Raw genomic sequence first — 282,669 nt, forward strand, 5'->3', positions numbered from 1 at the left:
GAATTTCATTGCAAGGAGTCCTCCAGGTGGCATCCTAACCAGATGGCTGGACCATCTCAGCTGGCTCCTTCTGCGACCGAGGAGCTCCTCACCATACCTCTAAGCCCGAGCCAGGACTCCTGCCCATCTGCTGGTTGTATCTGCCATCGAGTTCTCTCGACCGCTGCCCACAGCCTCTGGGCTCCCTCTTCACCATGACTGACCAGTGTGGCATCTGCTGCTGCAATCCTCCTGTCAATAGCAAGACCTCGGGATACTTAAGGTCCTCCATCACCTCATCCCCAACCCAGAGGGTACACTTCAGCCCGAGGACCATGACGTCCCCTGTGCACACCTGAGGTCACCACCCAATGAAGCCAGCAGGGCCTCATCATCCTCAGAAAGCAAAGGGGGGCAATTCTGAAGTCACTAAACTGCACACCGTCCAGTCCTTGGCTGCGCCTAGAAATTCTGGTGCCCACTGGGTGGGTCTGCACCCCAGCACCTGACACCCCATACTGCCACAGTGCCCCCCACCACAGGACACCCCAAAGGATGCGCTTGTATGCCATGTCCTTCCAGAGCCGGTGCCAGGGATCCTGAATCTGAGGCTGGCAGTGGCCTTCCTGGAAGGCTGACCAGTGTGACCCCCTTAAGTGTGGAACACTCCCACCAGTCCCCTTTCTAGGGAGCCCCCCACCCTAGTTTGCCACTCCAGAGGCATTGTCCCTGACCTCCACGCAATGCTGAAGTGACATGTCAGCTAAGACCACCCAGCCACATCCTGAGCCTTTAAGAACTCCAGTGAGTCCCCCCTCTGAATCCCCGGGCCCTGTGTTGGTGGGATTTAGGAGGTCCTCAACCACCACTCACGTGTGTCCCCAGGTCAGGTCAGCAGCTCTCCATGCCCACTATGACCCACCTGGCTGGTGCTCTGCCTCTCCCTCCCTCCCTCTTCCTCTTCATCAGAATCGCTTCAAGGCCAACCGAATGTCACCAAACTCCCCCTCACTGCCACTGCCATCGCCACACTCCTAGCGCCTTGATGACCGCACCGATGGCACCAATGACCTTCCATCAGTAATGGAGTCACACAACACGGTACATTCGATGTCCCCAGCGTCCCATCTTCAGCATGGGCATCTACCAGACATTCCTTCACTGAAAGTCTTAGGTGACCCGGCCAGTCCAACATTGTCCCTCACCATCCCTTGCACAGCCCAGTATTGATGAAATGAATGGAGGTGGCACGGCCCTGGCGTTCAAAGTGCAGAGTGACAGATAAGATGATCAGACAGAGCAGAAGGCCTGGAGGTGGCAGCTTCTGGAGATTTCATGACACAACATTTGAGTCCAGGCAGCCAATGGTGACCAGACTTCCGGGAGCCCATCACCCCAGCTGGCACCCTTTGGTGGCACCAGCATCTGTCTAGGAGTTTAATCAAAATGGTAAGATATGCAGATGAGTTACCTGGATGAAGGTGGACCCGGAAAGAATGTGGGGGGCCCTAAAACGTGGCACAGGGACATTGTCCTGTCACCTGATGTTACAAGACCCCCCATGAATGGTTTGTTCATTGCTGCCATTGGGGGGCTTTGCCTGCAGTGTCCACTTTCCTCATGTTTTGTTTCTGCTTTCCCATTGCAGAGGGGCAGACGGTGCCAGTGCAGGTCTTCGACAGGACCATGCTGGTCAAGCAGATGCACGTCCTCGAAGCCCAGGACGTCCTGATAGCCAGGGCCGATAAAGGTAGGCCACCATCAGATCAATAGAGGGCATGTGTGGCACCCATCCCAGCCAGGGCACCACAGGCCAGAGTGCAGTGACTCGCTAGTGCCACCCTGGGGGTGAACTGAGTCATTCAAACAGCATCAGCTGATGTGCAGCATTCATGAGAAAGGACTGACGTGTGCACTTGGAGTAATCAAGAAAGAATAAAGTTCAGTGCCCCCGGTGGTGGAGGACTGTCATGCAGCTGAGGCCAAAGAAACCTTTAGTGTGGGGCCCCCCCGTGCAGTTTTAGTATGTATAATGGAAGCAGAAAAGAGGCATTGGGGGACCCCCATTGATGAGTTATGGGGCAGTTGCACGGTCTCGTTGAGTGAGTCTGCGCTGCTATGGTGCCCTGCAGTGACTGGAGTGGGGAGTGAAAGTGATGTTGGGTGTCCCTGGGTGGAGCTGTGACACTATATTAAGGACAGTGAGTCCCCCGGTGAGTGCCACCTCGCATGTCTGACATTTGCTGCTTTTGTTCCTGCCCAGTTCTGCCCTGAAGTTGGCACTGTCCAACAAGTCGTAGTAAAGAAGCCTGCAGGGTCGTTCATGTTGTGATGGTGAGGCCAGTAAAAGGCGCTATATAAGATAAAGAGGCACACACACACCTTGGGGGGCTGCATACTGAAACATTCTCTGGTTTATTACAACCTAATTATCTGGAGCCAGGCTTGCAGTGCCCACTCCAGCAAGCAGCGGGCACCAGGCAGGAGCAGCAGCTGGACAGGGGGACAGACCACCGCAGAGTGAACACAGAGACGCAGACGCATGGGGGCCATACATACTGTATATGGGGGGGGGTCTGGGGGCAGTCCACTGTCTTTTCTTTTATTCAAGTGTCCTGAGTGGGAATTTTATGGAAAGTGCTGCCCGCTCGGCTGGTTCATGTGGCATTCATCTGGCGGGTGACGTCTTTCTTTGTTCCTTATCCCCTGTTGGTTTCTTCCTTGCGCCCCCCCCCCGACCTGAAGGCTTGTGGTGGGTTTAAAGGGTCGAGTGCCCCCCGATCTTGATGATGTACTTTTGTTGCATTCTTGATCATTTCCAGACACAAATTATGGAGGACTGAAGATCAAAGATAAAGAAGCTGACAATCTGAGGGGACCTCGCTGGCCGTCTTAATGTAGCGCCTTTGTGTTGAAAATGTCCCTTATAGTCAACAGCACGTTAAGTGACAAGGGGCATGGACCAGGAGCGTCCCCAGCTTTAGCACTTATTAGGGGCTTCGACCCCCAATAATGCCATTAGTCCAGCATAGATATTAGATGGGGGGTCTTGCATGGAGTTGTTGTGCAGTGGGGGACCTAACTCTCTTGGGTGGGGGGGGGGCTTGTAAAAGATCAGAGGCTGGACAGCTGCCATCAGGGACCGCAACCCCCAGTAGTCCCCTTGTAACAACAGCACTGGCAGTGACAGACCAGCAGAAGGATGGCGAACAACTGGAGGGGCGCACGTGAGTGGAGGTCCGTTCAAAAGAAGTGCCCCTCATTGAGCCCCTCGCTCAGCCCCTCATATCTGACTTGCCACAAGTCACTTGTGTGCCACCTTTGGTTACAACATGTGAAGGGCCTGCGGGTTTCTGGTCTGCCCAGCTATATTTTAGTGCTGAAGAAGTCAAGATGGATGGCAGTGTGGCACAAGGTGGTGCCAGGGCAGAATCTGCCCTGCCCTCAATGATCCTGTCATGGATGGGTTGAGTATTTCCTCTTTGCCATATAGTGCCATATAGTGCCTTGCCGGTCAGGTGACTGAACTCAGTCTCAGTGGTGCCAACGGACACGTTGAACAAGTGCCTGGTCAAGCAGCTCCCTGACCCCTAGGGGCCCGCACTGCATCTAGGGGTCTTCATCTCCACTCCGTGTTGTTTTTGGTTTGGCAGGTGACCACAGCAAGTGTTGTCCTGTGCTCTTTGGGTGACATCATGTCACGTCACGGCTCAACAATGACACCTGTTTTCAGCCATTTGTTAACTTTGTACTCGTCCTTCTCGGTGAAGGGCACATCACACAAATGACCTGAATCCAATTATAGGCCATTGCAGAAGCTGGCACTGTCACCTCCCTGCTTTGGAGCCCTGGGTTCAGTTCTCGTCACAGTCCCTGCACGTCTGAGATTGGCATGTCCAGGAGGGGCTTCTCCCGGTGGTCTGGGTCTCCACACTTGGTTTGACTAATTAGCAGCTCTCATGAAGTCCACTGTGAGTGACCGAGTGTGCCCTGTGGACAACTGGACACTGCCAGATGAGGCTCCACTGGGAACCTTAAATGGTGGCAGGTTGGTCAGCAAATGGGTGACAGTTCATGTGACAATGACAACGGTGGCCGAGGAGTCGGCTTCAGAAATGAAATTGTCAATGGTGCCCTTCACTCTAGTGGGGGAGAAGACAGGACTTGGGAGTCCAAGTGGACTGGTCACTATCTACATCAGGGCAGAGTGTCAGGTTATATAGCGCCCTGGCGTGTCGAGTACTGGGGGGCCTCATCTCTCCACATTACAAAAAAGACAAAGCGGCACAAGAGAGAGGAGGAAAGGTGACGCCGACGTTGAGAGGTGACAGGACGGAGATCTTGGAAGTTGGCGAGGATGGGACCACCAGGCTGTCAGCTTATGACAAAGTCTATGGGAACATGGCGCACAGTGGTGGAAATGACTAAGTGACTGTTTGATTTCTGTTTCAATTGTTCCCCAGTGTGCCTACAGTGGCACCATCAATCTGCCTGCCCTCCACAGGGTCTTCCTAATCGTCACCAATGACACCGTCACTCTGCCACGTCCAACACATGCTGCCACACAGCAGACTGCCCACCCAGCCTGACACAGACCCCCCGTTCGCTGACATGTGGTCACCTTGTCCATTCATTGTGAGCCCCCCCCCCCCCCCCAGTGATGGGCCTGCATCTAGCAGATGTTTGAGGCTTTTAGGGATCACTGATAGGCACTATATAAAACCGTCCAATCAGGTCAGACCTACTGCTGTGTGCCCGTCGATGCTGGACAGAAGTCAGCACCTCAGGGGCCTGCCTGGCACAGGCCTGCAAGTGTAATGTCCTGATAGGGCGACAGGGGGCAGTGCCCGCCTCAGCTGGCCTTGTTGCTCTCCTGCCCTTTCGTTGCCCTGATCTGCTCGTCCCCTGCAGCCTCGTGGGTGCCAGAAGTGAAGGTCGCGCAGAGGGGACGTTGGGTGAGGTTATGTGGTCATGGTGGCCGCCCACTTCCTGTTTCCTTTCCATTTCAGTTTGCCCTTTGTGGCTTGATGGGGGAAGGGCAGGCAGTACTGGTGTTATCAGTGGGATTCTTTGCTCTTCGTATTCGTCAGAACATCAAACAGAAGGTCAGACACGAGGACGCGGCCGAGCCGTGAGCCACCACGGGGGTCTACGTCTCTCTGATTTGATTTGCTCTCTGTCGCGATGGATTGTTTGGGGGGCTGTGGCTCTGCGTCTGCTTCTTTGTGACGCTGTGGGGGGCCTCGTGTGCCACCAAGTTCACTGACATGTGCAGCACAAGTGGGGAGACGTGGATGAGGGGTCAGCATTCACAGAGGTCATTGCCGGCAGCCCCCCCTGGACAGTGCTGAAACCCAGTGTGCCCGATTTCACACTTGGGCTCTCGTCCCTCGTCTGGCCACAGCTGTCTTACTCCAGTGGTCTTAAACGCAGGGCTGTGCACAGACAGACAGACAGACAGACAGGGAATGTGCTGCATCTGCAGCTGGACGTGAGCCCCCCGGGTGAGTGTTCACTTAGCATCATCGCCACCTTCCCTCGCCAGTTTCATTTTTATGGACTACCCAGTTTTCCTCTTGCGCAGCTCTGAGGGGCTGGTGGTCCTCATCATTCCCAGGGGTCTACTTGTCTTCCCTGCTCTCTGGTCCTTCAGTGGTGAGAAGTTGAGGGACATTTGTGAACGCCACCGGACAGCCACCATACATCAGAGAGCCGTGGCAGGGCAGTGACAAGCCCACCAAGGTGACAGGCCAGTCAGTGGGTCAGCAGATGACCACAGTCATCCAGAACACGCTGGGGGCTTTGGAGCCCCCTGGTGGCTCATTTTAGTAACAGCTGTTTCATGCACTTGTTTTCAACCCTAAAGGGGATGCCAGGCTATCAAAGGGCATCTGGTCAACTAACCAGACACACACTTCTGAGACCACCCAGAGTGGTACAAAGGAGGACATGCAAGGTGCACACAGACAGCTTGTGGGCCTGGAGTTGAAGTTGGCCATGCCAGCCCTGGCACCACTATGTGCCACACTGCACTCAGACTGGAGGAGCCCACTCTGTCCTTACTGGCACATCTTGTGCTAATCACATTTGAATCAGTGAGCATGGACCCTTTGATATATAGCGCCCTCAAGCCCGTGACAGACTGGCACAACATCCTAGATTAGCCTGTGCCCACTCAAGGCTGCTGGGAAGCTCCCCCATGACCAGGGTTTGAGTTGATGGGCTGAACAGATGAGATGGATGGACAGAAGGCAGGCAGACCACCAAGGGAGGTCAGCTCAGCATGGCCACCCTGCCCACATTAGCCACTGTGTCCCTGCTGTGTGGCCTCACTACAAAGGTGCTACATTAATCAAAGTCTGCTCAACGTGTACAAGTGTCTGTGGATGGGGGGCACCACTGAGCTGAATGGCAGAGGGGCTCAGCTGCTGAGCATGTGACTCTTGACTTCAGTGCTACTTAGTGCACCCCCACCTGGTCAACAGAAGTACTGCAGCTGTGAGGACATTCCATAGATAAAAAGCGGCCCACAGGGTATGTGCCATGCCTGGCAGACTGATGTGCCCCTCTTGATCTCACAACAGGGAAGGACTCCCGTCTCTACGTCTTCAGGCTGAGCGCCATCAAGAGGGACTTGGAGGACAAGCAGCTGGTGAGGAACAAATTCGACTGCAGAGACAACAAGCTTGAGAAAACGAGAGGTAAGCTGCTGTGTGGACCCTGGCATGGGGCACAGTGTGGGCATGCCTGGGAGGAGGATGCAACCGCCACTGCCCTCCTATTGTTAGCCTATAAGCAGCCATCACTGGGGCCACTGATTAACTTTAATTGAAGGGCAGAGCGGGCATTGCCAGTGTATGACCAGTGGGTCCACTTGCTGTCACATCCTCACAAGGAGAGTACTGGCACCTCCTGGTGGAGGTAACATCCTGTGTCATGTATGCCATGTTGAAGATGCCATGTAGCAACAGGCTTACAGCTGTCTTAGAGCAGGTCTGATGTCCCACCTGCTGGTTGGCGTCTGCCTCATGATTTTCTACACTGCACTAGCATGCGTGTGCCCATCTTTGGACTGGCATGGCCTAGTTCAGGAGAGGGTTGATGTGATGAAGGCCAGCAGTGTTTTCTGTTGCCATCTGCTTTAGGGCGCCATGCCGTTTTTCTTTATTCTGCATGAGTGCCAGTAGCCATGGTGGCCAAGCCGGGCAGAGAGAAGCTTGTGAAAATGGCATGGCAGTATGCCATAGATTAAAGCCCAAGTGGCAGTGGCGCCTGTACCAGGCATAGTCATCTCATCAGCTCTTGCATGTAAATAAAGCTGTGGGCATGTGGAAAATGCCAAGCAAAGTTAATGTGGCAGGCTGGAAAAAGGGGGGCTGTGCTGCGAATCTCATGAAAGGCACTTTATAATAGATAGATAGATAGATAGATAGATAGATAGATAGATAGATAGATAGATAGATAGATAGATAGATGAAAGGCACTATATAATAGATAGATAGATAGATATGAAAGGCACTATATAATAGATAGATAGATAGATAGATAGATAGATAGATAGATAGATAGATAGATAGATAGATAGATAGATAGATAGATAGATAGATAGATATGAATGGCACTATATGATAGATAGATAGATAGATAGATAGATAGATAGATAGATAGATAGATAGATAGATAGATAGATAGATAGATAGATAGATATGAATGGCACTATATGATAGATAGATAGATAGATAGATAGATAGATAGATAGATAGATAGATAGATAGATAGATAGATAGATAGATAGATAGATAGAGCCCAATGGACTACAGGCTTCCTAGATGGCACAGATCTGCCAAGGTGCCCCCAGTTTAAAGGAGGGGAACTTATGAGTGCTGGGCACCAGGACAACCATCATGCAGGTGTCACAGAGCTGAGCTGGCAAGTTGGAGTCAGGAGTGCCCACCACTGTGATGACGTTCACTGGAGTTAGGCAGCTAGGGTGCCCCTTATGTGCCAATGAATGACACACATGTATTACCTCTGTTCCTTTGTGCTGTCCGCAGGGTGCCATCTTTACGCTATTAACACCCACCATGGGTCCGAGCTGAGGATTGTGGCTGCCATGAGGAATAAACTGCTGCTCATCACCAGGAGGTACAACCGGCTGGAGCACCTGGGTGGTGGTACCACACCGGGCACTGACTCACCCGTCGAGGAGTTCCAGTACATCCGGGTAAGCCACTGGGTGGCGCAGGTGGGACACTCGCAAGGTCAGGCATGTTGGGGGATGGCCGTTGTGAAAGACGCTGAGCTGAGGCCATTCTTAACATGGGTTACTCACCAGTGACCTCCTGGGCATTACAGAGGGTATGTGGGCAAATGAGGGAGAGCATACTGGAAAATATGGTGAATTAGGGGCAAGGGGCATGGAGATCAGGCATGGAAGGCAGGAGCAGGCATCAGCCTGGCATGTGAACATGGCCAACATCTGGTAGCCTGGCACCCAAGGGCACTTATGTTCATGCCAACTTTAACCCTTACACTGCATCAGTTGAAAGGATACAAGCAGCCACTAGGAGGTTCCGCAAGGGAAGGTGATGAACTGGCAGCCCCGACATCCAGTGTGACTCTGTGGAGTCATGTGACCTGCCACTTACCAGGACATCAGATGTCCTCATTGGTGGCTCTGTGGTGTCACATGACCGGGCCCTTTTGGAACTGTAAGGCACTATAAGACGACAGAAAACTACAAAAGCAACAGTGAATGCCATGGCAGAGCAGCGCCTGGGAACAAGAAGATGTGGTGACAACTCACTTTGGGGTCCCATCAATACAGACCCTTTACCCACTGGGGGCAATGCCATGTAGCACCAAAAATCAAATTGGGGGCTCCTGATTTTAAAGGCTCGGCTGCAGCAGAACGGGAAGGACGGGTGGTGAGGTTTCACACTGGGTGGGCGTGGCTATACGAATGAGGGGGCGTGTCCCAATAACGACCCGCCTCTGGCTGCAGGAAATCTGCCTGTGTGACGTCCCTGTGGTGATGTCCCTGGTGGACGGGCCGACGGGCGAGAATGACAACATGATCTGCGTGGCATATCGGCACCAGTTTGACCTGATCAACGAGAGCACCGGCGAGTTGTACAGGCTGCACCACGTGGACGCCAGCCGGGTGAGTCTTTCCTTCATGTGTGGTGCGCACGTTGGTGGGTTTATAGGTGGGTGGGCATTGATTCTCTCTTTGTTGCAGGTCAACTTTGTGGCGGCCATAGACGTGTACGAAGACGGAGAAGCGGGCCTGCTGCTCTGTTATAACTGTAAGTAGGGCAAGTCACCCGCCTGGCACTGGCATCTGAGGGCTGTCCTGATGGAGTATAAGGGCACTGTGCCACGTAGTTCCTGTTGTAAAGGGCTGCTAGGGGCAAAGTGGCACAAAGGTGGCACAAAAAAGGATATTACCTATTGAGGACAGTTCTTGTCCCCTGGCTGGCAATTTGGGGCTTGACATGGGCACCCCATAAATGTGATTAAAGATGGCACACTGGCTTCAGGAACTGAGGTTGGCAAAGGAAAGTGGGGGTAGTGAAGAAAGCAGGTGGGACTGGGACATCGTTGGGATGGTTGTGGGGAGACTTCAGAGTTCTAGTGGCAACAATGTCTGGGGGGGTGTTAGATTGTGTAGCGCCCTGCAGGGTTGAATACAAGCGCTGTCAATGCCATGCAAATCCCAAACCAGGCGCCAGTTTAGATCTCTAATGTACACAATGTGGCCTGTGGGGTCAGGATGGTGAAGAAGAGGAAGGTTGGGTGGGGGGCTTTTCTTGTCATGGCCTGCCTTAAGTGCCAGGGAGCAGCAGTAAGATGGGACCCTTGCAGTCATTTTCTGTGTCCTGATGACACGTGTTTGCTGTTAAGGATGGCACTGTCAGTGTGAGAGCCCTGGACAATGGGGCAGAAAATGCCCACCTGCCTAACCTGCCACCCCACACTTGTGTCTCTGCAGACATCTGCTGCTATAAGAAGGTGTGCCCGTTCAGCAGCGCCGCGCCCATCATCCAGTCGTCGGCCTCGGATTTCCACTTCAGCTGGAATCAGGTCCCCAACGCAGTGGGTGAGTGTGTCATTGTCTTGTGAAAGGCGCTATATCATGTAAAGATGGACTGACTGAGCTGCTCCTGACTTGGCATACTGACCAAAGTGAGCTGGTGGACGTGTCAAACATCAGTCAGAACCCACTGCCCAAGGAAAATGGGCAAAGAAAGCCAGTGGGTGTCAATGCCACCCATGACCTGGCACTGCTTACCCCTGATTTGTCCCCACTGGTAAAATGTTGGCTTTGAAGCACACAGGCAGTGAGGCCACCTAGTGGCTAAGGGGTGCAATGTAAAGCATGTGGTCTGCGAACCACTGGGTGCCCCCAAGTGAGAGCATTGGAATAAGTGCCTTGAGATGGCATGGCTGGCAGTGCATATGGGAATGGCTAAGTTTGTGTGCCACCACTGCCATTTCAGGGTAAAGAGTGGCGGGGCATACATAAATAAAGTCGCAAGGCTCATAGCCCACCACCAGCTACACATGGGACTCCGTGCCTGATTTTGTTCATGATGCCCACATGGCATCGTGTCACCAATGGGCCTGGCTGGGTGTACCCTCCCCCCAATTCTGCCAGTTGTCCACTCACTGGGTCAGGTCTGCTAGCGTCCAGTGATCCACGGTGCCCAAGTTGATTTTGGATGACCAGAGCGAGCATCAAAAAGAAATGACCAGGTTTGTGCTCCAATTTCTGGGCTGGCATTTATGGAATATAGCGCCTTTCATGCCTGGTCTCAGCCACTCTCTTGTCTTCTTCCTTTGCAGTGTGTGCCTTCCCGTACATCCTGGCCTTCACCACAGACTCCATCGAGATCCGGCTGGTGGTGAACGGGAATCTTGTCCACACGGCGGTGGTGCCCGAGCTCCAGCTGGTGGCCTCTAGGGTAGGTGTGGCATTTTTATTGGGCTCTTGGAGGTCATTTACAGTAAGCCCACCATGCAGAAGGCAAAATGAGAAAAGCCCCCCCCCACGTGGCCCACTGACCGTAATGGCTGCGCACCGCCATATATGTGCCTGCTGTGCCACCGACATGAGGTGCCAGGTGCCTGAGCCCCACCCCTTCTGTAATGGACACTCACCGGTAATCAAGGAGCTGACCGAAGGAGACATAAAGGCGAACACGAGGGTCCAAGAACAGACCACCCACTTAGAGAGGGACCAGTGACCAGTGACCAGTGCCCGCTCAGCCGACACACACTTCACCTCAGGCTGGTCTGTGAATGGTCCCCCAAAGTGACTCTTCAACAGGCATCTCAGGAAAGATGGCATTGTCACATGTGTGCCCACTGCAGTGAGTCAGGCAGCAAACTTGGCAGCGCCAATCAGAGGCTGATGCTGGTGGCCCATTAAGTGGAACGTTACATGATTTCCAGTCAGGAGGGACATCACAATGGCATGTTTAGCCACCACAGGGCATTGCAAACTGCATGACTTGTCAAAGCACCGTGCCAGTGCCGTATGCCCTCTGCAGTCCCAGTCCTTTGATTTTCTGTCTTCCATTCTGTTGTGACGAGCCCCTTCTTCTGTCTGCATGGTCCTAAGCCCCCCAAGTTTGTTCTCCCATCATGGCTGAATTCTACGCTGAGCATTCGTTGGTCACCCGAGCTTCCCACTACAGTTTAAGGCTGAACCCGTCTGGAGGGTCGAGTGGCACACTGGGATGTCAGAACGAATGACTGCCCCCAAATCACTGGAAATGTCGTGTAGTGTGATGGTGATTTAGGAAATTGTGACAAACTCAAGCTGGGGTCTGCCACTAGGTGCCAACCTGCCCAACTTACACCCCCTACACAGGGGCTAGTGGTCTGGTGTCGTGGACCACTATGAGTCTGGTCCATAGCACTCACCCATCTGGGCACATCTGGTGCATTATGGGCAGACTGTCGCCAACTAAAGGGCCCCTCCGTGGCAAATGAGGGCCAAGATACGTAAGAGGAGTTGGGAGACCCCCAATAACTGAGAGCTGGGGGAGCCAACACGAAAACAGCGATGAGAAATGGCGGTGTGGCGCCCTCTAGCGCCACAGTGCAGGAGGAGCAGCAGCAGTCCGGAGGGGGCGTGTCCCGAGGCGGGGCAGAAGTGACGTCAGACTTCTTCCTGCTGCTGTTCCTCTATTCTACAGAAGCAAGCAGAAGCCGTGTGAATGAGTGTGCCAGCCCACTACCAGTACCTCACCACCATCTTCCAAGGGGGCACTTGCTCTCCACCTGTGCCACCTGCTAATGCCCCAGCAGTGTGAAGCGAGTCTCTGCTCACCCACTGCCCATATTTGAACCCGCACTCCCTCTGACTGACGGCCCAGAGCTGAACCTGCAGACTTCATCGGCAGCTCCTGCCTTTGCCCGCTCCATGCCCATCTCTCTCTCTCTCTCCATGCCCGTCTCTCTCTCGCCTGTCCATCAACGAGAGAGCCCCGCCCACGGCCTCTTCTCTGTCTTCGCAGTCGGACATCTACTTCACCACGTCGGTGGCGGTGAACGGCGCCTCCAGCAGCAGCTCCAAGGAGAACAGCTCCCTGAGCTCCCCGCTGACGCCCACCGGCTACGAGCTGCCCACCTTCCCATCGCCTCTAGGAGACGGTAAGTGCCAGACCCCGGGGACGAGGGCGGGCGGCGCTTTGGCAGACTGGAGAGACTGTGATGTGAGGGGCGTCTCAATGCACTTTAATGAGATTCCATGGGACTGAGCGTGGGGGGCGCTGAGGGGTGACTGTGTGCTAATATGAGGGGCAACAGGGCCGTGATGGGCAGTGCAGGGAAAGAAGAGCAGCCGTCTGTCTAAATAGTAAACCGCAGGAGTAGCGCAGACACAGACAGGGGGGCACAACGAGAGAGTAAAGCACAGCAAGCCGCCACCAGAGGGCAGCACAGTCCTGTCACCTCAGTGTCTGGGAAAAAGTCGACCTGGCGGGGCGTCAGACGCTCGAGTGACGCCCCAATGCTTACATCCAGGGATCCCCAGGACCCCTCATTCCTGCTTGGACGCTAGTGTGTTCTTGTCTGAATGACAGCCCCTCCCCACAGAAATGGACAGGACTCCCTAGAGCCCCCCGTCTTAATGATGAGGAAGTGACAGGTGTCACCTCAGAGCGCGTGTCACGCTGTGTGCGGCGTTACTGAAATGAGGAGCGGAAGAAGTAAACGCGGCGAGAAGCGAGCAGCGCAATCTCAGACTCGCGAGAACTGGGGCCTTGTCATTGTCATTGTCACTATGGCCTTATCACATTTCACAATGCTTTTGTTTACATGTTGATTTCTTTCATTTCGCCCCAAATATACCCCCCAGACTTGGCCTTCTCTCGTGAGACCCAAACTGCAGCAGAGGCTTCGCTGGTGCCCACGGCCGATTACCTCGGGGCGCCCCCGCTCAGACACCTCAGCCCGCCCGCCTTTTCTTCTCCATTTCTCGTTCCTCTGTTGCTCTCCAAGGTTCTGAATCCGCTCCGCTGCTCTCCTCCGTTCTCGTTCGTCTTTTTCCTGCACCCAGAGCTCCAAGTGGGGGTCTCCGGTGACCTCGCTCATAGCTTAACGTGCGATGCGCCATCCCCGATCGTTTGAATTCGCCTTTCTTGCGGTCCTTTAACTGTCCCTCTCCGTGGTGCTGAATCAGCTCGGCGGCCCTCTTTGTTGTTTCTCCGGTGCTGCTTTGTCTTTTATGAGAGCTCAGTGACGCACTTGGGCCCTTCACGTCAGGGCGCTATATAACCCCCTCCTTCTCCTCTTAATAGCTCCTCCACATTCGTGTCTCCTCTGAAGCCAGGGGTCACAACGTCGGTCCTGGGGGTCCACAGTGACCGATCCTGCCAGTGTCACACTTTATTTTATATTGTGGCTTGTTAGTCTGCCATGTTAGTTTCTTATTTCTTTGATGTTCTTCTTTTCCAAGGATATCATCCAAATGATTTGAGGCCTTAAACGCTTTTATTAAACCAAGCAGGGCGCGAGAACTGCTGGCTCCTTTGTCATTTGCTAATAAGGAGCCATTAAAACCAGAGAATTAAGGGTGGGGTGACCACATGAGACCACTAAAATGTCTCTCGATCAATGAGAACTTCATCAGCAGCAATTGACATCTCATTAAGAAACTGGGGTGGGACAAAAACCTGCAGCCACTGCAGCCCTCCAGGACCCCTGCTGTCATACCTGAGTGACCTCTCTCCGTGGTCCTGGAGTCACTCTGTCCTCCTGAATCGGCTCACTTGCTGTCCTCTCTGCTTTGTCTTCTTGTAATTTGGAGACGTCAAGGCGCTAGAAACCCTGTCGGAATGTGGGCACAGTTGTTCTTGATGTTCTTGTCAGCTTATTGAAGGCAACACTGCCCCCTGCTGGACGCCACTCCTTCTGATAAAGCTCACCTCTCGTAGCTCATGCCAGTGTTGCCCTCTTTCACAGCCTGTGCCCTGCATTCCCACTTCTTATCAGACTTTGATCATGTCATATGCTTTGGTGCCCCCTCGTTTTTCACCCCTTTATTGACGTCACCTGCTGACCACTGCCTGGCGCTCATCCTCATGGCCTTCTTCCTCTTTGAATTCCTTCCATTATTTGCCAGGACCCACATTAGGCTGGCTGCCTGTAGTTTTCTGGCTTAGGAAGCCCCCCCTTCTGGCATATCAGGATCACATTTGCTGTCCTGAAGCCCTCGAGAATGTGCAGGCCCCCTGGTGCTGTGATCAACTTCAAATCAAATCAACTTCAGGGGTTTCTGTCGGACCTCCTAAAGTGTCCTGGCAATTTGTCACATCTCTGCCTTTTTAACCCTTACAGCTCTTCTCTCTCTGCAATTCCTAAACCCCTCAGCACCCCTTCAACATTCCTGGTCACTGCTGGGGGTCTTGAACTTCTCACAGGTGCTCAGTCCCATCGTTTGCTGTTTCACCTTCTGCCGACCTCCTGGCTGCCCTTTTGCCACTAACCCACTGGAGTGGCCTTCAAGTTAAACGAATGTCCGCCTCTGCCACGGCCCACACCAGTCACAGTGACACCAAGGCTGGAAAAACGGAAACGAAAGGGAGAGGAGAACCAGAGAAACCCTGGAAAAAAAAAGAGCAAAGTCAGCAACTAAATAATATTTAAAAAACAACAAAACGATCAAATAAAAAGAAAAGACCCCCGAGCCAGAGAGGAGACCCCCATAGGACACGACAGACACACAGGGGTGGGGCCTTAACAAAGACCTCTGTGGAGCAAATGACTGACAGCGACTGGCGCTGATTGTAAAAAATGAAGGCGGAGCCTCAAAGGGCGTCACCTACCCTCTGCGGCGCCCGACTGCCATTGCGATTTCAGAATTCGTCCTCCTTTCAGCTTAGACCTGCACTGGCAGCGTGACCGTGGGAGACACCTGGGTGTGCCAGGCTGATGAGAGTGAGGTATGTGTGGGATGCCACGGTGCAAATGAAGACCACAGTGACCAGGATTAAAAAGTAAGCTTAGCCACCATCTGCAGAGACCTCTGAGTCAGTGATGTGGCTGGTAGAAGTCACCTGATAGGCCACCCTGGCACAGCCGCTAACTGGCATGAATCAAGATGGGCACCACTAAGGGGCTAAGCTGAGCTCTGAAGCCCTGACTTACTGACAGTGTCAGCCCACCCATATCTGGACATCAAGGCTCTGATGCCCTCCTGCCAGCCCATCCAGGGTATCACCTCCTCCCAGCGTGCTGATCCAGCTGTGACCCTGATGACCAACTCATCTTAAAAAATGTCAGTGCTTCATGGCACCAGTCTCAATGGTATATGTCGCCATTAACAGTGAGCTCCTCAGAGTGACAGGCTAACCCTGGCATGTGCCTTGGCACTTCCCACTGCTGCAGAAGCCATCTGCTCCAAAGTAAAGCTTCACTCTTAGCAGCATACGCCATCCACGCCTCAGTCCAATGGACGCCTGCAGGAGCGATGCCAGCGTCTTCGACTGGGAAACCTGCCATCTGGCGATCAGCGCGTCTGTGACGTACAAGCAGGATGGAGCACATGGCACGGGGTCACCGCGGAGTCTCCACTCTGGAGCGAGCACCCACCTTATGAAGCCACAGCATACCAGGCAGGAGCCAACACTGAATGGGTGCTTCGGAGGGGGCATCCGTGCATAGTCAGAGCAGGCAATGAACTCCAGAGAGCGAGAGAGACCACCAAGGGGGGTGGGTACGGGGCGGGCCCCCATATCAGATTAGGGCTGACTTGTGGGTACTCTGCACACGGGGCAGTGCAGACATACAGAAATCAAGGCACTATATGCACCAAAGCTTGTCACTGTGCCACTTACACTCTTGAAATGCCCGCGTGTGATGTCAGGCGTACACGCGCTGTGACCCCTCAGTCACACACGAGTGCTGCTTTGGACCCCACGTGAGGCTGTGTGTGTTAAATGTGACAGAGGGGCTTGAAGAAATGGTGACATGGCAGGAGGCGCTTCATTGACTGTCGATTGTCTTGTGAGTGACACTTGGCACCTGACACCAACCTTTAGGACAATCTGCACGAGAACAGGCCACTCAGCCCACCAAAGCCCACCAGTCCTGTCCACGTAACTCAAGTCGAGTTCTGAGGGTCCCTGAAGTCCTCCTGCCCACCACACTATGTGGTCACTCATTCTGTGTGTCTGCAGTACCCTCCTAGTGTGACGTTCACCCTTCACAAGTGTCCCTGTCCTGTGTTCTCGATGACCTCATTTTAAAGCCACTGCACTGATGGCCTTCATCATTTTAAACCCTCCAGTCAGGTCTCCTCTTCATCACTGTGAAGGCTCAGCTCCTTTAAATCTTTCCTCCTAACTCCCCCACTGTAGCCCCCTGTAGTTTGCCCGGTCGCTCTTCTCTGGACCTTCTCTTGTCCCAAACTGCGCCCAGGACTCTAGCTGAGGTGTCACCAGTGTGTTATAAAGACTCAGCAGGATCTCCATACGTCAAGGCGCTATATGACCAGGCACTCTGCTTGCCCTCTTAATGGCTTCTGTCTGCGGTCCACTGTGACTCCTAAGTCCTTCTCATAAGGTGGGCTCTCGATGTTCAGACCCCACATGTCTTTACATCTCCTGACATGACATCCACCCGCGCCAGTCTGCTGTCCACGTCCCTCTGGGTTCTCCACCTCACTTGGTGTCCTCTGCCCACTTCACCAGCTGGTTCTTTACCTTCCTGCCCAAATCCTTAATAAATATTAATAAGAGCAGCGGCCCCCCGCACTGCCCCCTGCTGGTCACCACGCTTAACATCGGCCATCACCTTTGGCTCCCCGTTGTGACGATCACAGAGAGCAACACTGCGGTGACGATTAACCCATGACCTTCTGCTTAGCACAGTAGACCTGACAATTATGGAACAACACAAAAGAAGAGAAGAGCCGTCCATAAATTGACGTTTTTAACGAGGCTTTTAGACGCCTCAACTCCCCTTTAGCGGCCCCTTCTGCAATATCTCGCCCCCCTATGCATAACCCCCCGTCCAAATGCTGCCCACCTTTAACAATACAGGACCCCCCCCATATATACCTACATACACACAAAACTGACCGTTCGTTGGCATCCAAGCAGATCAGATTGTGACGGACCACTCCCGCTCCCGCCCGAGAAGGACAATGCTGTCAATCATCGCATGGTCCTCAAAGTCCTCAACTGCGAGAAGCCCGCCCACCTGAGTTCAGTGTGAGGAAGCCCCCCGGCCGTGATGAGCAGCACACACACACACACACACAGAAGCGGAGTGTGATGATGATGTCTGACTTCACATGGCAGCGCTTCCTGTGTCTGAGCCAACTCTGTACCCACCCACCCACACTCAGCACACCCTCAACTGACACTTCCTGTAGTTGGATGCCCACCTCTTGCGTGGCACCTCATCAAATGAAAGTCCACCTCAGTCATCTCACCTGCTCCACTCTGGTCGTTTCTTCCTCATCGAACCCCGGCATGTTAGTAAATGACGGCCCCCCACCTCTGAGCCCACCCTGACTGCCCAGTCAAACTGCCCCTCTTGTCCTGTGCTGCTCCGTCTTCTCCTTAGTGATTCCTTCCTTGAATTTTCCTGTGATGCCCATTAAGCTCACTGGCCTGTGGTTGCTTGGTCTGCCTGGTCACCCTTTTTGAATATTTGTCATTTTCCTGCCTTCAGAATGTCCCCAATGGGCAGTGACTTTCTGAAGACCCAAGGGTCCTGTCTGCACTGGTTAGCCTCCTTAATCACTCGGTGACAAGTGTCATCTGGTCCCGGTGACTTGTTGGATTTCAGTCGCTTGAAGGTCAGCCATCGGGTCACCGGTCCTCTTCGTCCGTCTGTCTGTCTGTCACTTGCAGAGCCACAGCAGGTCACGTCCCCGCTGGCTCAGGCTGGCACTTGTAGGACACCAGTGATGTTGGGGCTGTTCTGTGCCAGGACCTGCGGTGACGTCTGCTGCTGAGGCTCTGCAGTTTGATGTGTCTGCACAGTCTGGGGGTCTCAGGTGTCCCCCAGACGTCACTCGTGTCAGCTTTATGTAGAAGAGCATGACTGCTGTAATCCAGTGGTGAGGCCATGAAGGCCCACCTGGGATGCAAGGGGGGGCCACTCTGTGCCAGTGGACTTCAAGCAGATGAACGCCCCCTCCAGGGCTGTGTCCTCGGGGCAGTGACCACCCAGGACTTTGTAAGAAGTAGCAGTTCTGTGTTTCACCAGCAGGCGGCTCATGGCACTCTTTAGCTTTAAAGGTGGGGCAGCCCCAGAGCCCCCTATGCCCTACAGCACCCTAGTGACACGGGGGATTCATGTCCTTCATCGTCCCTCCTGAAACTCCTCCAATTGCCAGCTGTCTTGTTGGGGGGGTGCTGGTGTGTGCCCCTTTTGTTCCTATGGATGTCCTCCACAGAATCTTCTTTTCATCTTCTTGTGGTACATCAGCAGCAACAGGCTTATGAAAGGTGGTGGCCTGGTGGCACAGTAGTTAGCCACCACCAAGGTGGTCCTGGGTTTCAGTCCTGGCCTGGACGTGGTGGGGGTGCACTTTTTGGTGATCTCCCCTGCAGATCACAAGGACTTGCACCTTGGGCTCCCTGGAGACCCCAAACTGGCTGGCTCCTGCCTTGTGCTTGGTGCTGCGTGGGCAGGCTGTGCCTCCTACTCCCCATACTTCCAGGACTGAAGATGAATGGGTGGTCCTTGGAAGAGTCCACTTCCCTTCTGTAGTCCAGGGTTGCAGGTGCCCACTTTCATGGCTCGGCCCCAAGCAGGTGAAGTGTGACCTCCCTATCCAGCTGGTCAGTGGGTTTAGAGGGTGGGCACAAGAGCAATTGTGCATTGCCATTGGGGTCTCCACCTCCATACAGATGTCCTGAGAAGTTCTGGCTATAATGTCACCTCCAGCCAGCGGGTGGCCACAGTGCAAGGCCTCTGATAGGCTGAGGAAGTTCTCTGTTCTCATTGGTGAGGGAAGACCCCAACCCCCCTGCCAGCCCAATAGCATGTGAGCAGCCCAGCCACTGTGGCACCTGGCATCAGAAATGAACCTCACGTTGTCTGCCAACTGATGGCTCCAAAGAGCTTGTGTTGCCCACCCTCTGCCCCCCATACCATCCTGGCATGCCTCAGGTCTCTTTTCCCAGTAGCCTCACAGATCCAGGGTCTTGGGTTCAAATCCTGTGCCCACCTGACATTTTCTTCCCATTTGCCCAAAGGTGTACAGGGCGGGTGAACTGCTGAGACTGTAAGTGTTTGAGTGGGTGGGTTCTGTGATGGGCAGCAGTGTCCTGCCTTGTGCCCAATGCTGCCAGGGTAGGCCTCAGCTTGCTTCCTGGCAATGCCACAATATCTCACTGGCATAAAGGAGTCAGAAAAGAAACGAGCGTCGCCAGACTGCTGTGTCTAAAATAGCTGCGCTGAGCTCGTTAGCCTCCATGTGGGAGGCGCTGACGTAAGTGTGGATTCTGCACAAGTGAGGGCGTCCACAGGTGGCAGCTGCGATCACACGAGCTCAGCGTGGCATTGGCGCCACCTGCTGTCACCGGCACAGAAGTGGAGATGAGCACCTCGATAGAAAGATCTGGAAAATGGGGAAAAATGCAACATTCTAATAAAGGCAGCAGGGGGTGTCGGGGTCCCACAGCGGGCGACAAACTCCAAGGTGCCCATGCCAGTCACTCGACTTTGGAATGTGCCATGGGCTGAAAGGCAGGAGCATTCCCCTTATATAGTGCCTTTCATGGCTCCACTTTCTAGTGGCTCATCTCACAAAGGTTTCTCTGCACTCAGCCAGGGGTTTGCTTTGTGCCAAGGGTACAGTGCCCTCTGTAATGTTTGGGACGATTAGCCCACCTTTCCTGGATTTGACCCTTAATTACAAATCAGACAGTTCAGACCTAACTGAAGTGCTCTCGGTGGTCTCGCCTTACACGTGTCTGTCATCCCCCACCATGGGTCACCGCGGGCACACAATGGAGGGACAGCACTTGACTTCTCGGGACAAGTTTCTGCTCAGCTTGTTCGTGTGCCCCCTTGGCACAGACCAACTGACCGTACTGGGCACATGGTGACCCCTACATCTTGAAGCTCAAACAGAGCCGTGCTTGACTTAATGGACAGTGGTCCTTATCTGAACTGGGTGGAGCTCATGGGGTCTGCTGCCTGACTCTACTGGTGCCCATTGGAGGGAGTGCCAGGGTGGAGGTGCCAGGCTGTAGAGACACACACCACAGGGTCCTCTTATTCACATCAGCATGACGTTCTGCTGGCAGCTTTTCACGTCATCGGGCATTTGTTTGCAGTGGTCATCTTGGATGCACTTGTCACCAGAGATGCCACCTGCAGCCCCAACACATGTCCATCGGTGCCCCGTGGTGTCTTCTTCATTGACAGCTACCTCAATCAGCTGGTCTTGTCCCCCATCATCCTCTGTTCTTTATCTTCCTCGTCATGTAACTCCTTGAAGGGTCCATTGGGTAGTTTCGATCTCCTTAGGCTTCATCATTTTGTTTCTTGCCCACCGTGATGCCCCCTCCTTGTATTCAGTGTCATACTTTGTCTGCTGTTTAGTTTTGCTGATCACTTTTGACTTTTCCAGGCCATGAAGCCCCTCGTCCCAGAACACGTACCCCATGTCCTCGCTCTTCACCTGTTCGTGCCACGTGATGTTTCTAAAGGGGTCGCCCCCCCGGTAGGTGTAATATTGTTATGGCTTTTACAGAGGGGGTCCGGCCCAAGAATTAGAAGGCTGAGTCTCAGGGTATTTGTCAGATCTACAGGTGTTAGCCCCCCTCTGTGACTGTCACACGGGGTCTGACAGGGATAGGAAATCAAAGAGTGGGGGGGCCTTACTATGGAGCGTCACACACGTCTTACATATGTGGTCACGAGGGGCTTATGATGGGCACAAAGATCAGGGCAGCACCTGCAGAGTAGCAAATCAGTGGGCGTGTTTGTGGTGACACGGTGACATTCGATTGAAGAGCTGAGTCCCCCGAGAAGCTCCAAGGGCCGGGATACGTTGACATTCAGTCAGAGAGTGCCCCCCTGTGAAGACTCACTCAGAGGGTCCGGTCTTCCATGGCACAGTACGAGAAGTTGACACTGAGGTGAGCCGCTAAGAAAAGGTGCCAGTGCTCCAAGTGCCCAAAGGTGCTGGCACTGCCCATCCATGTCAAGCAGTGGATCAGCGGCGTCCCAATATCAGTCCAGCATGTGTTTGAGTAAAACATTGGGAGGGTCACGTGGACCCTCTTGTGATCCCATCATGGCACCCTGTGTGTCCCGTCACACACCCCTCGGTGGAGCCGGCTGCAGACGTTACCCAGCAGATGCCCAAATGAGTGGCGTGCGGAGGATTGTTTTTGTGTTTTCTCTTCTGTGTTAAGAGACCACTTAGGCTGTGTGCCCAGTTTCCGCTGGGGTCCCATTACACGACTTCAGCTCAGAGGGGACGTCAGACTTGACGAGTAAAGTGGCCCCTCAACCCCCAAATTCATTCTGTCGTGGTGTGTAAAACACGGGCAGACAAGCCCCGCCCCCCGATTTGCATTCCACCTTCTGAGTGCTCATTGGCTGTCAGCTGCACACGCGCCCACCCTCTCGGCTCACCTGTTTGATGTCCTCGGGGGTCGCCAGGGGGATGTCAGACCACACGATTTTAGGTGACTGGAAATCGGCAAAAAAGTCGAGTAACGTGAGGGCCTTAGGATGGCAAAGCAGGCGGGAGTGAAAGGCGCAGTTTGATGCCCGATGCCAGTCCCAGACGGGGGTGTGGGGGTGTGTCTGAGCTGTCCTTGACATGTGTGTGCGTGCGTGTCCCTGGCGTGTGTGTGCCCGCTGCTGACGCTCGCTGCTTTTCTGTGTCTTTTGTGAATCAGATTCTATTCGGATCCCCTATGGAACCAAACTCTCGCTGTATTTGTCCAAGGAGGCCGAAGGTATTTGAGCCGCTCATAAAGCGCCCGGCCATGCAGGTTTGGAAGCATGCAGGGTGGGCAGCTGCCCGCCCGCCGAGCCATATGAAGCATTTTATAAGAGCCTTATAAAATGAGTTCATGGCCGCCCGTTGTGCCCACGTTGCATTTTGCATCTTTTCTGGCCACAGGTGCACGGTTGTTTGGGAGAAGACGCCACAAGGTGGTGGCACAACCCTGTGGACGTCAAGGAGATTTTTTTTTTAAAGTAATAATGAGTGGCACCGCCAGCCTATAAGTGAAGACTGGCACATGTGCCCCCCCCGGGACCCCCACTCATCTCATCTACCAACTCCAGGCTTAGCTGTCAAAGCCTCAGGTCACCGCAGGGTGTGACGTTTGCTTCAAAGGGTGACGGGCTGGCCTCCTCAGGGGTCCCGGCGGTCCTGGCAGACACCACTGAAAGAGGGCCCGTGACAGAGGTTGACCTGACTAAAGACCCCCCCCATAGTGGTGCCCGCTCCTCATTCAGGATGTGGGCACATGCCACCCTGAAGCCCAGGGTCACTCCACCCAGGAATTGTGTGCCACCAAATTAAAAAAAAAATCTCCTGCCTCCACTTGGCCAGCATGCTTCTTGTTGTCTGTGTGAACGCCCGTCATGTCTGTCCGTCCGTCTGTCATAATCTGGTCTTCACAGGACACGTGAGTGGGCATCGGGCAGCACCAGATGTTCCTCCAGGACCTCAGCCTGCTGCCCAGCTTTACATGACAAAGTGGGCACTTGAAGAACAGAAGAGACGCGTGTTTTGTGCTCTCGTCATGGTGGGACTGCCAGCCTGCAATGAAGACTGAGAGCCCAACGTGACAGGCGGCGCCAAGTCAGTAGACCCCCAGACCAGTAACCCCACATTTGCAGGCATCTTCAGTAACAACAATCTCAGCCCACTCAATCTGGGCCTCTGCCAGTGTCCCCAGCGTCACCCTGTACAGGTGTGAAGACCACCCCACCCCATCGTCCCAGAACCTGCAGTCCCCCATGTGGTCCTCTGCAGGCATCACCAGTCATGCGTCCATGTGGAACTCTGCCAGTGTCACGAGCAGCACCCCAGCGCAGCCTTACCCCTATGTGTTCCTGTGCCAGCTCCTCCAGTAACCACTCCACCAACATGACAGACCACCTCATGTCGGTCTCTACCAGTGTCTCCTGCAGCACCTCAGGGCAGCCCAGGGTCTGGTAGACCCCTGTGTGACATCACCATTAACTCCTCCACTAACACCCAGCCCACCCCAGACAGGCCACCCTGGTCTTACCCTGTGTGGACATCAAGAGATGGCACAATTAACCCCTGTGTGGCCCTTTCCTGCTACTCCATAGACTTGCCCTAATGTTGGCACCTGCCATTAAACCCAGGTAGTTCCATACCCGGTGGTCTCCACCTCATTCCCCTTGACTAGGCCTTTACCTGTCATACTGAATGTCCCTCTCGGTTTCATCCCCCACCTGCACAGGTGTCACCTTTGCCTCCATTTATTCTGCTGGTGTCCCTGTCACTCTGCCCCTCGCTGTGGTGTCATGCCATGTCATCTAGTGAGGCTTGGGCACACTTCTGAAAGGTGTGCACTGGAAAGGAGGACACATCTTGTCAGTGACCACTAGCAGCCTGCAGGTGGCACTGTCCCCACAGGATGGCTTCTCTTTTTGGGTTCATTCTCTCTAACATGTCTGCCTGTTTGATGGCGGAGTGGCAGACACAAACACAGCGTGGTGGCATTTAAGGTCCTCAAAGGACAGGGTGTTGCAGCAGTGGTGCCCGTCAATGAATGTGCTCTATGCCAATTAAAGCAATGTTCTTATTGGCTTCAAGGAGTGTCCTGCCAGGTATGCCCTTTATAGTGCCACTATTAGGGGTGGCAGTTATATCTGAGAATTGTGAACAGAGACTTGAGCCACTCCATGTCTGGGGATCCAAGAAAGGCCGAGGAGGTCAAGCTTGTGTGCCAATGTTGTGCAGATGCTGCTGGATGTCAGGCAGGCACCTCCTCCTTGGCCAAGTCCCCCTGTGTGGTACTTTAAGTTGTGCCATGCACAGACTGGCAGATGCTGGGTCCCGACCTACCATAGTATATTGACAACCACGGGGGGCACACTTTCACAAGATTTAAGTAGCAATGAGATGAAGGCTGTCCTGGTGCCAGGGGGGCTTTATCCCTCTTGTTACCTGGAGACGCACCATTTATGTGGTCACATGTGCCCAGATGGCATTTTTATGGCATTTGTGTCATTAATTCAAAATCTGAATGCTCTGCTCTTCCAGCAAAAAACCCAGAAGTGGAAGTGAATGTGCTTGTGGGCTGCAGTGCAGGCTGGCACCTCAAAGGTGGGCACTCTACAGGTTTATAGGGTTGACATTGTCTCACTCCTGCATGTCAGGATTAATGGGCAGAACAGGCTCATCTTGACACTTCTGTCACCCTCACCTGGAGAACCTGAGATGGATGACCATAATAAGGAAATACAACTAGTTAATGGGCAAGCCCACCTAAAGATGGCACCGTACTCTCTGGTGCCAGGGGGCCAAATGAGCATCGACTTTCAGTGTAAAGCAGTTCTGTTCTGTTTGAGTTTCAGAGAGATGACTCGACCAACTGGCACAATACTCAGGAGCTCCACTGCCCACCGACACTGTCGAGCATCACGGGGATCCGTGCTGAACTTCGGTGGGCCGCAGCGACTCCGAGGGTCTCACTCGTCTTGTTTTGCCTCTTCCCCAAGGTGAGCCGCAGATAAGACACATCTACAAAATCCCCCTCAGTAACCTGGTGAGCCAAAGCGTCGAGCGGCCGCTGAAGTCCCCGCTGGTCAACAAAATCATCACGACGCCCACGGCGAGCACCACGACGGCGGCGGCAGCGGTGGCCATGGCGGCGGCAGCTAACATCATGCCAGCCGCCCACTCGCTGTCCCTCTCACGCATGGAGATCAAGGAGATTGCAAGCCGGACACGCAAGGAGCTCCTAGGTAAGCCTGCAGTGCTTCACACGTCCATGCCCGCACTCCTGGCCTATTGTCCTCCAGCTCCTCCATCTTGTCACTTGGGCAACGCCAACATCCACGGCAGCTGATGGCATCTGAGACCCAGCTGGCTGCGTTTCTTTGCTTTTCTCCATTTGGAGCACAGGCAGGTGATGGGACTTGCTCAGGGTCACACCATGTCAGATGTGTGGCCGTCACATCTGCTTGCTGCCTGGAGGATGACACACATGAATGTCTCTTTCCTGGCAGAGGCGCCCTGCTCGCTTTCTCCTGCCCTTTCCTTGCCAGCACCTGTCCAGCTCAGCAGGTCCACTCCAGGAGCCTCACATGGCGTGGCTGCCGCTGGTGGCCACTGCCTTCAAATGTCCACCAGTCTGTTTCTGCATGTTGTACCACCTCACCAATGTTAGGTGGGCTGCTGACTTTAAACTGGCCTGGCATAAGTGAGTGCAGCCTGAGCCCCATCCAGGGTTGAGCCCCACCTAACATCTCCAGTACGCTTCTTATGCTGGCACACCAGCACTGCGGCCCACTGACACAATGATGTCTGAATGTTTTACATCCTGATGCCACACTGCCTCCCGTAGTGGCCATGGCATTGAAGTGGCATCACAAAGCTGAAATCTTCTGGCTTAGGTTGCTTGTCTATTGTCACGTGTACATACTGTAGGCCGGGCAGATTCTGACTTGTGTGTGCTAATCGACATGTGCCACGTCACCGCTCTCTGATGCCATCATTAGTGGGCAGAGCTACCTGACCAGCCTCACCTGAAACAACAGAATTATCTTGAAGTGATTATCGGCCCTGACTGTCGCCCCCTAGTGGCTGACCTCTTTTACTGACGATGTCCCTGACTGTCGCCCCCTAGTGTCTCAGCGCTGTCTTTTCCGGTGACTTGTACTGTGAAGTTCTTCCTTGCCTGTGCCAATCAGACGTCACTGCTCTGCCACCGTGATGAGTGACATGAGCTGCCCCTCCTTGACCTTCTGTCTTCCTTACCTGAGACGTCTCAAAGAACCAACACTCCAAAGCCCCTCTTGCTCGGCGGGTGGGCTACGCCGTAGTTCTCCTCTCTTCTGTCGTTGGTCCGCCCCATGTACTTGAAAAGCGTCCTCATCGGATGTTGGCTTAAATGACCTCAATGACTACAGCTGGGGCTGCAGAGTGACAGTTGTGCTTGTGATGGTGGGCACACCTGAAAGGCGCTAGATTGATCTTTTTCCTTTCTCTTGTAAGGCCTGACGGACGAGCCCAGTAATAAATCTGAAGCCACGCAAAGACCCAAGAAGGCGGCACGCAAAGCAGGAGAAGGGGACCCCAAAGTGGAGGCGGTGCGGTCATCCAGCAGCGAGAGGTAAGCGGGCACAGCTGCCCTTCACTAGGAACATCGTCACAGCATTAGCAGAATTTTAAAACCCTCTACGTGCCACCCATGAATAGTGACAAGGGAAGGGAGTGTGGTAGGCACTGCGTAGGCACTTGGGTGAGTGGCGTGTGACACAAAGGGCACACTGGGGACTTGTCAGGACAGAGAAGACACTCGGCAGCCATCCAGTGCAAACCACACAGGGTGAACATTCTCTTTGGGTACCCGTCTCTTTCGTTATAGAGCCTGGCATAGTGGGCAACCTTGAGTGCCCACTGTAGCCTCAATGAGCCTGAAATACCAAAATGGGCTTCTGCTTGGCCCTCCGCATGGCATTTTTCTTGGCACTGAACCTCATCGGTAGGCAGCTCAAAGCCACCCATGAAACACACAGCTGTCTGCCTTACGAAGCCCCCCGCCATGCCCCCCATCCACCTTTCCCTTTTTGTCTTTCTCCCCGTCCAGGATCAGCGCAGAGCTGGCAGAGGCCGAGGCCGAGGAGCAGAGAGCCGTCCCGGGTGGCGCTGACCCCGACGCAGGACCCGCAGTGGACAGTCCAGCACTCGGCAGTGTCCCCTTCACGCTGGCCACTTCCTTCGAGGAGGACATTGTGGACTTGAAGTGACGACAATCTGCGGCCCCTTTTCTTTTCTTTTCTAGCGCCTTTTTCTTTTCCCCCATTGTGGTGGGAATGTCACCATATCAGTGAGTTGTCCTTTTTTGTTGTTGTGGTCTGGAAATGAAACCGAAGTGACGAGGCGCTGATGGCCAAGAGCCGGGGGCCGACTGGGCTGTGTGAGCCATGGTCCGGTGGTGGCTGCAGGCCGTGCCCCCTGGTGACGCCTCGCAGCCGGTAAGTGGTGGCCAGGGGGCACAAATGACCCAGGACCGTTGGAGTGAAGAAGAGCCGAGACGTAGCAGACTTCAGGCTGTGCTATCAAGCCGGTGGTCCCAGCGAGCCCTTCTAAATTCTCTGAATCCTTCAGCCATCGCATCATGTGCCACAGCGTGATGGGACGTCCCTTTGTGGTGCTACTTGTGCCTACTCCCTCGTGAGGGACTCCAAGATGGCCTTCGTCACCCTTTCACCCCGAGCCCCGAGTTAATGGCCTTCCTCAGTTGCTCTTGTAATGTATATAGCGCCTTTCACCACGAGTCTCACCTCCACCAGGCAGAGCTTGAGGCACCACCTTTCTGCTGTGGGGTGGCAGTGCCCGTGGTCCTCTAGTGGCCTAATGGCTCAACTGCAACTGGATCGGCGCCCACCGTTGGCTCCCAGTAGGATTCTGTCCAGTGTTTAAGGCGCTATATGAAAGCTGCTTTGTTTTTAAATCCTATTGGCTGTGGAACTGAATTGTTAAAAAGCCCCCAGAGAACAGCTGGCACTTCATTGTCACCCTATTGGCACCAACTGGGGAGAGTTGAGAAAAGCCATTGGTGGTGATGCCTGAGGGTCCACTTCAGAGCAGCTGGCATACAGAGCTGTGTGGCATTGGCTGGAGCCAACTGTTCCCCTCTTTGTAACTGGCACACGTTGGGATTTGTGTTGTGCCTTGTGATGGTGCTGACTGTAAAAGGCAGGGGTGAATATCGCCAGCCTGGCATTTTGTATTTTATTCTGCCAGTAGAGCAAGCAGCAAAGCAAGCTAATGGGCAGACAGCATAAACTCAAAATACCACCAGTTCTGAGAATCCAGGTGTGTGCTGGCACCCTTCACCCCCGCCCAGCTTGTTTGTCTGTTGGCATGTGTGTGCCCCCAGATATCAGCTGTCAGGCTTTGCTGCCCCGCCGCCAGCTGGACGCCTGCCCCGGCCATCACGTCCCACCCGCATCCCGCCCTTGGCTGGCGTCCTCGGCCTCTGGTCAGTCCTGGGGTCACTGACTTGGCATCTACTTGGGTTTGTGTCTTTGTGCTCCGTGTTGGTCACTCTTGATATTTCAAGGAGCGCGGGTCTCAGAGGTGACCACCTGGACGTTTCCCTCCTCCTTGTACAGTGCATGCCCACCTCACCCTCTGCTTCTGCACTCGGAAAGACCAAGCAACTCTGTTGAGGGGTCTGAACTCGGAGACCCCTGGAAAAGGGACGACAATACAAGTAAATAAATAAAGAAGTGGATCTCCACCGACTGACCGACTGACCGCTCTGTACATACAGACAGAGAGACCCAGGGAATATTTTTGCCGGTTACTTCTTGTGTGCTGCTCAGTGATTTGGAGGACTTCTTCTTCTTCTTCTTCTCCTCGTCTTCCTCCTCTTTGCTCCGCCCCTTTCTCCCGCCGCTGGTTTTGTACGTTTCGACTGTCGCTGACCCTTTGTGATATCCAATCAGACGAAGCACCAAGTGTCTTAAACCGTAGCGTAGCACCTTGGGGTTTTAATGCCAAGTTCTTCACCCGTCAGTGTTTTGTGTTTCACGGCGAGCGCCAACAGTGGACGGATTTCGATGCCCTCCAAGGGCTGCGCCCCACTGCTGTGACAGTAGCTCATCCTGGTCATTGATATGAAATAAAAGTGATGAAATCGGACCACCGCACGCCGCCTCTTCTTGTGTCTCTGAGTGCCCAATCTCTGTGGGCACCCGCCGCCAAGGATGAGGGTCTCACAAGGGTTCACACTCCACCGCTCTGTGTCTGTGTGTGTGTCCGTGTGCCCGATGAGGAGCTGCTTTATCGTAACCCCCCAGGACCCCCTTGTCCCAGTTCCTTCTGCTCCTGAATGTCTGTCAGTCTTCTTGAACCCCCCACCTCTCCACTTTTTCCAAAGGTTGGGGTCTCGGCTCACTGCTGCCCCCTTTCATTCACTGCTGGTCCAGGATGACCCTCGACCTTTGACCCTCCCCTCATTTTCTGACCCCACACTCCTCTCCAGATTCTGATGATTCTCTTTAATGCATTCAAAGCCCCCACTAGTGGACCCTTCACCCGACTGGGCTGGAGCTCATTTTGCCGATGTTGTGGACCACCCAAGACCTCCATTTTGGGTCCCTCCCATTTTCCCAGTAGGATTTGGTCTGCCCAGAGATCAGCTGGCATTCCACGTTGAGGGCACACAACACAGGGACACAGGAGTGACAGTCAGCGCCACCTTATAAATTGCTCTGATGCTCTACGCTCAGTCATTGAAGCCCCCCAGTGTCATGTGACCACAGGGGTCTCAAACTGCCCCTCCATGAGAGCCGAGTCAAAGAGGAAACTGGAGGACTGTGGTGGCACCCTCTGCAGGGCCTCTGCCCCCTGGCACCTCCATGTTTATTTTATATAGTGCCTTTCACAAAGCCCTCCATTACAAGGTATCACAAAGGTGACAAGGACGAGTTCGGAGTAGTGGGCCACGATGTCCGGCCGTCCATCCTTCGAGTTTCCATTTCAGGGTCAAAGTGAGCTGCAATGGGCAAAAGTAAAGAACCCGCACCAGGCAAGGTGCCAGTCTATTACAGTTAACAGTTAATTTTGTTGTCACCAATCAGAGAAGGTCACATGAAGACAATGGTGGGGCTGGCATTTGAGCATGCCATGCCATGCCACTGACTTCTGACCCTCAGTAGGGGTGTGGTGATGCCAACTTCACCTCTTAGCTCTGGGAGGGACATGCCAGCAAAGTCTCAGACTCCACATGGCACTCTGTGGTGGCAGCAGCACCCGTGCGGGTGCGTCTGCCACTTCAGACAACTGTGCCACTTCCTTTGAATCATTGGGCAGCGTGAAGAGTGAGTGGCATCACGGCCAGGGTGGGCTTCAACTCTCTGCTGCCCTACAATGAAAAGCAGATAGGCAGAGGTGTGTGTGGCAACTCGGTGGCTCTGTGACACCATAAGACTCCGAGGCGATAGGAGTGACAGGAGCCCCAGGGTCAGAAGGGACACTGTGATCACAGCGCTGGGCCACACGTGGGCGAGCACAGACGAAGGAGAGTGTCACCGGGCTGAGGACATGGACACTTAGGACCCTGTAACAGAGTGCAGACCCCACAGGGTGCCAGCCAGGTGTGTCCTTAATGTCACAGTCACACCACAGAGCTTTAAGGTAAGGAGGACAGCAGGACCTCCGACCTGGACGAAGGGTTACAAAGCAAAGACAATACAAGAGTGGCTTGGGGACAACTCTGGGAATGTCCTCAAGTGGCCCAGCCAGAAGCCAATGGGACCCCTCAAGAGAGACCCGGTGATAGCCATCCACGGGTGGTCTCCATGCACCCTAACACAGCTAAGGGGTCTGCAGAGAAGAACCAAAGGAAATCCCCAAATCCAGGCAGGCAAAGCTGGTGGTGTCAAACCAAGAAGACCCCGGGATGGAATGGCTGCCAATGTCCTGAGTAAAGAGTCTGACGCCTTGTGTCGGTGCCATCCGTACGGCTATTAATATTTAAGAAGTCTGCAAAAATTCCAAATGTCCTCAGTCTGGGGTGGCGAGTGTCGTGTGATGAGCACAAAGTGTGACAAAGTGACAGGGCCTGAGGACTTTGTGAAGGTGCTGTATGTGAAAGGTGCTATATGACAGATAGATAGATAGACAGACAGACAGACAGACAGACAGACAGACAGACAGACAGACAGACAGACAGATAGATAGATAGATAGATAGATAGATAGATAGATAGATAGATAGATAGATAGATAGATAAGGCGCTATATTAGTGAAGTCATATTTTAGTTTGGCCAGCTGCCTTAATTCCAACTCCATCTATCGTGTCTTCTTGGAGGACCACCCACCCCTATGTCTGTGTCCCTGGCATGTGTACCCCCTCTTGAGTGAGTTCTTTGTCACCCGGTCACCCCTAAAGTGACTGGTCCAAAACCAATGAGGATGCAGACAGACGTCTTGTGCCATAGACGAGTTACAGGCCGACCAGACCACCAATCTTTATTCCATAGAGTGACTTTCACACACGTACAGCAGGTCCACCTCAGCTGGACAAGGCAGCCACCAGTATCTGGACAGCCATGGAGAAGCAGGGCAACTGGGCGATGCTGTAGGCCACAGAGCGAATGGGTGCCCTCAGTTTGCCCAGGTAGGCCACGGTGTGGAGCAGTCGGCCCAAGAAGAAGACGAGGAAGTGGGCATGAGCGGCCATCAGGCTGGGCTCCAGCATGCAGTAGACGGCGCCGAGGAACAGGAAGGGCAGGATGTTCTCCATGTCATTACGGTGGGCCCTGAAAGGACAAGCAGAGACAAAGTGTGAAAGGACAGGAGCTGCTGGCCTGGCGCTGGCCCACCCGTCCATCTGCTCTGGGAGCATTGGGTGTCCGACCCCGGCATGCCACACTGGACTGGCTTACACTGGTCAGTCTGCCTGCCTGGTAAGTTTTTGGAATGAACGGACAACCTCAGAGTGTCTGCCTCTTGTCCAAACCAGTTGCCTCCAGCCAGCCAGATGTGCCTTGAAGCAGTGCCAAGGGTGTGATAGTCATCGGAGGTGATCCTGCAGAGGGCACTCAGTCACCCACATGCAGGTGGGACTTGAGCTGGGGTCCAAGTGTCTTCAGATGGACCCTGCAGGGGGCGCCGCCACACCGTGTCCAGGAGTTGAGGCACAGACCGCAGCGGCCCCTTCATCTTGGGAGGTTCTGCAGAGCCTGGAGTCATACCAGCCAAATGAAGGCACATCCCACGTGCAGACGGCGCTGCCCGATAAGCGCTGCGCCTGGAACGGCTCAGATTGTCCAGCGGGGGCCGCGGAGGAGAAGAGAAACAGCGGTGGGTGATTTACTGGTCATGACAGATGTGATGGGCTTAATGGAGGGAAATGAAACGGCTGGCTTAGGGCCATGGAGATAAGGCGCCCGCACCTGTGCCCGTCTGACTTGCTGCCTCCCTTTTGTAAACTTATGCACTTCAGCCTCACGCAGGCCTCAGTTCAAATGTGTGGTGGGATACCAAGTGAAAGCTCCACAGTGGCACCACCTAAGGGTGTGGCACAAAGTGCTGGTGGTGACAAGTGGCAGGGACAGACACACTGGGGTGGCTCAAGAACCTGCCCCCCTTTGCCCTGTTAGGACCTCTTTAATCTCTTGGAGCAAAGAAACTACAAGAGATGTCAGCTGGCAGGCTGGCACAGAGCAAGAGTGATGCCCATGCAAATGAACATCATGTCACTAGATGGCATTTTATTAAACAGTACTAACCCTGTGACTCAATACGAGGGTCCGACTTGCTTTCTATTCTACTGAGGTTTGTTCCCTTAAAGGAAGGTGCCACCCACAGATGATGTTTTTAATGTGCCACTTACCCCGTGGACTTTGTGCTGTTGCCCTCATTGTTTGAATGGACAGAAATAAGTTTATGACATAAGAGAAGGAAACAGTGACCACTGCTGGACAACGGCAAACGATGTGAAAAACAAAAAAAAGTCTCACGGTACTCACATCACATCATCGTCATGCCAGTCATCATCATGCCAGTCGTGGGCACAGACACCTCCGGAATACTCCTAAGCGCACATCCTAAGCAGGAAGCGCATTTCTGTAATGTGGGGCTTTGGAACAAAAGACAGGACTCTCGGCCAATGATTGAGGGTCAGAGGCGGGATTTTACTTTTATGGAATAGCCTTTCCTGTTTAGGGAGATTCCGGAATGTTCATATCACAAAACTCACCTGAAATGCTCACAGATTGTGAAGTTTCAGTTTATGTTGATTTTGTTACTTATTAATCATTTCATTGTGCTTTGTGTATCATCCTAACCCTGCAGAGGCTCATGGGAATTGTAGTCCCTTGTTGGCGCCCAGTGCTGCTGCCTGCTCCTCTTACTGTTTACGGTTGTTTTGGATTTTGATCGACGTATCGCGGTTACTTTGGACGTCCACTTCGTCGAGCTCCTTATGCCTGTTTCCTTTTTTTTTGTTATGCTTTCAGTTTTTTATTTGTAATTCTTATGTTTTGCTGTCAAGTCTTTAATTTATAAAGATGCTTTGTTTGCCTGGGGTTTACCGCCATCCCTGCCCTTTGCCGGGCTCTTCCACTCTTGCTGGGACATTTTCTGTTGTTTTTCCAGCTCTCCCTGTTTAGGGCCGGTTAGGCCGAAGCCTGCGGAGCGGATTGAGGTGAGCCTGCTCAAGGGTAGTGAGGTCATGGGGTCAGAGTGGGAGGGGCCAGGGTGTCCCTTCCACACCAGATGTCACCACCCACCTTTGCTCATCTGCGTTTTCTCTGTGAGGTGACACTCACCGCGGGCGTTTCTAACATGTGGTGCTTTGAAGGTCTTCTATCTACCTCTGAAGAATTGGGGGTCCAGGGGGTTTTGAGTTTATGGAGGTGATGTGGGGTGGGGCTTAAAGCTCAGGGCTATACACCTTTTAGGCCGAGCCCCCCAATGTCCCCATGTGCTTCATGAGTTCTACAACTTTAAAAGTAGAAATGAATCGGCTGCCATCTGAGGCCTGAGCCCCCCTGAGTCGGAGTCAGGGTGTCCCCCACTTTTCTTCTGCGACTCCTGCTGTCACCTCTAAATGGTCTTTGAAGCCCCCCATGAACTGCAGTTCAACGACTGGACAGAAACCCTTGGGATAAAATTCATAAAAAAGAAAAAAGTACAGAAACACAACACGGTGGGCACAAAACCCTGCATGGCAAGGAAGGGCTGTCAATGAAACGTTAGCTGCCCTCTTTTATAGCGCCTTGCAGCAGCCGGTCCAAATGTGAACAGCAGGCAGCCATTAAGCTGGGCACATCTTCATTTGCCAGCTGCTTAGGGGCACAAAGCTTCTCTGCCATTCTGGTAAGTGAAACTCCGCCCTTGTCAGGGTGACTTGGCTGTCCCTGGCATTTCTGTTGGGGCACCAAAATCCAGACAAGGAACTGAAAGGCACTATACAGAGACCACACAAAATGATCAAAACACACCCATGTGCTCGCTTACACCTGATCAGGCCTCTCCGTGCAGCAGCTGGCACAAAGCAGGAGGCACTCTGTCCCTGGCAGCCAACACAGGAGGAAAGCCGACGGGGTGGTCCTTGGATTTGACTGCCCATTCAGAGGGTCAGAAATGGCCACTAGTGCCCCACTGTCCGGCAGAGGGTTTGACACCAGAGGGGACCCTACAAACCCAGACCCTTCATCTGAGCACTTGTGATTGGTCCTTCTGAGGCTCCACCCCTTATCAGTGACGCCCCCAGACTGCCCCTCCCGCCGAAGACCACCAATGTGCCCCTCATGACGTGCCCCCCGGGACCGCTGCGGCTCAGCACAGAGGTCGGCTCTGGAATGTTCCCTTCCCCTCATTTGTTTTCCTTTCCTTCCGACATTCTGGCCGCCTTTCCTGGACTCCTGCTGACTCTGGCGTTCTGCCCAGCAAATGAGCGCCAGCTGAGGCTTAAAGCAAATGCCAAAGTGGACGGAAACGGGGGGCTTCATCTGGAAAAACAGGAAACACGTTGGCAGCACGGACCAAAGAGGAATGTCACATCAAAGTGCTGACTGCTATCGCTGTGAATGGGCCACCGACAACATCATGTGAATGTGACACTCCAAGACCAGTGCTGGCATGCAGCACCCACCTGGCACACTGTCACCTAGAATTCAAGTTAGAAAAGTTACTTGCAGAAGCCTCACTCTCCCTGACACTCCCTCATGTTCCCTGAGGTTTTGAAGCCTTGCCATCTTAGGAAAAGAACATGCCAGTGACATTCTAACTGGAAAACACAGTGCCAACTGGGTCTTGTTGAGAAAGAAAGAAAGAAAGAAAGAAAGAAAGAAAGAAAGAAAGAAAGAAAGGGCTGCCTGTATTTAACATTGGGGGACATCAGGGGTCACCGGTTGGCGCTACGCCCTGTCCTGTTGGGGGAAACATCCAGTTTGACGTGAGAAGAGGCCAATGTCACCCAGAAGGCTCGAATCCCCGTCACTGCCAAAAGAGATCCTACTCTGCTGGGCCCTTGAGCAAGGCCCCTAACCTGTAATTGCTCCAGGGGGCGCTGTACAATGGCTGACCCTGCGCTCTGACCCCAAGGGGTATGCGAAAAACTAACAAACACTGTTGTAAGTCGCTCTGGATAAGAGCGTCTGCTAAATGATGTAAATGTAAGGCTAGCAGAAGACCCCAGGATCTCCTAGTCAGACAGTGACTGCCAAGTGTCCCTCTAAGGCTGAGGCCAAGGCAGGGCTGGCACCATATGGCCCCTTCAGACTGTGCCACTGGGGAGCTGCTAAGCAAAAGGGGTTCTGAAGGCTACTGAAGTGATGCCAGCTTTGGGAGTGTAAAGCTGCTGCTCCTGGTCAGTAGGGAGGAGACATGGGCAAAGTTGGGAGGAAGTGGGCATTACGGGCGTTTGTGTGGGGTTAAGTCGAAAGGAGATGAAGTGACAAGAGATGGGTGAGAGCAGACAGGGAATGATGAGAAAGGCGCTATATTCCCAACCGAAGGAAGTAAGGGCCAGGTCTGTGGACAGGGGATCAGTGTGGACCACAGCAGTGATGCCAATGAGAAGGCCACCCAGGAGGCAGAGCCTGTCCCAGTGACATAGGCCCAAAGAGAGGAGTGACCCCGGACGGGATGCCAGTACGCCACTTGCACACCCTTCAAACTGAGGTGCGGCTCAAGAGCAGCTGGAGATCCGATGCCAGGTGAGTGCCAGGTGAGTGCCAGGCAAGTGCCAGGTTAGGCTCGTCAAACCTCTGCTTCTTGTCATGATGGCCAAGCAGCAGCCCGCCATTTCGTTCTCGTGTCTCTTTTCCTTTGGAGCAGCTGGCACGGACCTGCCTGGCATTTCTCTCCACCCACTAAATTCCATACCAAATGCCATGAATTATGGAATGGGAGCCCACCTGCTGTCCACTCCGTGGTGCTGGGCCGGTGGTCAGCATGCGTGAGAGCCGCTGATGATTTTGGGGTCCACCATGAGTGGCCGGCCGATTCACAGCTGACTGCTGCACGTGGCTCACCCAGGGTGACACCTTCAGGACAAATGTGGGCATGCAGGGCTTGCCAAGTTCAAATCTGCTGTGCAGATGTCTACGGGCCACTGTGAACAGAAGCGGAGGCGGGCACACGGTCAGCATTTGAGTAATGTCCAGACACATACTAGAGAGTCCAGTCCTACCTGCGGCACCTCTCCACATCCTCGTCCTCCCGCTGGTACTGCAGACCTCCGTGCCTCACTGCGTCCTCCGGGTTGGCGAAGGCCTTCAAAGAGAAAGAAAAAAACAGTAGCAGAGCGAGTGGCACCAGCTTCAGGGGCTTCCTGAGGACATCACAAACTGCCCCCCTCTGTGTCTGCCAATGGGGCTGGTCAGTCTGAGCCCCCAGGACAGCAGCTGAACCTCACGAGTACCACAGCTGTGCAGTGCCCTGGAAAGGCGCTATATCACCTAAGGCTGTTTGTCTTGATCAAGTGGTGCCCTACTGCTACCTGCTGGGTGGCGGGCTCACTTTGTCTCACTGTCTGAAGTGATGCCATGCCTCAGGGAGATCACTGGGGGTCTCGTCCTCTCTCTTCTTTCGTCACTGGGGTCTGTCACTGATTCTCAGCAAATGAGCCAATAGCGGACCTCAAGATGCTCTTTAAGATGGAGGCCGGGGGGACTGGCACCATATGGCACCTTAGAAAGATGAATGTCTGCTCAGGTAAGGGCACTGAGTGACCGGTGGGCCACCTAGTCTACTGCATGCAGGGCCTTACTAGAGGCTGAATGGTCAACAGCCCTTATTTAATATAGCGCCTTTCACAGTGGTGAACTAACACACGGGGGGCAGGGTGACGGGCATGGTGGCACACCAAACACAAATTAAACTACTTGGTGTGAGTCCTGACTTGGCCAAATCGGGAAGCATCCCACCTCACTGCCTTCCTCCAACAGCCCCCTTGTCCAGACTGCTGCGTATTCTGAGGGACGACACCCTGATTTTGTCACCACCTCGCCCAGTGCCAGCAGAGTCCATCATGTTGTGGATAAGGAACTGAGGTGGGATGTCACTAAGTGGACCCCGTGGGTGTCATCTCAGCCACTGATTGACCATCTGAAAGCATCTCTGGACAAAAAGCTTGGGGACAACAATCATCAGCCTGAGTGTCCGCGGGGGTGTGGTCAATCCCAATGGGCGTGGCTCAACCCAGAGGCCAGGGGACACAGTGGGAGACGTCGAGTCTGTGAGCAGGCATCAGAAGAAGGGCACCACTAGAGGGTCACAGGGACAAACAGGCTCTCCTGGACCGGAGATTCCTCTAGGGGTCTTGTTGTGATGTCCAGAGGAGCCTCTAGGGGGCGCTGGTCCATGGTGATGGCTCCAGTTGGAGTTTGTGAGAGCTCTCTGGTGAGGAGCAGCCATTGAGATGACGAGACCCAGTCCTGAACTGCTAATACCTGCCTGCAGGTGGCGCTCTGACGCCCGAACTGCTAATACCGGCCTGTAGGTGGCGCTCTGATGCCCAAACTGCTAACACCGGCCTGTAGGTGGCGCTCTGATGCCCAAACTGCTAATACCGGCCTGTAGGTGGCGCTCTGACGTCCAAACTGCTAATACCAGCCTGCAGGTGGCACTCTGACGTCCGAACTGCTAATACCAACCTGTAGGTGGCACTATGACACCTTCTGGGCCTTGCGGCCCCCCGTCTCTTAGTCTCATGCTGGTCAGCAGGCCCGGCTTCGGTGTTTATTTAATCTCCTCGGCTGACCCTTCACACCTGCCTGCCCGCCTGAGCCCAGCTGGCCCGCCTCACGCACTCCACCAACGTAAACCTTTTATCGTCCTGAAGCTTTTTGGCACGGCTGCCATAAACTGCAGAGATGAAGAGCAGAAAGTGGAGAAGCACTCAGGCGGGCCAAGAAACTGAAATAAACAAAAGTGAGAGAGCAAGCAGCGCCCGACTGGGGGGGCACAGCGAGAGTGGGGAGCGGCCACTGTAGGGTCTGCTGGTGGCAGGTCCAGGGGCAGCTTCACAGACCCTTCCACCCCATGTTTTCATTGCCCCGTCTGTTTTGTCACTGCCACCTGCAGGGCAGTGTGGGTGTTACTCCGGTTAACATCCCACGGCTTTCCATCTGGGACCCCCATACTGCTGTGCTTTGAAGTGCCTGACACCTGCTTCAGTCTCCTCTTATAGAAATGAAGCCCCCATCTGTCCTAAAACGTGTAATCTGCACCTCGGTGTCAGGTGGCCCAGTCTGCGGGCGGGAGCCGGACTGGCGTCGAGTGCCCTCTGTGTGCCCGCTGATGCCCACATATCATTTGATGGTCTGTAAACCACTGGGATGTCAGTTTGACTTGCCTCCCCTCAGTGGAAGACCCCAAGCAGAAGAGTTCACCTACCTGAGCTCCAACTGCAAGGACAATGTGCTGTAGAAAGGCACCATACGACATCAGATAAAGGAGGGCTGGTGGCTAGACGGGCATTAGCGATGGGCTCAGCGGTGACCCTGCACCCCAACAGCTCCGGAGAGTCTGCTTCAAGTCCCAGAGAGGTGTCTGCATGCCCCCCATGTGCTCCACCCCCTGCAATGGCCTGAGCCAGATGACAGAGAAGTGAATAAAAGGCGCTATATAGGACACCAGCACCTGAACATGGCACAGGAGTTGACATTTCTGCCTTATGTCACCAGCTTGACTTCACAGGTGAAGTGGTGGCATATGGACCAGAACAACTGAACACTCCTGTGAGTGCCCACTCAAGCATGGGCATCACCAGCAGGGCAGGACAAGAACAAAGTGGATGGATGGCTGAGGGACCAATTCAATAAAAGCCCCTTTAATAAGGAGCCCACTTCTGTGTCCGTCCGTCTGCCATCGCCCAGCAGTACATCCGGGGGACACGGGGAGAACATGCAGACTCCACACAGACGACCCCGACAGACTCGTCACTCCAACCTGACCCGACGTGAGTGGACAAGCGCCCCCCAGGCAGCTCGTCGTGAATCTCAGCTTCTGTATAGCGCCTTTCTCCGCCAGAGCCCAGCCGAGCGTTGACATCGGCAGCCCCTCCCTCCCTCTGTCCCTCCCTCCCGCCCGTCCGCTGCGCGCAGCCATTTCGGCTCTCCGAGCCCCCCGCTCTCCGGACCCCGCTCGCCGCCCCGCGCCTACCTTCTTCCGCAGCCGCACTTGCCCGGTGATGATGGCCACCACGTACATCTTGACGATGAGCAGCGCGCCGTAGACGACGAAGCACGAGAGCGCTCGGTTGTGCAGCATGTCGCCGGTCGCGGGCTTCTCGAGTCCAGCTGCGCTCCAAATGTCCGCCGCGCTCCGCACCCTCGGAGGGCTTCTGCAGCTGTAGACGAACTTGGCGCCTGGAAAAGACCCTCCCGCCGCCCCCCGGTGACGTTATGGGGTGTAGTCGATCGGTGTAAGGCGCTATATGCGCGCTTCAGTCCCGCCGACGACTTCTTTTGAAGGCTGCGTGGTGTCGCGGAGTCCCGTAAGTCTCTTCGTGCGGCGGTGCGCCAAAAGGACGCCCCCTCGAGGCCATGGCAGGGGGTGGAGTTTGAGGGGGGCGTCTCCGCACGGGGGTTGCAAAGTCCAGACAATATGGAACGGACAGAAGGTGGGCACCGGCTCGGGCACCTCGAAGAGGAAAAAAATCCGAGCGAACAGGTCAATGCTGCCCGACGTGTCACCTTCATTGGCAAACCTGGCACACCACTCATGACTGCCACTCCAAAGTGAGAAGCTGCTCTCATTTTCATGGGACTCCTTGGTTTAGCTGGGCTGGCCTAACGTGGGCAAACCAGTCAATTCCACTGGTAAGCCTGGCACACTTTTACTGTGATGTGAAAAAGACATTGCACCCTCTGCCAGCTTTATCGTTTGGTGGGGGCCATCTGGGCATATTGAGGCAGAAAATATAAAGCAACACCAATAAGTGTCACTAGTGTGAAAAAGTGAGCGCTCCTCCGTATGCCTCTCTTCTGCTCACTAATGCCCAGCGCCAGTCTCATTTCTGCCCGGCTCTCTTCAACTTGTTGCCCTGGTGTTCCACGCCCTCATTCTTTTCTCTTTTCTTGCCACTCAATTGTTGATTTCCTGGCAGCTTTGGCTTTGATGTCCTGATTTCATTTTTACACATCATTGCCAATGTGGGAGTGTGCCAAGGTCGCTGATTGTTTCATTAGATTACCCGCATGGGCCTGCAGTTTAACAAAGGAGTCCTTCTTGTCCCAAATCTGTCATGGCAGAAGCTGCCCATCAGAGTTTAACCCACTCATTTCTAAATGATTGATTTGTGTGAATGGCATGGCCCAAAGTACCAAAGTTTCCCCCTTTGTGTCACTGGGCATGCCATCAAGTGCCAAGCCTAGTCTGGTCCTTCATCTGCTACTCCACATCTGCTCAGAGGACATACTGCCTTCCTTGTGCCCCAACATGGCACTGCATGGCATACACACCACTAGGGTCTCCCCCTCGGTGTCACTCTTGGAGTGCCACTTAAACTTCACCAGAGTTGAATTTGGATGGCATCAGGGATGGGCTGTATGAGGTAGCCCAGTTCATGGCACTGACAGATGGCACCTGGACTGTAATGGGCAAGGCTGTCCACTCGGGCTGGCAGTCAGCAGTCCAGCTGTAGTAAAATGGGAAGCGTCCTGTGCCCTGAAGTGACCAAAAGGCACTCTATAAAGTCCCTGAGTGACTCGCCTGAGCAGCCAGTGCTCACATTACACAGACATGTGACAAGAAGAGCGGGCAGTGCCAGGAAATGGCAGGGCAGCACAGGAGTAGACAGAGTGGCGGTCAATCAGAGGACTAAGGGATGATCAGCACCACCAGCAGCACCATCTTTATGTTATGTAGCGCCAACACAGGAGCTGAGCAGAGCAAAGGGCGGGCAAAGCAACAAGGTGACGAGGAGGAGGAGAGGCAAAGGTGGAGGAGGCATCAAGGGAGGTGACCACTAGCAAAAGGACAGCGGCAGCGCAAATGACATCCCAAGTGTGGGACCCCAGGGTGGGACCCCCCAAGAATGGCGGCCACAAGTGTCCATGAGCTTCAGTCACCTGGCATAACGGGACCAGCGTCAGGAGACCCCAATACTTTAAGAATGACAGCCGTCCAGTCGATGAGTGACTAGAGCGTGGCCAGCTACATTGTCACTCAGTCTCGATGGGGACATGGCCATCAGGTGACACACACGCATCAAGTGGGACAAAGAGGCAGAATGGAGAGAACGATGACATCGGAGATGAAAGAAAGGCCCAGTGAGTGTGTGTGTGTGTGTGCAGAGTGGGACCGGGAGGCCAGTGGCAGTAGGGGGGCACACCACATTGGGCATGAGGACAAACCCACCAGCAAATGTGCAGGATGTGAACGGAGAAGAGCCAGCATCGTAGCACATCAGGGACGGTGTCCAGGTCAACAAAAGCCATCAGAATACAAATGAAGGCCACCTGCCCTCATGACAAGGACATGCCTGGCAATCAGAGAAGCGACCAGCAAAGAGCTGGGCAGAGGGGTGACCTCAGTTATGTCTTGCCAAGCTCTTTTTAAATCTCAGGTGGCTGGCATTGGGATTTTCTGGGGGTGCGTGTGGCACATTGAGCCGAATTCCCTGGATGATTCTTGTTCGATGTAAATACATTTCCGATTGTTTTATATGCTGTTTGTCACCGATGGACTCGGTGGCAGTGCCAATCAGTAAATCCACAAAGCTGACAAAGAAGGTCTTATCTTTTCTGCCAAAGAGAGAGCGTGCCAGGTTTGCCAATTGATTTGACAAGTTATATCCATGTTGGACCAGGTGAAGTTTAACATGGGGGTCCCTCCTGTCCAAAATCCTGTGAACACTTCTGAATGCCCGTTAAAACACCATAGAGATGGGAGTGTGCCAGGCTTGCCAGGGAAATTGATTAGTGAACCTGCTGCTGCACCAGGCAGAATTCAAACTGTGCAGATTGGAATGGGGACTGTAGGTGTGCCAAGTTCTGGGTGGGATGTAATGATACCAATCAACGGAGGTGGGCCGGACCTGACAGAGGCACACTACTTGGGGGTCCACAGGCTCTCGGAGGGGGCAGAGTAATGGGTGGCACAGATCGGCTGCTTTCACACCTCAGGCGCAGCGCTGACGAGAGCGTCTCCTCCACTAAAGGCCACCTGCCCGGGCACACTGGCACCGACTTGGCTTGAATCAGTAGGAGAGAGTGCCAAGTGGCAGACGTGGGTGGGCTTAAAGGGACTATTACCATATAAGGAAGGCGTGACGTTATTTTAGCGTTCAAGTCGCTTGTTCCTTAGTTCAGTTTCAGTAATCAGACCATTCAATTAAAACCAACAGCCTGGCATCAGTCCCTGCCCACATCTGACCACGCAATGAGGACCCTCTGGAGCAGGCGGCATGAACATGTGGGCAGTGCACACGGCACACGAGAGCCCACCATGAGGAAGTCAGTGGCTGAAATAACAGCGGCGTCGAGGGTAGAATCAGCTGCCCCTCTAAACCCCCAGTTATGGCCATGGCTGCCATGGTGCCACTCCAGTCCTCTGTGTCACCAAAGCAAATAAGTGACCAACTTGAACCTGTAGGGTGTCCAGCGAGACTTGTAGACTTTGATCCACAGCGTGGCACTGCACTCAGCCAAGCGGGGGCATCAAAGGGGGATTACAGCCACAAAATGAAGGGCTGCCATCCAAGTGTGGAGGCAAGAGCCAGCCTTGCAGAGGGCACCTGCAGAGAGCCAAATGCGGAGATGGCAGGTAGCCCAAGTGCCACCAAAAAACCAACAAAGGGCATGGGATGAGAACCCGGGGCGTTGGCTCCATGACGAGTCCTTGCAGGCTGCCAGCCTAGTTCTGGCACCTGGCTTTAGTGGCACAGCGGTACCCATCATCATTGTCCTACCTGATTGGGGACAGAACAGGCCAAATGAGCTGACAGTGGTCACACAGCTCCTGCCCATTCGCTGGTGGTCTCCAAACACTGGGCTGCTTTTTGATGTTTTCTGGTGCCCATCACTGATGCCCCACGTACAAGATGGCAGGCATTCATGACAGACTTGTCAGATCAGCTTTGACTGATGCCATTCAAACGCACATTCACGACAAACAGCTGTTTTTATTTTTATATAGCGCCTTTCCACAGTACAGTTACACACAAAGGTAGTTAAACAATTCACTCAGGGTCACCCCCCACCAAACTGGCAGCGCGTTGAGCTCACTGGCTGGCAGACTGGACAGATCCTGTTTGAGTAAAGCCCCTTAAAAATGGGCATGCCTTTGGTGGTCCTGCTTTTCCATTCAGCCGAGCCCACCGCTTTGTCCCAATTAAACCACAAAATACCGTGGTGCCCAAATCCACCAGATCTGCCGACCATCATGTCGGGGGTCTCCTTCACACGAAGACACATCGGCTGTCGTAACCCCCCTTGGGGTGGCGGCCACCATAGCCAGGAGCTGTAAAGGCGCCTCCTGAATCACGTGTGTGTGTGTGGGGGGGGGGCATTGTGTCCACTTCACAGGAGCGCCACCCGCAGGATGTCGCAGCCCCTCACTTCACTCCTCACGATTGGCGGTGACGGTGGTCCGCGGGGTGGGCCTCCGTCCTTAGGCAGTCTGGTGCAGCGGGTACGGCAGAGTCCGTGCCACCCCCGAGCGAGTCACTTCAGTTTAAACAAAGACACAAGGAGGCAGCGCAGGGCAAGGAGTGTCAGCTTGCAGAGGGGACTGAAAGGCGCTATATTATTGGAGACAGGTCAAGTGGCCCAGCGGCGTAGGGGATGGTAGCTCAATGCCAGTCTTATAAAGCGCCTTGGCCTGGCGATCAGGAGCGTCTCAAATGACAAGGCTGCAGGAAAGGCGCTATACAAAAGCTCTCAGTAAAGCCCCCCTCTAGCCCGGTGGCTACTTGTGACGAGAGGCGCCATATAAAAAAGTGACAAAACTCCAAGGCCCACAAACGACAGGCCGGAGCAGGTCCTGGCATTCCTGAGGGCAGGCGCTCCATCTGATCCGTTTAAAGGACGCCGCTGTCCGCCACCCCGACTTTCCCCACAACGTCACAAGGACTCATTCCGTAAATTCCGTTTTCTAGATGGCATCGCAGAGCTGGGCAGACGCGGCCGGTCAAGGGACGCCAGTCATTGCGTGTCCGCCCCCGAGGTTCATCGATCCACACTGGCGCCTCCGCTCGTCTCGGGGGTCGAGCCGCTGTGCCCTGCGGACTCCGAGGTGCTCACCGCCCGGCATTCCCTCGCGTTGTCCTCCTCATAGTCACCTTCGGCTTCGGGAGGTGGCGCGTGCCGGTGCCCGGCTAGCCTCTGGTATCCATGGAAACGCGACTCCGACAACGAGGTCAGCTCCAGCCAGTCGGTGCCCGGCCTCCTGGGGTGGACGGTGCCCATGTCCACGAGCGGGGAGCACATGACGCATCCCATGCTGCCCCCTGCGTGTCACCTCTTTAAAGAAGGAGCGCTGTCCGTGAAAGACGCTATATAAAAAAGGCACAGATGACGCCCATTGGCAGTTTTACAGGGCGAGCCTAGATGTGCCCCACACAAAGCGAACCAAATGCCATGGCGACAGCCTGTACCTCTTCGATGATGGCTTCGTCCTTCGGGCGCTTTAAGGGGCTCCGATCACACCCGAGCCGAGCCTCGGTGACAGTCACTGGCCCACCGGGCACCGAAGAGCCCAAATCCCGGAGCGGACCGGGACAGAGCGACAGACGGGTGTCCTCGTGCGCAGTCCGACGGGAGCGCGCCTCCAGCGACACGCGAACGCGCAGCTCGCGGCGGCTTTTGTTTCCATCGCCAGGGAGGCGAAATGGCAGCAGAACAGAAACCCGAGACCCCCGGCAAGTGGAGGCGATCAGGTGACAGAACACGCAAGTGATCGGGGTGACGGGCGGGACCCTCTGAAAATCAGCAGCAGGGGGCGATACGATGCCACACACTTGGGGCATGTAGGGGCTTTGAGCCTGTGAAAGGCGCTATACGGAACGGAGCTGAAGCCATCGCCTATTTGGAGTACACCTGGTGCCCATACTTGGCAATGCCAATGCAGGTGTCATGATACGGTGATACACAAGTAATGCTGAGCCTGTGAACGGAGCTACACAGAATGTCACCACTCTGAGTACACGTAGTGCCCACCAAGCATGGCACTCACGGGTGCCCACCAAGCATGGCACTCACGGGTGTCAGTGACATCAAGGGCCCAGCATTGGGCACCTAGCCTTTGGTCACAGATATCTGTGACAGTGCTGGGGACAACAAAAAAAAAAACCAGGAAAAGCCCAGCAGCCCCTAGTGTCATTGTGGGTGTGAGTGACGTGCTCCTTCCATTTCCTCTCACACTCATGGTGCCCCTCTTGGCATCAGCTGTGCCCCTGCTACTTGGCATGGCCTGGAGTTTGAGCCCCTGTGGCGGTGGATGTCATGAAATTTGACCGTCGAAGACGACGACTGGGTTATCGATTTTTCCGTAAGGTCGATTCCCCTCGTTGTCTCCACTCCTCCTTTCAGCTCCTCGAGGAGTTCCCTGCTAAACTGCTGTTTCTTTCTCTCTGGGGTACACATGGTAGGGTGGCAGTGCCCGGGCACTCCCACCAGCAGAGCTCATTCAGCCCTGCTGTCCATGAATTGGCCATCTCTGTTCCAGACTGTGGCCTGCTTGGGGATGCCAAGGCAGGAGGTTTGATATCATGGTGGCAATCCTCTAAGACACCTCCGCTGCCAGCTGTGCCCAGCCTGGCTTCACCTACTTCTGCCATCCACAGACTTTCATTTGAGTTGAGCCCTCAATGACTTTGAGTCAAATACAAGGAGGTGTGCCAGCGGAGTTTGTGCCCTTGGTGAGTGAAGAGCTGAGTGGCACCGACGTGGAGTCCTGACAGGTGGGAAGGCGCGGGCACAACCTCGAGAACGGCTGACCTGCAGCTTTCACAGGCTCATGTGGCTCACCCAGTTCAGCCTGGCAGTGTCACAGTTAGGTTGTGTGTCTGGGGACATCCAGGTGACAAATATGCTGTCCATTTATCCCTCACCCCCATGCCTCCTGAACACCATTAGGCTGCACTCCTCCCGGCCCCCTGTGTCTGGACCACTCAGAGCAGACCAAAGCTTTGGGCAGATGTGGTGGTGTGGTCATCGACCTGGTCAAACTGCACATTTACAGACTGGCACGGGGTGCTCTGGAGCATGAAGGACAAGAGCCGTCTGTCTGCCCGTCTGTTCAATTTCTACCTTTCACGACTCTTCTTGCCAGCTGCTCTCCAGATGGTCTCCACCATGCAGCCCAGCTGCCCACCACTGGCAACTGTCGTTAAGATGGAGGACCATGGGCTGAAAAGGGTCTGAAACTTGACTGCCAATGCCAGCCCAGGCTTGGGGTCTGGGCAACAGGGAGAGGCTCAGCCCCGTGCCATTGGTTCAATTTCAACTTTCACCAGACGGGAGGGTGTGGGCAGAAAGGATGATGGGAGGGAGATCTGAACCCATGATGTGCCCATGCTTATAATGTGAAGACACCTGAGGACTGCTGGCCCTGGTGCTTGGCATTAGTTGCATAGTGCCACTCTTCATTAATCCTGGGTGCCCATTTGCAATCACCTACCCACTTCGTAAATTTCAAATCTGTGCCAAAGTATGAGACCCTGGTCTGCTGCCCATCCACTCTGTAAGCCCTGGTCTTTTCTCTGCCTTGGCCACTCTTGTCACATCCATTTCTTACGGTGCCCACTCGATCCAGGGGTTAATGAGATTAACATGCAGAGGGCCTTGAAATGACCTGCTGCCAACTCCACAAGTGAGGTTTTTAGCCATTGTGCCCACCTTTAATGCGAAGATCCTGGAATTAAATGCTAAGGTTTGCCCCCAGGCAGTGGGCCATGGCGTTTATTGATCCTTTACAGCGGGACATTTGAAACGCTGCCACGTATCACCTTACCTGGTGTCAAGGCGGCTCAGCAACCCGATCTGCCACGGCCCGCTTCATATGACCTCATTTAAGCAATGGCAGACTGGCACAAAGGGGGGGGGGGGTGCTGGGCTTGACATGCTCGAGGTGTGCCCCTCATGACTGGCACATACAGAATCTCATCATGGCAACAGGAAATGGTGGAAAGCCAGAAATGGTGCCCTGTGCCCCTCACTGCTGCACCCTCTGGTGATGGGTGGGCAAAAGTAGGGCCCCTCTTTTCTTTGGTTTTGCTGTTTCTTTTGCCCCCTCCAGTGAGGGCAGCTGGGCGCTCCTGTATCTTTTCTTGCTAGATTTCAACAAAACAAGAGCAGGCATTGAACCAGGCATGCCATCCTGGGCAGCAAGGGAAAGGAGAATGGCAAGGCAGCGGCAGCACCCCAGACCACGAGCGTCAGCAGCAGTATGGTGTAAGAGGCTGCAGTGGCTTCTGGGAAGTGTAGTTTCTGGGGAGAGAAGCTGGCAAGACCTTAGCAGGACCTTGGGTGAACTTTATAAAGGAAGGTAGGCAGGCAGAGGACCTTGGGTGAACTTTATAAAGGAAGGTAGGCAGGCAGAAAGGAGCGGCTTGATGAGGTGGGCACAGGGCCAAGACCCTTGAGGTCTGCTAGGCAGAGGGCTACAGAGTTGTGGAATGCCAGGGTGGCAGTGCCTTTGTCGCTTTGTGCCATCTTCACATTTACTCTTTACCCTTCTTTGTCTATCTGTGGCTTGAACTGCCCTGGCATTCTTCTGGGTATGGGGGTCCACTCTAAAACGCCCTCCATTCTGTCACACAGAAAATGACTGCCAGTGAATCTGAGAAGGGACTGGTGAACAGCATACACACTCTGGGTCTAAAGGACTGGCACTGAAAACCACCATGATTGTGTGTGGTGGGCATTGCAATATAGCAGAGCATTGCCTGTCCAGTTCTGGGTCACAGGGGTCAGCACTGGGCATCCAGCAGGGAGACGGGCCTGGACAGGGTGCCATTCCCATGCCCACTGCCACACATGCAGCTGATTAACGAAACCTGCACATTTGTGGGGAAATACAAAGAGAACTGATGTGTGAGGCAGCAGTGCCAACACAGCACAAATGAAATGTGCCCAGGCCAAACAGCGGGCATCACATGGCCCTAAGGACCTTGCAGCCTGCTAGGTGTCCAAGCAATGCCAGGGTTACTGAGGACTCGTGACGCAGGAGGTGAGCAGAAGCCAACACCTGCAGAGGGCACCAAGTGGCAGATGCCTGGCATCTAACAGGGCACTTCCGTAAATTAAAAGGCCAGTGCAGTGTGACCAGCAGCCCCCCTTCTATTTGTCAAGCCAGTTGGCCAATCAGATTTTGCTTCTGCTTTGTTGGGCTTCCCCGGGGTCTCGTCCACGTTGCTGCAGGCGCTATAAAGGGCGTCACATTAAAAATGAATAAAGGTGGCATTACGACATCAAGGGCCCCTCCGAGGGTCTCCCCCTACAGAGATGAGGGTGCACCGAGACCACTGCAGAACCCCCTCACCTGACAGACTCCACGTGCGCTGGAGAGTGCCCCCCCACCCCGCAATGTCACATAAATGAGCCAGACGAGGCCGGGCATTCTGAGGTGACAGTGTGACCTGCAATGTTTTATTAAGGCCACCGATAAGACAAGCACTAAGGTAAGAAGTCGCACACGAACTCCGAGGTCCACTCGGTGACTGCAGTCTGTCCATCGGGTTTTCCAGTGCGAGGGGCTCCCAGGCGCGGAGTAAGCGGGCACACAGTGCCAGGCGGGCTCGTCAGTCGGTGGACGGCGGCTCTAGCGGCATGTAACACATTCGCTTTTTAATGACACATCACAGGAGGACACAATCGTACGTCACAAAGTGCTCACAAGTTTGCAAAGGTGCGCAGTCGGCGTCGCTACTTCTGCTGGGACAAAACCTGAGGAGGAACAGAGGAGACAGACGGGTCAGGGGGGGTAAGCGAGACACCCCGACGGGCACCGGCGGCGGGCACATACCGAGGCGACTCCTCAAACAGCCCTCGTCTCCGCCTCGATCTTGCTCTCGTTATGGAGGCTCTCGGTGTCGGGCTGGGCGACGCTCTGGCGCACGGCGATCTCGGGGCCACCGCCGTAGATGGTGAACAGGTACGTCCAGGTCTCCTCGGATATCTGGCCGTAATCCGCTCCTGCAGAGGGAACACACAGACGTGGGTAAGGTGGCACAGGAACACACGTGACAGTCACCAACCCACCCGCACACAGACCCCTCTTACAGACCCTGGGGGCATCGGTGCCATCACACTATAAAACACACAGAGCCGTTAATGGGCGGCAGACCTCCCCATGCCATTACCAGTCTGCCCGACATCGCTCAGATGGCAACTTCTGGGCACCCTGCTGCGACTTGTGGGACTCCTGCACTTTCAGAGTGGCCTAGTGATGTGGCACTTGGGGACCTCACTCCTTGGTACAGTTCAGGTGTGTGTGAGATCGATGAAGAGCTGGATGTTGGCACACTTGGCACGCACTGATCTTGGGTATTTGCTATGAAAGGCTCAGACAGTTTAATGGTGAGCCCCCTTCCCATCAAGACCATTAAGGGCTCAGCAGCCAGGACCACCTCAGAGACGGTGAAGGCGAGTGGCACAGGAAGTCGGCTTTAGTCGCTTTATCATTTATTTCTGTGTTCAAATCTGGAGACCCCCAAGTGTCCTGGGCCCAAGCGGGTGTTCATCACACATGGGGCAGCAGCGCCTATGGCATAAAGGGGGTCCATGTCTTCAGCCAAATGGACGATCAATCACGTGAAGCAAAGGGCAGCCACCACTGTTCACACAAGACTGGAAAGTGGCACCAGTCCAATGTCTGTGCCCGCATGGCTTGAACTCCTGTTGTGCCCTTGGGGCCTGCCCAGTCACAGATTACGTCAAACCTATCAGCTCGGGCAGAACAATAACTGGTGGTGGACGTGATGTGACGAGAGGGTGCGGTGGCTTTGGGTTTTACGACGACACCCTTCTGACCAGTCATGGCAGCTGTGCCAATCAATCAGCTGTGCTGACAAGAAGTGCCAAAGAGGCAGGCATTGAGGGCAGAGAGTGATGGGTCAGAAGATGAAATCAATCAGACGTGTCCTCCTACAGAATCAGGACACGAGGACAGGTCACTGTCACCACCAGCAGTCACCAGTGCGCCTGCCGGGAGACAATCCACAAGTGACCCGCTCACCGTCATGTGTGGCTCTGCCCTGAGCCCGGAGGGAGGCGTAGCCACGCAGCTGTAGGCTCCACCCTCCTTGGGCACCGCAGCTCCACTTCCGGCTCTCTGTGCCAATCACTGTGGGCGCCCGTCTTTGGCGTTGAGCTGTTTGGACTCTCGTTTGAGGATTCGCTGCTGAATAATGGAGATCATCCATTGGGATGTCCCCAGTGACACACTGTGTGTGCCAACTGTACCCGGGGTTTTGTGACTTTAAAGCGCCCGATCCCCCTTTCAGCTGGGCCTGCGCCTTGAGTTTGGGGTGAAGTGGTCAGCCGTCATCGGAATGTCGAGGTCTGCGCTTTGAGACTCGTGGCCAGCAACTCGTGACCAGGACATTTAAATGTGTCAAGGACGAGATGCCGGCAGATGGCTGATGGCAACAGTGTGGGGACACTTCGGGGGCACCAGGCGCGTTCGGATGTCAGCACTATGCCGAAGACCCTCTCGCAGATTTGGTGGGCTGCCGAGGCGTCCGTTAGATAAAATCCTCGCCTTCTTTTCTGTTTTATCGACAACAGCAGCAAACGTCACCAAAGCTACAAAGGGCGTCACATAAAGCAAACGGCCCGAGGACATCAGGATGAATAATGCAAAGCGAGAAGACCCTTCAGAGCGGCGGCAGAGCCACGAGCCCGACTTCACACCACAGCACGGCCCCCCTCGGATGTCACACACGGCTGGTGGCCAGTGAAAGGATGCCAGCACCGGAGTGACGTGCAGACGGGAAGGGTGGCAGAGCTCCTGGTGACTTACCTTGCTTGAGCTGCACGTGGCCGCTCTTCATCACCCCGATTCTGCTGTTGTCGATTGGGCCTGGCGGCTCTACAGGGAGACACAACACAACATTTCAAAACTGTGACTGCAACCATGCCAGCGCCCCCAGTGGGCACGGGACAAACTCCACAGTCCACGCCATGACCCACCCCCACACGTGCCACCTCAGTCTCCTACCGTTGTCCTTGCCCTTGACGAAGCTCTCCCACTCTCTGAACCACTGCATGCTGATACAGAAGATGACGCCGGGCGACTCTTCAGCCTGGAAGGCTTTGTTCAGCTGCAACAAAGGAGAAATGGGCGTCAGGCGGGCATGAAGCGAGTCGTGCCAGCTGCACCTGGGTGATGTCACATGGCGCTGTCAGGGTCACTTACTCATCAATATCATAACATCACCAAGAACGAGACCGTGCTGGCACAGAACAGCAATGGGGCACCCCGGGACGCATGGAGGAGTGACTGGCACCAGACTAACCAGGGAAATCTGGGCTGCCAATGGACCCTCTGCAACCAACACCACACTGCAGTGCCAACTCACACACACCAGGGCATGGAGAGGGACCACCAGAGAGGGAAGTGCAGGCATCTTTGGCATGCCACTCAGATCTGCAGCAGGGGACAAGGCCTCACAATGGTGGGCACCCAGCGTGGCAGTGACACAAGGATCTGCTACTGGGCACATTTCAGCAGGTGGGCACGGGTGGGCCTCTGCACATGGCAATAACCCCCCCACACCTATTTCTTCAAGTGAACTTCAATGAACGTTCAGACTTTTGTGGTTTGATGCCAGTGTCACCCGCATTGAAGTGTCACAGCAGGACTTGGCTGCCATTTTATTTGTTGTCTTGGGGGTTTCAAACCTCAATACATTTAAATTTGACGATGAGTTTGGAAAATTTTCATGGGCTCTGCCACACTGCCACCTGGGCAGCATCATCTGGGACCTTCCTGTCCGGGTACCTGAGTCACCCTGTGGCACAGCTCTGTGTCTCCAGCCGGGGCACAAAGTAAAGAGATGAGACAAGGGGCTGGCGTACTCTGTGCCAGCGTGAAGAGGACACATGACAGCAGCAGGAGCAGAAAACACATGACGGGGGGGGAGTGGGGGTCCGGGACTGGACAGGTAAAGTGACCCCACAACAAGCACATGACTAGCGGGCAGCGCTGTGCGGTCACCTTGATGAACGTGTCGATTTCAATCTTCCTCCGCTTGGCCAAGGCCTCGATCTCCACCTGGCACACGTGGCACACATACAAGTGGTTGACAGCAGGACCCCCGGCAAACCTGCAACAGACAAACATGGCTGACAAGGGCGTAACGAACCTCTCGGGCTGGACATGGGGGGGGGGCCCAAAGTCTGAACGGATCGACGGCCTCGCTGTGACACCAGCCAGCCATGTCACGGCGTCCCCCCATTAATGTGCGAGACCCCAGTTCAACATCACACAATCAGGAAGGCAGAAAGCTTCACGCGGCCCCCTCAGTGGACCGAGCTGATGGCTGCACGCCGGGCAAACCCCCCGATGACCACAGCCCCACAAATACAAAGGTGGCAAACGAGGGAGGAAATGAGGAAGGAGACGAGTGGCAGAAAGAAAAGCGGACCACCAGAGAGGTGCAGGGGGCACGACTGGGCTGGACTGTCACCAGGCACTTGAGAGGCCAGGGAGCCAAACAAAACAAGTGGGAACAGAAGGAGGGGCACAGCTGGACCCCTCAGAGCAGTCAGGGGGCTCAAACGTTTCTTTGCAGCATTCGTTACGCTGTTCTATGGGGGTCCACCCTATAATCCCCCCACAGCACTTTGGAGTCCACGTGTGCACCTTGTTCTTCGGACCTTTGGTCCCCTCGGTTTTTGGACTCCAGGTGGGCTTTAGATGACCACCTTGTTGTTTCAGGCAACTCTTCGGAGCCCCAACTCGGATTCCATAAAGATTCAGCGTTTGCCCGCATGTCTACCAGGGGGCTTGACACGAAATTCCCCGCAAGTGGGCAATTTCAGAAGTGCTTTGGGGTCTCCTGGTGCACAACAGTTACAAGTGGTGTCCAGCAGTGGGCAGTGGGGAGGCCGCTGAGCTGGCAGGTGGGCAAAGTATGGAGTGCCCTGGGGGGCTCAGACAACACCAGGGTGGTGCAGATTGAATGAAATGAAGGACCTGGGGGCCATAAGGGTCTTCCTGCTGCTGGAACTGATGCAGACCCTTGGTCACTTGAGGTCCCCACCTCACAACAGGGGCTGTAACTGTGATGTGAAACGGGACATGCGGTGGGCACCCACTGACCCCCCACCACCACCTTTTCACTTTGGCGTGCTGCGTACTTTATAGGGGAGAGAACTGCTTGGGTGGGGTGCGTGGCATGGCACACTGGCTGGGTGCTCCATCTTCACTGAGAACTCCCTGAAGTCCAAACTGCTAACAGGTTTGCTAACCAATCAGCACAATTTATCACCTTAGCCCCACCCACACGAGCTCCTGGCTGACTCTCTGGAGGAGGAGCTAAAACAAGACAACCAGGAAACCCAAACGGTGGGACGGTGGCCATAGTGGCCTACGGTCACCAGACATGAAGAAGGCCATCAGGGTGTGGGGCCATATAGCGCCTTGGCGTGCCAATCACACCCATGAGGACGCATCCTGAACGTTCTCTTCAGTGCAGCACAAAGGAGCACGGAGAGCGAGAGAGGAGACGTCTTTGAGATTACAAAGGGAATCGGCACGGTGGTCTCACTTCACTAAGACACTCGTGCAGGGCACATCTCAGACAATTGGCACACAGTGTGGTGGACAGGAGGACTTGGGGACCTTTTGACCAATAACAAGGACGGGCTGATAATCAAGAAGACTGGAGAGGTGATGGTGGACTTCCACGAATCCAACTGCGAGACCCCTGAATCGACGACGAAGGGCTACGAGTGAGTTGGAGTGAATGGAGACCCCCGCTGCACACGGCAGCAAGGGGTCTTCAGGCGAGAGGAAGGCCATGGCTTACCGGTTATAGAGATAGTCCCAGACATTCTGGGGGAGAATCACCACCAGGTCATCAATGTAGTGGTACTTATTGGGTGGGATTCCTGCAACAAAGAAAGAAGAGCGTTAGAGGACGTCACTTGGTGCCCGGCCGTTTGTCACACCCACAATCCCACGAGATGGCAGAATGTCACTCCAGTACCCCCCTGATTACTGTCACTTAATTTAATAGACGTCACGGCGAGGGGCCCTTCAAATGTGACAGATGGACCACCCTGACAGAGGACCCCACGTGGAGGTCACCTGCTTTGGGATTCGACACCACTGTGGCCCCCTCTCTCTCTCTCTCTCTCTCTCCCCCCGCCCCATCCTACTACTTGCCATCACGTCACCCTAGCCAGTAGCTTGACGGGCTCACCGCCGTGCGGGCACAGGAAGGTGTGGTTGCTGATGGGCCCTGGCTCGGTGAACGTGTTGAACTTGTTGAGCCACTCCCTGGAGATGTAGAACTGCAGCAGGCTGGGCTCCTTCATGTTGGCCAAGGCCACCACCTTCTGCCGCTCCCGCAGTGACTCCTCGCTGCTCTTCCTGGAGTGAATGGCAAAAACAAACCAGAAACACCAAGCGGCGAGTCAGGGTGGGCTTCGTCCTTTAAGTCGCCAGATGGCACCTAAACAAGTGTCACCACGGGTGGGGTGTGTGACATTTCAGGGTCCCCCGAGTTCACTCGCTCTTACCGTGTCATGTGCAATGAAAGCCCAGACAGGGGAAACATAAAACAAAGGGGGGCTTTCTGAGGACACAGCAGCCCACCAGAAGAGCAAAGGCCACCAGGGCTCGAGGAGCTGCTGCTGCTCAGACCCCTTGGTACGCCACTGAAATGCAAAGGGCTGCCCGACACCTGACCATTAGGGTGGTCTCCGCCTTCACGCATGTGCACATCCCCAAAGTGGGCACAAGTGGCGGCCATTTACCTGGGATGGCTGCCAGGGTGCCCACTGCTGAGACACCCCTCCCATATCCCCCCTCTGTCCACATGTGTTCGGCCCTGCGGCCAAAGAAAAGTCTGCCATTGGGGTCCCTTAAGGACAAACGCGGGGAGAGTCACCTGTAGAAGAGGACGTAGGCCTCGGCGTTCTGCACCACCGTCTCGTGGACCTCCGTGACATACTGGTCATCAAACTCGTACCACTGGCCGTTGATCACATTCTGGCAGTAGGCGATGTAGTGCCCACCTACGTACACAACGAGATAAAGCAAATCCATCAGCAAGTGACGCAGACGAGCCGACCAAAGCCACCCTCGGTGACGTGGTGACCTCATGCCACAAGCGGCCAGCGACGCGCCAGCACCTGCTCAGAATCGGGGGGCCTGCCGACTGATTTCTAACAAAACCCACATCACGCCATCTGCCCACCCATCCGTTTCTTTAAAAACCAAACCCTGAAGCCCCCAGCTGACAAAGGGTGGTGGGGAAGGCGGCCGAGCAGAGGTCAGCGTTGTGTTCACGAGTCCTGGACAGACTTTCACAAAGACGAGCGGTGGTCTTCACCTTCACACCAAGGGGCACTGGCACATCGGGGGGGGGGGGGAAGGTGACCAGTGACTTCTCGTGGCCCACCTTTAGCAGTCTGCTGGTACTCCAAACATCCCAGGAGGGGCTACTGAGATAACATGGACCACCATGGACCCGAGTGCACTCCGGCCCCCTGAGGTGAAGCCCCTAGCGATTGTGAAGGGCGAGACCCCCCAGTGCAACAATGCAGTAGCAACTGCCAACGAATGGACCACAAAATGATGACAGCCTTAGGAGACAAAGATGGAAAAAAAACTCCAACGAGATGAAAAGGAAAAAATGAAAGAAAGCCCCCCAAAATCGAGAAAACGCCCCCTGAAAAAAAAAAAAAAGGAGCAACAAGGAACAAAAAAACGCAAAGCCAACGGTGGTCTCGGCACAGACCACCTGTGCTCTGTAAGTCACGTCAGCAGCGTGTGCAGTTCAAGAGCCGTGACAGATCACGGTGGTCTGGCATGTGCGCCCGGGGACCACCTTCTGGGCTCCGATGAGGCAAGCGATGCCACTCCGGGGCAAGAGGGGGCGCTGCCACTAATTCTATCTCCTCTTTCTCCTGTAGCTCTGAGGGGACGCCTAGTCCTGCCCATAACACCCAGTCACGGCCCCCAGAAGGTGGCATTGCATTCTGCCCGAGCCCCCCGTGGGTGCTGCGTGTCACTACACTGGACGGCCCCCCCTTAAATGGAGTTTTCTCCTTTCCATTTTCAACATTTCTTCTAGCGTCCCCCCGGACTGCGTCACCCAATCCCACCAGAACGAGATTTGCTGAGTGAACAAACTGCACTGACTGACTGGTGAAAGTACCACAGACACACCTCTGACCCGCTCGCCCAAGGGTCCAGGGGCAGACCCCCAGAGGGCGACAAATGAACGTCCAATCAGGAAATGGCAACACAAACTCCACACGTGGCTGACGGGCAGCCTGCACTTCCCTTCACAGCCATCAGAGGGCACAAGCGAGACATGGAGGGCAGAAGTGCAGACGGAGAGGAAGACGATGGAAACAAAGAGGAAATCAGGGGACATTTGAAGGGACTTCAGGCCCAGCGTGACGGCCACACAGCTCGACCACCCCCCAGAGCACACCGCTCATCTGCTCTGGGGGCTTCATTACATTTTGAGGAGCTTCCCGAGTTTACAGTGCCAGGACACTGTACTGCTGGTCCAAGTGGCATCCTGGCCTCTGCCTGCCCTCGTGTTTGCCCCTGAACAGGCACAGGCTGGCATCTCTCCTTTTCTGAGGTGGCTGTCATTTGTGCCCGTCGGCCCCCGACTTTTGTTTTCTCATTTACCCACAAGTCTTTGCATTTCTTAGTTGTAGTGAATGGCAGGTTGTGATGCGCGTTAAATGTGTCAAGGCATAGTTGGCACAGACTTAGAGAAGCCATGTTAGTGCCAAAAAGCTGTAATGGGGGTCTCTTGTTCAGGTCATACTGTCACCGTGCCACCTCATTGGAGTGCCACCTTGCCAGTCACCACTTTAACACCAGCAGCTCACTGAATCTACGGCACCCACAGACCTGAAATGTGCCATCAGACAAGACGCAAAAGGGGCCATCAACACGGAGAGCCCCCCAAAGCACACGACCTGGTGACTGAAGACCAAACAGGGTGGACCACTTGGTCCCCCTGAGGCCACACTCTTAAGGTTGGACTCACAACGGGCATTGGAGTGGCAACCCACCCACAATGGCGAACACCACCCTCCGCTACAAACCCAGCAGGACGGACACTAAACGGCTCAGGTGTTGGAAACAAAGGGCGACTCACTGCCCGCGGTCCCATGGTGGCAGATGACAGACAGCAGGTCATAGGTGGTAATCTGGGAGGAGCTCTCTTTGGCCAGGAAGGGTCGAAGGTCAAGTCCCTCCACGGGGAACGAGACGTGGCTGTTGATCTTGAACGAGTACATGACTTCATGGCGGAAGCGCTTGAGGTGAATGCACAGGATCTGAAGGGAAGAAAAGCAAAAGGGACAAGTCACGATACCCGTGTCACCTGCTGCTGCTACAAGCCCCAGAGACGTAAGCAGCCACCTGCGTCACCTGTGTGTCCCCACTGTGAGGCCACCTAAAATGATCAAAGAGCGACAGGCCGCAGCCACCTCAGGCCTCCGACTTTCCCTCTGTAAAGTGACAGTTGACGGAGCTCTCCGGTGACATTGGTGACTCCGAGACAACGTCAAAGCGAATGGCATATGTGGGGGGCCAGCCAGGCAGAACTGAATGACAGACAAAGCGCTTTGGCACCCGTCCCTCCGGAAATCCCCCAAGAATGGGAAACTGAACTGGTCAGAACTGGGGGGGGGGTGGGGGTACGGGGGGGCTGGCCGACAGCAGACCACCACGCCAGGACTGTCTGAGGTGGACCCTCGGGCCATTTTTATTTGTGACCCGTTACCTGACTGCAAACAACAAAGAACAGAGACGTGTGGCAGTGGACACTGAGGATGAAGAAGTGGAGGTCTTGACGGAGCAAAGCCCTCGAGGGGGTCTTCACCACCTCTGTCATTCGCTTTGGGGCTTCTACACTGTCACTGCTGTTGTCACGCTCACCTAAGGTCACTAACAGGATGCCATCTGGACTGGCACTCGCCAATGCAGGTGCTCTGATGGGCGGTCTAAAGTTTAATCAGCAAACGCAAAAACCAAAACGTAAAGCTGGCGGGACGTCACACGGGCAGTGCCACCTCAGGGACCACTGCGTAACTGCAAGTTTGATACTTTTCTGTTCTTCTTCCCTTTTTTTTGCCAGCTGCCGCCCACTAGTGGGCAAGGAAACAACTGCCAGCATATTACTGGAGTGGCAAGGGCACCACCAACTGTGACGTCACGGGCGCCGCCTTAGAGAAAGGTGGCCGTCCTGTCACACGACTCGTCCGATTTGTGTTTGCGATGAAAACGCGAGGACACAAAGTGGCCACAGGGGACATTAAAAGGACACGGTGGCATGTGTGGCATTAGCGCGTGTCCAAGTCTCGTGTTTGTTACCAAAGGGCCCGGAGCCTTGGACTGAGCAGATGCCTCAGGGGGGCTCCCGTCCAGCGGGGTCACTTTCTGAGCCCTCAAAGCGCTTTGCCTGTGCGACTGAAGTGCCATCCTGTCCGTTTGCTCTTTTGTGTCCTCCACAAACACCAGGCCACCGAGGGTCTCCGCGTTCAGGTGACAGACTGAGCTGAGCCGGAACATCCAGACTGAAACATCTGGGTGGGCAAGAGGGCGGCACCTCAGATTACCTGGCAGGCATTTCTTCAGTTCAGCCGGGAGTGCATGTGTCAAATCAGCAAAACACACAAAGGGACTCGTAAAAAAGAGAAGGGAAGACGACTCACCTCAGGCAGCCGCAGGACTTTGCAGTACTTCACTCCATTTCTCAACCTAAAGAGACAAAAAGAAGAGGAAGACGGGCGTAAGCCTCACAGCCACCAAACGTCACAGCCCGGTCACTTCAGCCAGACAGTCACCTACAACACGAGGAGGATGAAGAGGCAGCAGGTGACCGGGACGGCTCCACACTCCCCCGCTGGCAGCACACGGGCACCACTGGGGCCGCCGACACGTTCAATACTCCCCTTCAGGTCTCTTCCTGCACTTTCACAGATCGTCACACAAGACCCTCGCACACTGGCTGGTGGTCACGACGGTCAATCAGTAACACAAATGTATGACCAGCAACGCCACCTTAAATCACAAACACCATGCACCTCTTTCAGCTGCTGCTGCTGCTTGGCACCCAGTCGCCATTGGAGGGTCTCAATCAGGCCATTTGTCCCTTCAAAAGGTGCAGCACTTGTCACTTGTCATTTCGTGTTCCCTTGTATTGTCCCTCACAGTGCGGGTGGTCTGTCCGGTCCAGGGGTGAATTCACAGAGGGCAGAGGAAGAAGCAGAATGCCATCCAGTCAGTAAAAGACCACCAGAGGGGTCCCACCCAGTGAGAGCCGACCACCCTGGCGTGTCACGTGACCTCACAGATGAGAAAAGTGATTGGGTGTGCCGAGTCTGGGGGTCTGTTGGCCGTCAACTGCTGTCAAGTCCTCAGCTTTGCCCACTTGGCTTTGCCCGTCTCTCCGTTTGCCTTCTTCCTTTGAAAAGAAACTTGAAATTTCAGGAGGCTCTCTGCCACTGTGGTGGTATCTGCAGACTGGCCCTTCATTTCGGTCAGTATGAGCCGCGAAGCCTGCACCCCGAGTTTAGGACCAGGCGCCCAGGCCCACCTTTGATATTCACGCCTCATTTTGGAGGTCCTGCCCTCAAGGGGCTTCTGGGAGACCACGAGACCCGACCCGACCCACCCTCACGTCTTTCTGGTCTCAGCAGCGCCATTTCGTTTGTAACGACAGATGTCTGAGACGGAGGGTCAAGCGAGGCAAGTGGACACGCGGGCAGGGCAGACCCTCACCGTGTAACTGATAAGCAGAGATTTACTCCTCGGTCTGGTGCCAGGTGTGCTGCCCACAGTGGAATAAGGCAAAAAACAAAGAGGTGACGTTGGCGAGAGTAAAGCCAGGAGGTCAGAAGTGCCAGTCGTCAAAGCCGAAACAAAAAGTCGCAGTAAAGAAACACAAATAATAAACCCCTCAGCTTCAGCGGCCATCACTGTGTGTCACCAACTTAATTAATGACATCATCTGTGGCCACGCCCCCGGCGACACGTCACGGAAAGAAAAACAAAACGGCGTCACCACAGTAACAGTTGCAGACGAATATCAAATGGCCTCACCACTGCCCCCGTGTGCCCGAGGCCTGCAACTGCCTCCATTTACAGAGAAGGACACTCGGGGACACTGGGGGACATGGATAATCAGAGGGCGTCTTTACTTACTTCTTACATCTTTCACAGCTGTACATGTTGTCTCCTGAAAAGAGAAGAGAAGAGAGAGATGGGCATCAGGGCGGGTCAAAGAGTGGGCAAGCCACATGGGCAGCACAAGGTGAAAGAGAGTCAAGCAGGAAACAGAGGCCAGCAGGCACCACAGGTCCACGAAGACCTCCTCACAGCCTCCAGCACGGCTCACCTCGAGGGAGACCACCTCCGAGGTCAAAAGTTAACTACCGGAAAGGGGGGCTGCCAGTGGCACAAGTGACAAGAAAAGGTGATGGCCAGGGAATCAAAGACGCATTTCTGACTCGACTCCAAGACCCCCAGCCCATCTCCAGGTCCCCAGATGTGTCACAACCTCTGGAAGTGTCAACAAGGAGATCAACGACCGACTGAGTGAGGGGAGCAGACGAAAACCGCATGTCAGGGGGTCCCCCAATCGCATGTCAAAAAACAGACCTAATGCTGTGTGTGCAACAGGAAAAAGGGGGGGGGGGGGGGCAAAACCAGAAGAGCATCCAAAACGAGAGCGAAAGTCGAGAACCAAAGGAACGTCTGCAAATGAAGAGTGTGGAGGAGAAAAGGTCGTGACCTCACAGGACACGCCCCTAACAACAAGCACAGCTGTCCTAACGACGGGCGCTCAACATACCGCTGAGCAGAAAAAGCCAAAATGGCAGCTCAGTAAAAGAAAAACAATCCAAAAACGAGAAAGGGACGGCGACAAAATGGAGGATTCAAACAACCCAGAAAAGGGGCGCCAGGTCGGGCACAACAAACTCAAAGCAATTCAAACACCCCATGTGCCAAGGGTACAGAGACGCTTGGCATGCCACCCACTTGGGTGAAACCCGCCGACTGTAAATGCCAGTCTGAAGATCCTGAAGTCTGTGGGGTCCTCGCTGTCCCATCTATGGAGCTCGGTGACATTCATGCTACATGCCACACGCTGACACTCTCGGGCCCCACAGCAAGGACCGTGTCGCCCTCCTCTGTCCGAATTCTCTCTGTGGTGCCATCAGGAGTGAGCAGGGCCAGCTATCCTTCAAACTTCAGGCCAATTTCATCCCACCGCACTTAATAATTACGATGACAGAAGGACAGGTGTGTGTGTGTGTGTAAGTGAGATGGCACTCTTATGCCACTCATCTGATTGGTTGCAGGGGACCCCCCAACTAGCAAACGTAAATCCAAATAAGCCAACACCTTGTGTGCGACCCCGCGCTGGATCAGCGGGACAGACAGACGGGTGAGTGGGCGTCTATGAATGCCCCTCTTATGACCCGAGTGGACGGCGAGACACGACAGGCTTACCTTTCAGTTCATCGGCTGCAAAAAATGCAGCCAGGCAATCTTCAAGTGTGACCACCGGACCCCAAAACCAGCTGGGGATGCAGGACACGACAAACCTACAGAGGGGGCAAAGCACCAGAAAGGCGCGTGAAGGGGATTCTGGGAGATGAGGAAGCCGTCTGGGGTTTGGCTCAGTGGGTGGGCAGGGCTGGCACTCACCGGCGGATGTACTCCATGATGTAGGAGATCCAGCCCTGGGAGGCATAGGCGTCACTGCAGGTGCCCGTCTTCATGGGGGCATTCTGATGAATCGACGAGTGAAGCTTGGCGAGGTCCTCCTTCCCGGGGATTGGCAGAGACAAGTCCTGGAACATCTCCACGGTGCTCGAAACCTTAAAAACAAAATGCAAGCGTAAAAAGCCTAGCGGGTGTACCTCGTGTCTGGGGAACACGGTGGGCACCTCAGTGACCGGGGATTTCAACAAGGCCACCACACCACTCGCGTGTCGTAAAACGCAGTTCAACAAGGTTGGCATCAAAGAGGGCATCCCATTGCCCCAATACCAGCCAAACTGGGTGAACCCGGAATATTGACATTAAACCGTGTGAGGGCAAAGGAGTTTAAGGGATGAACACTTAAGTCAGCCAACACGAGGTGACACTTTGCCCGAAAAACAAAAGTACAACACGCGGCACAAGCGACGGTGACACCAAAATGGGAACATCACTTAGGCAAATCCAAGTATCTCATGGTGTGCCAGTTTCCTGGAAAATGCTGGCATTCTGAAGGGCACGATGCCACGGTGAGAAGGCAGACAACACGTTCTTTACGTGAGCAGGGAGAGACGTGACACAAGGCCAAGGGTTCAAAAACGTGAAGCCAAAAATGATGAAACTGAACGAGAAAAACGACACAGCAAGCCGAGCGACTTTGTGTTTACGACGTCCGCAATCTCACTCTTTAAAGGTGGCACACGTCTGACGTCACCTGGCAAAGGCCACACAGCGGCACCTGTAAGATGTTATCATCTCATGCCAGTCAATCCTTTAGAAAAGAAAATAAAAAGAAACAAACAAAAGCCAGAGGTCAGGGAAAGTAACGCTGGGGGGAAAAATTCATTCAAGATGGTGGGGCGCCAGTCATCGTTCACAGACCTCCAGGACGGACCCCCAATCAAATCAAAAGCCAATTGGCGCCAATCAAAGCCCAGCGCTGGCACCTCCTGTGGTTTCTGCCCCTCTCTTTCTGGGTCAGCCACAGCCGTGCAGTTTACCTGTCATGTGGATGGTTGCTATGACACTGGTGTCAGCTGTGATGTCATCACGTTGGCTGTTTAAGGGGGTGGAGCCGCATGTAGCCTATGCCCACCAGCCTCGTGTGCCCACGTTTATTTGTCTGCTTATTTCGGCTTGATTTTCGTTTTATTGTTGTGTTCCATATTGTAATTTTATGTTGAGCCACCATTGTGTGGTCAGCAGAGGTTGCCGTGTTGTTCCGGTTGCTCGGACACTTTGTCGTCACATGATCAGTCACAATGTGGTGTGTGTGTGATGTCATCGGCGCCCGCTAAACACCATCTGAGGGCTGCCATCTTCGTGTGGCGTCTCTCTTTCGACGTTTCTTCCGTTTTGGTCTTCTGCTCGTCTGCCACACTCTCTTCATCTCCAGGTTTGTGTTAACTGATGCCCCCTTGCCATTCTGCCAGGCCCCTGACCGCGTGTTGGCCTTCTCCTCACCTTCATTGTAACAAGACTCTGTCTCCTCAGGAACGGTGGAGTGGGGGGGCGAATGGTCTGCGCTGCCATCTGGAAGGTTACCAGCTCAAACGCCGTTACTACCCAAGGGGGCACTTGACAATGGCTGACCCTGCACTCAGATCCCCCCCCCCCCCCCAATGATCACACAGAAAGACCGGGGTATCAAAAGGCACAACGACAAAGGGGCAGCAGGGGGTCCGCAGGCTCAGCCCAGGTGGCCCACTGCTTTCTCAGTTTTCAGGCTGTGCCCACCGGTGAGGCCCCACCTGGGTCTCCATCTTACAAAAAAGACAAAGAGGAGGAGAAGCGAAGGGAGCTCAGCGGTTGGCAGGCGGGTGGGCAGGGGGTCTCAGACGCTGAGCTCGGCGCTTTTCACCTCAAAGTGATTGCTTCACAGACTTGTGAAAGTTAAGCGTCTACACAGACAGTGACCTCAACGGGGAAGGGGATGGCGCGGGGGGCACCAGGAGAAAATGAAAGTTGAAAATCCTCACACACGCGTCCTCTTTGAGCTCCTGCCGTGTTTGTCTGTGGCGACCGAAGGCCCCGGCCGGGGTACGTCTTCTAGTCGCTCGAGGGGGTCCTCACGTGAATCGACGAGGGGCACGTCATTCGAGAGGGTGAAAGGTCATGGCTGAGTGAGCACAATGGCGGACTCTTTATACCGTGTGTGGAGGCGCAGGCCCTGGACAAACGCCCGGGCTTGTGATGCCGACACACGAATGAATATTTTCTGTTGGGTTCCCAGTCAAATGCCAGGACCGATTTACAGAAAACGCTTGACGTTAGCAGACGCGGCCCACGCACATCTCAACCCCACGACGTCACACGAGCGTCAGAAGGCTTCTCTGACACACGGAAGGAGCGACCAATTGGTGGGGTGGGCAGGCGGGCGGTGTGGACCTCCAAATCTCAGGTCCGCGTTATTTTACAGAAAAGGGGCGAGGCCGGGGGTCTCTAGCTGCACTCACGACCGCCCTACAGCCCCCCGTGCTAAATGTTCTGCTTGTTTGTTTGATCTTCACTCTCTACAGCCTCCTCAGTGGTCCGCGATGGCACCGGGTTGGCCATTTCCCGGCGGTCTGGATGTTCTCGCTCACCTCGACTGCTCCCGACGCTCCTCTTTCCAGCTAAAGATACCTTTGGAGCGTCGCCTCTCGGTGGTACTCACCTCACCTCAGCTCGCGTTTGGCTTACTGTGAGAGACGACCACTTAAACTCCCAAATCCCCTACACGTATCTCGCCTACAGACGTGGCATCAGGCCTCGTTACCAACCCGGTCACACGTCAGGCACTGGACCAGACTGAGGATGGAGCCGTCAAAGATGTCCGAGATGACGCTGCGGAACCGCGCCTGCTTTTTCTTTCTGCTCCCCAAGAAGAGCTGAGCTGTGGAGACACACAAGAGGGGCCTTGAGACAAGAGAAGGCACCGAGGCGGGCGGGCGGGCACTTCCACCCCACGGGGCGCTTACCTTTCTTGAGGGAGTACGTGGTGCTCAGCGTGCCTGGCGCACGAAGCGGGCTGGAGCGAGGTGGGCTGCTGGACACCTTTGGGTGGGAGTCCTGCTGAGCCGGAGTCGGGCTGCAAGGATGAGAGGAACAATTCATCGAGGCCTCGTTGTCGGGTTCTGAAAAAGGCACCGCAAACAGAGAAAGACAAGGCAAAGACTCACTGATATTCAAAATGGGCACATCGACAGACCGCCGACGTCGTGGACTCATCGATGGCCGACCGCGTCTCGCCATGCAACCCTGCGGCTCATCTGCAGCCGTTTCTGGGGCCTGCCAGTCTGACCGCAGTCAACCGCCGGGCACCTCCAAGCACTGGTGCTGTGACCCCGAGGAGCTGCCTAACGGGTCCGGACAGAGAGGTGTATAAAAGGGGCATGCGAGGGCACAACAATCCAATGAACCCGAGCGACCGCCCGTCTTGGCATACTGTATGCCACCCTTCCTTGTGGTCTGGCTCCTCACTGGTGTGTGACAATCAACCTCCCTGGCATCACGTCGCCCTCACATTGGCACTACTGCTGACGAGAACAGGGCTAGTGGCAACGGCGCCCTCTAGTGCGGCGCTTTTAGTCTTTTTGGCCTGGCAAAATGGCGAATCTGAATTCGTGCGAAGGGACAAAAATCAAAGCTAAATGTGACGAGAGATGTGACCAGCAAAAGGGAGGGTAAGGGCCGGGTAGGAGTGGCGCCCCTGTGCCCGGAGTGCCTCCTGCCCACAGCCTACTTGTGTGGCTGTCGCCCCCTGCTGGATTTCACGCGTTTCCTCTGCGCTTTACTTGAATGGCCTCCAGTTTGTTTCGTCTCATTTTACTGACCGGTGTCCTGCTCTGATAAACGAGCCCCCATAATGCTGTGCTTATGAACAGGCGACGGGCCCGTAAGTGTCGACCCCCGGGGTCACCAGCTGGTCCGCTGCCCTAACGCCCCCCCTGCTGTCTCGGTGTTGGCGCCTCACCTGTGCCACAGTTTCGGCTGCTGGTCCTGTTGAGCGACGGGCCGTCATCCCCATCCTGCTTCTGGGGGCTTCCTCTCTCCTCGACGGTGGTATCCACGTCCGCGTCCTCATCCATCTCCCGAGAGCCGGCGTGTCGCGGCGAGCCTGAAAATCGTCTTTCCTTCAGACGCTCCTTCTCCGAGATGCCCGCCCAGCTTCCTCCGCACTCATCCTGAATGAGCAGCTCCGCCTCTCCCGGACCCCGCGCGTCGCACCCCTCTCCGCGATCGCTGCTCGACCCCGAGTCACAGGAGAGGAACTCGTCTTCGGAGGGGCTGCGGTCCCCGTCACAGCGCTCGTCCACCTCGCACTCGGCCAGCGGCTCCTTGAGCTCCTCGTGCAGCTGGTCCATCAGGCAGCGCAGGAACTCCTGGGTGTCCTGTGGAGAGTGGGTGGGCACAGGGTGAGACGTAAGGCAAAGCCCACCAGCCAGACACAAGGCCCCCCAGAGGCCGCAGACTCACACTGGAGGGCATCTGCTGACACAAATCAAAGGCTGAAAAGGGCCGCACAGCAGCACGGAGGAGTGGTGGGGCTTCATGAAGAGCAGACCACCCTGTGCTTACCTACAGCATTAACAGTCACAGTCCTCCTACCTGCTGGGCATAACCTCGGAACATGGGATTCACCAGCTTGATGCCATGTGACAGACTGGTAGGTACAATGTAACTGGGACTGCAAAAGGACAGAAAGAAAAAAAAAAAAAAAAAGTAAGAGACCCCCACACTGCCCACCAAGCTCGCTGGCTTAGCCAAGCTGTCCCCGTACCACTTTGGAGTGACCGTAGGCTATAAAACCTGACACTCCAGTGCCATCCATTTCCACAGTCTGTGAGCGGGTCCTGACAGTTAAACTGAAACCTTTTCTGAGGCCTGACTGCACTGGCATCGGGCACCACTGCAGTGCCAGTTCAGCTTACTAAAACTGGCCCACCTGACACTCTGTGCCAGTAAGCAGGACTTTGTACCCATTTGAGGTTGAGATCGTTTCATCCCCCTTCCCATTCACTTTAACAGACAAAGCGGGTGCCAGCTACTCGGAGGGTATGAGCTACTCAATGGCAGAACAGAACAAAATGCCAGTGTAGGCTCAGGCCCTGCTCCCTGCTGAGTGGCTTCATTCACCACAACAGCACAACTTGGCAGAGCAAAGTGGGCATCACCCATTGTGCTAGGCTTTTAAGTAGCACATAAGCCCTGTTTAGAAGGCACATTTAACAGGAATGTGGAAATCCAGCTGCCCTCCACCATTAACAGAACGCAGCCTCTGTGCCACACCTGATAAGATGGTCGATGCCAGACCGAGTAACGTCACTGAGACACCTCAAAGAGTCACCCGCTGGACAGCTAAGTTCAGACAAGGGACCATAAACTCACTGAGCAGACACCCTGATGGACAAAGTTAGGGCACCCATGAGCGGGCACTACAAGGGGGTGACCCCTTCTTCAGAAGCCACCTGCACTCCTCCTTCGCACACTCTGTGCATTTTGGGGCGAAACCTAAAAGCTGAGGAGCCGCGCTCTCTTAGGGGACATCCACCGCGCCAAGCCAAGCTGTGTGCCAGTGTCTGAGCCCGGCGTGAGAAGCAGCCATTACTTCAACAGCGAGCTGAGGAAGGCAGCATCACAGCCCATCACCACAGATAAAGACAAAGAGCGCCCTTCAGCGTGAGAAGAGTCCTCCACTTGAACCCGGGCACACAACATCCTCAAAGGCCTCGATAAATCAGCGAGCAGCCAGCCTCCTCATCCGCGTCATGTCTGCCATGCCGACACGTATGCAGTGCTCAGGCTTCTAGAATAATCCTTGTGTATTATTCACAAACGAGTGGGCTTCAGTCACCTTAATACAAGGCCTTAGGGCTGGAGACCCCCTCCCGCAGAGAAAGGCACGGAAAATAAAGCGGGAATCTCCCTGGATCACTGAATGAATGACTGGCATTGCCCGAGGCAAACTGAGGACGGGTGAGCCAATTCAGTTCTCTCCACGATTCCTCGCTCCTGTGGTACAGAGGAGCGAAGGGGCATCACAAGGGCAAGGAGAGCGGAGGGAGGGAGGCAAGCGAGGCCTGGGGACTCACCGACAAGTCTAAACACGCCCAAAATCAGAGGCAGCCAATCAGAGCAGATCTGTGAGACAAACAACGAAGGCGAGCCGGTGGCCAGTCAGAGGTCAAGGCTGTCAGTTAGTGGGGACTGGCACCTCACAGCGCCCACCCTGCCTACGTCACCCGCCGTGGACCATGATGCTCACTCACAAGCGGACCCCCGCCACACAGCGCCAGCACTCTACGCGGCCTTACCGTTTCTTGTGCCAGAGCTCAGAGATCAGCTTCTGGTAAATCTTGCACAACGCTGGCTTCTTATCCGTGCGGACGAGACCCCCACATTCCAAGAAGAACTGGGTCAGCGGGGGGCTGAAACAAACAGAGAGAGAGAGAGAGAGAGAGAGCAGAAGTCAGCAGAGGAAGCCGTGACCCCCAAACGTCGGCACCTCAGCACACAGACGGCCGCGGACTCGATGCCCATCTCGATCCCCTCTCTGGCACCGACACCTCAGACCCTTTCTTTTACATCATCGTTTGTGTCTTCCCCCCCCATTCGCTGGCCGTTATGCCAACACTGCCATATTTCTGGGTTTTTCACGGATTGGTTGGCCTTCCGCTCGGTGAAACACCTGTCATGGCCCCCTGGTCGGGCCGTCACTCGCTTTAATTGTCCGCTTCTGTCAGACCCGACTCGGCACTCTGAAGCACCAATGAATGAGCTGGGACCGGGCAGGACTGACCAATGAATGAAGGGGAGGCGGGCCTTCAGTGCAAAACCGTGATCCTGTTGGAGGCGCTCATGAGGGGACTTTCTGGGAGGGCAAGTAAAAACTCCCACTTGGAGACCTCTGGATGTGAACTTTAAGGGACCCCCAAACAGCCCTCAGGATACGTTGAGAGAAGTAAAATACAAGCCAGGGGATCTCAAAATGGCTTCCAGTACGACTTCAATGGGACGTCTCAAAATGGACAAGTTAATGGGCAACAATGACATCTGAAGAGGACCCCCGTGTTAGTCTGAAATCTCTGGGAATGTAATTCAGGTGTGAACCCTCCTCAGATATCAATGTGACATCACGGGACACTTCAGACATCAGAGGGGCACTGTGGCAGATGGTACACCAGGACTGGCATCCCAGGCCAATGTAATGGAGGGACAGACACCCAGCCCGGAAGGTTGGCACCTGCTTTTCCTGGTCGAGAGGGCAGAAGAAAGGTGGGCAAGTGGGAGGCTGCCCCCCCATGCACAAGTTGTCGCTCATACACTGGGTGGCAGCGTCCCTTGGGGCGAGTCCTGGTATGGAAGCCCGCCAGAGTTGAAGTCCCACAGAGCCACTTGGTTGGGTTCCATGGGGGTCTGCCAGGTAGAGCTAGTGGGAGTTCAGACTGACCCTGAATGTGCTTCCTGGTGACGATGGTTTTGGCACCAGTAGAACTCTCAGGGGGGTTACAAGGGGGTACAAAGTCGGACGAGGAGCAGGACGACAGTCACCTGGGAGAAGTGGAGGACCGGACTGAGCTGTGGTGTCACTGAACACACGGACTTCGACCCGGGCCTTGGAGCTCAGCGACGCCCCCCAGAGGGCACAATGGGACTTTGGCCTGCCGCAGGTTTATTTAACACTCCGTCCTGTGCCCGCAGGCCTCTGTGCCAACCAACTTCAATTAAGGAAGCAAATGCCACAGAAAAAAGAAGGCAAATTACAAGCAAGATGACAGGGCAGCAGAAACAGCGACGGGGGCCAAAACCGTAGGAGAGGACACAAGGCTGCAGCCACGGGGGTCCGCAGGACACCGAGTTTGAGAGCCGTTGGCTTAATGATACTTTAGCGCCCGAGACACTGTGGGCGTCAGGTGACACGAGTGACTTCATGTGGGTCTCAGGACTCCACCGCTTGATGTGCAAATTCAGATTTTCCTCTCCCTCTTTTCAAAATACCTGAAAACTGCCCACAGCTTTAAAAGGAGGGGACGCAGACCACTGGGCTCTTCTGAGCAGGGGGCACTAAAGGAGGAAGCAAGTCGGACGCCACGTCCCATCAAACGGTGACCAAGAGCCAAGCCGCACTGAACATCAAATGCCATGCTGTCCCCCAGGCCAGTGCCAGACCAGCGGCCCACCGTGCACCGAGAATCGGAGGGCATCACGACATAAAGGAAAGACCACCAGCTGTGCCTGGTGCTGACATGAGAGCAGGGTCGGCAGGTCACGAGTGACACGAGGTGAACGCAGCGGCGACCCACCAGTTTGACAAGGCCTGCAGGGCGGCGTTCATGTAGCACGAGTTCCCGATGTTCTTCATTCCGGTGAGGCCTGCGAACACAAAAGACAGCAATTTCAGTTTTTGGGCACAGCATCATTCACTCCCTTCTGACGGGTGGTCTCGACACATTTCTGTCCTTCTCTTTGGCACGCTACGCTCAGTCCAGTCCAGTCATTTTAATTAACGTTTCGTTTTTTCTAATGGGAGCCGCCATTTTGTTGAGTCTTTGCTTGGCGTTATGAACGCGAGATTCTAAAGCAGACGAGAGTCAAAATATCCTACAATGCCCACCCGTACAGTCAACCCCGCCAACTAGTAAGAACGAGGGCAAACGCTGAATCTTTATATATATATATATATATATATATATATATATATATATATATATAAAAAATACACTTATTAAGGAGCGAAGAGCACAAAATGCCAAAGGAGCGGACAGAAATAAGCAAAGCCGAAGCCAACGATGTCGGGATACGAGACGCCAAGGTTGGCAAAGTCAAAAAAAAAAAAAAAAATGGAGCCAAGGGTCACAAAAAGCCAGAAAATCAGAAGAGCAAAAAACAACACAGAGAAAAATCAATGAACCGCAAGGGACTGGGGTGGTCCTTCATAGGGACAGTGACAGGCAGGTGGCCTGAGGGAGACCACCCACAAAACACAGCAGAAGACACACAGAACATGAAATGACCAACAACAATGGAAATCAAAGCCAACATCTGAACCCCAGGCTCACACGTGTGGCCACACAAGTGCCACCTGAAGACCACGTGGGCAGCACTTTGTCCAAGATGGTGGATTTCCCCTCCAAAGCCTCCTGATGATCACTTTTTGTCTTTGGGGTTTTGGACTTTGTGTCTCCGTCTCCCTGCCCTTAAAGCTTTCATCAGCTTAAAAATTTCACAAATGGTTAAAAACAAAACCACACACCTCGAGAAAACAAAAGTGTGCCACCAGCACAAAGGATGTACCAAAGAGAAGTGGTGTCACTCGCGGGTGACCATCTCAGTCCGCTGACCGACGGCGTGGAGGTCCCCAAAGTGAAAAGGGGGCCACGAAGTGTGAAGGCCTTCACAACCCCCACTTTCTGAGAGCCGCGTTTCAGCTGCCAGTGACATCAGTGGGTGGTTCACCTGGGCACCAGTAATGCACGGGGGTGGGCACTGGGGCATCCAACCTTAAAGTGACTTGGACTTCTGAATTAAACTGCTGACCTCTCAAAGGAGGCGCACAGCATGGTGAGAGTTTATTTGCCGTCACGTGGCATTACCATTCTCTACGTTAATCGGCTGCCCTCGTGGTACCCGCCATAAGTGACTTGGATGCAGCATCACATCATCTTGTAATTCGTCACAAACTGTAACTGACGAGGGGAGATTTGGGCAAAAGTAGACCTTCCATGAATGCAGCGAGCCTGTCACATGAAGTGCGTCGCTTTGAGACGTAAATCTGACGTGGCCTTTAGGTGAAAACGAGATCCCCGCCTGTCCCTACAGCGACTGGAGTAAGCAGCGGGGCACTCAAGGCACACAAGATGGCCGCCAGAAGAAATCACATAATGAAATGCAGCAGTGAGGCACGCGAGTTTGTAGTGGGGACAATAAAGCAGCTATGGGGCGGTTACCTGCTATTGGCTCGAGAACCACTTTGGGGCCAGTACCGAGTTCTGTAAGCTGGCATCAATACCAGTGTCAAATTTTAGTGCCATCCAACCCTACCAGGGAGCATTATTGGGAAGGTAAAAGGTGCGACACAGCCACAAGGTACCAATGATGTCACACCTGGGAGGACGACCCCAACTTCATGTCACCCAAGACCAGGCTTGTAAACCCTGAAAATGACCGACGTTGGCGTCCAGAGGGATTCCAGGGTCGGACTCCAAGGTGGCCTTTTCTGAACCGCTTTGGATTTGCTCGCTTTGGCACCGGATATTTCAAACCTTCTAGACACTGGACATTAAACAGGACCCCAAATCTTTATCATCTCTTTGTTTATTCATTCAGAAATAAGTAAAGAATAGCAACTGGTAACAGACATGGCACCTCCCTAAGAGGAACCCTAAAACGTCAAATTCCACCCTCTGAAGTCAAGAATTGGCCAAAGGTTCAAGTAATGCGATGGCGGTCACATTAAGGAGCCACACGCATGGCGGTCCACTCAGCCCTTGTGGTCAGAGAGTGGGCACCGGCAGCCAAAGCTGTAAAACTGCAGGGAAGTGACAACACCGAGGGGGGGGACGGCGACCCTGGACTGAGCCGAGCTCTGGGGGTCTCATGAGTCCATCGGCCTACAGAGATGGACGTGCAGTAAACACAGCAGCCAAAGTGATCAACACGCTGAGGACCACTCGGTACGTCTGGTGCTCATCCGGTGGGCTGCTTGCTCAGCGGTCCCAGTGGGTCGTCCAGGATGTCCAGCTTTCTGCTTCAGACCACCAGTTTGATGCCAAATCCCCCAAACTCTTTGGGCTAAGAGGAACTCGACTGGCACGCTGAGGGCTACAACGCGATTCGTTTAAAGTTCATACAGGTATTCAAGAGCAGCGGGCAAAGACACCAACCTCTGGGCTTCAGGTGATCCTCCTCAGACTCGGACTCGCCGTCATCGGCCACAGCAATAGGCACAGCCCTTAACGGGTGATTAAGGGCAGGTGGCGAATTCTCCTAGAAAGACAAAAGGCAAAGTCGCTGCTGGTCAACCACAACGCCCAACGTGGCACTACACGGGTGAATGAGTGCAAAGTGAGCCACAATGGCGAGGACTAAGAGCCTTAGGTCCTTCCATGCCAAAAGTGGGCATCGACAGCAGAGGAAACGACAAGCCAATCAGGACGCCCGTCTGTCTGAACAGCCAATCACAGCGTAACCGCCTTCAGTTACCGAGCAGCTGCAGGGCACGTCACGCCACCACGACAAATATTAAAAAGCAAAGTACAGAAGTCACTTGTTAGAAAATGTGATGCCAACAGTTTTGGGTTTGGGGTCAAGCGTGCTGTTCGCACGGGACAACCTCATGCACCTCATCTTGGAGCTCTTCTAGCTTTTGTCACCTTCCTCGCCAGCCAGCCAGTGACTCGTCCTAAAGGGTGACGTTACGAGGTTCCAGGGTCTTTTTTCTTTTTATGGATATCTTAATATTATTCTGTAAGTTCTGCTTACTTTGCGTAGTTTTAGTTTCTTATTACCGTATCGTGTTCATGTGCCCACGTCTTGGGCGTCTCTCCACTGTGCCCACTGGGCTGAGCCTCACCAGTACTTGGATGGGAGACCATCTTGGAAGACGTGGCTGCTGGATGAGGTGTTAGAGAGGCCAGCAAGGGGCGCAGACCCCACAGTTGGTTTGGGATCCCAATGCCCCGAGACACTGGACTCCAACAGATAGCGCCAACCTAAAACCGAGGTCCCGACTCTCTGTGGTCATAGAAGAAGCCTGGGGGTGTCCTGGCTAAACTGCCCACCATCGCCTGGTCATTCTAATCGTCTCCCAGCTCTCTCTGTCACCCCTCCACCACTCGATAGCTAAAGAGCGGTGAGCGGACTGGCATAAGTGGATGCCGCACTGCTGGTGGTTGAGCTGGCACCACGCGGTCAGAAAGGCGCTATATACATTTGATCAAGGAGGTTCTTTTTGTGGTTTTGACTGAACTTTCGGCTGGTGGACGGATTTTGTCATTTATGTTTTTTCTCTCTTGCTTAATGAATCTTGGAGTTTATTATGGGCCAGAGGTTTCACGGGTTCTCCTCTCCCTTTTGTAACCATTTAGCTGTCCACCTCCGTCACAGGGGCTCACTGCGCCTGTTCCTTGAACTCAGATCCCCCCAAGAGGGTCTTGCGTTGACGTATCTAACCGAACATCTCAAGCGGCCCCATTCACTCTCTCCCATCAAACATCTCGCCGACGCCACTCCTGGTCCTCTTCTGGGTCACACCTCGCTGGAATCGTACAGGAGGAACATGGCGAGTAGGACTGCCATACGGTTTAACTCTTTGATGCAAGGAGGCCATTGGTTGGGACGTGTTAATGTTCAACAACCAGCCCAAGGGTACCTGGCGTTAGGAGGGGCACACGTGTGGCAGTAGGAGCTCTTAATGGTCTGACGTTGCTCATCCAGTGCCACAACTTCTCTGCTCTAAAAACGGCATGCTGCCACAACACAAAGGGGGTCCAAGCGGGCAGCTATGCCATCGAGACTGAAGAGCGCACAGATACGACTACGTCAAAAGTAACGGCCGCCATCGTTGTCGTCCTTTGCCATCATGCCAAGCTGACAAATCCACAGATGCCTGCACTGAAAACCTCAAGGAGGCGCCCAGTGTGCTGGTGGTGCCCAGGTGGGGCCGCGTCTCTCTGACCAACGTGCTTTGTTCACTTTGTACAGGTGGGGCACACACAGGATGGAGAACGGAGTCCCCTTTAGCCCCCCATACCTGCTCCGAGGCCTTGCACTGGTGTGCCCCCGAAGTCGGTGTGGGCGCCCTCTTCTCCAGAAACACCTCCCGCTCACAGACGTAACACCACACGCGGAACGTGGTCAGGTTCACTGTCAGGTTGTGCTTCTTGGCCTGAAAAGAGAAAGGCAGAGGGAGCGTTAGACGACAGCGTGCCCGCCAGCCCAGCCCCCTAAAGTCCCCTGGTGCCTGTAGTTTGTGTGAAGTTCACTCCAACTCATTGAAGACCCCACCATCTCGAAGCCCCCCTTGATCCCACATCATGAAGGCTCTCCTCTGGACTCTCTCGAGTGCTGCTTTGTCTGTCTTGTAAAATGGCCGCACATCAAGGCGCTATATACCCAGTCGGCCTTTGAGATGACTTTGGTCTCCTTGAGGCTGGTGGTGACCACACAACAACTCGCAGCTCCTTCTCCCAAGGGCCACCGTGCAGGTCCAGAGCTCCCAGTCCCAGCCCCTCCATTTCCTTCCATCCATGTGCATCGCCCACAAATGTGCCCAGGCCTGCATGCTGTCCAGGTCCTCAGCGGTCGGGACCTCCAAAGACTCGTCCACAGAGACGCCACTAAAGCGCAAAGTGGCGGTCACCATACATACCCACACAACAAGTCACCAACGCTAGACGGGCAGCAATGAAAACCCTCAATGAAGATGCCATAATGCAGCGAATGGCACAGCAGAGTGACAAAGACGTCCAATAGAACAGCGCGTGACCCATTTGGAAATCAGCTTAGCAAATCAATTCAATTCCCTTTGAGACTGGATGCCCTCGTGACCCCAAAGTCGGTGCCAATGGTGAGGGAGGGCAAACACGGGAAGACCTGCTGCTGTTTGTCTGAAGGCACTCGGGTGGTGGGATCAGGAAGGGACAGGAAGAGGACGACAGACCGGCTTTAAAAACGGGGCCTGTGAGGACCCCCGTAAAGCAGGGCACCCCTCTAAGATCCTGCTGCACCCACCCAGAGCCAACAGAAGAACAAACTCCTGGTACTACACTGCCAACGTGCAGAGGTGGGGCACCTCAAAGTCACTATGGGGGCTACCACAGAGTCCACGGCAATGCAGGAAGTGGCACATTAAAGCCACTTTGGGGGGTCTGTGCCAAACCTGCAGCCATTTTGAAATATCCCAACACCACGTGGAGAAACGTCTAATGAAAGGCAACACAAGGAGAGCCTGGCAGTGGGCACAGTGGAGGTGGCACCGCATCACATGATCAGGCAGCTGCTCCCCCAAGGAAACAGAAAGGAGAAAATGAATATCAGGGGCTGCCCACCAATCAGAAAGATGAGCGCGAAACAAAGCAACACAAACACGAGGACACACTGCCAGGGTCCCAGGACACAGCCTGAGGTGGTCAGCGGGGGGCGACGGCTTTGGATCATCTTTGTTGCCCTCGTCACGTTCATCTGTTTGGTCGACTTGTGTTCTGCCACGTTGGAGACGGCTGGGCAGGCTTTTGCCCTCCAGAGAGGGTTTGAATGTCTTCGCCCCCACAAAACGACCCCCCACTTCCCACCGAAGCCTTGACATCGACTGCCAAGGGTGCGGAGACGTCTCGTGAGTCGACAAGCAGGCAGCTGAGGGGACGAGGACTCGTGGAGGTCAAATGTGCTTCAATGTGCCGCCCGGCGTCCGCGAGATTCATCTGCACTGCAGCCACGAGACGGGGGGCTTACCTGAGCGTGAAGGGTGCTGTGGTCGGCGTAGGACTCTCCGCAGCCCACGTAGGGACAGCTGCTCTGCAAAAGAGGAGGCACACAGAGACTCGTCGTTACGCGTCACCTCACTGAGCAGGGGCGAAACACGAGAGAAGTGCAGGGACCCTTGCAGCGGCGGTCCCATCAGGCACTGAGGCCGACACCTCGCGGGGTACCCAGTAATGAGACACGCCCACCGATGACGGGCTCTTAAGACCGTCCCGAAACGATCAAATGGCCGAGCAGATGAGGAAACAGTCCACCTGACAGGGACCTCGATGAAGAAGAAGAAGAGGAGGAGAGTCGACACCTGAGCGAACAAAAGCAGCCAGCAAGTCCAGTCAGACCTGCCAGTGTCCGAGGAGAGCTGGGGCAGAAGGACAAGACTGGGAGACGACATTAAAGGGTCAAAGCCAGGAGATCCAAAAAACGAGCAGGAAACCGAAGGGCGAGACGTCAAGCAGAAGTCGTCAGGGAAAACGAGAGTCAAAGCATCAAAGCAAAGCGACTACTGCACCCAGCAAAGGGTCACGTGGGCGGGGCAACTTCAGAACGCACCAATCACCACAAAGTCACCACGGCGGTGAACGCGAGAGGAGATTAACAAGAAGATCATTTAGCAGGAACCACAACTAAACCCAGGAATCAAAAAGTCAGACGGAATGAAGAAAAAGTCAAAACCCACGAGTGGGAAACGCCACCAAAAAACGACAGCAAGGATTTGTTAACCTGGAAAAAGTCCAAGGAATACCCATCTGGCTTGGACACAACATGGCGGCCTGAGCCAACCACCAGACATGTGACCCGGCAAGGTCGGGGACGACCACCGCACAACACGCCCAACGCCCGGAGGACGACATCCACAAAACAGGGTACCCCATAGAAAGAGCGGAGGGGCAGGAACAGTTTTCAGACTTTGTTGAGGTTCATAGAACACAAAATGATTTGGAACCTCAGCACGTCCACCTCCTCGATTAGCCAGAAACTCCTCCAGAACTTGCGTAAAACATTTTCAAACAGCGTCACCGAGGTCACGTGATGCCAGTCGCGTAAACAAATAAAACTAAAACAGCAGCCAACTTCTTAACGGCGAATCACAATAAAAACGGAATTAAAACAAACAATAAAGTGAAATAAAGACACACACACAGCAAGTGCGTCGACGAGGGCACAAGGACCTCACCCTGTGACGATGACTCAGCCGTGATGTCAGGGCCACGCCTCCGAGGCCCCACCCACTCCACACCCACTCCCCCCAGTGCTCCACCCACTCCACCCCCCCCACCCAGTGCTCACCTGCAGGCAGGCCCACAGATTGGGTCCCCCGGCTCCACATGACTGGCAGGTGCCCTGAAACATTAAATGGCCGACATTCACAATCTGACATTCCTGCTTTTTACTGGGCAAGAAAAAAAATGTTAAAGAAAACAAAACAATTAAATAAAGTAAAATGAACAACCGAGCGGGGTAAAGTTTGAGCAGACCACCCGAACACCAACTGCAAATGGAGGAGCCACAAAAGAAGGTGGCACAGGGCACTGCCAGCTGGCGGAGGGGCACATCACCCTCGGGGTCTGCTCATGTCGGCACCCCAGTCACCTTCTGTCAAAAGCCATCGCACTGCACACCCGGGGACGCCGGCTACACAGAGTGACCGCCAGAGCGTGTGCCACTGAGGACTGCCCCCCTAAACAGGCCCAGGGTCCTGGCACAACATCTGTGCTCAGCATCAATGGCTCCGGCATTTCAGGTCCATTCTGATCGGTGGTCCGGCTTCTCGGCGGGATGTACAAAGGGCTACAACGAAGAGCCATCGGTCCGGTCTGCGCCAGCCTGGGTGAAGGGTCCGCTGTCCCAACACGCCTAACCTTGGACTTCTGCAGCAGGTCCTCCTTGGTGACCTCGCCTATGCAGTCCAGGTGGGGGCAGCACTCACTCACGTCCATCATTGTCCTCGAACTTCACCTGTAAAAGAGAAGACGGAAAAGCATCACAGTGTGTGACAAAGGACCCCGTGACATCAAGGCGGCCCAACGAAGGGTGGGGACCATTCGGCCCCCTCTGCAGACGCCCCCAGAACAACTTGCTTGTCTCCAAGATTATGTTGGAGAGACCCTTAAAAAAGGATTTGCATTCATGTCCTGGCATAAAACCCAGACGGGCACCTCGCTCCTCTTCAGTGCTCGTTGTAAAGGAGGACTTTGGCTTTTAGGCTTTTGTGCCCCCCGTTATAAAACACCGGGACTGGCAGTGTGATTTTAAAAATGTTTAGGAAACGCTCACCTTATGAACGCAACTACGCCTGGCAAATGTGTCAATGCCACGTTTGTGAAGTTGGTACACGGGGATACCCAGGAAAGGCAGAGGAGCCAATCAACATGGAGGATCACCCAATGAGCAGAGTCGGAATCCAACATTCACTAACCTGCTGTGGCCTGAGGGGGGCGCCGTGGAGCCGATGGCTGCCTGAAACAAACGTGGGGGCAGTTGTCATATTGTGACAAGGACAGGGACCAACATGCAGCACGTCGTCGCACTGAGTCACCATGACTTCATTTAATACTATATAGCGCCTTTCATGTCGCTTTGTGCTTCACCCATTTAGAATAATAATAATAATAATTCTTTGCATTTATAAAGCGCTTTTCTCACTACTCTGTCGATCATTAATGAAGCCGCCTGATGAAGACACGTCACCGAATTCTCTTAACAACATCTGCTCCCTCTCGTACCTTGCGTGTGCCACCGGCGTGTCGCCTGCGCCTTCCCCTCAATACCCGCCCCTCTCCTGGCTGGCACTTCCTGCCTCCAGGGTGTCCCCGTAAGGCCTGCTTGTCACGCTCTTGACATTTTGAAGCGCCCTGCTTGCCGATGGCAGGCGGACCCCCTTTGTGTTTGAAGACGTCACCCTGCCTTTCTCTGGAATCTTTGCGGGTCTCAACCTCTGCTACCCCACACTTCCTGTCCCGATTGCGTTTGACTGAGCAACAACGGTGAAAATAACCAATCAGATCAAAGCCAAACTGACCAATCAGATTGTTCAGAGGGTCCGGACACACAGACAGACTAAGAGCCATCACAAGGCATAATGAACACAACAAAGGTGCCACCCTGCCTGCCTTTCTGTGCCCCCCCCCCCACTCTCTCTTCATTTCGTCCCCCTGGTCCGATGGCCTCCCTCATGGACTTCAGTGGTCACCTCCTTGCTGTTCTGACTTGTCAGCCCCACTGCCACGAAACCCCTTGGGTCGCCTGCCCAGAGTGCCCGCTGGTGGTCCCAGGTATCCCTTCCTGTGGCAGCCTCTACTGCTGCCAGTTACAGGGTGGGCACTATGTAAACTTTCATTGGTCTTTCCCCAAGTCCCGCCCCCCCCCAACTCTCCTTCCATTATTTTCACATCCAAGAAAAAAATCATTGGGTGGGCTATCCAAGTGAGGTCCCCGTCTCCATCTGAGGAGATGTCACCAGACACTGGCTGGCCACGCTCACCTTCAGAGTGCTTTATCAAATTCAGGGAAGTGGGAGTGGGGGTCTGGAGCCCACCTCAACAACAACGGGCGCACAGCAGGACCCATGCTGCGAGACATCAGAAAGTCCGACCTGTGCGCGCCCCCACCATTCACACTGCGTCAGCAAGTAGCACAGCGCAGCCCCCCGGAGTCGAGAGGCCGCCCACCCGGACCTCGCATCTTCAAATGAGCCCAAATCAGCCCGACGTCTGCCCACAAACTCGGGTCACGATCTCGGCGACGACACCCCTGAGATGTGTGCAGAGGCACCACATGACGGCGTGCGGGATGACGAACGACGACTCGTTACCGGCGAGGCTTTCCACCTTCGACCCGCGAGTCGTCGTTTTTGTAAACTTGTGAGGCAGGAGCCACCCGGGGACGGGACGTCCAGGCGCCACACCGTGCTGGGGGGGGGAGGGGGCGATCGGCTGTTTGGGTGAACGAGGGCCGTGCCAGCCGGTGCGCCCTTCAGGTTTTGGCCCCCATTTCCCACAGAGGGGCAACATGCGTGGTTGATGTGGGGAAAATTCAATAAATGAAGAAAGGCACCGCAAAATGTGACAAGAAACAGACGGCAGGCCAACTGGCTGAATTAACCCAACGATAGACAAGGGGTTACAACGCGGTGCCCGCCCTGACAAACACACACAAAGGCTGAAGACGCAACTCTGGCGTGTGTGCTCACCATTGTGTCACCTCAGCGCACTCGCAGGTAAGCAGTGGTGACAAGTGACACGGTGGCTCTGACCTTCCGTCCATCACTGGCACAAACGTCTCCAGAGGTTAAGTGGCTTCTTCGCAGCACTACAAGGACCGCCGAGTATGCGGGTGGGTGACATGTGGCCCTGTTGGCTCGTCGTCCCGCGCTGCACCCCCAGGACCTCCTCCTCCTCCTCTTCTGCTGCTGCTGCGGTCATCGTGGAGCTGCGGCCGTTTTATTTTTTAACACAATCAACAAACTGCAACTCTCGCAGATGTTTGGGTGGAGTACACAGGGGGCAACTCTGCCCGATGTTTGGAGGAATCGTCACCTGCTGAATGTGGCTCGGCTGGCACCAGGACTGGCCTTCTCAAAAGTTGAGCTGAGGGTCAATCAGTGTTGGGGTGCAGGGACGGCCAGTCAACTACAATTCAAATAAACTGGCAGTCGCTTTGATGACTGCATCGATTAACAACGGCAGCCCCCCCAGAGTCCCCAAACACATCACACTTGATGCCCCCCCTGTGCGGGGTCTGCATGTTCTCCCAGTGTCAGAGTGGCATGAGACATGCAGGTTGGGTGACCCGTGTGTGTGTGTTCACCCTGCAGTGGACTGGCGCCCCCTTCCAGGGTTCCTTTCCTGCCTGGTGCCCTGTGCTAGCGGGGAGAGGCTCCAGCAGACCCCCACAACCTTATTCAGGACAAAGCGGGTTAGAAAATGGCTGACCGACTCTTCAGTAGAGAGTAGCTAATGGCTCTCATGACCATCTGACCGCTTTCTTCAGTCATTAATTCCAATAAAATGTCATGGAGGGCGAGGCTGGCACAGAAATCAGGCCTGGACAGGACACCGAGGCACCCCGGGGGGCACCAACAGACACCTCGAGGCCTTGTATTGAAGCCCATCGGGATTGAGTGGGACAGGTCAGGGCGGGACGCAGGGTGACAGGCACAAAAATGACACTTCAGGCAGGGCAAATGTTAAACTGACGTCCAAATGTGACAGAAGCCAAGGAGATGCCAGGCGGTTTAAAAATCAGTCAAGGAATGATGGCAGGACAAGGGCATCCATCCATTTAAGAGCAAGAAAGAAAAAGGGGCCGATTCACCAATCAGAACGCAGCACTGGCGAGAGCCCGCCCTCTCAGCTCGGTGACGGACAGGTTTAAATCGGAGTCGGAGTCCATGTTGGCATCTGGAGGAACATGACGGGCAAAATTCAAAACAGAAGCACCAAAGGTGTCTGCTCCGTGTGTCGACACTCGCTTTCATGCTCTGCTTCTTAATTTCACGTCACACCCCGCCGCGTCTTTACGTATTTATTGATCTCGTATCAAACCGATCAGAAAATCACAACTGGACCTCGATGACCAAAAACGGAAGGACGAGACGTGACGGCGTCCACCTCGGACCCTGGGTTGTGACCTTTATATAACTCTTGACCCCGTGATGTCACTGCTGCACACTGCCAGGCTGTCACCCTGGCAACACGGCAACAACCGCTCCGCAAAATGGCGCCACCTGGGACAAGCTAAGTGGTGCTGGAGAAAACTTAATCAATTCAATCAATTTAACTTTGGAACCCTCAAATCGGCGCCTGCTTTGTCCATATAAAGGACATCCAAGGGGACAGCCACCGCGTGAATGAATGTAAACCACGATGACTCCGATTATCACGCCGATGACACAACAGACGTGACACCGTCAGCACAATGACAGTCACGGCACATGAACCTCTTCTGAAGGCTCCTCGTGTCACTTAGCAAGGTGGCCCTGGTGGCAGGATTGCCCATTTTGCCGCCTGGATTGGCTTCATTTCCCAGTTTTTTTTTGGGGGTCTCAGACTACGTCTTTGGTTTTCGTTTTCACCTCCCGGCGCTCACAATAATCTTTGGGCTCTCCGTTGTGTCCTTAACAACTCTGATGTTACGTTGGCAGTCACCATGGGACCCCAACACCTGCCCCTAGTCAGCTTCATACAACGAGGACAAATGAAACGGTTTGGTGACATCCATCAGATGGACGACAGATGCTGGGCGAAAATGACAGGACACGGGCGAGAAAGGCGGAATGAAGCAAAGCCAAGGGGGGCAAAGGCTTCAAAAACAGACAAGAAACGTATGGTGACCGCGGAAGAAGAATGGCGATGTGCCTCAGCGGGGGGCACCAAGGAGTGAATGACTGACTGAATGAAGTCCGTCACCGTGGAATTGTTGTTTTTTATTCATACACTAAATCAACACAAACCAATCCGGCTGAGAACAGCAAAATCACGAGCAGAACCTGACCGCACGGCCGCGTTAGGCCAGCAACGCCAAGCGTACCTCAAGGCCAGCCAAGGTGACCAAGTGCGCCGCCCGGGGCACATTCAGCCACAGCACTGAAAGGGTTAAGGACCAGGAAGGACCCAGTCCTCCGTCTACCCAACTACCCCACCCTGCTTGTGGTCCACTCCGTCACCGACCGTCAAGTCCGGCCACTCGAGTGCGGTCGAGTCCTTGAATGTTGAAGGTCTGCCACCTTAACGAGTTCAGATCAGCGGCTCAGACCTCGCGGACCACCTGAGCATCCACTTCTCCACATTTCAGTAAATGTGCCAACCCCCTCCACCCTTGGTGGCACTTTGGCCCCCCAGTATGGACACTGGCATTCCGCTTTGTGGATTTTGGTTTCACGTGCAACTCCTCAGCCTTTCTCACTGAACGTCACCAGGCAGTCCAGTGGACATTTTCTACAGCAGTGTCACGATGTGCCCCGTCACCGTCACCAAGGCAGGAGGCCAGCAGGCTTCAGTCCAAGTCCCCAGTCACTCCTGAATATCACTGGACCGTCTATATTGTGCCTTGCCTATGGCGATTGTCACAAGACACATCATAATCAGTCCGTGTCTTCAGATCCAGCAATCCGTAGTGCCATCGCTGTGGCCTGGAAGGAATCTGTCGTAATGTCACCTTGTGCTGCTGAGCATCATGACAAAGCGCTCCTGTAAGCCGCCCCTCTTTCACATCTTCTCCGTTTGATCATTGACTTTTTATTCCATTCGTTGTTTAGCTTATTCTCATTTATTTTTTAAACAAATCACCGGCCTTTTACTTGATTTTATTCCTAAACATCTCGCCTATTCTTTCTCGCAGAGACCCCCCCATCCCGCCCCCGTTACCGCAGCGCCGCTCGGCTGGTCCTCCATCAGCAGCTTCACCGAGCCAGCCGAGCCCGAACGTCCGCAGACTTTATGAGGCTCTCCATCCCCAGGGTTCCCCAGACGGACCCCGAGCGGCGGGGGTCTGCCGTGAATGATGCGGCGACTCCCCGGTGCCTCACAAGACCCGCCACGCTATGTAACCTACAACGGCAACGCCGCCCGCTTCTGACGGGAAAGATCTAATCAGTCCTCGGGGATACGCACCTCCGGTGACCGCTAGTGCCGAGCAGCCTTCACGGACTGGCCAGGGCGCCCGTCACTCGACATTGTTTTCTTAAAAAGAAATGAACAAAAAAACCGTAAAGGTTATCTGAATAAACCGAAGGACTCCTCAGGCCTGCTCCGCTGTCTCCTTAATGTCTCCCAAGCGCTTGTCTCCGTGCTTACTGCAGCACGACGCTGCCATTTCCAGACTCGCACTGACCACACGCCGTCAGCTGCTCTGCTCTTGCGGCTTTTACGATTTCGAGCGCCCGCCCGTCCCCGGCCCTTCTTCTTCTCTGCGAAACCGAAAATCCGAGGGGCGGAGCCGGCGCCAATCCAACTCCTCCCATTCGACTTGCACGGGGGTTCTGTTTCCCGCCGGACATTATATCTGGTTGCACAGGTTTGGCGCGGCTAGCGACGGAAGCTTCCCGATTGTGTGCATCACATAAATATGACCGGCGTATGAAAAGGAAGATCTCGAGCACAAACTGCAAACGTCTCACTGCTGAAGTTGCAGAAACTTAAAGCACGCAGACATGGCACCGGGGAAGAACTTTAGGAGGGAGAAGAGGCGGACTCGGATGAGGAAGATGACGAGCAAGTCACACAAGAAGTAAGGTAACTGGGCTATGACGCTAAACTCCTTTAAACCGCCAAGGCGCTGGGCTGCTAGCAGGTCGGGGCCGTGAGGCGGGTGCTGCAAGTGTTGTCGCTCGGATCGGAATGATGTCGTTTGTTAGTCCGCCTCCGTGCTCACGGCTCGATGTTCGATGTCTGTACATTTAGCCCGTGCCGGTAGCGGATTTGGGGACGGCAAGATTCACAAATACACAAACACACTAATAAGCGACGCTTTCATTTGGGGCTTACGCTGGCAGCCCAGAGCACAAGGCAGGAGCTAATGGCCGGACTGGACGCCATGACCGGGTTTGCAACACACACACTGGTAAACACGACAAGTAAATGGGAAGACGGATTTGAACCCATAGGATCCACGAGGTGCCAGTGCTGAATTAGTCAAATGTGAAGTGTACAGATGGGCACGGAGCTCCTGTTTAAAGTGCCTCTGGCACCAGCACGACCACCATGCCCCTGGTATTTTGGTGGGGATTGTCTCGTACTGGCGAGTTTACTTGAGACGTACGGCTGGCCTAACGGACGGGTTTGCAGTCCTCTCTAAGCCCCGAGCTTTCTCCGCTAGTTGTGGATTTTTATTGGGGGGGACAGTAGGTGAGCCCCATGGCGGAAACTGAAGCAGAGCTACGGAGGCCTTAAGATTTTGGGAGGGGGGGACCGAATATGTAGGACTTGAGAATCTGACGGAGATGTTAATGAAAAGTTCAACAATAACTGAGGGAGGAGAAATTAGGGTTCATTATTAGAAACTCACTTGAGACGGCAGGCAGGTTGGAAGAATTAGAAAAAAGGTGTTGGGGAGTGCAGTGCTGGGGGGGGTCAGACCAGCACTGAGGAGGGGGGCACAAAGGGGCATGAAAGGAAGCTAAACGACAGAGAGATGAGGAACTTGAGATGGACGTGTGGAGTGACAAAGATCAGGAAGGAGACGTACAGAGAGGAGTTTAGGGGGGTCACCAAGAAAATGGGGGGGGGGGAGGTTAGAGTGGAACAGGGAAGACGAGAAGAGAGGTGTGGGCAGAAGACTCCTGGATATGAGAGGGGGCCGTAAAGGAGAAAGATGTGTCGGGCGAGAATGGAGAAGGTTGGTCATGGCGGTCCCACGACAGTTGGAAACTTTCCCTTGGGATTAATAAAGTATCTATCTATCTATCTATCTTATATAGTGCCTTTCACATCTCTATCTATCTAACTCTTTAGAAGACGACGTCGAGTCCATTTATTCTCACTTCAGTGGTCCATTTGATTTATTTAGCGCCTTTCCTTTGTCCTGAGCACCAGATGAAGTTTGTGAGTTTATTAAACTAAAACAGATTTCAAATGGCCCAGGGCTTCATGCTGTCATCTTTCAGCTGGATTGACGTCAAGGGGCTGTTTTTTTTCCCAGCTACCCCCAGAAATACGACTGGCCCAGTGTGAGTGCATGTGCCCAATCCAGAGGTGGCAGTGAGTGCCCGTGACGCCATACGCGGCTAATGACGAGGCCTGACCTTCAGTGTTTGGGCCAGTAATTGAGAAGTGACGTGTCCCTGGGCATGACGCTTGGTGCTGAGTGCCCACCTGCAGTGTACTGTTGTCGGGGGGTCCGTTCACTTTGTAAATGGAAACCTGCCCACGACGGGGACCACCACCCTTCACAAAGCCCAGGCCATCTCATTGTACCGTGGAGGGGCTTCGAGACGCCACACAAAGACCTCGACCAGCGAGTGACCAAAGGTGGACTGCTCACTCCGTGTCTGCTGTCTTTCTGGCAGGTCCAAACTCGATGAAGCAAAAGAAGTTCAGAGTCTCAGGAAGAAGCAAAGTGGCATCAGGTGAGTGGGCGAGGGTCCCGATGGGGGGGTAGTGTGGTCTTGACTCTGAGCGTTTACCTCTCTGGAAAGGAGGGAGGGCCATGGATGAGACGTGGAGGTTTCTAGTGCAGGGGGCTCTGCACCCCAGTCCTGCGGACCCCCTGCGTCACTTGTTTTCTTCTTCTCTTGCCCTGCAGTGCTGATTTGTACGTTTCGGAGACCCCTGCCAAGGTGCCTTTCTGCTGTAGAACTCGCTTTTCTGAGTAATTTTCCTTTTTCAATGTCGTGTGCCCCCTTAATGACAACTGACAATGGGCAGAATAAATGGCACTGAGAGGCCATGAATGTGGTCAATAGCAAATAATAAGCAGGACATCTGGGAAAGGACAATGACAGTCCCGATGACGACGATGTCCACTTTAAAAACCCGGAATTATAACAGACATAGCGGGCCGTGCAAAAGTATTCAATCCCCCTGAAAGTCCCCACCACTCTCAGGATTACCAAAGCGACGGGCACAACCCGAGTGTTCCACCAGGTCACATGGAAAGCCCATTTCTGGAAAATAAAACGGGGACAACGACACCTGTGTCCCAAGTATGACATAATCGCCGGCCGGTGTGAGTCAGGGTCACATTTTGTCCCCCCCCGGGCATCAAGCAGGCTGCAAGCCCCCTGTGTTAATGAAGACTAACAAGCAGGCCACGGACATAAGAGACAAAGTGAAAGAAAAGGGTAGAAGAAACGTCAAGGAGGTTAAATATCCCAGCAGTCGGTGTGTGAAGAAGGCCGGCCATCTAAACGTCACGTCCAAGCCATCCACCGACTGAGCAGGGAAGCCAGCCGTCACTTTGAAGGGACCCCAGGGGTCAGAGGCTGGGAGGGACCCCGCTAGGATGTGTGAATGAGTGGTCCGATAAGCCCAAGAGGGAGCTTTCTAGCTAAAATTCAAACACGCCATCCCTGTGGTGGAGTGCAGACCTCGACTCTGAACTTAGTGGGCGCGCTTGACGTCCTGCTCGCCAGTCCTCGTCCACGTCTTCTGGTCGCATTCTAAATTCTTTTCTGGCCCGGTCAAAGTCCAGATCTCCAACCCACTGAGGTTCTGTGGCACCCTTTGAACCAACCAACTAACGCGAATGGTCTGCAAAACTCTGCCAGGCAGAAATCACTGAGCAGTGGGGTTAGGGTTTGGCAGGCCTGCTCGATATCAAGGTGTGTGGCTTGAATACGTGTGCCAGACAAATCGGTCCCTTTAGTTTTAAAAGTACAAACGCTTGGGTTGTCAGTAAGGAGGTGTGTGTGCCCGTGTGCCCCCATGTCTTTGGAACCCCAGTTAACAGCAGGCACTTTCAAGGGATCTAAACCCTTTGGAGAAATTACTAGAATGCGCCAAGAATTTATAGTGCCTTGCCAAACTCTTCTTTGTTTTTGGGGGTCAATGTGGAAATGACAATGAAAACTGGCAGCTGGTGGCTTGCTTAGGGTACCAGTCCAGTGAAAAAGAGCAGAGCAAGGACCTGCTGCCAGTACCCAGAGGGCGAGCGTCCTGTTCGGAATGCGTGTCACCCCCTGTCACTCACTACTGCTGTCCTTGTGTCTCTCTGTTTCAGTGTGGCAGCGTTGCTGGTGGGTGAGAAGCTCCCCTTGGACGCAGAGATTGAGGTATTTCTGGCTGGGCATCATTTACCATTCAGTCCACTTGGCACTCACTTGGTTAGTTCTCAGCGATGGGGTCCCGGTGCCTTGCAGGTGGTCACAGTTTGTGCATGTGCTGCGGACCCCTCTCTGTAGGCTTGTTAAATTCAGTGCTTTGCTACTGTCTGCCATGTATGGAGAGGATCTCGTCGCGGCCATCGGGCAGGGCCAGTCCCAGTGATGCCAATGACGGCGCACAGCATGTGCACAGCTTTATTTATGTGCTTTGATTTACGGTCGTGGTCTCCGTTTGCCACTTCCTGATTAAAATGAAACGGTGACAGTAGTGTCACTCGTCATGACCTGCTGCAGATGACAGTGCCATAGTGGAAGGTGGCACTTTCTGGGTACTCGGGTTGGCGTGACTGAGGTGTCAGAAGTGCGGACTATAACCACAACTGAACTGCTCTTCCTAGATGGGTGGGCCATTGTGGTGTTGAGGGGTCCACAAGGTTTCTTTGTGCTGCGGCCCACCACAGGCTGGGGGGGTGGGGGGGATGTCTCCACTTTTTTTTTTTTTTTTTTTTTAAACCTTATTTTAGGTAATTCATCTGTCGAGCCTTTAAAGTTCATTTTACTGACAATAAAGCAGCTGACTGCACATCCCAAATGACAAGGAGGGGACCCACTGACTGGGTCCAGTGTCCTTGGGGTCATCGTGAGCAGCTGCTCCATCTTAGGGACTTTGTGCCAGACAAATGGCATCAGGGCCACGCTTGTGGTAACATAGGTGACATTTGGAAGGTCAAGTGTGTGTTCCTGTGTGACACCTGAATCCTGACGTCACCATGGAAGTGACGCTGTTCTCCTTCCCTCTGCTAGAACGACCCCTTCAAACTGAAGACTGGCGGAATTGTGGACATGAAGATGGTGAAGGACCGGAAGAGAGGCCTGTGAGTGATCAGCTTTCTGTTTGGGGGGGGGGGGGGGTGGACGGTGTGTGACACCAGACCCTGTCACCTGCAGGTTCAGAGGTGACGGCTCACTGACTCTGAAGCCCCGGGTTCACGGCCAGCCTGTCTGTGTGCAGTCGAGGAGTAGAGGGCCTGAGCCACTCCTTGCCGGTGACAAGTGTTGGGGGCTCGTGCGGTTGACACTTTCCATTTAGCAAGCCCCTGTTAAGTGCAGTTTGTGTCCTGTGATGCCACCAAGGGCCACACAGGAGGTGACATGAGTTGGGCTGACATCCAGAGCTCCTCACACGCAGGACCCTGTGACGTGGAGGAGGCTGCGTCCCCCTTGGTGGCCATGTCTGATGTTTTAAGGCGGCTTTTAGAATTGTGCTTTAGAGGGCAGAGTGCCCGATGCTTTGGTTGGTGATGACTTTATAAACGGCTCCTTTCTTTCTTTCTTTCTTCAGAAATGAAGACGAGACAGACCTGAACCTTGGCACGTCATTCTCAGCTGAGACAAACCGACGCGATGAAGATGCAGACATGTAAGGCGACACGTGAAAACCTCACTTGGGTTACCCTGTGGTGGTCCTTCAAGCTTGGGCAGTCTGCCGATGAAAGGGGGCACCAGCTCAATGACCTGTGTGTGTTTCTCGCTTCCCGTCCTCAGGATGAAGTACATCGAGACCGAGCTGAAGAAGAAGAAAGGCCTGGTGGAGTTAGAAGAGCAGAAAATCAAGGAGAAGAAGGCGGAGGACCTCCTCTACGAGCTCCCGGAGAACATCAATGTCTCGTCTGCCAAGAAGACCGAGGAGATGCTGTCCAATCAGATGCTGAGCGGCATACCGGAGGTGGACCTTGGCATAGAGTGAGTCTGGACTTTACTTGCCATTCGTGGATGCTGATTACCATTGTGCCCCCCACCTGCCCGTGTCGCTTGTTCCTTCACTCCATTTATATTTAGGTTGGCAAAAGATATCAACGTCTCACGGCGTACGCCAAAGTAAAAGTAAACAAGGGGGTCTTCACATCACTGGGCCAGGGCTAAGGAGGGCGATTGGCATTCGTGGGTACAATGTAAAGACAAAAGGGGGGCTTCTGAAAACACAGTCCACCATGGTGAGATTTCATTGGCTGTTCAAGCCCATCATTGAGGGCGGCTCTTACTGAAATTTAACGCTTGGGCCGCTCGTCGGGTTCACCCCCAGTCTGTGCCGCCATTTTGTTTTTAACTCTCGTGTCTCTGACGACAGCGCAAAGATCAAGAACATCATTTCCACCGAAGAAGCGAAGGCCAGGCTACTCGCTGAGCAGAGGAACAAGAAGAAGGACAGCGGCACCTCGTTTGTGCCAACGAACATCGCCGTCAACTACGTTCAGCACAACCGCTGTGAGTAGCGCCGCCTCGAGTCTTAGGGGGTCCGCTTCGACGCACGCACTCCCTGAGCACATCCGTTTATCTTCTTTCAGTTTACCACGAGGAGATCAACGCGCCGGCAAAGAGAAACCGCGAGGAGCCCAAACCGCGCCCGCTCCGCGTGGGAGACACCGAGAAGCCCGAGCCTGAAAGTATGTGGGGGGTCGACATGGGGGTCTGTGGCGCAGTGCAGGGGCGCCCTTTTCTCACAGTTGGCTCTTCTCTGTGTGTTTGCTTTTTAGAATCGCCGCCCAACCGCAAGAGACCAGCCAATGAAAAGGCCACCGATGACTACCATTACGAGAAGTTCAAGAAGATGAACCGGCGCTACTGAGGGGTCCCTGCTGCCCGTCTCTAGCGTTTCATTCTGTACGTTTTGGGACCCCTTAGTCTCGCCAGACGCCTTCTCCACGCTGCTTGACACCGTAGCACCCCAATATACTAAAAGTGATGCGGCGGACCCCCAAAGGTGGTGACGTGCCAGGCGGGGCGATGCAGGGGGGCTTTGTGTGATCCGGCCTCGCCTCTGTCTGTCTCTCTGTGAGTGAGAGGAGGAGTAAAGGCTACTGAGGGCGAGGCCGTGCCATCCTCCGTGCATGTTGCTGGCGTCTGTTTCTTTTGTATAAACGTCTCCCTTGTCACCAGTCGCCTTTGTCCTCGTCTCCTTTATGACAACTTGGAGTTTCCTTCTGTTGTTTGAAAACCGAGGTGTCGTGCCAGCCAGGCGGGTAGCAGACCTTTGCGTTTCATCTGATCGGCTACACTTTTTACAACAGGCGCATCTTGGATGAGGGTCGCATGCATTCCAGCAGATGGCGCCGGTCGAGGCACAGGACCGGACACTGGAGTTGTAGTGCAAGGATGGCAGAACAGAGGCTCCCTTGTAAACGGTGCCCATTGGGTCAGCAGGCACTTGGCACAAGCCGAAGACCTCTGCATGTTGGCATCCCTGTTTTGAATGCTGCCGAGGATGGCACTGAATGATCTCGTCTCACACGAGTGCATGGCATCATTAGACAGCTGGCACTGCCAGGCTACAGCCTTCACTGGCTGCTCTTTTGTATTCTTCAGGTCTTCACATGTCGGATGCATTTTGGTACCCAGAGGTCCCCAGCTGGTTTGTTTTGTTCTCATCCTTTCCAGCCAGAGCAGGGTGACGTGAAGCCGGGCCGGGTGCCTTTCACTGTAACAGTGGGCTCCACTGGCATTGCAGTAACCTTACCTTGGGCAGCGATTAATGAGAAACGCCCAAGTGGATGTGGGCAATGCCATCCCTGTTGTGCCCCTTTGAAGGAGGCCATGTGCGGTTAGCGATGGATCAGCAGGCTCACGTTCACCTGTTTGGGCCTCGGCACAAGTCAGGGGGTCCTCCTCGCCATGCGTGGTGCCCCCATGGTGATGGGGTGGCATGTCGGGCTCTGACGGCAGGTGGAGGTCTTGAGGGTGTCAGTTATGTTTAATGATGATGGCATGTTGGCCAGTGAAAGGCGCTTTATTATTATGAGGTGGTCCTCCTCGCTGGTCATGATGACGTGTACAGGAATGTCACCACTCTGTAATGACAGGCCAGTGCCAGCACACTTGAAATGATTCCTGGCCAGCTTCGACATCGGTGTGCCACCTTTAGTGAAAGGGCAGTAACTCGGGCATTAAATTCCGTGCAGGATGTGCGACTGCACTCCACTGTGGCACCTCAGCAGGTGCCCCTCACTAGTGGTCACCTCGTCCTTTGCAGAGTCTCCAGATAGGCCGAGGAGAGCGCGGGTCAATCCCCAACTGGCAGAAAGGGAGAAGAAAATCTGACAGCGCGGAAACCTCTGCCATCCTTCAGCCAGAAAAAGGACAAAACGCAGCCACCTGCTGAATTTGGGGCACACAGGTCACGTCAGGTGTCTCATGGGAGTGAGGCCACGATGACGACGAGCTGCTGAATGGGACGCGGTCTGATGATGAAGGGCTGTGCAAAGTGCCACACGTTCTTTCACCTCTCTGATGCTGCCAGGCAAGTGTCTTCACTATGCCCACCACTGCCGATGAAGTCGTAAATGGCCTTGTGACAGCAGCCCACCCACCCAAGCCCTCTTTCTGCACTCAGTATGAAGGTATGAGCCCACTAACTAAAATAAAAGTGCCCGCCGTGTCCTACTGTGGTCCGCTCTCCTGCTCACTGGCTCATATGCCTTCCAGAGTTAGTGTCCATTTACAAGAATTCATTAAATTATTCTAAACCAGATGACATTCATCATCATCATCCTCAGTCAGGTTTTAAGCCACTGGGTCCTGAATAAGGGGGATAGGATGGGCAGGGGGGGCAAAAATTGATGAGCCACAGCATGAAGTTGTGGGAAAGAGTAGTGGGCACAGTGAAGAAGTGAGGTGATGATCAGAGAGCAGCAGGATGGTTTCATGCCTAGAAAGAGCACCACAGAGATGTTTGCTCCGAGGATGTTGATGGAGATGTTTAGAGAAGGACAGAAGGAGTCGCATTGTGTCTTTGTGGATCTGAAGAAAGCAAATGACAGGGTGACAAGAGAGGAGCTGTGGTGTTGTATGAGGACATCAGGAGTGGCAGAGAAGTACGTAAGAGTGTCACTGTGGGGAGGTGGGATTATATCAGGGATCGGCTCAGAGCCCTTTCTGATTTGCAATGGTGATGGACAGGCTGACAGATGAGATTAGACAGGAGTCCCCATGGACTGTGATGTTTGCTGATGACATTGTGATCTGTAGTGAGAGTAGGAAGCAGGACAAGGAGACACTGGAGAGGTGGAGATGAATGAAGGTCAGTAGGACCACCATGACATAATACATGTGTGTAAATGAGAACAAGGTCAGTGGAATGGTGAAGATGAGGGGAGTAGAGTTGGCGAAGGTGGATGAGTTTAAATACTTGGGATCAACAGTACAGAGTAATGGGGATTGTGGAAGAGAAGTGAAGAGAGTGCAGGCAGGGTGGAGTGGGTGGAGAAGAGTGTCAGGAGTGATTTGTGACAGATGGGTATCAGCAAGAGTGACAGTGAAGGTCTACAGGACGGTAGTGAGACCAGCTATGTTATATGGGCAGGAGACAGAGCTGGAGGTGACAGAGTTAAACATGTGCAGTGGGTGTGACGAGGATGGACAGGATTAGAAAAGAGGACATTAGAAGGTCAGCTCAAAGTCAGAGAGGCGAGGTGGCGTTGGTTTGGAGAGATGCTGGGTATACTGGGAGAAGGATGTTAAGGACAGAGCTGACAGGTAAGAGGAAGGCCTAAGAGAAGGTTTATGGATGGGGTGAGAGAAGACATGCAGGTGACAGGGTGTGACAGAGCACTATGACAAGGACAGACAGAAGAAGATGATCTGCTGTGGTAACCCCAAACAGGAGCGTATCCCAGCTAGCACATAGTGCCAGTCCATCGCAGGGCACACACACCAGCGCCAGGGCCAGTACACCTGACCTGCACGGCTCAGGACTGTGGGAGGAGAACATGTGCCATGAAGTCGGGTCTCCTTACTGCGCACCCTTGGCCCGAGTGTACAGGCCATGGGGGGCACCAGCCAGAAAGACATCGGCACCATACCATCATACTTTTTACGGATTGTTCCAAGGAGACACACAAATGACAAATGTCATCGTAGTGAGGACAGCTGGCCATAAAGTCCACTTGCCACCCCTCAGTCCCGCCAGCTCTTACCTTAGTGGTCTTGGTCTTTCTGAGGTTTCTCTTTGATTCCACAAATTGCCAGGGGCACACAGCGAGGGTCAGTGTGGCAGCATGAGAACAGTAAAGCAGCTCAGCAAATGGGGGCCACATGTCCCCTTTAAAGTTCACCAGCATCCAGTGGGTTACTGGGCAGATGAAGGAAACTACTTGGCAGCCCACCCTGCCCCAACTGTAAACGAGGAGCGTCACAGATGCCCTTCAGGGACGTTTGCCACTAAGGGGTCAAATCTCACAAGACCCAGTTAAAGCCCCTCTCTCCGAGCCCACCACAGCACATCAATGGGCTGCCATGCTGTGTGTCCCCCCATCTTCTGTCGTGTGGCCCAACGTCCCCACCAGACACTCGCCCGTCTCAATCAAAGGGGGCTCTCGGGAGGAGAAACGGACATTCAAGGAGTGCGGAGGGTGGGCATTCTGGATAGCTTGTGTCTCGCTGCCCCTGCAAAGCCCTTGGGCAGTGCCAGCTGAGTCGGGCACACAGTCCTCAAATGTGACATGGCCAGCCATTCCACCGGTGACCACAGCTCGCCTGTGTGCTGCTCGGTGGTCTCCCTTTTAGGACCCCCACGTCTCCCCCTTGGGTGAGCACTTTAATGAACTCCGACCTGACTACGCTGAGTGGGCACCAGCACGCCCGACATTAAGGATTGGGGTGCGTCAAACCAGACGGTGGTCTTCAAGCAGACTAAAGTCAAGTCACTGGTGTGGAACACTGCAGTTTATTGAGCTTTACATAAATATGAAAAGTTGATAAAAATGAAAAACTTCACATTAGAAAAAGGGGGCCGACGCACAAGTCCCCAGCGGTGACACGGCCCAAGTGCAGGGTGACGAGGGGGACACAAGGCGGCAGGGGCACGTGAAGTGTGAGGAGTCAGCAGGCCAGTCCAGCGTGAGCTGCCCACCACTGCGTCCCCCCACCACCACCAAGTCCCTGGGAGGAGACGTCAAGCGACCTGCACGACCCGCTTCAGTGCCCGGGGTGCCTACTTTGTTCTTCAGCACTGGTCTGCCTCTTTTCTTCCAGTCTGCTGACCAATCGGGTTTCTTGTTTGATAAAATGAGATTCTTGAAACACAAAAGCACTCGAGCGAGTTGGTGGTCCTTGGGCGGTCCTCGGGTGCCACCCGTCCCCTTCCTGGCTGTGCCGCTCCTCACGGGTGTTCGGCTGTGGCCGTTCCGTGCCCATTCAGCTGCCCTGGAGTCGATCCCCGGGAGATCCCACCACTGCCATCCCCGGCTCGTCCGGACAGCGAGGTGCCCACCAAACCACGCAAGTCTTCTGGGGAGTCAGACCCGTCCTGCCGATGAAACGCCTCGCAGAGGGGCAGGTCGCTGCTATCCCACGGACTGTAGCTTTCCGGAATAAAAAGCCAGGAAGACGGTCAGCACAGCGTACACGTCACGTGACCCCCCCCGCCCCCCCCGGTGCAAATCACATGCTAAGGCTGAGAAAACAAGAGGACCCCCCCCCCATAACACACACACACACACACGGAGTGCCCACCGCAGTCGTCCTGGGATGTGCTGCCATAGGGGACGCTGAGCAGCCTTTGTGTGTTTGTACCGTAAACGGCACCGCGGCCCACGACCGCACACCACACCACCCGTGTGACGTCACCGTTACGCGATGCCAGCGGCCAAAGGAAGGCGCTCTGAGCACACGGTGGGTGCGGCGGCCGTTTACTTTGGAATCGGAAGGTGACCAACCAAAGCTCGGCACTACGGGGGGCACAGACCTACAGAGGTGGCACGTCGAGTTAATACATGACCACGCTTGAGGGGCTTCACCTTCACCAACCTCTCAGCCTGTATGACGAGAGCAGAAACACCAAGTCTGGACTTGAAGACCCCCTGTGGGGGGCTCGACTGTGCAAGAATACAGCAGTCCACAAAAAATAAAAGAAAATGAAAAACAGAGTGGGCTACAACTGGGGGGTCCTCTCGTCACTGGCACCGCCACGCCATGAGAGCACCGCAGCTGCAGTGGTGACGGAGCACCCCACTTCGAATGGCCCCCTTTACTCCGAGTACCTCAGGGGCGCCTCACGGACACTGGTGGTCCGCCTTCAACAGGAGACCTCCATTTAAAAGGACACCTGCAGTCAGCCCAGTGACCTGGTTGGGGTCGTCAGCACACTGAACAAGCCACTTCCCGAGATCTCGGTGACATTAGGGTCTCTCCTCCGATTTCTAAACGTACAAAGCAGTCCGCCCGAGCCTTACAAAGGCCATGTGGACAGCCCCGCCTCACCAGGAGTCCCGTTTGGATTTTGTGAAGAGGACGGTTAGGTGGTCCGCTTCTGCTCCACAAGTCAACTTCAAGACCCCCCCCATCAATACATTGAGTGAAAGGGGATGGACTTCACTCAGGGCGACGCCCCCTTGTTGGCCTTCAGAGTTCAGAACTGGCCTTTGAGTGGGAGGAGCTTGAGGAGACCTCCATGTGGTCTGTGTCAGCCAATCAGCTTCTGCCGGTGTCTAACAGCGGACTCACTCATTCGCTGCTTCAACACGGGAATGAGCACACGTGGGGGCGGGGGGGGGGGGGGGTGTCAGGGTGGGCTGACGGTAGACGAGAGCAGGTGACACACGAACGGACAGTGTGACACTGACACACACACACACACACGTTTCGAGAGTCACCCTTCTTTTTGTCAACCTGACCAGTGTGGAAAATCAAATGGGGAGGGCAGTCGGCGGGTTTGCGGACCACCGTCCTTCACACATTAAAAGTAAAACAAAATGCTGAAGATGAGCAATGAGACACTTTTATATTTATATGAAGAACAAAGCAGAACTACAATACAAATACAAAGCAACGGCGTACAAAAAGACAAAGTGAAGCTCACCGCCAAACAAAAAGAAAAATGGATGGCATGAGAACAATAACCCACCAAACGGAACAAAGTGCCAGCTTTAGACTCCCCTCCTTTAGCCCGGTCACACTCGACTGACATTTCTGCACTGAGCCCTTGTGACATGGCAGGACTCGCGCCAGCGCCGCTCTACTCGCGGGCATCTTTCTACACGTGGCACCAAAGGCTCGTCATTTCATACCCGACCCCAGTGGGCTCTCTGCAGTTTCCAATGGGAACTTGGTGCTCAGTCTGCCACTGTGGTCCAAACATGAATGGGCTGTGCCAACAGTGCCAAGGAGTATTGTGGCCCTATCGGTGGTGTGGCTACTTGAGACACAACTAAGCCTGGGTGGCTTTGTGTGAAACAGAAGACCCAAAGGCAACAAGAACTCTGGGAGAGCCAAAGGGTCTGCATGGCACAGTAGGCACAGCCATTAAAGGGGAATGCCACCCAGAAACATTCCTTTGTTTTTGAAATCTGTTCCTTACGCTGTGTTCTTTGTATTGATGGCGAAGAAAAATTTAGGTCAGGTTTTAATGGACAGCAGAGACAGCAACATCTCTGTGGGGGGCCGACGCTGAATGACAATGACAACATCCAAGAAAGAAAGAAGGGACGGCCATCGGTCATCTGCTCCTGTCTCCACCATCTACAAAGCACGAGTGCCACTGCAGAAAATGCTGTTAAATAAATAAAGACGTTTGTGGGAAGCGGCCCACGAAAGTGAAGCCCCGCCTCCTCTCTCTCTGTTCATTGGTCCTAGTGTTGTACCGTGTTAGCCATAGATTGGTGCAGGAGAAAGTCGCGTCAAATGACACCTTCTATTGGCTGCCGTTTCACCCTAACCCTTCTCCTGCATCACTCATTGGTCAGTAATCCTGTCTGGAGTGCATTTCACTTTCTGGATGTATTGAACATTTATGGCGACATAACGACAGGGTAACTGGCATGTGGATGATGCCACGCTCATAACCCGAGTCTCCTCCCACCCCCCAAACCCGTGGGTGTTGTTCACCGTTTGCTCCCCACAACATCAGAAACGTTCTTCTCTCTGCAGGAAGGCAGAGGATAAATTTCTCGGCCATCATTACAAACATGTGGATCAAGTACTGTGCTAAAATACTGCAGCCATCGAGGAAGAGGAGGAGGGTGCAGAGTCCCTACTGCAATATGCAAAAATCAGCGTTTACATGAAAATGACCGAATCGTGACGTGTCAAACGCAACAGGAGTGGGCCACCTTAGACCGGACGCAGCGTCCTGATGTGCCCACATGGACCGGTGCCCATGCAGGAGAGAACAAACCCATCCAGCTCCCCTTACGTGGTAACCCCACATCTGCACAGAACTCTGCGACGTGGCGTGTGTGTGTGTGCGGCCTGTCAGGGGACACCCGGAACGTTCTGCAGATGAAACACAAAGAGGATGAAGAAACTGCGCTGTACCCTCGACGTGTCTACGTGGGCAGGCTAAATGAGCTTGGCACCATTTAAAGGCAAAGTAACACACCCGAGGATTGCCAGTTTGTGTTTTTCAATATGGTGCATTTCTAATTATTGGCCAATCAAAGGACGTGCTCCTAAACGGTCAGACTGAACATCTGCAGCTATCAAAACAGAGGGACACCTGTGTGTGTGTGTGATCACTGACACACGGACACGCTGACACACACACTCACACTCACACCCCATGGTGTCGATCCAGCAGCTCCAGTAACATTTGCTACTCACCATCTGTTGGAATGCATTTTGGAGTCAAATCCATTGCATTCCACCCGACACACAACTCTAAAAATGACAATTGTAAGGTGACGTACTGCAAGTGCCCATCGCATACAAAGCATGACAAGCATATGGGTGGGTGGATGGTCACGTGGGTCTGACCTGCACCCTGCCAGTGACGCCCGAGCTCTCAAAGGGCACCAGGACTTGGCGTTCAGTGTTTTTAAGTCAGACCGCAGTTCTCAACGAGTGCTACGCAGACGCCGAGTTTAAGATGTCCAGCTTATAAAAGGTTTCTAAAACACGCGTCTTTATTGTACCAACATGGATCACAAATGGGCGCGCCCATAACTAGTCCATGAGGGCTTTAAACAGGATGCCAGGCGACTGTGCCACTTTCACCGGCTCATGCAGCGAGGACAGGATGAGTGGTGGGCATCAGCAGCTTCACATTCAGAACTGCGAATGCCAAAGTAAAACCATTGAGGGGTTCTGCTAACGGCACGCTGGCGACTTACCACCATTCAGCGTCGGGCCTGTCATTGTCACTCTGTACTGACAAAGGCACCAATCAGCTCACCCCCTCATCGTGTCGGATGGGTGGGGCCACAACATCTGCTGGATTTTTGTCCCAATGCCAGATCACTTCCTGCGTTCACCACTCCTGCGCATGTCCTTAGTGACACCAAGTCCTTGGCACTCTCTGGATATCACAATTTAAAAGAACTGACGAGGTGCCAGGGGCTCAGCTTGTAAGATGGCTGCTGTCACAGGGCGTAGAAGAGCAGTCTGTCATGAACTACACGAGAAGTCGTGCACGCTGAGCCCCTCGTCAGCTCTTTGTGCCAGTCTCTAAACATCTCGACGAAGAGGCGGAGCAAACTCAAGCGAAGCGAGGGACTCACCTACACGTCAGGTGGGCTGCGGGGTCCGTGTGACAGCAGGCCACTCTACCTGCCTGCGCTCCGACGGTAAAGACTCTCCGGAAACAGCCATCGTGTATCGGGACTCCTCGGTCCCCCTGGATAAACGTGTGGGTCACTTCATGAAATCACAAGATGCCTTCCTCTTTAAGGATGAGGATGAGGAGGCCAGAACAGGGTTGAGGACACAATATGGATTCTATCTCAAGCAGTGCTGAAGGAAAATTAATTTATTACTTGGCATCTGACTTGGGGGGGGGGGGGGGGGGGGGGGAAGCGCTCTGTTGGCATCTTAAGTGGCACATCAGTGTAAAAATAAAAAAGCAAAAAGACGGAGAAGAGCAGAATTGAAAATCTATAAAAGGAAAGAAGAATGGAGATGTTCTGAGCGGTGGAGTGTCCGTCTGTCTCTCTGTCGTACTCGGCCAAGTCCAAGGAATCGGAGCGCCAGGCCTGGCCAGCTATCCACTACAGCAAATGCCTGGCACTGCCCATGGGCCCGAGTCCACACCACATCTGGGTTTAAATTTCCAAAGACGTCACCGACAGACTCCAACTCTGAGACTGCGCCTTTGCCATTCGTAAAATAAAAACGCTGGGAGGGTTTGCTTTTGGGGGGCACAGGTGAAGCCAGCAGGCCCCACGGTGTTAGTGTTGCAATCTTTAAATGACTTTGATACTCTGATGCTTGGCTGTCATCTTGCCATTAATTTCTAACTAAATTATAAAGAAAAAGCTCATCTTGGGGGGCAGCAGGATAGCTCAAGACAAAGGAGCAGCCTAGTTGGACCAGCGGTCGCCCCTTCATACCAAAAGCATACAAACGGGGAGGCCGATCTCTTTATTAAACTGCGAGTACTCTCCTGCTACTCCTTCACACATCCCCACGGCCCCTAGTAGCGTTATTACACCTTTCAATGCCAGACCCCCACCCCGAGAACCCTGCGACAGGAACTCTCCTCGTCCCACAGGCCTGTGCAGTGGAGATGGATGTGCTCTGTGAATGCTGCAAAGACTGATGGTCGTATTGAGAAGCGGCGCCACACATTTCTCTTTAGGCCGTACACTTTATCGTTCTTTTGTAAAGTCAGTCGGTCACTGTCCAACCCGCTATGTCCTAACACAGGGTCACGGGGGGTCTGCTGGAGCCAATCCCAGCCAGCACAGGGCGCCAGGCAGGAAACAAACCCCGGGCAGGGCGCCTCTTTTAAAAAGTGTTCAAAGTAATTGGTCCTGCCTAAAATTCAGAGATTATAAAACACATAAGCGTCATGCCACCATTTATAAACGTATAAAACAATGGGGGGGGGGTGCCAAGTCTGACATCATTAGCACTCCTACCAGATTGTCTCACAAGGCCACACAAACGGGAGGATTAAAGTGTCACAAAGCACCAAGGCCATCTGAAAACGGACTCTCCGGCTCCTGAACTAATCGCTTCACAGGAGATTCCGTCATTTCTCAAGTTTCCCAGAAATCAAGCGAAACGACCCCTTTGACTGGCGGACTACAAAGATCAGAACAACTCGGGCCCCTTCTACAGGCGAGATGTCAGCAGGGTTAGGGCCCGACTCGCCTCTGTAATCTGTCTAGTTAGCCAATCAAAGGGGTCGTTTCACTCGACTTCTCACTACACTCGTAATGGCCAACATGGTCCGACACCCTGGCACTCTCAGGAAAAAACCCATAAAACGTAAAATATAAAATGATTTGAAGTGCACGTTTGGTCACAATAAGGTGCGCGTTTCCTTCTCCCTAAAAAGCAAAGCCAGCAACTAAAGCTGTAGTGTCCGCCATGAAGCGAGCGGGTGGTGCGCCACACTGGTTCAGAGTCAACAGAAAGGTGGCACGACACACGGACAGACAGACACGGTTAAGGCACTGGTGAAGGCCACTCATGGACTACGTCCTATTTGTACCTGGACGAGTAATACTCTTCCTCTAACTCATAGAGGTCGGTCGCAATCTCATCGCGCAGGGTGGTCAGTTTCTTATCGCACTCGTCCTGCAGGGAGCGCAGCTGCTGGTTTCTCTGGTTGATGGCCTCATTCACGGAGGGGAAGTCGTTGAGGATCAGGAACTGCTTGAGGTCCGACACCAGCTTCATCAAGGACTCTCCAGCTCGCACCTATGGAGGAACACAAAGAAAAAACACAATGCAGTCTGGGTAGTCACATACTGGAAGGAAGGAAGGAACTTGTGGGGCTGCTTGGGTAAAGGGGGCTCTCAAGTCCCGTCCGGGGGTCCCCCTCTAGTGACCCAGGCTAAGAAATCACTCAGTCACCTGGCCTGACGTCTCTCTGTCTGGTCGTACTCTGCGTCTGTGCAAATGACCGCTAGGCCAGCTGTCCTCGTCCCCTCTCCGGCATATCCTACGAGTGTCCAAGTGCTGCCCTCAATCTGTCCAAAGCTATGCTCCTCTTCACCGTCCTAGGACGATGTGGGTTCTCTCTCCATACTCCCTCTTCCTTTTTGGGAGCTCTTGAACCCGACACCATCGGTAATGCAAATGGACGAGTTGGACAACGAGGACACCAAGGAGCAAAACAACGAAACCAGGTGTCCAAATAAACAGCGTAGTGCAATCAAGATGTCCATAAATAAATAAGCCATGGAGAACTGGGAAAATGTGGAGGTTCAAATCCAAGAAATCAATCAATCAAGGTTACCATACTGGCCTTCCTTTAAAAACAAAACCCGGTGCCTTCTTCAACTGGCGGCTCAGCTCCCACCCAGGCCCTGCACCAGACCTTCTCCTACTTCTGGTCTGGTTCAGGAGGACTCCGCCAGACCGAGACTTGGGTACCCCAGTGACCGGGACGCTCACGCTGGGGCTTCAACCTCCCAAGCGAACCATCTGCTGTCCGGTCCCTCCTCCTCCTCACAAGCGCTCAGCAGGAGCCAGCACTACTGACTGCCCCGAGTGCCAACCAAACACTCTACTAGGGCTCACTTCCCAGCTGCCACTCCTTATCACTCGCCCGCTCAGACTCTTTCGCTTCCAGCTTTCTTCCTCCTTAACCTCCGTTCTTTTTCTCTCTCCCCCCCGCACTCGCGCTTCTCCTGCTTATAATGTGGATGTGGCACACGTGTGGCGATCAGCAGCTCAATTACACATATGGACCTCAGCGAGGAAGAACCGCCCCGGCCACGCTACCGCGCCCCTCTATAAAGCCTCGATCATTTCGTTTAAAAGCTGGCCTTTTCTTCTCAGCCGCAGACCCTCAATAGCACACATCCCAGCCCGGGGACCCCAGCCAGCTCTTCAAACTCACATTTTGTACTTTGAGCGTCTCATCAGGTTTTGAGATATATGAGAGAGACATTCCAACTCCAGGCTGGATATCCTAGAGTGCTTATTGGATGTAAGCAGATCAGGTGAGGGAGGCAGGGAGGGTGTGGCCTAAAGAGATCACCGCCCCCTATCAAGGTGTGCATCAATTATTAGGCAGCTGGTCAAAAAAAAAAGATCTAAGTGACTCTGAAAAGTCAAAAACGGTAAGACATTATTCAGAGGGATGCAGCAATTGGGGCACAAGTACAGAACCAACCAACAGGGTCACAAGAGACATGTGGAGAAAAAAAGAAGATGCAGATTAACTTGCAAAGATTTGAGAAAAATCAAAAAGAAGCTACCCATCATCCTCCAGTGCAACCCACCTGGAGCGCCCAGAAGTACAAGGGGCTCAGAGACACGGCCAAGGGAAGGACGGCTGAAACCTGAGCACCACTCCACCAGACACAGAAGTCAAGACTGGGCCAAGAAAGATCTGAACAGGTGCATTTCAAGGGTTTTATGGACGGATGAGGTGACAGCGACTCTTGACGGACCCCGTGCCTGGACCAGTAACGGGCACAGAGCTCCACTTCATACTGGTATTATTAAAGATGGACTCAAAATCGACAAACCAAACCTACTGCCAGTTTTCACAAGACCCCTCCTTCAAGCAGTGGTACAGGAGAAAGTCAACACTTTTCAAGCCCACCGTGATTTTTGTGCAGGACAACGCTGCGTCACGTGCACTGCATGGCGAGCCAGTAAAGGCCCCTAGAAATGTAAGAAGAATGACATGGCACCGGACCAAAAGCCTACGGGAGATTTATGGGGGAAGGAAAACGGGGGGCTGAGGTCACTTCTCAGGTCGCTCGTCAGAAGATCGAGAAACCGAGCGACTCCATGAAGGGAAGGCTTACGACGGTTACTGGAGAGAAGGGGGGCTCCTTTTTTGAAATGTTTCATTGTAAATTTGGAGTCGTTTCTTTCTTATTCTCACGTTAACAGACGAAGACAAACAAGTGAGATGAGAACTTGTTGGTTGTCACCTCCTAATTGTGCACTCACACGTATCCACCCCCCCCAGAGATGTTCACACTCGCAATTCCTTTGTAAAACATTCCGGTTTATTGCCATTGCGGACTGACGGAGAGCACTGCACTCGTTCCACATTAACTTGCCCAATAAGCGAGCACACAGTGGAGTTCTTTCAACTTAAAGCTGAATCAGATCCTCGAGGACACCGGTGGACATTAAAAGGGGAGGGAGGAACATTTAGGACCAAATCCAGGAAGGACTTCTCAACTCAAACAGGTGTGGGAATGTGAGCCATGGAGTAGAAGCGCAAACCCCGACGACCTTTAAAGAAGCGGCTGGGAGGAGAGCTTGGTGGACTAAATGGTCTCCTTACGTTTCTCAAATGTCTTCCGTGTTCTAAAGACTGACCTACTAACTTGAAAGAAAAACCTGCAGGTAACGGGGGGGGGGGGGGGTTAGGGGGGATGTTATACCCCCTAACTAAACTTGAATGAGGTGAAACACTCACGATGTTAGCCGCTCTCACGTGCATCTCATAATGGTCCTGTTCTGCCTGAGTGGCACGGGACACTTGGGTCTCATCTTCAACCTAAAAAACAAAAGAGAACAGTTAGGTAAAGAGAGAAGGAAAGCAAAACCTCCTCTTGAGCTACCAACCAATTCTACTCACTTCAGGCAAAAGCAACACGGACCCCCGGCAAAGCAGCTGATGTGCCGCCTCTCGAACCTTTGACAGGAGAATGGCCCCCATTTTGAGGGTTTCTATTGAAATGTGAGCAGTGAAGAACCTAAAATGGTCCAAAGGTGAGTGGCAAATTGACCGAGGGTAAGGATGCCATAAGCTGAGAAACTGAAGTCATAAAGACCTTCTCACGGTCAACAGCGAGAGCTCTTAGCAGCAACTCAAGTCGAGGCAGACAATTCCTACAGGTGTCTGGCTTTTGGTGATTACCTGCAAACCCTCCGTCTGAATAAAAGGAGTGTGGCGACATCCTCTGAAGGCTTACGTAGACATGGCGATCATCATGGCAAGAAAGTGCAATTAGAGGAAGACAGACAGACAGACTGACCAACGTAACCCTTAAAAGGCACAAAGAAATCCAAGGTGTCGGGGAGTCGAGTTTTCTACGCCATCAAAAAGAAAGTCTGGCAGACCCAACGCCACAAGAAAATCAGCTTCTGAGAGCCAGCAGCTGGCATGATGGGCGCTTCACAGGACGATGAGACCAGCTTAACGATGGTCAGAAGAAGACGTTTAAAATCACTGCAGACCCAGACATTCAGGACTGCCCTCCTGCTGACAACGTCCTGCCTAACCATCCCAAGTCACAGGGTAACACAGACCTGGAAGTAAAAAAGCTGCGACAGACGGCCAGGACGCCCACAGAGTGGAAGGCAACCTCTCTGGGACACCACATCCCCCAAGACATTAGGTGGCAGCTTCCCTGCAGCGCCCCAGATTCCCGCAGGGCACCATGGGATCCACAGCCCTACTGGGTACAGTGGGTGCCACCAAGAGACGCTGCAGGAGGACGTTTTACATATCGAGTCACAAGGACAGAAGCCCAGAAGTACTTTGGGGCCGACAGAAAACTCCATCTGACCCGGAAGTGCTGGAAAGTCACGTGGACGGAAGCACAGAAGCACTTCCGGGTCGGGCACTACATAAAGGACTACTGGGAGGAGACGGAGTGAGAATTGTGTCCGATTATTGCATTTACTTGCCTGTGTATGGTGGCTGTGGTGCTCAGAGGCACCACTGCTAACACAAAGAGAGGAACTCAAATACTTTTTAGTACTTTTACCTGCCGTCCTGGACGTCTGTCTGTCGGGTCAGAGGAGCGACAGTGCCCTCTAGTGTCACGATGCCAACAGCTGTAGCAGGTTTTGTGTGACGGTCCACTTATTACGTAAACAGGAAAAACAAAAACAAAACCAACTCCTAATCAAAAGGCTTTGATGTCTCCAAGTTTACTTTCAAATGTTCAACTTGTTGGGGAGACACCCAAGTGTCACTCCAGGAAAACCAAATCAATTCCAGTAAAAGAGAGACACGTGACCACAGAATAAGGACAATTAGGGACTCGACTTTATTATAACGGCCTACAGGGACAAAGCGGTGCCTGAGCAAGTGAACGTCACCTTAAAGAAGTGCGGCAAACTCAAGAGAGCGTCCAGCTGTCTGCGTCGAGATACGCCACGTGTGGTCAGCTCATCTGAGACGCTGCATCCCACCACACAGCAGCCAAAAGCAGGAAGCGATGAAGCACACCAAAGAGTGACTGGGCATCGCCTCTGGGAAGACATTAATGGATACCAGTCAGGTCAGATGATGCAGACGGAGGGTGACGGGCGGGCGACTGATAGTCTCCATTGAAGGTGGCGGTTCAACACACAGCAGGAGGAGGACATTTTGCAGATAATGCTGGGTATCTGACATGGAGTCTGAACGTTGGTCACAGAAGTGTTTGTTAAGATGACGGAGCTATAGTGGAGGAGAGACTTCTCTAGGGAGGTTCTGTTAAATCAGACGGAGGTCTGGATTGGAGGAAATGATTTGAGAGAGTGACAGAGAGAGTGACATCGTGTTACATGTTGTTGGTTGGACTTGTGAGCGAGAACTTCAATGTTGAGCGGTCAGCACGACTGGCATTAGCGCTGTAGACCAGTGCCACTCACCTTCGCCGTCTTAATGATCTCAGTAAAATTGTCCAGGATGGATCGGATGTCATCCTTCAGCCTCTTGTTGTAGGACTGCAGCAGCGTCTCTTTGCTTTGTGGTAGAATCCTTTGGGTTGTCATTGTGCGGAATCTTAAAAAAACAGAAATGAGATGAACATCAAAACGAGTTGGTGGGACCTTTGTGTTCCACTTAATATTCCAAACACACAGCCGGACTGCTGGACGAGGACCCCATCACTGTTAGTGTGGCTCTTCTAAATAAGCTACGAAAGTGAAGTCAAACATTTAGTGGAGACGTTCAGCATTAAGTCAAAGATATTTACAGAGAAAAACAGGCAAATGGGACAGCAAGTGCAGGGCGGCAGCAGACGTTCAAATGGGGCTCAACGGGCCGCCGCTTCCATCACTTCCAGTCTGTAATGGAAAAACGGAAAAAACTTCGAAACACGAGTGCCCTGCGGTCGCCTTTGAACACAGAGAGTGTGATATCGGGGACCCTCGACTTGACACCACTTTATAGAATTTAGGGGACGGCGACAGACAGGCTTGGTGGGGTGGAAAGGTCACATACAGTAAAAGGTCTTATTCTGGCAGACAAAAGGAAGTAAAAAAATGTATTTATAAAGCAGGCTGAAAAACGTGAGTGTCACCCAAAGTGCTGCACGGCATTAAAAGAACAAATCTCTCTATTATAATAAAAAAATCTTGGGAGACGAGACTTCAAAAGATTGTCACAGGATACACTTTCACGTCCCGCAAGACGAGACTTTGTGCCAAGAGATTTAATCAGGCCTGGGGCCGGAAATAAAAGACAAAGAGTAGAAGACAAAGTAGAACGCCGTCAAGAATTCAAAAACGTTGGCGCGATACACAAACAGAGCAGGTTAGAGACAATGGAAGTGCTAAAATTTAGTAAAGAGCGCAAACAAACGGAAATTAGTACTCGGTGAAATAACAGAACAGTGTCAGACGTATGGAGATATCGTAAGGCTTTAACGCTGAAGTCGGAGACATGCAGATCATCAAAGTCGTGTTGCCTCCCAATGAAGAGACGTATCCACGAGAAATAAAAAGATTTGCTGTTTGTGAGCGGCAGAGACGCGAAGTTGCTGGAGCGTAGCACAGGCAGGGGGGTTGGCAAGCGAAGCCCCCTAGTCAGTATCTCTCTCATATACATTTGTATAACCATCCATCTATTATCCAACGCGCTACATCCCAACTACAGGGTCACGGGGGTCTGCTGGAGCCAATCCCAGCCAGCACAGGGCACAAGGCAGGAAACAAACCACGGGCAGGGTGCCAGCCCACCGCAGTACGTATATATATATGTCTACATGTAGAAGTGTGTGTGTGTGTGTGTGTGTCCGGCCCAGAGGTGCGAGGCTACAGCATGAAGCTCAAAGAAAGCGACTCTGTCACCAAAGTGAAACTCGCTTAGCGAGGTGAGCACATCAGCAAAATGAGACCTCTGAGGAGACAGAACATCGCTTAGCCGGTGACAGACAATGGAGGCGATTGATTGATTGATCAATTGCAGTGCCTAATGCATGGCTTACACCGCTAGTTAATAATAACACACACATCATCTGAACATGAAATGCTAAACACAGACGATGCTCAGCAGCTCTCATGCAGTACTCCACCCCTAAAAGGACCTTGTGGATTTGCCACTTGCCCCACATAGTTTGTAATGATGGCGAGCGAGATGTTTATAATCGACCAAGTCGTGTGGTGGACAGTCAAACTTGAGGGACTTTCAAAACTCGACGTTATTTTGGAAGTAGTAAGTGGAGAGGACTGGCGAGCTGTGCTGGGCTGAATGGCCGGTCCTCATCCAGAGTGTTCAAATGGAGATGAAGTCAGTAGTGACCAGGAAAAGTGGGAATTAAAAAAAAACCAAAACGGTGCTCCTTGTGTCGTGTGTTCCACAGGTCAGTCATCCGGTCGCACGCTCCAAAGATCCTTCCAGAATCAGCAGCACACATCAGAAGCCTGAAACGACAGCCTCACAGGGGGACGCTCTGAATGGACGCCTCGTCTCTTCCCCTCACATGTTAGTCAGGAGTGCAGGATTATGGGATTGCGTTTCCCCGCTTATGATGCACACTGATAATTCCAGAAGTATCCATCGCCCGGCATTTCTGACAGTCAGATAATCTGCCATTCCTCGTGTTTTGTTTTCCGTGGTCACCCCAACTGATTACATTTTCTTAGCCGTCACTACAAGTATCCCAAGCATCTCCTTTAGGACAGCAGATCCTTCTTCAGAGCATACTGAATAAAGCCACGTCTGAAGTCTGGACTGACGTTACGCTTCACATTTCAGAGACTATGCCACTGAGAACTCGAGGGGCTGCGACAGTAAAAGCTCAGGCACTGCCTTTATGCTCCAGCTGGGCTCCGATCTCAAGACCTGAGTGAACGTGAAGAGCAGACCAACAACACAAGAAGGTGCCAAAGCCATTAAGAGCTTCCTAAAAACTAACAGGAGGCCAGTGCGAACACCGCAGCTCCATGTTGCCTGCTCTGTGCCAGTCAGTCACAGAAACGCATTCTGGACCAACAGTGGTGGTGACCTACACCGACATAACGTGAAGAACGGTAATCTGAGCACACAAGCAACACAAACATGGACTCCCTTTTTCTAGGACAGAATGAAAGAGGAAAACAAAAGTATGAGAAGGGGGCCGAGTGCAGGAACAGCCAACGCACAGGCTGCCAGTCCATCACCACCAACACTCCACCCGTCTTCACTGCCAGTGTTAGGCGCTCATGGATGTTCTTGAGATGGAGAGCCAGGATACCCGAGGTAAGAACACACAATGCAGCAGGAGATGACTGGCACCGAGTGCACTAAGCACTGTGCCACCATTACACTTCTCCCAAATCAGAAGGCCACACTACACGTGCGCCATATGCAGGGCAATTCTGAACCACTAGATCTACGGGTAACAGACTGGAGGGCCTGCAGCTTTATGAAATTCTAGTAACACAGAAACACAGGACAGGAATTGACCAAAAAACGGCATTCCAATCCCCCTCTCGTGGTCCGATGGGGTAAACATGAACTTGCGGCTCGTTGGCACCGATCTCCTATTTGAAATTAAAACTTGGACCAGACTTTCATGATGGATTAAAGTCTCCAAGCCTGTTTTGCTGCCATGTCATTTATTATCAGGGCACAATCACCGCTTGAAAGGTGGCACAGAAGGGTGGCCACACTGACTCAAGCCCCTGCCCTTCTCCCCTTAATGGCCCAGGTGTCCTTTTCTTGAATTTGAAATGAATCACTTCATTATGGTCTGTAAGAGACAGAGATCAACAGCAAGAAGGTCCCACACCGAAATACGAATGTGCCAAGCTAATTATTGGGATTAGTTACTGGTGTGCCAATTGTGTTGGTTTGTATGGCCTTGCGACACAGAAGGCACCGGAGCGGAGACGTCAGCACACAAACTGCACGTATTCACTTTGCCTGTAATGCCGGTGCACATCTGGCCGTCGTTTTCAAAAAGTCTTCGAGAGTCGCAGTACAAGTTTATTCACAGCGCACAGCATGTTCTGCCAGCCGACAGAAGCTCAGTGCCATCATCAGAAGATGTCTCTGCATGTCCGTCTGCTAACTCTGAGAGGAAAGAGAAAGGCCAGTTTTGGTTTGGGTTACTGCTTTGGCAATGCCATCTGAGAAGATGGGGCCCCCCGACAGACCTGAAAGTTTATTCTGCACACACCCACCCAAGCAATGCTGGAATATTCCAAACGTCCGAAGTTCGTTTAGGGTTTCCAAGATTGCTTAAAACGTAAGCCACATTGTCTGCAACATCATCAGCAAAAGCAGTCCAAACTCGGCGATCTACTTGGACGAGCGCGGCTCTGCTATCACCTGAAGGAGATCACCAGTACAAAACGTAGACGTTACAATCTCTAAAAACGGGGGGTCCAAAGGGAAGACGTGCTGTTAAACCCCAGTGCTTACCATTTTGGCTTTACTTTGGCTACCACGAGGTCTCACTACACAGAACACACCTTTGATTTGCTAAAAGTCTACCGCACAGCAGTGGTCACGCGTGGCACCAGATGATCAGTCCTAGTGACCCACAACTGGCACTTTATGGAGGAAACAGAATCTCCAATCCAATACACTCTGATATGCACTCTTACAGTTAGGATGGCCTGACGCCGCCCTTGGTGTGCCCCTTCCTTTTCTGAAGATGCACAGTAGCTGGAGGTGCAGTGCCTTATCCCGATTATCTGACATAATCGCCGATGTTGGACAAACACTTTGCCAAGGTTATGAACGTCACAATGCCCCTGCAGTTACTGCACATCCCATTTTACTATGAAACGAGCTGTATATACCCGGCGTTGCCCGGGGCAGAAGTAACCTAATCGGTCAAACACTTACATATATACCAAAGTAAACCTAATTGGTCAAACAGTTACATATATAAAAAAACCGAACCTAATCGGACAAACAGCTAATCTATATACATAAGCAAACCTAATTGGTCAAACAGTTACATAAATACAAAAGCAAACCTAATCGATCAAACAGCTTCATATATACAGAAGCGAACCTAATTGGTCAAACAGTTATGCATGTGCAGAATGATTTTACAAACATTATGCGTGTTAACAATCATTAAAAAGAAAAGATTGAGGAACTGTTCTTCTATATGTGATGAAGCCACTAATCAGACAGATTTTTTTCAGGACCCAGCTGTTTCATAACTAAACTACTGCCACCCCAAAGTAATGCCTAATAGTGGTTTTTGGGGTAGCTGTGGAATAAAAAGGGTGTTTTTTAGTCAGTAAGAATCTGACACTACCCTTCAGTACGGGCTGAAGGGTGCCTATGTAAGGTTTTACATCCTTCCCGTATGGAAAAAAAAACATACTAAACTTTTTTTTCATCATTACACATAATCTCAGTCAAATGGAAGTACGCATTCTCAATTTATTTTTATCTAATTTTTACTTTTTCACAAAGCCATCCCATGCCAATTTGTATGAATAAACTTTTGCTAGAGAGTTAGCAAAAGTTTATTCATACACATATTTTAATACGGATAATCTATCTCTAATCAAGGTTCTCATTTTCATTCTAATTTAAAATAATAATAGATACTCATTTTTTTCTTCTGTTTTAGAAAAACCAATCTATGCCACCTACGTCTTCGTCAAGTCAGCTTCATCCAGCTTCATCACATATAGAAGAAGAGTTCCTCAATCTTTTCTTTTTAATGATTGTTAACACGCATAATCTTTGTAAAATTATTCTGCACATGCATAACTGTTTGACCAATTAGGTTCGCTTCTGTATATATGAAGCTGTTTCATCGATTAGGTTTGCTTTTGTATTTATGTAACTGTTTGACCAATTAGGTTACTTCTGCCCCGGGCAACGCCGGGTATATACAGCTCGTATATATATATATTATATATATATATAGCAAAATACCCGCGCTTCGCAGCGGAGAAGTAGTGTGTTAAAGAGGTTATGAAAAAAAAGGAAACATTTTAAAAATAACGTAACATGATTGTCAATGTAATTGTGTTGTCATTGTTATAACTGTTGCTGTCTTTTATATATATATATATATATATATTATATATATATATTATATATATATAATATACACACACACACACAAACATTTATATACATATACATATATATACATATCTACATATACACATGTACATATATATACACACACATACATAAACACACACATAAGACTTACTGAGTGAAACGGGCTTTCATTGACAATCATGTTACGTTATTTTTAAAATGTTTCCTTTTTTTTTCATAACCTCTTTAACACACTACTTCTCCGCTGCGAAGCGCGGGTATTTTGCTAGTATATATATATATATATATATATATATATATATATATATATATATATATATATATATACGTATACACACATACATGCAGTTTTAATAACACAGAAATCAATATAAACATTAACATCATTATCATATGAGAATATGAAGTAATATATAAGAAGCACATTTCATATAAACATAAATTATTAAACAGTAAAATCTTCTTCTGTAATTTGCTACCGTGGCAATTTGTGTGTCTGTCCAGGATTTTAAATGACCTGTAGCTCGCAAACCGTTGCACCTATATACTTGAAATGTGGTACACATATAGTACGTCACGTCTACTATCCGCTTTATGGGTGATGATTGTTTTAGTCTTTTTATCTTTATTTTATTTTATTGTACAATCAAGTCCTATCTGCGCACAGCAGGGCAGCCATGGGCGGATGCGTATGGTGTATTCACTCGATGTTATCGTGCATTGCGCTGTCAGTGGTATTTTGATAAAAGAATTTGAACAACATATAAGAAGCATATAAATTATTAAACAGTAAAACATTAACATTTAAGAAGTAAAGTTACATTAAGTACTACTGCAGTGCCTTTGGGTATACCTCATTTTTTGTTTGCCCATTACATGCTTAAATGTATACATTTTTTTGGTGTACCTACCCGAGAACACGCGACATATAACCGAGCGTGGGAGAAGCATGGATTTTAAACACGCGTTGAGTTGATGTGCTGGTCTCCCTCGTGAAATAACTGGTAATGTTTGACTAAAATCTACAGCGAGTAAAACGACATTAGCTCCTATTTTTTTTTTTACGATCTCTGAGATGTTGCTTTTTTCGGTTCAAGGCTTCATAAGCTCTTTTATGTTGTATGGTGTACTTATCCCAAACCATCATCTTTGAATGTTGCAACACTTTCGCCTTGTATGTAGATCGGGGTAATTACATTCATTGCATTCCTAGTCTGAATCACAATGTGATTGTATGGGTGGTTACCTGGCACTGTAGGGTTGCCACCCGTCCTTTAAAATACGGAATCGTGCCGCGTTTGAGAATGAAATTGCGCGTCCCGTTTTCAATCAATACTGGACGGGATTTATCCCGTATTTTTTTTATCATTTTTTTTTTAAAGCAGCGTCTCATGCAAATCATCCCACACGCATTTTATGAAGATGCCTCCTTTCCTACTTTTGATTGGGTAATACTTGATGTCATCGTTAGTTTGATTGGTGTTTTTAACTGTCCAGTGAGTAGGGCGTGTCTTTCAACGGAATGAAAAAAAGGCCCACCCGACGACCCACCCATTCCATTTTTATATATATAGATTAAATAACACAAAAAAATGGCGATAATTAAAATGTAATAAATCCTACACCCGGGGTCCCCCAACTCCGGTCCTGGAGGGCCCCAGTGGCTGCAGGTTTTCATTCTAACCCTTTCTTAATGAGTGACCTGTTTTTGCTGCTATATAACTTCTTTTGAATTATTTTTAATTGACTTGCTCTTGAAGACTCAGACCCCTTAATTGTTTCCTTTTCCTTAATTAGCAGCCAAACAATAATGAGATACAAAATGAGCCAAAACAGGCCCAGCAAACTGACCAACATACAATATCTAAAAATAAAGAAAGGTGAAGGTCTCAGGAATGCTGATCTGCTCTACAAGGGAGAAAATCCACAATTTCAGAAATGTCTAATACTGCACAATGAGAGCAGCAACAAGCCACGGAATTAAAGAATGGGTTTAATTAACGACAAGACTCGGCACCTAATTAGTTGGAGTGAAATTGGTCGAAGTTTGAGGCCCTGACTTAGTTGGTCTTCTGATGGCTCACTCACTTCACATTTCATTCAAATCCTTAAAAAAAAAAAAATTAAAATTAATTCAAAAGAAGTTCATTAGCAGCAAAATCGCGTCACTACTTAAGAAAAGGGTTGGAATGAAAACCTGCAGCCACTGGGGCCCTCCAGAAGCGGAGTTGGGCACCCCTGCCTACCCTACACCGTCCAAATGCCCACCACAAGGTCTGTGCGCGTCACTGGACCCTTAGGATTTGAGGATTCTGCTAAATGTAATCTCATAAACATGATTAACACGTCAGGGTCGGACCTCTTGGGCTACTGCGCCAGTGCTAAAGTCGCCCTTACAAATTTTATTTTACCGAAAACATTTCTCTTCAAAACGGCCGACCGGCGCTCTGTATTACATATAAAGCCACTCCTCCATAACTTGCAAAAGCTTTTGAGGAAAATAAACAACACGTATTGATTGTACTTTACCGTTCCTGCAACAAAAGTCAGACTGATGCACGGTCAAGGCACATGGAGTTACCGAATAAAAGATTATACGAATTGCTAAATACGCTACCAACCTAAAAGGCGCCGCTTTCTTCCATTCTTCAGCACACGCTTGTAGCGATCTTTGTAAAAACCCGCCCAACGATGCGAATGCTACTAGCTGATTGGTGCGTGAAAACTATTTACCTTCCCGCCTCCTGCTTTGATTGGAGCGTGACTTAGACGATGTATTGATTGGCTTAGCTTGTCATCCGTTTTCGTGTTTGGTTGACTCATTATCCGTACTCATGCTAAAACAGTGAAATTGCAGTTTTTACGTTATCTGTTAATGGCACCCCGTGCCCGTACGTCTAATTAAGTGAAAAAGAAGTTTACAGTGAGTTCTTTGTTAACTAACTGTCAGGCCGTGGGAACCGACAATCAGCGAATACATTATAAAATTCACACGATACAATGTGGCAGATTCTGTCATCGTCGGTATAAATTTCACTTCCTTCTGAACAAACAGGCATTCGATCCGACATGTTGCGCTTTTAGAAACAGTAAATATCAGCATCTATTTGCGAGCTTTGCGTTTTCTTTCTTTTTCAAATACACGAAGGAAAACAAAATATCTGAAACGGAACCGGCCATGCCGGAAGTCTCGCGAGGTTACGCAGGCCATATTTATATTACCCACAATTCTCTCCTCCTTCCTTTCTCGCTGAACCAACATGGTGAGTGTGGCAGATGAGCCTCTGAAATGGCTTCGCGAAGTGACTTTTGTATCTTAAAACATCCACGTTATGAGGAATTTAAGAGTTACATATCGCATATTGTCTGATTTAACGCATGTTGTTCTTTTAAAAAAAATCCCCAATGGTTTAAAAAAGACGATAGTTAATCGGAAAACGCATTGGTCTCATTTAGATTAGTTTTTTTTTTTTTTTAAACTCTGGTCATTGAGACGGAATAATAAAGCATTGCAATGTATAGGAAATAGTATTTTTTTAAGTTGAACATGCTAGTGTTTTATTGAAAGAATGGTGCCCACAAATTAAATTTGTGATTAGGACTCGAGCCGGCGTAGAGGCCTTCAGCCTCGGAGTCGCGTTTGTTGAAGTTGGTGTGCTCGGAACTTTAGAAATGTCAGCGTTGCGGCTGCTTTATTGGAAGAATGATTGACTAAACCTCACGGTGTTTAAAGACGCGCTTCCGTCCTGCATGTTTAAAAGAAAGTGAGGTGAACGGGGCACAAATTAACACACGAAAGCGTGAAGTGCCAGTGAGCGGGCTGAGCAGCCGGCCTGCCGCATCTTCACTGGGGGCATCGTGAGATGTGGAAGTCGAGCGGACTTGTCGGGGCATTGAGCAGTAAAACAAGCACCTGAATGTGCGAGGGGGTCATCTTTGAACTTCGACTGGCTTCTACTGTCTGTGTTCGTGATCATTTATTTTTAGATGTGATGTGTTTAAGTAGTTGTATTTTGAAGCAGGTGGTGGGCCTTCTTCGTCCGCGCAAGGCTTTACAGTTGTGTTTTGCACTCAGTTTAGCATTCATCTCTTGATTGTCGATTTGCACCCAAAGCTTGATGCACTGATGAGTATTTCTTCTTCTGAACTTCCTGTGATGGAGTGAATTTTTGAGCTTTTTAACCCTGAGCATCACTCTTTGGGTTCAGTTTAGTTGGTGACGTTCGCCTGTTCATCGTTTGTGTGTTTAATGTGACATGAAACTTACCAAGTAATCTTTGTCTTCCTTTTTTCTAAAGCCCAAGGGGAAGAAGGCTAAGGGGAAAAAGGTGGCACCAGCCCCTTCTGTGGCCAAAAAACAGGAGGCCAAGAAGGTAGTCAACCCCCTGTTTGAAAAAAGGCCCAAGAACTATGGTATTGGTGAGTACCTTTTTGATGGACCGCATGATTTCTCCCACCAATTTGTCTTGGTAGGCACAAGTGGATGCCCATCATAATTGTAGGCTCCTGGTCTGCCAAAGACAACTTGGTGCGGTTGGAGCAAATGCAGATGATGCTAAGAATATTTGCTATCTGACAAGCAATGCTGACAGCAACACCACCAAGATCGCTGATGCCACAGCTTAGTAGGCAGCACACTACTGTAGTCCTGTGTTTCCTTTCTAATCTTTAGGACTTGTCTTTTCTCTTTAGGTCAGGATATCCAGCCCAAGCGTGATCTAACACGTTTTGTTAAATGGCCTCGCTACATCCGTCTGCAGCGTCAGCGCTCCATCCTGTACAAGCGGCTGAAGGTTCCCCCAGCCATCAACCAGTTCACACAGGCTCTGGATCGTCAGACAGGTATTGGTTATTGTGACACCTTAATTCAAACTCCCTCCGTGGCTCATACTATCGGTAGGCTAACAGTTGTTGAATGTAATTGCCATATTTGGTGTTGCCATCTTCTCTGCTGTTAAAATTAAGAATATGCTGCTTTTGCATCAGAGAAGGTGGCATCATACAGTCTGTGCAAATGATGTGAACGAATATTTGCTATCTGAAGTACTGGTGCTGACACCATTCCACCAAGATCGCTGATGCACAGAGAGATTGAAATGCTTTGAAAGGAGCAAAACGCACGTTGTTGGGAGCTCTTTGGCTCTCCTTTCCTGTACTGTCAAGTTTTTAACCCTTGTGATGTTGTGTTCTGACTTTTGGACTGAGATCTGCGCAGTACTGGGTGGGTCCTGCTATGCAGGGGCAAAGGAAAGCTTACACCAGATTCCCTTTATGCTTTTGTGTGGAATACTAGAAAGGAAACTCTCAAATGCTACTAATGCATAACCGTTCTAAAAAGTGGCCAACTTCTATTATTGGTGTGCTTTCATTAAGTCAGCCATGATTGGATAGCATTTTAATGTTAAAAGCACTTGTAATTGGATTACTCGGTCCACTTGGTGGTTTGTCAGAAACTGATGGAAACCTCCTTTAACTTGAGTTAATGCAAATGTGTTTTCTGTCTGTGTGTAACTGGAGGAAAGCGACTCCAGATTTGCTTGGACGTGAGATCTGCACGGGTGCATTTTAGTGCCAGCAGCAAGGGGGCCCACCCAGTCTTCAAGCTAAATTTGCAAGTCTAGTTTAGAGTAGATGCCAGTTGAGGTGCTTATACTTTCAGGACCACTGTTTATTTCTGCATGCCAGGACAATATGGGCAATATATCTTTACCAAGCAGCGTATGTTAGTATACACAGGATGAATGGCCTGTGTAAAAGTGGCATTACTGATTGGGTAAAGATGAGGAGTTTGTTGGCCGACTGCTTTTAATTTTGGGTCATTAAAGTAGTAACGGCAGTTAATTACAGCCAGTGTCTCCTCTTCCAGCAACTCAACTTTTCAAGCTGGCTCACAAGTACAGACCAGAGACTAAGCAAGAGAAGAAGCGGAGGTTGCTGGCTCGTGCTGAGCAGAAGGCTTCGGGCAAGGGAGACGCCCCAACCAAGAGACCCCCGGTCCTTCGAGCAGGTATGTTGAGTGCTGTGTGTCCTCCCATTTTTTTTATTTTTTTTTTTTTGTGTATGGGCTTACTTTTAAATAAAAAGACAATTCTAAAGTATTGCGCCTCTAACCAGGTCTTCTCATTGCGGTGCTTTATTCTTCAGTGTGTTTTGGCCTTTGTGGACCTCTGAACTGTGTTGGCTCCACAAGTTGTTCATTTTTGCAAGTTGTCTCGTTTTGTGGAATAAGTGGATTGCACTAAAGTGAATGACCAGGTTGCCATTATGGTTTTTTTTTTTTTTTTTTGTTTAGGTGTAAACACGGTCACCACACTGGTAGAAAGTAAAAAGGCTCAGCTGGTGGTCATTGCCCATGATGTTGATCCCATTGAGGTAAGAGCGTGAATTTTGCTAATTATTAATTCGCTATTAAAAAGGGGTCTAGAAACTGTTACAGTGATGTTTTTGAATTTCTTCACCTGAATGTCAACTGAAGACCACATTTTTCCTGAGTAACAGCTCGTTTTGCATGGCATTACGTGAAACTGGTCAGATCGGAGGTTTACTGGTGCCCGCTATTGCAGTTTGCCATGTTGTACACAGTGTAGTGGTGTGCAGTGCTTAAGAGAATGGAAAATAAATGAACTTTTTTTCTCTCTTTCAGTTGGTTGTGTTCTTGCCAGCTCTTTGCCGCAAGATGGGCGTCCCGTATTGTATTGTGAAGGGCAAGGCCAGACTGGGCAGACTTGTGCACAGGAAGACCTGCACATCCCTCGCCTTCACACAGACCAACCCGTAAGAAAGGCTGCTTTGTTGCACCGTTTGAAACAATTCGTGTCTTGGATGTTTAGAGCTGATTTTGGTTAATGGCTTGTTCTTTCAAAATTCTTTAAAACTGGGGTTGTTGTTTAACTCCACTCTGCACATCCATCCTCTCACAATCTTGTAACAATTTTGAGGTTTTACTCTTTTACACCCACAATGTTCCAAGCTGAAAATACAATTTAAAAAAAAAAAAAAAAAAAAAAACTTTGGATACTGTGGATGGGGTGGGGGTGGTGTAGCAGCACCCCAGGCAGACTCCAGGACAGGTCCAGCACACTGGTGGGGCAGCGCTTTCCTTTCACTCCTCACTACAGACGACAGTACGTAAGCACAGTCTGTGTCTGCCTCCTTTTATAGGGCACCCAGGGCTCTGAAACTGTTCAGGTGGCCCCAGCAGGGTTGAGCTTCTAAGCTCCATTGTGAGCCAGGGGGTTTGCCCTCTGCCCTGAACCTTCCATCACTGGGGCATCCCAGCTCTCTGCCATAATACAAGTGGCACGCATGGATCATGTGAGACTTGGTTATGTAACCCAGACTTGGCCACATTAGTCCTCACAGACCCTTTTGGTCTCCTTGATGAATTGAGCACAGTGGGGGGGGGGGTGTCCAGGGGTCCTCTGAACTGTGACCCAGTGGTTGGGAAACACTGAAGGCACTGAGCTGTTCTCAGAAGTTCTGGAAGTGACCAGGCTGACTTGACTGTTGTAATGCAGAGCAGTGCCTCAGGTTGGTGAAGCTTCATGAGGGCAGAGTCTGCGTGCCACTCCACTAGAGCCCAGCAGAGTGCCAGTCTCCTGGAGTGCTGTCATTGATGGCGTGTGGCATACAACTTAAAGGTGTCATTTGCGAATGCTGTAGTTCATGATTTGCCGTGTATGGCACAAACGTAAAACTATCTTTTTGTAAATCTCCATATTAGTTTTCTTTTAGTCTACATTTTAAAATAGCTCAGCGTGTCCATTGGTGTCCTGGCTCTGCCTAGCTGCACATTTGCATGTTGCTGTTGACGTCACATGAGCTGCAGTTTTGTAAGCTTTTTGAACGTGAATGCGATTTGTGAGGCTGCACTGGAGTAAGTTACATAGGAATGTGGCCGATGCCAATCCAGAACTGTGATCACTTGATGGCTCCGTCTAATTTGACTTGGAGAGCCACTGCCGTATCCATTAGCACAGACGAGCTCACGTCTTTCACGTTAATACAAAACAACATTCTGACGTGCGTTTTGCTTTTTCTCATAAATGCGGTCAGGTAGACGTCATTAGAAGAGGAGCCCGTTGCTGTGTGCAGCGTAGCCACTTTCTCTGAATGTTTGACCTTCTAGCAATGATGACTGACTTTTTGGCTGAACATCCATGTGGCTATTTGAGCTTTTTAACCCTGAGCAAGAAGGCCAAACACTCACCTTAACTCGAGTTTATTTTTTGGGAACTTTTTATAATTTGTTTATTTTTTGCTTTTAAGGGAGGACAAAGGAGCCTTGGCCAAGCTTGTTGAAGCTGTGAAGACCAACTACAATGACAGATATGACGAGGTAAAGTGTGACTTGAGTGCCCAACGACCGGGGTCTTCGAGTGTGACACCTGAGACTCGAGTGATTCTGGTAGTGCAGGCCCAGATTTTTAAAATCTGCTATGTGAAGTCCTACAGTCACCCTGATGTCCAAATGTGCAGGCAGGCACATTGCTGGACGTGTGTGGTGCCCTTGGCACTTAAAGTAGACGGTAGGAATGTGCAGAACCACAAACTTTTGGCAAACATGTTGCAGTGACCTCCTTGAGGTGCCTCCGTTGACCCCCTATGAGTAATAGTAGTGCCTCATCTCCCCCCCCCCCCCCCCCAATCATCTTTAAATTTGATGCTCCTCAGCTGTTGTGTGAGCTGCTGCACTGCTCGACCCTGACCTGTGCTCTTCTGGGGTAATGAGTTGGGTCCTCGGTCTGCTCGTTTTGGATTTTGTGTACAAGGAGGGTCATTAGCCCGGACCACCCCCCAAGCCTCCTCTGTTAAAATGAAGCCTTTTAAGACCCTCTCTCTAAAGCATGGAAAAGGTTACAAGAGCACTAGATGGGCGAGTGCCCTTCTAGACTCTCAGAAGCACAAGGTGCTCACCTTGCCCAGAGGGCCAGCGTTTCTTTGCCTCCATGAAGTGAAGTGTCCTGCTTAGTGATGAGCGTCGGTACGGGCACTCGTCTGCCAACCTGCCCCTTGGTGATCAAGCTCTTTAACATTGGATTTGAGTCTGTCTGACGTAGGCCTCCTGGTGCCCTCAGTTTGGAGACACGTGGCTGATGGGCACTGGCTTTGATTTTCTACTTGTGTGGCCGGGGGACTGGAGCCCCTGACTAGCTTCTGCATTCAGACTTGTCCGTCAAATTGGAGTCACATGCTTCATATTTTTGTTTTTAATTGCAGATTCGCCGGCACTGGGGCGGTGGTGTCATGGGACCCAAATCTACTGCCCGTATTGCCAAGCTCGAAAAAGCAAAAGCCAAGGAACTGGCCACCAAGCTGGGTTAATTCAAAAGCTGGTTGAGTTGTCCTGTTCTGTATATAAAAAAAATAAAACTCTGGTGGTTTTGTCTTGTTCTGAAAAGTGAATTTATTGACCTGTTACTGTACTTCTTTAAAAAGGGGCACAGCCTGGCACCGGCTGCTGTCACATCACAGCTCTTCTGATGAACTTCATGTACCACAGGTAGGAGCTGGCAGCACAGAGTCCATACCTACAAGAAACGCAGACCCCATTAAACCACACGGACTATAAGCTCACGTGAAATGTGGAGGTTCAGCCTGGCAGTCAATGCCACTTTCAGCAGGAAGGAAGTTCCTTTTTTGGTGCTGCTGCCCTTTACAGAGGGTGTGGCTTGGCAAAGTCTCGACCCCCCCCCCCCCAGCAGGTGGAAGTGGGTGGTCTAAATGTCAATATAGGCGTAGTGGTGGCTCTGAGGCTGTGGATTGCCAGTTCGAATCCCATCAGTGCCAACAGTGGGCCCTTAACCTGCAATTTACTGAGCGCTTTGAGTAGTGAGAACAGCGCTATATAAACGTGAAGAATTCTTATTAACTGGACTTGAGTGCAATGAGCCACCCCGTGAAGCGCTTACGGGATGGCCTGGAAGTGGGACCTCCACACGTCACAAGTGCCTTCAGAAGAGACTTTGTTCTCCTCTCTGTGATGGACTGGCACCCTGGCCAGAGTTTTGTTTTCCATCTTGTGCTAGCTGGGTTAGTCTCCAGCAAACCCTGGCATGGAATAAAGCAGGTTAAAAAATGGGCAGGCTGGCCTACAACAGCCTGACCAGGTGGAATGCTAGCTTCTGGTGCCAGTCTTGCCTGTAACAATGAGTGAGAATACGATGGCACAACTTACCAGGTTATGATGTACTGCATGTGCTCGTTCCTCAGGGTAATTCTGGTCTGCCCCCCGATTGGCCCTCCTGGCACCGTGCTGCCTACAAGCAGAGGGTCTGTGGTTAATTAACATTTAAAGGTTTATGAAGTTGTAATGAAGTGCTGGGTGTCCAACCTCAGCTAGAAATCCCTGGCCATAGTGCCACTTAAAAGAACAAAGCTGGCACCATCACAGAGCATCTGCTGTACAAATATGGTGGATGGGTGAGACGTAAGAGGAACAAACCCTGCATGAAGGGTGACAAGCAGCCCTTTGCCAGGACATTAATGTATATGGAGCGGAATCTCGCAGGGCTGTGCCTCATAAAGATGAGCAAAACTTCACATGGAAATGGAAACCTGTGGCCAGGGGTGAGATGTGACAGGGGGACATCCCTGCCTAGCGCTTGGGTTGACATCCTCATGTCACCTTCTTCCTATTTGCACACAGTGTGGTGGTAGCTGAAGTCACACAGCTGGTGACGTGAAATGAGGGCACAGCCACCAGCTCTCAGTCACCCCACGGCATTTGGTTTGTTTCCATTTGCGGAGCTGCAGCCTGGATGGGGAGCAGGACCCCAACAGTCGAGTGCCGTGGTGGTCCTATCTGTTGTTCTGGCAGTGGTGTTCATCCCTAAGTGGTTGGGTCAAATGTGGAGAGCAAAACCTTGTCGTCAACTCCTCCATGACCCAAACATCAAAAAGGGAAGAGCAGGACCCCCGCCTGGAGGTGGTCCCAGTTACTGCCAAGCCTGGAATCATCCTCGAGGGGGGACTCGTCTGGACGGAGTGGAGTCCCCTTGACATTTTCAGCCGGTGGTCTTGTCCTCAAATGGTTAGCACTGAGCTGCAGTGCAGGGTCTTATGCCACTTCAGCAGCATCCAAATACTCTGAGGAACAAGGGTACAACTGACCCTCCAGTCACTGCAATTGGGCAGAAAGTCCAGGATCAGGTGGATGGAGCCTATCATGGGGGGGGACAACACCTACCTTGGCCACACTGATGGACTGCCAGGGAGTGCCTAGACGTTGGTGATACGGGGTGAGGGGCGTGTGATCGAGGACGAGTGTCAAAAAGAGCCCCCCATTGTGTTTGTCACTGGGAACCCTGGCCAAGTGGGCATTGTGGAGGCAACAGGTGGCACCGATCGTGCACAACGGCTTCTGGATTGAAACTTGGGCAAACAGACACCATAAATAAGCGGCTCACCGAAATCAGCATCAATAAAAATGGGCTCTGTGCCCGTCGCTCGAGCCATGGCCTCCAAGTCCCGGTAGTGCCAGTGGTTCCCTTCTATGTCATTCTGTGGGACAAAAGGCTTCCTCATCTCTGTCAGCCGGACGATGCCAACCAGTTCTACTTCATTGGCGATCTGCCAGGAGAAAGCAGCAGACGCTTAGCATTTGGAGCTGGCCAAGTGGCTACTGGGCACATGTGGTGCCCACACTCTGCCAAGGCTCATCTTACCTGCCCCTTCTCTCGGGTTTCTGGCTTGACCTTCTTTCTTGGTACAAATCCTCGGTTTACAAGAATCGTCACCCTGGAAATAAAGACACCGTTGACAGCTAAATGTCACCTCTCCTGTCAATCAGAAGGCCTGGTCAACAGTGGCCCCGACCTACCAGTCCTCTCCTTCAGTATGCAGAATGGGCAGACTGGCGGCCTGCTGTAGCGCTTCACATGCCATGCCACACGCTGATGCTGCATCTCCACTCAGACAGTCAACGTCGCCTAACAGTGCAAGGCAGCAAGTGTGGCTGCAGAGACCCCCTGAGTGAAGTGTGACCTCGGAAGTCCACAGGAGGCCAAACCAGTAGATACAGAGAGCCTGACGCTGGCGCCACCTGTGAGAAAATGAGACCTGGGGGTCCCACAGCAGTACAGGCACAGTGCCCGACCAATGCCATACGGGATGTCGGGGGGCACCAACCATCGGAGCTCCTAGATAAGTAAACCCGATGGTGGCGACCTGCAGAGGTGCCCTCTCCACCCCCCCACCCCAAACGAAAATAAGGAGACCACCAAAGCCGCACTGAAACTCAACTCAAAGTGGGAGACAAAGCGGCACTTGAAGATTTCATTGGCGCTGCTCTGCCCCCCAAACGCTCTCAGCCCACTTAATCAAATGCCCCCACAATTCCCATTACTAGCAAGCCAAGATGAGAGCGCTAGGCCATACGTACCCCAAATCGGAGCAGTAGAAGGGGGTGATGACGTTGGCACCAGAGTCGCCACTTGACAGGATCCTCCCGGCGTCCCTCGACTCGCGTTCGGGGTCCACCTGCGAGCGGGGCATCACGTACAGCTCCTTGGAGTGGTCAAATCGGCCCCTCACCTTCACCCGCCGATACTCGAGGGCCTTCAGCTCCATGGGACTGGCAACGAGATGCAAAAGGGGAGTAAAGGGGACAAGAAATCGGGCAACGGACACCTCGGGACCACCCACCGACTTGACGAGGGGCTCAGACCCCCAAAGTCCGCTGTGAGGTGGCTTACTACGCCCTGTAAACGTGCAAGGACCCCATCGGAGGAGGGCAGACCCCACCTAATCTACTTTAGGGTGGCAGGGGGTCAGAGCCCACCCAAGCCAACCTGGAGGCAGAGCAGGAAACTCCAAGGGGTCCACTCAGCCGCCTTCTCTCACCTTCACCCCTAAACTGCCGAGTGTGGCGCAACCCCTCATCTCGGCCTACTGATGCCAAATGCCGCCCACCCTGTAAGGTGGCCTTGTCACAAAGGGGACTACGTGACAATTCCACAACAGCAGCTCATGTGACTGGCTCTGGTTTGTGGCGCCACACTGAGGGCTGAGGGGCCTGGCGCTGGCATGAGATCAGATGTCCGCAAGTATAGGGGCTGCCCACCTCCCCTGCCCACTCCACTTTCTCTTGGTGCTTCAGTTCCCTCCCACTTGTCAGGGTGACAGATGGCACTCAATACCCCATGTGGGTGCCTGTGTAAAGATGGCATCTACACTGGCACACCGTGCAGGACTGGCTAATAACTTCAAGTAAAGCAGAGCTTGCAGAGGTGTGACGTCGTGCTCAGCACATGGACAGGGAGACCACCATGAGCGGAGCCCCCCCTCCCCCACGTACTCACCTCCAGCGCAAGTCCACGGGCTCCACAGACGTGCGCTTCTGAAGCTCCTCGATCAGTTTCAGCTTCCACTTCCTCCTCTGAACCTGAGCACACAGATATGGGCACAACGGTGTCACAGCCACCCACAAACCAAGTCGCAGCCCACCTGCCCACTGGTTGGGACATCAGTCACTCACCTGCCACGTGCCAAGGCCAAACGCAGTGACAGAATCAGCGAGCAGGAGCCACTTGAGGAACGAGTCCTTCTCCCGGTGCTCCTCTTGGGCCGACGCGGAGGTGTGTGGTCTGCAGAGAGTGACGCAGACTCCTTGGTGACACAGCTGTGACACGTCCTGTCCCTACACAGGAGAAGACATCATGCACGAGCAGACCGTGTGGGGCCTCACGCATCCCTCCCTCCAGGTTAAACCATCTCAGTCACACCGGCCGGGACCCCTACGGTGCCAAGCTCTAAAGTCTGAACGTGCCTCAGACCCCGCCCTCAAACATCCAGGTACGGAGTATGCTAATCAGCCTCATGCATATGCAATGACGCCATGGCAGAACTTCACTGGCCAGTAGAGAGGCACCCTCAAGACCCCGGCCACCACCGCTGCCCTCCAAGAAGTCCTATGCTGGGCTCCACACCTGAGCGCAAGGTCACATGTCACATTATAGCGCCTCTCCTCGGTGCTCAGCCATTCAGGTGAAAACGATGACAATGAAGAGTACGGGCCACGTGACAAACGGAGGGTTTAACGAGTCACCTTACTGACCAGTCAGCCACCCACCCCACCATGTCTGCCTCGAAAGAAACAATCGTGGCTCGACGCAGACCACCAAGCCAGGACATTCGTCAGCCTCATCTTGGTGTCACAGCACGTTTAATGGAATGTCACAGCTTACGGTTAACAAAGGCAGCGCCACCCTCGCTAGGTGGCCTCAGTGCAACACAAGTGCCATCAGGAGTTCCCATTACGTAAGTGAAACCGGACACGGCCCTTTTTATGTCGGCCTCCACACCCACACCATCACAGCGGGCACAACGGAGGGACACTACTGCTGAGACGTGACAACGGGTGGCTGACGAATAGCCAAACAAGCAGCATTGCCCCCCCTTAAAAGGGAACGTCAATCAGGCCATCACATCCTACTTGTCACTTATAATACGTTTGTCACGTAAAACACAAATTAACGACGGTTCAGTGATCAGAATTATCAGGAGTGCCAGTCGTCATCTAGCAGCTGAGGCTGCACTTCCACACTCTACCAAGGGGGTCGCCATTTCCCCACCTCCTATGAAATGTGCATGGATGGCTAATGCTGCGTTCCAGTTGAAGTGGGAAATCAGAATTTCCCACTGGGATGCCCAGAGAAGTCGGATATCCAACTCAGAAACTCAGGGGCTCGTCAGTCAAGTCCAAGTTAGTCCAACTTCACATTATGACCTCAATCTAAAATGGCGGCATACAGAGCTGCAGTATTAGACCGTCTATTAGCATCCGTGTCTCATTAAATGAGTCGGACACACGGAGCTGTTCAACTTCGAACTGCGAATAGCGCGTAACGAGTTGTTATCAACTGCTATTTATTTATTTATTTATTTATTTATTTATTTAGATAGATAGATTAGATAACAGACAGACAAGGCGCTGTACAATAGACAGGCGGGACTTTAAATGTCCCTAAGGGTAAATGCGCCGCAGTGTGAACATGATGATAAAAACAACGCAAGCTCTTTTTGATTTTAACACTTCACGCGGTTCATTCACATCACAAGAGAAAGACTAACGGACATGTTGCACTCACCTTCACGGGTTTTTGCAGAAGGCAAACAAGCAGTAAATTTGTGTCCAAAGCGCATTGTGACTTGTATAAATAAAGCGATCCTGAAAAGACAATGTGATAAAAATTCAAGTGAAGGTGTCGATCTTGCGCCCACCTGCCTGGCACTGCTTTACATTCAGCGTTTTGGTGCCGTTGTTCTTCGTCACCAATTAGTTACTGTTTTGTTTCTAGCAGCTCATTTCCTGTAACACCAGACAACTCTTCCCACATTACACTACTTTTGCTAAATAGGTAAACTATTCCCCTAGGGCGACTAACTCTTTATGGATATAATATAGCTACTTTACATGCGTTCTCAGCGTACACGCGCGAGTCTAAGAGAAGGCACACAAAAAGATTTCACGGCGTACATTGTTAACGCATATTAATATTACAATAATAATCTCCTCAATCAGCGACTCAGCAGAGTCGTGGCGGAGCATTTATGAGGTGACACCGCAAGCACACGCGCGCGCGAGCCCTTCCGCATCGAGCTCGGCGGTGCTATAGACCAAAGCAATCGAATCATCGACGATCGGCAGCCTTTTGACTCGGGAAGATCGTGTGTGTCGTCAGACATTTTATGCGGACTTGCCCATGTGGTTCACGACAGGCTGCCTTCGTGTGCTGGCAAGTTGGCTGTTGTGAAGCGGTGAGTTTCTGTGCGTTTATATCTACGGCTTTGTGTGGTTCGGTCTGCATAGTTATGTGGCACGGGAAGCACTTTATTTTTGTAATGTTCGATGTTCACGTTCGTATTCTATCTAAAGCAGTGGTAACACTGTGGCTCACGTTTAGTGCCCGACTCCCCCAGTTCAAAGGAGACTTCAGCTGTTACAATAGTGGACATTGTGGGGTCCGAGCCCGTAACACGAGGTCATTTCTGGCCTGCCGTATCGGAAACGAGCGGTGAGGGAATGCAGTCAATGGATTCTTTGACGCTGTGCCTTATTGAATGAGAACTCCGAAGAGGACGGACGGAGGAGCGTCACTTCTCTGCAGAGTCGGCGAGGCCCCGCAGGGGTGACTGCAGCTGCCACCGTCAAAAGCCCCCCTTTAGCCAGTCAGCCAAAAGACGAAATCTCTAAAGTATTACTGAGTAATTCAGACGATTATTATTAATAACCGCAGTTTCGAACAACAGAACGCTGTCCTGGTCTAAAGGAAGTCGTGAGCAGTCTGCTGATAAGCAGGTTAGCGACAGGCCACCTAACTCTGGCGACAATTGTGATCGAGTATTTTAAGTTGTTCTGTTGAAAAACTCTTCTGACTTTCAGTATCCTTTCCTGCACACCATCGGTATGGAGGAGTTTAACTAACGATGAGCACCTTTGATATCCTCCGATGATTAAAAGGCACCGAGAAGACCTTCACTTTAATGAGCTCGCAGTGTAGAGGACGCCACTTTAAAACGTAACGGCAGAGCTCGGTGATCAGACGCGATTGTGTTTTATTTTAATGTTCGCGCCACTTACCTATCAAGGGCAAGTAAGAAAATACATGTCAAAATACTTGGTCTCCCTTACTCTACGTGTTCCTCCTCCTCATCCTCGCCTGTGTTGACCTCTCATGCCGGGCCCTTCCTCTCTCGGGGTTGTTCCTGTAGCCCACATTTTGATTCGCACCAGTGGTAGCCCCCCAGATACCCTCTGTTAAAACATCATTTGTGTTCTTGCGACTATTTTCCATATTTGGATGCGACTTGGGTGGCACCTTGTTGGTATTTATCAGCCCAGTGCCAGTCAGTAAGTTATCTGTTTTGTTGGTGCTGAGATGTGCAGTTTGAACTGTTTTGGGAGAATTACAGTCAAGAATTGAACTTTGTATCCCAACATATCGTCGTCCTCCTCCTCTCCACCTCTGAGCCCCTACAGCCAAATTGACCAATCGGATTGCTCAGACTGGCCACACACACACACACACACACACACACAGCATTTTATATATATATACTCAATGATGTTTACCCCAAACACCACCACCATTTCATTCACAAGCCACAACATGTTAGAAAAGCCCAATAATCAGCTCCGTAACAAAGATTCGGGTTTTGTGCCCCGGTGACTGTGTGCCAGCAGGCTGATGCTTTGGGAGTTCTTCTTACAAACTGTGATTGTTATACGGAAACATATTTAAAAGATTTGATTCTGATCTTGAGAAGCTAAGCTGGCAGCTTCTCAGGACCCTCATGTGCACTAATGCCAGTCCTAGATTTGCGTTTCTGTCCCTTGTTAGTAAAGTTACAAAAAACGAATGATGGGGGGGCGGGGGGGCTACAGGCTGGGGCAGGACTAGCAGGCAACTCTGACCAATTACGTGCGAGCTTTGAGATGACTGGGTGGAGCAATGGCAGGCGGCACTTCCATAGGCTGAGTTTTGCTGCATGGCGGTTTCTTCAAGCATTTGAGGTTGGGGGGGAAAATGTGGACGGTGTGGAAGCCCATTGACATCACAAATTCCCCTTTATTATGAGGGTCTTTTCTGTTTTTAAGGGAGGCAAACAGGGGTCCTCCAGCAGTGAAAGTGGGTGTTTGCCCGCAGGGACCACGCCAGGCTGTGCCATGGGGTTGTGGGTTTGGTGTGTGATGTTGTGACTCGCTTGGTGTGTGGAGTTGTGTCTCACTGTCTCACCTTATTCAGAAATGAAAGAAGAAAGAAATAAAACCATGATTATTACCATTGTGCCAAGGACACAGGAAGGCATCAGGAGGGGGCCTGGGGACACTTTTCCACCATGCTGATCATTGACTGCTTGATGACACCTGTCTGTGCTCTTTGTTTCTTTTAGCACACTGGCATTCACCATGAACAGCATCGCCGCCAAAGACACCTTCTTCCAGAAGCTGGCCAGCAAAGTCTGTGCATCCCAGAGCCAGGAGGCCCGCAAGAGGCCGTTTGGTGAGTGTCCTCATTAACACAAGGTGGCCGTCGTTTGATCCTACAGGTCGATTAGGACCATTGGGAACATTTTTACTTCTCGTGATTGTTTGATTGTAACAAGGCGCTGACGCGAGTGGCGGCCTGATCGGTAGCTCCGTCTGCGTTGTGCTGTTCTTCTTTCTTTTCTTAGAGCGTTGAGCTCCTTCTCGACTGTGTTTCTACTACGTGTGCAGTGCTTTTGTTTAACTGTACCTTGAATTTCCCTCGGGATCAAGTGTCCGTCTGTCTGTCTTTGCCATGCGTAGTTTAGTGCGATGGTGTTGAGTTGGAACTGTTGAGGCCTCCACCATCCCAGTTTGAGACATCAGTAATGGTAAGAGTTGAAGGCCGGCAGCGTCCAGCATGCATCGCTCCAGAGGGCGCTGGCATTTCGGAGGTCTGCTGACGACGGGTTACTTTTATTTTAGGTGACAGACAGCACTTGATCTTGAGGTGTTTAGAGCCACAGCAGTTTGAGTGATCCATATTACTAACCGAGAATAAACCGGATATGGACGCAGGTACACGGCGATGGGACCATGAGACATACTGCGCAGGTGCCTACAGCACACATCTCATAAACCGCAACCGAAGTCTTATCCACCGCGAACAAAGGAGTCGCGGCCCAAAAACGAAAGAGCTTAACTAACGTGAATGAGAAATGAAGCAACAACACGCCCATAGCTAACGACTAACGACACAGCCACACAAAAAAGAGGATCCTGTGCTGCACCCCAGAGTCAAACGGAAGAGGCTACGGAGGCCCCACAGGTCCACAAAAATAGTACGGAAGGCGCAGTTGCCTACAATGCACTTCTGAATAGGACATAAAGCAACAACGTGCCCATAGCTCTGCTCTGCACCCCAGAGTCACACGTAAGACACTACGGCATCCACAAATATAGTATGGAAGGCGTGAGAAAGTACGCTACAGCGTGCGTCTCATAAACCGAAAGCGAAGTCTTAACCACCGAAGTGAAGTTAGGAGTAATGTGCTGCTTGGGATTGTACAAACCACTGAATGCTTTACACCAAATTCAAACGCAATACAGCTCAACTAACGGAAATAGCAAATAAAACAACAAGCCCATACCTAACGACACGGCCACAGAACAAAGAAACATAACAGGAATCGGCGCCCCGCCCAAAGCAAACCGGAAGAGAGTCGGATGTCGCAAACGTCCACACTACACAGCAATAGTCAAAACTCGAGATAGTACGGAAGGCGCCAGGCGTCATGGCCATATTGTGGATGGCACTGCTGTGGAGTGAAGTTAGGAATAATGTGCTGCTTGGGATTGTACAAAACCGCTGAACGCTGTACACCAATAATCAACCCGGGGGGATTTACATTTCATAGGTAGGGCTGAACTATTGTTTTCGTTATATATGGCCGTTAGGAAACTCCCATTGTCTAATGAAACGTCTGGACAACCACAGCATATGTGAATCAACATTACAGTAATACAATATTAACAGTACAGAATCCGATAACGCGCGGTCTGAAACAGCAGAGGCAAACACTCTCGGCTCCAAATGAGCATCTTTAATTTCCCCTTGGAATATTTAAACACTATTAACCCTGCCAGATTGCAACAACACAATCTTAACCTTAAGGTCAGAACAATAGTCCATGCTTTTAAGAAACCTTAAATAACTAAACAAGGTTTATGCAACGGTACACAATTACTCATCAACACCATGACAGACAATGTTATTGAAGCAGGATCACATACTGACAATACTGTTTTGAGTGCACACTTAAACGACGCACAATTTCCCATTAAACCTGCTATCGCCATGACAATCAAACAAAATCCCAGGGATGGACCATGGACAGAGTTGGCATATACCTCTCTGAGCCTGTACTTGGACATGGACAACTTTATGTAGCCTTCTCAAGAGTTCAGCGTTCATCTGACATTAAGGTTAAAGTTATGAATACTCCATACCAAGGAGAACTCATTCAAGGACAACACGCCATCTTTACTACAAATGTGGTGTATAAAGAAATATTTGAATAAATCTTTGCAATGTGCCATACTATGTATTCTTCACTTCCTATGTACATCATCTGCACCTTTACACTCCAATATGTCTCATACATAGATCAATGTATTTCGGGTTACCCAACACCAGGGGTTGGCGAGCGGAGCCCCCTAGTTTTATACTAATTAGTGCAGCACTCTTGTGTATTTAGATCTGTTTTTATGGTTTTGTAGTTATGCACATTCTGTTTTAGGGTCTTCTTTTTGTTTCAGTTTCTGGTGGCTCTGAGGCTAAGGATATGCACTGGTAATCGGAAGGTTGTTGGTTCAAATCCTGTAAACACCAAAAGTGACTCTGCTTCATTAGGCCCTTAAAGGCGCTATATATAAATAAAATGTATTATTATTATTAACCTGCACTTGCTGCGTCCTGGGTATGACGTTAATCTGCATCCACCCCTGCAGGGAAACACCTGGGGGTTGTTGGCAGAATTGGCCCTCCAGCCACCATTAAAAACCTCCCAGTGTTCCACTCCATCTGAACCAGTGTGGTGCTGAGGTGACACCTGTCACTTGGCTGGACTCTGGTCCTAATCTGGCATCCTGGTTTGTCATGTGGTGGGTGCAGCAATGCGCCTTATCAGTGTGTTCTCCTAACCTTTTGAGAAAGTTTTTTTTTTTTTACCTCCCGTCTCTTTCTTTCTTTGTGGCGCATGTTAGGAGTCGTCACATGACCACAATTGTCCTGCTGGTTACGTCACAGGAACTCCATTCTGCCTTTGACTTTGCTTTACATGTTTGGTTTGTCTGATTGTTTTGTCTCCTTCAGTCCTGACCTGCTTGATTTTAGTTTTGTGTCTCCTTCTGGTTGTCTGTCTCTTTTCTTTCATACATTTTACATAAACAAAACAATCCATTTTGTCTCGTACATGAGTGAAAGTGTCCCCATGTGGTCATCTAACTAATACCTGCAGTCGAGTGTTCATCTTGCTCTCCTTTTTGCAGTTCCATATAAGGGCGGCACAGTGAACAAAGGGAAAAAGCAGAAAAAACAGAAACCCTCAACAAACAAGGCGGCCGAACAAAATCAGAAGGGATTTCCAAAGAAGGGGCAAAGAGCCGAGCCAGAGAAGGCGAAGCAAGAAGCTGTTCAGAGAGCCGAGCCGAAAGAGCGTGGCGGCGCTTTAAAGAAGCAGCCCAAAGCTGAAGGTGAGGCGAGGGGGTAGGCTGTGCGCGCCTTCATTTTGAGATATCCGTGTGATGGTGGGGACCTTTGGTGCTTGATTGAGGCCAGCAGGGGTCTGCAGAGTGGGTCCTGAGGGCTGTGGGGTCCAGTTCAGTTTCCTAATGAGAGGTCTCTTAAGCAATAAGTCACTGACTTTTTTTTTTTTCTCGCTTATTAAGATTCTCCACCCTTTAACTCTAGAATTACCAAAGCCTGTGATTAAAACTCGTAATCCCAGCCCACCTTAAATCCCTTCGCTCCTCTTCATTCAGCGTCTTTTGTGTTGTTAATGTGCTGAGCAGCAAGCAGCCTGCTATCCCATCAGCCCACCAACACAGAAAGGGCAGCAGGTTCTCTCAGCTCCAGTCTGTTTACCTGCCTGTGAGGTGCCGGGAGTTGTAGAGAGTCAGTAAAAGATCGGGACTTGAAATACGTAACACTTCACGTGTGTTACGTGTCTACAACAATCTATGGAAAGACATCGTTAAAACAGAAACGTTTTTCACGTTTTAGTAGTAATTGACAAAATGTATACATGAAGTGTATAAAGTGTGAAGACTGAAGTCCAAATATCAAATAAACACGTTCACAAAAAGGTACAAATATAACCGAACAAGTGCGCTCTTATTCAAGAATATAACCGAAGAAAAAGCCCTCGTGTTAGGGTGCGACATTCACAAGTCTTTAATACGACCGCATTGGTGGTGCAGCTGTAAGAACTGCTGACTGGTAATCAAAAGGTCGCCGGTTCAACCCCAGACACCTCCGTTTCAAGTGGTGAGCTGCATTTTATACACCTCATGTGTACATTTTGTCAATTATTACTAAAACGTTTGTTTTAACAATGTCTTTAGATAGATAGATACTTTATTAATCCCAAGGGGAAATTCACATACTCCAGCAGCACCTTACTGATACAAAAAACAATATTAAATTAAAGATTGATAATAACGCAGGTAAAAACAGACAATAACTTTATATAATGTTAACGTTTATCCCCCCGGGTGGAATTGAAGAATCGCATAGTGTGATGGAGGAACGATCTTCTCAGTCTGTCAGTGGAGCAGGACGGTGATAGCAGTCTGTCACTGAAGCTGCTCTCTCTGTCTAGAGATGACACTGTTCAGGTGATGCAGTGGATTCTCCATGATTGATAGGAGCCTGCTGAGCGCCCGTCACTCTGCCAACAGATGTCAAGCTGTCCAGCTCCATGCCAACAATAGAGCCTGCCTTCCTCACCAGTTTGTCTAGGCATAAGGCGTCTTTCTTCTTAATGTGCCTCCCCAGCACACCACCGGGGTAGAAGAGGGCACTCTCGCAACAACCATCTGATAGAACATCTGCAGCATCTTATTGCAGATGTTGAAGGACGCCAGCCTTCTAAGGAAGTAGATTGTTGTAGACACGTGTTATTCCAAGTCCCGATCTATTATTGACCCTCTACAACTCCCAGCACCTCACAGGCAGGTAAACAGACTGGAGCTGAGAGAACCTGCTGCCCTTTCTGTGTTGGTGGGTGATGGGATAGCAGGCTGCTTGCTGCTCGACACATTAACAACACAAAAGATGCTGATGGAGAGGAGCGAAGGGATTTAAGGTGGGCCAGGATTACGAGTTTTTTACATAGGCTTTGGTAATTCTTATGTTAGCTTGCTTATGTTACTCGGAGACGGCGGCCTTCACTCTCTTTAACGGCTCCTTATCAGCAATAAAATGCAAATACCAAAGGAATCGGGGGGGTTCTCCATCTAATGTGTTCCCATTTGCACCAGTGTTTAATTAACCTGCTTTAATAAGATATTTATAAGGAGAGTGGTCCTCAGCCAGAAAAGGGGTGGAATGCCCTCTCAGGGTTGGGAGTGAGATCCTGCCCCCAAGTGGAGGAGTTCAAGTATCTCGGGATTTTGTTCACGAGTGAGGGAAGAATGGAGCGTGAGATCGACAGGCGGATCGGTGCGGTGTCCGCAGTAATGAAGGGCTCTGCATTGGTCTGTCGTGGTGAAAAAGGAGCTGAGCCATAAGGCAAAACTCTCAATTTACCAGTCGATCTACGCTCCTACCCTCCCCTATGGTCATGAGCTATGGGTAGTGACTGAAAGAACGAGATCACGAATACAAGCGGCTGAAATGAGTTTCCTCTGCAGGGTTTCTGGCTTCTCCCTTAAAGATAGGGTGAGAAGCTCAGTCATCCCGGGAGGGGCTCAGAGTAGAGGAGTCAGATGAGGTGGTTCGGGCATCTGATCAGGATGCCTCCTGGACGCCTCCCTGGTGAGGTGTTCCCGGGCACGTCCAACCGGGAGGAGGCCCCGGGGAAGACCCAGGACACGCTGGAGGGGACTATGTCTCCCGGCTGGCCTGGGAACGCCTTGGGATTCTCCCGGAAGAGCTAGAAGAAGTGGCCGGGGAGAGGGAAGTCTGGGCATCTCTGCTCAAGCTGCTGCCCCCGCGACCCGACCTCGGATAAGCGGGAGACAATGGATGGATGGATAAGGAGAGTGTGGAGAGAAAAGTGAAGGGATGAGAACTTGTCATCGGCTCCAAACTGGAGGTCATTGGATAATTTGCTTTGAAAGGGAAAAAAAAGAATGAGATGAGAATGACCTGACCTGACAAAATGGAAACACAGACACTGCGTATAAAATGAAATAAGGTTCATTATTGGCTGCAACAATTGGTTTCTAATTAAGCAATCTGCTTGTAACAAAAACCTGCAGCCAGTGCGGCCCTAGGGAGACCTGCCCAGATAATGCAGCTCTGCTCCAGGCCGGTGGCCAGCTCCGCTTATGGTTTCTAATTAAGCAATCTGCTTGTAACAAAAACCTGCAGCCAGTGCGGCCCTAGGGGGACCTGCCCAGATAATGCAGCTCTGCTCCAGGCCGGTGGCCAGCTCCGCTTACAGAAATCCTTTTCTATTGTTTGTCGCTGCCGGTCACTGGTGACTTTTGGTAATTGTGACATTTATTTTCCTTTTTTCAAATCAGATGTTCAAAACTTCTTCACTATGGATATTTTAAAGCAAAGGCTCCATGAGAAGATAGAGGAGTGCAGGAATGCTGTAAGTAGTTGTGAGCCGGTGCTGCATGTAACTAACCACGGGGAGTCTGGGTAGACATGTTGTAGCAGTCGAGATGTGGAAAGTGACTGCATCGTGGTGATGGTGTGGACATCTCAGGCAGATAATGCACAGGAGAGAGACAAGAAATCAGTTTAAAGAAGCCATACTTGTGTGTGTGTTATGTTAAATCATCGGAGAAAAGGTTCATGCGTAACAAAAGACAAGTAAGCCAAGGCTCCACATCCACTAGGAGTCCTGCTGCCCTGGTTTGGACCCTTTGTTGTAGGTAAGATGGCTGCCCGCCTGCTCTGTCCCTTGACTCGCATCTCCTCCTCCTCTTCTTCCTCCTCCTTCTCCTAGAAGCTGAGTGTTTCTCTCCAGCTCTCCTCCCAACACCATCACTGGCAGCCTTACTGGAAGGAGCTTTTCAGCTCCAGCTAGGTGTGGTGATTGGGGATGAGCTGTCAGTCTCCAGGGTCAGGGCTGCATTCTGGAACATCAGCTTCCTGCACAGTGTAACCACAAGGGGGGCTCCAGTGAGTCACAAAACCCGAGACGACCATGTCACCCAAGACAATTCCAGGTGAAATAAGAGATTTTTATTCCTCAGCAACACTTTTTTTGTATAAACGCACAGTTGTTGTGCTCATTGCACTCCTGATGAGTGGCCTGCTGCCACTGACTCGTTGAGGGGATGTGGAGCAGCTCGTTTCGTCTCTGACGCAGGAGTACCTCTGATGCTAGGGCAATGGTCTGTGGAAAGCCAGCATTGTTAACCCCCTGGAAGGAATCCATTGGACCCAACAGGGCTGCACCCTGGGACTCCAGTTCACAGCATGCCCTGTGGATATTCTAATGGGATCCTGGATCATCTAGCGTATGGGGAAAGGAGATATTTTAGCAGTTGTCGTCTGTCCTGGTCCTTCCATTGCACAGGCCTGGCTGGAGTGCCTGCCCATGTGTGCCGCCCATTACAACACCTGGAACTTGTGCCCACAGCCCTAGACAGGACACAGACACTTGGGGGGTCTGTTTGAATATAGGGGGGGCACTGATAGACTGGGGAGATGTACAGTAGGAGTTAAACGAAGGAATGGTGGAGTTTGGGATGGGCCAAGTTTAAACGGTCATGCAGGGCAAAAGACCATAATAATAAAAATATAAAAGACACCTTTGAAACCAAGTCAACAAAACTGGCAACTCAGCAAAAGATGTTCACTTGAACACAAAAATATTACAAATAAAGAACAGGAACTGCAGGCGTGACATAAATACTGCGTGTGTAGCAGTCGGAGAATCCTGATGAGTAGAAAGGAGAGTGGAGTGGACAAGCGCGCTGGACACTGACGGTGTGCTGTAGACCACCCAGTGCTGATAATGGGGTCTGTATACAGTAAGAGGATGAGCATGTGACCTCAAATGAGGTGCGTGAACACTGAAAACTGGGGGGAAACAAAAAACTGGACATGGGACAAACAATTCTTAAAGGAAGCTGAATAATTGTACTTACACATTTTTTGATAATAAATATAACTAGGGGGCTCTGCCCCCCGCTTGTTTTGCTTGCCAACCTCTGTGCGGGCACTACACGCTAGTCACTTCAGGGCTCTGCCACTGGTGTATGGGGGTGCAGATTGTTATTTAATGGGAATAGTTACATAAGCAGAATAGAACTAACTATTTGACATTACAGCAAGTAATTAACAGAATTAAAAATAGTAAAACGTCATAAGTTGAAAGTAAATTTGGTTTCATGTTGTGTTTGAGGTATTCGTTGTGTTGTACGTTTTTGTTCTGTTTGGCTCTGAAATGAACGGCAAATCCTTTTTAAACTTTTTCTGTAAAACTTCAGTAAAAACATTTGGAATGAACTTTTCGTCAATATGGCATTGAATTTGTATTCCGTGTTTGGACTCTCATTGTGACGACACAACATATAACTGCCTGAGAGTGAATTTCGTTTCTTTCCCTCTAATAAATAAACCAACTTTTTCGAATGTTTGTCCCAGTGATTTGTTAGTTGTCTTTGCCAAAGTGATTCTGCGTAGCCCGTCACTCCGACATCAATTACGCGATAACATTACGACACGTCCGTCTTCTACAGTAATTCATGTGGTGGACGACCTGACGGTGTTAACGGTTGTTGATATTTTTCATGATATTGTAAGTTGATGTTTTCATCTTTCAGCACAGTCTATTGATACGCGTGTATTAAGTAATTTGTCGTGTAACCGATTCACAATTTTCATGTTAATTCATTTGACTTCATCATTTCTCAGTGCTAGGATTGCCCCGTGTGCTCATTTCTTGTTTTCGTGATGTAATTCTTCAGTAAGATTTGGACATTATACGTCTTCTTTAATTGGGAACTTAAAGTGAGGAAAACGTAAAAATGTATAAGAGCTGAGAGCGCAGGGACTGAGTGTGTCTGTCAAAGGCATTCACACCAATGAGAGGTGAGAGGATCATGACAGGGCGTGGCTTGAGAGGAGGGCGGGGCTTGAAACAATCTCTTGGCCACAGTCTCGTCTCAAGATGTTCTTTTATAATATAAAAATCTCTCTAATAAGGAATACGAGATTGAATGTCATCGCTACTTTTCATTTGCTTTGATTTCATTTTTTTGCAGTTGTCCTGCTTTTTATTTTTCCCATCAGTTTACTCACTTCTGTTAAGTATTTATTTTTGCAGCAGTGCGTTGTACTCAGTAATACCAGCAATAACTGAATGTGATGACATACGGTACGCTTCAGTCACGTGTGTTTAAAAAAGATCCCGAGTGAGGGCTCTAAACTGTGACCAAAAGTTACAAGTTGCAGTTTAGTCACCATTAGCATAATGAGGACCCTGTAAACCAATAAAGTCAAATTGAGTATTAATAATTCTATCAAAATTAACTTAACAACATAAAAGCCACACATGCACCTCTATGCCATGCAAATGTCTGCCACATGTCCCATAAGAGAGAGAGCGTCCGTCCTGCCAGTGTGACACACCTAAGGCGCTTCTTGGCACTGCTGCTCCTTCCTTGCTCCTCTCCTGTGTGTCATGGAGTCCTGACCGCTGACCTCAGCTAGCGGCTGCAGAGCCACCACGTTCTTTGGATCTTCTTCTGGGACCCTCTGGGTCATCTTGGTTTGAGTCACCACTGTGCCCTTGGAGTCATTGTGGCTGGCTGGCCAGCCGGCCTTTTCTAGGCAGATTCCCCACTGGTCCATGTGTTCTCCATTTGGACATTAACAGCTGTCACTCTGTCACCCTTTCCAGATTGGCAGTTCCAACCCAAGACCCCAATACACACACACACACACACACACACACTCCTCCCCTCTCTTCTGCTCCGTCTTTTGATTGAGGTGTCTGGGGTGCCAACTCCACTCTCATGGTGAGAGTCCAGAAGTGACGAGCTGTTGAGCTGAATTGTCCATAAACGTTGGTCAGCTGTTTTGAGGGACAAACAAAGGGGCCAATGCAGGTGTTGGGTGACTTCATGACTTAAACTGGAAATGGGGTTGTGTGTGTTGTTTCCATACGTCGAATATCAAGCTTTGTGTTTAGATCTGAAGCTGTTCTTTATGACAATACCAACAAGCCCGCGATTCTCGAAAGAATCGCAAATCCAAGAATGGCAATCACTTTCTGTTCCTTCTGATACTTGGAGGGATTAAATATCATGGAGGGTGGGTGCGTCCTGGGAAAGTTCATTTAATTAAATAAACATATTTGTACTAAAGCGGCTTCTTTTTGGAGCTGTGACTCATCTGGTTTATGTTTTTCAGAAGCGTGTTGTAGGTGCCTTCGTTTATTGTTTTTATGCATGCAGTGTCTTTTTTGTTTTTCTATGGCTGTGTCGTCCGCGAGAAGTCGTTTGCTGATGGTGGCGGATTTGCGTGCTGAAGTGACCATGGCGGCGGATCCGGTGCGGTGGTGTGGGCGGTCGCATTCGGGCGCATGTACAACCTGGCGTGCACGCTTTACCTCAGGTTTAGTTCACAGGTCGTTTTGGAGCCGTGTCTCCTTTGCTTCTGCTGTTTCAGAAGCGCGTTGTAGGCGCCTGCGTTCATTGTGTTTATCCATGCGGGCTCGTTTTTGTAGTTCCGTTAGTTGAGCTGTTTCTTTTTGGAGCCGTGACTCTGTTAGCTATACGTCGTTTACTGTTAGGAATTATAATCGCACATACGTTTAATACGGAGCGTTCGTTTATTGTTTTTTTCCATCTGGTCTCGTTTCTGTGTTTTCTGTGGCTGGACTGTTAATAATGTATTACTGTAATACTGTAATGTGATTCAAATACGCACTGAATCCTCTCGTTTTTGTTTTCTCCGTGGCTGTGTCTTTAGCTATGGGCTCGGTTTTGTATTTCCGTTAGTTGAGCTGTTTCGTTTTTAAGCCGTGACTCCTTTGCCTGTGGTGTTTCAGAAGCGCGTTGTAGGCAGCAGTGCGTGTGCGCTTCAATGCACCCTGCGTCCATATCTGGTTTACAACCTTCGGTTAATAATATGGATGCTGCTCGACAAAATGAAAGGAACCCTTTATAAAGAGAGTAGGGCATCAAGTGAGTGACACGTGTGGGCTACTGATGTGTTCAGTGAAGTAGCGGAGGGGCTTCTTCATCAGTTTTGGTGCACTATAACAATGAGACGACCCCCAAACAGGAATGAATGGGTTAACAGCTGGAGGGAGGCCACTGACATTTTGACATCCTCATCTGTATTGTCACTCATTTTGCATTTGGCTACGGTGAGTGTCACTACTGGCCGCATGACGCCATACCTGGACCCTACAGAGCTGGCACAGGGAGTCCAACCTCTCCATCAATACCACATGCCATTGCCAGAAGGTTTGCTGTGTCCCCCAGTCTCACGGGCATGGAGGAGATTCCAGGAGACAGACAGACAGACAGGCAGTTCCTCTAGGAGAGCTGGACAGGGCGCCTCATAGAAGGTCCTTAACCTGTCAGCAGGACCACCAGAGGGACAGGATGAGCACTGGCAGAGCCTACAAAATGACCTCCAGCAGGCAGGCAGGCCACTGGTGTGAACGTCTCTGAGCAAACAATCAGAAACAGACTTCATGAGGGTGGCCTGAGGGCCCGATGTCCTCTAGTGGGCACCGTGGAGCTCGATTGGCATTTGCCATAGAATACCAGAATTGGCGCCCTGTGCTTTTCACAGATGAGAGCAGGTTCACCCTGAGCACATGTGACAGACGTGAAAGGGTCTGGAGAAGCCGTGGAGAACGTTCTGCTGCCTGTCACATCGTTCAGCATGACCGGTGTGGTGGGGGGTCAGTGATGGTCAGTCTGGGGAGGGGGGCATACCCATGGAGGGACACACAGACCACTACAGGCCAGACAATGGTGGGCACCGCAGGACTGCCATTAGGTGTGGGGATGAAATCCTTGGACCCACTGACAGACCCTCTGCTGGTTCCTCCTGGTGCACAATGCCCACCCGGCCTCATGTGGCGAGAGGATGAAGGAACTGATACCACTGACTGCCCCAAACCCCCCCCCCCAATGCTCACTCACCTGGCACCTCTGGGTGGGACATTATGTTTGGGTCCATCCAATAACTCAGCCGGTCCAGGAGCTCCCCCAGGACCCCATCTGTCGTGTCGGGGGGGCCACACAAACTACCGAGGACGATTTGGTGTTTTGGCCCAGTGGCCTGCCCGCCTGCCGCCTCATTTTTTCCCTTTGATTTTGGGGGTCCCTCTGCCAGTTGACCCTTGCCATTTCCATCTTTCGTTCCTCACACATCACCTTATCAGGATTTCTTTTTCCCGTTGAGCTCTGCCGTGTTCTCTGAGTGTTCCTTTCGTTTTTTTGATCTAAAATTAGAGGAGCTCAGGGAGGGGAGAACACTGAACCTGAATGGGCACCTGAGGGGTCTGGGGGGGTCTGATGTGAGTACCAGCGACCGGGCTGTGAGGCGACTCCAGTAGCTCTGATGTCATCACTGCCTTGGGCGCCAGTTGATCTTCCCATTTGATTCATCTGCTGTGGGCACATCTAAAGGTGGCATTGGTGGAGGAATGGCACTTTAAAGCAGGGTATGAGCCCACCTGTGGTCCACTGAGGGAAGGCGCTATATCAAGGTAACAATGTTTAAATTGATGGCTGTAGGTGTCTTGTGGTTCACGTCCAGATGCTCACTCGCCTGTTGTGCCTTTTTTTTTTCTGTTTGTCAGGGCAGTGCCACCAAGTCTTCATCAGCTGAGGAGCTGGAGAGGAAACGTTCACGAAGAAAAGTGGAGCGAGAACGCAAGAAACGCAAGCGAAAAGAAATGCGGATGAAGAAACTTCTGGAGCAAAAGGCACAAACCATTAAAGAGGAGGAGAGAAAGGAGACGAGTGTGCAGAAGAGCAGCGTCCCCAAAGCAGAAGCTCCCACAGCCGGCCCGATGGTGTTCAACAAAGTCCAAGTGGGCGACGAGCTCGGAGACAAGGCTCCGAAGAAGAAGATAAAGGGCACCCTGACGCCGCTGACGGGCAAGAACTACAAGCAGCTCCTGAACCGAGTGGAGGACAGGAAGGCCAAGCTGGAGGAGCTGAAGAGCAAAAACTCCAGCAGAGCTCAAGAGCTGGAGAAGAAGATGAAGTGGACCAACGTGCTGTACAAGGCCGAGGGCCTCAAGATCAAGGACGACGAGGACATGCTGAAGGCCGCCCTCAAACGCAAGGAGAAGAAGCGCACCCAGAAGAAGCAGCAGTGGGAGAAGCGCAGCGTCCATGTGCTGGAGAAGATGCAGCAGCGGCAGGACAAGCGCAAGAAGAACATCCAGAAGCAGAAACGCGGCAAGCTGGAGAAACGCAAGGAGAAGGCGCACAAGAGGGGCAGGGTGCTGCCCGGAGATCTGGACAAGATGAAATGAGCGCCCCCCGGGATGGAGGATTGTGAGGGTCAGACGGCATCAGCCGTAATCGCGACCTTCCTACCCTTCCGTCATATAGCGCCTTGAACCAAGTCCCAAAGTAGGGCTACGCGGGCAGGGCAGCCTGCGGTGACTTTGGGGGTCCTCCTCTCTTTGTTTTTAGCTGTGAGCCTCATGGAGGGGACACACGAGACTGAAGATGTCACCACATCACAGGACCTTGGTGAGTGACTATATGCTGTCACACAGTGTCACCCGTTCAGTCCCTGTGTCTGTGTGAGAGGAGAGGCACTATATAAAAAGGAACCCTTCATAGTAGGAGGGTGTCTCGGTAAGTGGGCACCCCACTGGGCCTCGCTGCCTGTAGGTGATCCCATTGTTCAGACACGGCTGGCATCAGCCTAACAAACGCAAAATAAAAGTGCAGCTTGACGTAGCATTGTCTCGTGCAGCAAGCCTGGGCACTGCGGTGGGCTAACGAAGGGTGGGTGGAGAGCGTGGCCTCAGGACGCCGGCACCATGTGCTGGGCAGGCTGTTGGAGGCCTCAGTGCCAACTGCTCCCATGACAAGGTGTGGTGGCCTGGTCCACATGTCCGTCAAGTGTGCAGTCTGCGTGTTCTTTGTTCAGTCGGATCTGCTGCCACCAGCCAAAGATGTGCTGATTGTGAATTGTCCAAGTGTGGCCAGTAATAGCCTGGCAGTAGATGGTCACTCTGTCTGTGCCCAGTCGTTTGAGGTGCAGTGCCAGCCACTGTGAACGGTGGGTGTTTGAGCTTCATTTGGGTGCTGCACCCTTGATGCCAGTGGCTATGATGCCCCCCACCCTTTTTGTTTCTCTCCATGCCCTGTACATTAATCACTTGGGGGCCATTTGAGTTACCACATTCATTAGCATGTTGTTTATTTTGCAAACCTAACAAATGTTTTAATACTTGGCATTGGCCCACATGCCCCCGACATTTATTTTGCATACCACTGTGCCCAATGCCAAGTGGCAGCCTGCAGCAACCAAGTAGCCATTCAGTCAGAAAAACGATGGTCCCTGAAGGGCATGGAGCACAGAATAGCACTGGTGTCCTGGTGCCAGCTGGGTGTGGGCAGAAGATGGGTGACATGTAAAGGTAAGCCTGACCCCACCCACTGACAAGTGGCAGAGAAGACAAAAGGAAATTGAGCGGGAGATGAAAGCAACGTGTGCCCCCTGCCCAGGCCTTTGAAGGAGCTGTAATGTCACCTGCATGAGGACAAGAGAGAAGGGGGGACAAAGACGAGAAGGACGGGCAACTACTGAGCCAAATTAGAGAAGCAGTGGCCTGGGCACAATTAGGACAGGACAAAAGCTCGAGGACGTCCTGCAGATTTGAATCAAACTAATGAGTCGTCTTCACCAACCTGTCCAGGAAAGTTCAGTTTGAGGTCAATTGATTTTTGATTGTCCCATCTCGTGTAAATCACAGGACGTTTTGGTTTTGTCCTGAGCTGCGCTCCGACAGGTGAAGATGTGCCCCCTTTCACTCTTCATCACGTAGGAGGGAGGGAGCACAGGGCACCTGCCAGCACGCCACTTGGCGCTCCAGTCCTCTCCTCTCTGCTCAGCCTTTGTTGACCTCCACTTGAGAGCATCGTGTGTGCCAAAGTAGGGGCAATGCCACCCATGAAGATGTCTGCACTGCCCTGGGGAAACAGTAACGCACCTTGGTGTGGCCTGTGACAGGCACACACACACACTGGCATCGGTGTGGTGACTTTGTGGCACTGGGCTCCTGTCCACTTGTCACTAAACCGTTTCTCTCAGTTTGGAGACTTGGGTACAAAGACTTGATTGACCGGGTGCTGTTGTCCCCTGCAAAGGACGGGCGAGATGCCCAGCATGTTTGCTTCATGCTCTACACCAGTGGTCTCAAGCTCCGGTGCGGGTGGGCTGCAGTGGTCATTCTAACCATCCTCTTCATTAGGGAGCCGTTTTGCCTTCATTTCAATCGACGGGACTCGGACCCCTCAGTTAATAAACTCACCTGAAGATAAAGAAAGGTGAGGGTCTCGGACACGTCGGTCTGCTCAGGTCCCCCAAACATCTGGACGGTGGTCTTAGAAAAAACAGAAAATCAGCCGTCTGCTGGGGCAGAACGACAGCAGCGACACGTCCTCCGGTGACTCCGTGCTGTTGGGCTGTCACTTAATGAAGAAACGACTCAAATCAGAGGACTGAATCCTTAAAAACTAAAATGAAGGGAAAAGAATTCATCAGCAGTGAAAAAAGGAAAAGGGTGAAAAGCTGCAGCCCACCAGGACTGGCGTTTGAGACCACCGCTCTGCCCCCTTCACCTTAGAATGATGACTGGGCCCATTAAGCCCCTCAGCACATGCAGGACCCCCGTGACGTCCGTTCAGTTGTTGTCACTTCACCGCAGGCCACTCGCGTGCTCATTCACCTCGTCATCACTTGCTGTCACTCGGCGGCCAGAGCACGTGGGTGGACGGTGACACTGACCTCCGCAGGCAAGGCCATGAGGGGATAAACTTCCACCAAAAAGGACAATCTGACAAACCAAAGATGTGAACACATTCGGAGGTCACTTAATAGGAGCAGTTCATGTGCTGTGTGGTGACAATGGGAGGACTGGCAGGTTCACTGGAGGTGCCGCAGTAGCTCACTGTACAAATGGGACTCGCGTTTCTGAATATGCCGGCGCTTTGTTTCATCTCCGTAATCCTCAGTCGGCTGGCAGCGTGTTGGCTCTTCGCACGTCCGCCCGGACTCGCGTTATACTGGACCGCCATTTCCAAAGTTTCTCCCGCTTCGTTTGAAAGAAAGAGAGGGGCGGGGACAGCGGCGGCGCGTCTCGTCCACTCTAAGCAGCTCGTCACGCGCAGGCGCAGCTCATTCAGCCGGTCCGCCCCGCAGACTCCGATGGCTGCTCCGCCCACTTTGACATGACAGCGGCTCTAAAAGGGTCTTTCGCGGCTCTGTGATGTTTACTTAGAAGACCATAAGAACCGCGTCCCCCTTTCGAATGTAGTAACCCTAATATTAGCGAATTGCTTCTCATCTGGCAGCGCAGCTTGCGAGGTACAACACCTGGGGTGGGGGGTGGCCCTGAGTGACAGCGAACCCTCTAAAAGCGTCCCGGCAGGTTCACAGCTTTCTAAGAAGGGCCGGCCAGGGCGGGTGTCTCCAGCGGCAGGAGACGAGCTCGACAGACAGAGCCTTGCGTGAGGAGGACCGCGGCGTGGACAAGACGAGCTGGCTGGGGCTGCCAAAGTGCGGCGGAGCGGACGAGAAGTCGGGATGGGGCTGATGAATGAATAAATAAGGGGGGGGGGGTAATAATTGAGACGGGAGTCTTTTGTAAAGTTCTGTTTCATGTGTTTTAATAAATCAAAAGCTTAGAACCATCTGCCTTGCACTGAATCAGTTACGGAAGCTTCCAGAGCGAATAAAGAAAATCACAGGGGGAAGAGCGCGGCCTCATTGGATCATCAAGTCGCGCACATGCGCACTGCTGTCCATCGAAATCACGCGAGTGTTATACAAGAGCCCAATAATGTCCACTGGCAGAGCCACAGCGCCGCACGTCACCGCAGGTTGGTGAAGGGACGATGACAGGAGCTGAGCTGGGATTTGAACGCCACAACTTGTGCCTCCGAAATTCCAGATTCCTACTCGGTGCCACATCAGCCCGAGGGGTTCAACTTTGAGGGTCCCTGACCTGGCAGCTCAGTTGGGGAGACACTTTGTTAGCCACGGATGGCCGCCGGACGCCTCCCTAAAAGGTCCGTCACGTCTCTCCATCATTAGTGATTTGACAGTTCGGTAAAAATTAATAAATCAAGTTGGCACCGATGGCCCTTTGGATTGTCGGGTGATGAGGCTGCAGGGCACGCTTTACAGAGACAATGTGACACCGCTGCCGTTGACCCAGAAAATCAGACATGAGCAAGACACGGTGCCACGAGTGACAAGATTAGTGGTTGGCAAGTGTTCATCATCATCATCATCGCGGCAGCATTACTTCATCCTACACCACTACCTTAAAGAGTCCTAACACAGGAGCACGTCCCAGGAACACCAAAGCGTCCATCGGGCCTGGCATCACGCCGATGTTGGCGCTCACACACGTGGCTCACTTTGTCAGGTGCCACTCCTTCAAGATCTTCTCAGCAGCTTCGAGAGTCGAGTCCTCCTGTGGGTTTAAATCAGATAAGGCCTGAAGAAGAGCAGACTGGTGCTGTCGTGCCAACCAGACCTGGCCACACTGTAACAGAGAGCCCCCCTCCCAGTGCTCCCACTTACCTTCACATAGCAGAGGCGGATGTAGCTGGCAAAGTCCTTCCTGTGCCCGAGGCTGTAGAAAGCTGACACGGGAATGGTAGCCATGCCCTTGGGAAGGAGAAATCGAGAGGGCGGGTCAGGGTCAATAGTGGCGGGCAGTGAGTGGGACACCCCCCCACTGGAGTTGGCACATTTGCCAACTGTGCCCTCTGCGGCGGGTTAAATTCCCAGCCTGAAGGCTGAGGGTTGCTGTGGGCACATCTTTGCATTTGACTCTTGGTGGCAGCGACAAACTGGCGTGCTGCTCATGTTGTGTCCCACCCAGCATGCACTGCAGCTCACAGTGGCTTTGGGGTAACCCGAGGCAGGCGCCCCCCACTTACTCCCGAATATCTTCAGTCATCTGAATAGAAAGGAGCCACATGTCACCAAACCACCCTACAAAGACACTTTACGGGGGGGACGCTCACCTTCAGCACCCCACCCCGACTCTGCTGTGATGGCACACGTGACAAAGGTGACAGAGCCACAGCCGAGACTGGCAGGGGACCTCGCCACCAGGTAGCCCCGCCCACTCCTCCATTACAAGTCTGCTCGCCCCCAGCTGTCCATCGAGGAGCAGCAGACGTCACCGCAGTCACAGACCCGAAGTGACGTCACCGCCGTGTCACTTCGTAAAATGACTTTCGGCAAAGCCTGGAAAGTAATGTCGGGTCAAAGACCCGTTCAGAAACCAAATAAAACGAATCGTCGTGACGTTCAGCGGGTTTGTGCCATCGCGTCGTGTCACACGTCACACTAAACAACGCGGGTCACTTCTGTGAAATATTAACATTTACGTTGTGTTCGGGTCTGTGGGAACATTTAACAAAATGAAAATCATCAAGAGGCGCGATCACTGAAAAGAGTTTAAGGTTTACATTCATGAAGTGAAATATAAAATGTCATTGTAATGTGAAATAAAATGATCTAAGATGTCATTGTAATGTGTGCACCACGTCAGGGTGATTGCGTTGTTTCAATGTGCTCCGCGTGTCTGTCATGTTGTTATAAAGCAGTTATTAACGTGTAACACAATCTGATATGTGACGAGAACGGCAAAGCGTATTCTACACGGAGTTGTGATCTCGATGTGAATGTCCTTCTGCTGTCATTTGTGTCACTTGTGATTATAAACAAGGGGCCATCAAAAGAAATAAAATCAAAACACGAAGAAGAAGAAGAAGAAGACCTCCACTGATTTGTGGAGCAGCCTGCTGAAAACTCACAAAGAACCAGAGGAGCGATTAGAAGACGAAGTACAAATAAATAAAGAGAAGGACCGGAGATACCAAAGACAACAACAGAACATGACAACAAATCACAGACATTGTGACAAAAACCTGAACAGACAGACGGGGGGGGGGGGGGGGTTCGTCAGGTCAGTTTATTGTCCTCCTAAACCAATGAGGGGAGACCTTCACTGAGGTCAGGGCGCTATATGGAGCTGAGGGCACAGAGTGCCAGTCAGTGTGGGCACAGAATCAGAGGACCTCAGTGGGCAGCTGAAGAACAGAATTTGATATTCAGTCCTGTAAGTCACAGGGGGCAGTGAAGGGGCAGCAGGATGGTGGGATGTGCCCGCTGTTGGTGGTCCGCGTCTGGTTGCGATAGATGATTATTTTATTATAACATTAAGATAACTTCATTATTTTATTGTACATGAAGCCCTGAACAGGACATAAGCTACACGGGGTCTGTCAGCGGGTCCAAGGATTTCATCCTGATACCTAATGGCAGTCCTGCAGTGCCCGCTGTTGTCTGGCCTGTAGAGGTCTGTGTGTCCCTCCATGGATATGCCCCCCTCCCCAGATTGACCATCAGTGACCACCCACCAAACCAGTCAGGCTGAACGATGTGACAGGCAGCATGACGTTCTTCACGGCTTCTCCAGACCCTTTCACGTCTGCCACACGTGTTCTCATCTGTGAAAGGCACAGGGTGCCCACCAATGGTGGATCTGCCAGTTCTGGTATTCTATGGTAAATGCCAATCGAGCTCCACGGTGCCCACTAGAGGACATCGGGCCCTCAGGCCACCCTCACAATGTCTGTTTCTGATTGTTTGCTCAGAGACGTTCACACCAGGGTTCTGCCTGCCCACCTGCTGGAGGCTCTGCCAGCGCTCATCCTGGTCCTGCTGATGGGTTGAGGACCTTCTGTAATGCTGCTCACTTTACAGGTTTGAGCAAGTCCTCTCTCTCACGCCTTCAGTTAGTTCAAAATGCAGCTGGCAGACTCCTAAGTCGTGCCAGCAAGAGTGATCATATCTGTGCCAGGCTGCACTCCCTGCACTGGCTCCCAGTGTTTTAGAGAATTCATTTTAAACTTTCAGAGCTTTACATGGACGAGCTTCTGAGTACCTGACCAGCCTGCCTCAACGCCATACAGCTGGCCGGCCTGTAACATCTGGGCAACGGGGCCTTGTCGTTGTGCCACACACCTGTGGGGGTCGTCTGTGGCACCGAGACAATGGAGGTGCCTGCCTTGTGGTCTGCGTGGCGTCGAGTCTCTTGATTCTTTTTAAACAGGCTTCTAATCCCAGTTTGTTTAAGTTTTGTTTTTAATGAACTGTCGTATTTGTACTGGACTTGCTGTTCAGCGCTCTGTGAAGGGCGCTATATAAATAAATAAATCAACTTCTACAGGGCGCCCTGGCCAGCTCTCCTCGAGGAACTGCCAGTCTGTCTCCTGGAATCTCCTCCATGCCCATGAGACTGGCAGACACAGCAGACCTTCTGGCAATGACAGGCAGCTATTGATGTGCCATCCTGGAGAAGTTGGACCAGCTGTGCCAGCTCTGTGGGGTCCTGGTATGGCCTCCGTAGTGACACTCACCGTAGACGAGAGTAAAACGAGTGACAATACAGATGAGGAGGTGGCCTCCCTCCAGCTGTTAACCCATTCAGTCCTGTTTGGGGGGTCTTCTCGTTGTTGCCCCTCCCCCAGTGCCCCAAAGCAGCTGACACTGATGAGCCCCCCCACTACGTCACTGAGCAGACCGACAGCCCCCCAGAGTCGCTGACTTGACGTCATACTCTCATTTTAAAGGGTCCTTTCATTTTTCTGAGCCGTGTGTTTCGATGTCACATTCTGGTTTTCGAAGTCACTAAACGCGTCACTGACATCCACTCAACGATAGACTAGAGACCCCCAGACCCCCACACGTCAGTCCCTCACACACGCAGTCGTCTATGAACGTCGTATTTGAATTTCTGTTTGAGAAGCAAGAAAGAGAATTGTGTTGAATGTCAACTTGTGATGACATTTGTGTCACATATGGACGACTACTGAGGGACTTGATTGAAATCAGCTGATTACGTGTCACCCTCAGGTGACAGTCTGTGTGTTTATAACGAGTGTACACTTCACACAGTGACACACACACACACTGCGGGGGCCAGCGTTGCCCTTTAATCAACACAATGGCTGGACATTCTGGGGTCTTGGCACTTGTCATCCCAGTGGCATGTGAGGTGTCACCAGTGATTTATTCTGCTCTGCCACCTTCTCCCTGTGCCAGTCTCAGCTCAAAGTTCTGAGATGTTCAATATGTTGTGGCCAGCATGCAGTGTGACATTTGTCTAAAGTCTCCAGTCACTCCTCTGTTTGTAGCATTCTAGTCCATATTGTCATCTCCTGTCCCTGTGCAGGTCACATTGTGCCCTGAGGACGTGTCACTTGTTTAGTCAAACGTGAAGGTCTTCACTGGCCGAGGTCTGTGTGGCCGCTAGTTGAGATGACAGCTCTCTCTCTCTGTCACTCTCATGTGTCCTTATTGTGCTAAGCATTGTCACCTTCCTCTTGAGGAGCTGCTGTCCCAGTTTGTGTGAAAGTGAAAGTTATTACATGTGACGTTGTGGCCAGCAGCTGATGTCACGTCCAGGGTGACCCGCACAAGGCCTTCATTTCTCACAGCAGTTCCTCCATCGGACTTCTCCTCGTTAATGAAGTGACGTCCTCTGCTCTTCTGTGGGTCTGTGCCGTGTTATCGTAGCTTTGGTCTGGGTTATCATTGTCATGCAGATGAGGCTCAGATCTGTTTGAAGGGAGTCTTCATCACCGCCTCCTCAGCTCACAAATTAAATTCAAATTAAAACCTCAACAGAGCAAAACTCTTTACAATTCAATTGGAACAAAACTGAATTCCTGCAAAGTGGCACTAAAGTGGCTTTGGCCATGCGGGGTGACCTTCTGGGTGTCACTTTGATTCCTTTTCTTATTATAATAATTAATAAGTAATAATAATAATTCTTCACATTTCTATAGCGCTGTTCTTGCTACTCAAAGCGCTCAGCAATTGCAGGTCAAGGGCCCAACAGAGCAGAGTCCTTATTGGCATTTACGGGATTCGAACCAGCGACCTTCAGAATGCCAGTGCAGATCTCCAGCCTCAGAGCTGCGTCACCTTCCTCATCTTCGCTCCTTCCTCTCCTTCTCTTGTATCACATCCCACGTTGATTATTGTACGTCACGCCTGGCAGGTGCCACCTCAGATCATCTATCGCAGCTCCAGCTGATTCAAAACTCCACTTCAGAGTCCTGATGCGGACCACCAACAGCGGGCACATCCCACCATCCTGCTGCCCCTTCACTGCCCCCCGTGTCTTACGGGACTGAATATCAAATTCTGTTCTTCAGCTGCCCACTGAGGTCCTCTGATTCTGTGCCCACACTGACTGGCACTCTGTGCCCTCAGCTCCATATAGCGCCCTGACCTCAGTGAAGGTTTCCCCTCATTGGTTTAGGAGGACATTAAACTGACTGACGTGTTCAATGTTCCCACAGACCTGAACACAACGTAAATGTGAATATTTCACAGAAGTGACCCGCGTTGTTTAGTGTGACGTGTGACACGACGCGATGGCACAAACCCTCTGAACGTCACGACGATTCGTTTTATTATTTGGTTTGATGTTCAATTTTAATTTCTCTGCGGGTCCTTCACCCAACGTCACTTTTTGGGGCTTTGCTGAAAGTCATTTTATGAAGTCAGTCCTGACACGGCGGTGATGTCACTTACAGGTCGGTGACTGCGGTGACGTCTGGTGCGGTGGCTCTGCCAGTGGATATTATTGGAATGAGGGGGGCTGACAGGAACAAGACATTCAGTGAAGATGATGATGGTGACATGAAAGTGACATGTCAGCTGGCAGGAGACTTGACGGGATGAATAATCACGAGAACAACGCCAGCAGTAACCGAAGACAAGACGATGAAGGACGTGGGACCCTCGAGCTCGGATGAGGAAGAGCACCGCGAGATGACCTTTCACCTGCCGTGTCGTGATTGAGAGGGCACGACCTCTAAGGACACGCCCACTCCAAGACAGCCCTAGCAGCAGGAATCGACGACCGCGCCGTGACGATGGCAGACACTCAGCCACTCAGAATCCTAAGGGTACGAATCCCCCGGCAGCCACACTGACCTTCGTCTTTATTAGCCACTTGGCAAAGCGATAGTCGTAGGGCTCCTCCTCATCAGCGGGCTCGGGAAGTTCAACATCTGCAAAACAAAAAGACAGAAACATCATTAGGCCTGGCACTGCCCACATGCCAGTCTCCACCTCTCTGACCGCTGGGCTTGTTCCTGCCCAACTACTTAAACCACTTTGATTTGATGGCAGTGCCACCTTCAGTGCCACTTACGCTTCTGCTGTCATATCTGGGTTTGTCACACAATCACGTGGCATGACCACTCCACTTGTCACACCAACGTCACCCATGTGCTAGCAATGCGACAGGCCTGTGCCAGTGGGCCGACTCGCTCATTTGAGAGGTGCCAGCTATGGGCGTGGAGGCCAGCGCTGCTGAGGTGTCGTCAGTTCAGACATTTTATTTATTAGTCCGCGTCCTTCTTGTCCTGTTCTGTTATCGATGGCCACGCGTTTCTGTCGGCCTCCGCCACTCAATGCGGTTTTTGAGGACACCCAGGGGGTCTCACAGGGCACAGGAGCTCATCTGATAACTCGCCAGGCACGGAACATGTAAGACTAGGAGAAGAAACAGCGGCCTCAACGCGAGGGTCTCGCAGCCCACCAGCTCAGCAGAGATCAAGACCGACTCGGCCACCAAGTGCCAGGCTCTCTGCCCGTCAAGGGCACACTTGTTACACACACTGTAACACTGTCTGCTGACACAGACAGCTTCACTTGATAGACGCATCAAGTTGGCATGGATGGAGGAAGAGGAGCAAAGAGCAGACAGGCTCAGCTGGTTTGGCTCCAGGCGGACCCCCCGCTGCACAAACCGAAGCCATGGAGCGAGTGGGCACCACTGAGATGTCACAGTTTAGAGCCGCTGGCCCCCAAAGCTGACGTCTGTCGAGGCCGAGAGGGCAGAAGGTTACAATTCACAGCTATGGCAGGAAAACGCCTCAGAGATACCCGACACTCGGCCAGCCAGTGGGTACCCATGTCACGGCTGCCCGTCGGCCCCAATGAGGTCACTTGGTGGCACTCTGAGGTGTTAAAGAGGATGAAACCAAATGTCACAAGTCGATTGTGTCGGCCCCCTTCACAGGGTTACATAGAGGGGACGGGATTTAGAGCCGACTGCATTCCCTTCACCGCTGGGTAGAGGCCTGGCGTGCAGCTAAAAAGTAGGGGGTCTTCACCAAACTGGGGGGATTCTTTCATTGTATCCCAAAACGGGTCAACAAAAACTGCCTGGCTGAGTGACGAGAGCGCCAGTCATGTGATCTGAGACCCCCGGGCTGCTCTGCCGCTGCCACCCAGAATCCGTGTTGTGGGGGTCTTATAAACGTAGCCATGAAACAAAACCTACGACCAAAAGGCTAAAGGGCACAACGAGGGGGTCTCTGCGTTAGGAATTCAAATTTAAACAAAGACAACACCACCAGCGGTGGCAGAGGTGGCACTTCATCAGCGGCAGCCTGCCAGTTCAAAATGCAGCTTACTGGACCAACGTCAACCAAAACCGCAGAGCGTGACGTGTGCCCCCCTAACAATCGGACACGACCCCCTTAGCTGAGGCCTCACCCGATGGCTTTACACCGAGTCACAAACCAAGAGGAAGAGGAGGAGGAGGAGGAGGAGCGGAGACCCTCGAATATTAAACAGCCTTCATTCAGTATAACTGCGGTGCCAGTCTGCAGACCACCAGGGCCACAGTCCGGTACTTTAATTTACACACTCATTGGGTACCCTCAGTCCCAGCCTGGCATCGGCCCGACTGCCACGACACTCCATTAAAGGAAGTCATCGCCAATCCCCTCGCTGCGTTCTGTTGGTTTCTGCAGATAAACACGAGAGGGCAGCGCGATGCCACCACTGCAGCTCTGCACCAACACCTGGGCATACTTTGGGAAATTCAAACAAAAATAACGAAGATCAGCTGGCATCAACTTATAAAGTGAGGGGCTTCGGACGCAGGGGGCTCCCCTTAAAACAAAAGCGATTAACGCACGAGAAACTCGCCCTGGTTTTTCCAACGAGAGCGCCCGCTCACCTGCGCTCGTAAATCAGAACATCGAGAACGACAAAGCTGTGGGTCTGCCAACCTACACGGACAGACAGCCCGACCACCGGCCCCTCGGACTCCTCATCTGGCGATGGCACACGCGTGTTCTGTCAAGGGCCACGGACCCCCATCTACCCACCCACCCCGCCGGGGTCTTCATTGAGGTGACGTCACTGCACCCTCTCGGTAAGCGAAGGCTGCAAGCATCGACTATTTGACCTGTAAACACATCACGGGTGCCCACCACCACTGCGCAGAACGTCTCCTATGCCCAGCAGGGGGTGCCTTCTCTCTCTCGCTGTCTCCCAGTGCAGCCTGGGTCGGTGCCACCTCATTTTCGCCCCCATTTCTACAATCACTCGCTGCCCTGACTGGAGTTACCCTTTAAAGTGAACCAACCCTCTGACAATCCAATCAGCACCCACCGAAGTGAAGGGTCAGGGTCAACGACGGACCACCTCCCCTCTGCCCAAGTAATGGAAAAAGTCAATTACTGAGAGCGGAGATATCGACAATCAAGAAGTAGCCCCCCTCGGGGATGATGGGCCGCATGCCCACCGACAGCAGGCACTCCACCAAGCGGTTGCGCTTCTCCTGAAGTTGCCGTGGTAACTGAAACAAGTAGCTCTCCGGTCTTCCCAAGACGTCCAACTCCCTCTGAAATCCTCGGGCCACCGCTTCCTGCAGGAGGAGAAGAAGAACAAACACAACCCAAGTGAGCCGATCAGGGGGGTCTCCACACCGCCGCCCGAATAACCCCGACGAGGCGACCAATCAGCTCACTGCTCTAACATGACATCAAGCCACGTCTGAAGGCCCCCCATTCAGCACACCTCCATGGGTCTACGGTGGTCTTCAAGTGCCACCGCTCCTCTCCTTACACAGCTGGAGCCCACTGGCCCCCCAGAACTCAGGCCTCATTTCCATTCTGTTCTCGTCCTCGGTTGCCCCCCGTGGACCCTCTCTGGTGCTACGGTGTCTTTTTGGGGACACAGCACTCGAGGCGAGGCGTCACGAGAGAGCTGAAGTGTGACCGCCACACACACACAGCATGTTAGCCTCCTTGGCGTTGACCCCCCAGTGTCCCCCAATAAAGCCTGAATGACACGCAGGACAGACTTCTGCTGCCATCTAGTGGATGAAATACAATCAACACTGCAAAAAGGCAAAATCCTGCGTCCGGCCCCTCCGTGGAAACTCATCAATATTCATGAGTGGGCGGAGCCTACCTCCAAACCATACAATGGCACACAAAGGCAGTTTTAGAACAAACAGAACCCGACGCATCAGCTGAGCCAACGGCGTTACGTTGTGCCAGTCAGCTGGGCTCACTGATTACGTTGACCTCCTTTGTAAGTTGCTTTGGATAAAAGCGTCTGCCAAGCAAATAAATGTAAAAGGGACGACCTTGTGAATCGGTCATCAGACACCAACCGTATGACGGAATGGCCGTGATCTGCCTGGTGTGACAGTATCAGCGTGGCAAAGACGCATTCACAATACGCCGAATGTGGAAGTCACTAAGCCCACCATAACACAAGCGGCACGTCGATCTCACAGGTCAGGCACATGAAAGCACCACAAAAATAAGAAAAGTGCCCAAAGAAACTCACGTCAACTGTCCCCACTATGATGGCAGGCTGGGCACTGGTGACAAAACTCGAAAGGCCTGTCCTGCTCTGTTTATGGTGGCGTGTCGGTGGGCGCGGGATTCTGTTACACACAAAAGTCAGCGTTGTCAACATAACGCTAAGGGGGCTACGGCGCCAACGCTAGGGGGCCCATCTAGACTTCGTCGTCTGTACTAATTGGCCGGACTAACCTTTGAGCCCCCCCAGTCAACCCAAGACGCCCACCCTTCAGCGGTAGGAGGGAAGCCAAAGTACATGGAGAGCAGACAGTGGCCAGGGTGGGATCTGAACCCGGAACTCTGAAGCTCTAACCACCGCAAGGTCAATTAAGGAGTATTGGCATCGAGTCTGACATACGGCGGGCACACGGGCAGGACGCCCACGAGGGTCTGGCAGCCAGCGTACCTGAGCTGCAGTGGCCGTGTGATACACCGAGTTCTGGTGGACGGTCTGGAGGTGCTTCAGGATGCGATGAGGGCCGATGGCCCAGCCCACCTAACAAGTCGGGAGGAAGCAGACGTGTTAATCAGACCACCGCTCACAAACAAAGCAGCAGAATTGAAAGTCAGTGACGTCCCACCATAGACAATACAAACTTGGGGGCCGAGTGACGGCTAAGCAGGGCACCTGAAGTCTCTGTGGTTCATCGCCAAGCACACGAGAAGTTGACAGTCCCAAGGTGGGGGTCCAAACTCACCTTAGAAGATCCATAAATGAAGGATGAAGTCACTCAGTCAGTCAGTCCTGTGACGTGTGGCTCACAGCAGGTGACAAAAAGAAGGCAATGCCAGCAGCACAGCAGCCCTGACAGATGAGCTCATCCCATCATGCACTGCGGTATGGACATGTCAGCTGGACACAGACAAGGAGCCCAAACCTTTGAAAGTCTCAGATGGGACCTTCAAGTGACAAGTAAGCCAGGTGTTTGGTGACACAGAGTGGGGACTTAGAGGAAGTGCCATCAGCCAGGTGGCAATAAGAGTAATAATAACACATTTTACTTATCTAGCGCCTTTCCTGTGCTTGTCTGTCACACAAAGAATCAAAACAATGTGGTCAGCTTCAAGGACCCCCTTGGTGAAGTGAGTACGGTGGCTTTGCCCACCCTTGGCGAACTGTAACACCACACTGGCTCTGCCCATTCCTTTGAGGGGCCAGAAGACCCCATGCAGAGCTCCACACTCCGGAGCTTCCACCCCCTCAGTCGGCCATTTTCTCAAATGCCACTAGGGGGTCCCCGATGACCCCATTCTGCTGGCTCGGCTTTATTGATGCACTTGACGGCCTCCATTGTGCTGGCAGAGTTGTCCCCTGAACACTTAAAATAAAATGGCGCTGCCTGCAGAGGGAATGCCACATGGGCAGTGCTGGGGGGCACCCAAAGTAGTTCAGGCTTTGAGGGCCACAACCCGCGGTGACCGCACTGGCCCTCCCACGAGCCCCAGTTTTGTTGGGCGCTTTGGCTGTGGGTATCGCTCATCTCTGCATTCACCAAACCCTGAGCTGTGTTGGCATTGTCAGAGCCCATCCCAGCAGTGCCAGGTTCAGGGCAGGTACCACCTAGTCTAACTGGCATGGCTATGGCAAGAAACTAAAATTACTACAGAAAATCAATGGGGACTGGACAGGGAATTGAAGCATTTCCACCGTGGCACGGTGCCACTTGAAACGGTCAAAAGTGAACACTCGGGGCACACTGCTTAGCCAACTAGGAGATCACAAATCCTTAACAGCAAGAAATGATAGCAAAACTACGACCATAGCGTCCCTGCTCTCGCATCTCACCTTCCATCCTGTGGCACTGAAGGTCTTGCCAGCACTTCCAATGGTAACTGTCTGTGCCCACATGCCAGGGAGGCTCGCTGAAGCAATAAAGGAAAAGAGAGGTCAGAAGAATGGCACACCCTGCAGGCCAACCAAGTAAAGCACACAGAAACCCAACAGGTCTGCCACCATCACCATCATCATCATCAAGGAACGGAGTGAAGGGCGCCAGGTGACACTCTGATGGCCCTTGATGGCAGAATACCTCCACCCTGGAGGACAAAAGCACCAATCAGCACACAGACGTGGCCAGAGCCCACCTACCTGCCCACCCACCCGCACCATAACAGCTTTATGTCACTAAGCTTACAGGGTTAAATAATCGGTGGCAGTCATATTGTCATATGTCCAGCCACCTTGTGCAACATGGCACCAGACAGGAATGGCTTGAAACTTCCTCGAGTGTAATCTAGTGCCTTTCACCGTTATCTCTTCTCGAGCCTTTCCTGTGCCCACGTCACCCTATTGTCACCCTGCACAATAACCGATTCATTTAAAATAAGCAGATGGTTGGTCGCCCCGAGGACCCTGTGTCATCGCCCAGTGCCACTTCATCCTCGCCTCCTTGCTAACGGGTCATGAAAGGTGCTATACAAGTCTCACCTATCTTGATGTGCTCGTTGCCATCAAACACGATCCACTCGTACACCTCGTCGCTGATGCACAGCACGTCGTGTTTCACGCACAGCTCGGCGATCACCTGCAGCTCCTCACGCTTAAACACCTGAGGGGACGAGACACACGGGTCAGGGAGGGTCACTCGCAGCCACACGCCTGCACCGCCACTCCGCCTTTGGCTGCCAGAACAGTCAACTGGGCCAACCACATCCTCGAGGCACCAAGTGGCAGTGCAGAGCATTACTAGGTGGCAACGGGCTCATGGCCACCAGGGAGCAGCAGAGGGCACTGTGCCTAGTGGGTACCCCATAGCTCAGCTGTGATGCCAGTGGGACAGTAAAAATGCCATCAGCTGGAGGAGTCAGGCAGTGAGAGACCTAACAATGACAGGAGGGTGAGTGCCACCCCGACGGTCAGGCCCCGTTACGTCAGTCAGCTGGCATCCTTGGGGCTGCAGTGGTCCTCCATTCTGTGTTCAAATCCCCTGCCCTCTCCATGTTTGTGCGTGTTGTCCTCCCACCACCCAAACACAGGTCACTCTAAATTGGCACCGTGTAGGTGAGTGGCCCACTTCTGGTGGACTGGCATCCCTTCCAAAGTTGGCTCCGGCTTTGTACCTGATGCTGCTGGCAGAGGCTCCACCTCCCCAAATTCCATACTGGCCTAAAGGATCTGAAACAGCCATGCATTAGAATGTGATTTGCACTACCGTGGCTGTGGGGAGGTGCCCAGTGAGCGGGCACTCACCCAGGGCATCACCTTTTGAACAGGTGGACCTGATTAGGAGGGCAGCAGTAAGCGGTCCAAAGTGAGGAGGGCAGACAAACTTGGACACACTGAGGACGAGTAAGGTGACAATGGGCCGGCCCCTCTGGACTGGACATCGGGGGGCTCTGCCTGCCCCACCTCGGTCTTACCTTCCCTAAAGGATTGTGGGGGGTATTGAGGACGATGGCTTTGGTGCGCTCCGTGAACTTGCTGGCCAATTCATCAGGGTCCAGTGCCCATTCCCCACTGGACAGCGCCGGCTTGTCTGGTGTACCCTGAGCCAAAACAAAGAGAAAGTCAGCGGCAGTTGTCGGAAACCCGGGTGGGTGATGGTGCCAAGGTAGTGCCAGAGTCCAGGGAAGGCCTCACTGGCACCACAATGGCACCATGAGAAATAAAATGCAGAGATTCATATACTAAATGAGGACGGCACTATATAACATCTGTCACTCAATATAGTGCCCACCCCATCACCACTGGCAGTGCCATTCTTGCCTACCCTGGCACAGGAGAGTGACGATGTGCTTAATGTTGGGTGAGAATGCCAATAAGAGCCTGATGAGGCGCTACGACTACTAATAGACAGAAGACAGAGAGAGAGGGAGAAGGAGTTTAAACAGAGAATTGTGAAAGGCCAACATTAATGTATCACGGACAAGAAAGGCGCAATATAACACACAGGCAGACAGACGGATGTGAAAGACGCTATATAACACACCGATAGTGTAGCAGGGTTATACAGAGAGAGCCCACTGCCAAAAGATGATGCCCGCCTGGTCACTAGAGGGCAGGCTTGAGGACTGAGATTGGCACCACCTGAGTGGACCAGTGCCAGACACTGTATAAAGATGAAAGGCACTATATAACAGGAGAAAGGCCAGGTGCCCAGTCGGTCACTGGAGGGGCGAGTCCAACTAGTGGCTGGACTTGGCACTCTGAGCCCAGCGGTCCGAGTGAGGACCCACGACTCGGAGGGATGCCATTCATTCAAGTGAATATCTCGCTGGTGCCAGATAGACAGACAGACATGAAAGGCGCTATACAGTCCACTCAGAGAGATGACAGGGAGCTTAGAGTGACATCTCACTCCTGGGACAGACAACAAAAGGCTCAGCGAGCACTCAGATGTCACCTTTGGACCTCTCAAGTCCGTCCGTCCCTCCAGCCCCTCATTCCTAGAGACTCCGCCCACATGCCGCCACAGCGCTGGGCACAGGCCGACAGAACACTTACCTTTGGTCTTAGGGGCACAAACACGCAATGTCCCCCCGCCATCTTCACCATCGGCTCATAGCAGTCAAAGAAGGGTTCAATGATGATGACCTGTGGGCAGCAAAGCAAAAGGCACCTGAGTGGCCTGGCACTCCACACTCACCATTTGGGGTTTTCTTTTGGCGGACCCTCTAAGGGGTTTTTAATCATGAAACACCTTACAGCCTCTCAGCTCAGCAGCGGAGGTCCTCGACTCAATCTCAGGGCTGCCAATTCAACGGACAGCTGCCCACCCACTTGTGAACAAACGTGTCAGCCTTGTGCCCGCAGACTCGCTGCAGGGGTCTTGGGTGACATGCAGCAGCGCCAACCTGGGAGCCAGTGAACAGCAGACTATGGGGGGCTCACAGTGAACCCCCAGAGATGAACACAGACAAACAGCCTGAGAGGTGAAGGAGAAACTCCCACAATGCACTGCGAGCATCTGGGCTTGGAAATTCACCCACCCTTCCGTTACATACCCCAGTATGGCACTCAAGCCCGGGTGAGGGGGGCCTTAGGGTGGCACAACAGCCTATCAGTCTGTCCTATCACCTCCAGTGGTCCAAAGGTCTGCTCTGTCACTGGAGACCCCGTGTCTGCGTTGGGGGAGTCTGGCTTTTTGTTGGGGGGGTTTGGAGGTTGTTGTCAGCACCCAGACTGAAATCCTGAGCAGACACACTGGGAGCCAGTGCTGCTGAACTGGGGTATTCAAGACCCTGCGTAAAAGGGGGACCAGCCGTGACTCGTGTGGGGTCCCCAAGCCACTTGATGCGCCACAGTACAGCTCCACAACACGGGTGCCACCAGGGGGAGCTCTAACTCTACAGCACCAGGCTTTTAGGACTTCGCTTACTAGAGGTGGGACTCGGCCCCCATAAGCAAGTCTGAAGTCATCTTTGTGTCCCCGACTTCCTCGTCTCGCGTTACGAGGACAACATTCAGGTCGTCGACTCGAGCCGCAGGGTTTAATAGGCGAGGTGTGGCGAGGCGGGTCACGACCGTCTGCACATAACTCTGGTCACGGGTGTGACGCGTGTGACATCCTCCTCAGAGAAGGGTGTTCATGTGGTAGAATCATCCACTGGCACCATAAAATGAAAGGTGACACATCCACATCAACTCTTACTGCCACACTTGGCGTGCCACCCGCCCAGATGCCAGTGCCTTTATTGTATGACGTGTTACAATACGGACGTAAAGGACATCATGTGTGGGTGCCGTGGCTCTGCTGCCAGTCTGCAATCGGCAATCACACACCAACATGTCTGCCAAGGCGGCGCCGAGTGCCACACGGTCTCTGGCGTTACATCCTAGTATCTGGCAAAGCAGGCAGCGATTCAAAAACCCTGCCCCCTGAAGTGCCCCTTGTTTCCTTTCGAGTCGCAGCCCACCAAAAGGTCCACCCACATCCATCACTGCAATACAACTGGCATCTCAAAAATGTCATGCCAAGTGCAGACTTGAGTGTCCACCTTTGGCAGTGCTTAGCCGTATAATGTGTGCTTTTAGGGGGTGCTATACTCTCACCTCACAGTTGCCACATTACATTGGCAAGGCACGAGGAGGCTGAGGGCAAGGTCTCCATGCTGGCCAAGGAGTCGATGCCACCTGAACTCTGATGTCACTCCAATTACATCAAGCACGTGAAAGGCTCGGCCATCTAAACCTGTCCTAGTTCATGTAACTCGGGTGGCACAGTACACACCGCAAGCTACAGAGGAGCCATTGGCACCAGCAGTCCTGCACGGCACTTGGGGACGTCACACGCCGTGTACCATGTCACAAAGCACGTCAGTCGCTGCTCTCTTCATCCTCACATGGCTCGTGGGTTCAGTGGAGTGTGCATTGGGCTCGTACCCGACATGAGCAGTGGGCGACACAAATTGGCACGGGACCACGTGGGGCAGCATGACATGTAGGCAAGGAGATGGGGGGGATGGGAGAGTGTTGGGGTCAACATCTGGGGGTCACCTCTCCAGCAAGCATCCCCGTCTTTATGAACCTCAAAATGACAAAGTTTGAGGACGTCGTGACGTGTCGGCGATTTCTGACCCTCAGATCGGATGTTGCTGTGCCCCCCGTCAGGCTGGTTAGTCCCGATGCCGTGGGCACGTAAGGAGCGCTCAGAGTGTCTTATTGGAATTGAGGCGCCATGACGCCAGACTTCGTGAGCCACTTATGGTTTGATTTTTGAAAGGCGCTATAATTAAGACTCGAGTGCAGTCATGTGACTCAAGTCACCCACCTGTGCCATAGGCCACCCAGAGGAACAATGCAGGGCGCTATACACTGTAAAACCCTACTTACAAAGGCAGGAGTCACCGTATGGGGCGCTATATACAAGGGGTCCGCTTAGCTCAGGGTGAGGGTGACAAGCCAGAGAGGAGCTTTGGGTGGCTCAGTGCTCTCTTAATAAGCCTGGGGGGGCTTTGAACCCTTGTCATTTAACCCTTTGTGTGCCGTAACGTTCTCCTCCCCTCTCAGACATCCCAAGCCGCTCAGCAGAGACCCCTCTACCGTCCACATCAGACATCACCTTCCTTCTGTTTCAGTGGGCTTACAGGGTGGTCAGTGGGAGGGGGCAATCGTTGGCACGGACATCAAATACTGAAATGGTGCGGGACGAGGCCCAGACTGGATGTCATCGGTGAGCAGGTGGCACACAAAGGACACACGGCCCCCCCGTTTGAACCCGAGTCTCCATACCTCATCTCCCTCATCCACCAGCGCCTGAAAGGCCGTGAACAGAGCCTCATAGGCACCCACGGTCACCAGGATGTCACCAAACGGGTCGATGCTCTGACCGAGGAGCTGCCCATACAGCTTGGCTAGGATCTTCACCAAGGTGGGATGGCCCTGTGGACACAAGAAAGAAAGAAAGTCACCCTGGGGGGGTTCATGGTCACGTAGGGGGAGGCCACATGGCAGTTCACTCCACAAAGTCCTCACTTTCAGTGCCAACTGTGTCCTGTTTTATCAACTCAGTGAGGCCAGCGGTCACCTTAAAAGGTGTCAAGAGTGTCACAAGCGCCTTGTCAAGACCTCAAGGACTTACACCGATGAGCGCCAACATTAAAACCACTGCCAGGTGAAGTGGCCGCCACCGATGACCTTGTACAATGGCACCTGCCCAGGCCAGGTCTTGAAGGGGACATGCTGGGCAAGCGTAAAGATCTGAGCCACTGTGACGAGGGACAAACTGGGACAGCTAGACGACTGGGTCTTGGGCAGTCATCGGTACCAACTAAAAGTGCTGAGCCAGCCAGCTGTGTTGTGTGTCACTTATCTGGGGAAGACGTGGCAGCAGGATGCATTATGGGAAATGGGGGGGGGGGCAGAGGAGGAGGCAAAGTGAGGCTCTGGGTCCTGGCGCTCATGTGGTGGTCACTTTGGCATGTACCACCCACCTAGGGATTGTCGCAGACCACATACACCAATTCATGGCACTGGCACTCCCTGGTGACAGTGGCCTCTTTCAGCCCTGCCACACTGCACAAATGGCTCAGGGAGGTGACAAAGAGTTCAGGGCCTTCAAATTCCTGAGACCTCCCTCTGACAAGGCCCACCTGGGAGCTTACAGGACTTGAAGGATCACAGGGCACCTTCAGGGGTCTTCAACACAACATTAGGCGGGTGCTTTTAACGTTGTGGCCGATTGGGTCACCCTCACGGTAGATCTGTCACAAGCAGGGCGCTATATAAAAGTGAAGGGTCTGACTTACAAAGGCCCGGGTGTACTGGTGCATCAGACAGTCCTCTCCTGAGACGACGTCACTGAAGGCCTGCCTGACGAAGTCCGGGGGAGAGAAGTTGGGGAAGCCTTGTCCGAGATCGACTGACTTATACTTGGCGGCCATCTCGGTGAACTCCAACCTGGAAAGGACACGGGGAAGAAGAGGCGGAGTCAAACACGGAGGCAGAGGCCAATCACAGCCTAAGAACATGTGATGGGACCGGGCACAGAGTCACCTGCTGTCACCTGCTGCTCACTATGTGACTCCAGCACAGCGGCCCACACAGAGTCAGTTATCCAAAGGTATATAGCGCCTTTCAACAAGCTGCCCACTTTACTACAGGCTCACACACTGTAAGATGGCATGGACTGGCTGGCACCCTGCCTGGCACTCTGGGTGGTTCTTACCCAGCAGGGAAGACTTTATGAAGGAGGGCTTCAAGCAGCCCCCCAGGGCCATACTGTTGGCGGCAGCATCCCAGACGCACAGCCACAGAGCAGCATGGGAGTCGTAGTCCTGCTGGGCGGTCCTGCCAGGTTTATTTGTCTGCTTGACGCTCTTATCCAAGATGGCGTACCACATATCGGGTACAAGTGGCTTCGGGTTATTCCGACTTGCTTGGGCTCAGTGGTGGGATTTGGACCCACAACCTCAGGGTTCACAGCCCAAGGCTTCATGGAGGCCTGCGGGGGGCGCTGTGGGGAGGAGGAGTTCTTGTTTTTAGGAGGTTCCCCCTGACCCTGAAGTGTTTCCTGGACACATCACTGGGTCCGGCATAAGGTGAGAAATGACGGACTCTTTACGGCAGAGGAGCCAATATGAGGGCTTCCTGTTCATAATATGAAGGTGGGTCAGGGCTTGGGGCTCAGGTACGCCCCCCACAGGTCACTCAGACACAGACACACCTTCACTGCTAAGACACTTGGGGGGCTTACCAGATGTTCTTTTCCACTCCAAGGATTCGGCGAGCAGGCCGCTTGTGTGACATCCTAAACTTGAATAAAAAATAAAAAGAAATTCAATCAGTCGAGAAAATAAACTGAAGAGCCTGGTGACAACCAGCAACCACTAGGGGGCACCGTGTCTGGCTAGTCCTGAACTGTGTTCTATGTAGCGCCTTTCACAGCGCGCATCAGCACACATTAGATAGAAACTCCAGCAGTCAGACGTCTGTGTTTTATATAGCGCCTCGCCACACAGCATTCAAATCACAAGGTGAATGTGCACAAGTGGCCACCGGAGGCGCCGCTCAGCTCACCGATCAAAGAGAAAGAAGGCGGGGCTTCAGGTGGACCTCCCACTGCGCTATACAGGTGAGTGGAGGTCGGGACCAGAGGAGGAATCTGGGATATATGCAGAAGAGACGGAGACAAAGATAAAATGTTAAAGCGGGTCTTTGTTTCCAGATTTAAACTCAGATAAACTAAGCAGCGTGTACCCACTGGCATGAAGAAGTGAGACGGAGGCTTGGGGGCTGCGAGAAGGTCAACTGATAAACTGAACCCGCCAACCGTGGGGACCTGACTGACCTCACGAGAAGCAGCCAGCAAGTCACCTGAAACTGAAGGAGAGGAGGAGACGCCTCGGTCAGCCTGCGCCATCCACATGCGCCAAGCATCACCTGGCTTAAGACGGCACAGACTGCCATGCTGAGGGGCTGCAGCCAGAAGCTGATGTGAAGCTTGTGGTGTGACCCTGACTTGTGTCATTCAGGTGGTGGCGCGACCCTGAGGCCAGTCATTCAGATGGCAGTGTGACTGTGATGCCAGTCGTTCAGATGGCAGTGTGACTGTAATGCCAGTCATTCAGGTGGTGGTGTGACCCTGATGCCAGTCGTTCAGGTGGCGGTGTGACCCCGAGGCCAGTCATTCAGGTGGCAGTGTGACCCCGAGGCCAGTCATTCAGGTGGCAGTGTGACTGTGATGCCAGTCTTTCAAGTTGTGGTGGGACTGTGATGCCAGTCATTCATGTGGCGGTGTGACCCCGATGCCAGTCATTCAGGTGGCGGTGCGACCCTGAGGCCAGTCGTTCAGGTGGTGGTGTGACACCAATTTTGCATCATCATGGTGACGGTGTGACCCCGATGCCAGTCGTTCAGATGGCAGTGTGACTGTGATGCCAGTCATTCAAGTGGCAGTGTGACCCCAACTTGAGTCATTCAGGTGGCAGTGTGACCCCGAGGCCAGTCATTCAGGTGGCGGTGTGACCCCAATTTTGCATCATCATGGTGACGGTGTGACCCCGATGCCAGTCGTTCAGATGGCAGTGTGACTGTGATGCCAGTCGTTCAGGTGGCGGTGTGACTGTAATGCCAGCCATTCAGGTGGCGGTGTGACCCCAACGCCAGTCGTTCAGGTTGTGTGCCTTCATGTCTGACACTCCCCCCTGTCCAAGTGTACACCAGTAATGACCACGTTGGCATATCACCGAGCTGAGGTTGCCCCGCCCTTTACCGACACTCAGCAATGGCCGATGACCGTTAATAATATCTGAGGGTATCCGTGGCGAGTGTAACGTTAAACAGGTAAGCACGGTGGGACGAAGGTGCGAATCGAGGCCAACAGTCTGGGCACGCCTGCCTTGCCCACCACTGGAACACAACCTTGGCACCCACTGCCAGACAACTCTAAACATGTCACACGGGGGGCAGAGAGTCAGCCGCCGTGATCAGGCCCAGATGTCCACCTCTCGTTTGTCACCAAGCAACACTCGATGGACCGACGGCCATTTTCAGGGGTGAGAACCGCTTGACCTTCAGAGGGATTCACTTTTCAATGGAGACAGGCTGAGCCACCGTCATTAAAGGACACAGCTGGAATGTCCCCAAAGACGCCTCGAGGCCGCAGGGACACCGAGGGCTCAAAAGGCCCAAAGATGAGAGGTTGAAGTCCCGTGGCACCTAAGTGGGCGAGTCACCTCGGTGGTCCACTGCTACTGCTGGACTTGAATTCAAAATGAGGACAAAAACAACCAGGTGACGAAACTAAAACAAACGAGTGGTGTGCAAGAGGGCAGCTTCACTGCTGTACCCGACATACCCAATGGGCACCGGATCAACACGGAATGTCAATCAATCCAGACATATAGCCCTGTGCCAGCGTGTCATGCACTCAGATCTTAGACGTGACTTCTGGGACACACGCACTGCACATTGTAGTGAAGGACAGTCGAGACCCTCGAATAATCGGGCAGTGGCACACTTACAGGACCCTCGCGGTTAAGGCACTATATACAACGAAGTGGCGCTCAATTACGAGGTCAAGTCGTTTTACTACAAGGTCTTAAAAAAAAGGACGACAGGAAGGTGCAGACACTGGCTGGTGGAACCTGATTGGCGTGTCCTCGAGGTCCTCCCTGGAGCTGGCGTCGCCCGAGGCTCAGTGCAGTCCTCCTCCACATGCCATGCGGGTCTAAAGAGATGAGAGAAAAGAAGAGAAAAGGAGCTGAGGGCCTCGCTCACAAACAGACCTAAAGAATCAGGAAAGGCGCAATATACAGCGCCCACCGACCCGCTGACGTGGCACTACGTCGGGATTTGTTGTTCGTTTGTGCGTTTCGTCAAGAAATGTCATTGTTATGGTGGATTTTCCAGAACCGCCACTTTGTGCGTCTTTTGTTTACAGTTGGCACACCCATGGTTGGCCACAGGACATATGACATCATTCCACTCCACACACATAAGATGGTGGCGTGCGGCGTCAGTGTCCAGCGCTCTCTGTGGTGCGTGTGGCCCGTGATGAAGAACCTGAGGATGACCTCTCGGTTCGGTGCCTTCACTTGCACTCCAACTTCTGGCGAATCGACTTTCTGCTGATGCCAACTTGTCACTCCAGGCAGAGTACACGCCAGGGGACCCGAAAGTACAGACCCATGGGCCACAACCACGTCTCTGAATCATTGAAACACCCCTCACGAAAGGCGCTATAAACAGAACGGACGGACAGTGAAAGAATAATAACTCATTACATTTATATAGCGCTTTTCTCAGTACTCAAAGTGCTATCCACACAGGGAGGAACTGGGAAGCGAACCCACAACCTTCCACAGCAGCAGCACTACCACTGCGCCACCTGGGAGGTGCCAAGCTCACCTCATGGCAGAATCAACGGCTACAAGAGATGGCGCAGACACGGGAGCAGATGGCCACCTCCAAAGACGAGGGACAGTGCCCTCTTTAGTTATGTGACAGAACGCCGGCCATGTCAGGTCTGTGTGCGTGCGAGGAAAGGAAGAATGAGGCGAGTTAATGAGAAACGAAAAGGAGCCGAGCGACACAAAGTCCAGGCACACGAGCACCGCCATCCTTTACTTACGGGCACATGGGGAGGATTGAACCCGCCACTGTGGGGGTCCGGGAGCCTAACCACCGAGCCATGCATTTGAAACGGCCTCCTTGGCTCCTCAGACATTAACGTTCAGACACACGGCGAGCCGTGGCGCGGTTTCAAATCCCACTACTGACACCACGGTGTGACCCTGAGCAGGTCACCTCCCCTGGCTGTGCTCCAATTGGTCAAACAAACTGACTGTCACCTTCCTTGGATAAGAAAGTCGCTCGGCTAACGGTTTACAAAGCCTGGCAGTTGCTCGCCAACTGAAATGACACCTCCGCTTATTTCCGTTATTGTGCAGGACGCCGCAGCTCAGCTGACATCGCCAACTTTCCACGGTGACATTAAAGGTCCGCCGGCCAACGAGCTCAAACTGATGAACTTTTCCCGAATGTCTCGACTGGGCCGCCACGCCACCGACGATTTCTTTCTTCTCACTGACTGCACGTTCACCTCTTTCTGTCTGTCTCTTGGTTGCCCTGCCGACGGTTTTCAGAGCCTCACGACCCCGAGACGTCACAGGTCGCCGTCACCCGCCACTGGACAGTCCCTTCACGCACACTTTAAGAGAGGCGGCCATCTGGCGACCTGCTGCTGTTCTCCACCGGCACAGTCTCCGTTATTGAGCGCCATCCACAGTCGGGCTCTGCATGCGGACGGTGTCGCCGGAATTCGCACACTCGACGCCGCCGCCCCCCAGACACACACGGCGGTTGGGCTGAGCCGGACTTCAGCGGGCAGGAGATCGCGACTCAGCGTGACTTCGTAAAAAAGACCAAGTGAGCGTGAACTTTAGCCGAGGGCACAGAGTCCGCCGCCGCCGCCGCCGCTCACTTACCTGCCGTAAAGTCGGTCTGTTAAATAAGCCACCGAAAGCGCGACAATGGCGACCCTCGGGCGAGCAGCCTCCTCAAATGCCACAAAGTCACTGCTGGAGTCCGCGGGACTGATAAGCGCGGCGAACGTCGGAGGCGGTGCAATGTGGACACGCCCCCCACCTGACGGGCACGCCTCCGTGCGCTGACGTACCGTAAAGACCCGCGCACAGCGCACGCTGATTCGACCTGTGAAGAGACTGAAGGGCAGCGCGAGCTCATTGATTAGCTTAGCAGGTGCTTCTATCCAAAGCGACTTCCTAAAGAGGTTCACATAATCGAGGACACATCAGTCTGGGGAATCATTTGGGAACAAGGGGACAAAATTGACAACCACAAATGAGGAGGCAGCCCATTACACGTCATTGGTGACGGATGTTCTGATTTAGGTGACATGGCCAGGCCCCCAGGATGGCATATTGCCCAGGGGTGGCATGGAATACCCTCAGCAGAAATCTGGAATGGTGATTACAGGCAGCCAATCCATTAGGGGCACCATGTGTGAACGTTAAGGGGCGCATGTGGCATAAAGTCCTGGTTAGAGGGGTGCCAGTTATGTAACTGAAGGGATGTGGGCTCTTGGCACAGAGGGTGACTCCCCCCAAGTCATCAAATTCTAGTACAGATGACCCATCGTGAACACAGAGGGGCGCCCTCACCTTTTCCCACCTAGGGCTGCAAATGGGCTTCAGCTGGCACTGGTCCCAAAAAACACGTCCAGAATCACCCACTATGGGGGGCTTGGTTACCATAAAACCCCGGCTAGCTTTAAGGGCAAACAGCGGGTCTCCATAAACTACAACGTTTATTTTCATGCCCGCTACACTGTGACGCTCCACAGAGCACAAAGGCATAAAAGAGTTTCCAGCAAAGGCAGACCGAGGCCTCCTAACGCAGAATCAAAAAAAGAAGAAGAAGAAGAAGAACACGGGTTCAAAAAAATCCAAAAAGCACAAAGCAAAGAAAAAAAAACCAAAATCAGCGTAACTCACCAAAACTTAAACGTTTCCCTCATTTGAACTGAATTAGCAGGAACTGTGGGGGGCCCTCCAGCGTTTTAGAGCAGTGGGCAGCTCCTGGAGCGGACTGGCAGGTGACCCCAGCTCTTGAAAAAAGAATAACACAGAAAATCAACCAAAGTCACATAAACAGTAAAGGAAAGAATCAAAACTGGACAGAATGTGAAGGCCAGCCTGGGGGACCCGTCTGAAATATGACAATAAAAACCTGACAAAGAAAAACAAATGAATCCGACACAATTATTGGTTTGGGGCTTGTGGTGCCCCCTACTGGCCGCTACTGGGATCAAGCGCTCAGGACACGGGCTGAAGGTGGTCAAACAGGTCAAGCGAAGAATGAGCGGAATGCTGAACATCAAGAAGTGCGACGTGCCTTCATGCCAGGAAGGGGAACCGTCCATGTGGGAGGAAAAGTATGCGGAGAAATGCCAAGCGACATTTCATGCGTTTGTAGATTCAGATAAAGCTTTTGACCGGACACCAAGGGAAGTCACAAGATGGGAGTGGAGGGTTGGTCTTGGCTGCATATGGCGGTGCTGAGACGACCAACCGCATGGTGTGTGGAGACAGGGAGAGCTTCAGTAAAGGAGACACTCACAGCCCCAACGTCCCAAGGCAAGCCTCCATGGTGGACACGAGGACAAGGAAATGTCACCACGAATGACTGCATGAAGCAATGACTTCATCACCCTCTCTGGCGTCTGTGTCTCATGTGTGGCACTGACTTGATGGCCAAAGATGGATGTGCACTCTCACCAATCAAACCACAGGGCTTGCTAGAGCCCGCCCCCTCAACTTTGACAGCTGACAATGACAAAAAAATCCAGGCTGACACAGCGGGCCTCACGGTCACCACACTAACACTCCCCTGGCATGGGGGGCGAGACCAATATGGCATCCACGGCTTTATTACTTGGCATCTGCTGCTGCAATGGATACAGGGAAATGGACTGTCCTTATAATCGATAAAGTCATTTGTCATTCAAAAGTTGTCATTTCAAGCCCCATTGCTTGTAGTGGCAGTGAAATAAATAAATAAATAAGGAAAAACTTCATGACTCTTGAAATTATTTATGAATATCATTGTCTTTTTATTTATTTAATGTCACATTTCATAATGCTGTAGTACCCTTGGGTCTTTACAATGCACTTATTGATTACTTTTATGCCTATTATATAGTGCCTTTCATCTATCTATCTATCTATCTATCTATCTATCTATCTATCTATCTATCTATCTATCTATCTATTATATAGCGCCTTTCATATCTATCTATCTATCTATCTATCTATCTATCTATCTATCTATCTATTATATAGTGCCTTTCATATCTATCTATCTATCTATCTATCTATCTATCTATCTATCTATCTATCTATTATATAGTGCCTTTCATCTATCTATCTATCTATCTATCTATCTATCTATCTATCTATCTATCTATCTATCTATTATATAGCGCCTTTCATATCTATCTATCTATCTATCTATCTATCTATCTATCTATCTATTATATAGTGCCTTTCATATCTATCTATCTATCTATCTATCTATTATATAGTGCCTTTCATATCTATCTATCTATCTATCTATCTATCTATCTATCTATCTATCTATCATATAGTGCCTTTCATATCTATCTATCTATCTATCTATCTATCTATCTATCTATCTATCTATCTATTATATAGTGCCTTTCATATCATCTATCTATCTATCTATTATATAGTGCCTTTCATATCTATCTATCTATCTATCTATTATATAGTGCCTTTCATATCTATCTATCTATCTATCTATCTATCTATCTATCTATCTATCTATCTATCTATCATATAGTGCCTTTCATATCTATCTATCTATCTATCTATCTATTATATAGTGCCTTTCATATCTATCTATCTATCTATCTATCTATCTATCTATCTATCTATCTATCTATCATATAGTGCCTTTCATATCTATCTATCTATCTATCTATCTATCTATCTATCTATCTATCTATCTATTATATAGTGCCTTTCATATCTATCTATCTATCTATCTATTATATAGTGCCTTTCATATCTATCTATCTATCTATCTATTATATAGTGCCTTTCATATCTATCTATCTATCTATCTATCTATCTATCTATCTATCTATCTATCTATCTATCATATAGTGCCTTTCATATCTATCTATCTATCTATCTATCTATCTATCTATCTATCTATCTATCTATCTATTATATAGTGCCTTTCATATCTATCTATCTATCTATCTATTATATAGTGCCTTTCATATCTATCTATCTATCTATCTATCTATCTATCTATCTATCTATCTATCTGGTCAGAATAACAAAGGCTATGGAGGTTCATTTGCTGTTGAATTTCCGGGCAGTGCCAATCAGTGCGCAGGTTTTCCTCTGGTTGGTTGGTTGGTTTATGCCCACATGATTTCTATGAAGTCAAAGTCTCTTCTATTATTGTATTCTGGCTCTTCTCCTACCTCTTGAGATGAGACCCCACCCTTGACATTTCTGTCCATTCTCGTTTATAGGACGTCTGCTGATCTCCTTTGGTACATTTTCTAGATTCCGTCAGCCTTTCTTCTGGCACGTTCTTTATTCCTCGAGCCTCTCAGTGTTTTTCCTAAACCAGTTCTTCTATTTCTGTGGGCATTGTGTTGTCCCCTTGACCTTTATTTGGTTTATTAACCCTTTATGCTGTTCCTTTAAGATGACTGCTATGTGACCCTAAAATTATTCTTCCACACTTACTTGTGTTTCTGAACGGATGAGGAGCAGCAAACTTTCTCCAACTACAAAAGGAGAAAACGGAAATGTTAGTGACAGGCAAACATGAACATAGCGAGGGCTTTAAAAGTCAAGTCGGAGGTAAAGAACTTGGGGGCGATCAGCGACTCTCCTAAACTTTGCACCGCACATCGACGTCTGTCCCTTTAAGGCGGTGCTTTCCAACCTCTCCCAAACTGTGGCACCCCTTCACTCTGATATGTAACTACTCAAATTAACAATTTCATCTTAACTCATCAGTTGAGTAGGATGAGATTCCTATTTTTATAAGGCGTACCAACTACACATTTTTGCATTTACAAAAGGTAACAAAAATAAATTGCCAGTAAAGCAGTCTGAAATGAAAAACTTGAACACAACACAAACATGAAAAGTGCTATAAGTCCCAAGGCACAAAGCAGACCATGACGTCCTAATTAATGTGAAGGCTGGCTTTGAAGAGAATTTGACAGTTTGTCACTACGAGCTCGAAGTGCAGCTGACAAACACACTCGTAAGTCATTTTCAACTGACAATAAACCATCCATCCATCCATCCATCCATTTTCCAACCCGCTGAATCCGAACACAGGGTCACGGGGGTCTGCTGGAGCCAATCCCAGCCAACACAGGGCACAAGGCAGGAAACAATCCCGGGCAGGGTGCCAACCCACCGCAGGACACACACAAACACACCAAGCACACCAAGCACACACTAGGGCCAATTTAGAATCGCCAATCCACCTAACCTGCATGTCTTTGGACTGCGGGAGGAAACCCACGCAGACACGGGGAGAACATGCAAACTCCACGGAGGGAGGACCTGGGAAGCGAACCCAGGTTCCCAGATCACCCAACTGCGAGGCAGCAGCGCTACCTGCTGCGCCACCGTGCCGCCCGACAATAAACCTCCTCAGTGTTTTGTCTTCAGTTGTGTCAATGCCGAGATGCCTTCCCACACAGATAAGTGGTGCAGAATGGAATAAGTGTGCCGACAGCCTTAGCACCTGACACAGGACGTTCCTTTTCGACCCTAATCCAAAACTCGGTTAAATTCATGTCCTTAAACTTCAGCTGTAATGTTCGGTCACTCGCAGTGTCAAGTAGCTCTTCTTTCTCTGTCATCTGTAAGTTACACAAGTCCTACTGCTCCTTATCCAGTCATTGCCAGGGATGTCTAAACTTGGAAAGTAACGTTACAAATTGTCTCCCAACTGTGACAAACGCTTAACAATGACATCATGCAACACGACGGCGCCAGGATCAACCTGAGGAAACATGCAAATTAAATTAGCGTTACGGATTTTGCAAATGTTCATTTTTTTCCCTCTGCTTAAAAAACATTTAAAAAGTGGCGTGATTATTCGATACGCCGCGGGTTGGTATGCAGCGTGTAAAACAGTTTGTTTGTCGCGGATAATTTGCCTTTTACACGAAGACAGTTTCCTGTTAATAGTTCGTTACATTGATATAGCGGTGTTCTCAGTATTCAAAGTGCAATCCACACAGGGAGGAACCGGGAATTGAAACCACAATCATCCACAGTCTCGTTACTGCAAAGCAGCAGCACGACTACAGCGCCACAAGGCAGTTAAAGAAGCCAGCGGGCTCGATCTTCTCATCACGTCTGTTTACAGCGATCGGGTCGTAGCGTGCATTGTTGTGATGTTACTTTTCTTGTTGGCTTATTACATTACAGATGTTTCACGTGTTCATTTTTTCCTTGTGCTTAAAAGACATTAACAAAGTGTTTCTCAACTGTGACTCCGGAACATCTCAGTACGCCAGCCATATTAAGTGTCAACAACGAAGACTCGCTACACCTTCATCTACAAGTGCTGACACTCATCCCTACCGACGAAGTAACTCTCACCAGCGTGGCCTCCATCGTCACAGACAATCGTATGTTGCTCTCTCCAGAGGTCCATCTTTTCATTCACTCACAGTGGTGTCCACAAACCCACCCCATTTGGACAACTGTGTCGTTCAGCAAGTGTTCACCCATCAATACCTAATAAGGTGGCGTATGCCACGCCGCGGGTTGGCTCTATTTATTAATTCGTCAGACTGCACTTGAAATAGGATGCACGCTGGACTGTATTAAAGCTAGCATGACTTTAGTCTTGAGGTGTAACTGGTATTATTATTATTATTATTATTATTATTATCAGTTCAAATCAAATTTTTTTATGTTCTGACACCTGGCAACAGCACCCTTAGTCCGTGCTCACAGCATACCAGGGTGCCACGGCACACGGGTTGGGAAGCACTGCTTTAAGGAGTGTGCCCAGCATTAGATCCCTCATAGCTTTACATGTCACTGTGGTTTTTAGCTGACTGGGTGACTGTAATGCCCCCCCCCCCCCCCCCCCACCTAAGAGGACAACAATCAACTGCAATGAGCGCAGAATGCAGCAGGCAGATAAAGAAAACCTGAGCCCATCACGCCAGTCCTAGCGTCACTACACTGGTTACCCGTCTCATTCAGAATGGACTTTAAAATACGACTAATGGTTTATAAAGCCTTAAATCATCTGCTCCGTCCTAAATTATGGAATGGCTGTCCCCCTACATCTGTGTGACTTGGGGGTCACGTATATATATATATATATATAAAGTCCACCGTCTGTCTGTCCGCTTTTCACGGATTTCAATCATTTTTTTTCTATAATTTGCTTGAATATTCCGGTTGAATTTGCGACTTCTCTCATTGCGCTGACTATCAGAGTTCGCCCGCGTCACTCATTTATTTGCGTGAATCTGAGAGAGTGGCTATGGGCAGAGGGGAGCTGGGCGGGACCTCCTCACTCACGTGCCAGCCTCTGTTCGAGCCGCTGTGCCTCGCGCCACGTGTTGGAGTGCACCTCGCCTCTGCTTAGCCAGCGTTACCGGTTTGTTCAGCAGACGTTATCATCTGCAGATCAACGTTTCTGAGAGTCTGATCAGAGCTACGGGTGTTTTAGAGGGTCGCCGCTCACTGGCACAGATACCACGGCCACGTGCTCTTCTCCCGTCAGAGCTGAACATGATGGTTTGACGATGGTGGGTACCTACCCTTCCGCTTGGCCAGAATGACATTTATTTTTATAGATTTTTTCACTGTTACCCCCGATCAGAGCCTCCATTGACCCCGCGAGGGTCCTGATAAACACCAAAGAGCCAGGCCTTTAATGAGCTCTTGGGCACAGCAGTGTGTCTGTCTGAGTGTCGACCTCGTCATCGAGAGGTTTACTGACCTCGGCGGTGACATTCATGTGACTCTTCCTATGAAGTCAGTAGATGGACTGGGAGGGCATGGGGGGTCATGAGGGGTGTGTGGTGCTTCTGATATCTCAGCTAAAGGACAAAGGTCCAAGTCTTTAGAGCCCTGGTGCCCCCTGTTTGTGAGACATGGACACTCTCCTGTGTCTCTTCAGAGGGTCCTTGGGGGACGCTGGTGTGACTTTATGTTGCTCACCGAGTCCCAAATGAGGCACATGACCTGCATTGTGAGGGAGCGTCAGTTACGGCACTACGGCCGTGTGGCATGATTACCCGAGGGTGAGCCGGCTCATTGTCGAGGACCCGAGTGGCTGGACCAGGCCAAGGGGTCACCCATGTAACACCTGGCTGTGGCACATAGGGGTCATTTCTGGAGGGTGGGACTGGACCTGCGTGACTGCCTGGGGGGTTACCAACGGGGATCCCGAGCTGTTTCATCATGTGGTGGGTGCGGCGACGCTCTGTACCACCATATGCCCCCCAACTTGACTTGACATGAGTCACTACTACATGGGTGGAGCTGCAGGGGACAACTAGTTTAGGAGAAAGTGTTTTGATTGGCCTTCCCTATTAAAATTTAGCACCCATCTTAGAAGTATAAAAAGGAGACTAAATGCCAGGCGGGCATATCAGGAAAGCAGACGAAGGTCAAGTGAACAGCAGAGACAGGAATGTGGCAGTGTGGCAGGCTGATGCCCCATGGCAAATGTGTGACTACAAGATGAGCACAAGTCCTGGGATCAGCTGTCAGTTGTCACCGAGGCTGATGACATCTAAACTCAGAACCTCAGGGACGTGACGGAGGAGCAGTGCGAGTCTGAAATGTGTGCGTCAACTCAACAGTTTATTACATTCACTTCGGTGGCCAGACTGCTGTGACAGCCACTGCCACCTCAGCTCGGTGCCACCGGGGTATCAAGTGACGCAGACGGCCAGGCTTCTCACCGCTGGATGTTTGCTTTTAATTGAGATGTTCGTTTGTGACGCATTCCAAGTCGTAACCTCAGCTCTTCAAATGGAGGTCCGGCTTAAATGTAGCGCTGAGGGGGCCTTTGCTGTTATGCCCCTGAAGTCTGGAGGGCTTTACCTGTAGAAACTCAGCTGGCATTTTAAAAACTCATCCTGTGAACTTGGCCCCCTCGTCACCACATCTCAGTTGTATCTGACTGTATGGGGACAGGAGCGTCACATTCTTCAGGTGTCCGCACTTGGCACTCGTCTCTGCTGCCTTCTCAGTTCTTCACTATGCGGCCCCCCAAGGTGACGGAGTTTTGTCTCAACTGTCCACGAGAGCAGCTTCAATCATCAAATCCCATCATGTGAAGGGTGGAAACAAAAAGCATTTGACGCCGAAGGGGTCATGCTGATTTCTGATGCCCTCAATATTTCAAAGTCTGCCAATCACTACGAGTTCTTTAGTTAGTTTGAGAAAGATTCTGCTCTTCCATTTGGAAATACCACTGGGACGAGAGAGCCCAGAGCGCCAGGCCGTCAATAAAGACATGTCATTGTGGTGGTCTCCAGCAGATGGACGCTTGGCTCATGGAGCCTTTAGAAGAGTCGCACTTTCAGAGAAATGCAGGAGAACGTCCACATCGTTCTCTTTCTGTTTATTGTCATCCTATCTAGTGCCAGTCACGCTACATGTCTCCAAAATTCTATTGTGATAGACATAATGGAAGGACCAGCGTCCTGACTGAGGTGCAGAGTGGTCCCTAACCTGGCTGGGAGGCCATTATGGAAGGACAGCAAGGTGGGATGCTCCCTTCCCAGCTGAGAAGACGACATAATGGATGGACTGGGGGACATAGGCTACAGTCACACAGAGCAGGCCAGCCTCCAGCATGAGTAGGTGGCAGTGCCACTCTGGCATGGTACCAGTTTGGACATCCGTAGGGTTACATTTGAATGGGAATCCCTGTGGGGGCCATCGGGGGGTGATGCTGGGAGAGAACTTCAGTCTGACTTGGAAATGCTACTTGGGTGTGCTGTTGTGGTACCAGAAGTGCTGCCAGGCCCACCATGAAAGAAGCCACCTCACGTCACTCTGGGTCTCAGTGTGGAGGACGGGAAATAAGAGAGATGAAGAATTGTGAATCAAAGGTCTTTTGGACCTGGGTGGTCTGAGACGCCCCCTGCAGGGCACACTAGACGTCATCAGTTTAGCTGCCCTTTTCTGGGGTTTACCAGGTGGGTTGGTTGGCGATTTGAATCTCTGGGCTTCTGGGCATCCTTTGAAATGAGAGCCATTCCTTTTTTAGTAATTCTGGCGTGTATTTATTTATTTCTCTCTCTCTCTTTCTTTCTGTGTTTATTTCTTTCTATCTCTCTTTAGGTATTTATTTATTGAAAGAGCCAAACTTCGGAGTCTCTGATGGTTCTAAAGCTTTGTGTGGTCCCACAGGCTGTGAGAGGCCATGTGCCATATCTTAAACAGAAAAGATATCGTCGAGTTCAATTTGCAGTCCAGGAGTGTGGAATCCGCGTTATCATTCAATCGGCTCAGTGCCAGGCTCTGCTCTTCTTCTGCGATGGAACTTCCAACGTGTACCGCAGGTCCATTCTCAAAGCTCTCTGACGTGGGCCCAGTTCCACAAGTACATTCCCCACATCCTCTTAGGATTCTTTGGGCCCCTAAGGACAATCATTCCCCACACATTGATGGACAAATGAGACTCTTTCACATTGCATGGGGTGTTATCGCATAATTAGGAATCAGTGGTGGCTTCGATGGACTTTGGTCATTTACATCGCCAGCAGTGCTAGTGGACACTCCATCGTAGTGTAACCTCCAAGGACACCACCCAGGACACCACCCAGGTGAGGTCCGTGCAGCACCTGAGGAAGGGGTCTGGGGCTGTGACCGGTGACCAGGACAGCTGCCTGGCACACCCCCCCTTGAAGAGTGACTGGCGCTGCACTGCAGGACACGACTTCCCTTTGTCTCTGGAGAGAACGAGTTGGCACTCAGACACTCAAAATGAAGCAGTGGTCTGGGGGGCTCCCTAGGGCTGCCCAGTCGACTTCTGATCTAAATTGGACCCCTAGCCTCATTAACTGAGCTGCTGTTTCACCGTCCATTTCACTATTTATGGTCTAAATGTAGAAAGTTCAACCCTAAATCTGGTAACTATTCATTAAAATGTACTAAGCTGTTAAACGGGGGTACTGCACTTTCTTTTTGTTGACTTTTTAACAAAACTGCAAAGACCCAGGAATGGAATCAGCCCGTTAATGCCGATGGGTGGTGAGTGGTCCTAAAAAGGACCATCGGTAACTTCAGGGGGATTTCTGCCCACCTCTCAGGCACTCCCAGCTGCTTGTCCCTTCATGCACACTGCCCAGCTCAGCCTCACCAGGAGTCCGACGCAGCCCATATGCCATACTGTCCCATCACCAGGGGTCCGATGGAGCCCTTATGCCATACTGTCCCATCACCAGGGTTCCGACGGAGCCCATATGCCATACTGTCCCCTCACCAGGGGCTCTCTCCAAGCTGACCCAAATCCAGGATCCAATCTGAGGACTGGCAGCATTGACACCTCTGAGCCAATGGGCTTCAGCAACTGGGTGACGCGTCTGATTGAAGTGCTGTGCCCGTGTCCCTCTTACCTGCTGCTCACGGGCTGCTCCAGGTACTCCTGCCCCATGTGAGGAGTGTGTCCCTCACAGGTCTGGACCCTGAGCTCACTAGCGCTATATAAATGTAATGAATTATTATTATTATTATTATTATAATATTTTCACTCTGCTTTTCCAGGTGTCCCGGTTATTTAGCAGCAGCCTTTCATCATTCAGTGGCTGTCTGCTCTGCTCGTTTTTAATGGTCACTGTTAGGACACAATGAAGGGAGGAGACCACACAGAAAAATGGGCAAAATAAGAGGAAAATAACGAGAGTTAATAAGCATTTCAAGCTAGAACAAAAACACAAATAACTCTAAACGTCTTCTAAACGTAAAAATATGACTGCTGTGCTTTTCTGCTGAATAAGGATGAGGAAAAAAAGACCAGCTAATGAAATGGGATCATTTATTATCATTGACTGTGAACCTCACTGGAACGAAAACCTGCAGTCCCAGGGGTCCACAGAGACCACCGAAACAAAGCAATCACATGCAGTGACTGGTGTGTCTTCAACGGCCTTCCTTCCCATTGTGCCGTCACAGTACAAAGGCGCAGCTTTAGCGCCGGCTCGAAAAACGGCAACCCTCTCAAAGTCACCAGGGAATTGAGGCGACGGTGGGCGGTCCTTCTGAGCTACCCAAACGAGCGAGGGTCCATTGGCACGGCAACAAATGGCATCTTTAGGGCTTATGACAGCTTGATCAGCGCAAGGCCAAAATGAAGACACCGTGTTCTTGGGCACCTGCCCCATTGTAACTATGCGATCAGCAGGGGCCGTCCAGCTGCGTCGACCTCACGGCGGCTAGGATTTCTGTCACCCACTTTGTGTCACGATTTTAGAAGTTTCTGGAGAATCTTCAGCCCATCTATACAGAAACACCGTGTGGGTAGGTGGGTGACACAGAGTGAGCGGCACTGCCCTCGCGATCGACATCCGGGTCAGCTCAGTGACGGCGCACGCCGGAAGTGTTGGCGCGCTTGCGTAGACCACGTGTGCCGCCGGTCTGAGCAGTCATGGCTGGCGCTCCGCCGTTAAAGAAGCCTTATTTTCAGTCAAAGGACGTAAGTAAGCGGCTGTTATCGGTAACAAGTCTTGAAACGTATGACAGAGCCGAGCTTCGTGGTATCAATGCGTGGCACGACAGTGCATGTTTTAAACTCCTCTTGCCCTTTTTTTGATTTTCAGAGCGCAGAGAGGGTTGATTGGAAGAAGCGCAGTGCAGAACGTGAGTATCTTTTGCAGTAAAACGAAGCGCTTTGTATTCAGGTGCTCCACGGCACACTTTAGATTTAAAATCACAAACTAGAGCCAGGAAAGGTAAGCGTGCCATTGTCTTAAGTGTCTGTGATTCCATCGTCTTTTCAATATCGTCATGGAGGGGTGTGTGTGTGCGTGTGTGTGTGTGTGAGAGTGTGAGAGAGTGTGTGTGTGTGTGAGGGGGGGTGTGTGTGTGTGTGTGTGTGCTTGTGTGTGTGTGTTCGTTCGCCTTTAATGTCGACTGACTGTTGTAGAATCGCGCAAAGCTTCAACTCCTCCAGTTCAGGGACCGACCGTGCAAATAAGCGCAGTAAGCGGCCACCTCTGGCCACCCAGACTTCGTGTAACAAGCCGCATGTCCACGAGGCCGAAGTTGGCTGCTTTGTCGCTTCAGGCCGCCTGCTGACTCCCAGACCTCGCGCAAACAGAAAGACGGCTGCCGGTCCAGAATGAGTGCTACTGGGACGTTTAAATGATCCTCGATAGGGTTCAATGTCGCTGGAGCAGCCCCGTTCTAACAATTCCAAGAACAGAAAGATCTCTTGGTGAGTCTGCAGTTCAGATTTGTCTGGCCCAACGCGAATACCAGGGGCAAATGGGATGGCACACTGTAATGTCTAATGAATGAGACTGTGACCTTTTAAAAGGCACTGTAAAGGGTTGATGCCATTGAGCCACCTAAACTTGCACAGTTTTCAGAATACAGTATAACAATACTTTTATTTAATTGCAGTTAGGTTTTACCCAGTCCAGTGCAGGTGTATTAGTATGCCAACTTGTCCAGTGCATTTAACTATGTGATGAATGGGATTACCACTGATGTTTGATAGATTAAATGCTATTGGGCCACCTTCATTTTCACAGCTTTGAGAAAAGATAGATGCCTTTGTTAAATTATTTTGTTTGGCACATTGCAAGCTAGATTGTTCAGTTTGCTTTGAAATTTTGTCAAGATGCATCTATTCATGTCAACATCTACTCTCTGGTCCATTTTTCACAAACTGTACTTTGCGTTGGGACAGGCAAGTTTGAGTTGCAGATTCACAAAGTCCTCTTTCTTTTCTTGAAACTCTTAAAAGTGGGGTGGCCCTTTCTAGTGCCATTTAAACCTTACTGTGACTGTCATTCTTTGCGCAAGCTGAACCCGGCGACACTCGGCTGTTGTTTATCAAAGGCATCAGTTTTTCTGTTAGCGTTGAATAAGTGACTGCTTTGCACAAGATGTGTAAATAAGTAGCTGACCTGAAACAAATGGGTAACCAGAAGAAAAAGGAGCTGCGAATGAGTAGCCAACGCTGCTGTAATTGTAAACTGCTTTCTGTTTGGTTCAGTTTTATACAGTAGAGCGTAACCTTCACAAGTATAAAGCATCACACACAGTCACATGGAGGATTAAAGGAAACACAAAAATGCATTTCACTGTGACTGTGCACCGCACTCACGTCTGCACGTATTTTAATCTGCTTCTTAATGTCGCTTGTGTTAAGTAAAGGAAGTAGGAGTTTGTGTCAGTATTCTTAACGGCAGCTACCAGTGCAGAAGACAACATTCATTTCTTTAGCACATTTGCCATACAAAAGATGAAGTTCAGAGGGCTTTACCCCTGAGGTTAAAATTTGGCTTTTTCAGTGTGCTATCCATCCAAAATGTATATTATATATACACACACACAAACACAAGAATGACTAAAAAGAAAGAAAACCTCTGACTTGACAGTTCCACTAAAGCCCTGTACAGGAGTGTTAACGTTGGTATAAAGGAGTTGACACCCGCTGAATTATTTGCTGTCTTAAAGCCCTTAGTGTGTCCCATGCTGCGCTCTCAGACTATTCTGAGTTCCGATTTTTGACGTTTCATCTTCCAACTCGTTCATTCACTTGAGCCCCCAGGTCTGTCAAAAAATAAAGCAAACCTCACAGGTGGCACAGTGGTAGTGCTGCTGCTGCTTTGCAGTAAGGAGACTGTGGAAGACTGTGGGCTCGCTTCCCGGTTCCTCCCAGTGTGGAGAGTGCTTTGAGTACTGAGAAAAGCGCTATAGAAATGTAATGAATTATTATTATTAAAAGATAAATGGTATGTTTTTGTGAAAATAAAGGGCAAAACAAGCCTATTAAATGTGTATCACTCTGCTCCAAGTGCAAGTCGAGCAAAAGAATGTCATTTTGGGCTGATCAGGTTGTGCATTTATTTTAAACAATTGATTAACATGAAAGGTGAGTGTTACGTCATATCTCGTTCAGTCCTGATGGATTTGTTTTGTCTGAGTTTGTGGAGCGTTCCCATGGAATGTGGCTCTCCATCTCAGATACAGAGTAGAGGGTCAGTGTGAATCAGTGTTCATAATGGCACTCAGTTTTGTATTCATTCTGTGCTCCACTTCTACCTCCGGGGTGTTGAGAGTGTGCCCCATAACCAGGCCTGCCCATTGATTCAGTGGGCATCTTTTGAAGTGATTTCAGTAGCCAGCACGCCACAGCATAGAAAATCACACTGGCCATCACAGAGTTGTAGAAGTTTTGAAGGATGTCTTGACTGACGTTAAAGGAATACAATCTGTTTAAGATAATAAGGAGCCAGCTCTGCCCTTTCTTTATTATTTTGTTCTACTAGACCCTTCCACGCTGACCCCCAAGTCCTTGTTGCAGTGCACCACCTCCACGTCCTGAATAGTGACTGGACAGTGCTGCCCATGTCAATGACCAGTTCCTTGGCTTTGCTGATGTTAAGTTGCAGTTGAATTATCAGTTCACCCCTTAAGTGCAGAATCCTCAGAGAATTTCTGAAAGTAACCTGACTTGCAGTCCGAGAGACAGGAAGACAGGCCTGTTCCTTATGTAGGGTCCTATGGAATCCATTTTATTTTTTTCACAAATTCTGTATTTTTTTTTTCTGATTTATTGTAATCATTCATACAAATCGATCAATTTTTACAAAAATAGGATTGAAAAACAAGTCGACCCCCACCCCTGAGAGAGAGAGAGAGCCTGGCCAACGGGGTAAAACGTAAGGCTTGTAGACATACCTAAATTGAGGAGTTTAAGAGGCCAGTAGAGATGAATGGAGAAGAAAAAGAAATGCGGAGATAATTACTTCCTCGGTGCTTTAAGAGCTTATTCTAAAATTTTATTGATTATATCCTGCCAGGTTTAAAAAAAAAAAAAAAAGAAAAGTTCTGTACAGATCCTCTAACTGAATATTTGCTTTTTTTTCCAATTTCAAATAGTATAAAACATCGGTCACCCACTGACTTAAAAGAGGAGAGTTAGGATTCTTCCAGTTTAGCAAAATAAGTTTGTGTGCCAGTGCAGTGAAGGCCATCACAGTTTGTTTGTCCTTCTCCACTTTAAGCCCCTCTGTGAGCCCTCCACACACAGCTGTTAGTGGATTAGGAGGGATTGGGACACCAAGGCTGTCTGAAAGGCACTTAAAGATTTTGGTCCCAAATGATGATTGCAGCGTTTGCAGGTTGGATCTCACCCTGGAAACATTTTGGACTGTTTTTAGGCGAGACAGATGAGCTCGATATATAACTTTGAGTTGAATAATTGAATGCTTTGCACATATGGAGCTCGAGTGAATTCTCTGTATTGCTCCTCACCACTCCTTTTCTGATATTGATTAAGAGATCTTTTTCCCATTGTCCTCTTGGATCTTTGAAAGGGAGGGACTGTAAAATAATTTTATGTATTGCAGAGATGGTGTCTAAGTCCTTGAAATTGAGCAATATTTTTTTCCAGAATGGACGAGGATGCAAGATGCGGAAAATCGGTCAGGTTCTGTTTAACAAAGTTCCTAATTTGAAGATAGTGAAAGAAATGTGTAGCTGGAAAGTTACATTTGGAATGTAATTGTTCATAGGATGCAAAGATGTTGTCTATATAAAGATCTCTGAGCAATTTAATCCCAATTTTTTCTAGATATTAAAAACTGCATATGTTTGTGAGGGTTGAAAGAGGTGGTTCTCTTGCAGAGGTGCCACAGATAGAAGATTCTCCATCTTAAAATGCTTTCTGCATTGGTTCCATGTCCTGAGTGAGTGAAGCACAATTGGGTTATTAGTATATCGCCGATAACTGGCATTTATTGGGACACAAAGCAGGGAATATAAAGAAGTACTGCAGGATTTTATTTCTATTGCAGACCAGGCCTATGTATGTTCATCTATTTGTGTCCAGGTTTTTATAGTTTGTATGTTTGCTGCCCAGTAATAAAACTGAAAGTTACGTAGAGCCATGCCACCTTCTGCCTTAGGTCTTTGTAGAGTCACTCTTTGGATACGTGGGTGTTTTAAGTTCCAAATAAATGAGGTTATTGTTGAATCTAATTGCTTAAAAAATGATTTATTGATGTATTTTGGAATGTTTTGAAATAGAAAGAGAAGCTTAGGAAGGATATTCATCTTAACAACGTTAATTCTTCCAGCTAGAGTGAAATGAAGGGTTGACCATCTATGCAAGTCTTGCTTCATTTTTTCCATACAGATGGTGAGAGCATATCATCTGCATAGAGAGAGATTTTCTGTTCCAGTCCTTCTCTGATAATCCCCTTTATCTGATTAGCATTTCGACAGTGAACTGCCAGTGGTTCAATGGCGATTGCAAATAGCAGTGGTGACAGGGGGCATCCTTGTCTGGTACCACGTTCTAGTTTTAAAGTAGTCTGAACAAATGTTGTTAATACAAACTGAAGCTTCTGGATTGGTATACAGTAGTTTGATCCATGCACAAATGTTCGGGCCAAACCCAAATTTCTCTAATGTAGTGTAGAGGTATCTCCATTCAATCATGTCAGATGCTTTTTCTGCATCCAATGATAATGATTTTTGGTTTTCACCATTTTAATTTTTCCTTGATTTGGATTTTTTTTTATTGTAAGAATGTAGTAACAGCTACAACAAAACAATAGGGCTGCAACTAATGATTATTTTGGTAGTTGACTAATCATTCAATTTTTTTAACGATTAGTCACGATTATTTCATGCCTGACTGTTTTGATGCCTGCTTCCTCTGGTTGCACATTCTGCTCTGGGCTCCAGTGCCTGTCTTACCTCATCTGCTCACGTCTGTCCACCTGTGAACGTCACCCTGATGTCTCTGCATTAACACAATTAAATTTAATAATAATCAAATTAAAATAACAAGCAGAGAAACGTATGAATTTGAAAACCAGATGTTTAATATTAGTGTGACCATCACAATAAAAAAAATACAAACTAAAGTGCGCACAGTCTTTAAACAAAAAAAGTGCGTTTAACGTAACCAAAAATGGCCACTGGTGTGCCTTAAAGTTTATAAAAGATTCAGTTCATATATTCCTGATTGCAGTGCAGGAACGTGAGCATTTCGATGACTGCACTGGCGTGAGGCTGGCGCTCCTCTTTGAGACGAGGTTCCCAGCCGCTGAGAAGAGACGCTCCGAGGGAGTGGAGGTAGCAGGAATACACAGGAATGAGTTTGCAGACGGAGAAAGATGTTTAAATCATCACACTCTGAAGGAAAAGTGTTGTAGTTTATCACATCATGTACTGTATTATGCCAAAATAAAAAAATAACGGACTAAAATGTGTAACAAGTTAATTACTGATATACTCCAAAACACAAGTTACCTAACGTTAGTTAGAGATGGTTTACTATTCATATGAACTCAAATATTATATGAATAAAGAAGAAACAAAACTAGGACGGCTCAGCTACTCCTACTCACTCATTTACTGTACGTCAGCCCCAAACACGTTAGCAGACATAACTGAAGTGATACTCACTTAACCCTTAAACCGCTGCAACTTGCTAGAGTCGGTTTCCAGTGCTATTTGGAAGCACGCCGAAGTTGAGTATATGTGGCGACGTACATTCATTGAACTCCGCAACCAGCTAAAGTTGTTTCACAGTGCAATTTGGCAGCACGCCGGAGCTGATCAGTCAGTGCCGTACATTCGTTGAGCAGCCAGCCCCGTCAGAACTGCAGCAGCGCTGTCTCTGGGATTGAGCCGCTGCACTAGACGAGCCTGCAGTCGCCAGCGTTTACCTCTGTGTGTTTGCGTGCAGTTGGCTCGGTGATTTACTGAATGTCATCAATGACTTCAGTTGCACATATAATAATAGATTGGTGCAGTAGTTTTGTGTAGTTTTTACAGTTCATATGCAGTGTGTAAAATGATCAGTGTTGCAGTAATTGTGATGCCCTTTGCATGAAAAAAAAATACGTGTTCCGTTAAAATTTTCTTTGTGAATTGTGACGTTGACTTAAAAAGTGCAGCTAAAAAGTATTTGGCGTCCAGGGGTGCATTAACCCCCATGTATGTGTTGGTTTAAGGGTTAACTATCATCATCGAAACCTTGATATACACATTATAGTACAAACGGCAACGTTAACACGTGACACTAACTTTACTCGCTAAAACAGCTCCAGGATGCTTGCGTTTCAGATGTGCGTTCAACTTTTTTTTCTTTTTTGGTGAACTGCTGCCACGCTTTAGAAAGTTTGTCTCAAATTTTTTTCCATCTCCTTCTCCCTCCTCTGTCCAACTCGCCATTTCAACCACGTTTATTTTCTTCTACATTCTTCTTCTCCTCAGACGTTGTTCTTCGTTGGTAGGACTGTGTGCAGTCTTGACAAACAATAACAATCGATACTGACCCCTGACGTTCATGTAGTGCATTGCTGTTACAAAAACCAATGTGGTTCTTTGTGACTGGAGCATCTATTGAAGTTTCTGTTTATGACGCGTCGACAATATTTTATAGTCAATTACGTCGACTAATCGTTGCAGCCCTACAAAACAAACACTAATGAAATGGCACTTTACATTCCTATTAATGAAACCGCACACTAGCACAAGTGAACCTTATTTTGCAGTTCCATTCATCAGGTAGGAGCCCAGATCCTCCATGGCGCTGTATGCGGAGACTGCAGTAGGACATTGAGTGCCCTCCAGAATTGTAAGAGCTCTTACTAGTTTGGTGCATCCTTCTGAGATGAAGGTGAGCTTCACTTTTAGGGTCTGGGGTATTTATTACAGCCTGAGCTGATGTGTTCTTGGCCAGAAAGAACTCTTCGTAGCGCTGAACATGTTCAGCGAGGTATGCGACTGACTTGAAGCAGCTATTCTACCTGCTGTTTCCTGGCAGGCATCTTGAAGAAGGCAGACTTGACCCTCATCAGTATTGGTGCAGCCTCACTAAAGTATTTCTAGTACTGCCAGGTCTCTCCCGTCAAACTGATGACACGACACACTGTTCGGCAGACCCCCTTTTTAAAACGTCCCGGTCTGCTTTCAGACAGTATGGTGCATTGACTGTAAGCTCTGCTAAAATGTCATTAAGACTCGAGACTGACGTGCTGCTGCTGCCTGTGAAAAGGTGCAAAAGTTACAGATCTCTGTAAAGATCACATCTGCCAAAAGTCCTGTAATTGTAATAATGGAACTGTATTTCTAATGATTCTTAAACCTTAAATGTTTACAGATTGAAAATGTGAATCATTACCTCAGGAGCTTCATCTACTGCATATCTGAAAATAATTCATTACAAAGCCAAAGCAAACTAATCTGCAAGACGCTAAATCTGGGAAATTAACAGAAAGAGAGGCCCGCTTTTAAGGGCTTGTGACATCTGAGGAGACGCCTGCTCTTCAGCCCAGGTCTGTAGGGCCGAGTTTATAACGGACGAGTTAAATGTGGACCTTGTGTGCCTCGTCACCGCCAGGCAAAACGTTTATTAAATCAGAAACATCGTTGTTAATTTTTAAAAGGGAACTCGTTAACAATCCTGTAGAAAAATGTTATTAGTGAACAGCACTGAAAGACTGTTAATAGCGGTTAAATACAATTAGAGCTGCCTACATAACAGAATTACCATACAGCCAGACATTTACTTGCCTGTCACTCTGATGAGAACGCTGTGCCGTCACGTATCTGGGGTTTCATCAAGTACAACATACGTTTATTTTCTTGCCACAAATCTTTCGAAGAACGGCGTCCATATGTTGTTCAAAGACACAGGGCCAATGACATTGACGACTAAAGAAACAGAACAACTCATTTTTAAATCAAGACATCATTACTGTGAACACGGAGAGATAGCTAATAAGCTCTTAGCTCAACAAATCCACAAACAAGAAGTTCACAATGCAATCACCAACACAAACGGAGGCCAACTCATTGACCATAAAGATATAATACACAGATGAGTATGAAGCAGGCTGCTCTCATTTTCTGGCGGTGCGCCTCCCTGTTTCCAATGTTTAATAAAGAATGGACACATCTTCGTCCTTTTTTTTTCGAGCGGTATGTCTGACTCGCATGGCGACAAACTGGCGTCTTGCATCTGACTATTTTGTGGTTTCCTCTGTTACACTTTTTGATCTTTAATGTCTCCTTGTTCTTGAGATGGGTTTTAGATTTGATGACGTCATTACAAGGATCTTTTCATGTCCAGTCGATGGTGTGCTTGTAAAACTTGCAGAAAAGTTGTTGTCCAGATTCGTAAAAGTCGCTGGGATATTGTTGTGCCCTCAATTTTGGAGTTTAGCTCGTGTTTCTTAGTTTTTTTTGACGTCGTTTGGGTATCTGACACTGCTGGCCTGAACATTTCTGTCTTGTGCAGCGAGCTAATTTGTGTGCCTTTAACAAGTAAACAAAAGGAAACACGCGCACAAACCGATGGAGCGACGTCTGGATTTCTATGAAGAACTGCATTCACTTCAAAAAAGAACAAACTAGGAAATAGAAGTACAGATTATTCAGTCGTTTAATTTATTGAGAAGTTTGTAACAATCACCCCTTCAGTCTCTAAATTCCACACATTTCTGTTTTTAAATCTCAAATCCGTTTTTATGCCTTAATTCCGTGATTCAGTCCGTGTTTTTCACATCACAGAAATCCTCAGGCCCTACTTGTGGTGCCCCAGTGTTGCTCACACAGCCATCATCCAGGACACCAGCACCACCACAGGCTCCTCCACCTGCATATCTCTGAGTTTACCACTTAACAGGGATGGCTGGATGGTACTGAACGACCTGGTTAAATCAGAAATGACGATCGTCGCACTGCTGCCAGCTTTGTCCAGGTGAGGAGAAGTCTTGTGGAGCAAACAAGAGAACTGCATCCTCCACTCCAGTCTGTGTCCATTAGGCAGAGTGCTGTGGGTCCAGGTGGTCTATCTAAAGAGGACTCTTCTAGTCCAGGAGCAGCCTCTCAGCAGGTCATCATGATATGTGACCAAAGTGCCACTGGTCTGTAGTCACCATGTGAAGAGGTGTTTGTCATCTTTGGAACAGAAACACCGCAGGGTTTCTCATCGGTGACACTTTCTGAAGCCTTAGGGACGGACGGGACAGAGGATACCACACCAACATGGCCAGTCTGGTCCTCAGACTCCAAACAGTTTCTTCATTAGCGACTGATTTCCCTTTTTTCTTTGAACACCAACAGAGCAGATAACCACATATACTATTGACAGGCTCACCAGAGATTAGCTGGTCAGGTTTTGGCTCATTTTGTTTTTATCCTCATTGGCTGCTAATTTAACAAAAAAAACGATTAAGGGGTCTGAGTCTTCAGTTGAAAGTATATTAAAAATAAGGCAGAAGAAGTTAATTAGCAGCACAAACTGGTCCCTAAATAAGAGAAAGGGTTAGAATGAAAACCTGCAGCCACCGCAGACCTCCAGGTCACCCCTGGGTTAGAATGTTAATCGCCACAGTTATTCTAACAAGCTTGCCCATTCTGTTTGCCAAGATTCTTCAAAATAACATCAGGTTGTGATCTGAAGATCTCTAAAGTCCTGCTGTCCTGCATGTCTGTGGTCCTTTATATGAGGAAAGACTTTGTACCATCTGTGCCAAGACTTATCCCTGTGTTCTTGGTAGATCATGTGTTTGAAATATCTCAAAGTCATTTCAAACTGACCAAAATGAAAGGATACTGACTTGTCAATTAGTGTTGCCATTACCATCTGTGCAGTAGGTGTCTGTTGTATGTTGATTTCAAGTAAGAGTTTTGTTGTGGTCTGTCATGTGACTGGATTATTCTCTAAACCCCTTTATGGCAATTTGGGGATCAAAGGTTCCACTAGGGGGCACCAGAGCAAACAAATATGAGGAGTTACTGTTGGCTGGGGTTGGGCAGTCCAGGAGTGTCTGTCCCTTTATTTACAGAGAAGGGGACACTAGAGGTGACACCACCTCATGACCTATAGAAGGCACACAGCCGCAGAAAAGGCTTTCTGGGGCTAAATCTCTTAGCTGATGGCACATATTGAGAGGAAGTCATTAGGTGTGCCAATATGGTGTGCTGGTCCAAATCCACGCTCTGGTCGGTCTGTCTGATCTCTGATATTCAATTACAGGAAAAGAAGAACGCAAACGATGGAAAGAAGCCAAGCTGATTAAGGCATTGGAGAAGCAGAAAAGTAAAGAGCAGGAGGATCAGGAGCAACAGGCTCGAGAAGAGGAAGAGGCGCAGAGAAAAGGTGACTTATTTTAAATGTCATTTCATATCACATCGGCTCATATTACTTTTGTCAAATGCAGCCAGTACGGCGCCAGTGCTGAAACTGAAATTCCACAACTATTGTCTAGATATTTATGAAGTTAGCAGCTCTCCTTATTTTTCCTCTAAATATTTAGAACTGAGATTGTGATGAAGTGCGAGTGATAGAGAAGTGAACTGTATATGTTTAGGACTGGAACAACAAGAAGAAGAAGTGATTAGTACATGTCTGTATGCTTACACATTCTAGTGATCCAAAATAGGAGGTTCAAGCTCAGATGGTGGGCTGCATGGTGGTACAGGGGGTGTTTTTTTTTCCCCAAGCACTTTCTTAATTAGTAGTCCATTTCTACTTCCAAGGCCTTAACTTGAGTTTTAAGATTCAAAACCCTTTAGAGTTTGTTAAACCAGCAGCCAATCCATGAGATGGCAAGCTGACCATCGACCCAGCACCTCCTTGATTCCATTTTCAGCTCTGTGTTCCTCCTACATGATCTGCTGATTTGAAAAGGGAAAAGCAAAGGTCTGAGAAATACGAATCTCTCTGTGGTGCACACAATTCTTGGATGTTCTTGTCAGAAAAGAACTGCTGAAAATGTCTGCTGTTAGAAGGAGATCACTACGAAGCCATGGCTTTGAATTGTCAGTTTCCTTCTCAGTAAGAATTGGCTTCTAATTGACTTTGAGACCCCTGAGTTAGCCGCTCATCTGCTGGTTTGCTTTGCAGTTTCCAGTTGGTTGCTTGGTGGTTAAGGGAAGTCATTTCAAAGTTCTGAAAGAATGAATCATCCTCCAGTAATTTGTTTAATTGATTAAAATGGCCGAGTCAAAAAATCTGCAGTCCGGGTGAAATGAATTTGACTTGCATGATGAGCTCGCTGTGTGAGTGACGGCGATACCACAGGGAGAATCTGATGTGCGGGTCCCCGAGGTATGACGTGTTACTCGTGTGTTAATGAGGTGACAGAAACGACATGAATACGGTGCATACCTTGATAGGTGTGTCAATGAGCCAATCATATTCGGTGTTGGAAATGGTCTCCGCCTACTTGCAAACACAGATCGGTACGGTGCTCCATATTGGCAAAGGTATCCGCAAGCATTGTAGGGGTGATGGCAGCAATTCCCTGTCCAGTGTTTCTCTGTAATCGTTCCACAGTACGAGGCTTGTTCTCGTACAATTTTCCTTTCTGTACTCCCAAAAGGAAGAAATCCAGAGGTGACAGGTTCAGGGAATGAGGTGACCATAGTCTCTTTGAAATGACCCGATTGCCAAAAAAAGATTCAGTTTGTGCCATGCTGTGAGCTGACGTGTGACGTGTTATCCTATCTAGCTGGAAATACAATACAATACAATTTATTTTTGTGTAGCCCAAAATCACACAGGAAGTGCCGCAATGGGCTTTAATAGGCCCTGCCTCTTGACAGCCCCCCAGCCTCGACTCTCTAAGAAGACAAGAAAAAACTCCCAAAAAACCCTTATAGGGAATAAATGGAAGAAACCTGGGAAAGGCAGTTCAAAGAGAGACCCCTTTCCAGGTAGGTTGGACGTGCAGTGGATGTCTAAAGAAGGGGGTTAATACAATACAATACAATACACAGAACAAATCTTCAATAAAAAATTAACAATTTTTTAGAAGTACGGAGCAGAATTTAACAGTAGATATCACATAATAAGATTTAGATAATTTTAGATTCCTGGAGACCTCATCCATTCAGCTGCCTCCCCCATTTGGCTATTCCACGGCTGAAACCGTGTTGGGCCAGCCAATCCGAAGAAAGGACCCCTCTTTCTCATGATTCCTGCGATCCTCCATCAGGGATGACTTTACCTTAGTCAGGCAAAACAACTTGGCAGGTGGGCCGTGGCACATTTGAGTACCGAGAAGAGAAACAGAATAAGTGAGGGTTAGTATACAATTCTAACTCTCATGTTACTTATGTCTTGGTGCTAATGACTAACAACAGAGATGCAGTCTGTACAGTTAATCAGCAGCTCTAGTCAGGGTGTGCTAAACTGAAGTAGTGAGTCTTCAGCCGGGATTTAAAAGCTGAGACCGAAGGGGCATCTCTTATAGTAGCAGGCAGACCACTCCACAGTTTAGGGAGTCCTATAACTAAAAGCTCGACCTCCCATTGTTATTTTATTAATCCTTGGAATCCTTAACAGACCGGCATCTTGAGATCTTAATGTGCATTCAGGTTTGTAAGTCATGATAAGTTCAGACATGTAAGCTGGACTTCGGCCATTTAATGCTTTATATGTTAAAAGAAGGATTTTGAAATCTGCCCTAAACTTAACTGGGAGCCAGTGTAAGGATTTAACAACTGGAGTTATGTTCGAAATAACCTTCAGTGATCTCACAGTCGTGTAGTTCATTCACAAAGAAGTCAGAAATGTTCAGGTACACGTCAGTATTGATGGGGCTGTTGAAAAAAATGGGGCCTGCTATGCACAACTGAGGTATTGCACAGCACACACCAATCTTGTCATCATGAAGTGGCCACTCGTGAACTGCAGACTGATTTACTACTTCCCCCTATTTGTGAATTTTGTGAATTCACATGGCCTCATCTGTGAACCCCGTTATTCCAATATTCTCTCACGACTTATTGACAGTATGCTACTCCTTTCTCCTTATCGGTTGCCTTCACTTCCTGAACAACAATGAAACGATATCCTTGCAGTTTCGCTTTCTTTGCAGCCCTCTGACATGTTGCGTATGACCTTCCCGTCTCTTCCCGTAACTCGGGGACCCACCTATTAGAAGCACCTAGTAGTTAACAGACAAAAGGTCAGGACAGCTTGAAAGCTGGCATTCAGGGCAGGCTTCTTGTGTAAGAAATGCCACACTAAAGGCACAGAGAGCTGATTGGCCGAGAGCAGGGCCTTATACTGCAGTCATCATGTAGAGGGGACAAAGCATATCAGCAGGTTCCATAAGTCCTGCAAGAAGCCACATGTGAGCTGTCTGTCGAGGGCGAGTGCCTGAACAATTGTGGGAACGGCTGACCTCTCTGAGACTTGTTGTTCACCTTTAATTCTTCCACTGCAGTGAGCAAAATACAAAGCAGGTAGTTGTGGAACATCAAAAGTATTTCATATGAGTTAGTGACCGGTGCCCACTCTGCAGCAGCCATTCTGACCGCAGTAACTCTGTGGCTGACATTCTTAAACTGCTATGCAATTTCACAGCTTTTGTAACTTTGATGGTTTTGTCATTTTTAGAATCTACAGAGATCTTTTATCAGTCGGTTTGGTGTTTGAATGTTCTCTTGTCTGTCTGATCAGTCCTGTCCCCATCACTAATAAGCTCTTTGGATTGCATCTTGTCAGGTCGCGAGTACACTGTGAGCGTCGCCTTGCCAGGATCCGTGTTGGACAATGCGCAGAGTCCAGAGCTGCGCACCTACCTCGCGGGGCAGATTGCCCGAGCTTGTGTGGTCTTCTGTGTTGATGAGGTGGTAGTTTTTGGTGAGCAAGGAGAAGAGGCCAAGTAAGTTGATATCTGCACTTTCTCACACACTGCTCCTGCATTATGTTTTTGCCTTTGTCCCTTTTTAGGTTAATAAGATTGTCATTAATATAAATCAACTACTGCAGCAGCTGACCAAAACAAAGCATGCGATATACTTTGACTTTCAAAAGCCTTCATGTAATCCCACACTAAAGATTCATGTGAAACCAGAAGCTGTTGGCATCAGAGAGACCCTCCAACATTGGACATGAAGTTGGTTAAACAGGAGGAGACAGATGAGGGGTGAAGGTGGTCTTGAGTGGAGTCCCCCAGCCAGGCTTCTGTCCTTCGACCTTTGCTCTGTTTAACATTAATGACAGGCTTCAGTACAGGCAGTCAGCTTCTTGGAATTTAGCACATGATATTAAACTTGGAGCAATGGCAGCAAAACCGTTCAGGAAGAAATGGAAAATCCAAACTGTGTGAACACTTGGAAAATGCAGTTTAATTCAAAGAGTGCCGACATAAAAATGAGATGAGGGACCCTGTCCTATAGGAAGCAACCTGTGAAAATGATTTGTTAGGTTCATCAGAGCAATGCACAGAAGCTGTTAACCCAGCGTCTTTATTTCATAAAACTTTAAATCGAGATGTTGTGCTGTTGGTCTTGCTATAGTGTACAGGCGAGATTACATTTGAAGTGTTTAGGGCACTCCTGTAGTTGAAGCTGTGCAGCAACCAAGGAGAGCTTCAGTACGTACTGTGCAAAAGTTTTAGGCAGGTGTGAAAAAATGCTGTAAACAAAGAATGCTTTCAGAAATGGAAGTGTTAATCATTTGTTTTCATCAATCAACAAAATGCAGTGAATGAACAAAAGAGAAATCGAAATCAAATCAATATTTGGTGTGACCATCCTCTGCCTTCAAAACAGCATCAATTCTTCTAGGTACACTTGCACACAGTTTTTGAAGGAACTCGGCTGGTAGGTTGTTCCAAACATCTTGGAGAACTAACCCCAGATCTTCTGTGGATGTAGGCTTCCTCACATCCTTCTGTCTCTTCATGTAATCCCAGACACACTCGATGATGTTGAGATCAGGGCTCTGTGGGGGCCATACCATCACTTCATACCAGGACTTCTTGTTCTTCTTAACGCTGAAGGTAGTTCTTAATGAGTTTGGCTGTATGTTTGGGGTCGTTGTCCTGCTGCAGAATAAATTTGGGGCCAGTCATACGCCTCCCTGATGGTAGTGCATGATGGATAAGTATCTGCCTGTATTTCTCAGCATTGAGAACACCATTAATGCTGCCCAAATCTCCAACTCCATTTGCAGAAATGCAGCCCCAAACGTTCAAGGAACCTTCCACCATGCTTCACTGTTGCCTGCAGACACTCATTATTGTACCGCTCTCCAGCCCTTCGACGAACAAACTGCCTTCTGCTACAGCCAAATATTTCAAATTTTGACTCATTAGTCCAGAGCACCTGCTGCCATTTTTCTGCACCCCAGTTCCTATGTTTTCGTGCATACTTGACTCGCTTGGCCTTGTTTCCACGTTGGAGGTACGGCTTTTTGGCTGCAACTCTTCCATGAAGACCACTTCTGGCCAGACTTCTCCGGACAGTAGATGGGTGTACCTGGGTCCCACTGGTTTCTGCCAGTTCTGAGCTGATGGCACTGCTGGACATCTTCCGATTTCGAAGGGTAATAAGCTTGATGTGTCTTTCATCTGCTGCACTAAGTTTCCTTGGTCGACCACTGCGTCTACGATCCTCAATGTTGCCCGTTTCTTTGTGCTTCTTCAAAAGAGCTTGAACAGCACATCTTGAAACCCCAGTCTGCTTTGAAATCTTTGTCTGGGAGAGACCTTGCTCATGCAGTAGAACTACCTTGTGTCTTGTTGCTGTGCTCAATCTTGCCATGACATGAAACTGTCTTCACAACCTCACGTTGGTAGTAGAGTTTGGCTGTTCCTCACCCAGTTTGAAGCTGTTTCTGTTTCAGTTAATGACTGTGTTTCAACCCACGTGTGACATTGATGATCATTAGCACCTGTTTGGTAGAATTGGTTGATCAGACACCTGACTAGAATCCTACAAAATCCCTGACTTTGTGCAAGTGGACCTATAAGAATTGATGCTGGTTTGAAGGCAAAAGGTAGGAACACTAAATATTGATTTGATTTAGATTTCTCTCTTGTTCATTCACTACATTTTGTTGATTGATGAAAATAAATGATTAACACTTCCATTTTTGAAAGCATTCTTTGTTTACAGCATTTTTTTCACACCTGCCTAAAACTTTTGCACAGTACTGTACATCATCAAAGAATGTTTAGTCTCGAGCAGACAGCATGGCGGCGACTTTATCCGGGTCTTCACAATTGTCAAGCACATTGGTGAAGTAGATCCAGCAGACGGCTCTCAGCTAAACGGTGATTGGAGTTCTCAAGGACACCAGTGAAACATAACGGGAAGTACGCTAAGAAGTAAAGCCAGGATACACCCTCCGTTAGGGAAAAGCGTTGAGGGAATTGGAGATGAGCTACAGGGTCGAGCAGTTGAAGCACAAATGTTGACAACCTTTAAAAAGTATCTGGATGACCTATTGGGACAGCTTAGCTACAAGAGAAACGAGTGACTAATGGACTGAATGTCATATGTAGGGGCGCCTGCGTCTTTCAGTTTCATTATGGTTGGTTTAAGTGTGCGAGTGATCAAAGTGTGACTGGTGGGGCGCATACTTGAGCAGGGAAAGCAGGGTCACAAGCACAGTGGCCAGATGAAGTTCAAGTGGTAGAACTGGTGGCTCCGATTCCAGTAACTCCTGTTGTCATCTCATGACACAAGAAAGGGTGTCAGCCTCATTTTGAGAGGTCCCTCATCAGTGTGTGTGTGTGTGTGTGTGTGTGTGTGTGTTTGGATAGTCATGCATGTTAAGTGGGCATTCGAGTGAAACTAAACGCTCTTCTGCTGCTAGTGTTTGTCAAAGTGATGTTTTGTTCTGCTGGTCTGAAACACCATTCTGTTTCTTGTTAATGAAATTCTTGTCCTGCTCCCTTTAATTATCAACCGTGAATCAAAGCATTATGTGCACCCTGGACTTAAACGCACGATTGTAACCTTATTTAAGTTGTTTTGCAAATATGCAGGGAAAACATTTGATAGGCCATATGAGAAGCAGCAAAATTGACGTTTCACATCATCTACAGTGAAATTCTTAATGCCAAGTCTCCACAAAATAGCACCTGACTCTTCTTTCTGTGTTTGATTTAGGACCGTTGAAGGGGAGTTCAGAGGGATTGGCAAAAAAGGACAAGCTTGTGTACAACTTGCCCGCATCCTTCAGTACCTCGAATGCCCACAGTAAGTTTCTCACTTGGTTTAATAAGCTGAGCATCAATATTCTGATTGGTCTTTACAAGTTCTAAGTATGAGCTGACAATTTTTCCCTTTCAGATTAATTGTAACAAAATTGGCAGTGAATGTAAAAAAATAAATATAATCTATACATAGAGATATATATATATATATATATATATATATATATATATATATATATATCTATCTCTATTATATCCTTCAGCACGACTTTGTGGAGACAAGACTTTGTTTTTTTTTTTTCAACTCCCACATTTTCAGACATGACTGCAGTCCTCAACTCGGTGGTCCCACAACAATTAAAGCAACTACAAGTTTAATGTCAAAAAAACGACAATTCAGTCAGGTGTATATTTATGATCACGGAGAAGGGATACAACACAGAATTGAAAGAGTTAAATGATCAGACATATTAGAAATTCTACAGCCAATAATGGATACAAATCCATACCTCCAAAAGTATCACACTTTACACAAAATGTATTTATTTATTTATAAAGCACCGGTCAAAGTGTGTACAATAAAAAGGCAACACATCAGACAAACAATAACCAAAGGGAAAAGAAACAGAAACACATAAGAGCTGAAGAGATTCCTAATAAAAAGTACAGTCAGTCAACATCTCACACTGGGTTAAAGGCCAGGGAGTAAAGTGCATTTTTAAATAAGACAGCAAGTGAAGGAGCCTGTCTAACGTGCAACGGCAAATCATTCGAGTTTTAGAGCTGCAACTGAAGAAGCCCCATCGCCTCAGAGTTTGCGTCGTGCCTTAGGAACACATAAAAGCGTCTGGTCTGCTGACCTGAGAGAGCAAGACGGTACATAAGGGGGCAGCAGTTCTGACAGATAAAATGGAGCACAACCATGAAAGGATTTAAAAACAAATACAAGGATCATAAAATGTTTTCAGAAACGAACCGGAAGCCAGTGAAGGGAAGCCAGAATCGGGGTAGTGTGCACATGCCTTCTTGTGCAAGTTAAAAATCTTATTTATCTGCAAAACACGGACATAGAAGTGTTCTCAGATTTCTATATAAATCTGAAAGATCACGCACACATTTATAATAAACCAACATGTGACAAATTCTCAGCGAGATTAGTTTTGAAAGACAGAGACACCAAAGACAGAGTTGATATTCGTGTTTATCCAAAAGCACAGCACGATTTGTCGTTTCTGTCTAATAAATCGCCTCATTCCTACCCTTTACTCTTTCCTTTGATATTCCCTGATGGCGAAACAGGATGGTCGTATAATATGAAATCGGATAAACGAGTAACACCCACACAATATTTCGGGTCCAAATTAGCAATACATCCCAATGTATTTAACCCACTTCTGTTATCTCAATGTCTACCACAACATTACATCATTAATGCGTATCTAAAAGTCGAAGCTAATCGTCTCTTCTTAATTAAATCCATCCATCCATTGTCTCCCGCTTATCCGAGGTCGGGTCGCGGGGGCAGCAGTTTGAGCAGAGATGCCCAGACTTCCCTCTCCCCGGCCACTTCTTCTAGCTCTTCCGGGAGAATCCCAAGGCGTTCCCAGGCCAGTCGAGAGAAATAGTCCCTCCAGCGTGTCCTGGGTCTTCCCCGGGGCCTCCTCCCGGTTGGACGTGCCCGAAACACCTCACCAGGGAGGCGTCCAGGAGGCATCCTGATCAGATGCCCGAGCCACCTCATCTGACTCCTCTTGATGCGGAGGAGCAGCGGCTCTACTCTGAGCCCCTCCCGGATGACTGAGCTTCTCACCCTATCTTTAAGGGAAAGCCCAGACACCCTACGGAGGAAACTCATTTCAGCCGCTTGTATTCGCGATCTCGTTCTTTCGGTCACTACCCATAGCTCATGACCATAGGTGAGGGTAGGAACATAGATCGACCGGTAAATTGAGAGCTTTGCCTTACGGCTCAGCTCCTTTTTCACCACGACAGACCGATGCAGAGCCCGCATTACTGCGGATGCCGCACCGATCTGCCTGTCGATCTCACGCTCCATTCTTCCCTCACTCGTGAACAAGACCCCGAGATACTTGAACTCCTCCACTTGGGGCAGGATCTCGCTACCAACCCTGAGAGGGCACTCCACCCTTTTCCGGCTGAGGACCATGGTCTCGGATTTGGAGGTGCTGATTCTCATCCCAGCCGCTTCACACTCGGCTGCAAACCGATCCAGAGAGAGCTGAAGATCACGGCCTGATGAAGCAAACAGGACAACATCATCTGCAAAAAGCAGTGACCCAATCCTGAGCCCACCAAACCGGACCCCTTCAACACCCTGGCTGCGCCTAGAAATTCTGTCCATAAAAGTTATGAACAGAATCGGTGACAAAGGGCAGCCCTGGCGGAGTCCAACTCTCACTGGAAACGGGTTCGACTTACTGCCGGCAATGCGGACCAAGCTCTGGCACCGATCGTACAGGGACTGAACAGCCCTCATCAGGGGGGCCGGTACCCCATACTCTCGGAGTACCCCCCACAGGATTCCCCGAGGGACACGGTCGAATGCCTTTTCTAAGTCCACAAAACACATGTAGACTGGTTGGGCAAACTCCCATGCACCCTCCAGGACCCTGCTAAGGGTATAGAGCTGGTCCACTGTTCCGCGACCAGGACGAAAACCACACTGTTCCTCCTGAATCCGAGGTTCGACTATCCGACGGACCCTCCTCTTCAGGACCCCTGAATAGACTTTTCCAGGGAGGCTGAGGAGTGTGATCCCTCTGTAGTTGGAACACACCCTCCGATCCCCCTTCTTAAAGAGGGGGATCACCACCCCGGTCTGCCAATCCAGAGGCACTGTCCCTGATGTCCATGCGATGTTGCAGAGGCGTGTCAGCCAAGACAGTCCTACAACATCCAGAGCCTTGAGGAACTCCGGGCGTATCTCATCCACCCCCGGGGCCCTGCCACCAAGGAGTTTTTTGACCACCTCGGTGACCTCAGTCCCAGAGATGGGGGAGCCCACCTCTGAGTCCCCAGGCTCTGCTTCCTCATTGGAAGGCATGTTAATGGGATTGAGGAGGTCTTCAAAGTATTCCCCCCACCGACCCACAACGTCCCGAGTCGAGGTCAGCAGCGCACCATCCCCACCATATACAGTGTTGACACTGCACTGCTTCCCCTTCCTGAGACGCCGGATGGTGGACCAGAATCTCCTCGAAGCCGTCCGAAAGTCATTCTCCATGGCCTCCCCAAACTCCTCCCACGCCCGAGTTTTTGCCTCAGCAACCACCAAAGCAGCATTCCGCTTGGCCTGCCGGTACCTATCAGCTGCCTCCTGGGTCCCACAGGACAAAAGGGTCCTGTAGGACTCCTTCTTCAGCTTGACGGCATCCTTCACCGCCGGTGTCCACCAGCGGGTTCGGGGATTGCCGCCACGACAGGCACCGACCACCTTACGGCCACAGCTCCGGTCAGCTGCCTCAACAATAGAGGCACGGAACATGGCCCATTCGGACTCAATGTCCCCCACCTCCCTCGGGATGTGGTCGAAGTTCTGCCGGAGGTGGGAGTTGAAGCTACTTCTGACAGGGGGCTCTGCCAGACGTTCCCAGCAGACCCTCACAACACGTTTGGGCCTACCACGCCTGACCGGCATCCTCCCCCACCATCGAAGCCAACTCACCACCAGGTGGTGATCAGTTGACAGCTCCGCCCCTCTCTTCACCCGAGTGTCCAAGACATGTGGCCGCAAGTCAGACGACACGACCACAAAGTCGATCATCGAACTGAGGCCTAGGGCAGGGGTAGGCAACGTCGGTCCTGGAGTGCCACAGTATGTGCAGGTTTTTGTTCCAACCCAGTTCCTTAACGAGAACTCAATTATTGCTTAAGTGACATTTTAATGCTTCATTTTAGTGGTCTCGCTTGTTAAGGTTCTCCAACCTTAATTGCTTATTTCAATCTTAAACTGCTGCATTCAGTGTTTTAATTGCTCCTTATTAGCAATAAGATGTAAAACAGGGGTAGGCAATGTCGGTCCTGGTGAGCCGCAGTGGCTACAGGTTTTCATTCAACCCAATTGCTTAATTAGAAACCAATCATTGCCAATCTCAGACCTTATTTAATTTTATGGCTTGTTAGTCTGTGCAATGTAAGGCTTTTATATCGTAGATTTTTTTTCCTTTCCAAGGATATCATCCAAATGATTTGAAGCCTAAAACAGATCATTTTCAGTCTGTCACATTTTTCTATTAAGTGTTTTATTAAATCAAACCGTGCATGATGAACACACACAGATGTAATTGGAAAAAAGCTAGCTGGAGAACTGCTGGCTGCTTTGTCTTTTACATCTTATTGCTAATAAGGAGCAATTAAAACACTGAATGCAGCAGTTTAAGATTGAAATAAGCAATTAAGGTTGGAGAACCTTAACAAGCGAGACCACTAAAATGAAGCATTAAAATGTCACTTAAGCAATATGTGCTTCATCAGCAATAATTGAGTTCTCGTTAAGGAACTGGGTTGGAACAAAAACCTGCACATACTGTGGCACTCCAGGACCGACGTTGCCTACCCCTGGCCTAGGGTGTCCTGGTGCCAAGTGCACATATGAACACCCCTATGCTTGAACATGGTGTTCGTTATGGACAATCCGTGATGAGCACAGAAGTCCAATAACAAAACACCGCTCGGGTTCAGATCAGGGGGGCCATTCCTCCCAATCACGCCCTTCCAGGTCTCACTGTCATTGCCCACGTGAGCATTGAAGTCTCCCAGCAGAACGAGGGAGTCCCCAGAAGGTATGCCCTCTAGCACCCCCTCCAGGGACTCCAAAAAGGGTGGGTACTCCAAACTGCTGTTCAGTGCATACGCACAAACAACAGTTAGGACCCGTCCCCCCACCCGAAGGTGAAGGGAGGCTACCCTCTCGTCCACCGGGGTAAACCCCAATGTACAGGCTCCAAGTTGGGGGGCAATAAGTATACCCACACCTGCTCGGCGCCTCTCACCGGGGGCAACTCCAGAGTGGTAGAGAGTCCAGCCCCTCTCAAGGAGATTGGTTCCAGAGTCCAAGCTGTGCGTCGAGGTGAGTCCGACTATATCTAGCCGGAACCTCTCAACTTCGCGCAGTAGCTCAGGCTCCTTCCCCTTCAGAGAGGTGACATTCCACGTCCCAAGAGCCAGTTTCTGTAGCCGAGGATCGGACCGCCAAGGTCCCCGCCTTCGGCCACCACCCAACTCACACTGCACCCGACCTCCTTGGCCCCTCCCATAGGTGGTGAGCCCATGGGAAGGGGGACCCACGTTGCCTCTTCGGGCTGTGCCCGGCTGAGCCCCATGGGTGCAGGCCCGGCCACCAGGCGCTCGCCATCGAGCCCCACCTCCAGGCCTGGCTCCAGAGTGGGGCCCCGGTGACCCGCGTCCGGGCAAGGGAAAACGCCGTCCAAAATTGTTTTTCTTCATAGGAGGTTTGTTTAACCGCTCTTTGTCTCATCCCTCACCTAGGACCAGTTTGCCTTGGGTGGCCCTACCAGGGGCATAAAGCCCCGGACAACAGAGCTCCTAGGATAATTGGGACACGCAAACCCCTCCACCACGATAAGGTGACGGTTAAAGGAGGGGTCTTAATTAAATCGAATCAAGCAAAACTTAGAACAGAACATATGTAAGGTCTCGTTGATCATGTTCAAAATTCAAATATCAATAGTTCAGACAAGTTCAGAGTAGGTAAAGCAGTAATATTACCATCATCATATCAAGGTAGTCCACGAGCTCTCATGATGCAATGGCAATACCCCAAACTATCAGTCAGCCAGATGTATTTATTACAGTGACTTGCAATCCACAGTGGCCAGAAATCCGTCGATTCTTGAGAACGATGCCACCGGCTACATCGGCTCTGGATATTCCCACTTTCGTAAGTAGATTGTTTGTTTTATCAAAAAGTCTTAGTTTTATTGAAAGAACTTGAAACAGTGTTTGGTCAAATCAGAGAAATACATTTACACGATCAAATTTCAAAAACGGGGTTTGCCTCGCATGCATTTATTGGTTACTTTGCAAAATAAATTATTAACTGCTGATGATGTCGATCACTTTGTCTGTACTGAAGTTCCAAACAGAGAAACCTGTCCTGAAATACGGTAGAAAGTGATTAAACACACGTCTCACGGACCTCCTTTAAAAGATTCAGTATGTTGGGACTCAAAAGAAAAAAAAAAAGGGTTTAAAGAAAAGTCAGTTTATTTGTTAGAGAGACAGAAACGAAATTCACTCACGGGCAGTTATACGTTACGCTTTGACGATGAAAGTCTAAACGTGGAATCCAAATTAAGTGCGATATTGACAAAAAGTTAATTCCAAATATTGTTTTAAAGTAAAAGTGTAAGTTTAAAAAGTATTTGTGTGTTAATATCAAAGACAAACAGAACAAAAACGTTTAATACAACAAATACCTCGAATGCAGCATGAAACCCTTTATACCTTTTTTACTGTGGTTAATTACTCGCTGAAATGTAAAATAGTTACAGTATATAATGCATATTTAACAGTTCCCCTGACAATAACAATCTGTTTAAATTGTGTATCCGGTTACCCATACCCAGGGGTTGGCGAGCAAAAAAAAAAAAAACCCTTCTGTGGTTGTAAAGTGGCATGTCCATGATCGTTCAATAATGGCACAACCACAGCAGATGGAAAAGGAAGGCCATGGACGATAAGATGCAACACACCTAAGCCTGCACAATATACAATACAATTTATCTTTGTGTATCCCAAAATCACACAAGGATGGCCGCAATGGGCTTTAACAGGCCCTGCCTCTTGACAGCCCCCCAGCCCTGACTCTGTAAGAAGATGAGGAAAAACTCCCAAAAAACAAAAATGGAAGAAACCTCAGGAAAGGCAATTCAAAGAGAGACCCCTGTCCAGGTAGGCTGGGCATGCAGTGGGTGTCAAAAAGAAGGGGGTCAATACAATACAATACAATACACAGAACAGAACAAATCCTCAGTACTGTATAAAAATACAAATTTGTAGAATTTAACAGTAGATGATATCACATAATAGGACTTGGAGTTGGACAATATGAATGTATAGATACTTGAGCAGCTCTTGCTATCGCTCCCTCCCTCTCTCCTCAAGTTTCCCATCTTATACAAAAGCTGAATTCTGGCAGGATGGTACACCGAGAGCAGTAGGTCATCCACTAACGAAGGACATTTTGATCTAAAGCAGCATTTAGGGGTTTAAAACAACAACAAAAAAAAACAATAGAAGAACTAAAGACCCCAAATTTTCAAAAATGCTTTAAGGACTTTGAAATGCGGAGATGTCATAGAAAGAAAATAAAAGTAGCGGACACATTTTTGTTGACATTTATTAATATTGTGGTAACTGTAGAAGGTGTGAAGGACAGAGTAGAAGCGATTGGCAGACCTTACGAGTGGCACTGCCAGCCAATAGGGTGAGCAGATGAATGAAAACGGGGCCTGTAGTGAAATGGAAAGAGAAAGCTGAGCAGAGCTCAAGGGAGGAAACGGAGGTCAGTGACTAGCAAGCCCCGTTTCTTGCTGTTAACTGCCGTCTCTCGCTTTGGGTTTTTGCTCCACTGTGTTGACCTCCAGCTCTCAGTTGTTTTTGGTGCTTCCAGTAACGTCATCCCAGCGTAGTTACCCACTCTTTGATAACAGCCTTTAAATCACGTGATACCCCAGTGTCTGTCTTAAATAGTGGTGCTTGAATTTGTAATAAGTGTTGTGATGTTTAAAGCTACTCCCCACGCTCTTCATGTTAACACATCACGGTGCCGGCACTTATCGATGTCCACTTTAAGTGCTGCTTTACATATACGTGTGCCGACTTTACAGGGGGACAACTGAAGAAAAACACAAAAAGAAATTCTACGCTTGAGTGAGCAATGTAAACCAGTGACAGCTGTAAACCTCTAATGATGATAAATCTATACTCAAGTTTCCTGTTGTTCCCAGTTGTTACCCATTTCAGTTCAAAAGAATACACTTTCCTGTGAGATTGTGTCTTGCAGTGACCAACGGCAGCTAATTCCCTAGGAAAAGCAGGACTTGTTCATGAGGGAAACATTCCTGCATCAGGTCAATTGTGTGTAGCACGTTCGAGTAAGTCGCTGCAGTGACCTCGTCTTACTGGTTTGACTGATACAACAGTTGAGGTTCAAATTGTACTTTTTGGTTTTCCATTTGGAGCACAGACAGGTGAAGTGACTTGCTGAGGGTCACACCGTGTCAGCAGCGGACCTTGAACCCTCAGCCTTAGGGTTTGAAGTCTGAGGTCCAAAGCCTTAACCACGACACCACGATGCCTACCAACAATAGTATCCTTTAGTTAAAAAAAAGAAAAATACAAACTAGCAAAGAAAGGCACTTGGGTAGCTGGGTGTACCAGAAGTACCATGTGACTAACTGACAACGTTCTAACAGGAGGCCAGTGGTCACCTCTCATCTAGTTGTTAGGCATTATCATTTTTAGAATGAATATTTAACGTCTTTGGTTTGTCTAGAAATGGAGGCTACTAGCCTTATTGGCGCTTTTTGCTCAGATTTGTTCTTTGTCTTCCACATTCTTTATTTGTACTTTATTTATTTATACTTTTTTTTTTTTTTTTTTTTTTTTGCAGGTATCTACGCAAGTCTTTTTTTCCAAAGCATCAGGATCTGCAGTTTGCTGGTAACCTGTCTCTCTGTCTGTCTGTCTGTCTGTGTCTAAACGAATTTCTGTCCATCAGGCAGTTGCACTCAATACCCGTCATTAACGTTTGTAATGGGCCAACTTTTGGAGTGTACAGTACTGTGTAATGCATGTAGTAATCAAATGCATTATGTTTGTATTCCAGCAGGTGGCACACTGTAAACTGTGCCCGTTGCTGTATATTCGAGGCAACAGACAAACTGACACAAACTTAATGAAGGAAAATGTAAACGGGAAATAAAACTGAAAGAGGGAGTACTACAGTCAAAGTAAAAAGTATGTGAACCCTTTGGAATGATCTGGTTTACTGCATGAATTGGTCATAAAAAGTGATGTGATGTTCATCCAAGTCCCAGGTAACTGATATACACGATGAGCTTCAGCCAGTGACACACACACAATTCTACTTTTTCATGTCTTTATTTTACAAACGCATTCAACGTTCACAGTGGTAGTGGAAAAAGTAAGTGAACCTTCGGATTTAATAAGTGGTCAACCCTCCTTTGGCAGCAGTGGCCTCAACCAGGCGCTTCCTGTAACTGCAGATCAGACCTGCACATCATGCAGGGGGATTTGAGCCCCTTCTTCCCTGCAGAACTGCCTTAACTCTTCCAGATTCTTTGGTGGTCTTCTGTGTATGGCTCTCTCTCTTCAAGTCATTCCAATAGGATTGAGATCTGGGCTCTGACTGGGCCACTCCACAAGGCCGAGTTTGTTCTTCTGAAGCCATTGAGCTGTGGATTTGCTGCGGGTCATTGTTCTGTTGCATCACCCAGCCTCTTCTGAGCTTAAGTTGATGGACAGACACCCTCACATTATCCTGGAGAATTTGTTGATAAACTTGTAGAGAAAAGCCAAGCAAAATGACACCTTTTATTGGCTAACTAAAATTTTTTCCCCTCAATGATGGCAAGCTGTCCAGGCCCTGATGCAGCAAAGTAGGCCCAAATCCTGATGTTCCCTCCACCATACTTTACTGTACAGATGATGTTTTGATGTTGATATGCAGCGCCCTTTTTACGCCACATGAAGTTCTGCTTGTTCCTCCCAAATAGTTCAATTTTGGTTTCATCACTCCACAAAACATGTTCCCAGTACCGCTGTGGAGTGTCCAAGTGCTCTTACAGCAATGTTCTTTTTTGATAGCAGTGGCTTGCTTCTTGGTGTCCTGCCATGGACTCCTTTCTTGTTGAATGTTTTGTGTATAGTTGACTCATGAACTGAGATGTTGGCCAGTTCTGATGACTTCTTCAAGTCCTTTGCTGTCACCCTGGGGTTCTTCTTTACCTCATTGCTGACTTTGCGTTGTGCTCTTGGGGTCATCTTGGCAGGGCGTCCACTTCTAGGCAGAGTTTCCACAATACCAAACTGTCTCCATTTATAGACAACTTACCTAACAGTAGACTGATGAATATCTCAAATCTTTGAGATGACTTTGTAATCCTTTCCAGCCTTATGTAGATGAACAATTCTCGATCGTAGCTGTTCAGACAGCTCTTTTGTGCGAGGCGTGATTCCCATCTGGATATGCTTCTTGTCAAAAGCTCAAACTTAAGAGTGTTTGTGACCCATCAAAGTCATTGTAGGCCACCACACTTCTGAACTCGTCTCATTAAATGGACTCTAGGTGTGTGAAATTCGGACTGCAATGAGCTTTTTAAAAAGTCATTAGTGTAGGGTTCACTTACTTTTTCCAATCTTCAGTTTGAATGATTTATTCAGTATGGTCAAACATTCTCTGAAAATCTGTATGTCTTTAGTTATAGGAGACTGTGTTAGTTCATTATTGGGACTGACATGTTTTATATGGGAATTAGACCTAAATCTGGAGAATTCCTAGGGGTTCACATACTTTTTACTTGGACTGTAATCTCATCTCTGCTTACGTTAATGTAGCAGAAATAAACGGTGTAAATAAATAACAAATTGCATTAATAGCTATCAAGGGGGCATGCTGGCCTCCAAGGAACCAGGATTGAGGCCATCAGCACTTGAGTCTGTGTGACGGTCAGCGAGGTCCAGTTGGTGCCTCCTCCTTCAGCCTTTGTCATTTACTGTCTCTTTGTTCTGTTTAAAGTGTCCTTTTATTTAGTTAAAGTGTCTCTTTTCAGAGTTAAAGATGCTAAGATTTGCACTGGGTGTGACGAGGATGGACAGGATTAGAAATGAGGACATCAGAGGGTCAGCTCAAGACGGACGTTTGGGAGACAGTCAGAGAGGCGAGATGGCGTTGGTTTGGACATGTGCAGAGGAGAGATGAGGGGTATATTGGGAGAAGGGTGCTAAGGATAGAGCTGCCAGGGAAGAGGAGAAGAGGAAGGGCTAATAGAAGGTTTATGGATGTGGTGAGTGAGGACATGCAGGTGACGGGTGTGACAGAGCAAGATGACGAGGACCGGAAGATATGGAAGAAGATGATCTGCTGTGGCAACCCCTAACAGGAGCAGCCGAAAGAAGAAGTTCAAGTGTCTGTTTTATGTGCCAACTAATGGAATGAAAAATGGCATGCATTTTATTGGAACACTTGATAAATGCCTTGGAAGCGGGCATGTCAAGAATGACGTCCTTGAGCGAGTGTTTTGTCAACGGTGTTGCAGGCAAGGTGGCCAGCCTGCAGTCCCAGTTTGTTGATTTCATGTTAGTTAGACGTTGCTTCTGCTCTTTAAGTTTTGATGGAGTGGGCTTGCTAGTTTAATGGTAAATATGAGAAGGTGACCATAGAGAGGATTATTGTTGGCCACCGTATGACGCATTTTGAGCAGATGCTGTCTTTCCTTCTACATTTACATTGCATTTGTGTCTTGAGCAGGTGCTTTCATCAGGAATAACTTTGCAATGTTAAGGGCCAAGACCATTGTAGCTGTGCTTTGTATCAAACAGCAGTTAGACGTGAAGTCAGAACTACAAATTTTCTGCCACCACGTGCCCATCTGTGACAGGTGCTGGCCGTTTGATGACCGCAGACCACCCTGGCTTGGTGAAATCCACTCCAAGCTGATGTCACAGTTTGTCTTCCTTAATCTTAAAGCTAAGATGTGATGTCTGTGGTTTTGTAGTGCTATGTCTGTGTGTAAAGTCAGTAACGGAGTATTAAAGATTATGTTGGAGTCGTTTAACAAGAGAGCCGAGCCGTGAAATATGCAAATGGAGATCTCAATGTTTGCCTGTACCAGCAACTACAGCAGCCATTGTTATCTTGGGCTCTCAACATGCAAAGTTGGAAAAGCAGCGGACATTTCTGTACAAGATCGGATTTCTTTAACAATTTACAGAAAATGCATCTCGTCTTTCAACTCCGGGTACTTGTGTACTAAGCAGACGGCAATTCCTACCCATTCTAGTGTTGGGCTCCATGGGGGAGGTGCCCCCCGTTGCTTAATTTTTGGAATTTAAATTATCATACTGACCGACCCCAACCACAAATACTAACGTTAAAGTTAGTGGAGGTGGAGCATAGCTGCCTATAGGTGCCTAATGTTAAAAACGAAAATCCGATTTGTGTCACGATAATAAAAAAGGTACTAGCCGTCCGTTTAGTACACAAGTATCGAACGCCTTTTTAAACAGAAGTCAAAACAACAAGAAATGAGAGACTTTTGGCGGCTCCATGATTCGCACTTCTGCGTCACACTTGCAGAGACCAAGGTTTCATTCCTGGTCTAATCGTTTGTGTCAAGTGGCCTTGGGTTTTCTCAGGTTCTCCACTTTCTCTCCAAATTCCAGGTGTGTGAAGTTATTGGGTGACTCTTGTTTAGCCCTGAATGTGAAAAGTGGACATAAGTGTGTCCTGTCCTGCAGTGGTCAGAGGGCCTGTTGAGTCCTTCACGTAACGTGGTCTAGGAAAGTTCAGGAAAGCCATATGGGCATCAGTTGAGGTGACAACCATCAGAGCTCATGTGCCAGAAAGCAGTTAAACGTGATACTCTGGTATTGCCCTGAAACACGAAGGAGGAGCACAAGTGGGCAAAAGATAGTAGACAGACCAATAGAAAATAAATGTGGGAACATTAGAGAAAAAAACGAAATTCAGAAAACAGGCAAAATCTAAAATGTAGAAGACCAAAACCCTGTATGATGTCCTAATTGGCACACCGCTACAGCAGACCGGTTGGGGATTTCTAAATTTGACCCATTGTTGTAGAAAAGCTTCTGAAATCAATTGCTTCTTAAAATGTGGTGTTCTGTTTCTTATACATTAAAAACGTAAAATGGAAATGGTGGTTGATTGGCTCCAAAGGTGAAACCGAATCTGTCCATCCGTTACACAACCCTACTGTGTGTAGAATCAAACTTTGATTTTTGCAATGTGTGTCTGAACCCAAGGTGGGCTAAGTGTTAGTTCCTTGTGAGGAGGGCATCTCAGTCACTTGGCCTCTGACTGCAGGCAGTTCTGACTTTTCAAGGTGATGAGAGGTGGGCAAAAGAACAACTTTTTTTTAATACTTATTTGTATTAAAAGAACATTAAAACTTTTCTGAGAACACTCCAAACAGCATGGAATTGGGTTTCATTAAGAAGAAGAAGAATCAACGTACAGTAAGTTCAAATCTTGTTCCATTGCATAACTGACATGCTGTTTTCCCCAGGATTATTAAACCCCCTGGACAGTCCTCACCACATGCGGATTGACGAAGATGCCGAATTTCGAGAAGGTGTGGTGTTGCAGAGGCCAAGCAAGTCAGGGAAAGGCTCTTATGTCAACTGTGGGATGTATAAGGTACTTCCTCCTTTGGGATTTTTATTTTTTTCTGTTGAGCTCACACAGCCCCCATTGTCTGGGTGGAAGTTTCAGTCTCCCAGTGTCGTCTTGGATTTTTTTTCCTTATTTTCCAGAAATGTACTTGTTGGGTTCATTTAGCAGCTGCGACTGTGGGGGTTTGTATGAGTGGTCCTTGTGATGGACTTGAGGCCTTTTCTTGGGTTGGTTCCCACCTTGAACTCTATGCAAACCCTGAATTGGATTAAGTGGGCTTTATAAAGTTGGGTGTTTTATGAGTTTTACTTTAACCCCAATACTTCATTTTCTGTGTGTGTGTATATATATATATATATATATATATATATATATATATATATATATATATATATATATATAATACATACACACACACAGACCTACATACATATAGTGCATCCGGAAAGTATTCACAGCACTTCATCACTTTTTCCACATTTTGTTATGTTACAGCCTTATTCCAAAATGGATTCAATTCATTTTTCCCCTCAGAATTCTACACACAACACCCCATAATGACAACGTGAAAAAAGTTTACTTGAGGTTTTTGCAAATTTATTAAAACTGAGAAAGCACATGTACATAAGTATTCACAGCCTTTGCCATGAAGCTCAAAATTGAGCTCAGGTGTATCCTGTTTCCCCTGATCATCCTTGAGATGTTTCTGCAGCTTCATTGGACTCCACCTGTGGTCAATTCAGTTGACTGGACATGATTTGGAAAGGCACACACCTGTCTATAGAAGGTCCCACAGTTGACAGTTGATGTCTGAGCACAAACCAAGCATGAAGTCAAAGGAATTGTCTGTAGACCTCCGAGACAGGATTGTCTCCAGACACAAATCTGGGGAAGGTTACAGAAAATTTTCTGCTGCTTTGAAGGTCCCAATGAGCACAGTGGCCTCCATCATCCGTAAGTGGAAGAAGTTTGAAACCACCAGGACTCTTCCTAGAGCTGGCCGGCCATCTAAACTGAGCAATCGGGGGAGAAGGGTCTTAGTCAGGGAGGTGACCAAGAACCCGATGGTCACTCTGTCAGAGCTCCAGAGGTTCTCTGTGGAGAGAGGAGAACCTTCCAGAAGGACAACCATCTCTACAGCAATCCACCAATCAGGCCTGTATGGTAGAGTGGCCAGACGGAAGCCACTCCTTAGTAAAAGGCACATGGCAACCCGCCTGGAGTTTGCCAAAAGGCACCTGAAGGACTCTCAGACCATGAGAAAGAAAATTCTCTGGTCTGGTGAGACAAAGATTGAACTCTTTGGTGTGAATGCCAGGTGTCACGTTTGGAGGAAACCAGGCACCGCTCATCACCAGGCCAATACCATCACTACAGTGAAGCATGGTGGTGGCAGCATCATGCTGTGGGGATGTTTATCAGCGGCAGGGACTGGGAGACTAGTCAGGATAAAGGGAAAGATGACTGCAGCAATGTACAGAGACATCCTGGATGAAAACCTGCTCCAGAGCGCTCTTGACCTCAGACTGGGGCGACGGTTCATCTTTCAGCAGGACAACGACCCTAAGCACACAGCCAAGATATCAAAGGAGTGGCTTCAGGACAACTCTGTGAATGTCCTTGAGTGGCCCAGCCAGAGCCCAGACTTGAATCTGATTGAACATCTCTGGAGAGATCTTAAAATGGCTGTGCACCGACACTTCCCATCCAACCTGATGGAGCTTGAGAGGTGCTGCAAAGAGGAATGGGCCAAACTGGCCAAGGATAGGTGTGCCAAGCTTGTGGCATCATATTCAACAAGACTTGAGGCTGGAATTGCTGCCAAAGGTGCATCGACAAAGTATTGAGCAAAGGCTGTGAATACTTATGTACATGGGATTTCTCAGTTTTTTTATTTTTAATAAATTTGCAAAAACCTCAAGTAAACTTTTACACGTTGTCATTATGGGATGTTGTGTGTAGAATTCTGAGGAAAAAAATGAATTTAATCCATTTTGGAATAAGGCTGTAACATAACAAAATGTGGAAAAAGTGATGCGCTGGGAATACTTTCAGGATGCACTGAATGTGTGTGTGTGTGTGTATGTATTTATATATTATATATATATATATAATATATAATATATTATATTATATATATATATATATATATATATATACACACACACACAGTGTAACCTCGGTTTGCGAGTATAATTCGTTCCGGAAATGTGCTCGTAGTCCAAAGCACTTGTATATCAAAGTGAATTTCCCCATAAGAAATAATGGAAACTCAGATGATTTGTTCCACAACCCAAAACTATTCATATAAAAATGATTAATACAAAATATAAAGTAAAAATACATAAAACAAAGTAACCTGCACTTTACCTTTGAAAAGAGTCATGGCTGGTGTGAGTGAGTTTCTAAACTCTTGTGGGATTGCACCCAACAGGACAACACGCGGAAGAGCGTCCCAAAGCAATCGCAGTCTCCCAGTGCTGTAGCAGTTTGCTGTAAAAGCGAATTCGAAAAGATCGCGGACATGTTATAAGCGCCTGCCGTCGATGGGTGATACAAGGAACATTATAAATGTGCAGGGCCCTGCCTGACTGCTGTGTCTGTGTATAATAAATAACCGCGCTGTTGCTGTTTCAAGCTGAATAAAGCTGGTGTTGCTAAAGTACTGAGACTCAGCTTCGTGTTTTAGGGTGCAAGACGGGGACTTGCACGTCACAGCACACACACACACACGCGCGCACACAATCACAATGCTAATGCTGTAGTAAACAGTATACGCTCGTACGGATGTTGACTATATGAATGAGGCACGCCGACTCAGACGGAGAATAGGAGATGATTACCCACAATCCCGCAACGCGAGAGAGAGAGAACAACCATCAGCTCAGTTGTGATCACATGATGCTCAGCAGACAAAGCGTATACATACTGCAAGACCTCGCTCGTTTATCAAGTCAAAATTAATTAAAAATTTTTGCTCGTCTTGCAAAACACTCGTAAACCAAGTTACTCGCAAACCGAGTGGAACCTCGAGATACGATCACCTCTGTATACGAGAAATTCAAAATACGAGGAAAGTATGAGCGAAAATTTCTGATCTAAATACGAGCATTGGCTCGCGTAACGAGCCACGAGCGAGGCTGTGGGTATAGCTCTCAGCTTAGCGAGGGGGCGTGTTAGCAGTTGCGAGCCGCGATCTGCGGTGTCTGCGTTTCTCACTTAAGTGCACAGGTGGGAAACCGCCCACATCCATGATTGTTCCTGTGGCTGATGGGCTGCAGCGGCCATGTCCTCCCCGCATATATAAAGGAGAGAGAGAGAGAGAGAGCAGGCTCGCGTGTAGCTGAACAGTGAGCTGAACAGGCGAGCCAAACAGCTGAAGCAGGACGGTGTAGAGAAGGTCAGCTGCATTAAGAGTGTCTCGCCTGTTGCAGAGCCCGCAGGTGAGACGCTAACAGAGAAGAAGCACCGGGGATTGTCGTCTGTTTTTTTAAAGACTGCATCCTTTTGACGTTTTAACCTCGTGTTAAAGGATTGTTATTCTTGTGTATTTTAAACCTCCACTTCACAACTGTTTTAAGGATTATTTATTTAAACATTTATTGAATGCTCTACTGCACTTTGGACACCTGTTTTGATTCTTTTAATAATCAGTTATATTATTTACCAGTGTTATTTATTAAAGGTATACTACAGTATATATAATTTATCAGTGTTATTTGTTAGGAAAATTGATTTTTATGTTAATATATTTGGGGTGCGGAACGGATTAACTGGATTTCCATTATTTTCAATGGGGAAGTTTGTTCTAGATACGAGAAATTTGCTATACAAGCTCAGTGCTGGAACGAATTTAACTCGTATCTAGAGGTTCCACTGTATGTATGTATATATATATATATATATATATATATATATTATATATATATATATATATATATAATATACACACACACACACACACTGCCTGGCCAAAAAAAAAGTCGCCACTAAAAAAAAAAAAAGGTCACACACTAATATTTCATTGGACCGCCTTTTGCTTTGATTACGGCACGCATTCGCTGTGGCATTGTTTCGATAAGCTTCTGCAATGTCACAAGATTTTAGTTCCATCCAGTGTTGCATTAATTTTTCACCAAGATCTTGCATGATGGGTGCATCACTTCATCTGCCTGTCTTCTTACCCTGATGCGCCCATCACTCTGGAACAGGGTAACTCTGGACTCATCACACCACATGACCTTCTTCCATTGCTCCAGAGTCCAATCTTTATGCTCCCTAGCAAATTGAAGCCTTTTTTTCCGGTTTGCCTCACTGATTAGTGGTTTTCTTACGGCTACACAGCTGTTCAGACCCAATCCCTTGAGTTCCCTTCACATTGTGCGTGTGGAAATGCTCTTAGTTTCACTATTAAACATAGACCTGAGTTCTGTTGTTGTTTTTCTTTGATTTGATTTCACCAAAAGTTTAAATGATTGCCGATCACGATCATTCAGGATTTTTTTCCGGCCACATTTCTTCCTCGAAGACGATGGGTCCCCACTATCCTTCCAGTTTTTAATAATGCGTTGAACAGTTCTTAACCCAATTTTAGTAGTTTCTGCAATCTCCTTAGATGTTTTCTCTGCTTGATGCGTGCCAATGATTTGACCCTTCTCAAACAGACTAACATCTTTTCCACGACCACGAGATGGGTCTTTCGACATGGTTGTTTAAGAAATGAGAAGCAACTCATTGCACCAGTTGGGGTTAAATAACTTGTTGCCAGCTGAAAGATAGTCGCCCATGCAGTAATTATCCAATGGGAGGCTCGTACCTATTTGCTTAGTTAAATCCAGGTGGTGACTTTTTTTTTGGCCAGTGTATTTATATATATATATATATATATATATATATATATATATATATAGTTTTTCACACCACTGTGTATATGTATATATATATATGTATATATATATATATATATATATATATATATATATATATATATATATATATATATACATATACACAGTGGTGTGAAAAACTATTTGCCCCCTTCCTGATTTCTTATTCTTTTGCATGTTTGTCACACAAAATGTTTCTGATCATCAAACACATTTAACCATTAGTCAAATATAACACAAGTAAACACAAAATGCAGTTTTTAAATGATGGTTTTTATTATTTAGGGAGAAAAAAAATCCAAACCTACATGGCCCTGTGTGAAAAAGTAATTGCCCCCTTATTAAAAAATAACCTAACTGTGGTGTATCACACCTGAGTTCAATTTCCGTAGCCACCCCCAGGCCTAATTACTGCCACACCTGTTTCAATCAAGAAATCACTTAAATAGGAGCTGCCTGACACAGAGAAGTAGACCAAAAGCACCTCAAAAGCTAGACATCATGCCAAGATCCAAAGAAATTCGGGAACAAATGAGAACAGAAGTAATTGAGATCTATCAGTCTGGTAAAGGTTATAAAGCCATTTCTAAAGCTTTGGGACTCCAGCGAACCACAGTGAGAGCCATTATCCACAAATGGCAAAAACATGGAACAGTGGTGAACCTTCCCAGGAGTGGCCGGCCGACCAAAATTACCCCAAGAGCGCAGAGACAACTCATCCGAGAGGTCACAAAAGACCCCAGGACAACGTCTAAAGAACTGCAGGCCTCACTTGCCTCAATTAAGGTCAGTGTTCACGAGTCCACCATAAGAAAGAGACTGGGCAAAAACGGCCTGCATGGCAGATTTCCAAGACGCAAACCACTGTTAAGCAAAAAGAACATTAGGGCTCGTCTCAATTTTGCTAAGAAACATCTCAATGATTGCCAAGACTTTTGGGAAAATACCTTGTGGACTGATGAGACAAAAGTTGAACTTTTTGGAAGGCAAATGTCCCGTTACATCTGGCGTAAAAGGAACACAGCATTTCAGAAAAAGAACATCATACCAACAGTAAAATATGGTGGTGGTAGTGTGATGGTCTGGGGTTGTTTTGCTGCTTCAGGACCTGGAAGGCTTGCTGTGATAGATGGAACCATGAATTCTACTGTCTACCAAAAAATCCTGAAGGAGAATGTCCGGCCATCTGTTCGTCAACTCAAGCTGAAGCGATCTTGGGTGCTGCAACAGGACAATGACCCAAAACACACCAGCAAATCCACCTCTGAATGGCTGAAGAAAAACAAACTGAAGACTTTGGAGTAGCCTAGTCAAAGTCCTGACCTGAATCCAATTGAGATGCTATGGCATGACCTTAAAAAGGCGGTTCATGCTAGAAAACCCTTAAATAAAGCTGAATTACAACAATTTTTGCAAAGATGAGTGGGCCAAAATTCCTCCAGAGCGCTGTAAAAGACTCATTGCAAGTTATCGCAAACGCTTGATTGCAGTTATTGCTGCTAAGGGTGGCCCAACCAGTTATTAGGTTCAGGGGGCAATTACTTTTTCACACAGGGCCATGTAGGTTTGGATTTTTTTTTCTCCCTAAATAATAAAAACCACCATTTACAAACTGCACTTTGTGTTTACTTGTGTTATATTTGACTAATGGTTAAATGTGTTTGATGATCAGAAACATTTTGTGTGACAAACATGCAAAAGAATAAGAAATCAGGAAGGGGGCAAATAGTTTTTCACACCACTGTATGTATGTGTGTATGTATGTGTGTGTGTGTGTATGTATATATAATATAAACATAAAGCTGTGAATTCCCACTTTCCATCTGATGGCTTTTCTTGCCAACCTCCAACTCCTCTGAGACGATGCTAATTTATTGCAGGGCTGTTGGCAGGAAGGGCACTCCTCGGGGAGCGTTCTCATACAAGCAGAAAAGAGACTGAGGTGTTTAAATGTATTATGAAAACCTTACAAAGATCATAACAATAGTTTTCATCGACTACAGATGGGGGGCTGAAAGGCATATTCTACATTTGCCCTTTGTGTCTTCTGTCTTTAGGAAGTGCAAATCGATCGTCAGCTACAAGCTGGACTCCGAGTCACTGTCCAGATGAACAAGACCCATAATTCAGGTATCTCTTTTTCACAGATAAGATTAATAAAAATTGTTTTTTAGTTTTCAAATAAGGTATTTTGAAATCTCCTAAAAACCTTGCAGCTCTTAGGGGCGCAATATCACACAGGAGATCGCAAGGGCAGTGGAATGGAAGATTTCAGTTTACTTCTTAAGTTACTTAATTGAGTTTGAGTATTGTTGCGGAAAATAATTGGTAAATAAAAGAAGTCTTGAGCCATTGTTCTAGTGAAATCCAAAGAGGTCCTTTATTTGCACCATCTGGTGGAGGCTCACCACGTGAGCAGCAAGGCTCTCCATAGCAAGTGGGATTAGTCTCGAGAGAGAGAGAGGATGGCTCCTGTAATCACTTGGGTTCATTTGCATATTGTAGCCAGTCAACATTCCCGTCCCACCAATGAGCACTCAGATAAAAGGTACATTCTGGCAGCACCCCCTCTGCCATTAAATAACATCCAAAGGTCCCAACAGAGTCTTGACTAAGCATTTAGTTTACAGAGTAAGACCTCGGTGTGTCTGTGTGCCTTGCGGTGGGCTGGCGCCCTGCCCGGGGTTTGTTCCTACCTTGTGCACTGTGCTGACTGGGATTGGCTCCAGCAGACCCCCCATGACCCTGTGTTAAGATGTATAGCGGGTTGTAAAATGACTGACTGACTGACTTCTTCTATGGAAACTGTTATCAGTTACATGTTCTTCTATAATATCTCATTTACTTATAAAGAAGTCGGATGTCCTCCGTTTAACAGGCAGTTTCAAGCACGTTTGTTTTTTTTTTTTTTTGTCCTCCCCTTCCAAGTATCCCGTTCTATTTTTTTGTTAATATAGTTAATGAAGCTACTCGGTAAACTGCAGATGAGCTCCTTTGTGAGGGTTACCCCGACATCCTGGTTAAGGTTTTGTCTACACTTTGTGTGCTACGCAGGAGCAAATTTATAAAGAGGAATTTGATCTGAAAATGAAACAAATTGTACAAATAGAGTCCTCTTTCTAATAAGAGAAGAAGCCAGAAAAGAACCAGCCAGTTAAATAGTTTCTGCCTTTAGTGAAGATCCTTAGCATCTAATGAAGAAATTAAGGTGAAGAAAAAGCAAAGTCAGAGAGGTGGGTCGGCTTTGAGCTCAACCGCGGCCTGCTGGTTCACTTGTGCACTTACCGATTCTAAAATTGGCTTCAATGTTCTTCTTTTTCATTTTTAGAAAGCCGAGTCTATCAAGGGAAAGTGGTGGCTCCACACATCCCAAGAACCAAGTGTGGACTCTACTGGGGTTACAACGTCCGACTGGCCTCGTCTCTCAGTAAGTTCTGTTTCAAACACACATCCGTGTTAGGATTTCAGAGGACAAATGGAGGAGAATGTAATCACACTTGAGGCAGGTCTTCTGTCTGCTGCCTAGGAGGCGAGCCTGGTTACATTCTGTAGCTCTTAGTTGTGCTTGCTTGGGCAACTTGTCTTTGATGTTACCTGTTTCTGTTGGTCAAGTTATGTAGCTGTCCTTCTCCTAGACCTTCATTACAAGCTTGTAGAGAAACTCTGTTTAATTACAAAGCCTGTCCCTCCCTCGTCCGTGTGATGTGACTGTTTTACCTGAGGGCTGCTATGTTGTGGAGAGGTCCTGATCATGGGTCTTACCATGTAGACTCTTAAGTCCCACTCTGCACCTTGTCATGGACATGCAGTCTGCAACTCTGCTTGTGGCCTTTGTCAGAGTGAACCAGAGTTGACTGCTTCTGTGGTTAAAGTGATTCCTCCTTTCTTTCTTCTCTTCTCTTATCTCTAGACCCCAGATGGTTTATTACAAAGAGTTTTAAGGTGAAGCAGAAGACCAGGTCCCACAGTTTATTCTCTAAACTAGAAACAGAGTGAATGAATGTGACCATAAAAACAAATTCTGGATGAACAGCAGCTCACCTGGCTAGGAGTCCAGGCCCCAGTGTGTCCCAGTGTCCAGTAGCCCTGACTTCTCAGTTGATAGGACTTGATCCACCAGCATAGTCTCTGGATGGAGAAAAACAACTGCTGACGTGGCCCCATATTGAAGCTGGACTTGTTCTTCCTTATTGTACCTTTGGACAAAATGGGCACAACTCCCTTACTGTGATAAGGATGGCCATTCCAAGAAGTTGTTGAAACTTGTACCATTCAGAGCCCCTCCAGTGTCTGTGGGTGGGGTAGAATATTTCTGTTTGTCTTTTAGCGCCCAAAACTGGTTAATATGTCATCTTGGATGACCCCAAGTTCCTCTTTTAATTGGTTCTGACCTGTTACATGGTTAGCAGAGCGGAAAGGCAGATCACTCGGGTTAATCAGCAAGTTACAGTGCAAACATTTTCTTTTAAACCGTGGAAGCCTTTCTCTGTGCATACTTTATCACTTTTAAGGAGTACCAGTAAAATAGCTAAGAATCAACACAAGCAATTACATCAAGTAATTGTAAATGTCCATCAACTGTTGCTGTGCAGGTTCACTCTCACCTTACTGACAAGGCTTTGTTTGAACAGTTTCAGTCTGGTGTACAGAGAGCGAGCGCCTGGTCAAAGTCACCAGTGGGCTCCTTGATGTGAGATCTGCCTGTGACACAGTGTCTCGTCATGTCCTCCTGGAGAGATCAGAATCAATTGTTATCATTGGCATCCATCTCTCTGACCCTGCTCGGTTTGTACAGTTACATTTCAGATAATAATAATAATAATTCTTAGCATTTCTATAGCCCTTTTCTCACTACTCAAAGCGCTCAGCAATTGCAGGTTAAGGGCCCAACAGAGCAGAGTCCCTATTGGCATTTACAGGATTCGAACCAGCAACCTTCTGATTGCTAGTGCAGGTCCGTAGCCTCGGAGCCACCACTCCGCCCTCTAGATCAGGAGTTTGTCCAGTTGTTAGTGGTGTACCATCTTCTATCCATCTTCTATTTATTTCCCTGCTGCCTCTTGGTCATATTTTTAGGAAATTTGGTATGCTAGTGACACCCTGCTTTATCTGTCATCTAAGCCTGATGCCAGCCTTTCACCCGCTTCCCTTTCTGACTGTTTGCAGGATGTTAAATTTATGGTTGTCTGCTAACTTCTGAAATTCATCCATCCATCCATTTTCCAACCCGCTAAATCCGAACACAGGGTCATGGGGGTCTGCTGGAGCCAATCCCAGCCAACACAGGGCACAAGGCAGGAACCAATCCTAGGCAGGGTGCCAACCCACCGCAGGACACACACAAACACACCCACACACCAAGCACACACTAGGGCCAATTTAGAATCGCCAATCCACCTAACCTGCATGTCTTTGGACTGTGGGAGGAAACCCACGCAGACACGGGGAGAACATGCAAACTCCACGCAGGGAGGACCCGGGAAGCGAACCTGGGTCTCCAAACTGCGAGGCAGCAGCGCTACCACTGTGCCACCGTGCCACCCACTTCTCAAATTAAAGATTGATAAAAAGAGAAGTTCTTCTGGTAGGAACTAAAACCATTTGGGCCAAATGTGACACTATTTCCCTGACTATTGATAATTCTCTGATCTCTGGTGTCATTCTTGACGGTACCTTCAAATATGAAGCACATATTAAGTCTGCATGTTTCCATCTGCGTAATGTTAGCTGTCTGCGTCAGTTTCTTAAAGCTCATAGCACTGCTATTCTTTGGTTGCCTCTCGCATTGATTACTGTAGTCCTCGGGTCTTGTACTGTGTTAGCCGTTATGAAGGTAGTGAGGACTGTAATTCAATCCTCGCTGCTCCGGAGAGCACATGAATCTTGTCCTTCACAAACTGGCACCTCCGTATCTCTTTGATCTTCTTCCTATATTCTTTGATGCTCCTCTTCCTCTCTTAATCTTCACATACCTCCTACCTGCCCAGCTACTTTGGGGTTTAGAGCTGTCCGCTGAGTAGCCCCCCTCGTCTCTGGAACACTCAAGCCATCCATAACTTTGACTTTCTTCCTACCTTAAAGCACACTTTGTTCAGATTGCTTATTTTGTTTGACATTCATTTGTGTTGATATTTTTATGTTGCATTAGCGCTGGTTTTATTGTAACTGTAATTTTGCTATTTATTGTGTTTTGTAAGGAGTCCTCGAGTGCCTTGAAAGGCACCTGTAAATGAACTCTTTGAGGGCTGAATATTTTTTCCAAAAAGCACACAGAGCAATGGCTTTCACACAGAAATCAACATAAAACTTGTGATGCTGCGTGCTGTAGGCTGCCAGGCTGTCTTCAAATGATTGGGTGGCAATGACAGTTGGGGTCCCAGTGCATCGCAAGCTGTAAGTGGCGGTCCTCCTAGGCGAATGTTGCTTTGGCGCGTCAGCTTCCCAAACCTGTTCAGTGCCATCATCATCAGCTGATACTGGTACCTCGCATTCGTTTTCCTTCACTTGTGTCAAAATTGGAGTCTGACAAGTCAGTCCACTTCAGCGCTAGTGTGCAAAACGTCATCCACGGAGTATTTTGCTTTATGCATTCGCTTCGATCTCTCGCCAGACGTCGATGCGATTTTTACTGTTGTCTGCACCTCGCTAATCACACAAGCGCAGGGAATTCTCAGTCAAATCAGTGAAGCAACAACTGAAGCATAACGGCGGATTTTGTCACCGTTTACAGTTGATTACCACCGTCAACCCCTTAAATGAATCGATCAAAGTCACCACATCAAGAGGTCTGTGTGGATGACCTGTCGTGGTCTAACTCGAGCTAAGGTATACAGTGGGATTCCCGTGTACATAATATTTCAATTAAAAGGCTGGCATTGTTGCGCCCGTTTCCTCCACAGATCAGTCCTTCTGAATGGTTCACATTTTCCTACCACCATTTCACCATCTCGACAAACGTTGCTGATACACACAGACGTAGAACTGGCATAACTAAGAGAGCTAAAATGAACTGTGAGCTCGTTCATCCGAGTCCTCAGACTTGAGCAACTCCAGCTCAGCTCAGCATGCTTTGGGTGTTTGATGACGGACAGAGAAATGGTGTGAGAGCAGAAATAAAGGCCCACCACTACCATACGCGATGGACGTCACATTCACCACACAGGCCTTTAACTTGAACCACAAGAATATTCGAGTACTTGCTGCTTGGTCTCATCGCCCTCCTTATAAGGATTGGTTGTGAAGTCTTGTGAACGTGGAAGGATAAAGAGCATGTGACCCCATCTTTGTATTCCTCCCAGACTCTTGGTTCATTTCAAGTCTGCCATTGACGTGACACAGACACTCACAACCCATTGACCAGCATGACAGTTGCTTACCTGGTGCTTCCGTTTGCAGGCATGGTGTTGGCAGAGTGTCCCTACAAAGAGGGCTATGACCTAACAATTGGGACTTCTGAGAGGGGCAGCAGTGTGGATGATGTCTGCCTGTCCCCCTTTAGGTAAGGTCTTTAACGTGACATACTTCCTACTGTCTACTGTTTCCTGGTCATGCTCCAATGGTTGATATATTGGCTTTGTTTTATTAAAGGCACCTTCTTGTCGTGTTCGGAGGGCTTAATGGTTTGGAGGCCAGTGTGGATGCCGATGAGAAGCTGGACATCACTGACCCCCGTGTTCTTTTTGACCTCTATTTGAACACGTGCCCAGGACAAGGTAGCAGAACGATACGGACTGAGGTCAGTGGAGACCATTCAGCCTGTGCATCTCTCTTGAAGAGCTGCTAGATCGTAGTTTGGGCAAAGGCCACTTTTATTTTCAGTTTTCATGTACCTTCCTTGTTTTCTGTTAGGTTTACTTAGACGTGTAGTTCACTGCTCACCTGGAAAGAAATGTGCTGGACCCCCAAACCTACCAAATGAGAGGCGCTCATCCTGTGTGATTTCAAACACCAGTGAACTGGACGAGCCCTTAGCAGCTTCTCGTGTCTGTCACTGGCTGTGTTGAGCACTGTTTGTCTTCTGTTAGGAGCTGGTAGAGCTCTGTTTGGAGACTTGTGGCTGCTGGCCATTGAGCATGAGGACAGAGAAGTGGTAGGGCCATTTCCAGGTGACAGTGGGCTTTATTTATTATTCCGGCCCAGTTCTGATGTTAACCACATTTCTGTTTCTTAGGAGGCCATTCTTGTTTCTCTGTCTGGATTACGACCAAAAATCAACAGAGCTTTTGGAAAGTCAGCCACGTGATGATGACGATGATGAAGATGAAGATGCAGTAAGCCCTGGATTAAGGGGGGGTGTTGCTTTTCTTTGTTTGTAGTCTGGGGACCCCTGAAGTTCCTGTTGGAAGTGTAGAAGCTGGTGCTGCCTTCACTGGTTGATGGTGGAGCTGGAAATTGGACTTGAGTGTTGAGCTTCTGCTCTTGGCCCTGACAGCCTGAGCTCAAGTCCTGCACGTGTTGTCTCTTTTTATATACACAGTATAATTAAAGGCCGTTACTTCCTACTGCTCATCTCTTTTTGGCATATTAATCATCTAACTGACTTTAACTCCTCAATTTTCAAACCTGTGTTTTCTTTTCTAGAACTGTGAGGAGCAGCTTTGGGTTTGATTTGGTTCTAGTCTGCCATTCATGGGCACCAAGGACTTGATTAACGTTCACAGCACTGTACCAACATGGCTTCACTACAAAGGCCTACCTCGTCCCCTTCCTAATCTCCTGTGTTTTACAAGTTGAATGGCCTCCGCCCTTTACACAAAATGAAGACATTAGAGAGAGACCCGGAGTGATCCCACATCAGGGTGGTCTTCATACGGGGAACAGAGAGTTTCGGTACTTGGATGAAGCATCTTTAGCAGTAATGATTGTTGTCATTCACATTACCCCCTCTTGTCTGCTTTATTTTTAATTTTATTAAAATCCAATAACATGCCATACAGGCAAGTCAAGTTTAAGAAAAGGAGGTTTGAAACAAATCAGCACCCACCTATGAGAGAGCGCGCCAGGCCAGCACTTTAAACTGGTAAAAATAAGTAAACAGACAAATTAATAAGTGAATAAAAGAGAGGGGAGAGAACAGTACCAGTGCTTCTGTGAGGGCCGTGCAGAGTGGAGGCAGAAAGAACCTCTGTGTTTCTCCCAGTCGATTCTGGGGTTCATCAGGGGGTGTTCTGCTCCTACTCTGTTCAATGATCACATGGACTGGGTGTTGGTCAGGGTCACGGGGTCCAGTGGCTGGGGGGCATCTGTTGGTGAAGAAAGATTCACTGATCTTGACTTTACTGACAATGCTGTGAGTCAATGGAGGCTCAGAGTGAGGGTCCTGATAAAAACCAACAGCCAGGCCTTTAATGACCTCTCGGGCACGGCCATCAGCAGTGTCTGTCTGTGAAGAGAGTGTCGACCTCGTTATTGAGAGGTTTACTGACCTCGGCAGTGACATTCATGTGACTCTGGTGACTCCTCCTATGATATCTCAGCAAAAGGACAAAAGCCCAAGTCTTTAGAGTCCTGGTGCTCCCTGTTTGTGAGACATGGACGCTCTCCTGTGTCTCTTCAGAGGGTCCTTGGGGGACGTTGGTGTGACTTTGTGTTGCTCACCGAGTCCCAAATGAGGCACATGAGTCTTTAGAGTCCTGGTGTCCCCTGTTTGTGATACATGGCTGTTATCCAGTGACCCGAGATGAAGACTGGACTCCTGTGTCTCTTCAGAGAATCTTTGGGTCCCGCTGGTTTGACTTTGTGTTGCTCATGGAGTCCTGAATGAGGCACATGACCTGAAGTGTGAGGGAGCGTCAGTTACGGCACTACGGCCATGTGGCGCGTTTCCCCGAGGGTGATCCAACTCCTTGTCAACCGGAGTGGCTGGACCAGGCCAAGGGGTCGCCCACATAACACCTGGCTGCGGCAGATAGAGGGTGGGACAGGACCGCGTGTCTGCCTGGGGGGTTGCCAACCGGGATCCTGAGTTGTTTTGTCATGCGGTGATGTGCTGTGCCAGTGCAGTTGACTTGACTTGGGGAGAACCTTCTTCCTCAATTTAAAAGCTTTTTCTAAAATGGCATCAATCAGATCCTGTCAGGTTTTGAGGAAGTTCTGCACAGATCCTTGGAGTGAGAATTTGATTTTGTTTTCCAATTTCCAATCCTATATAACATCAGTTACCCACTGACTTATAAGGAGGTGAGTTAGGATTCTTCCAGTTGAGCAAAACAAGTCTGCGTGCCAATAGTGAAGTAAAGGCCATGACAGTTTGTTTGTTCTTTTCCACTTTAAGCCCCTCGGTGAGCCCACCACACACACAGCTGTTAGTGGATTAGGAGGGATTGGGACCCTAAGGCAGTCTGAGAGGCATTTAAAGGTTTTGGTCCAGAATGTTGTTCATTTGGTGGACACTCGGAACATGTGGCCCAGTGAGGCAGGAGCTCGATTGCAATGTTCACAGGTTGTCTCTCGTCCTGGATACACTTTGGCCCATTTTAAATGAGAGCGATGTGCTCTATCAATGACTTGAAGTTGAATAATTGTATGCTTTGTGCATATGGAGCTCGAGAGAATTCTCTGCATTGCTACCTTCCACTCCTTTTCTGAGATGTTGAGGGAGAGACCCCACTGAGCTCTTGGATCTTTGAAAGGGAGGGACTGTAAAACGGAGAGAAATGCTGTCTGAGCCCTGGAGCCTGATCGATATTAGAGGTAGGAGGAGGTGAGGGACATGGGGCAGGTTCTGTTTAACAAACCTTCTAGTGAAGGAAATGTGGTGCTGGAAAGTGTAATTGTTGGTAGGCCGTGAAGACGTTGTCTATGTGCCGATCTCGAGGTGATTTAATTCTGAACTGCATATGTTTGAGAGGGTGGACAAAGGTGGCGATTGTGCAGAGGTGCCACAGATAGAAGCCTCTGTCTTGAGGTGCGTCCTCCATTGGTGAAGCACCATTGGCGTGTTAGCATGTTGGTGAGGACTTGGACTTACTGGGGCACAAAACAAGGAATGTAAAGCATTGCTGCAGGATTTGATTTCTATTGTGGACCAGGCCTGCGTCTGTTCATCTCTGTGCCCAGGTCTTTATAGCTCGTATGTTTGCCACCCAGTAATACAACTGAAGGTTAGGTAGCGCCGTGCCACCTCCTGCCTTAGGTCTTTGTAGGGTCGCCCTCTGGCTACGTGGAGGTGTTGAATTCCAAATACACGAGGTTATGATTGAATCTGGGGCGGCACGGTGGCGCAGTGGGTAGCGCTGCTGCCTCGCAGTTGGGAGATCTGGGGACCCGGGTTCGCTTCCCGGGTCCGCCCTGCGTGGAGTTTGCATGTTCTCCCCGTGTCTGCGTGGGTTTCCTCCGGGCGCTCCGGTTTCCTCCCACAGTCCAAAGACATGCCGGTTAGGTGGATTGGCAATTCTAAATTGGCCCTAGTGTGTGCTTGGTGTGTGTGTGGGTGTGTTTGTGTGTTTCCTGCGGTGGGTTGGCACCCTGCCCAGGATTGGTTCCCTGCCTTGTGCCCTGTGTTGGCTGGGATTGGCTCCAGCAGACCCCCGTGACCCTGTGTTCGGATTCAGCGGGTTGGACAATGGATGGATGGATGGATGATTGAATCTAATTAATTAAAACCTGATTGATTGATGTCTATGGGGAGGCTTTGACATGGAAAGAGAAGCTGAGGGAGGATATCCATCTTAACAACATTAATTGTCATTCCAGCTCCAGTGAGATGAAGGGCTGACCGTCTATGCAAGTCTTGCTTATTTGATGTTGCTAAAGAGCTTTATGTCTACTTGTGATGTTGACCCCTCGGTATTTAATCAAAGTGACGGTGGCACGAGTGTCTAACATCGAGTGCTGGAGAATTCACTGGAAGAGCACACGTTTAGTCAAATTGATTTGGAGACCAGAACTCTTGTGTTAGTGCTGTTTGGACTGCAGGCTCAGGATTTGGTGGCTCTGATGTCACCTGCGTACAGTGATATGCTCTCCTCACGTCCTTCTCTGATGATTCTCTTCAACAGTGAGTGCTCAGTGGTGACGAGGGGCCGCCTTGTCGTCCCCTTCAGACTCGTTTCAGGCCCTCTGTGTTGGGCTCAAGTCAGGACTTTGAGACACTCGGTTGTCGTCCTGCTGCATAACCTGCTGGGGCTTCAAGTTGTGGACGTTCTGTTCCAAGTGTGTAACAGCACACCATCTCCGCATCAGATTGCAGGCCTGATGTTGCTGCTGTCTGCCTGGTCGGGCCTTGTGCCACCCAGCGTGCCCGACTCCTTGTGGATTACTGGCTGAGGGGTCTGTGGTGGCCTTACCAGAGCCCACTCTTTTGGGGTCTCCTTGACCTTCCCCTCTGCACTCGGACTATAAGGACCCTATCATACAGTAGAACATTTTCATAGCAAGTGACTGGACGTTCAGTTTTCAGACACGGATTCACACAAACGCGTACGCCCGCACTGTTTAAGAGTGAAAGGCCACTTTATTTATTTCAGTTCTTTTTTTAAAAATGAAGAAGGGGGACAGACAGACAGACAGCCGAGTGCAGTTCATTTGTCAGATTGTGAACAGATAACCAAACTGAGGGGTTTCAGCCAGAGCCCCCCAACCGTTAATGCCTGGCACTCGGGACACAGTAACCATAATTGAGCTGAGCTGAAAGAGCTTTCAAGTCAATGTGGGCATCTCGTGTCATCTCCAGTCCAGAGCCAGCGTGTGCCACTTGTACCCCCTCATTTACTGCCAGCTGTGATTGCCCTCAGGCTGTTTGTCCTTTTCATGATGTTTGGTACAAACAATAAGCCAGATGCCCGCTCGATGCTTTCTATGGGCACCAAGAAGCGTTCCAGTGGGATCTTCTCGTCCATGGGGATGTTGGGCATCACGTAGGGCCGCAGCTCCACCTCACCGTTGTGCTTCTCTAAGATGACCACCTTGAAGAAGTGGGTGGGTACGGCCACGTTGTTCCTGCCCAGGACCTGGTACTTGACGTACGTCTTCCCGTCGGACTCCTTTCTGTAAATCGACAAGAAGGCGCGTCAGACTTGCGCTAGTCGAGGGCACAAGGAGACAGAAGCCCCCCAAGGCAGACTCACCGTGGCAGGTAGAGAGGTCCGGTGCACACAAAGACGTTCTTGTGCTGCTTGGTCAGGCTGCGACACAACTTCTCCAGGTTATTCCAAGCGTTCTGATTTAAATGGGGATTCTGGAAAACGAGAGAAAAACCAAAAGTGACGACGACATCTTTAATAAAAACACAAAAGGGCAACGAGGGGCAGGGGGGTACTGCAAAGGCCAAGTCGTGACGGGTCAGGGTGCCCACCTCACCCTGCTCGAGTGACACCTTTGTCCCCAGCCTGGCCCGAGGCTTTACCTTCACCATTCCAGGCCACGAGGAGGTCCTTGGTGATCAAATCTCATTACTCCACTAGGGGGCTCCAGCTTGGAGAAAAGGGCAGCGCTGACGTTTAGGATGAGCGGTGCCCACATGGCATCCTCCTCTGTTTGTCTCTCAGATGAGACGTGGAGATACAGGGGGCACTGCAGTGAGTTGTGTGTGCCAGGAGGCTGCCTGCTGCGCCCTTCTTTTCAGTAGCAGAGCCCATCCAGAGAGTCATCAGCCACAGGTTGAGCATCAAGGTGCCACCTTCAGTTCTGCTGTGGTGTGGGTGCAGACTTCTGTGTTGGCAGAAACGTTCACATGCAGCCACGTTCAGTTCTCTTGACGGCACTCACGTTGCACTGTGGGCGCCTAGCGAGAACAAAGCTGCTTCTGTTACCCGTGGGCAGGGACTTTCCATTAATGCACAAGTCATCTGTGCCACCAAGATGTGGCTGGCAAGAGTTGTGTCTTAATGGCCCGAGTCAGCCTGTGATTTTGAGGCACTCTGTCTGGCACCAGACTGGCTAAGCCCCCCGTTCTGTTCATTGTAACAGCAGTTACGGCATTACGTGTGCCAGGCGCTGACCCCCAGACTACAGAGGTGAGGAGTTTGAATGCGGAGCTCAGGCGGCGGAGTCTTGATGTGCCAGGTGGGCGGCTGATCTGCTGGCATTGTGACTTGGCGTAGGCTCACATTTCAACTCAAATCTGTGAGAGCCGAGGGTCTTCAGAGAGGGGGCGGCACATGAGACGTAATGTCTTTTTTTTTTCTTTTTTTACTTCCCCCCCCAACCCCCCCGTCCCTGATTTGTCCCGTGTGTATGTGACATGCCAACATAATCCTAAAATGACACGTCTCGAGTCGGAGCAGTCAAAGCCATTCAGGGATTACGAGCTCTTTGTAGGCAGGAAAACGGCCCGCCAGCTGCCACGGTCACAAAAGGAGTTGGCGTTCCTGTCTGACCGCCAACTTGGCACTCATGGGAGAAGGTGGCAGAACTTCAACATTCCGAGCCAAACTCCTGGCTGGGCTTGGAAAACAGACGAAGAAGACAAGTTTATTGTCTTGTTTTAAGTGAAGCCCCCCGGACCCGCTCTGTGCCCTCGTTAGTGTCGAGTTTGAGTCAAAACAATAAAGAACAATTCAACATTTATTATGTGGAAGAGGAAGGTGGCACCACACCCAGCAGGACCCGCTCTACTGACGTCACAATCGGGACAGCAGGCGCGGGTCACTTGTCATCAGTGCCTTACACAGGCATGTCCAAGTGTTTGTGATCTAGCGCCTTTCATGCCAGTCTGTGCCACCATGATCTAACATGGCAGGCATCTGCTGGGCTTTTGTTTGTCGTACTCCACTCTTGGGGGGACTCCTGACACGCCCACGGAGGAGTCGCACCAGTATAGCACCTTACATCCTACAGTAAATGACAGAACACTAGGACAGTCTGGACGAGAGCACTCGGCCCACCAGAGCCCACCAGTCCTCCGTAATGACATCGAGTCGAGTGCTGAGGGTCCCTCAAGTCCTGCTGCCCACCGCTCTATGTGGTCACTCAGCTGTGTGTCTGGGGTCCTCTTCCTAATGTTGGAGTGACACTCTCCCTTTACCAGTGTCCAGTGGTGTCCCCCCGCCATGTGCTCTCGATGGCCTCATTTTAAAGTCACCATCTCAAGCCACTGCACTGATGGCCTTCATCATTTTGCACCCTTCAGTCAGGTCTCCTCTTCCTCTCTGTAAAGGCTCCACTCCCCCCGTAGCCCCCCATTATCAGCCCAGTCGCCCTTCTCTGGACCTTCTAATGTGCTGCAGTGTCCTCTTTGGAGACTCAAACTGCCCCCAGGACTCCATCACCAGTGTGTTATAAAGACTCAGCAGGTCCTCCAGACGTCAAGGCGCTATATAACTGGACATTCTGTGAGCCACTGACAAGTCCCTAAGGCTCACTTTGGTGACAAAATGCTGTCATTTGTTCGGATTTCGGTGGCTTTTAGATTTAAGTAACAGCTGCCAGAGTATCGCTATTTATTTATTTATTTATTTATTTTATTTTTCTGCTGACTTTTGCTCTTCAGGTTTCTTCGGTTGTCTCAATAATCAAATAGAAAGACGCGAGTAAAAACGAGTAGCACTTGGCTGCCTTCGTCTCCGTCAATTCTCAGACTTGAACCAAACCTGACGGCCCCCGTACTGACGGGACTCGACGACGGTCACCGGACTGACTCGGACCCTCAGCACACCCACCGTTATCCCCCCGGCGGCGCGATGGCGGACTCTACCTGCGGGGCCACGTTGCTCAGGTAGAAGGTGTCGTCCATCGCCTTCTGGCTCCACTTGTGGTTCGCCGCCGCGGCCAGGTGGCCCCGGTCAAAGCCGCTGCCGCGGTAGTCGTCGTTGCCGGCCCGGTGGTACACGTGGACCGAGTCGTCCTCGCGGAATTCGCTGACCTTCCGGTCGGCCAGGCCGCTCAGTCGCTCGGTGCTCAGCTGCTCGATCACCCAGTGCGCCGTCCGGTTGCGCGGGTCGTACGACAGCACGTAGGACTCCCGGCTCTTGAGGTGAGCCAGGCCCGGGAAGCCGTACTTCATGATGCCGGTGGACTGGTAGGGTGTCATCTCCAAGGAGGAGGAGGACGCGGCGGACACCTGCGGCACGGGGATCACGGGCACCCGGCGCAGCACCTCCGGGGCCGCGCTGCCGCCGAGCGAGTAGTACGTCAGGCAGGAGCCGAGGCCGGCGCCGAGAGCCAGGGTCGCGCCGGGGAGCAACCATTTGGAGCAGATGAGAGAGCGCCGCATAGTCAGCCGGCAAGGAAGAGTTACAGCGACCCGGCCGGCGCCGCTCAGTGACGTCATCGACGTGCGCCTGACGTCCTGCCATTCCGAGGCACTTTACTGGTTCGACTCCCACCGAAGTACCCGATCAAATGACTCGATTGATTGGGGTCGTCAGTCATTCAAAGCAACAGACACGCGAATCCCTGATTATGATGTATGTCATATTATTGAGCGAGTCCTGTTGATTAAATTGCACATTACATCTGCGGGTATGTCACGTGACGGGGGTCTGGTCACCTTAGACACCGTTAGAATAGCCGACTACGACACCCCGATTTTATTAAGAGACTGAGAACTCTTCAGAGGTTTCTTTAAAAAAAAGTACAGCAAAAAGATAAAATGACATAAGAATGTCAAGAAGAGCGCACAGTCCACCGTCTAAACGTCCGTTAAAAACGTGAACCTGCGGTGGTGCGGAGCCCGGTTTACGTGCTGCGTTACCCCGACTGTCCCCAGCTGTGCGCTCTCTTCGCCGGTTGCTTGATTTCCAAATTGTCCAAATCCTGTCAGCGTTCCCTCTCCCTCTGTTGACCTCAGCACTCGTCGCTTCTCACTCGCTCGGCCCACGACTGCTGGCTCTCTGGTGGGACGGTCTCTCCCTCCCTGTTGCCGTCCGTGTGCCCCTGGGCTGTGCATGTGTGAGTGGTCTTGGCAGCGTTCCCCGTCCCTCAGCCCAGAAGTTGAAATCTCCTTCAGTCCCGGCCCAGATCAACAGGACGATGGCACATCTCCAATTCCTGAGCTTAAGAAATGACGTAAAGAACAACATAAAGTATCGAGCGCACATCTGCTGATCGGAGCCCGATGGCCCCAGACAGTCAGGGAGACACAAACGTGTTGTAAGGAAGGAGCAGACAGTCCTGTGATCACAATGGTGTGTTGTTTGTGTGTTTAGGCAGCTGAAACTTCAAAGCAGGCGACTCTTTTACAAGACAGCAAATCCCTGCAGTATGTCCTGTAGACGGCCATCACAACAATGGCTGCCTATTGTCCCTTCATCTACTGTCTTTTCAATGTAATATTTGCAGGTGTCTTTGCCTAAGAGAAAAAAAGAAACCCCCCCCAGTGTGCCAAAAAACTCTCCCCCCCTCTGACAGGTAATTCATGTCGTGTCAACTTCACAACGGCAGCGCAGTGGGGTGACCAGCACCCTGCTTCATGGCCAGCGTCCCAGGATTGAAGGAATTGATAGATAGATAGACAGACAGATGAAAGGCACTATATGATAGACAGACAGATAGATAGATAGATACTTTATTAATCCCAAGGGGAATTGTCCTGTTGGCCTGTTTTAGGAGGCTGAAACATAAAGAGGGACCAAAGACTTGTGTGCATTGTGACGTGGCACACGATACTCTATGGGGGGACGATGAATGACTTGTGTCCCGGTCTGGGACTTCGAAGATCAGGTCACCCTGCAATGAAATTAAAACAAGACACCAAGCTAATGAAGTGAAGGAGAATCTGGTGACTCATTTGTGAATCAAAAGAAATGACAAGAACTGTGAGAGTCGTCATCAGCTGATGTTTCAGTTCAACCTCCAAAAGAATCCGTAAGTGATCCGCACTCGGGACAGTCAGTGAGCTGGAAAAGGTCAACACTGAAGTGAAGGTGAAACGAAAGGATAAGCGTCTGTCAGTGTGTCTGCCTGCTTGGTGTGTCTCTGTTGTTCCAATGGATGGCGCATCATGAACACTTTTACCCATAAAATGCATTTCATTTTTCATTCCAACAGATGGCGCATCACAAAGATTGACACTGCTTTTTCAAATCCCATACCAAATGGCCAGTCACAGAGACACGTGTATTGCAGGGTGCACTGCCAATGTTAACGTGGAGGTCTGCATTGATTATTTAGTAGCACAACTCGTTGTTAGAATATTTTCATAGGTTCATGCGACTAATTTGCTGAATGTACAAAGGGACATAAACACACACACACACACACACACACACACACACGGGACAATTTAGAATCCCCAATGCACCACGTCTTCAGAAGTAATCAGTGACGGTTTGTTAACACAGCATGTTAAAGCACCAACACGGGGTGAAGCCGGTCTGGATATAATAATCAGGAGAGAATTGAGGGTCTCGAGGCGATTGGACCACCAGGGTCACATGACCAGAATGTCATACAGTTCTCAATACTTTGTAAGAGTGCAGATGTAAAGACTAAAGTTGTTAAATTGAACTTTGGTAGGCTAATTGAGCAGATGAGACAAAGTCTAAGCAGGACAGACTGGGATAAGACAGTCGAGGAGCAGAGGGACAGGTTTAGAAATGTAATGCAGGACCGGGACAGACCTAAAATAAGAATTAATAGGAAATTAAATAAGAACTCCACGGTGGATTAATAAAGATTTAAAAAAGAAGTTGCAAAGGAAAAAACTGCTTTATAAGGCATATAAGACTAAGGAGTGCAAAGTGAATTGTAGAGCGTATGAGAACATGAGGACAACCATTAAGAAGGACATCAGAGAGGCTAAAAGACAGTTGGAGAAGAATAATGTAGCAGATAAAAGAGAAAGACGACCCTAAGAGATTCTTTAGTATTGAAAGAACAGTCAAGGAGGAGGTCAAGTGAATCAGAAATAAATGGGAATTAAAAGATACAGACAGTGAAATAGCGGACACTCTAAACTTACATTCTTCTGAGGTCTTCACAAGTGAGGAAGTGGATAACCTCAGAGCAGTAACAGGGACTACTAAGGAGGTATCGAGGGATTTGGAAATTCTAGAGAGAGAAGAGCTGTGATGATTAAATAAGATGAAATCAAGCAAATCTCCAGGACCAGATAATATTCACCCTCGAGTTCTTAAGGAGGTTAGTGAGTTCAGATAGAAACCCCTGACACATATTTTTAGGAAGTCACTGCACACTGGAGAGATTCTGAAGGACTGGAAAAAGGCAAATATCATCCCATTATATAAAATGGGTGACAGGGCAGATCAGAGCAACTATAGGCCAGTAAGCTCAACGGGCATCACAGGAAAACTAATGGAAGGAATTATGAAGGAGAAGATGGACCAACACCTGGCAAGGACAGGAGTTATTAGGAACAGTCAGTGTGGGGTCAGAAGAGGGAGGTCGTGTTTTATTAACAGGCTGGAATTCTGTGAGGAGGCAACAAAAGGATACGATCAAAGTGGAGCTTATGATATTATTTATCTGGACTTTCAGAAAGCATTTGATAAGGTGCCACATGACAGAGTGGGCATCAAAGTAAAAGAAGTGGCAGTTCAGGGTGATGTTTTTAGATGGGTGCAGAATTGGCTCAGACACAGGAAGCAGAGGGTGATGATGGTGTGAGGAACCTCATCAGAACTGGGTGATGTTAAGAGTGGTGACCAGCAAGGGTCAGTGCCGAGGCTGCTGCTATTGCTAATAGATATACTGTAAATAATTTAGATAGGAATATAAGGAACAAGCTGGTGCAGTTTGCAGAGGATAACAAGAGAGGTGGATTAGCAGATAATTTGGAATCCGTTATATCATTACAGAAGGACTTGGACAGCAGACGGGTTTGTGGCAGATGAAATTTAATGTCAGTAAATGTAAAGAATTACACATAGGAAGTAAAAATGTGAGGTTTGAATTCACAATGGGCGGTCCACCTTATGAGAAGGCTTTAGGAGTCATCGTGGACTCTAAGCTATCGACTTCCCGACAGTGTTCAGAAGACCGGCTAACAGAATGTCAGGTTATATAGCGCCTTGATGTGGAGTACAAGTCACAGGAGGTTCTGCTCAAGCTTTATATAACACACTGGTGAGGCCCAATCTGGAGTCCTGTGTGCAGTTTGGGTCTTCATAAAGACATAGCAGCACAAGAGAAGGTCCAGAGAAGAGCGACTGGGCTGATTACGGGGCTACAGGGGATGAGTTATGAGGGAAGGTTAAAAGAGCTGAGCCTTTACAGAGATGAAGAGGAGACCTGACTGAAGTGTGCAAAATGATGAAGGGAGTTAGTCCAGTGGATGGAGACAGTTATTTTAAAAGGAGTCCACCAAGAACACGGGGACACAGTTGGAAACTTGTGAAGGGGAAACTTCGCACAAACATTAGGAAGTTTTTCTTTACACAAAGAACGTTAGACACTTGGAATAAGCGACCAAGTAGTGTGGTAGACAGTAAGACGTTGGGGACTTTCAAAACTCAACTTGATGTTATTTTGGAAGAAACAAGTAGACAGGACTGGCGAGCTTTGTAGGTCTGAATGGCGCGTCCTCATCCAACTGTTCGAATGTTCTAACCTGCATGTCTTTGGACTGTGGGAGGAAACCCAGGCAGACACGGGGAGGACATGCAAACTCCACGCAGGGAGGACCTGGGAAGCAAACCCAGACGGGTCTCCTTACTGCGAGGCAGCAGCGCTACCCACTGTGCCACCGTGCCACCCTGCACAAATAAGTCAAGTTTTACAAAAACAAAGGTTTGAAACAAATCAATGCCCAGCTATGAGGAAGAGAGCGAGGCCAGCAGAGTAAAACTTTAAAGTACTAAAATAAATAAACAGATAAATAAATAGAATAAAGAGAGAGGGGAGAGAATCCGCTCCTCCAGGTTTGATAAAGTCCTGCACAGAATTTGATTTTTCCAGTTTCAGATGACAGAGACCATCAGTGACTTCTAAAGAGCTGAGTTTGGGTCGTCCCAGTTGAGTGAGACAAGTCTGCGTGGTGACAGTGACGTGAAGGCCATCGCAGTTTGAGCCCCTCGGTGAGCCCACCAGACACACACAGCTGTTAGTGGACTGGGACCCCAAGGCTGTCTGAGAGGCACGTAAAGATTTCGGCCCAGAATGAGGTGGACACTCAGAGCTCGTCGGTGACGTTGACAGGTTGGCTCGTGTCCTGGAAACATTCTGGACAATTTGAAAGGAGAGCGACGCGCGTGATTGATGATTTGAAGTGAAGTCATTGGAGGACATGGAGCTCAAGTGGACCTCCGCATGGCTGACTTCACTCCTCCTCTGAGACGCTGATCCTTGTCCTGCTGCACTCTGGGACCTTTGAAGGTTGGGGGGGACACTGTCTGAGTCCTTGTGGAACAAACAGGAGAAGTTCAATCAGTCGCAGGCGGAACAGCAAAGGTCCATTTCTTCTTCTCGCCCCCCCCCCCTTACTTAATCAAACAGTATAATATCCTTTAATTAAACATTTAATTTTATTCCGCTATCAGGCCATCTGTTCTTATGTATTTCTTCTTACTTGTCAGAAAAGGCCACCTCCGCTGTGTCAGATGGAAACTGGCAGTGCCCCCCACCTTGTGACAGACGCCTGGCATTGCCAGCTCTTAGCCCTCAGTGACTTGCCAGCAGCTCGATGTTCACATCCTCAGGACTGATCAACGTTATCGAGGAGGAGGTGAGGGAAGTCAAGCTTAACAGGGAATGAAATCGTTGGTCGGATGTGAGGACTTTACTTCCAGACCAAGTGACGTCATCCTGATGTTCTCCTAACACTAAGAACTGTAAGTCTGAGCGGGTGGACAAAGCTGGCGGTCGTGCAGAGGTGCCACAGATGAACGCCTCTCTGTCTTGAGGTGCGTCCTCCATTGGTGAAGCGCCACTGGCTTGTTAGCGTGTTGGCGAGGACTTGGACTTACTGAGGGCACAAAGTGAGGGATATAAAGAAGGGCTGCAGGATTTGATTTCTATTGTGGACCAGGCCTGCGTCCGTTCATCTCTGAGTCCGTGTCCAGGTCTTTATAGTTTGTATGTTTGCTGCCCAGTAATACAACTGAAGGTTAGAACATTAGAACACTCTGGATGAGGACGCGCCATGCAGCCCAGCAAAGCTCGCCAGTCTTGTCCACTTATTTCTTCTAAAAAATATCAAGTTGAGTTTTGAAAGTCCCTCAAGTCCTCCTGTCCACCACACTACTTGGTCGCTTATTCCAAGTGTTTATCGTTCTTTGTGTAAAGAAAAACTTCCTAATGTTTGTGTGAAATTTACCTTCACAAGTTTCCAACTGTGTCCCCGTGTTCTTGATGAACTCATTTTAACGTCACCATCTCGATCCTCTGGACTGATGTCCTTCATCATTTTGCACACCTCAGTCAGGTCTCCTCTTCATCTCTGTGAAGGCTCAGCTCTTTTAATCTTCCCTCCTAACTCGTCCCCTGTAGCCCCCCGTAATCTTCTCTGGACCTTCTCCTGTGCTGCTATGTCTTTATGGAGACCCAAACTGCCCCCAGGACTCCAGCTGAGGCCTCACCAGTGTGTTATAAAACTTGAGCAGAACGTAACAACATGTAGTGAGGTAGCGCCGTGCCACCTGCTGCCTTAGGTCTTTGTAGGGTCGCCCTCTGGATACATGGAGGGGTTGACTTCCAAATAAACGAGGTGATGATTGAATCGAATTCAGTAAAATATGAGTGATTGATGTATATGGAGATGCTGTAACACAGAGAAGCTGAGGGACAATATCCATCTTAACAACGTTAATTCTCATTCCAGCTACAGTGAGATGAAGGGCTGACCGTCGATGAAGTCCTGCTTATTTTTTCTCAATGCAGACCACAAACCTTTGTTACAATAAAATAAACTTTATTACTCTGTAGCCCAAAATCACATAAGGAGGGCCGCACTGGGCTTTCACAGGCCTGCCTCTTGACAGCCCCCCAGCCTCGACTCTCTAAGAAGACAAGGAAATAAAAATGGAAGAAACCTCCAGAAAGGAAATTCAAAGAGAGACCCCTTACCAGGTAGGGTGGGTGTCAAGAACAGAACAGAACAAACCCTCAATACAGTATAAAAATAAAAATATCACAAGTACGGAGCAGAATGTAACAGGAGATGATATCCCATAATAGGATTTGGATTTATTCAGAGTCCTGGAGACCTCGGCCATCAAGCTGCCATTCCACAGCTGAGTCAGCGCTGGGCCAGCCAATCCGATGACGGGACCCCTCAACCAGACAATTCCTGCGATCCTCCATCAGAGATGACTTTACCTTAGGCAGCCAAATAACTTGGCAGGTGGGCCGTGGCACCAAGTGGCACATTTGAGTACCAAGAAGAGAAACAGAACAGGTGAGGGTTAGTAACAAATTCTAACTGTCATGTGACTTGTGTTTTAGTGCTAATGACGGTCTGCACAGTCAATCAGCAGCTCTAGTCAGGGTGTGCTAAACTGAAGTCGTGAGGCATCTCTTATAGTAGCAACAACAACATTTTCATACAAAAAGTGCTTTACATAATGAAGAAAAGAAAAATAAAAGACAAAATAAGAAATTAAAATAAGAAAAAATTAATAATAGCAGGCCGACCAGTCCACAGTTTAGGGGCCTTGTAACTAAAAGCTCGACCTCCCCCTGTTATTTTATGAATCCTTGGAATCCTAAGCAGACTGACATCTTGAGATCTTAATGTGCGCTCAGGTTTGTAGGTCCTGATAAGTTCAGACCAGTAAGCCGGACCTCAGCCATTTAAGGCTTTAGATGTTAAAAGGAGGATTTTGAAATCTGCCCTAAACTTAACTGAGCGCCAGTGTGAGGAGGTGAGGACTGGGGTGACGTGTTTGTGTTTTCTTGTTCTTGTAATTATTCTTGCAGCAGCATTTTGGACACAGCAACCTTTGTTGCTAAAGAGCTTTATGTCTACTTGTGATGCTGACCCCTCGGTGTTTAATCAAAGTGACGTGTCACGAGTGTCTAACACCGAGTGCTGGAGAATTCACTGGAAGAGCAGACGTTTAGTCAAATTGATTTGGAGACCAGAACTCTCGTGTCAGTGCTGTTTGGACTGCAGGCTCAGATTGTGGTGGCTCTGATGTCACCTACGTAGAGTGATATGCTCTCCTCATGTCCTTCTCTGATGATCCTCTTGATCTCATAAGCATTTCGACTGTGCGCTGCCAGTGGCCCAATGGTGACGAGGGACAGCCTTGTCTGGAACCACCACATTTAAAGTCATCTGAATTAATGTCGTTAATACAAACTGGAGCTCCTGGACTGCTACACAGTAGTTTGACCCAAACCCACATTTCTCCAATGTAGTGAGTCGGGTGACCATTCATATTTGGCTAATTTTAACATTTGGCACATTTCTAGTGGCCAGAGGGGACGCCTTTGGTCCTCACCCTCCACGTGTCCTCAGTTCAAACTCCTTCAACACAACTGAAAGGTCAGAGCGGGGCACAAAAACACGAATTTCAATGTCCACCTCACTTGGATTAGTTCAGCGTTTCTCAGCCTCTCAGAGTTCTCATAACAGTTTTAATTGTGCCCCCCGAGGTTTTTTTGGGAGGAGCCCACTAATACCAATTTGTTCTTTTTTAATTAATGACGTATCATAGATGCATATTTTATTATATTTTATTATATCTGTTTATTAACATTTAGCTAACTCTCTATTTATATTTCTAGTATCAGAATGAAGTTTAAATTCATTTCTTTTGCTTTCAATAGATGGATTTTTCATATTTTTGATTCTTGTTTTCTTTTTTTTTTTTCACATCTCTGCGCCCCCCTTTTTGTTACTTTGCGCCCCCCCCAGGGGGTCCCGCCCCACAGTTTGAGAACCGCTGATATATTTAGTTGTTTTTAAAAGCTTTTAATGCCGATGCTTTAATTAATTTTAGCACAGACTGTTCAACAAAACGATAACAAGAAAAACCAAAGAATATTTGATTTTAAGGTCAAAATGTAATTTTTAAATATTGGATCGTTTTTTTTTTTCTTAGTTTGATTTCATTTTTTTATAAAATTGAAACCTTTATTTGTAAATGAAGTCCACGCGCCTGTCCCTCTCCATGAAAATCTCCGTCACTTCCTTGTAAAAGTCCTCCTTACTTTCCTTTAGTTTTAAAAATCTTCATCTTCTGTGTGGCAGTCAGTCGGAACAAAAAAATAAAAGGAAACGTCCCGCCGCAGTGCGTGTGACTTTGTGATGTCGCCAACTTCTCAGCGTCACAGTTGGGCTGAACTGTCGCTACCGTCGGCCTCCTCAGCTGTGCCTTCTCACTGCGGCTTTATGTCCGATCGGCGAGACTCCATCCATCATCAAACAACCCGCTATATCCGAACTACCGGGTCACGGGGGTCTGCTGGAGCCAATCCCAGCCAGCACAGGGCACAAGGCAGGAAACACACCCCAGGCAGGACGACAACCCCCCCCAAACACACTAGGGACACGTTAGGATGGCCAATGTGGGAGAAACTCCACGCAGGGAGGACCCGGGAAGCGAACCCAGACGGGTCTCCTAACTGCGAGGCAGCAGTGCCACCCACTGCGCCACCGTGCCACTCTTGTCAGACCCTCTCATAAAGATATTCACCAGGGTGTGTAATAAACGTGTCTGCCAACCTTAGACTGGCGACACACAGAGAGGCGGCGACAGGCACGCGCCAATCACCCCCTCGGCTCATCCCGTCACTGGCGCACCTCGCGTTTCTCCTCCGTCTTTGAACAGGACACGTGATTGTGACGACACCGAACACAAATGTGTCGCCCGGAGCAGCGGGCGCGACTCTGTTATGTGTTTTGACTTTTCACGTCCCTGCTTCGGTCTCCCGTAACGGGGTCCGTTTGTCTGTCCGTGTCGGTCGTTGTCTTATTTTCTTTTTGTCCACCTTGAGGTCTTCTTGGCCCTCTGACTCGTTTCTCTTTCTGCTCCGTCTGTTTATTTGCCGTTAATCCTGTAGATCTGCCAGGCGTGGACATTCCAGAAAGAAGAGATGGCACAGCTTTCAGTGTTTATGGGGTCTGCCTCTGTGAAAGACGTGTGATGCAAATTCAAAACCTCAACTCGGCTTCGTGTGTTCAAATAATTAAAGAAAAATCTGGAAACACAGCAGCCAGGCCAAGGGGCACGAGGGACGGGGGCGTCCGGAAACCAAAATGACTAAAATCAGCAGCACGGCCGAAAACGACCAGCAGCCCTGAAGACACAAGTCAGGGACACTGGGAGAGCTGATGGGACAAACACGGGAGGTGATCTGGAAAAGTCTGGGGATGCGGGCACACAGAGGACAATGGGATCCTCACAGATTTAGGGTTTTATTTTTCTTTGGACTTGTGAGGTTTGGTGGGGAAAACAGAAAAAGGCCGCAAAGAGCAGAGTGGGTGGTCTGCATGCCGGGGGTCTCTTCAGACACCGCTGGTCCTTCAAAGGGAGCGCAAACAGAATGGAAAAGCGGAAAGAAACGCGAGCAACGCAAACGAGTGCAAAAGACGAAGCTGCAGACAAGTTCCAAATGGAGACCCGGCTGTGCGTGCCAACCACAGGACTGGCACAGCTGTGCCACCACGCCGAGTTTACTCTCAGTGAAGACCTGAAAAGTCACCGCTGGATTCTCTTAGGGTCTGTTTGGGTCTCGTGGCCCACCAGTCCAGTCCACAGGTGAGGAACCTTCTCAGAACCCAAAGGGTCAGCTGCCGGTGCCAAGGTGGTCCGTCCGTCAGGCGAATGCAATCAGCACACCAAAGCAGAACGCCAGTCGTTTTACGCTGCGTGGCCCACATCTGCTGAGTAAGTGTCACCTCCCGAGTCCTCAGCCTTGTCACTTGTCTTCTTTTCACCAGTAAGCTTCATCGTTTCCCAGTTTGGAGTGGCAAGCTGCTGTATGGGGGTGCAAGGGTGAGGGCATGGCAGTTTTGGGGGGCAGCCCCCCTGCTGGGATGCTGAAGGACGTCGTGTGCTTTCTGAAGATCCAATTGAGCTTTAGTGGGCAGATGTGTGAGTGCCCAGGGGCACGAGGACTTTGATGGGCACCATGATGTCTGAAGACACTCGACTTGGCATTCAGCGTTTCACAAGCAGCTTGATGGCCGCATCTGCACATCACAAACTAAAGAAAGAAATCAATGAATGCAAGTGAACAGTAAAGCCCGAGGACCGTCACTGACCCATGTGGGCACCTGTGGTGGCACCTACTACAAAAACAGTCCTCGCGAGTTTGTGTGCCCACTCACGCTGCGTGCCCGTTTTTGGGGGTCTCTGTGTGTGACTTCAATATTACATCAGTGATTCGATTTGAACTCTGAAGCCCCCCACTGTCTGCTGTGGTCTTCATAAACTCTGAGTTTTGAATAAATCTGCGCACTTTTCTGGTCACATGTTGTCACTTTGTCATTGTGGTCACTGAGTGAAGATTTGATGACAAAAATGACAAATTTCACCACTTAAATGAAAGCCACAACATGATGAGGTGTGCAGAAGGTGACGGGGGTCTCAGGGCTTCGGGGATCTGTCGTGCCCACCCACCACACCCGAGTAGATCAAATGAAAAGTCGCCGTTCTCCGCTATCAAGCAGTGAAATATTCACCGAGTCCTGCTAAGCGAATGACGTCACTAAAATCGTAAAGGCTACGGACGCGTCAAAGACTCCGAATCCGATTGAAGTTGTGGAGCAAATTCTAGAAACGCGTACCCAGAAAACGACCGCCAGAGGTTTAAGAGCGTCCGTCCCTTTGGCGTTCATTTCGGCAAAGCAGATGACCTTTCACAATCTTACTGTTCAGGACATGGCAGGAGTCCAATGGTGAGACTTCAGGACATGGCACGCCTCGATTCCTGGCACTAAGCTGTGAGTGCACGATGATTGGGGGGCACCTGAAGGCTCCACAAGGCCCCCCAGAACTGGCCTCACCACAAGCAGCCTGACCACCCAACTCCTCAGCGAGGCTTCAGCCTACTTGGGCCCAAAAACGAGTCATGGCCTTCACAGTTCAGTGACCGTCAATCTCAGGAAAGGAACGTCAAAGCCTCTGGCTACGAAAGACAGAGCCACAAAGTCATCGTCACAAATGCAAAACGTCATTTAGAACAAACAACAAGGGGGCCAAAGACGAGCCCAAGGTCAGGGTGGGTTGGTCTAAAATCGTAAAAATACGACAACGGAGAACGTAAGAAACGACAAGGAGCCCCTGAAGGCCAAGGGCGGAGCCTCACTGGTGACATCAGCATGGCCCCGCCTCTGCAGGCTCCACCCACAAAGTACAAGAAATACTACAGTGAGGACAACTCGCTACGCAAAGACAGCCAATGATAAGCTGAACCCAGAAACACGAAAAGCAATCGGCGGCATCGGTGGCATCAGCTGCCTTGTGCCCCCTTCATACCCGCTGTGCTGCAGAACATCGAGTTGAGCTGCTAAAACACAGCGAGCCCTGGACGTCACTCTGAAGGGCAAGAAGATTTCTGCAAGAGTGGCGGTCACCTCCACAGCGGGGACGAGGCAAAGGGGACCCCAACGGGCTGATCTGCAAATGGGGAATTGAAAAGGTAAGGAGAGCCACAAGTCAGAGCCCACTCTTCCTCAAAACTGAGACACGACAACAGGGGGGATCCGAAAGACTCGACAAAACAAGGAAACCCGGGTACCCCAGACAGGCCTGGCACGGCCGTCGTATCATCGCCAGCTTGACGCCACAGGGGAGCGAATTCTGGGCAAGGTCTTCATGGATGACATCATCAGAGGGGGTCTCGGTGCCCGACCATATTGGAATTGTCAGTTGTTTGGCTCACACAGTCCTGACTGCACTGGGGACTTCCTGAAGTGACAAGGGACAAACACCTGGAAGTGCCTGGCCCAAGTTTGCTGCATGACACAGAGTTGAGCGCGCCTCGCTGCACTTCATTACACGGCTTCTTGTTGAGGGGGACGTCAGAGCCGATGACTGCTGTGTCTGACCTGGTGGCCTGAGGGTCTCAGATTACTAGAGCGGGCACTGCCAGGAGGAATAATGTCGAGAGCTAGTCAAGTGCGGTAGAGAGAATCCCACCTCAGTCTTCTCATTGTCATGCAGGTTCTGGTGGTCCCCTCCTTCCTCTGGTCCCCCGTCCCACTACAGACTTTGGCCATCTTCCTTGTAATCCCAGGGCTCTGTGGCAGCCATGCCATTTGTTGCAGGATTCTCTGCTCCTCTTTTTGGCTGTGTGTTTTTGGGGGTTGTGACATTGGGACCCCATCAGATGTCCCCCTGATGATGGATTAGAATCTCAGTGCCATCTCCAACCCACACCTCCCGGCCTGCAGACGTCCATCCATCCATCCATCCATCCATGTCCAGCACTTCAGCAGACAGACGGACTTCATTCAGATTTGGACTCCTCAGTCTGGGGCACCCGTCGCCATCTTTATGGACCCCGGGCCTTGTGTTGTTACAAGTCCTTGGGTGGCATTTGCACCTCACAGAGATGGCTTTCTGGCTGCAGCTCCTCCATGGACACCACTAGTGTTGAGATGAGCATCCCGGGGTCCCTGTGCCATCCACCAGCTTACAGGGGTCCTGGGCAGGGAAGTCACTTTACCAGTGAGCACCCACTTTTGACTGCACAATTAGTGTTTGGCCCCCAATGGCTCCCAACCCCTTTGGACGGTACGCCTGTGATGTTGGCCACTTCTTGCACGCTATGCACTTTTTGCCAGTCATTCACGACTGTCATGTGTTCCCATTTTTCTCAAGTATGGGTGTCACACCACCACGCCTCGTCACGTGACAAACAGCTGTTTGTGGGCAGACGGTGAGCGCCAGTCTACTCTTCGATTTCTTTCCCTGCCCCTCTGAATGTTCCAGAACAGCAAGCTCTGTTCTGCAGTTTATGGGACGCACCGAAGACATTTGGGTTTGGCTGTGAGATGACAGTCCCCAATGTCACCGACCAGCCAGTGTTTTAGTCAAGTAAAAGTGCGGGGTCTCAGAATGACGTGAACTCAATTGGGCTGAACGCCTGCGACTCGTCAGACACGGTGGGCTTCTGCTTGGTGTTGGCTTGGAGGTTTTGTCCCTGCAGTGTCCTCGTCCTACTCAGCTGGGGTTCAGGACCGTTGGAGTTGAAAATCTTCTCCTTTTACCCGCCGATGATGTCCTTTGTTAGTTGGCAGCGTGTCTGAGGTCCTTGTCGTGCTGCACGATGAGGTTTGGATGTTTCTGTGGACTCCTGAGCTCCTTCTGCTGCTGCCATGATGAGTCCCGTCACCAGTAAAGAAGCCATGGAAGTGACACTGACATGACACTGAGGGTCATGAGCTTTGCTAGAGGATCATCTTGCTCTCCGCCAGTGTGTACCAGGAGAAGCCATAGCCTGGCCTGCTGGGTGGAGTCAGAGTTCTGCCAGTCGCGTCCCAGAAAGACCCCCACAGCAGTCGAGCAGGAATTGGACGGGACAGTGCAGGTCAGGGTTATACGGTGGAGGGCTCAGCAGTCAGGGCCACAGTGGGACACTGAATGACATCAAAGAGGGCTGAGACGAAGGCCCACGGGACAGAGGGACGTCTTTCAAAGCAGCAGGCCCATCACGTGGCGCTGTACCCCAGGGAGGTCGGATGCCAGGCATTGTTAGCAAAGCTGTAGGTCAGCTGCTCCATGGTGCTGGCATGACGGGGTCAAAGCCATGAAGAGGCTGGGAAAAGTGGCAGAGGAAGCAGGTGACGTTTGAGGGCGAGTGCCCCTGTATAGCCCACCACAGTGGGGGCAGAGAGATGCCCACAGTGTGCCACTGCCCTCCTGGCAGGAGGTGCACTGGAGTTGGGGTTGAGATATCTGTGAGTGGAGGCCACCCGCTGAGCCAGGGTCACTGGCGCAGGCATGACAGGCAGGAATGCCAATACCTGTGCCAAGGTACGAGATCTGCAGTGAGCTGGAAATTCATTTGCGTGGTGCAAACTCGAGGAAGAGACTCGCGGTGACCAAGCAGTCTGGGGGTCTTCAGATCTCGAATTCAGTGACTGGCACCTGTCGGCCTGATTGGCCCGTCCTCCTCGTGACGCTTTGTTCCTGGCATTTCGGCCAGTTTTGCACCCACCTGTTGGCTTTGTAAGGAGAGGCCGGGCGGAGGTCTCAAGAAACAGAAGCACACCACGCAAATGAGGTCTTTAGAAAAATAACATTTAAGAAAAATCCACTCGATACACGGAGAGTTTACAAAGTCGAGCAAATTCCTAATTTCTAGTGAGTGCCCTTCACCGTCAATTAAAAGGCATCTGTGAAATGTCCCAAGCCGCTCATTAACAGGGCATTCAGCACGGCCACAGGGGGGCGCTCTGGTCAGAGATCTGCTGTAGACCCTCAGTAAGGCGCTATACGCTGCCCCCCCTCCCGGTCCTTCACATGGCTACTGGTCTGACCCCACGGTGGGCCCCCCCCTCAGCTCCCGTATGCTGTCCTAAGATGTCTGATTTTAAAGGCACTCTCTGTGCTGTACCCTGCAACTGTGGGCAGCAGTCGAGGTGGGCATGTTGATGGGCATGTTGACGCCGGCACCTCCGACTCTGCTGGGGTCTTGCCAGACTGGCACTTTGCTTTCCCATTCATCCGCTACTTGCCCCCCCCAATCAGTTTGTGCTCGTTGGTAACTCTTCATGGTGGTCGTTAGCTTGGTGGCATCAATGCTGTCCAGTATTGAAAATCAAGCTGCATTGGCATCAAGGTGGGGTCACACAGCATCATGTGACCTGGGACTCCCATTAGAATGGCGACTGAGTCTGGTCCACCAGCAGATGGCGCTCTGCTTGCAGTGGGTAGCCCTCAGACCTCCACAAAGATGGCACCTGGGCAGCAGTGGACTCTGTAATCGACTTTCTTTTTCTTTTGGATATTTGATGCATTAAATCTAAGATTCAGTCCTGTTTGTCCAGCCAACTGGATTACGAAATTAACTGCAATGGCCTTTCCTTGGAATGACCTCTTTGTAAATGCACCTCATTACCACCCGCTGGCGCCCTGATGCCCTCCTATTACGTTTATGAGGGTGAGAGAGTCAGTGCACCGGCGCCCCCTTCTGCCCTGTGCCTGTTACTGCTGAGATCTGTTCCTCTGTCCATTTTAGTGGGCTCTGCATCAGTAGCCCTGGCACAGGCCTGAAGGGGGCGCCGATGCACAGGTTAGAGTTGCCCATCAAGTTTTGTGTTTTTGGAGGATGCCCGCTGAAGCGGTGGTCAATATTTGGCGTTGGACATTCAAGTGAAGGTTGTTGGCCCCGTACCCCTCTAGATGTCCCGGACTTCAGCGTAGTTCTTAACGACTGTCGAGAATCGGATGACCTTGAGTTCGGGGGGCTGCTGCTTGGTGTCATCCCACAGGTACTCTGGGGACAGCACTTTGGTGGCTTGCGGTCCAGCAGGTATCGGTTCAGGTGGCTCTCCTCTTGCCAGGCCGCTTCGATAGCGTTGAGCTTGTCGGTAAGCAGGGCCGCGTGGCAGGCTTCCGTCAGCCTGAGGACGTTTTCCACGTACCCCCCAAACATGGCACCCGCGTAGTAGAAGTCACCCTGGTCTATGGGGACGTAAGCAGTTGAGGTGGCGCGGCGCTCATACGGGAAGTCGCTGCGGTGCACCTTGTAATAGCCCGGGTGGATGGCGGCAACGAGGCTGCTGAGGACCTCTGCCCCCCAGTGGTGGTGGAAGAGCATGTCCACGTCGAGGCAGTAGAGGAAGTCCACCTCCTGCAGGAGCCGATCCTTGATTGTGTGCTTGATGATCTCCATCCTCCTGAGGGAGATCTCCTGCCAGCGGGCGTACTTGGTCACCTGAATGGCAGTGAGGGCTCTGCCCGGCACCAGCTCCACCTGGGGCACGTCGCTGGGCCTGTCCGTGAAGACGTAGTAGTGGACCTGGTACCCCTGCAGCAGGTGCTTCTCGGCCGTCTCCAGGAAGCCATGGAGGAACCTGATGTACCTGCAATGGAGCCACACAGTGAGATTAGGCAGCGGGCACGGCCTGAGTTTTACCGTAAAGAGGGTGACGACGACAAGTGGCCAGGTCAGTGCCCAGGTGTGTGCCCACGCTTGTTCCAGATTCTGTTATGAATGTCAGAGGTGTGCGCCTCGAGAGTAATTTACGCTGTTCTTATGTTTTGTTGGTGACATCACTGCAGTGCCACTTTCCGATTTACATTATGTTTGGTTGGCGTGACAGTGCCCGTTGTTGGCCATGTGACGTCACTATCACCTATGCTCTTTAAGGTGGCACCGCTTGTAGAAAATCTCAAAGCAAACTACTCGCTGATTCAAGTTCTTTAGGGAGAGGAGTTGTGGGCAGTCAGGACTACGGGCTTTGATTTCACCCTTTGACTTTCTGCCAGTTTTCTGGCCATCTTTTGCTTTCTTTGGCTGGCACCGCCATTCTGAACCTCACCTGCTGTGTGTGTGGACCAAGCTGGCCGTGCTGACGTGAGCCAACAGCTGACGTCCTGCTCTGATCTCCACACGCCCTGGCGCTGCCCAAGCGACTCCCCCCCCCCCCACCGACCTTTTTGCCAGCACTACACTGTATGTACTTTGTGCCAGCTATATAGCGCCTTTGGGTGCCTCTGTGTCATTCGGTTTGTCTTGTCCTGATGTGGAGTCACTTGGGTAACGCCAGCCCTGCCAGGCTCTCCAGCAGCTCCACTTGGGGGCGCAGGGTCACACTGTGGTCCCTAACTTAGAAGGGGCTCGGCTGGGGGGCTCACTTGGCGTTTAGAGAGTTCCTGAAATCTGCCCAGCTTGGCGGAGTGAGCGGCGTCCGTCCATCAGTCGTCGTGGTGTTCCTGCTCGCTTTGAAAACAAGCTTCTCCTCAGTGCCCTGCTCTACGACTACTTGGGGGTCCTTCATCACGTTACGAGTTTGACTGTGACGTGCCCCCCCCCGGTGGCAGTGCTGTCACTATGCATTCTTATGTGATGTTTCTCTATCAGATAGCAAGCAAGGATCCGTTTGTTGTCCTTGTTTGGAAGGCTTGGGGACCTTGAAGTGTTGGCGCCGTCCGTGCGGGCACTCAGAATACATCCTGCAGTGTCATTATTGTGCGGTGGCTTTCTGGTCGTCCCCGTCCTTGTACACGTGACAAGAGTGACAGGTTTAATAACGGCCCGCTTTGCGTTCCTCCGATTTACTTGTGCGTTTTTAACCAGTCGCCATTGTGAATTTGTTTTTTGGTCGGGTGATGTCTGGGTACACAAGAAAACCCCCACGTGTGACACAGCAGGCGACTCGTCTTGATATCTGGGTACGCAAGATGTCCCCCCCCCATCGAGACTTTGAACAAAGCAGACGAGACAGCAAATCACTCCTGCCCTGGCTCCTGGGCACTGGCTGCCAGTGACATACAGAGGTGACTTTAAAATGATTAGCCCCCCAGTCACTCAGGTCACCAACGGCAGCCGCCCCCCGACTTTAACGTGACGTCCCACCGAGGAGGCCCACCTTTTGTCTCTCGCTTTCATTCCTGTGCTGGGCCACGACGCCGTCACCCTGCTGCTTTCCACTTTGATTTCCTTCCTTCTCGTTTCTTTGTTTGCAGGTCGTTTGATTTTCCGCTCTGTGATTTTATTGATTTATTTCTGCTGTTTATTTCGTTTTTGTTATTTAATTCTTTTAATTGGGTCAACGCCTGTTGTTTTTCAACGTGCTGCACAAAGACGTGACACCCTTATGGTGACAAGTGTCCATCAGGAGGACTTGAGCCCGGGGCTCTTCTACAGGTAACTCTGAATAAATGGGGTCAGTAGCAGGGGCACGTGGGGCGTCATTAAGGGTCTCTGGAGGTCGCTGATCAGAACTTTACCGGTGGTCCCGACCCCCTAAGAGCCACACTCAGACAGGCTTCAAAGCTAAGACCACCTGAAGCCGCTCACTAGGATGGTGACCTTATCGTTGGTCCTTTACTGGCCCTCCACTCTCCCCGTTTCTCTCCTCACCTTCTCACGAAGTCCCCAAACGAGGACGGCCACAGTCACTGACTCGGACTTTTTCTCTTTTTTTTGTACACGTTTAGTCTGGTGACGGGCATTCAGCACCTGAGCGTTGGCCACAAGGGGGCGCTCTGCTCACAGATCTGCTGTAGCACCACAAGAAGGCTGAAGGGGTCACGAGACCCCCATCCTGTCAGTTTTGTAACTCAATCTGTCACCCGCGTCACCTGAATGATTTCGATGGTGTCATTTAATTGCTGCTGCTGAAGAGACTTGCAGCCTTCCATTTCCTGAAGCCCCTCCATCCACTCCACGTGGCACTTACTTAGCGTAGAGCAGGTGCCCCCCACAGATGGAACCCAAGACTCGAGAGCCCACGGGCCCCGTCACACATCACAGTGGAGAGACGAGTCAGCGGGGTCCGTGGGGGCGGCACTGCAGTGCCCGCTCTGCCACCAGCAGTTTAGTAGCTGTGTCTGGCCTCAAAGTGACTTAACAAAGGGGGTCTGTGGGGACAGTGAGAGGCCTTCTTTAGTCACATGACTCCCACCTGAGCCCACTCTGAATGGCACACGTCCTCCATTGAGCTCCGTTTGTGGGCAGTCTGGCACTGGGCATGCAGCGGGCACGCAGCGGGTGACTTGTAACATTAATAATTGTTAAGAGCAGAAGACCAGTTCATCCAGCGAGCCCATTGACACCGTTGGGGAGGACAGGGGGGGCTTTGAGAGCCTGATTGTGTCAAGGCTTGGGGGTTTCATTTAATACAGCGCCTTTCACAGGAGTCACAATGACATTAAAGGATACTGAGGGGACGTGCAAGAGAACGGGTGGACTGGCATACTACTGCAAAGAGGGTACACGGCCTGCCAACTCCCACTTCATGTCAAGGAGGGTCCTGCAGCCCACCACATTTGCTGGTGTGTTCTCCATGAAACACATCACTCCGGACAACACAAGGTGACTAACAGATAGAGAAGGGACCACCTGGATGGCATCAGTCCATCAGACGACCCCCTGGTCTGCTGAGCACCACACAGGAGAGGTGACCGCAGCTAAAAAGACGAGGGGACGCGGGGAAGAAGACGAGTCAGCAAGCAGGTGACGCGTTTATAAAGGCAGAGGCCAGGCGTCCGACAGCGAGACTGGCTTTATGATGACAATACGCCACCTGAAGTGTCTGACGTGTCACAATGTCACAAAACAAACTGGTGACTCAGTGACATCACAGCCATAACAATAAAATAAAGAAACCATTCTTAAACAAAATGGTGGAGGAATGAGGACAGGAGACGGAGGGACAACGACGAGCCCCTAGAGCACTGCGCGTGGACTTGGGCACTTCAACAAGAGGTCCGCTAATAAAATCGAGGACCCTCCAGTGACACTCTTAATCCAGTTCTGGGCTCTCCTGATTGGACCACCCGGATGTGGCCTGCATCTCGATATAGCGCCTTTCAGTAGCCTGACCACGCCCTCCTCGCACACTGGTGGTCCGCTAACGGTGCTTGAAGTTTTCAGCCTCTGCTCCCCCTGCACGCCGCGCTGGCATCTTATAAACATCGTCTTACGCGGGGCTGGGGGGCTTAACTGTCATCTCCCAGTCACTGCGTTTAAATCGCGTTACTTAGAAATTCAATTTTACGGATTTAACGAGCTGCGTTGGCAAGTCCTGCACAAACAGTCACGTGCTGCACGACTCGGCCGCGATTTCAAGAGAGGTGGTCCTGAGGTGGTGATGGGCGCATGGGGGTGGGCTCACCATAAGTGCTTCAATGCCCGTTGGTATTTTGAATGACGTTTTGTGACAAGAACATGGCGGCACAGTCAGAATCTCGTTAAGAGGTTTGCCTTCCCATAAAGACACGCAGTGTGGTGGACAGGAGGACTTCAGAGACCTTAAGCCCAACTGGCTCGTCCATCCTGCTCTCCTGATTTTCAGCACACTGTCACCACACTGTCACTCGGTCACTTACTGCTGGTGTCTGCAGCTCTCTGTGTGAACAAAACCTTCAGATGTGTGTGTAGCTTTAGGGCCCCTCAAGGGGGCGGGGCCGCCGTGACATCACCGTTAGAGCCCCGCCCCCTGCCTTTACACCTCAGCACAGGCCCAGGCCTCTCCTGACTGGCACTCAAGGACTACATATCCCAGCTGCCCCAGGGGTGTTTAGGAGGGCGCAGGGGCAGCCAGTGGGAAGTTTTTAAAGAGGGATGATGATCACTCGTCTGTCACACGTTTGGATCACCGTTCCTGTCTGGATGTGTGGCGTGACTCGTGCCCGCCTGTCCGTGTGACTTGTAAGTCTTGACTGGGCACGTCTTGGTCAGAGGCCACGCACCGCAGCAGGACACCACCAGGACAAACCTTACATTACAGGCTTTTCCACTCGCGCTCCATCATCATGTGTCACCGTCGTGGTGAGTGCCTGCTGTTGTATTCCTATTGGTCATCGGTGTACGGCAGTAGGGTGGCTTAACCGTTGAATTGTTGTCTCTGCTTCATTCAATAGAGCGCGCTATTGTTGATTTCATCAGCCATGTAACGGAGCCTCTGTGAGTTGAGTGTGTGCGAGTCGGACCAAAGCTGGCTGCATTTCTGGGGTCCCCACCCAAAAACAGTCAACGGTGTCCGTCTTGGCAGCACCTCGACGGCCACACACCTTTTTTTGCTCATTTGTCTCATTCTGTAATAACTCCCGAGCATTTTCAAAGCGCCAGAGGCTTCCGGAGTTCCCTCTCCTCCGTTTGGCTCTTTCCTGCCCAGGCTTGTTTCAGGTCTGCCCTTTGCCCTTTTCTGCTCATTTTGGTGGTTAGGCCTGAGAACAGCCTGAGGCTAAATTTAGGAGGCAGGGCCTCATTTTGACCTGCGCGGTGGGAGACTTCAGGAAGGAAAGCCCAAGGCTCCACTTTGGAGGGTCAGGCCTCATTTGTTTGATGTATTTTGTGAAATCTGACGCCCCTCAAACTTACTTTCCAACAGCGAAGACGGTGACCCCGATCTTCAGATTTACGTTCCTGTAGATCCTGTCGATCACCTCCGGGTTGAAGGTCCCTTCCCAGATGATAGGTGCCAGCCAGGGCGTCACCGTCAAGACGTCTCGTCTCCTAAAAGGTGAGCAGAGTTACGTGAGCTCAGCAGCACCAAGGATGGCGTCAGGCCGTCTCCTGGCACACACTTACCTGGGCTCCAAAACACGCGGCTGCTCAGAAGTCCAGCTGTAGGGGGAAGAGAACAAAGAAGGGGGGTCAGAGTGGGCATCAAATGCCAGGGCACATGCCAGTCATCTGAGGCACATTCACAGCTGGGCCTGCAATACTAGGATGTGGCTGTAGGATGAAGACCGTCACATGGTGGCACGTCTGTGGGGAAGGGGCATGCATGGCACACACTTTTGTTGTAAAGCGCCTGTCACAGCAGACACAGATTATCACATTCAATTAGTTATGCACGGGGACCTCACAGAACACACACACACACACACACCTCTCGCTCCTCTCTACCCGCTTTGTACCATTTGGGCCACCAGCCATGCCAAACATCAGCAAAGTACAAGCCTGCCAAGCGACCCGAGGGCCAAGGCTGCCAGCTTTATTGTCCCAAAAGATGAAGAGGGTCTGCTGCAGCAGACTGGGAGGCCACCAGGCGTTCAGCCCCCGAGGTGACAGAAAGGCACACATGGCACATCCGCAGTGGGCTTCTGACGAGTCTCACCTCTCCGAGACGTCTGCAGTGTACATCACGTCATCTTTATCCTGGTGGGCACCAGCAGATCTGTTTTGGAAATAAAAGAGCAGTTAGCAGCTCAGCTGCCAGGCACAGAAGGGCATCTGAGTCAAAGGGCAGGACACTCACCCATTCTCAATGCACCTTATGTATTTGGGTTTGAGACCACCGTCAGAGAGGTGAGGGATCCTGTGGAGGGAAAGAAACAGGGAGAAGTGTAAAGCAGGACCACCAGGGGGCGCTGCACCCCTCAATATGCCAGCTTGGAGTGGAATTGTAGCAGTCCGGCCAGTAGGGGGCGATGCCCAGGTGTGGCATAGGTTAAAGTGCCCCCATCTCCAGTCGTTACTTGGCCAGCATCAGTCCAGTTGTTCTTGTCAGGACCCCTCAGACCCAGGGTGGTCCCTCCTAAGTCTGCTCTCGATGTGTCCAAACGAGGCCTAGACACACAGGCGTGTGAGCCAATCATCAGCCATTACTGTCTGTCTGTCTCCTGTCATCAGCTGGAGATTGCCCCCCCGATCCCCCCCCTTTGATTTGCCCCCCCCAAAACATTCAGCAGGGCCAGTGGACTCGTCCTCACGTGGGATTCCAGTCACTTGTCACTAAAGATTCTTTAGGACCTCAACACAGTTGTGACAAGCACAGGCCATCGAGCCTAACGAGCTCCTTTGAGGGTCCTCAGCTGCCCCTCCTCTGAGTGACACACCAGAGGGCCAATCACAGTCGAACCCAAGCTGCACTATTCAGTCATTTGCTACCCAGAAATGTGCAGCTCTCTTCTGTCCCCTTGTCACGTCTTCTGCCCTCTGCCATCACAGCTCTCCCACCGTCTGTCCTGTCATCTGCTGAGGGTCACACAGACAACGAGAAGTGTCCCCTCGGCTCTCAGACCTCTTTGTGTTTGCCTTGAACAAATGACACGTCTGCCACTTGGATTGGTTAGTGACAGGAGCGGAGGACATTCAGGATTGCTAAAGGCCTTGGGGACACAAGGACAAGGCCAGGATGGGGCAAGAGACTCACCATTGAAATCTCATCAGGTATGACATGAAGGTGATGAGGAAGATGGCCAACAGCACCAGCCAGGCTTTACCTGCATGGAAAGAAACAAAACGACACGACATAAGCTGGAGTGACTGGGGGGGAACGTTAAGATTAGCTCGGCCCCCCATAATCAGGCCAGCACTCTGAGGCGGGCCTCACAAGCTCAATAACAGCCTGGTCTCCAAAGTCAAGGGGCAGGCTTGGTGGCCTCTCAGAGGGCGAGGGCAGTCGACAAACCCCTGGCCGTAGGAACACAAGAGGCCTTCAAATAATAAGAATGGGACCCCAAAAACAATCAAAGTGACAATAACTTCAAACAGGATCAGCCAGGTGACAGTCTGGAGGTGTCTCTGCCCCCTCTGGATGTGTGTGACAGAATCGCGCAGCTTCTCCCTGAAGTCACATGTCGATACCCAATCCTTCTCATGTGCCCGGGCTCTGGTCGCCATGAATCTGGGGGCACTGAGCTGTGGGTGCGCGCACACCGAGACTCCCGGACCCCTCGGACCAAAACAACCCAACTTGTGGGACAGGCTGTCTAATCGAGGCCCACAATTCAACTGTGACACCAACGACAGTGAAAGATAAGGGACAGTCAGACATGAAATACAGGAACATCGACCTGCGGGGGTGCTGGGTGAGGACACAGACGAGCTTGTCACACAGCTGGCAGCTGTCGGGGCTGAAGAACAGGCTTGGCCGGACAATGGGGTCCTCCAGCTGTGCCATCGTGAATGCGTTTGTCGGTAGGCTGGGATGATGGCGGTGAAAGCCTTCATGTGACATGCCACCGAGAATCACCAGCCAGACCAAACGTGGCAGGGCCAGGCTGTCGGGTGACCTGAACTGGAGAGAGGATTGTGAAGTCTTAGCAGTCGGTGACCCCTGACCCGCCTTGATTGATCACAGCTTTGTGTCATTGTCGCTTGCTGGCTGGTGACACCTGAGGTGTTGAAGGTGGACCACAGAGCTGACTGACACAAAGATGGCATCTGTCCAGAGGCTGCAGGTGGAATGCCAATCGTGGTGTGCCAGAGCCTGTGAAGCCGAGCCGATCGAAGGACGCCCTTGTGCCAGGTGTGCCCTCGGTGTTAATGTCTGCTTGTAACCCTCCTCTCCTCCTTCGGCCTGCGGACGGTGATGAGCAATGCAAGCGGGCAGAATGCCATCGGATTCCAGAAATGAGGTAAACTCGTTACTGGTGAAGTGAGGCCCGTTACCCATAGCAGTGGTCTTAGGGAAGCCCCCCAGAATGTTAATGAGGACCAACGGTGTGACTGTGCCAACAACCAGAAACTGCCAGTGGCGAGGGACACCGTGGATTTCTCCAGAGATGTCAATCAGCAATGGGGGAGGAGCCTGCCACTTTTACCAGTCAGGCCACACAATGTCCCTGTCTATGCCCGGCCACCACACCAAGCTGTGACGTCTCTGTTTTAGTTACAACACACCCAAGGGGACCTCATGCGCCATTCCAGCAGGAGAAGAGTTGGTCCTTCACTCTGACAAAGGGTGACAGGTCTTGGGATTGTAGGGCCTCGTCTTGGTCAGAGGTCTCCTGGAGAGATGTGGTGGTCTCAAGGGGCACCTGCAGCATGTGGCATGTCCTACTTGGTCCAAATCAAACTCCCCTCACAAGCGCTGCCAAATCGACCCCACCCACCCCCCCCCAGCCCGGTGCGCCCGAGCCCCCCAGTTCAGAGGAGCAAAGAGGTGCGTGTCGCGCTGGTCGCTCGGCGGGTCCCCAGGTTCGGCCCCAGCAGGTGATGCCGGCGAGCGCTTACCTTTACAGCCGTCCATGATAAACGGAGTCACCGGAGTGCGCTGAAGTGTCGCCGCGTCTTGGGACAGTGCGCTCGCGCGCGTCGCTATGTGTCACAGTGTGTGTGTGTGTTCCTGAAATGAAAGCCGTTCTGTCCTGTGCTCCTCTGCACACACACACACACACACTAACGCCCACCCATTCATTTCCCAAAATGCACCTCCCACCTATACAGTCGCAGAATAAAAAAGGGGACAAAGGAGAACAGACGGCGGCGCGGTGGTTAGCGGTGTGTGTGTGTGTGGGGGGGGGGGGGCTCCGTGATGTCCACGGGTTCGGCTGAGACACACTGACAGTCCATCAGAGGACGCCAATGTCCCCGCACGGCCGGTCCGGCACCGTTCAGCACGAAGGGACTGAGGGACTTTCACGGATGGCTTGTCACGCCAGTCTAGTGCCCTGCGCGGGTTTGTATTTAAGAGACGCAGGACATCATAACGCGCCCTTTGTTTGACTGGCTAACTCGGGGCACCTTTGTCATCGCCTTGTACGTGTGTCACAGCACTCCGAGCCTGCGCTCAGGGAAAGGCGCTATACAAGAATAAACTGACTTGAGCTGATCAGGACCGGCGTCGGGGCATTTTGGGTCACCTCGTCGCCGAATTCATCATTTGAACCCCTGCCGGTGTCACCAACGAGGTCACCGCCCCGTGCCCAGGAGCCGCTCGGCCGTGGAGACTTTCGGGGTTTGAACCCTCATCAGGTGAGCTCGCTCGGCAAACTGGGGGGGCTCCGCTTGAAACGACCGGATACTCGTCACATGACTCCATGGTTTAATTCAGCCGTTAAATCAATCGTGGCATCGAATTCAATTGAGATCGTTTATTTAACTCTTTGATTGTTAAACGAAAGGAAGTTCCAGTTCAATGAAGAGGTACTCGTGATAAATTGTGGATTTAATTGATTAATCAGATCTTCAGTTGTTTAAAAGTTAAATTATTCATTCAAATTAAAGGACATTTAAAGGAAGTTGTGACATTGTTTAATCTCTCGTTAATTCTTTCATTGTTAAGAATTGCTAAATGAATTCATTCACTGTCAGTGAAATGGCTCACTTGTTAACTCAATCCAGTTCTTCAATAAACGACATTTAAATGAAGTCCTTTATTAAGAATTATTATTAGTAAACGGTTTAATCAAATCAATTTAAATGAAGTTGGTAAATTGTTTCATGTTTTAAATGAAACTTTTTTTACAATTTACATTAAATCGTTCGCTTGCTAAACTGTTGATTCAGATTACATTTAAATTAAGTTGCTGAATTATTTATTTTTAATTAATTCATTCTTCTTATTATTATTACGAATTATTAAATAAAACTAAGTTCCTTTTCAGTGACACGGTTCACTTGTTAAACTGTCGGTTGTTGGTTTCAGTTACCAGGACGTCCCGCCGTTCACTTGTCTGATTTTTCTTTCAGTTCTTTAACTTTAATTCAGTGACGCGCGCCGCTTCTTACATTTTTTATCTGATAATAATAATAATAATAATAATAAATTTTATTTATATTGCACTTTATATTTTAGCAATCCCAAAGTGATCGTCAGATTCCGTTCCTCGGGGGCCATTGATTCAGCCCCCCCCCCCCCCGGTACTCCACACGACTTTGAAGACCACCGTGACCCACCCCAGCAGGGGTTCCCACTTCTGGAGCTACAGGTGCCAATCCCCTCCAGCGCAGGCGAGTGGTGGCCTGAGCGACAAACATTTGTACCCAAATGAACGCCACGAAAGTCCAACAGACAGCAAAAGAAAACGCACAAAGGAGGAATGAGCAAAGGGACGAGAGACGAGCGACCTCGTGTGTGTGCCAAAGCCGAATGTGACCCCAGTGCAAGCTGGCAGGGTGGCGGGGACCGGCGATAATCCGAACCTACTTGGGTGGCACCTTTTCCGTGACAATGGCTGAAGGTTACAAAGAGCGCCGTTGAGCTCACAAAGCCGTCGTGACGACTCGCGCAGAAGAAGACTCGAGCAGCCGACTAACCCTGAGTCCTAACGAGTGAGCGAGACGTAGGTCCGGCAAAAGGCGCTATATGAGAGAGAGAAAGAGCGCGCGCATGCGCCCACTCAGCGCCCTGCTGCCCCCAGCACAGCAGCCCCCAGTTGAGAGCCGAGCAGAGCCGCCACGGGTGACACCTCAGCACCACACCAGTTCGAATGGAGAGGGACAGTGGGAGGCAGTGCCAGTCCTGCCACCAAGGGGAGGACTGAATTACATAAAGACCACCATGAAAGGTGCCGCTTTTTATAACGTAGATAAGACCGTGTGAGGCGCTATATAAGACAGTGAGATATCAAAGTCTCTTTAGTCGGCCAGTAATGAAGGGCACAGAAAGACACGAACTGGCTGGCACTGTGTGGCAATAAGAATTACACAGTGAAAGGCGCTATATGAGAGATAGATAAACAAATATGAAGGACAAAGATTGGCACAAACGGTGCCAGTTAGCAGAGATAAAACAGGCAAAGAGTGCAAGACGCTATATGACAGACACATAGTGGACAGCAAGCCAAATATGAGCGCTTTGAAAGAGACCCTGAAACTGCTGTAAGCCGGTGACCATAAGGCGCTATATAAGGCAGATATGAGACCCCGCAGACCACCACAGACCTGACAACACACTCAGGTGCGCCACATACTGTACAGCAGAGATGAAAGTGACAAGGTCATGTTAATGACACGAGGAGTGTCACAGCAGTGTCACAGCAGGCTCAGGTGGGAGTGGTTTACTGCCCCCCCAACCCCTCAGCTGCGGTGGTGGGCAGAGCCGTGTCAGGTGAGCTGCAGTGATCTGGCTGGCTGGCGCTGCCACCGCTTGTTGTCTGTTTATGCTTTTCTCTCGTGGCTCATTTCGTATTTGGGACTTTTAATGCCAGGCGGTGCCCCCCTCTTCCTCCTCCTCCTCCTCCACCGTTACTGCAGGTCAATTAGAGGATTAGCAGGCTCATCTTTCACTTCTCTAAAGAGTACTGAGATTATCCCAGCAGGCCATTGGTGCTTGGCATGGCAGCAGGCATGTCTCCGGGGCATCGTGCGTCATCAGCAGCCCGTTTACCAAAGTACGCCATGTTACAATTGAGCAGTAAGTGCAGACCCTGAAATGGAGGACGTGGCTGAGCCGTGTGGAGATGACGGCGAGACTGGCGAGATGCAGGGAGCTGTAAAACGCAGCACAGTGGGCGAGGGGCATCTGCAGGACCACTGCTACACCAGGAGGAAGTGGAGACCACGGTGAGGGGCGGAGGGGCCATCTCCACAACAGCACCACCCCCACATTGTGTTATGGGCGATGCATTGAGGGCACGGGTTGGGTGTGCTGCCACAGTTCACCATTGGCACAGGCCAATGCCATACCCCATCAGCCCCAATCACCCTTCCTGCTACATGTCCAGGGATGACCCTGCTTGGTCCACACATCGCCCGGCACTTAGATCCTCATGCATGGGGCGGCCCGTTGTTCCCGATGCTGGGCCACTACAGCAGGAGTTGGGAGTCACGGCCCAAGGGCTTCCAGCCAATGAGCAGCAGGGGAGGTGACTGTTACCGTAGCGATGTGGAGCTCACGGGACCTCTGGTCATAGCACTTTGCACTTCTGAAGACTCACTTAAGGGTCACACCTGGATGGCAGGAGTTATGGGCCACCGATGCCCACCCAGTGTAGGATTGGCAGGCTGCAGACCCTGAGGCCGATGCTAAAGACGCTTCATGCTGTGATTCAGATTTCACTTAAAAAGCGCCAACGTCTGCTGATCGGTGGCAGCCAATCCCAATTCAGTCCTTTGAGAGTTCAATAAACTGTGAGTCTGCGTCATAACCCTGGCCACGCCCACCTGAGCCTGAAGCTCCACCCCGGGCCATCCTTTACTTTGATACTCACCCCTGGCCACACATATCTGTGTCTGAGGCTCCACCCCCAATCCTTTTCTTTAGCCCACTATTCACCTCTGGCTCCTCCCATCTGCATCCTAGGCTCTACCCTTGGTCACATGCTATGTGTGTCTGAGGCTCCGCCCCTTCCACTCTGTTAGTTTGCTATTTGCTCCAGGACCCTCCTAACTTTGTAGGTCTGTGCCCAGGGCTTCTGTTCACGTGGTATTCACTTCTGGCCCCTCCTATCTGTAGCCAAGGTTCTGCCCCAATCAAGCCATTCCTTTAATCAGGCATTTGCCCTTGGCCCCTCCTACCTGTACCTGAAGCTCCGCCCCAGAACTTCCTTTCAGCTGCCCCTCTTATCTGTGTCCAAGGCTCCACCCTGAAACCCTCCTATCTGTGCTTGAAGCTCCACCCCCAGGACTCCCTATTGCCCCTCACCCTGGCCCCTCCTATCTGAATCTGCCACCATTCATTTCTAAATATGTAAATGATGGGCGGAGCTCAGTGAGGGACTTCACAGGCACTCAGAGTTCCCCCTGACCAGACTGCCTTCTGGGTGCCATTCGCGTGTTCTCCTTATGTCCCTCGCAGCTCAAAGCCATGCATTGGGCTACGTCATCAGCTGTAAACTGGCCCATCATTGCCCACGACTGGCTGGCACCCACACCTGCAATGCGTCACAGCTGCTGGAACGGAAAAAGACCCTGGAAGGTTGACAATGCATTCAGAAACTGGGAGGGTGACCCACCATGGACTGGTATCCAGTATATTGTTGGGTTCTAACCTGTGCCGCCTCCTCCTGCTCTGGTGCCCCATTAACCTCCATGTTCTTGGTGTGGAGTGGAGTGAGAGTTTAATGAAAGATGGCTTGTGCCACAGAGTGGGCAAACCGCAAATGAGGGCAATAACTCAAGGCACAGCGGTGGAAGCCTCCGATGGCTTTATTGACTCACAGTCCACGTCATGAAGCCGCCACTGGACGTACAACAAAGGCAGACTGGGCACGCTGGGCCACCGAGGTACATAAACTCGTTAGAAAACAACTACAAAATAAAGCGCATGAAAAGACACAGCGGCAGTCACTTTGAATAAATCACAAAAGTACAAAATGCCCCCTTATCCTGAGCGGAGAGAATGGGCGGGCAGGCAGGCAGGCAGGCAGGCGGGCATTGCTAGCGACCATTCTATGCAAGTCCCCATTATTGGCAGTGTTGGTGCCCACCGTGTGCTCCTTGCTGTTTGGTGAGAGGCTCGCCCACCAGCGAGTGACAAGTAAGGTAAACCTGGGACAGTGGTCACTTCTGCCACCGTGACACTATTGGCCCAACTGGTGAACTGGCAAGTGTGCGCTTTTATTTGTCGCATGAGAAGCCTTCAGTGGCCAATCAAAGAAGTCGGCCACACTGCAGCCACACCCTCTTGAATGACCACCGCTGCTCCATGGCATTAATGGCTTTGTGGTGACCAGTAGCGAGCTTGAGGACGGTGACATGAAGAGCAGAGTGAAGTCAGCAGACATGAAGATGGGCTGGCACTCACGTGTTGTCGCCGCTGCTCTGTTGGCATTCGTGTATGAACTTTGACCTGTAAAGGGGGCCTGCGTCAGTCCTGGACCCTGCACCGGTGCCACCACCAGCCTTTTGTCTGCTTCACCCTTCAGGCCAAGTGCTTGCACCGTTTTGGACATTTGAGGAGGTTGGACAATCAGATGACACGGATGGGCCAGAAAACGCAAGAAGAAAATGGGTCTGAATGGCAGAATGTGTCGGGGGTCCTGCTGGTAAAAAGCACCCCTGCACCGGCCGCCTGGCTTTTAATGTGCTCAACATGTGAGCAGACTGCCGGACTCTCTGGGATGGCCGTCACAATCCGCCAAAGTTCTGAAGAATTCATGTGTTCAGCTGCAGAAAATCAGCTGGCATTCTGTGACGCCAATCCCGCCTCCCAACACAATACCCACCTGTGCCCGCTCTTCTAGGAAGAATACCAGTAAAGGACTTTAGGAAGGACGTGGCGATCAAGGCACTATGTACAGAGTAGTAATTACGTACGCCACAAGGCCTTTTATCATCAGCAGACAAATTTTGGGCACACTGGAGCACAGCATGGTGGCATTGTGCCATGAAAACGTGGCCAGTGTGACTGAATCCTTTCAGGTGCATTTCTTTTATCAGCAGCCTCGCCAGAACTCTGTTGGCTTAGCTGGTAAACGGGCAGTTCAGGCAGCAGTCTACCATTCAGAGGGTCATATAGCTCCTTTCACAGCAGCACTGGCATTTGTACCTGTGGCCTTCTGCATTCCTGTCCTGCTGCCCATCAGAGGCTGTCAGAAATGGGCCTGAGCTCCACCCCAAACCAACCTTGGCCCCGCCTATCTGCTGCTGTGGCTCCTCCCCCGGGCCATCCTGTGGCCAACCATTCACCTCTGGTCTCACACATCTGTTGCCGAGACTCCTCCCCCAGGTCACCCTATTGCCAGCTATTCACCTCTGGCCCCGCCTGCTTTTTGCCCCGACCCCTCCCATCTGCGTCTGAAGCCCCACCCCAGGCCTTCCTTTATTCTGATATTTACTTTTGGGCCCCCCACTTTAGATAATTATTTACCGCTGGCCCCCTATCCCTGTGTAACCCCCTGCCCACTATTTAGTCCTGGCTCCCCCAATTTGCATCAAAACCTTTGCCCCCTGGACACTCCTACCCATGTCTGAAGCTCCGCCCTCCAAGGCCTTCATTAGCTGTACCTAAAGCTCCGCCTCCAGCCGGTCCTTTGTTGTCATGCCACCCTATTTACATACATGAGGGGCGGGGCTCTGATGGCCGGGGTGCTGCTCCCGCCTTGTGGCCCTTTACCTCTGGTGCGGCCGCCATTGTTGAGCCCCCCTGGTGATTGTTGTCACTTTCACTTTTTTTCATTTCTGTGACGTTTGTCACTGATGGGGTCCTGCGCTCGCCTGCTCTTTGCCTGTCATTTGGTTTTGTGTTGGTGGACTTCAGTCCTGCATGAGATCAGCAGATGTCAGTAGTCTGTCCACGTGACAATAAGGACCCTGTCTGTCTGTCTGTCCTGCCTCTTCAAATGTCAGCCCACCCAAGTCTGTGGCTCACGCCAGCACTGAGGGGCTGCACCGCCCACCCTTGCATTTCAGTCTGGCCGCCTCCTCCTCCCCCCCCCAATGTCCCCAGCTGGCCTCAAGCATATTTGGCAGTGACGGTCCCGTCAGATTTTGGGGCCTCGTCGTATCATTCAGTTTACTGACTCAGATCATCTATGCAGGGCTGGTGAAGGGGCGCTATATAAAAACTAAATAGAGCTGAGCTGGCCTGGCATCAGGACAGGACCCCTAGAGTGATGAGCGGGAGGTGTAATGGCGGGCTTTACAGAGGCTCGACCCCACACAGCCCTGGGCACCTATAGTGGCCTGGCTCACGAGTGATGTTGCGCAGCTCTGTTGGCACACCCTTGGTCGTGGTCTTCGTTTATGTGTTGTGACGCCCTTCACCCAAGAGTGACATGCAGACAAAAGGCCACACTACCGTGAGCCCCTAAAAGTGTGCCAGCACCCAGGACTTGTGTGCCAGCTTGTTCTCATTCAGTGTGTAGCAGTGACACTCGGGGGTGTGCTGTGACATGTCATGATGTGCCCTGGCATTTTGCAGAACACGTTGTCTTCCCTAAAGTGGCCAAACCCATCACCTGTGGCATGGACTGAAAGATGGCGGGTGGCAGCACCCTTCCAAACAGCAAGAACACGCTTGGGCACACTTGGTCCTCAGCTGTGTGACAGCACATGGTAGCCCTTCGGCTGGACTGCCCCATGCTGTCGAGCACATCTCTTGCTGCTTCTTCAGGCTGGCACCTTTGGCAGTCGTGGTTCATCAAGAGCTGGACAGGACAGCACAGTGAGGCCTTCCTGGCACGTCACGTCGCCGGTTCACCTCAGGGAGATGCCCCCTTCCTGGGGCACTGGGATTCAGTCCGTCTTGGCACTCACCACCGAGGGTTGGAGAAGGTGATGTTGTAGAGCTTGGCCCAGCGAGCAAACACCTGCTTCTCGGTGATAAAGCGGTGGTGATTGCCCCGGCGCCCTCGCTCGTTCTGGATGTAGGTGGTACATTCATCAGGCCCCTTGGGCTCGTAGTAGTGGTAGGGCCGCTTCTTGGGCTGAGGCCTGGAGCTGGAAGAGACGAAGGATGGCAGCGGTTAGTCAGGTCGAGTGGGCCATCTGTGGACCGACTACTCAGTGCATGTGGCCAGGTGTGACCAGGAGGAGGCAGCATAACCTGAGGAAACACCAACAGAGTGCCACCCCAGCAGTCCTCTCGAGTCACTTGGGCACCTTGTCTGCCTGCCCAGCCCAAAATACCAACCAGGTGAGCCCCATGGCCTCTGATCTCCACAGTCCTTGGGTTGCCTTTGCCCCAAACCCAAAGTCTGACGTGAGACTCTGGGGCTTGTAATACACCTGGCGACGAGATCATGAAATGCCAAGATAGCAGGACACCGACAGATGCCATGCGGAGCAGCAGAGCGGCACAGCAGTTAGCACTGCCATCTCACAGATTCAGGGCCTTGGGTTCAAATGTCTGGGCCTGACCGTTCTAAATTGGCCCCTTTACGGGGGTCAACATGTGTGTGTGTGTGTGTGTAAGTGGGACCTGTGATGGACTGGCACCCTGCCTTGTGCCCAGTGCCATTAGGATCCTGAATTCAGAAAGTTGCTCTGTGTTACCCCCCAGGCATCTTGGCTTTCAGCACTGAGTGATCATCTTCTGTGATCTCCTAATGGCTGTGGGGACCCTTATGCCACCCAGTCCTCTGAAATGCCACATGTCCCCTGGAGTTCACTCGTCTCACTGCATGCTTGTCCTTGTGGCATCAGAGGTACAGGAACTGGCAGTCGGTCAGTCTCAGGGCTGTCACCAGACGACTTCAGGGGACGGCTCAAGTACTGAGCCCCATGGACGTCACACGGGTGCCCATTCAGTGGGACGGCGAGTCTAAAACTGTCTGCACACGTCACCGAGTCACCCACTGGCCCTTACCCACATATAAGGGGGGATCTCTGTGGCCCCTCCCCTCTATGGCAACCCTGGGACTGACCGACTGTAGCACAGACGTCTATGGACTGACCACCGAAGACCATCACCTGGACTTTAGTTTAGTGTGTGCCCAAGTGGAGGACCACTCAGGACTCAGTGAGTGACTCAGAGGCTGCCACGCTGCCCTCTTCCTCAGGGCATTCCCTGGCTACAGTGATTGCCGTCACGGGTTCACCCAGTGGCTCGGTGAGGGTAAGTCAGCTCAATGAGAGTGGAACCAGCTGGGCTCCAGTGGCAGGTGACCTCCTTTACTACAAGCAAACGGTACAAAAATGAAGGAAGGAGGAAGTGAGCTGAGAAGAACGAGAAACCTTCAAAGGCCAAGCAGGGCAGACTGTTGATGGGAATGAATACCCGGAGACAGTCATGGCATCTGAAGAGGAGCAACATCGCCCTCTGCTGTCTAAGAGAGCGGAGTCTTTATAGCTGATATGCTACCATTGTTATAAATGGTGCAACAATTTAGAGGACAGAAGGCCATCTGGACCAAGAAGCTCCCCGATCGTAAAATAACTGAAGGCACCCGAAGTCCTGCTGTCCACCAGACCACCTGGCGCGTTATTCCATGAGTCTGCGGTGCACAGTGTGCCAAGGCAACCATTTAGGTCACAAGATGCTGGCTACCTTAAATGAGCTACTGTGGTCCAACGGGGGCACCATCTGCACGTCAGGGTGGTCATCTAAGGAGGGTTGGCACTGGGCTGGTAGACGGGCACCGCAGCTTTGCATTTAGGACGGGCTCGGCATTAGAGCGCCTACTAGAGGGTCAGTCAGGAGTCACAGCTGGGATTGAGTTTGGAACAAAGGCCAAAATCCAAGAGAGGGGCAAAGACCCAACTGTGACTGATGCCAGTCTGGCCCCTCACTAGAGATGGCAGCGCAGCAAACTACGATGGAGGAAGAAACATTCAAACAACATGGACGAGAGAAGGGCATTTGGCCCAACCAGCCTGCCAGTCCCATTCTCCCAATTTCTTTGATTTTTGAAGGTCTTCGCAGTCCTAAGGTCCAGCATACTACTTGGCCACTTACTCCACACACACACACACTCCTCTGGAGCACTGGTGCAAATCCCACCTGTGCCCCGTGTTGCTGTTTAAGTCACCTGATGAGCTCCTGTCCTCATTTTAGGAACTTCAGTGGCCCGTCCTGTTAGTCCCCATTTGGTTCACCTCCGCCACATGTCACCTTCAGAGCAGGTCACCCACCTGAAGCTGAGCGCACTTAGGCCCGGCCACGACTTGGAGGAGGAGGAGGAGGTGTGGGTGATGCCAGCAGTTTGGATCCCAGTGCCCCAGTGCAGTAAACATGGGCACTGACTATCCTTCAGATGTAAAACCGAGGGCCTGGCACCTCTGGGCATCTTTCACAAATAGTAGGGTGTACCCTGGCTAAATGCCCACCTTGGCCTGGTCATTCTGGCCCCCCTAATTCTCCCCTAACTCCCTCATGGCTGATGTGTGCTGAGCATCCTGGCACACGCTTCATTCAGGAGATGATGCACATTGTGGCGGCTTGAAAGGCGCTATATACAAGTAGCCAATGACTATGATGTGCACTTGCCTCATCTCCATGTCCTTTATGGACACCAAAACTGCACACTCACACCCATCAGGGCACTAGGCTAGCATCTTATTAGCCTTCTTGGTGGCTTCTAGACAGTGACCGGCCCACCATGGCCCCCAGGTCTCTTTACACTTTCAAAGCCCCCATTGTGTATTCCACTCTAATCGGCCCGAGTCTGTCATCATGTAAATCTTAACGTCAACGTGCAAAATGGAGAGCAGTAAAGTGACAAGGCCTCAGCTGTCCACTCTGACAGGGTGGGACCACCAGGAGGGTCTCCCCTATGAGACAGCATTCGCAATTCCACTTCTCGCCATTCAAAAGTGCCAGGGATAAAAAGAAATCGGTTCAAGTCCTCCTCCGTCCACATCCCAGCAAGTTCTGCTTTAGGAGACACAGACAGGCTGTGCCACCCCTGGTCAGATCTCCTTGTTGGCCTCATTTCTCCTCATCAGGACCCTGCAACGTCTGCATGACTCGTGCAAAGTTCATGTCTGAAGGTGGACCTCCGTACCTTCAACGTGATTTCTTGGTCTTTCTGGCAAAGCAAACGTCGCTTTTGGTGTCAGTAAACTTGAACTGAGTTGAGCGGAGGGTGGCATGGTGGCACAGTGGCTGGCATGGCTTCCTGGAGCAGGTGCTCCCTGTGTCCACATGGGTCTCCTCCCAAAGACATGCAGATTAGGCTACCCTGCCCCATGCATGTGTGTGCGTGTTCACCTGGCGATGGACTGGCGTCCTGTCCAGGTGTCATTCCTGCCTCGTGCCAATGAGGTCAGAAAGGTGCGTGGATGGACAGATGGATGACTTGAGCTGACAAGCGTGGTGATGCAGGCCAACAAGGAGACGCGGTCAGGGCCTCGCCTGATCTCAGTAGAGATGGCAGAACCTTTTGGCTTTGTTTTTAAAGTGAATATCAAGGGGAAGGCAGAGGGAGGTCTCACTGACCACTACAGACCCCACGGCCTAAAGGGGGTGCCATAACGCAGTGCATGTGGCCCGTACCTGCAGTAGTAGGGGGGCACCATCCCGTAGACTTGAATGCTGTCACACAACTCGATGGCGATCACCATGGTGAACCAGCCTGTGCTGAGCCAGGAGCGCGACTTCTCCCTGAAAACAAACACGAGATCAAAACAAAAGCAGCGTTAGACCACTAGAACGAGAGAAAGGAAGGGTCCCAGACAGGACGAAAAAGGGGCGCGGGGCCACCAAAAAGGAGTCTGTCCTCAAGAGGCGCCTGTAGGCTTTAAATGTGTCAGCAGGCAAGAAAAGTCCCAAAATATACCAAGAGATCTTATAAGGGAGAGAAAAACATAAAACTCTGGCATGCAGGGACCACCCAAACAGTAATCTTCATAAATGACAAAAAAAGGGCAAAAAAGGGCAAAAGGGTCTGCCTGAAAGGAAATCCAAAGCTGACAAATCCCAACACACAACCCACGAACACAAGCAGTGGTCTGAAAAACAGAAACGGATGGAAGAAAACGCGACTTCAGACATCAGAGTGGCCCCGCCTCCCGAGGCCCCACCCAGCACATTTAAAGAGACAAGAGAAGAAATTAAGACGCAATGGGACAATCGAGGTGAAGGGGACAGACGAGCTCGATGGCTGAATCTGTCACAACTGTCACAACAAGAGAGTCCCAGCCCTGCAGGGCCGTCTGTACCTAAAGTGCGGCCCCCGTGTGTGGGGACAGTGAAGACCACATGGACAACGCTGACCACCCTTCTCTGTTCAAAGCTCTGATGTTTGACTTTCAGGTCTACAGGATAACGTTGACGTCCCCCATTGCTGAGCCACAGTGCTTAGACCCCCAGATGGATTCGGTGCTCCTCCTGTGCAGTTCTGACCCTCGGTCTGGCCGACGTTTCTGTCCTGCCCTGGTGTGAGGGGCTCAGGCTGCTTCATGTTTTGCACTCTTGGCCCCTCAGTTGAGGTCTCGCTGGCTACCAGCCCACAGGTGGACCTCTGACCGTACATCTGAATTCCAAGGTCCTGTCCAAAAGCATCCACACATTTCTCAGGAATGTCTCTGCCCACACAGACAGTAAAGTGGTCTCTACAGGGGACGATGGCTGGTACTACGGTGTGGGACACAGCAGACACGTACACTTTGAGGAACTCAATACGGCTCACAGGAGGGTGTGACAGTAGTGACAGTAGTGACAGAAACAGGCCATTCCACCCAGCGAGCCCACCATTCCTATCCTCGTCTCATGAAGCCAATGCCAAGTCGGGCCTCAAAGCTTCCCAACATCCCGTCCGCCACCCTAGTTGGTCTCCTGGGGTCTCCACACATCGAGGGTCCTTTGTCTGAAGAAAAGCTTTCTAACATTTAATGTGTAAAATTTGCCCTCCCTGAGTTCCCACCTGGGTCCCCGTCTCGTGGTTGAAGAATTCATTTTAGAGTAACCGCTGGGACCCCCAGGGCTGACCCCCTTCATAGTCTGAACTCCTCCGTGGCTCTCTGTGGTCCTGAATCTGCCCGGTTGCTCTTCTCTGGACTTCCTCTTGGGCTGCGCTGCTGTGTCTCTTTTGTCACATGGAGACCCCAAGTGCACACTGATGAGGGGGGCCTCACCCGAGGCTAACAGAGCTGAAATGTGACCCCCTCTGATCTGAGCCAAAGCCGACACGTAGGGGGCGCTGCAGAGCCCCACATCCTAGCAGCCTTTCTAATTGCTTCTGTCCGCACATTGACAGACCCTTCATCATTGTGACATCTTGTGTTGTGGCCCGGTGCTAAAATCGTTTAGTTCATCGAGTAACACGCGAGACCCCAGAAGGACAACACGAAAAAACACAACTTCAAAATCAAAACCGCATTCTGACCCTCTGCTACGACACTAGAAGTCTGACTCAGGTGAGCGTCAATGAGATGTTTGGAGGACCACCTGAGGTCAAATCAGCTGAGGTACACAGCCGACTATAGAAGGTCCAGCAGGTGATGATGGCCAAGCTGTCAGGCTGAAGGAGCTTAGTGATGGGACTGTGGAAGGCTACAAACTAACTTCCCAAGGGTGGTCACAGTGGTCTACAAACCCATAGATGGAGGACATTTGGAAGAACCACAACTCCTCCTAGAGCTGCCTGACCAGCCCAATGGAGCAATCAGGGCCTCGGGAAGAGAGGCGGCCAAAAACCCAACAGCCACTGTGGCTGAGCACCAGAAAGCCTGGGTGGAGATGGTGGAAACTTCTAGATGGAGTCATGACACATGAAAGCCCATGGGGAGTGTAGATCCCACATGGGCTGGATGGGCATCCCGGCCAGAAGAGGGGACGGTTCCTCACCCGGATGGGAGGCTCCTAGCAGGCAGATAGGCATCCCGGCTGGGGAGAAGAAAGGGATCAGACCCAGAAGGAAGGACCAGAAGGGATGGACGGACAGCCCCAGGGGCTTTTCACTCCCCCACCACTCAAGATGGCATGCATCCCCGGATATCAGTATCCAGTGGGAAGCCAGCAGGGCATGCTGGGAAATGTAGTCTGGCAGAGCAGCCCTGCTGGGATCAGTGGGTGCCACAAGAGACAAGCTCCCTGACGCAACGGACTTTCACATGACCCGGAAGTGCTCCCATCGGGCAGTAGCCCTGGCATGAGAAGTACTCCCGGGTCATTAATAAAAGGGGCCGCACTCCCTTACCCAGGCGAGTCGGAGCTGGGAGGACGTGGGCGAACCCTCAACTGGAGGAGGAGGGCAGTGTGGCCGAGAGAGACAGAAACCTGTGCTGTTGTGCTACTCTGTGGTATTGCGTGAAGGAATTGAGTTGAATAAAACACCCTTTTATTTGAACCCGGGGCTCTTAGTGTGTTCGTGTTGGGGTTTGGTGACACTGACGTCCCTGGTTTCCATCACAGGAGTTTGCAAGAAGGCACCTAAAGGACCCTCAGACTGTGAGAAACAAAAACCTCTGGTCTGATGGGACCGACATGGAACTGCTTGGCCTCAATTCTTCACGGGACGTCTGACCCAGTGGCCCTCCTAAGCCCGGTGACTCGGGGACAAGATGGGGTCAAGGGAACGAGAGAAACCCTTAATGAGAACCTGCTCAGAGCTCTCTGGCCCTCTGCTGGGGCTGAAGGGTCTAAAAGTAAAGATAGGGTGGCACTGCTTGAGTGGCCCACCCAGAGCCTGGACTTGAACATCTCAGGGGAGTCCTGGCAACAGCCACCCACCGGTGGTCTCCATCCAATCTGACAATACTTGAGGGGATCTGCAGAAAAGAATGGCAGACAGTCCCCCAATGCAAACCCAGGAAGCCCCCCGGGCTGGAATGGCGGCCGGCCAATGGAGCAGCAGCTGAGTACTGACTAGAGGCTCGGGACAGTCGCACCGGTGCCAGATTTCAATTTTTGATTTGTAATAAATCTGCAGAATTCCCCTCGTCCTGCTGTCCTTCGCTTTGTCATTCTGGGGTCCTGAGTGTTACCTGATGAGCTGAAATGATTAGGCTGTAATACCAGAATGTGACAATGGTGACCAGTCCACCATGACCCCCAGGACCCCCTCATAAGGTTCAGGTATTCACAGCCCACATTTTCAACTTTTCAAACCCTTCCCATTTTGGCTGCCCACACATCTGCCCAGATTCTTCATCATCTGCCAATCCACCCAAAGGCTCAGTTGGGCGTCACCGCTGGGGTCGACTATGAAACAAAGACCACCCAGAAGAACAAAGACTGAGCTGTGGTCGATGCCAGCGTGCTCTCCTAAGAGTCACAGGACACCAGCTGGTGACAGCCACGCCTGTCCATGTCCACCCAGCAGACCCCGCCACTCAAGTGCTCACATAACCCGGGGTGCCCACCTGTCTCGGCCCGTCTCCTTGTGGAAGAGCTCGTCGAAGCGCTGCATTCTCGTCGGGGCCACGATGAAGGCCGACAGGTTTGGAAAGGCCATGCCAACCTTCTGCACGAGCCTGAAGAGGGTGCCCTTGGCTTCACGGCCAATTTTGGAGGGTGGTCCCCAGAAGATAAGGATGGCATCAGGCGTTTTGTTGAGAAATTCCTGGGGCCGTCGGATGACACGGTAAACACTGGAGTGCGCCACGACGCGCATGGTGCTGCGATTGCCCACATCCTTCTCGTAGTCCGTCGTGGGCGCGTCGTTCATACGGATCACGCACTCTGCCTGGTCGATCTTCGGGCCCATGTTGCTGCCTAGCAGGTGGCTTGAGCTCGTCACCAGCGCACATCGGCCACAATGGAGCTGCATCGTCTGGGAAAACGAAGAAAGAAAAGAGAATTACGGGGGAGTACCTCACCAAGGGGTGGTTTGGGGCAGCGGCCCTCAAGGGCAGCCTGAACATCGCAGTAAGTTCTGCCAAGGCAGGGCCTGGAAATGAAGCTCCGAAAATCAAAACTGTAATAACGTGCAACACTCAATAAAAAGCAAAGTCAAACCCCAATTCTCTGGGATGCCCTCTAAAGTACCCACATGCCACGCGTGTCACAGGGTGACCTGAGGTGGACTGGCACCCCATCCTATGATGGACCCACCCAGTTCACGGCTTCAGCAATGGCCAGGTTAGTGCCACCTGACAAATCCCCCCCCCCCCCCACCAGGAAGGGGCTCGAGACAGAGAAGACCGCTTTGCCACTTGCCTTGTTTCCATAGACCGGAAGGTAGCCGTCGCCATCTGCCCACTGCTTTAAGTTGGATGTGCGGCCATGCAGGTGATAGCCCAGGGCGCCCTTCAGCGGGATGTAGCGGAAGCTTTCATTGCCACTGTTGGAGCTGTAGAAGATGAGGAGCGTCATCACGAGGAAGATGGCACCGAAAATTGCCATCTTCTGGCCAGGCTGCACTCGGGATGGGAGGAGAAGAAGAGCAAATTAGAGGCACAAGCTTGAAGTGACACTCAAACCCAGACAAACATGGGCATTGGGAAATGACCGCTGGCACACATCACAGAAGAAGACTGGATAGAAAAAAATGAGAAACCAAGAGAGGAGGAGCAGCGGGCAAGGCTGAGGTTTACACGAGGGCAGACCGTGGGCAGCAGAATCAGAGTACCATGAAGGCCCATGGCAGACCACCCTGGTTAGACATCAGTCTTTGAGGGACCAATGGCTGCAGGTGGTTTAAAGGTAATCTAAGGCACCCTAATAAATGGTACCCGGGCATCTCCTCAGTGCCCTCCATTCATCCCCTCATCCTGAATCCTCAATCTGACAAAGCTCAGCATCAGCTTCATGGTGGGAGTCCCGACACTTTGATCTTCTCCCTCCCCAAATTCTAACAGGCAGCAACGAAATGGGAACCCCATGCCCCAATGCCAGCCATCTCCCCCTGAATGCCCATTCTGCTTCATACCACAGGAACGCTTGCCATTGAACCACACATGAAGCTGCCAATATTCACGCCTTCATCTCTGATTGACCACCTCTATTGACTCCAGTGGGCTTCACTGCATTGCTGACTGATTCTGTGTAGGCTCCCCTGGCATTGGCGAGACTGTGCCCCCCCCCAAAGATGGGCACTCCATGCAAGGTTTCTTCATGCACTCATCATACAGGGCCACCTTATTTGTGTTTCTTTTCTAAACTGGCTGTGAAAGGCGCTATACAACAGAGAGACCACCTTAGTGCCCCAGTGCCACACACCCACCCAGCTTACTAAGCAGTCTTTGATATTTGGTGCCCAGGTGCCTTGCAACCTGCCAGCCCGACCCTCAGTGTGCTCAGGTCTGACGTCTTGTCGGTTCAAACTGTGGCCCCCTCTGCCGGCCCATTCCTTGGCATTTCTCTGCCCATTTCTGAACACACACCCTGCTTGTGCCCATCTGGTCCTGCAGCTGTGTGCTGCTCACTCAATGGCCGTTTTGTACCCGATGTATGTCTGCCATCATGCCTACCTTATTCTTGCTTGTGTTGCCCATCCCGTGCAGTCCTCCAGGATCTTCACCCCTTCTGTGTGGTGGGCTTCATTCCTGTGAAACAAAAGGTGACCTCAGCTTAGAAAGACTTCAGGGTAAAGTCAGCTGTCACACTGGTCACCCTCACAGGGCGTGTCACCGCGCTGTCACCCAGTCAGGTGACTCTCAACACAAGCAAACCTGTAAAGCGTTTCAGGATGGTGGGCACTACAGAAACAGGAGGCGCTTGGTAAGAAGTATTCACAATGATGGTGGGCACTAGACTGACCCCTTGTGTGACCCTCAGAGTGCAGAAACACAGAAATAAACACCTTGGAGTGGCATCACTGTGAAAAGGCGCCACATGAAAGCACATGGTGGCCAGTCCAGTCCCCCTCACTGGTCCTTGCTTGACTGTCACTGTGTCACTCTGAAAGGCGCTATATGGCTGACACACATCCTCGAGAAGGACTGAGACAAATGCCGTTGAAGCCATTTGTGATTTTAAAATGGAGGTCTGCAAACATCCAACCACCACCTGCGCCTACCCACCTCGCCATGAGGGTGACAATGGAGGAGGCACTCCCGGTCTGGAGGAAAGGGGCACTGAACACTGCGAGGTGGCTGCATGCGAACAACGCAAAGCGCCCATTGAGCCAGCAGAGGGCAGCACTGAGGGCATCCCAGGCCAATGCAATGGGAGCCGACTGCAAGTCAAGGGAACAAAACGGGCGCTTGGGTGACAGTCACCGGGCCATAAAGTGCCATGCAGTCCTGTGTCGTGGACAGGCGCTGACAGGACACCCCCGACAACCTCTGTGCCCTCGTCAGAGGAGGGATGACTGACGGGGAACCGGGGGTCTACCAACTGACACGTCAATCAGAGATGACTCCGCCCACAGTAACGGCGACGACTTTGTGTTTCTCTTCTTTGTCACAACGAGAAAAGAGCGTCAAGTGGCGCAGCAGTCAGCGGGCTTCTGGTGTTCAGGGTGGTGTGTCAGTGGGCGAGAACCACCAGGAATGCCCCTCCGCTCCTTCAAACGTTGTAAGCGAAATGAGACTCGTCTGGAGGTCGCCCGGTCCATGTTTGGGGGTCTGTGTTACTGCTAACGTCTCCTATGTACACAGGCGCAAACATCACGAGCCTGGGCCGTGCCCTCCCGCGCCAAGACCCCCAGTGCCAATAAAATCCAACCACCTATGTGTTAAGACGTCCCACCTGGTTGAGATGGGACATGAAGTTCAAACTCTGAACTGGACTGAAGGGATTTCTAATTTCAAACCACACTGCTGATCATACGTAAAAAATTAAAAACAATTAAAACATTAGAAGTGCAAAAGAAAAAGAAAAAGCCTTGCGCCTTGTAAGAGGGACAGACGGGTAGATAGATAGATAGATAGATAGATAGATAGATAGATAGATAGATAGATAGATAGATAGATAGATAGATAGATAGATAGATGAAAGGCACTATATGATAGATAGATAGATAGATAGATAGATAGATAGATAGATAGATAGATAGATAGATAGATAGATAGATAGATAGATAGATAGATAGATGAAAGGCACTATATGATAGATAGATAGATAGATAGATAGATAGATAGATAGATAGATAGATATGTGAAAGGCACTATATAAAGGATTGATTGATTGATTGATTGATTGATTGATTGATTGACAGCATTTTATAAAAGGTGGATGAATAGGCAGATGTGAAAGGCACCATAAAACTGAATTTGTCCCCCAATCCGCTACTTTACTACTCGTCTTTGTCACCTTTCAGGTCACCACATGAGATTTCAGTCCTTTGTTACTTCAGATGGCGCTCAGACGGTGGCTCCTGTTACAGTTCTGCACCAAGCCAGAAGATTGAGGTCCCCTGGCCTTGTCATCTGTCTTGGTCACTTTGTGTCCCCAGTGCTTTCCTGATGTCACTCCATTATGCTAAATGATTGTCCTTTGCTGCTCTGATTATTTATAGCAGTGGGAGCTGACCAATCATCTTCAAGAGAGTCAAAAGAGAGCCAACCGCTGCCAGTGGGAATCAGCCTGCAGGGCCCAGCTGGCACACATGAATGCCACATTCTGGCTGGCACACAGGCTGGTGGGTGAGAAGGTGGCACATTCTGCTCGCTGTCATGTTCTCCTGTATTGTATGAGGGTGCCCAGCGGAGGACTGGCAGCCCACCCAGGGTGTTTCCTGCTTTACTCCCAGTGCTGTCAGGACAGGCGGCGGCCCCCATGACCCTGAACTGAACTCCTTCAATGAAATTTCCAAATGAGTCCCCGTGTCCAGACCTTCATAAATGGTGGCTTTAGTTTCTGTTTTATGACAGACCCGAGAGTTTGGGCAGGACCTTCATAAGTGGTGACACCTGCCAGGTGAACACAGCCTCATTATTACATGTTGCTTCATGAGGGCATCATGAAATAAAAATACAATTCTATTGTCACCAGTTTTTAAAGGGGCTGGTGACGCTGGTCACCCTGGAAGGTGCTACATGAATGTCACCAATACACAGGCAGAGCATGTCATGAATGAGTCTGCTACATCCTTCTGCTGGGGGCCACCAACGAGCTTCAAACCCCCGGTAATTCACCGCGTCCTGCCACCTCACCAGCGTGGGATTGATTTGCTGAAGCTGATGGCGACCTCAGGACAGATTCACGGAGACACATTCAGCCTCGTCCAGATGGGCCACCTTTGTGTGACCTCCGAGTTGTGCGGTAATCCTCCTTTATATAGCGCCTTTTACCGCGTGTCCTAACCACCCCCTTACCTGGCAGAGTGGCCTCCTCCCTTTATACGAGCAGCGGGCACGGCAGCTTGTGACCCACGTCATGTCAGGCTCTCGGATAAAAGAGGGGAGGGCAAAGAATTCTGGGAATCCCAGCGACCAAAAGTGTCCATCTGGCATCCATCTGCCACTGACAGCGACACAGAGGGGGGCGTATGGGGGGTCGCTGTGGGTTTGGCTTGTCACACAGACTCAGAGACCGCAGAGGGCCCCTCGTTACACTCGACCGGGCATCTCGCGGTGCTTTTAAAGGGACAGATCGGTCATCACTTGGGGTCTTTCAGGGCAAACACCTCCCACTAACTATCAGCGGCACAAGGGACCACAGAAGAGCGGGCGGGGGGGCGGGGCAGAACAGGGTCACATGGTCCACAAAGTGGGCACGAGCCACAGGGAAGGACAAAAAAAAAAAAACACAAGAGAAAATGTAATTAAAAATGAAATAATAATAGAAAGTCAAGTAAAGAAATACACAAATAATAATAATAATAATAATAATAATAATAATAATAATAATAATAAGGGAATTACCCACCGAAACGAGCGCAAGTGTGACTGATAACAATAATACTTCATAAAAGTCACGTAAGGAGATACACGGAAAGAGAATACGTGCAAATAAATAAATAAATAAATAATATGTCTGTTAATACAAATAAAATTAAATTAAATAAATACTAAGAGTCTGCTTAAGAAATAAAAGAAAATCAATAAAGAAATAAATAAAAAACAGAAACAAATAAATGACAACGTGATTAATAAAAATAAAATTCCTAATCAAAGGAGTCTGCAAAAGCCAACAATCAAATATGTGATACTCAGAGAAAGAAATCTACAAAAATATAAAATGAGGAAAGAGTCAGCTATTGATACGAGAAAAGTGACTAAGAAGAATCACCCAAGTGGATTGATAAAGGCAAACGAGTGGGCACAACGAGTGGGGTCCGTGCCATGCCAAGGCCCACCGAGGCTTCCCCCTCCCACCCGGGCATCAGACACATGGCAGCCTGGGCACACAGCTGCCTAAATCTCACTTCTGGTGGAGAGCAGAGAGGGGCTCGACCTTTCAGAATGACAAGCATGCCAATGTGGCACCATAGCTGGCACCCCGTCCTCTCGTCGATGGCCTCCCTGTATCAGGTATTGATGGCTGCAGCAGGTCCAGGTGCCCTGGGCCATGAAGCACAGCGCCCTGAATTTTAACTCCAGACAGGTGCCCATTAAAGCCACACTAAGACATAACACTTTACAGCTCAAGGATCAGCGTGGCACGCCAGACGCTATATAACTCACAAGTGATTAGCGGAGTCAGTAGAATGAAGTGAGAACGCTGCAGACACACATGGGTGACCAAGTGGCTCTCATGCCATCCTGCCTCATGTCGTCTGGCACGGCGCACACTCACAGACACGCACTCCACATTCCCGCTCATCACGGGCACACCAGGAGTGCGGCATGTAAAGCGCCCAACAGGTCAGGTGACTTACTTCGGAGCTGACGAGGGGCTGCTGAGTCTCGCCAGTGGATTCAGACGAGGAGATGCGGACTGAGGCTGTCCACTCGGCTCTTACGTGAAGTGCCACACGGTCCCTTAAATCACATCCGGGCTCTCGATGTGCTTGACACCCACATAACGGCAGAGCCCTTCAAAAAAACAATTAACTAAATAAATAAAAGCAGACAAAATCAGACTGGACGACGGCCACAGAGTGACATCAGGCCAGACCCAAACTCAAGAGCAGGCTGCGGCCTACACTGACGACCAAGGGCCCCCAAGTCACATGACACGAGAAAGCCAAAGAACTCAAAAACACAACACAATCAATCAAAGCCACCTGAACGGCGGGTAAAGGGGCTAACAAGGGCAGTTAAAGACGAGACGAGGTCTTCAGTTTGCTCATATAGTGCCTTTCATACACGAGGAGCCTGAAGGGAGGCCCATTCATACCAGTCAGCCACGAGATTCCCGCCAGCCTTCACTCCCAAAAGCACCACCTGCACTCAGGGCCCATCTGCCCGCCACTCTGTGCCAGGAGGTCTTCACAAGTCCTCCTCTGCTGCAGTCGTCAAGCGGCCACCATCAGAGTCTTCTAGTGCCCTCCTCAAAGTGACCGCTGATCGATGTTGGCATGAATTCACCACAGGAGTGTATGCGGCTGAAATTGATCAAAGTGGCTTTCATTCGCGTCACAACAATCAGCTTTGTCAAAATTGATAAATACGAGAAAAAAGAAAAAAGAGCGACCTAAAAATGACATCGAGAACACAAAAGTGTGGCGTCATCAATCAGAAACAGGACGGGATAATCCGCTAACTACTGAAGAAATGATAAAAAGACAACAAAAAAAAAGGTAGCCAAAGTGTCCATAATGAAGAAATCACAGCAGTGCCCATCTTTGAGATGGCACTGCTGCCCACCCTCTCACCATGTTGGTTTGGGCAGAGGGGCTCTCGTTTGGCCTCCTGACGCTGTGACAACTGATTTTTGGAAATTTGCTTATTTATTCTTGCATTGGGTGACACAAACTTTGTGCTGAGAGGGACACACGGTGGCAGTTGGCAGACCACAGAAAGCAAAGGTCTGGAGAGCGGCAGGCCACATGGGCACAACTGGAAAGGGCCGGGACCAAC

General features: G+C 50.6%; 13 protein-coding genes and 5 non-coding genes across 30 annotated transcripts in view; 10 read left to right on the forward strand and 8 right to left on the reverse strand.

Moving 5' to 3' along the window:
* garnl3 (GTPase activating Rap/RanGAP domain like 3) overlaps positions 1 to 29,338 on the forward strand; it is a 75,725-nt gene extending 46,387 nt beyond the window's left edge. For 3 of the 4 annotated variants that reach the window (XM_028809021.2, XM_028809022.2, XM_028809023.2), the window contains 12 exons: positions 1,628 to 1,729; positions 6,564 to 6,680; positions 8,034 to 8,203; positions 8,984 to 9,142; positions 9,221 to 9,287; positions 9,974 to 10,081; positions 10,828 to 10,946; positions 12,507 to 12,642; positions 22,371 to 22,430; positions 25,183 to 25,428; positions 26,681 to 26,798; positions 27,276 to 29,338. In XM_028809021.2, coding sequence (XP_028664854.1) covers positions 1,628 to 1,729; positions 6,564 to 6,680; positions 8,034 to 8,203; positions 8,984 to 9,142; positions 9,221 to 9,287; positions 9,974 to 10,081; positions 10,828 to 10,946; positions 12,507 to 12,642; positions 22,371 to 22,430; positions 25,183 to 25,428; positions 26,681 to 26,798; positions 27,276 to 27,435 — 1,562 coding nt within the window. In that variant the 3' untranslated portion in view covers positions 27,436 to 29,338. The remainder of the gene's footprint in view (positions 1 to 1,627; positions 1,730 to 6,563; positions 6,681 to 8,033; positions 8,204 to 8,983; positions 9,143 to 9,220; positions 9,288 to 9,973; positions 10,082 to 10,827; positions 10,947 to 12,506; positions 12,643 to 22,370; positions 22,431 to 25,182; positions 25,429 to 26,680; positions 26,799 to 27,275) is intronic. The other variant, XM_028809024.2, reaches the window with a different exon arrangement.
* A 2,318-nt stretch (positions 29,339 to 31,656) lies between these two features.
* ptges (prostaglandin E synthase) lies at positions 31,657 to 40,182 on the reverse strand. Its single transcript, XM_028809026.2, has 3 exons — positions 39,821 to 40,182; positions 36,846 to 36,928; positions 31,657 to 31,962 (listed from the first exon to the last, which is right to left on the reverse strand). The coding sequence occupies exons 1-3, from the start codon at positions 39,926 to 39,928 to the stop codon at positions 31,716 to 31,718; spliced, it is 438 nt and encodes a 145-aa protein (XP_028664859.1). The 5' UTR covers positions 39,929 to 40,182; the 3' UTR covers positions 31,657 to 31,715.
* A 9,039-nt stretch (positions 40,183 to 49,221) lies between these two features.
* On the reverse strand, positions 49,222 to 84,969 carry usp20 (ubiquitin specific peptidase 20). The gene is made up of 26 exons (XM_028809025.2): positions 84,835 to 84,969; positions 84,652 to 84,720; positions 78,901 to 78,997; positions 78,329 to 78,382; positions 77,012 to 77,074; positions 75,312 to 75,446; positions 73,444 to 73,546; positions 70,864 to 70,933; positions 68,875 to 68,988; positions 67,169 to 67,247; positions 66,534 to 66,951; positions 65,539 to 65,694; positions 65,341 to 65,453; positions 62,525 to 62,697; positions 62,327 to 62,421; positions 61,016 to 61,049; positions 59,524 to 59,569; positions 57,963 to 58,143; positions 55,725 to 55,851; positions 55,035 to 55,204; positions 54,639 to 54,720; positions 52,823 to 52,931; positions 51,824 to 51,926; positions 51,626 to 51,694; positions 49,628 to 49,797; positions 49,222 to 49,548 (listed from the first exon to the last, which is right to left on the reverse strand). The coding sequence occupies exons 3-25, from the start codon at positions 78,979 to 78,981 to the stop codon at positions 49,640 to 49,642; spliced, it is 2,733 nt and encodes a 910-aa protein (XP_028664858.1). The 5' UTR covers positions 78,982 to 78,997; positions 84,652 to 84,720; positions 84,835 to 84,969; the 3' UTR covers positions 49,222 to 49,548; positions 49,628 to 49,639.
* A 169-nt stretch (positions 84,970 to 85,138) lies between these two features.
* Positions 85,139 to 91,735, forward strand: c9h9orf78 (chromosome 9 C9orf78 homolog). Its single transcript, XM_028809028.2, is given in 10 exon segments — positions 85,139 to 85,223; positions 85,226 to 85,272; positions 87,045 to 87,104; positions 88,697 to 88,748; positions 89,604 to 89,674; positions 90,142 to 90,219; positions 90,345 to 90,542; positions 90,928 to 91,064; positions 91,145 to 91,243; positions 91,334 to 91,735. Coding segments are annotated over 10 exon segments (867 nt in total). The 5' UTR covers positions 85,139 to 85,190; the 3' UTR covers positions 91,426 to 91,735.
* Positions 91,736 to 95,726: 3,991 nt separating this feature from the next.
* On the reverse strand, positions 95,727 to 115,626 carry med22 (mediator complex subunit 22). 3 transcript variants are annotated; one of them, XM_028809045.2, is made up of 5 exons: positions 115,475 to 115,589; positions 107,295 to 107,427; positions 105,124 to 105,204; positions 102,223 to 102,431; positions 95,727 to 96,154 (listed from the first exon to the last, which is right to left on the reverse strand). In XM_028809045.2, exons 2-5 carry the CDS (start codon positions 107,415 to 107,417, stop codon positions 95,953 to 95,955), a joined length of 615 nt encoding a protein of 204 aa, XP_028664878.1. In that variant the 5' UTR covers positions 107,418 to 107,427; positions 115,475 to 115,589; the 3' UTR covers positions 95,727 to 95,952. The 3 variants fall into 3 exon arrangements, with proteins under 3 accessions (XP_028664878.1, XP_028664877.1, XP_028664880.1); XM_028809044.2 differs by having other exon boundaries at positions 95,733 to 96,154; positions 115,515 to 115,626; XM_028809047.2 differs by lacking the exon at positions 95,727 to 96,154 and having other exon boundaries at positions 102,061 to 102,431; positions 115,515 to 115,625.
* Positions 110,070 to 122,293, forward strand: rpl7a (ribosomal protein L7a). The gene is made up of 8 exons (XM_051931667.1): positions 110,070 to 110,106; positions 117,172 to 117,312; positions 117,586 to 117,735; positions 118,760 to 118,900; positions 119,186 to 119,265; positions 119,537 to 119,667; positions 121,162 to 121,231; positions 122,113 to 122,293. The coding sequence occupies exons 1-8, from the start codon at positions 110,070 to 110,072 to the stop codon at positions 122,215 to 122,217; spliced, it is 855 nt and encodes a 284-aa protein (XP_051787627.1). The 3' UTR covers positions 122,218 to 122,293.
* LOC114658304 (small nucleolar RNA SNORD36) lies at positions 117,012 to 117,086 on the forward strand. Its single transcript, XR_003717352.1, has one exon. It is a non-coding gene; the product is annotated as a small nucleolar RNA SNORD36 (small nucleolar RNA).
* Positions 117,438 to 117,510, forward strand: LOC114658309 (small nucleolar RNA SNORD24). Its single transcript, XR_003717357.1, has one exon. It is a non-coding gene; the product is annotated as a small nucleolar RNA SNORD24 (small nucleolar RNA).
* Positions 117,903 to 117,976, forward strand: LOC114658308 (small nucleolar RNA SNORD24). Its single transcript, XR_003717356.1, has one exon. It is a non-coding gene; the product is annotated as a small nucleolar RNA SNORD24 (small nucleolar RNA).
* Positions 119,324 to 119,389, forward strand: LOC114658306 (small nucleolar RNA SNORD36). Its single transcript, XR_003717354.1, has one exon. It is a non-coding gene; the product is annotated as a small nucleolar RNA SNORD36 (small nucleolar RNA).
* Positions 121,019 to 121,086, forward strand: LOC114658305 (small nucleolar RNA SNORD36). Its single transcript, XR_003717353.1, has one exon. It is a non-coding gene; the product is annotated as a small nucleolar RNA SNORD36 (small nucleolar RNA).
* On the reverse strand, positions 122,275 to 128,146 carry LOC114657303 (surfeit locus protein 1). The gene is made up of 8 exons (XM_051932104.1): positions 127,983 to 128,146; positions 126,371 to 126,532; positions 126,195 to 126,277; positions 125,276 to 125,467; positions 124,560 to 124,632; positions 124,302 to 124,464; positions 123,071 to 123,152; positions 122,275 to 122,423 (listed from the first exon to the last, which is right to left on the reverse strand). Exons 4-8 carry the CDS (start codon positions 125,461 to 125,463, stop codon positions 122,357 to 122,359), a joined length of 573 nt encoding a protein of 190 aa, XP_051788064.1. The 5' UTR covers positions 125,464 to 125,467; positions 126,195 to 126,277; positions 126,371 to 126,532; positions 127,983 to 128,146; the 3' UTR covers positions 122,275 to 122,356.
* Positions 128,147 to 128,598: 452 nt separating this feature from the next.
* surf6 (surfeit 6) lies at positions 128,599 to 144,495 on the forward strand. The gene is made up of 5 exons (XM_028809040.2): positions 128,599 to 128,652; positions 130,789 to 130,898; positions 133,913 to 134,116; positions 137,114 to 137,187; positions 143,380 to 144,495. The coding sequence occupies exons 2-5, from the start codon at positions 130,805 to 130,807 to the stop codon at positions 144,061 to 144,063; spliced, it is 1,056 nt and encodes a 351-aa protein (XP_028664873.2). The 5' UTR covers positions 128,599 to 128,652; positions 130,789 to 130,804; the 3' UTR covers positions 144,064 to 144,495.
* A 2,947-nt stretch (positions 144,496 to 147,442) lies between these two features.
* Positions 147,443 to 170,973, reverse strand: kyat1 (kynurenine aminotransferase 1). Of its 8 annotated transcripts, none has more exons than XM_028809029.2 (14): positions 170,855 to 170,973; positions 168,998 to 169,095; positions 166,621 to 166,679; positions 165,674 to 165,824; positions 164,658 to 164,807; positions 161,931 to 162,020; positions 160,847 to 160,972; positions 159,915 to 160,035; positions 159,273 to 159,349; positions 157,893 to 157,982; positions 156,351 to 156,537; positions 153,804 to 153,880; positions 148,359 to 148,445; positions 147,446 to 148,248 (listed from the first exon to the last, which is right to left on the reverse strand). In XM_028809029.2, exons 2-14 carry the CDS (start codon positions 169,082 to 169,084, stop codon positions 148,189 to 148,191), a joined length of 1,362 nt encoding a protein of 453 aa, XP_028664862.1. In that variant the 5' UTR covers positions 169,085 to 169,095; positions 170,855 to 170,973; the 3' UTR covers positions 147,446 to 148,188. The 8 variants fall into 8 exon arrangements, with proteins under 8 accessions (XP_028664865.1, XP_028664864.1, XP_028664862.1 ...); XM_028809030.2 differs by having other exon boundaries at positions 147,447 to 148,248; positions 169,013 to 169,095; XM_028809032.2 differs by lacking the exon at positions 157,893 to 157,982 and having other exon boundaries at positions 147,443 to 148,248.
* An 11,525-nt stretch (positions 170,974 to 182,498) lies between these two features.
* Positions 182,499 to 226,923, forward strand: spout1 (SPOUT domain containing methyltransferase 1). Its single transcript, XM_028809049.2, has 12 exons — positions 182,499 to 182,639; positions 182,764 to 182,803; positions 193,182 to 193,304; positions 196,662 to 196,821; positions 200,060 to 200,149; positions 208,763 to 208,812; positions 213,420 to 213,550; positions 220,470 to 220,542; positions 221,741 to 221,839; positions 225,808 to 225,910; positions 226,000 to 226,147; positions 226,583 to 226,923. The coding sequence occupies exons 1-12, from the start codon at positions 182,592 to 182,594 to the stop codon at positions 226,652 to 226,654; spliced, it is 1,137 nt and encodes a 378-aa protein (XP_028664882.2). The 5' UTR covers positions 182,499 to 182,591; the 3' UTR covers positions 226,655 to 226,923.
* Positions 226,924 to 231,066: 4,143 nt separating this feature from the next.
* endog (endonuclease G) lies at positions 231,067 to 234,580 on the reverse strand. The gene is made up of 3 exons (XM_028809050.2): positions 234,047 to 234,580; positions 231,480 to 231,589; positions 231,067 to 231,399 (listed from the first exon to the last, which is right to left on the reverse strand). The coding sequence occupies exons 1-3, from the start codon at positions 234,563 to 234,565 to the stop codon at positions 231,117 to 231,119; spliced, it is 912 nt and encodes a 303-aa protein (XP_028664883.2). The 5' UTR covers positions 234,566 to 234,580; the 3' UTR covers positions 231,067 to 231,116.
* Positions 234,581 to 250,477: 15,897 nt separating this feature from the next.
* On the reverse strand, positions 250,478 to 257,138 carry LOC114657104 (globoside alpha-1,3-N-acetylgalactosaminyltransferase 1-like). The gene is given in 6 exon segments (XM_028808872.2): positions 250,478 to 250,662; positions 250,665 to 251,233; positions 256,201 to 256,335; positions 256,411 to 256,446; positions 256,943 to 257,002; positions 257,084 to 257,138. Coding segments are annotated over 5 exon segments (882 nt in total). The 5' UTR covers positions 256,969 to 257,002; positions 257,084 to 257,138; the 3' UTR covers positions 250,478 to 250,546.
* Positions 257,139 to 264,630: 7,492 nt separating this feature from the next.
* st6galnac6 (ST6 (alpha-N-acetyl-neuraminyl-2,3-beta-galactosyl-1,3)-N-acetylgalactosaminide alpha-2,6-sialyltransferase 6) overlaps positions 264,631 to 282,669 on the reverse strand; it is a 24,595-nt gene continuing 6,556 nt past the window's right edge. The window contains exons 2-6 of the mRNA XM_028809051.2: positions 277,231 to 277,305; positions 275,978 to 276,175; positions 275,182 to 275,591; positions 271,373 to 271,480; positions 264,631 to 267,876 (exon numbers count right to left, since the gene is read on the reverse strand). Coding sequence (XP_028664884.1) covers positions 267,690 to 267,876; positions 271,373 to 271,480; positions 275,182 to 275,591; positions 275,978 to 276,175; positions 277,231 to 277,254 — 927 coding nt within the window. The 5' untranslated portion in view covers positions 277,255 to 277,305 and the 3' untranslated portion in view covers positions 264,631 to 267,689. The remainder of the gene's footprint in view (positions 267,877 to 271,372; positions 271,481 to 275,181; positions 275,592 to 275,977; positions 276,176 to 277,230; positions 277,306 to 282,669) is intronic.

The sequence above is a fragment of the Erpetoichthys calabaricus genome, chromosome 9 (assembly GCF_900747795.2).
Source record: "Erpetoichthys calabaricus chromosome 9, fErpCal1.3, whole genome shotgun sequence".
Lineage (NCBI taxonomy): Eukaryota > Metazoa > Chordata > Cladistia > Polypteriformes > Polypteridae > Erpetoichthys > Erpetoichthys calabaricus.

Coding starts and splice junctions, on each gene's coding strand:
- ptges (XM_028809026.2), bottom strand. CDS start 39,928: ATGCTGCACAACCGAGCGCTCTCGTGCTTCGTCGTCTACGGCGCGCTG. Junction 36,929..39,820: donor AAGTGCGGCTGCGGAAGAAG/GTAGGCGCGGGG, acceptor TTCTCTTTGAAG/GCCTTCGCCAACCCGGAGGA. Junction 31,963..36,845: donor GATGTGGAGAGGTGCCGCAG/GTAGGACTGGAC, acceptor TTGTCCTTTCAG/GGCCCACCGTAATGACATGG.
- usp20 (XM_028809025.2), bottom strand. CDS start 78,981: ATGATGGACGTGAGTGAGTGCTGCCCCCACCTGGACTGCATAGGCGAG. Junction 78,383..78,900: donor ACCTGCTGCAGAAGTCCAAG/GTTAGGCGTGTT, acceptor TTAATGTTTCAG/GGCACCTGCCAGTCATGTGG. Junction 62,422..62,524: donor ATCATGGAGTACATCCGCCG/GTGAGTGCCAGC, acceptor CCCCCTCTGTAG/GTTTGTCGTGTCCTGCATCC.
- med22 (XM_028809045.2), bottom strand. CDS start 107,417: ATGACAACCCAAAGGATTCTACCACAAAGCAAAGAGACGCTGCTGCAG. Junction 105,205..107,294: donor AGATCATTAAGACGGCGAAG/GTGAGTGGCACT, acceptor TTTGTTTTTTAG/GTTGAAGATGAGACCCAAGT. Junction 96,155..102,222: donor GAAGAGTATTACTCGTCCAG/GTACAAATAGGA, acceptor TATTCCGGAAAG/CTACAGTCCGTGGGATAGCA.
- rpl7a (XM_051931667.1), top strand. CDS start 110,070: ATGGATGTTCTTGAGATGGAGAGCCAGGATACCCGAG. Junction 117,313..117,585: donor GCCCAAGAACTATGGTATTG/GTGAGTACCTTT, acceptor TTTTCTCTTTAG/GTCAGGATATCCAGCCCAAG. Junction 118,901..119,185: donor ACCCCCGGTCCTTCGAGCAG/GTATGTTGAGTG, acceptor TTTTTTGTTTAG/GTGTAAACACGGTCACCACA.
- LOC114657303 (XM_051932104.1), bottom strand. CDS start 125,463: ATGGAGCTGAAGGCCCTCGAGTATCGGCGGGTGAAGGTGAGGGGCCGA. Junction 124,633..125,275: donor TTCTACTGCTCCGATTTGGG/GTACGTATGGCC, acceptor CTTTATTTCCAG/GGTGACGATTCTTGTAAACC. Junction 123,153..124,301: donor TTTTATTGATGCTGATTTCG/GTGAGCCGCTTA, acceptor CTCTGCTTGTAG/GCAGCACGGTGCCAGGAGGG.
- surf6 (XM_028809040.2), top strand. CDS start 130,805: ATGAACAGCATCGCCGCCAAAGACACCTTCTTCCAGAAGCTGGCCAGC. Junction 130,899..133,912: donor GGCCCGCAAGAGGCCGTTTG/GTGAGTGTCCTC, acceptor TCCTTTTTGCAG/TTCCATATAAGGGCGGCACA. Junction 134,117..137,113: donor GAAGCAGCCCAAAGCTGAAG/GTGAGGCGAGGG, acceptor TTTTCAAATCAG/ATGTTCAAAACTTCTTCACT.
- kyat1 (XM_028809029.2), bottom strand. CDS start 169,084: ATGTGGAGGAGGACTGCACTGAGCCTCGGGCGACGCCAGCTCCAGGGA. Junction 156,538..157,892: donor ACACGGCCACTGCAGCTCAG/GTACGCTGGCTG, acceptor CTCCTCCTGCAG/GAAGCGGTGGCCCGAGGATT. Junction 148,446..153,803: donor AGTGGCTAATAAAGACGAAG/GTCAGTGTGGCT, acceptor CTCCTTCCCAAG/GGCATGGCTACCATTCCCGT.
- spout1 (XM_028809049.2), top strand. CDS start 182,592: ATGGCTGGCGCTCCGCCGTTAAAGAAGCCTTATTTTCAGTCAAAGGAC. Junction 196,822..200,059: donor GAGCAAGGAGAAGAGGCCAA/GTAAGTTGATAT, acceptor TGTTTGATTTAG/GACCGTTGAAGGGGAGTTCA. Junction 220,543..221,740: donor GAACAAGACCCATAATTCAG/GTATCTCTTTTT, acceptor TTTCATTTTTAG/AAAGCCGAGTCTATCAAGGG.
- endog (XM_028809050.2), bottom strand. CDS start 234,565: ATGCGGCGCTCTCTCATCTGCTCCAAATGGTTGCTCCCCGGCGCGACC. Junction 231,590..234,046: donor TGAGCAACGTGGCCCCGCAG/GTAGAGTCCGCC, acceptor CTCGTTTTCCAG/AATCCCCATTTAAATCAGAA. Junction 231,400..231,479: donor GGACCTCTCTACCTGCCACG/GTGAGTCTGCCT, acceptor GTCGATTTACAG/AAAGGAGTCCGACGGGAAGA.